The sequence below is a fragment of the Thalassophryne amazonica genome, chromosome 16 (assembly GCF_902500255.1).
Source record: "Thalassophryne amazonica chromosome 16, fThaAma1.1, whole genome shotgun sequence".
Classification (NCBI taxonomy): domain Eukaryota; kingdom Metazoa; phylum Chordata; class Actinopteri; order Batrachoidiformes; family Batrachoididae; genus Thalassophryne; species Thalassophryne amazonica.
Genome location: NC_047118.1, coordinates 36,659,625 through 36,947,982, shown reverse-complemented (window position 1 = coordinate 36,947,982; position 288,358 = coordinate 36,659,625). Strand labels below are relative to the sequence as shown.

Genomic DNA, 288,358 nt, shown 5'->3' with positions numbered 1-288,358 from the left:
CGTTCGGAAAATTAATATGGCTTTCATGGACGATTTTGTAGGGATTACACAGATTAAGGAGTGTTACTGCCGCTTTAAGGACGGCCCACAGATCTGAGAGCGCGCCGCACCTCCGGCGCCGATCGACAGGCTCACACCCCGCTGAAACAACCAGATCATTTCCCACGTGAAGGCTTTGTTGATCCGGGATGTCATCTGACTTTCACAAAAAGGCAGGAGACGTGGACATCAGCACTTTTTCAGCACATTCCACTGTTACAGGAGTTTTTTTCATGGAAAGAAAAGCGGAGGATTGCGCCACCCGTGCCATTCATGGCGCGGGACAAAACCACCTCCGTGTTGGTCTCACAGGACGGCTTTCAGGTGGCTTTCAGATGGCTTCTGGTTGCTTTTCAGTTGTGTGATTATCCGAGAAATTGAGCATGAGCTGGACATGCCTCAACATGTCCTGTGAGGCTTCATCACGGCGTTGCTTTGCGCCATGCAGCTCCACCGCGACGTGTGGAACTCCTCCGCTTTTCTTTCCATGAAAAAAACTCCTGTAACAGTGGAATGTGTCGTTCATTCTAAACTGGACGCTGTGTTGATCGGTATGTCGTCTGACTAGCACAGGAATTGCGGAAGATGTGGACTCAGCACTTGTTTTCGGCACCCGATTGAGGACAGACGTCGGAGGAGGAGTTCCGCGCGTCGCGGTGGCGGCCGCATGCGTGCACAAGGCCACGGCCGTGAATGAAGCCTCACAGGACCGTTCTGGGCAATGTCCAACTCATGGTCAATTTCTCTGTTAGTCACACCGTACTGCACAAACCCACCGACAGCCATCATTGAAACGCCGTCCTGTGAGACCATACACGGAGGTGGTTTTGTCTCGCGCCATCTGAACGGCACGGTGGGCGCATCCTCCGCTTTTCTTTCCATGAAACAAAACTCCTGTTAACAGTGGACTGTGCCGAAAAACAGCTGCTGATTTGTCCACGACTTTCTGCCTTTTTGTGAAAGTTCAGACGAGCGTCCCGGATCCACAAAGCCGTCACGTTGGAAATGATCTGGTTGTTTACAGTGGGATTTGTGAACCTGGGGTCGATCAGCGCTCGGAGCGCGGCGCACCTCTCCGACGCTGTGGGCCATACCTTTTAAAGCGGCAGTAACACTCATTAAATCTTTATGTGTAATCCCCACAAAATTGTCCCTGAAAGCCATATTAATTTTCCGAACAGTGTCCACCTGGAGGTCTCTCACAGTTTCTGGAAAAAAATTGATGCAGCAAAGCTCCAAATTATTCAGACATTTATTCACAATAAAAAAACAATGAGAAGGTGGACCACTGCTCACACAAAGCCTGCTCACAGGCGAATGAAAAAACTCACGCATGCACACGAAGGTTCAAGCTTGGCTGATGCAATCACGCGTGATTCAAATCCATATAGTTTTTGAAAAAAATAAAAGGTCAGATACTTTTCTAACAGACCTCGTATGTAAAAGCAAACTTTTTAAGAAATATTATTACAACTCAGATACCGTCTGTCTTTTACCAACAACTGCCTTTTAGTAAGGATACTCATTTTTATCCAACCAGGCATGCCAAAGGACTGTGTTTCATTTTGCCTAAAAGTAAAACAAACCAGAGTCAACGGACAGTGATGTTTTGAGCCATGAGAGAATGGAATCATTTACCACTAAAGTTAAGGGAATTGAGCAGTGGACTGGGTTTTAAAAAGGAACTTAAAAAGTATTATCTGAGGCAAATGGTTGAAGTATTGTGATGTATTATGAATTAATTATGAATTAATTTATTCTGAATGTATTATGAATTTTCATTATGATTTACAGGGCTTAATGGAATCTATTATGTTATTGTACTGAAACTGTGATTAAAACATGAATGGACCCCAGGAAGAGTAGCTGATGCAGTTATACTGCAGATGCTAATGGGGATCCAAATAAATAAACAAATCCGTAATACTGCCGTGATAATCTCAATGTGTCGGATCAGTTTCCTCACTACATGCGTTATAACTGTGATTGTTCATCATATGTTCGCTATATATTATTAATATATCCGTAATTCATACTCGGACATATGTCATTTTTGGCCATTTTTGTTGCGGACAACAACGAAACGCCCGTAATTTGTGTACTCAATTCATGTGCAATTGATCCTCTCCCCAGTGGGACAGGGCCCTAATCAATCACAAAATAATAGTCTCTCTCTCCCTTCACTCTCTCTCTCTCTGACCCCATTCACTATGTACCTTGAGAGATTGTTGTGTATTTGCAATTTAGGAAGCTGTAAATCAGTCAGAAAGTAGTGGTTTAGTACATTTCTGCAGGGAAAACAGTCTGTCTGTCTCAATGATAATCAACTCCTGCTCGTAACCCACCAGCATCCACTAACCATCCAGCAGGTGGCAGTCATGTCTATGTGATATTACTTTGGCCAAACAAATTGAACTCTGGATGTATCTGGTGCATCAAAATTCACCTCAGTGTAACAAGTTTATTCTCATTATGTGCCCTGTTTGCTTGCTGCGTGTTTTTGAGTATCGCATTTAATGAATACGTTGCAGCGGATACTACTTGCTACATTGAGTTAGTGATCTCCTTACCTTACAGAAAGGGACTAATGTTGATTTCCTTCCCACTGTCGCCAAGTGCTTGCTCACAGGGGGTCGTTTTTGACGTTGGGGTTTTTTCCGTAATTATTGTATGGCTTTGCCTTACAATATAAAGTGCCTTGGGCAAACTGTTTGTTGTGATTGGCGCTATATAAATAAAATTGATTTGATTGATTTTGGCATTACAGTGCAAGAAGAAAGCCCCCTGTGAGCTACATTTAAATTCTCATCCTTTAGGCCAAAGACTTAGATATGGGAATTACCATGTGCCAAGACGAATGAAAAGGGTTCTCAGTATGCATGGTGATCAGAGCTGAACTTAAGGACGATTACAGCGGATAGGTGTCTCACCTTGTCAGTGGCAGGATGTGCTTAAAGAAAAGAGACTATTTGAAGAAGATTGGAGCTTTGAAGACCTTCTCTATGAATGCAGAGCCCTCCCAACTCATGCAGCATTATAAATATTTCACCTTGTTATCAGAGCAAAACTTTGTCTGACCATGTACAGAAACACTGAGAATTATTTTTGTCCCAGCAACATTTCAATCTTGTAGCTGTGTGTCATTTTTCAAAATAAAGTGCAATATTAGTTAAGGTGAAACTTCACATACTATGATGCATGTTTGGAGGCAAAATTAAAGCTATTAAATTAAATGTTACAAGATGTTTAAAGCTACATTGTGCATGATGTAGGAGCATTAATTAGCAAAATGAAAAACAGTATTCCTAACATTCGTTGTTGCAGGTTATTAATTATACCCATGAGAATAATTAATTACTTGCAAAATGAATCGGTGTGTTTTCATAAGCTTTGAAGGAGCCCTTCATATCTACACGGGAGTTGGCCACATCGGGAAATGGACATACTTAATCTACCTTTTGTATTTTTGCAGCATGGCTGAAAGGCTGACAGAAAAAATAGATTTATTGGTTGCTTCCCTATATATTGTTAACTGTTTGCTACTGCAAGCTAACAGGTTTGAGAACCCTCATTTTGTGAAATGGAGGATCATACTTTTTTTAATCACAAGACAAGGCAAAGGAGCATAAATCCCCAACACCAAAGAAGGAAAAACATGAAGGGAAACCAAAACCTGGAGACATCTGTGCCAAAACAGAACAAATTGAATGTGTTTGTCTGTCTGTCTATATGTGCTCTGCGACAGACTTGCTTCCTTTCCATGACTGCTGGGATAGGCTCCAGCCCCACCGTGACCCTTAACTGGAGTAAGCAGAAATGAATGATATGGATGTTGTGTGTATATTTATTTAGTTACACAAAAACCACTGAGCTGTGCTTGGTGGATTTGCATTCTTTAAAGTAAAGAACCCTTTACCTTTTCATTATAATACTATTCCATACTAATTCATGGAAAAATAACTTTTCCAAGATTTTGTTGATGCATATTATTGCAAAATTATTACGTGATGCTATTTCGTTGTGTGTCACTGTAAGATCACTCTCACAACCTGTCAAATCACAATAAATTGTGGAGACCATATTTCACGATGTAAAAAGACCCCCAAAAACGTGCAACTCTCTCCACTCATCTAATGTTGTTCCATCTTTTTGATGGTGATTCTGTTTCATGGCAACTATTTGCGGCTTTGTAAACAGGTGTGTCTCAAAAACACAGCATCGTATTTTCTGCCACACTTGCAGGTAAGATGTGATGTGTGTCGGCGTTTGTCTCCACATTTAGGTTTCGACGTGCAATTTAACTTTTTGACACTGTGAAAGTGTTTGGTAATTAAGTGGATCCAAATGTCGCATGCTTGTCAGCTTGCTGGAGTACAGAATGACGCTTAAAACTTCCGAGCTGAAGTTGCTTCGCTGTGAACGTTCCTCCTGCAAAGACCTGACAAGTTCAAACATAAAGGTGCACTCAGAGTGCAGGTTCTTTTCCAACACCAAAGACAGCAAAAGGTTTGCTTAAAGTGTCATCCCACAATTTCAGCTTATTTGGTGATTAACTTATGGACTGATGGAAGGGAGAGAGATGGATTAATGAAGTAAAGAAAAGGTCTTCTGCATTAAGGTGATTTCCTCATGATATGTGACTATAACATCAGGTGGTGATTCTGATTTCCATATGTAGACAGGTCTCAGTGTAGGACCATCTGACAAACAGTATATTCACTCAAACAGAATGCACAGCCAGAATCAAAACAAACACACAGCACCTCCAGGCTTCTGTCTGTCTGTAGCTCTGCAGGATAGAAACAAGAGATCAGGACAAAGTTGCCCTCCTGGCAACAATCCTCTGCCATTTGGGCTCTTCTGCAGAGCGATCCAGGCCTGTGGTCCTGCCATGTTGGATCTTGTTCAGGATGAGTAAGACCAGCAGACTGCCAGTTGTCTGATAGTGGACAGTGAAAAGGTGTCACAGTCCTTGTTGAAGCCTCCAGACTCAGACATCTGCTCCAGCATTGAAGATACAATCTGTCAGTCAAACCAGGTTTGGGCTTAAGCCGGAGTAGGACAAGCGTGAAAGCTGACAAAGCCTGTTTTCAAACACTTCAGGCTTTATCGTGAATCACAGGTACAATACCACCGCTGATATATAACTGAAGATATCACTTTTAAATCCCTTTAAAATCCTTCAAGTGTATACGCTAGAGGGTACTCTGACCAGCCTGGAGGGAAATCATTTCCACTGGGTTGTAGCTAAGACATGCCTCATTTTCCAGCATCATAAAAAATACATTATAAATCAAGTCCTGGACAGTCAGATGGTGGAAAGACACTACAAGATAGAGTCATCCAGGGAGACTAATAGCGCTGCTTGGCTCACCCATCATGCAATTACACCCTTCTGTCTTCAACAAAGATTGATTGTTAACCAAAGGCTGTTTCTCCACAGAAACAGGAACCGTATGATCCTTCCGATCTCAGCCCCAACCTGTATCCTGATCTGAGATGTAGTTGGCTCATATACAAGTTTCTCTACAGTGCCTGCAGGGTGTTGGCTGAAACTTTGTATCATATGGCCATATTAATATACTGGGTCCTTGTGCTTTGTGTCATACTGTATTGTTGTGAGATGTGAACCAGGTGCCCACAAGATGTCTTTGGAATTAATTCTGTTTAGTGGATCTTTGGGTAACAATAGAATGACTGTGGTCAGTGAATGGTTATCAAAGAAGATTGTGATGAAATGTGAAGGAATGTCAGCAATAACATCTTGGCTTTTTGCCACATTTCTTGTCATAATCCCGCAAAACAGTTTCCTAAATGTTAAGACCCCAGCAACTGGAGAAGGTCAAAGGGGTGCTCACATTTCGACTACCTGCAGCAAAAACATAGGTACTTTAGAGATGTGGGGATGAACCGGGTGTCTGTCTGTGTTGTTGCCATACAGGAGCCACGGTAGTTCCGTAGTATGCTAGATGTGGCAATGCATGGCACTAGCACTTAGACATGAACTGTGATATCAATCTACATCAGGTCGATGATTGTGAGGGCTGGAGTGCTCAAAACAGAACTTCCTGGTGCCCACTGGTCCTCAACTGCAGGAAGGAACTGCTTTAAGATATGTGATCAAGACTAGAGTTTGGAGGTTGCCATCTCTTTAGGGAATATACTTGCTTTTAATCACATGTTCACATAGACAAAACAATAACTGGCTGTGTCAGATTGGAATTGGACACAGAATTGGGTGAGGATGATGGGGGGATATTGATGATCCCAGCAGTCATGGGGCATGAGGCAGGATACACCCTGAACAAGATGCCAGTTTATCACAGGGCCACATGTAGACAAGACAAACACAATCACATCCGCATGCACACTTACAATCAATTTTAAGTTTCCAGTCCACTTATCTGCATGTCTTTAGATGTGGGAGCACCCAGAGGGAACCCACACATACACGAGGAGAACATGCAAACTCCACACAGAAAGGCCCCAGGTGGGAAGCAAACCCACAACCTTCTTGCTGTGAGGCAACACTGCTAACACTAAGCCGCTGTGCCGCCCATACTGGAAACAATAAACTTAAAATTTTACTAATTAGCCAGCTGTTCTAACAAGCATATTTCTTGCTGTGCAACGGCAGTGACATATCCTATAGATGTGAGTAACTGCCAACTTGGACACACAATTTCTCTTTATACGAGAAACCTTTGCCGTTTGTTGGTGCTGATCATTCAGATACTGCCTGTAGCACTCTTTAGGGCGGCACTAAAGAGCGTTTCCATAATTGATTACTTGATCGATTATTGTCTTGATTAATCAATTAGTTGTTAGTTCCATAACATGTCAAAAAATGTTGATCACTGTTTTTTAGAGCCCAAGATGACACTTTCAAATGTCTTGTTTTGTCCACAGCCAAAAGATAGTCACTTTACTGCAGATAAGAGTAAAGCAGCAAGTAAATAAACCAGAAAATGTTCACATTTAAGAAGGTGAAATCAAAGAACATGGAAAAAAAGACTCAAAATAATTAATCATTGATCAAATAATCACTGACACGCACGTGCTGGTGCATGGCATTTATTTGTTTGGCATACTGGATCTTGGTTGTGCATTTTCCCTGAGGGCATCCTGGTGGTTTCTTTTTATGGTTTTGCTGTCCCCCTCATCACTCCTGTGTCCCCATGTTAGTTTTTATTCCCCTGCCCCTCCTGCTCTTGTATATCCACTGCAGTCACTAGTTATTGTGGTGTTTTTTCCACAGGGCGCTTGGGCACTTAGAGGAGTGTACTAGTGTGGCTTAATTTTATTTACTATAGCACTTGGTGCTGCTCTTCTGGGTGTTATTTCCTAGAGTGTGTGATGAGTGGTGTTGTGGTGTCTCTTCAGTTTACTGTCAGTTTGATGTGCTCCGTCGCGTTCACGTTCCACTCTTGCATATGTGGCTTTTTTTTATCCACGCTTTTTGTGTTGACCCTCACATCACCTCAGTAATTGTAGTTTAATATTGCTCTCCTCATGTTTTTGTGTGTCTGTGGTCCATTGTCACAGTTCCCTTATGTGTCACTCCTTCCAATTTGGTCTGTTGCTCTTCCGTGTGAATCGTTGGTTCCATCCTGCTTTATCTCCTTGTTTTAGTGTTTCCAGTGTGAATATTTTTGATGTTTTCTAGTGATTTTAACTCTCAATATGTTCTAGTGACTATCATTCCCAGTGTTTTCCAGTGTGAATATTTCCCAGCACTTCCTGGTGAGTTTTTGTCTTCAGCATTCCTATATCTTATACTCCCATCACACTAGAGGCCGAATGAGCCCGATTCCTGTCTGAATGAAAATGTGACCCACACTCGGGAGGTGTCGAGGTGCATTGGCAGCCATCGGACAGCATTCTGAGCACAGTCAGGGTACAGTCAGGGTACAGTCATGCGGCCGCCCTCAAATGTTTTGCACATCTTCAATACATTCTTGGCACAGTTGAAGTGGAAAAACTATTGAACGACAGTCGAAGTGTGATCTGACCGCAGTCTGACTGCATTCTAAACAATGGGACGGCGTGAAAACAGCACTCCTGCAAATTACACAGCAAACAAAGTGAAAATGCAAATAAAAAGTGACAATGTGGTGGTGGAAAGTGGACATATGTTGCAGTTTGTCTGTGATCCAGAGCTCAAACATGTTGAGGCGGTTGTACAGGCGAGAGAACACAACTACTCTGTCAGTGTGTGTAGGCTAAAACTCACCGACACGCCCTTTCCCATTTGCCTCATCTTCCCTGCTCCACTGGGAATCGTAAAAACTGCACTTTTTGTGACTGCTTCAGTGATTGCAGCTGAAAACAAAACAGTACACCATCTTTCCATGTGAAGTGATGTTGTGTTGCGCAATAGCAGGCTGTCCCAGGAAGTGGGCAAATCCCATGATATCATGCAGAGGTTGAAACGAGACTGCCCCATTATTCCAAGGAGACCATTATTTGTGCTCCATTGGCTTTTGACTTTTGTTGTATATCTTGACTTCCGAGTTTGGTTTGATATTGCAAGAACAGTGTTGTATTTCTGGTTCTGCCTCACGGTTCTGTTGGAAAATAAAGTCTGTTTGTACATCATAAAATATTGTGTTCACAGCAAATGGGTCCACAACCTGTTCTGTGACACTGTTCATCTGCATACTGCATCTTGTTGGCACGCAAAACTAAAGGCCAGGTCGCACTGGGGAGAGGATTAATTGCACATGAATTGAGTATACAAATTTCGGGCATTTCGTTGTTGTCCGCAACAAAATTGGCCAAGAATGTCAACTGTCTCAGTATGAATTACGGATATATTAATAATGTATAGCGAATATATGATGAACAATCATGGATGTATAACGCATGTATTGAGGAAACAGATCGGACGCATTGCGATGATTATGGAAGTATTATGGATGTATTGAGAATGCATTGCGCACATGTTGCGGAAATAGCGGTTGTATTGTGCATGCGCGGCATCTGCATTGCGATCATGACAGAAGCGCACTCAGGCCTTTCTGCATCACTACTCACACCAACACCACAGCCTCTGGAGCAATTGCTGGACTTGGACAAGTTGACTGGTATGTTGTTGGATGGCAGCAACTATCACACTACGTCTTTGGGGATCCATAACTACATCTGTACGTCTCCACAGCTGGACTAGCAATGACTGGCAAGTATATCGATTTCTGCCACATTTATATAGTACTTTGGGTTTACGTGAAGTGTTTGTTATGCATTTGATAATTGTCCACAAATAAGATGCAAAGCAGACGTAATACAAACGCTTTATTCGTGGCCACTCTGTATGCATTCACTACAACTTATTTTAGTTTGTGATGTGGACATGATAGGCACGCTATATATCCATTTTACACACTGTCCCAGTCCACTGCCAAGCCGCAATACCCCGTCAGTTGCAGATATCAGCGGATATCGGTGGATATACAGCGCATAGATTGAGTATGTAGATGTCATCTGCAACCAAAATTTGGTGCAGCTCAAAAATCCTGGCAACGAAAAAAGTGCCTCTGCGGATAATGGGGTACAGACAAAACCCCCTTAGGACAAAACTCCCCTAGGACAAAACCCCCTGACAAAGCCGCCTAGGACAAAGCCCCCCTAGTAAAAGTGTATTCTAGGACAAACCCCCCCGGTTCATATGAAGTTTTACTCAGCAGAGTTTTGGCATGTGTGTTCCTCATAATAGAGGTGAAACATGTTGAAGTGGGTTCTTAATTCTCAAATGCCAAACAGTTATATGGAGTGGGTGTGAAACTACTCACCAAAATTAAGCTTACCACAGAAGTGCCTGACACTATCTGTCCTGTAGGCATTGACCAAACCTTGGCTCTGTATTTTTCGCCACGTACTCAGGTGGTAGAAGCAGCCATGGGATGTCACATGAGGCCCCAAAACACTCTGCACAGCATTTATCATTGCCTGCTCAAAGCCTGAGATGACAGTTGTCGGATCTGGATTAAATCCGAGTTGATCACACTTATAAAGAATGGTCTGGAGAAATTCTTCATAGCATGATTGAGACTTCCCAGACAGGAATGCATATACACATGTGATGGCTGTGTTTCCAAGTGGGGCACGAATGACATATAACTGATGGAATAACCTGGGAGCTGTTGCAAATGTTCCATCCATAAACCAGGTCGAGGTCCGGCCTTTTTTATGAAATATTGTATGAGGTGCTGTTACATTTTAATAAAGCTACATAAAAATAATGCTGTTGTCTATTTGTTTTTTCTCCACTAAGAGTATCTTGCCTTATACATCTTTGAGGGGGCTTTGTCCTAGGGAGGTTTTGTCCTGGGGGGGGGGGGGTTGTCCTAGGGGGGTTTTGTCCTACACCCGCGGATGATTGCGGACATGTGCGGATGTCGGCCGACAACTACCCTTTCAAAAATTCTTGAAAGGGTAGTTGTAAAACAGCTAACTGATCATCTGCAGAGGAATGGTCTATTTGAAGAGTTTCAGTCAGGTTTTAGAATTCATCATAGTACAGAAACAGCATTAGTGAAGGGTACAAATGATCTTCTTATGGCCTCGGACAGTGGACTCATCTCTGTGCTTGTTCTGTTAGACCTCAGTGCTGCTTTTGATACTCTTGACCATAAAATTTTATTACAGAGATTAGAGCATGCCATAGGTATTAAAGGCACTGCGCTGCGGTGGTTTGAATCATATTTGTCTAATAGATTACAATTTGTTCATGTAAATGGGGAATCTTCTTCACAGACTAAAGTTAATTATGGAGTTCCACAAGGTTCTGTGCTAGGACTAATTTTATTCACTTTATACATGCTTCCCTTAGGCAGTATTATTAGACAGCATTGCTTAAATTTTCATTGTTACGCAGATGATACCCAGCTTTATCTATCCATGAAGCCAGAGGACACACACCAATTAGCTAAACTGCAGGATTGTCTTACAGACATAAAGACATGGATGACCTCTAATTTCCTGCTTTTAAACTCAGATAAAACTGAAGTTATTGTACTTGGCCCCACAAATCTTAGAAACATGGTGTCTAACCAGATCCTTACTCTGGATGGCATTACCCTGACCTCTAGTAATACTGTGAGAAATCTTGGAGTCATTTTTGATCAGGATATGTCATTCAAAGCGCATATTAAACAAATATGTAGGACTGCTTTTTTGCATTTACGCAATATCTCTAAAATCAGAAAGGTCTTGTCTCAGAGTGATGCTGAAAAACTAATTCATGCATTTATTTCCTCTAGGCTGGACTATTGTAATTCATTATTATCAGGTTGTCCTAAAAGTTCCCTAAAAAGCCTTCAGTTAATTCAAAATGCTGCAGCTAGAGTACTGACGGGGACTAGAAGGAGAGAGCACATCTCACCCATATTGGCCTCTCTTCATTGGCTTCCTGTTAATTCTAGAATAGAATTTAAAATTCTTCTTCTTACTTATAAGGTTTTGAATAATCAGGTCCCATCTTATCTTAGGGACCTCGTAGTACCATATCACCCCAATAGAGCGCTTCGCTCTCAGACTGCAGGCTTACTTGTAGTTCCTAGGGTTTGTAAGAGTAGAATGGGAGGCAGAGCCTTCAGCTTTCAGGCTCCTCTCCTGTGGAACCAGCTCCCAATTCAGATCAGGGAGACAGACACCCTCTCTACTTTTAAGATTAGGCTTAAAACTTTCCTTTTTGCTAAAGCTTATAGTTAGGGCTGGATCAGGTGACCCTGAACCATCCCTTAGTTATGCTGCTATAGACGTAGACTGCTGGGGGGTTCCCATGATGCACTATTTCTTTCTCTTTTTGCTCTGTATGCACCACTCTGCATTTAATCATTAGTGATCGATCTCTGCTCCCCTCCACAGCATGTCTTTTTCCTGGTTCTCTCCCTCAGCCCCAACCAGTCCCAGCAGAAGACTGCCCCTCCCTGAGCCTGGTTCTGCTGGAGGTTTCTTCCTGTTAAAAGGGAGTTTTTCCTTCCCACTGTAGCCAAGTGCTTGCTCACAGGGGGTCGTTTTGACCGTTGGGGTTTTACATAATTATTGTATGGCCTTGCCTTACAATATAAAGCGCCTTGGGGCAACTGTTTGCTGTGATTTGGCGCTATATAAAAAAAAAATTGATTGATTGATTGATAGATGCATGTTTCACGGATATTGCGGATGTTTAGCAAATATAAACTAAGTTTGTGCACAATTCATACGCAAATCTTCCTAAACGCCAGTGGGACCGGGCCTTAACTTCTGAGGACAGCAACAATCATGCACATGCAAATGCATAGTTTAAAGCAAATATATTTCTACTCTTTTAATGCCTCATGCAAGGAACGTTCTGGTGGGGGGTATGTACCTGCCCAAAGGGTCAAAGCAGCAATTTACCTCTACCAACAGCCTGCTTTTGAAGGTACAAACAACCATGAATTACTAATTCTTTTGCCTCAGACCTGGCACACACACACACACACACACACACACACACACACACACACACACACACACACACACACACACACACACACACACACACACACACACACACACACACATCCTGTTTCAGGATTTGTCACATTCTGCAAACAGATCTGTATTATGGATTTGCAGCCTCCGCTGAAGTTTTGGGAGGTGTATGGGAGACCATTAAATATCCTGACAGAAGCTCAAATTTACATCTGCATTGCCACAGTCTCCTGTGGGCTTCAGTGTAAAGAAACAGACACAGTGCCCCACACAGAGGCAACATGAATAACAAAGATGCTGTTGTAGTTTCAGGCTAAACTCACTCACCTCAGTGGGGAAGGTATGTCATAGCGAGAATTTTTATGTGGGAAGTCAGTACAATGTGCTTGATGCAGTACTGTGCATAGCACTGAATAGGATGTTCTGTTAAAGGAATGTATTATAACACAGGCAACATTATAACAGGATACAAAATGTGGAGTACTGCAAAGAATCAACAATTACTATCAAAATCCTGCTGCTGTTCCTCTTTGTAGATGTTGCTTGATATGGTTTTATGAGGCTGTGAGCACACTTGCAGCAAATCAGGTTTTGTGTGCATCTCCATTTTTGTGTATGTGGTGTATTGTGACAGTGTCATGAGGTACACTGCAGAATAAAGTTGAAATGTGTTGGTCTTTAACAATTAAGGTGTATTTGGTGCAAATACACGAGCACCTGCAACAATAGCATTTTCAGGTGTCAATAAAAATTCATGTGTATCAGTAAATTTAAACAGAAATTTTTCACTACACGTGCACAAATCCTGTGCTATGCAACACAAATAAGGAAATACTCAGTTTTTCCTGCAGTGGCTCCTGCAAATATGATGCAAAACACATTCATACATATGCATCAAAAATATGAAGTCATGGACAAAATTAGATTAGAAATCAACCTGCATCAACTTCAAAGTGTTGTGTGGGCCGCTGAAGAGGAGGTACTGCTGGCCCACCACCACCAGATGACGCCCTGCTTGGAGTGCGGGCTCCAAGCACGAGAGGGCGTCGGAGCCGCTGGAGGTGACAGCTGTCATCAATCAACACCAGCTGTCACCCATCACCACTACTATAAAGACCGGACTGCAACTCCACCTCCTCGCCGAGAAATCTTCTACCATACAGGTAATCTTCTCTGCTGTGATTATTGTTGTCCAAGACATTGTTCTGTGTGCAGCCGTGTTCCTGTGGACTCTGTCGGAAGCTGGATTGGCGGACAGTGAGAGGACGACGTTCTTCGCCTCTCACTCCATCCAGGAAAGAGACCAACAGGAGCTGCACGGGTGAAATTGTTGCTGGAGGTGGAGGTTCTCCCTCCTCATTGTGTACAGACTGTGGGATTACTGAGTGTGCGAACTCACACTCATCCAGAACTGTTTCTGTTTTCTGCCAGCAGTACCGGGTCTGACTGCTGAAGACAGTGGCCACCTGGGGTGCAGGGCTTGGCGGCTCCGGTGTTCTTCAGGTCCGTTGGTGGTGAGGCTTGTGTGGGTTCCGGCTTCTCTCTCACCGGACGTCTCCTATCTTCGAGCCTGCCACACGTCACCTTTTGTTGGATTGATATAACACATTTGTATCTGTCTGTTTCACGTTGTGCACTTTCACAACATTAAATTGTTACTTTTTGGCTATTCCATTGTCCCTTCATTAACGCCCCCTGTTGTGGGTCCGTGTCACGACACCTTCCCAACAGGATTTCTCGGCCAGCGTCATGGATCCCGAGGGGCGTCAACCATCGCTTGAACGGCCAATGGAAGAGCGAGGTGCACAGGCGCCAGCAGGAGGCGTGTTAGGTGAGCTGCAGCACATCTTAACCGCCTTTACCGCTCGGTTGGACTTAGTTACCGAGCAGAGCAGTATTCTCAATCGTAGGATGGAGGCTCTCAACGCCCAGGTGGAAGCGCGTGCTCAGGGCGCTGCTGCAGCACCTCCTCCTGCTGACCGTGTGCCAGAAACAGACATTCCGCTGGTTGTTCAACGAACCCCCCCACCTTCCCCTGAAGCATACATAAGCCCTCCGGAGCCGTACGGAGGCTGTGTGGAGACGTGCGCGGACTTCTTGATGCAGTGCTCGCTCATCTTTTCACAGCGTCCCGTCATGTACGCGTCAGACGCTAGCCGGGTGGCTTATGTGATCAATTTGCTTCGAGGAGAGGCACGCGCCTGGGCTACGGCGCTTTGGGAGCAGAATTCTCAGCTCCTAACGGTTTATACTGAGTTTGTTAGGGAGTTCCGACAGGTGTTCGACCACCCTCATAGAGGCGAGACCGCTTCAAGTGTGCTGCTGTCGATACGGCAGGGGCGTCGAAGCGCAGCAAAGTATGCAGTCAACTTCCGCATCGCGGCAGCGCGAGCCGGCTGGATTGCTGTTGCGCTCTGCGCCGCCTTTGTAAACGGACTGTCTCTGGTCCTTAAGGAGCACCTGGTGGCGAAGGAGCCGCGGGATTTAGATGGGCTTATCGACCTGGTTATATGGTTAGACAACCGATTAACAGAACACCGACGGGAGCGAGACGAGAGGCGTGGCCGGGTCCAAGCCGTCCCTCTTCCTCCTGGGTCTGAAAGGAAGCCGACTTCCCCACGCTCCACTGCCAGGGCTCTCCACGTGACAACAGCTCCCCCTGCTGACGTTTCTATGGAAACAAGCAGGGCCAAAAAACGATCAGATCAGAGACAAAGGAGGCTGATCCGTGGTGAGTGTTTTCTCTGCAGCTCTACCGAGCACACACAGAGAGAGTGCCCCAAACGGTCAAAACAGCAGCACTCGTCCTTAGAGACTGGGCTAAGGGTGGGTCATAACACGCACGCGGGGGAACCCCGAAAATCAGCACGAATCCCAGTCACAATCCTTTGTGAGGATTTAACCCTTCACGCCCCAGCACTTATAGACACGGGGTCAGAAGGGAATCTGCTGGACAGCAGATGGGCAAAGGAAGTAGGGCTCCCTCTGGTGGCTCTGCCTTCCCCTGTGAAAGTACGAGCACTAGATGGCACTCTTCTTCCGTTAATCACACACCAGACACAGCCAGTGACTTTGGTGGTGTCTGGGAATCACAGGGAGGAGATAGTGTTTTTTGTAACACCTTCTACCTCCCGAGTGATTTTGGGTTTTCCATGGGTGTTGAAACACAATCCTCGGATTGATTGGCCGTCTGGGGTTGTGACGCAGTGGAGCGAAACCTGCCACCGGGAGTGTTTAGGATCCTCGGTTCCACCCGGTGAGATAGCTAAGGAGGAGGTCAAAGTCCCGCCCAATCTGACGGTGGTGCCATGTGAGTACCACGATCTTGCTGACGTCTTCAGCAAGGATCTGGCACTCGCCCTTCCCCCGCACCGTCCGTACGATTGTGCCATCGATTTTATTCCGGGCGCTGAGTACCCGTCCAGCAGGCTGTACAACCTCTCACGTCCGGAACGCGAATCAATGGAGACCTACATCCGGGACTCGTTAGCTGCCGGGTTGATTCAGAACTCCACCTCCTCGATGGGTGCTGGTTTCTTTTTCGTGGGTAAAAAGGACGGCGGACTCCGTCCATGCATCGATTACAGAGGGCTGAACGACATTACGGTTCGCAACCGATACCCGTTACCTCTGTTGGATTCGGTGTTCACGCCCCTGCATGGAGCCCAAATATTTACCAAACTTGATTGTTATGTGTCGGACGCAGCTCGGAGAACCGACCAGCGTTTGAAGGACCCAGTATGAAATAAGCAGAGCACGGTACAAAGGCTAACTGAATTTAATACATAACAGTGAAAATGTAATAACAAAAAGGTGCGGCCTGGCGTGGTGCGCTCCCAGCAGCGCTAACGGTCCGGAGCCAGAAGCTGTTTCGGACCCAAGGACCCCGCCGACACCCCCCAGGTGGCCGCAACAACCGAGTCTGTGAAAGAAGGAACCATTATGTGAGTCCACACTCTACACACAGAACACTTAAAGGTGTACAAACAGCAAACACTTCCTGGCTTGATTACTGATCAGCTTCCCAACCTGCAGGCATGGAACATCCCGTTCACAAAACTCCACCGCAGTGGAAGCTGATACATGACTAACATACAGCTCAATACAATAAGGTGTGAGGGACACCACATTTACTGACTGTATAACTGTTAGTCACAAAATCCAACGTACCTCAGGAAGTGTGCTGACGAGCGTGAGACCTCACCCCCTCCTCTTTCACAGACCGTGCATCAAACCTGGACATCTCAGCGTCCGCTGCTGATGAGATGGCTCCCAAGACGACGATCTCACCCGTCTGGTCACAAGGTCGAGTCTCTGGCAAATACACACTGTGCACTCCAGTCTTAAATGCCAACATGCTCCAATCCATCCAGATGCACCTCAGCTGTGAGTCCTGACGAGTCGCAGGTGATCAGGGTGAGGTCCTGACAGCCTCAGCAACACAGCCACTCAGTCCCAAATGCACGCCACCTGGGAGGAAAACAAAAAGACAAACAAACCGGCAGCCAGGCCCCCCCAGCCATATAACATTGATCTTAGGAATGCGTACCACCTGGTTCGGATCCGGAAAGGAGACGAGTGGAAGACGGCATTTAACACCCCGTTAGGTCACTTTGAGTACCTGGTCATGCCGTTCGGCCTCACCAATGTGCCCGCGACGTTCCAAGCATTGGTTAATGACGTCTTGCGGGACTTCCTGCATCGGTTTGTCTTCGTATATCTAGACGATATACTCATCTTTTCTCCGGATCCTGAGACCCATGTCAAGCATGTACGTCAGGTCCTACAGCGGTTGTTGGAGAACCGGCTGTTTGTGAAGGGCGAGAAGTGTGAGTTCCACCGCACCTCTTTGTCCTTCTTGGGGTTCATAATCTCCTCCAACTCCGTCGCCCCTGATCCGGCCAAGGTTGCGGCGGTGAGAGATTGGCCCCAACCAACAAGCCGTAGGAAACTGCAACAGTTCCTCAGCTTTGCAAATTTCTACAGGAGGTTCATTAAGGGCTACAGTCAGGTAGTTAGCCCCCTGACAGCCCTGACCTCCACTAAAGTCCCCTTCACCTGGTCAGATCGGTGCGAAGCCGCGTTTAGGGAGTTGAAACGCCGGTTCTCGACTGCGCCAGTTCTGGTGCAGCCCGATCCTACTCGCCAGTTCACAGTGGAAGTGGATGCCTCTGACTCAGGGATAGGAGCCGTGCTGTCCCAGAGCGGGGAGCCCGATAAGGTCCTCCACCCTTGTGCCTATTTTTCCCGCAGGTTGACCCCGGCTGAGAGGAATTATGACGTCGGCAATCGGGAACTCTTGGCGGTGAAGGAGGCTCTTGAAGAGTGGAGACACCTGTTGGAGGGAGCGACGGTGCCCTTCACGGTTTTCAAGGACCATCGGAACCTGGAGTACATCCGGACCGCCAAGCGGTTGAACCCCAGGCAAGCCCGCTGGTCACTGTTCTTCGGGCGCTTTGACTTCCAGATTACGTACCGCCCCGGGACCAAGAACCAATGGTTGGATGCACTGTCCCGGGTGCATGAAGAGGAAGTCAGGGCCGAGCTGTCAGACCCCCCAGAGACCATCATCCCCGACTCCACTGTCGTGGCCACCCTCACCTGGGACATGGAGAAGACCGTCCGGGAGGCCCTGGCACGGAACCCGGACCCAGGGACCGGCCCGAAGAACAAGCTGTACGTCCCACCAGAGGCCAGAGCTGCGGTTTTGGACTTCTGCCATGGGTCCAATCTCTCCTGTCATCCTGGAGTGCGTAGGACCATGGCAGTAGTCCAGCAGCGCTTCTGGTGGGCGTCTATGGAAGCCAACGTCCGGGACTACGTCCAGGCCTGCACCACCTGCGCCAGGGGCAAAGCAGACCACAAGAGGACCTCAGGACTCCTCCGACCTCTACCGGTGCCTCATCGCCCCTGGTCCCACATCGGCCTGGACTTTGTCACGGGCCTCCCGCCGTCTCAGGGCCACACCACCATCTTGACGATAGTGGACCGGTTCTCCAAGGCGGCCCACTTCGTGGCCCTCCCGAAGCTCCCTACGGCCCAGGAGACGGCAGACCTCCTGGTCCACCACGTCGTGCGTCTGCATGGGATACCAGCGGACATCATCTCAGACCGTGGCCCTCAGTTCTCCTCTCAGGTCTGGAGGAGTTTTTGAAAGGAACCGGGGGCCACCGTGAGTCTCTCGTCCGGGTATCACCCCCAGACGAAAGGTCAGGCAGAGCGGGCCAACCAGGAGTTGGAGCAGGCCCTCCGTTGCGTTACCTCCGCACACCCGACGGCCTGGAGTACCCATCTGGCCTGGATCGAGTACGCCCACAACAGCCAAGTGTCATCTGCCACCGGCCTCTCCCCGTTCGAGGTGTGTTTGGGGTATCAGCCCCCATTGTTCCCGCTTGTGGAGGGTGAGGTCGGTGTGCCCTCGGTCCAGGCCCACCTCAGGAGGTGCTGCCGGGTGTGGCGGACCGCCCATTCTGCCCTGTTGAAGGCCCGGACGAGGGCCAAGACCCATGCAGACCGCCGGCGTTCCCCGGCCCCTGCATACCAGCCTGGGCAGGAGGTATGGTTATCAACGAAGGACATCCCCCTTCAAGTGGAATCACACAAGCTGAAGGACAGATATATTGGACCCTTTCCCATCACCAAGGTCCTCAGCCCGCCGCAGTGAAGCTACGGCTGCCAGCTTCACTGCGGATCCATCCTGTTTTCCACGTGTCCCGGATCAAACCATACCACACCTCACCGCTCTGCACCCCTGGACCTGCACCACCTCCTGCCCGGATCATCGACGGGAGCCGGCGTGGACCGTGCATCGGCTTCTGGACGTCCGTCGCAAGGGTCGGGGCTTCCAGTATCTGGTGGACTGGGAGGGGTATGGTCCCGAGGAACGCTCCTGGGTGAAAAGGAGCTTCATCCTGGACCCGGCCCTCCTGGCCGACTTCTACGCCCGGCACCCGGATAAACCTGGTCGGGTGCCAGGAGGCGCCCGTTGAGGGGGGGGTCCTGTTGTGTGGGCCGCTGAAGAGGAGGTACTGCTGGCCCACCACCACCAGATGGCGCCCTGCTTGGAGTGCGGGCTCCAAGCACAAGAGGGTGTCGGAGCCGCTGGAGGTGACAGCTGTCATCAATCAACACCAGCTGTCACCCATCACCACTACTATAAAGACGAGACTGCAACTCCACCTCCTCGCCGAGAAATCTTCTACCATACAGGTAATCAATCTTCTCTGCTGTGATTATTGTTGTCCAAGACATTGTTCTGTGTGCAGCTGTGTTCCTGTGGACTCTGTCGGAGGCTGGATTGGCGGACAGTGAGAGGACGACGTTCTTCGCCTCTCACTCCATCCAGGAAAGAGACCAACAGGAGCTGCACGGGTGAAATTGTTGCTGGAGGTGGAGGTTCTCCCTCCTCATTGTGTACAGACTGTGGGATTACTGAGTGTGCGAACTCACACTCATCCAGAACTGTTTCTGTTTTCTGCCAGCAGTACCGGGTCTGACTGCTGAAGACAGTGGCCACCTGGGGTGCAGGGCTTGGCGGCTCCGGTGTTCTTCAGGTCCGTTGGTGGTGAGGCTTGTGTGGGTTCCGGCTTCTCTCTCACCGGACGTCTCCTATCTTCGAGCCTGCCACACGTCACCTTTTGTTGGATTGATATAACACATTTGTATCTGTCTGTTTCACGTTGTGCACTTTCACAACATTAAACTGTTACTTTTTGGCTATTCCATTGTCCCTTCATTAACGCCCCCTGTTGTGGGTCCGTGTCACGACACCTTCCCAACACAAAGCTCAATTATAATTGGATTATTGCAATAATTAAATTTAAAAAATTTTTAAAATACCCATGCACCGACAGACTGATATTCTGTTTGAATTTCTGTCCAAGCTGAAATTCTCTCCCTCCAGTATGAGTAAATCGTTTTTAAAGAATGTTTTTGTACGCACTTGATGAGCAAAATGTGAGCTTTATAAAGCATCAAATCATTGGTAGCTCATACTGAAAACAAATCTTTGCAGCATGACATATATAACTTTATATTAATATACAAAAAATATTTATATTTAATTCATATTAATATTTAGTTACAATTAAAGATAAATAATAATGCCTAGGACTTCATTTATATTAATCAAAAAATACAGTCAGTATGTATAACAGCAGTTACAGAGCTTCATGTTGGAGTGACACAGCGAAGGATTTTCTTAAGAACAAGATGTGAAATTTAAGCCACAGTTTTCTAGAAAGGACATGGGGCTTGAGCCTTGATTTGAGCTTTGAGCCTTTTATGAAAATGCTTCTGTGTTCCACTCCACCGAGATGGTATGACTGATGATGCAACTGAGAAAACTTGCACTATGCACAGTTTCTGCAGTCACAGCCACAGAAGTCTGTAACTGCTTCATGCTGCTTTCACGTCGGTGGCAGAAGAAATGTCATATCAATTTCAATTTAATCAGCTTAATAAGCGCCAAATCACAAGAAAAGCTGCCTCAAGGCACCTCACACAGAACAATTCAATATAAAATTTAAAATAAATAAGAAAAAAAATCAAATACATAATTTAAAACACAAGTAAAAGAATAAAACAGATGCAAAAAATAAAAGCTATTCATAAGAAAGAGAATAAAAATAGGTTTTAAGTCTTGACTTAAAAATGTCCATGGACTCTGACTGCCTCACAGTCACAGGAAGACCAGAGCGGGTGCACGATAAGAAAAAGCTCTTAGACCCGCTGACTTCTTCTTCAGCCTGGGAACACAGAGTAGTCCCGCATCCTGCAACTGCAAAAACTGGGCTGGCACGTAGGGTTTCACCAGATCGGCTAGATAAGATGGCGCCAGTCCATGAACTCAATAACAAAATCTTAAAATCTGCTCTCACAGAAACAGGAATCCAGTGTAAAGATGCCAAAATGGGTGTGATATATTCAAACCTTCTGCTTCGTGTCAAAAGTCTGGCAGCGTTTTGAACCAGCTGAAGACCCCTAATGCTGGACTGCGGTAACCCTGAAAATAGAACATTACAATAATCTAATCTAGAAGAAACAAAAGCATGAATCAGGGTATCAGCATCAGCCATAGAGAGGATGGGGCGGATATTCACTATATTTTGCAGATGGAAAAAAGCAGTCCTAGTAAGATCCCTGATGTGGAGGTCAAAGGACAACATGGGATCAAAAATTACCCCAAGGTTCCTCACTTTGTCCATATGATGTGTGACACAGGAACCTAGGCTGAGCGCCAGCTGGTCAAATTGATGCTGATGTCTCGCTGGACCAAGAACCATCATTTCAGTCTTATCAGAGTTCAAAAGTAGGAAGTTGCTAGACATCCAGCTTCTCACTGATAGAAGACAGCCCTCCAGGGATTTTATGGGAATGAGATTTCCCACAGTTATCAGCATAACAATGAAAGGCAATCCCAAAATGCCGCAGTATATGCCCAAGAGGTGCTACATACAGGGAGAAAAGCAAGGGGTCTAAAACAGATCCCTGTGGAACCCCAAATCTCATGCCACTAAGGTTAGAAGTAGTGTTATTATACAAAACACATTGAGAATGACTGGACACGTATGACGTCAACCACATAAGGGCACTTCCAGTAATCCCAAAATGATTCTCCAACTATCGAACAAATATGATGATCCACGGTATCAAACACAGCACTAAGATCGAACAACACCAAAACCGCAGTGGTGTCCGAGTCCATTGCTCACAGAAGATCTTTCACTACTTTAGTGAGCGCTGTCTCTGTGGAGTGATATTTCCTAAAAGTAGACTACAACGGCTCAAAAAGATCATTCTCAGTGGCAACGACTGCGCTTTCGACCAAAAGGCAGCGCAGGAGCCCGGCACAGAAAAACCGGAACCTCCAATAAAAATGGGGGCAGAAACTTCTGTCCACCCGCTGATAACCACACCGTAACCTGGACCGGGGGCTGGAGATGTAAATGAAAGCTTGAAACATTAGTCTTCCTGGTATACATTGTGCTATGCTACACTTCTTTTATATCAGCAGCCACCTTTGTTTTGGCTTTGATAGTTTTTTAATGTTGTAGAAATTTCTTTTGACTTTTTTTCAAGAGCATAATTATAACTATTTCAATATGAAGATGCTTGAATTATGTAGTTTCTTGCAATGTGATATCATAAAAAACTAAAATGTGCAAACTTTTTTATTGCACTGTATGTACGGTAAATGTATATGAACATGTACTCCAGGAGTCACATTTTTGTTTTGTGTAATTTCTCAGAACTCTCATTTTACAGATCAGTGACTACCAGAGTTAACTGTAGGATGTTTTGTTGCATGCACACCTCAGGCAGCATGGATCAAGTGAGCCCATTCCATCAGAGTGACATGAGACACTGTTGGGCCAGAAAAATGATCTCGACTCGAGGTGAAAGTTCGAGTTGCCTCAAACCAAAGTGGAAATGGGCATCACAAAGGATAAAAGGAAGAAGGACAGACACTTCATGTTGTTGCTAAAGTTTTTCTGGTTTCTCTTTCTAAATAATTTTAAAAAAAAATGAACAGAAATAAGACAATGCTGTTGCTAATAAATTAATAAAATTATTAATGAGTGCTTTAGCAAACAAATATAAACACTAAATATGTGTTAAGAAAGTAAAGAAAAAACATTAACATTTAAAAAGGAAGGTCAGTAAAAGAAGAATCCAAAGAAATACAGTAATATGTGTGTGTCCAACTTTACTGTAGATGGAGTCCCTCATATCATGGCATGGTACAACATATTTTGCTTTCAAGGAAACAGAAGGCCCTTCACCAAGAATTATTGTCTTCGTCAGCAGTGTCTCCAAAATGTGGGATAGTTTTTTGGGGGGGGAGTTTAAAGAAGAAAGACTTGATCATATTTTGCATTGTGTTTTCCTTTAATTTCTTTTTTTTTTATCTCATATGTTTATCAAGACTTCAGTGCGAAAATCACAATCAAACCAGATACACTTTTCTCTAACAAAACATCTTCTTTTGCCAGACTTTTTAAATGATCATTTCCTTTATTTTGTGTTGTAAAAAGATAATAATTATGGATCTTGGAGCGGTACCTGGTGGTACTTTTCTCCCGATGTGCTCTCTGTATCTGTAGGTTGATCTGTCTGGTAGCTGCAGCTCAGCTGTTAGCAGATGATTGATATATTTAATCATCGCTGCCCTCCTCATCCTCAGGCACACCAAAGATTCGTATATTATTTTTTGTGACCTGGCTTCTAACTCGATGACTTTCTCTTCCAACCTGTGGGTAAGTTTCCCCAACTCTGTCAGCATGTCCCCGGCCTCAGTGCTCCATTCCTCCAGCTCTGAGATCCGTGTTTGAGCCTCTGAAAGGTTAATTTTTTGTTGCTGCATCTCAGATTTTTTTAAAATCTATTTATTGTCTAAAAGTAGTCATACCTTGCTTCATCTCCTGTTTGAATATGGTGAAGTTATCTTATAAGTCCTGTTTCAAACTTTGTATGGACACCCGTCAGTCCTTGAAATCCCATGCATGAACATCACAAACAATACTGGTTACAAGGGGCAGCCCCGGCGGAGTCCAACACCCATCAAGAATAAGTAATACTGAGAATACGGATGTGGTTAATATATTTTAATATAACTAAGGCAAAGCCTTGGACTGAAGATTGGCGTAGGTTGATGTGAATATATCAAGTTTATTGTATGTGATACACCACAGTTCATCATAGGTATTCATGAAATTTCATTGCTAAGTAGAATATCAAGAAAAGCAACTTTTGTATTCTCGAAATTGATAGATTTATTGAATTATCAATGTAATTTACAACAACAATAAATCATATGTTCATGTCACCGACATTAATGTGCAAAGCTCTTCACCATGTCATTTAGGTCCTTCAGACTTTTTTCAGTAAAATGGTTCTGGGGAGCATTAGCATGGCTAACACCCTTCAGCTTCTGTCCCACAGAAATGGCATGCTATGAGGAAACACACACACACACACACACACACACACACACACACACACACACACACACACACACACACACACACACACACACACACACACACACACACACACACACACACACACACACACACACACAGTGTGAATTAAATGGCGGACGACTTTTCTTAACAACAGAGTCCAGCCATGATTTATATCTTTAAATGGCTTTGACAGTGGCTGATGAATAAATTGTGGATGCGCTGTTTCTAAATCAGAACCAGCGTAACCATAATCAATGTAGAGAAATTATCATTTTTCCATTTGAAACAGCCACGCTGGCCAGTTTCATCAGTGAAAGGCACTGCACTCCGGCTGTAGATGACTGTATATCTGCCTCGTGTACAGCTGCACTTCGGCTGACTTTCACCATAGGCACTGCCCAATCAAATTTCTTCTACTTTTATATTGTAGTAACAAGTAATGAAAATGTTTAAAGGAAATGTATCGGAGTAAAAATATACATTTTATTGAGAAAATGTAGTGGAGTAAAAGTGAAAGCCGCCAGAAATGTAAATAACAAAGTAAAGTACAGATATGTCAAAGTATTTCTACTTCATGACATTACACCACTGATCATGAGCAAACAGCCATATTTTATGCCAGAAATGAGGTCCAGGTTGTTAAAAGCAGCATTTCTCCTTTATTCAGGTTGCCTTAAAAATATGTCTTTCTCCTGTGATTTTAACGAGCAGGCAGCAGCTGATTCATGAGATATAACATGAAGACACAACTTTGGGTAAATAAATCTAAAGTTATCTTCCTTTAAATCAAACTGAAAGCAAATGTCTACAACTTGTTATAAATTCATTAAAAATAGAAACTACAGCTTCCTGATGAAGTGGTGTAGAGCAGGATCTTCTTAAAAAAGAAGACCTGAAAGTTCAACTACAATTTGACAGAAAGTACATCTGAGATGCAAGCCAAGATTTGATGTTTTGGTGAAACGTTTTTTATTTCTTCATAATTGATGTAAATAAAGTCCAAGACATGTTCAGTGACTTGGAAATGTTCATGTTTCCATCCCCTGACTTGTCTGAAGAAAACCGGTAATAAAACTGATTATTATTTAGAGGTATTATCAAGTTTTAGAGATTTGCTATCAGTTTCAGTTTGAGGAAGATAATTTTAGAAAATTTTATTCTTTATATTTTTGGTATTTCTTGTATTTGAAATGCCATGAACAAATTAAAATGTGTGAAATACCAAGTGTTCCAATACTTTTGGAGGGCACTGTATCCTAACCTTATGATGAGTGCAAAATGAGTGTGGTATTATTAGTTTTGTTTTGAATGTTTAATTTTCACTGATGCTGCATTTTGTGTAAAATCATAGTCATATTGTCTATCATATTGTTTTGACAATATTGAGATACAATAATATGGCCATACTTTACAGCCCTACTGTCAACTAGCTGAAAAGTTTGAATATTAACTTACATCTACATTTAAAGAAATGCTTAAAGTGGCAGGGGGTTAAGAGAGCTGTAGTTAGGGGGGTCTGGGAAGCTTCGTCCCCTAGAAGCTGAAGCTGAAAATAAATTCTGAAGGACCTAAATGAGATGGTCAGGACTTTCCAGATCTACTGGTGCCGGTTATATCACACAGTTGTCGACCTGAATCACAACTTAACAATCAATCAATCAATCAATTTTATTTATATAGCGCCAAATCACAACAAACAGTTGCCTCAAGGCGCTTTATATTGTAAGGCAAGGCCATACAATAATTATGAAAAACCCCAACGGTCAAAACGACCAGTCAGTGTGATTGATGTGAGCTGCTGTGCGCTCCACAGTGAGTCAGCCGCAGAGGTACCCACACCAAAACACATAGCGAACTGATCCACCTGGTACTGTTTGGGGCCACCAGCCAAGATATTCCAACAGTGGACTGTATTTAATCAATCAATCAATCAATCAATCAATCAACTTTTTTCTTACATAGCGCCAAATCACAACAAACAGTTGCCCCAAGGCGCTCCATATTGTAAGGCAAGGCCATACAATAATTATGAAAAACCCCAACGGTCAAAACGACCCCCTATGAGCAAGCACTTGGCCACAGTGGGAAGGAAAAACTCCCTTTTAACAGGAAGAAACCTCCAGCAGAACCAGGCTCAGGGAGGGGCAGTCTTCTGCTGAGACTGGTTGGGGCTGAGGGAAAGAACCAGGAAAAAGACAGGCCGAGAAGGGGGGCAGAAATCGATCACTAATGATTAAATGCAGAGTGGTGCATACAGAGCAAAAAGAGAAAAAACACTCAGTGCATCATGGGAACCCCCCAGCAGTCTAAATCTATAGCAGCATAACTAAGGGATGGTTCAGGGTCACCTGATCCAGCCCTAACTATAAGCTTTAGCAAAAAGGAAAGTTTTAAGCCTAATCTTAAAAGTAGAGAGGGTGTCTGTCTCCCTGATCTGAATTGGGAGCTGGTTCCACAGGAGAGGAGCCTGAAAGCTGAAGGCTCTGCCTCCCATTCTACTCTTACAAACCCTAGGAACTACAAGTAAGCCTGCAGTCTGAGAGCGAAGCGCTCTATTGGGGTGATATGGTACTATGAGGTCCCTAAGATAAGATGGGACCTGATTATTCAAAAATAATATGTGCTTTGAATGACATATCCTGATCAAAAATGACTCCAAGATTTCTCACAGTATTACTAGAGGTCAGGGTAATGCCATCCAGAGTAAGGATCTGGTTAGACACCATGTTTCTAAGATTTGTGGGGCCAAGTACAATAACTTCAGTTTTATCTGAGTTTAAAAGCAGGAAATTAGAGGTCATCCATGTCTTTATTTCTGTAAGACAATCCCGCAGTTTAGCTAATTGGTGTGTGTCCTCTGGCTTCATGGATAGATAAAGCTGGGTATCATCTGCGTAACAATGAAAATTTAAGCAATGCCGTCTAATAATACTGCCTAAGGGAAGCATGTATAAAGTGAATAAAATTGGTCCTAGCACAGAACCTTGTGGAACTCCATAATTAACTTTAGTCTGTGAAGAAGATTCCCCATTTACATGAACAAATTGTAATCTATTAGATAAATATGATTCAAACCACTGCAGCGCAGTGCCTTTAATACCTATGGCATGCTCTAATCTCTGTAATAAAATTTTATGGTCAACAGTATCAAAAGCAGCACTGAGGTCTAACAGAACAAGCACAGAGATGAGTCCACTGTCTGAGGCCATAAGAAGATCATTTGTAACCTTCACTAATGCTGTTTCTGTACTATGATGAATTCTAAAACCTGACTGAAACTCTTCAAATAGACCATTCCTCTGCAGATGATCAGTTAGCTGTTTTACAACTACCCTTTCAAGAATTTTTGAGAGAAAAGGAAGGTTGGAGATTGGCCTATAATTAGCTAAGATAGCTGGGTCAAGTGATGGCTTTTAAGTAATGGTTTAATTACTGCCACCTTAAAAGCCTGTGGTACATAGCCAACTAATAAAGATAGATTGATCATATTTAAGATCGAAGCATTAAATAATGGTAGGGCTTCCTTGAGCAGCCTGGTAGGAATGGGGTCTAATAGACATGTTGATGGTTTGGATGAAGTAACTAATGAAAATAACTCAGACAGAACAATCTGAGAGAAAGAGTCTAACCAAATACCGGCATCACTGAAAGCAGCCAAAGATAACGATACGTCTTTGGGATGGTTATGAGTAATTTTTTTCTCTAATAGTTAAAATTTTATTAGCAAAGAAAGTCATGAAGTCATTACTAGTTAAAGTTAAAGGAATACTCGGCTCAATAGAGCTCTGACTCTTTGTCAGCCTTGCTACAGTGCTGAAAGAAACCTGGGGTTGTTCTTATTTTCTTCAATTAGTGATGAGTAGTAAGATGTCCTAGCTTTACGGAGGGCTTTTTTTTTTTATAGAGCAACAGACTCTTTTTCCAGGCTAAGTGAAGATCTTCTAAATTAGTGAGACGCCATTTCCTCTCCAACTTACGGGTTATCTGCTTTAAGCTGCGAGTTTGTGAGTTATACCACGGAGTCAGGCACTTCTGATTTAAAGCTCTCTTTTTCAGAGGAGCTACAGCATCCAAAATTGTCTTCAATGAGGATGTAAAACTATTGACGAGATACTCTATCTCACTTACAGAGTTTAGGTAGCTACTCTGCACTGTGTTGGTATATGGCAATAGAGAACATAAAGAAGGAATCATATCCTTAAACCTAGTTACAGCGCTTTCTGAAAGACTTCTAGTGTAATGAAACTTATTCCCCACTGCTGGGTAGTCCATCAGAGTAAATGTAAATGTTATTAAGAAATGATCAGACAGAAGGGAGTTTTCAGGGAATACTGTTAAGTCTTCAATTTCCATACCATAAGTCAGAACAAGATCTAAGATATGATTAAAGTGGTGGGTGGACTCATTTACATTTTGAGCAAGCCAATTGAGTCTAATAATAGATTAAATGCAGTGTTGAGGCTGTCATTCTCAGCATCTGTGTGGATGTTAAAATCGCCCACTATAATTATCTTATCTGAGCTAAGCACTAAGTCAGACAAAAGGTCTGAAAATTCACAGAGAAACTCACAGTAACGACCAGGTGGACGATAGATAATAACAAATAAAACTGGTTTTTGGGACTTCCAATTTGGATGGACAAGACTAAGAGTCAAGCTTTCAAATGAATTAAAGCTCTGTCTGGGTTTTTGATTAATTAATAAGCTGGAATGGAAGATTGCTGCTAATCCTCCGCCTCGGCCCGTGCTACGAGCATTCTGGCAGTTAGTGTGACTCGGAGGTGTTGACTCATTTAAACTAACATATTCATCCTGCTGTAACCAGGTTTCTGTAAGGCAGAATAAATCAATATCAATCAATCAATCAGTTTTTTATATAGCGCCAAATCACAACAAACAGTTGCCCCAAGCGCCTTGGGGCAACTGTTTGATCAATTATTGATCAATTATTATATCATTTACGAACAGGGACTTAGAAGAGAGAGACCTAATGTTTAATAGACCACATTTAACTGTTTTAGTCTGTGGTGCAGTTGAAGGTGCTATATTATTTTTTCTTTTTGAATTTTTATGCTTAAATAGATTTTTGCTGGTTATTGGTGGTCTGGGAGCAGGCACCGTCTCTACGGGGATGGGGGTAATGAGGGGATGGCAGGGGGAGAGAAGCTGCAGAGAGGTGTGTAAGACTACAACTCTGCTTCCTGGTCCCAACCCTGGATAGTCACGGTTTGGAGGATTTAAGAAAATTGGCCAGATTTCTAGAAATGAGAGCTGCTCCATCCAAAGTGGGATGGATGCCGTCTCTCCTAACAAGACCAGGTTTTCCCCAGAAGCTTTACCAATTATCTATGAAGCCCACCTCATTTTTTGGACACCACTCAGACAGCCAGCAATTCAAGGAGAACATGCGGCTAAACATGTCACTCCTGGTCCGATTGGGGAGGGGCCCAGAGAAAACTACAGAGTCCGACATTGTTTTTGCAAAGTTACACACCGATTCAATGTTAATTTTAGTGACCTCCGATTGGCGTAACCGGGTGTCATTACTGCCGACGTGAATTACAATCTTACCAAATTTACGCTTAGCCTTAGCCAGCAGTTTCAAATTTCCTTCAATGTCGCCTGCTCTGGCCCCGGAAGGCAACTGACTATGGTTGCTGGTGTCGCTAACTTCACATTTCTCAAAACAGAGTCGCCAATAACCAGAGTTTGATCCTCGGTGGGTGTGTCATCAAGTGGGGAAAAACAGTTAGTAATGTGAACGGGTTGGCAGTGTACACGGGGCTTCTGTTTAGAACTATGCATCCTCCTCACAGTCACCCAGTCAGCCTGCTTTCCCGGCTGCTTGGGATCTGCCAGAGGGAAACTAACGGCAGCAAAGCTACCTTGGTCCGCACCGACTACAGGGGCCTGGCTAGCTGTAGAATTTTCCACGGTGCGGAGCCGAGTCTCCAATTCGCCCAGCCTGGCCTCCAAAGCTACAAATAAGCTACACTTATTACAAGTACCATTACTGCTAAAGGAGGCCGAGGAATAACTAAACATTTCACACCGAGAGCAGAAAAGTGCGGGAGAGACAGGAGAAGCCGCCATGCTAAACCGGCTAAGAGCTAGTAGCTGCGCTAAGCTAGCGGATTCCTAAAGACACACAAAGTGAATGTGTAAATAATTTAGAGGTGATTCAGCAGAGGGAGTGCTTTAGTTAAGGTACGTGAAGATTACACTGTGAAACAAATCGTTATCTAGGTAACTAGATCAATCTAACTGCACAGATTAAACAGCTAACAGATACAGAAAAACACCGCTGTGCTCCAGAACAGGAAGTGATACAATACCGGAGTGAGAGCCAACCACCAGTAGAGGCAAGCCAGTTCAGTAACAGACTTTTCAGTTTTGAAAATGTCTTTTTTTGTTGTTTTTTTTGTTGTTTTTTTTTGTTGTTTTTTTACAAATGAAAAAAATTACATATTTTACAAAAACACATTTATTTGTAAACACCAGCACACACATTACATTCACTTGTGTTGGTTTTTACATAGAATGAATTAGCCAACCAATCAGTATGAGCGGATGCTCAGTTTACCCATAATCCCTTTGGGCATCTGTGTGTTAATGTTCAAATCTTCAAATTTAGTGCATTATTTTAAAATTAACAGATATGTGTTATATTTTCACTTTGTACATTTTAAAAGTTGACAATGCAGTTATTCTTGCTGGATTAATTTGATTTATAAATCAAAACCATAAGTCAAACCTGCTTTCCTTTTCAAGATGTCTCCCTCATAGCTGGATCACTGTATGCTGTCAAGGTAAATGACGCTTCTCTACAGCAGGGCGCACAAAGACAGAAGCATTGACTTACTGGCTGTGTTTGGGGTTGTGATCACCTTTGATTCTATCAGAAGCGCTGGCGGTGTTTAAACTAAAAATCAGCTTGTTAGTAACTGAGAGTGTACCGGAGACAATACTGAAAGTTATTGGTTAGTGGTTAGCTGTAGTTTCCGATAATTTTTTTTGGTGGTTTATCAGTTTAACCTTATAAAATATAACTTTTCAGTTAGCTGATTAGCGGTATCGAAGCTAACTTTTTGGTTAGCTGTACCCACCACTGACAAACACCGCATTTTATTGAATCCCTCTTATCGAGTGGACAATACAAATATGAACCCTCTGTTCCTCTGTAGATGACCCATGGTCACAGACGTACAGTGATGAAATAACATGAATGAAAAGCAGGGCCACATCTGCTGGGCCAGTGTGTCCAGCCAGCCCTGCGCGCGTGTGCTGCTCAACAACCGTGTCTTGTGGACGGCACGCTGCAGCACTGACACTGCTTCATGTGGAACAGCGCTCATGTGGGTGATGTGACAGTCAGATCGCCGCAGCGTGTTATGATGTGACGGTCCGTTTCACCTGAGGGCAGCCTGTTAATGTGTGAGCCATGCGTGCACTCGCTGCAGCCCGTCATCACAGCGATATATGTTTTTTTAATGTCCATGTGAGGACAGCAAGCACACAGAAGTGCGTCACAGTTGGCAGTTGTTAGTCTATGTCCGTCCAAACACATTGCATGTTCCCCAACTGTGATGTCCAGAACCGCAGATCTTCACAGCCGCTCCTGTCGTTGGCCACACCCCTTGTCAGGTCAGCACAAACACCAAAGTGTCACTTTTCTGTTTGCAAAGCCACACTCGTGGGGCAGTTAGACAAATTTCACATTCAGCTTGACAGTGATTGTCTGCTGACTGTTTTCGTGTTAACAGTGCGAATGGCCTCACATTTTCTAAGTGCTATGTGAGCGGTGTTAGATGTTCATGTGCGTCAGTTGGAATTTGTCTGACACCTGCCGCGAGAGGGTTCAATGGGCTCTCACAGTGCACACTCTGTCTTTCAGCCACTGGTGTGTGCAAGTAGTTGTAGTAACAGGTGTACGAGGAGTTAGAGCAGCTACGATTTTACATGTTTTGCATATACGTTTCCTGCTTCATGTGCAGTTTATGTGTGAAGGGGCCCTAAAGGATACCATCCTACACAACACTTTAAAATAAGAAAGAAATTAATTTGTTATGGTTAGGGGTTCGGGTGGAAATGAACCATGTGGTCTATGGACCCAAACGCAGGGAGCTGGACACAGGAGTACAAAAAGAAAAAATAATATTTATTAATGTAAATAAGGTTGATGCACTGGGGATTTCCTGCAGTATGGAGAGTTGCCCGCATCCTAGCGGTGAAATTTGGGAGCTGCAGGATCCTGAGCCAGTCTTGAGAAATGAAGGCACATGCAAGGAAAGAGACCATGGACCAGGTGGGACACGAGTTCTTGAATAGTTCTTTATGAAAGCACAGTCACTGTCTTAAGGAATGTGAGAGCGGGATCCCACAGAGAGAGAGCAGAACTTAACTGGCGATTAGGTCCAGGAGCGCTCCAGCTAGGAGTCTATGGGTTTCCACAGACATGTGGAACCGGTAGGCAGTACCAGTGTCCAGGTCTGCACGGGGACAATACCGGATAGTTCTGGAACACGAGGAGAAGAACAGTTTGTGCTAATGCAGAGTCAAGGGGCCAGGCCAGTGTTACCTTTGTATAACTGTAGGGTGCGTTGGCATCTGAGCGCACAGCTGGAGACGCATTCAAGGTCACAGTGCAGCAGTCAGATAAATTCTTTGATCTCCCTCTGGAGCATTTGGCGAGACTCACTGGCTGGCAAGCTAAAAGCTTAACATGACACAGAAAAAGAGACTGGGAGTCTTCAGTAGTATCTGGCAAAGAATAAACTAAATCTCGGCTCTTAAATAGTCTCCACCTAATCAAACATAACTGATATCTGGTGTTCAGATCACCTAAAGGGTGCGGTCAAGTGGAGAACGGAAAATACTACAGGAACAAAACACAAGCGCGCCACCTGGTGGAGAAAATAAGTCATTACACCTGACATGGCAGGGCAAAACACATCATCTATGTTTTGTACAGTTATGGATTTTTTAATCAAGGTCAATGTTAAAGGAAAGGGATTTTTTACAATTTTCCAAGATTTTTCCTGATTTTGACATATGAAATTTAACAAATATATGAGTAAGTGTACAAGGTAACAGTGTATTCTACAGTCGACAACAGTGTACACTGTAAAAAATGTCTGTGAAAATTACAGTGAAAAACTGTGAAATGGCAACAGGAATAAACCGTAAAGCAAGAAGAAGCTTATTGTTGTAGAATAAACATTGAATTACCATAAATTTAAAACTGTCAAAATATTTTTAATTGTTTTAACATGTGAAATATATGGTGAAAAGCTGAAATGGTGACAGCATTGGACAGTCATATTAAAAATAGCACATTACTGTATTATTCACGGAATATCACCCAAGTCATCAAGAGGCATACATTTTTAACTTACGGTTCAAATTTTAACCTACTCATTTTGGACAAGTTATTTAAAATTACTGTCATGTCTGAAGTTTTATAAAGTGAAAATATCAGATATATGTTTTCGTTTTAAAGTAATGTGCTAATTTTTAAGAACCAATCAGTGTTTAGCAGAGGCACTTTTACCCAGAATGCTTTGCGGTCTGTGTTTGTTACAAAACCTCAGAATTAGTGCATTATTCAACATTAAAAGATATGTTATATTTTAACTTTGTACAAATGACAGAATTGACATTAATGGAGTTATTCTATCAGTATTTTCACAAAACCATAAGTTAGTATGACTTTATTTTTCAAGACCTCCACCTGACTGATTATGATTAGTAGAGAGCTGATTTTGTGGGTGCTTTCAGGATGTGTCTGTACAGCTTCCTACGGGGGGCAGTATGGTCAAACATGGAAATACTGGCTCATTCTTTGGGTCTTTTGTCACTTTTGATGCTTTCAAAAGCGATTGTGTTAAAAGTTAATTTCAGCTTCTTAGTAATTGCAAATGTACCAGAAAAAACACTGGAATTTATTGATTATCTGTAACTTCCGATACATTTTTGTGCTGTTGTTTTTAGCAGGAATAAACCATAAAATAGGGTAATAAATTATGTGGAATGGATAGTATTTCACTTAAAAAGCAATAGGGTTACATTGTGAATTGTACAGCTATACCATGAGCCTATATACAATTTCACCATTATTTTAACAGTAACGCATCTTTATTGGAACATTTTCAAACTGTTGTTTTTACAAGTGTTAATATACCTTACCGTGAAGCCATATACAATATCACTATATTTTGTACGGTGAAAAAATGGCAACCACAGCTGCCAGTTTTTCACCGTAAATTTGACAAGATTTTTTTTACAGTGTATTCTATTCTGTTTTGTGCATTATCCCGAGCAGTATATCATGTACACAGGTTTTATCCGATTACCTCCATCTTATTAGTCTTTGACTCTTGAGCTGCTGTAACACTGAATTCCCCCTTACAGGATTGATAAAGTTTATCTCATCACATCTCCTCAAATAAGAAAAGATCAAGATGTTCTCTGAGAGCCCTGTGCATGTCAGAAAAGCTGGAAAAGCCCAACAGTGTTCTGTTCAGTTGTCCTTCAGTGAGCTGATGTGCAGGTGAGAGTAGTGTTTCACCCAAACTCAAATAGTCCCTAACTTCATTACATATATTATAAAAATATCAATTAAAAATTAGCGCTGATCAGCCTTTGGATCAAAACATAATTCATCCTTACCCCAATCGCTACATCTCTACTAAATGTCATTCAAATCTGTTTGTGGCTTTTTGACATAACTTTCTAACAACTAAATTTTAAATGTCTCATTTGATGATTATAGCGCCACATCTATTATGTAAATCTGTTATGATTGACATAGTTGTGTCTATCCACATTGTCTCTTTTTCTTTGTTTTGCTTCTGTTTGTGCATAATGTATGAGGCTCTCCATCCACTGACCCACATAAGAAAAAGACGTCTGCACGTTGACTGGGAGGTCAGTGTGTTACTCATAAATCACCATTATCAGAAGCACCGCCCACTCATTCCCATTGCATGTATTGTTTCCTACACATCAGCAATAAAGCTTTACCAACATACCTTTATAGACCGGTGAATGAAGCCAAAGCCACTATCTAATTAGTAAAGAAATACAGAGAAAAAAGTAAGACCCTTCGGCTGCTCCCTTGTTTACACTTGGGGTCAAAACAGAAAATCCGAGGTGGATCTGCATGTTGATTTGGCAAAAGTTTTACACTGAATGCAACAGAGAACCATGGCAGGGGTGGAGTTTGAACCGGGAACTGAAACCAAGTGCACTAACCACTTGGCCACCACCCATGCAGTAAAGACGTACAAAGACACCTCTTTTAAATGTAATATTTTAAGTAGAGCTGGGCCACGATAAAAATTTTAATCGCATGATTTCCAGGATTAATCACAATTAATCATATTGTTATATGCAAAATCCAAAAATGAATTCAAAAGTAGTGTATAGCAGAATTTTATCTGAAATGTTCTGCCATATGAACAAAAGCATGGGCGGCACTAGGGGATGCTAGAACTCCCCCTGGATTTGTTATAGTAGCATCTCCACACCACCCCCAAGAAATTAATTCCTCATATATTATTTTAATTTCATCCCATGTATTTAAGGCTTTGTCTACACTGAAACTGAACTTCTCCTATTTGTCATTTTCAAAAAGTGTACCAGTCAAGAAATATCTCCATTCTCACATATCCAATGAAACCGCATGAACATACATATGCCAGGCCTGTATGTAGCGCTGTAACGTTTCTACAAAAAAAGATGACGTGGAGCTAACAATCTGTGCTAACAATGAAAGCTGAAACTTTAGAAGTCGTCTCACGGATTACATAAAGTCTTTTAATCTGACCTGTTCCCAGGATTCATCATTCAACTGTTCTCTATATGACACCCTTGTTATGGAAGATGACATCTGGAAATTAATTCCTTATGATGGAAGTTACTTGTTATGGGTTTTTAAGGGGTTTTTAAGAAGTCCCTCAGTGTCTGCATACAGGTGATATTTAAGACTCGAAGTACTCCGCTGATAAAAGAACAACTGCATTAACGTGCAATTAAAAAATTGTCAGCGTTAATTAATTAATGTGTTAACATAATAATAACGCGTTAGGTTGCCCAGCCCTAGTTTTAAGTATTTTCTAGATCAGTGTTTCCCAACCACTGGGCCATGAGCTATTGTGCCACATAGCGCCATCAAAAATAAATAAATAAATAAATAAAAAATCATATTAGTGCAAATGTTTTTCACATTGTGCAAAGGTTGATTACATCACAATACAAATTATGTATAAAGTTGAAATAAACTTCTGTTTAAAATGAGGGACTCCAGCTGCAATTTCAGAGGAACATTATTATTTGAGAAATTAAAGATCTGAACTTCTGTAAAATGTCATTGTGTTTCTGTTAAAGGTGTTAATATTTGGACTAACTGTCCTGATAATATTAAATTACTTGGTACCTTAGTTGGCTTAAAAGGCTTTACAAAAATTACATATTTACCCGTTTGTAGTTTAGTTTGAAGAATTAGGAATTACCAATAAGAATTAGGTTTACCAATTTTGTCATTGTGCTTGGGATTGTGCACTATTGATTGTTTGGTTGTGTTTTTTAAATTTTAGTGCATTGATTAAGTTATATTGTTCATGCACATTTCTTTTGTATGTTGTTATGAGTATATATATTTATATATGTATACATTCTTTTGATGGTATAAAGGGAGGATATTTATAACCTTTGCTTCTGCCTTCACTCTTTTGGCCACACGGGTTCACTGTACATTGTTCTTTTATGAGTGTGTTATTGTCTTTGATGTTGTTCATCTTTGTGCCAAATAAATAAATTAATTCATTCATTCATTCATTCATGTTTTTGTACTGTATGATAATGGTATTAATAATAATAATATTACAATATAAATCTAATCTATAGTAGAAATCAGAAGTCTTAAACATTACATAAAACTTTAAAAGCCTCAACTGCTAATAAATAATACATGATTCACTCAACTTTAAAGATCAATTTGAGACTCTCATTTTGACAAGTTAACATTCTGTGCTATGATGCCGGGATAGATGGTGAAAAATGAAAACGTTCCTATGACAAAACAGAAAAAGTTAGTGTTGCTATTTTACTTAAAAATACAAAAGTTCCAGATTACAGTTTGTTTTTATTGTATTTATTTAATTCCTGGGAAAACATAGTTACACTGAGACCGAGGTAACCACAAAAGCGCATGCCTGTGCCGGCAGCGCTAGCTAACACACTGCCCATGTGAAGAGACAACACAACTCTTTGTTTTCTTCAACACACGCACTTGATGTATGCTTTAATCACTTTGATTTCATTTTGAGGGAGAAAAGAGGCAGACCAGTCCAGTATCCATAGCCACAGCCACAGCCATGCCTTTATAATGTGTGCAGAATGTGGTTCTGCATTGTCTTGTTGAAAAATGCATGGATGTCCCTGGAAAAAAAAATGTAATCTTGAAGGCAGCATATGTTGCTATAAAATCTGAATGTTTTTTTTTTCTGCATTAATGCTTCCATCACAGAATTGTAAATTACCTTTGCAAAGGTCACTGACACAGTCCCATACTAAGACAGACTTTGGCTTTTGGACATGTTCCTGATAACAGTATGAATGGTCTTTTTTGTCTTTGGTCCAGAGTACATGGTGCCATTTCTTCCAAAAGATATATGGAAAACTGATTTTTCTGACCACAATACATGTATCCTCTGTGTGGAAACGAGTCAGCAGGTATAGAAAATAAATGAATGAATGAATATTATATTGTATTATTTTGTTATTGTATATTACATATTACATCCATGCTGGTCAGACTAGTCAAGCCACAGGATTGTGACACAAGCATGACAAGATTCAAGTCAAAGTGAATGAATGAATGAATGAATGAATTTTTATTTATTCGGCACACACAGTCTCAAAAATAGTAAAGAAAGCTCATAAAGAAAACAATTTAACAACATATCATGTGCCCAAAAGGGAGTAGGCAGAATTAATCAAAAGCTTATAAATGCCCACCCCTTTAACCATAAAAATAAAAATGTATACATATGTGTATATAAATATACATATACCCATGATGACAAATGTGTGTTGTTATTTCAGCTACTCCTGTCTCGGGGTCACCACAGCGGACACAGCCAGATCCACATCGGTAACTGGCACAAGTTCTACGCTGGATGCCCTTCCTGACGCAGCTCCAGTTTCACCCGGAGAAACACACATAGCCACTGGTGTTCCAAAGAGGTCTCCCATCCAAGCATTAAACCGATGCTGCACTGCTTAGCTTCTGAGATTTGACAGGATCAGGCTGACACAGAGCAGACCGGCTGCATACTCATTATAACAAATACAAAGTAGAAATGAATCACTGAACTAAAATTTCAAAACACAACCATGCAAACAGTACAGAATGCACAAACCCCAAAACAAAATCGATACACCTAATTCATCTTGCTATAACAAGTAATTAAATGATTTTAATAAAGCGTTTTAAGTTACCAAATAATTTAATGTCATCAGAACACTTATTCCAAATGTTAACACCCTTAACAGAAACACAATGTTTTTTTTTTACAGTAATTTGAATCTTTGATTTCTCAAATAACAATGTAAATTATACCTGGAGTCTGTCATTTGAAACAAGGCCTGGACATATGGTAAAAGTTTATTTTTAACTTTAAACATGATTTTTATTATTATGTAATTAATCAAGTCCCAGAATTTTAAAATGTCTAAAGAGAGAGAGAGAGAGAAAAAATATGATTTGTTGGCTCACGATATGGTTTATTGCTAATAATTCTTATAGCTTTCTTTTAGTGAAATGAAGTGAAAAGACTTCTTTTTTGCAAATTAACACCTAAAATAATGTATATTTCAAATGCTCATCAGTGATGTCCAGCTTACAGTAATGATCTATGATGTATGCTGTGTTTGGAGCTTTAATCCCCTCTACACAGACATTTGCATCCAATATTTTTCATGTGACGTGAACCCATTATGCGTGATCCCAGCCCCCCTCCTCTTCCAACTCTCAGAGGAGGATAATGATATCAAGGAGACACGAAGGTCAGCATCAAACAGCCACAATACAGTGCTGCCTAGTCGGGGAGACACGGCATCTTAAAAATACTCTCTTGCTTATCCCCACAACTCGAGCTTTACTCCTGATTTGGCCTGATTTCTGTATGTGTGTTTCCAGCAATTTACTCAAAATAAATAACACACGAAACTGAGATTAGGACGGGCTGCATTGTGCAATTAGAGGGGACGGACATCAAGGCATTACTGCATGTTGGTTTGTCATGTTGATCATTTCAGTGTTCTGTACATTTTTTCTGCCAATTTCTTTACTTTGTGGGTGGATCGATGTTTATGTGTCTGCATATATTTGTGAAATTGTGTGCTTCCTTTGCAGTATGTGGGTGACTGAGTGTTTCTATGTGATGTTAACATGCAGACTACAGTTTGGATTGTGTTCAAGTGAAAACAGACTAGTTTTGGTTTATAATATCAAGATTATCCCGGCTGTGCTAGGTGGATGATCATAATGCTGCCGCACCATGAGTTTTAATTGAACGTTCTCTCTCTTTAAGAGCTCATCATGAGGATGAAGTGATTACCGAGTGGTGAAATTTGATGTGCTGGATCAATCCCAGAGGCAGTGTTGTTTTGCGGATGTCATAGTGTCTGGATCAAGATTTAGAACCAGGCTTTCAGTCATTTCCTGGACTCAGCCATTAGAAATGGGAATGTATGTGATGAAAGTGTTGAACTTGTAAAGATTCACTTACCAGCACTAATCAGGTCACTTAATACTCAGCTGAGCTAAGGCGATGACATGATGTGTTCAGTACTACAGTAGGTCTCTTCGGAGGATCCCTGGGGATCACTGGAATGATTTTGTTTCAAGTGGTTACTACGGCTTGAGTAATTACTTCAGGAGACTCAGATGTGATGTTTCACTTGGACTGTGAGGGAACGTCAGTCATATTTTGGCCAGGTAGCATGTTTCTGTGTGCAGGATCCAGCATGCATGTGCTTCACTGTTGAGGGCTCCTGCAGCTGGGGAAGGCCAAGGGCATGCATACCATATTTCCTTGATTAAAAGCATGGGTATTTATTTTTTTCTAATCATGCTCAGACCTGGCCCCTAAACAAGGCAGGATTTAATTCAAGGCCAGGCGAATATTGACAAAATGCTGCTTGCTGCCTGCACTGTAACACATATCCTTGGGTGTCGTGAACCAAAGACAACCACGTTAGATCTGTCATGTAGCGGTTTCTGTCTTCAGAGAAGATAGAAACCGCCCCTGTTTGACACCTACATTGCCATTTGACAGGTGGACCGTCCCAGTCAGGGCTTAAATAACTGGTGGTGTATTCAGTGGAGAAATGAGGAGCAGGTGTGCAGAAATAATGCAAATATTTGCACAAAAACAATAAAGTCTATCAGTTTGAACATTAAATATCTTGTCTTTGTGGTGTATTCAATTGAATATAGGTAAACAGTATTCTGTTTTGATTTACATTTTACACAACGTCCCAACTTCATTGGAACTGGGGTTGTACTTAAACTGAAAAAATGTATATATTATGAATGACATTCACATTTTGCAAGATGTGCGTTCACATTTTGTGAGACCCGCATTCACCTTTTTGCAAGATATTTTTTCAGTGTTCACGTTTTGCAATTAACGGTTTGTGGATAATTCACGATTTGCACGTTTTGGGGGTCAACATCATGTCAGACTGAAATCCTGCATCCTGCAAAGTCTCAGCACCATGGTTGCTTCACACCTCTGCAGTACGATTAGAGAAATTCTAGCTTGTATTTCATTTTTATTTCTCTGTGAGGTCTAGCTCAGCAGAGGGAAAGCATCAAAGTCTGTTCATGGGTAAGTGCTGTCAGATGTGCATTTTGCACAAGCAACTGGAAACAGAAATAGTCAGCACTCGGTGTGCAACATCATATTTGACTGTTGAGGGATTAACCAGGCTGTGAAGGGCAGCATTCACCCTGCACTGTCACTTCTTTCTAATTAACAACAAGGAGAGGAAAGAAACATTCAGATAAAGAAGGCAGCAGAGCAGCCCTGCCTGTCTGTCATGGCTTTGATGCTGATTTAAGTCAATGATAAAGTAAGTCATGCTGACATCAGACTGCACACACACACACACACACACACACGCACGCACGCACGCACGCACGCACGCACGCACGCACGCACGCACGCACGCACACACACACACACACACACACACACACACACACACACACACACACACACACACACACACAGGCTTGCAATCTGTGCCACAAGATGACACTCCACAGAAATAAATTAATCTGACAGTAGAAGATGATCTCCAGGCCTGAATCTTTGCATGCATCGAGACAACAGACATGATGTCAATGTGGACATCAGAGCATGCATGTACACAAATGTGCACCTGCACAGATGCATTCATCAAACTATGTAGTGAGTAATTAGCAAAGTCAAACACCAGAATATCAAGATTCCTTGCAGCTATGTTTAACAGATGTATGTTTGTGTGTGTTATTGTCTGCAGCAGAGAAGTGTCTCTGACAGAGAACACATTGATCTGAGTCAGTATCTCCCACAAGGCCTTCTGGGATCAGTTGAGACGAGGCTGCCAATCCTGACTGTCATCCAGTTTTCTTCCATGTCTGCAGCGTCTCGTTCTGTTCTGACAAATTACAGTATATCCATCGTGGACATGATCTCCCTTCATAAATGGTGCCAGTCATGACTTTTTGTTCCAAGCATTTATTTGACATTCAGACAATCAGATGTTTTAAAGAACCAAGTCAATGGCAAATATCATGGTAATAAATAGTAAATGCATTTATATAGCACCACTTTTCCATCTGCATCAGAGACTCAAAGCGCTTTACAAGTAATGCGTCAAATTCACTGCAACGTGGCAATACAAGGTACTCACTACACACCAGGAGCAACTAGGGGATTAAGGACCTTGCCCAAGGGCCCTTAATGATTTTCCGGTCATGCTGGGATTTGAACCCAGGATCCTATGGTCTCAAGTGCAACGCTTTAACCACTAGACCATCATGGTAGCGTTCGACGCAGTAGCAATACTCATTCATGGACAGCCACCTGTTAGTTGCTCTCCTTTTTCAACACAGGACTTCTTGGATTATTTCGAGAAGAAAATAGAGGACATTAGACTGAGCATATCCCAGCATGCCTTGGCCCAGGCATTACACGCCACCATGGTCGCAATTTGGTGGGGGATGGGGGGGACATGCCCCCCCCCACCTTTTCAACCAGGGGGGACATAATATGGTATTTGAAACCAAAAATAGTTGCCTCTAGGGACTAGTGTCTACACATAAGCATCAATGGACCATATGCTAATTTACTAAATTCTGAAAGTTAGAAAAGAAAATCAGAAAAGCTATCTGGGACCTCAGAAAGCCCATCTTCAATTATTGCTTAATCTCCAAAATCAGTCTATGCAAGCAAAATTATGTTCAGTATGAGTGTTGTCATTAGTGCCACTTCAAAAATTAAATTCATGATAAGTAATTTATCCTAAACTTATGATCTGTTGTTTTTTCAAACTTATGCAAAAACAAATCTTGAGAAAAAAAAATACAGTATGCAATAGTTTATAATTATTAAGAGCCTGTTCTTTCATATTTATTAATACATTTTACCACATTGCAGTTGTTTTTTTTAATGAGAACTCAACCTATCATTCTTTTTGAGTTCTACACATGTGGTGATACCTTATTTACACCAGGATGTTGATAAAATCAATGATGGCTATTCTCAGAATAAAGTACTTATATCCACAGTTTCAAATTGTATAAGCAAAATGGTGTCCACTTTATGGTCTTCTCAAAACATTAAAATTACTGTTCTGGATGCTCAGAATGCATCTGAGCTTATCTAGAAACCGTTGGCTTTAGTTACAAATTGCACCCTTGCACGCCGCTATGGAGGTGGGTGCTACCACTGAGGTTTTACCTAGATTTACAGAATTTAATAGTATCTCACTAGGCGCGCTGATAAAACTCATGACATCAACAAAAAGCACAACCTGCTTCTTGGGCCGACTGTGCTGGAAATTGTAATCTCTCACGAACCTCTGGATCTGTTCCTAAATGTTTCAAATCGGCAGTGATTAAACTATGAGCTAAGAAATCTAATCTTGCCCCTGGTGTAATGACAATTATAGGTCGATATCAAATCTGTCATTTTGCTCTAAAATTTGGAAAAAGTGGTATCACAGCAGCTTGTGGACCACCTTACTGAGAATAATTTTTTTGAACCATTGCAGTCTACTTTTAGGAAATATCTTTCCACAGGGACAGCGCTTACTAAAGTAATCAATGACCTTCTGCGAGCAATGGACTCGGACACCACTGTGGTTTTGGTGTTGTTAGATCGTAGTGCTGCGTTTGATACCATGGATCATCATTTTTTTATTCGACAGGCTGGAGAATTATCTTGGGATTACTAGAAGTGCCTTTGCATGGTTGACATCATACCTGTCCAGTCATTCCTTTAGCCTTAGTGACATGACATTTGGGGTTCCACAAGGATCCTAGGCCCCCTGCTTTACTCCTTGGGCATATTCTGCAGCATTTTGGAATTGTCTTTCATTACTATGCTGATGACACTCAATTGTACATACCGATAACTGCTGGTAATCTCATTCATATAAAATCCCTGCAGGGTTGCCTTGCATCAGTGAGAAGTTGGATGTCTAGTTGGATGTCTAGTAATTTCCTGCTTTTGAACTCTGACAAGACTGAAATGATGGTTCTTGGTTCAGCAAAACATTGGCATTGGTTTGACCAGCTATAGTGCTTAGTTCAGGTTTGTGTGTTATACATCATACGGACAAAGTGAGGAACCTTTGGGTAATTTTTGATCCTACGTTGTCCTTTGACCTGCACATTAAAGACATCATGAGGACTGCTTTCTTCCATCTGCGAAATATAGTGAAGATTCGTCCTATCCTGTCTATGGGTGATGCGCCAAAGAGTTCAAACATTGTCTCATCAGACCAGAGAATTTGGTTTCTCATGGTCTAAGAGTCCTTCAGGTACGTTTTGGCAAACTCCAGGCAGGCTGCCATGTGCCTTTTACTTAGGAATGGCTTATGTCTGGACATTCTACCATGCAGGCCTGATTGGTGGATTGATGCAGAGATGGTTGTCTTTCTGGAAGGTTCTCCTCTGTCCATGGAGGAATGCTGGAGCTCTGACAGAGTGACCATCGGGTTCTTGGTCACCTCTCTGACAAAGGCCCTTCTCCCCTGATTGCTCAGTTTAGAGGGGTAGCCAGCTCTAGGAAGAGTCTGATCTGAACTGAACAGCAGGTTTTGTTGAGCTGAACTTGAATCTGAACGTCCATTTATGGATGATGGAAGCCACTGTGCTCATTGGGACCTTCAAAGCAGAAGAAATGATTCTGTACCCTTCCCCATATTTGTGCCTCCAGACAATCCTGTCTCAGAGGTCTACAGAGAATTCCTTTGACTTCTTGCTTGGTTTGTGCTGTGTTGTGTTTGTGTTGACATTCATTGTCAACTGTGGGACCTTATATGTAGACAGGTGTGTGCCTTTCGAAATCATGTCCAATCAACTGAATTTACCCCAGGTGGACTCCAATTAAGCTGTAGAAACATCTCAAGGATGATCAGTGGAAACAGGATGCACCCAAGCTAAATTTTGAGCTTCATGGCAAAGGCTGTGAATACTTATGTACGTGTGGTTTCTTAGCTGTTATATATCAGAAATTTGTAAAAAAAAAAAAAAAAAAATCTAAAACAAAATGTTTTTTCTACATTGTCATTATGGGGCATTATGTGTATAATTCTGAATTAAAAATGAATTTCATATATTTTGGAATAAGGCTATAACATAACAAAATGTGGAATAAGTGAAGCGCTGTGAATACTTTTTGGATGCACTATAAATTTTTGACCATGTTTAAAATTCAGCCATGTTAACCACAAGACCACAGCACAATGACAGAATAACTCAGTTTACCGTGAACACCCTCCTAGATACTCTAAGGTTTTCCAAGGTCAGTTTCGGGGAAGCTATTCCATGAAAAGGTTTACAGTGACTGACACAAAGATCTACTTGTCCATAAATGTGGGTGCAAACCTTTATAGTGCTAATTTAGAGGCCTTGTTTAACAGCAGTAAAAAAAAAACAAAAAAAACTGTATGTTGTCTAATTTCCAATTATATAACACTTACACGGGCAGCACGGTGGATTAGTGGTTAGCACTGTTGCCTCACAGCGAGAAGGTCGTGGGTTCAATTCCTGTGGCCTTTCTGTGTGGAGTTTGCATGTTCTCCCCGTGTTTGCTTGGGTTTCCTCCGGGTGCTCCGGTTTCCTCCCACATCCAAAGACATGCGGGTTAGGTGGATTGGACTCTTTAAATTGTCCGTAGGTGTGTGTGGGTCTGTCTGTGTTTGTTTGTCTGTTTGTGGCCCTGCGACAGACTGGCGTCCTGTCCTGGGTGTGCCCCGCCTTGCGCTCTATGGCTGCTGGGATAGGCTCCAGCCCCCTGCGACCCTTAATTGGACTAAGCGGTAGGAGATGAATGAATGAATGAATGAATGAATAACACTTAAACAGATCCTTGTCATTTGTTTGGTGGATTGTATGTCATATGGCACTTATTTATCCACTTGTGTTGAAAAATAGTTCAGAGTATGCCTGATGTTACTTTTTGTGCATTTTGGTTGCATACGTTTTGCTCCACTGAAAGACGCCACTACCTATTTGGAAAAATGCATCTGATATGAGCCCATTAGAAGGTGGCACAATATTCTGTGGGACATCTTTAGTGACCGTAGAAGCACTGTCAGATATGAGAATTGAGAGATAATTTCATCAAGTCAATTTTTATTGCATTAAGGAAAGCAGAAGTGTGCTTCCAGCCTTCCACACACTTCGGTTAGGTCCTCAGCAGGTACTGCTGAGCTCAACAGTGCATTGCCTCATTCGTGAAGCATTCCATGTTTCACCTCTTGCAGATATTCTTAGCACTGCACTCACAAACCCTGATTATTTGTATACTGTTGCATCCGTGTATAACAGAAGTCAGCAGTCAAACCTTGCTACTTTACACCAAAATATGTTTATGCAAAGATATCAACAAAATGCTGCAGCCAGACTTTTGACATGAGCAGAAAGTTCAACCACATTACAACCATTTTGGCATCCCTTCACTGGCTTCCTGTCCCAGTGAGGTCAGATTTTAAGGTTCTGCTACTAGTTTATAAAACTGTTCACGGACTGGCACCTACCTACCTAGCTGACCTAATTAAACCTTACATTCCGGCCCAGGCTTTACGTTCTCAGGGTGCAGGACTACTTTGTGTCCCTAGGGTGAATAAGAAGTCTGCGGGTCACAGAGCTTTCTTTTACCGTGTCCCTGTTCTGTGGAATGATCTCCCTGCATGAATGAAACAGTCAGATTCTGTGGAGACTTTCAAGTCCAGACTTAAAACACACTTATTTTCCCTTTCGTAGGCTAGCATACTGCATAGTATAATTCTATGCTTTTTACTCTTTTAATTCATTTTATTAGGAAACGGAGCGTGCTGCAGCCTCAACTTTACCTAAATTCTGGGTCTTTTAGTGAAGCTTAGAGTTAGTGGCCGGCGATCACCTTAGTATTTCTTCTGCTTTTCTTGTTGTTTAATGCTGACAAATTATACTGTATTTCTTGTCTTTCTGATGCCTGATTCTGTTTTTTTTTTTTCGTCTCTGTTTAAGGTGCAGCTCAATCCAGAGATGGGTGTGGTATTTGTGCTAGAGACCCTCCTGTTCTGTGCACCAACAGCATTTCCTGTATGTTCACTCTGTCAGCTGTTCTGTAATTTATGTCTGTAGCATGGCCCAAGCAGAGGGTCACCCCTTTGAGTATGGTCTGCTTGAGGTTTCTTCGTCAGAGGGAGTTTTTCCTTACCACTGCTGCTCTGGGGGTTAGTAAGGTTAGACCTTACTTGTGTGAAGCGCCTTGAGGCAACTCTGTTGTGATCTGGCTCTATATAAATGAAAATAAATTAAAAAATTTAAATTGAGTTGTTGTTCTTAGAGAGTCCCCTTCCCGTGCCCCAGATGGTGAGTAAGATTCCACTGAAGGACAGACACAGCATAGGTTACACATGAAACTGGAGATGACTGAGTCGCTGGGTCTGTTTAGTACAGGCATCAGTAAAATCATCGAACAGTACCACAGGACTTTCATCTTATTCACCATAGTAATAGAGTTAAGAAGAATAGATGAAATAAAAAGCATAGAGTACGTTATGGCATCATTTGTGTATCTCTGATCCTTAACAGTATTCACACCCACTCCTACTCAGCACTTACACAATCGCACTGTCACTTCTCACTCGACCCGAACAGCGAGTCCTGTGTTAAAAGGAAGCGAAAGCATTAAAAGGGTGCTTTGAATTCCCCAGGAGAAGCTATGGCAGCAGACGATAAGATGCTGCTTTTGCTGTATGTGGAAAAAAGCAGAGAAATCTGTGTGTTCTCAGATCTCACGGCCAACTAAAAAGAAGTCAGATAAGCATGACTGGGCACTGAAACAGTGACCTTCTCTTTGGAGGAGACAATGTGGAGAGGAGCTGATTATCATCACAAGAAAATGGTCTGCCAGGAAAACCTCCTTATTGCCTACAGTGAGAATGAAGTACGCAGAGAATTTATTGCACAGGTTGTATGTGAGTGCCATCAATGCCATTAAAATTGCCCCTAAACACAACCCTAAAGCTGGCCATATACTACATAATGATTAGATGCAATACTGCAGTATCACTGTAACAGTGCCTCATTAACGTAATGCAGGAGCACACTGCATACGAACTGCAGAACACAGCTTACACATTATGGTCTGCACCTCTATTAGTGAAGGAACTGCACAGAGTTACACAGGTTATCCCATCTGTAGCCGATGGAGAGCTTGAGTGACAAAAAAAAGAAATACTAGTTTTTGTGCAAATATTTACTCATTTTGAATGGATGCCTGCAACACATTTCAAAAAAGCTGGGACAGTGATATGTTTACCACTGTGTTACATCATCTTTCCTTCTAACAACACTCAGTAAGTGTTTGGGAACTGAGGACACTAATTGTTGAAGCTTTGTTGGTGGAATTCTTTCCCATTCTTGCTTGATGTACGACTTCAGTTGTTCAACAGTCCGGGGTCTCCGTTGTTGTATTTTGTGTTTTCAATGGGCAACAGGTCTGGACTGCAGGCGGGCCAGTCTAGTACCTGCACTCTTTTACTATGAAGCCATGCTGTTGTAACACGGCAGAATGTGGCTTGGCATTGTCTGCTGAAATAAGCAGGGACGTCCCTGAAAAAGACATTGCTTGGATGGCAGCATGTGTTGCTCCAAAACCTGGACGTACCTTTCAGCATTGATGGTGCCATCACAGATGTGTAAGCTGCCCATGCCATGGCCACTAACACACCCTCATACCATCACAGATGCTGGCTTTTGAACTTTGCACTGGTAACAATCTGGATAATCTTTTTCCTCTTTTGTCCGGAGGTCACGACATCCATGAGTCCCAAAAACAATTTGAAATGTGGATTCATCAGACCACAGCACACTTTTCCACTTTGCATTTTAAATTATGTAATTTACCAAACCTTATATATCTACTTAAAAATAAACAAACTAAGAAAAAATACATCAATATTGAGTAAATCCTCCTTTTGCAGAAATAACAGCCTCTAAACGCTTCCTATAGCCAGTGGTGGGCACAGTTCAGATAATCCGATAACAGATAATGATCGAAGATAATGTTTTCGTTATCAGATTATCTTTTTAGATAACTTTAAAAACCATTATCGGACTAATTATCTTCCGATAAATTTTTGTCCGATAACGTTTAGACCAATAAGTTAGTAAACAAAGCTGAACAGCGACAAACATTTTTAAAATTTAAAATCAGTTGAGCACCTACCTGTTAAAAGTTTCTTAACAGATGTATAGCTCCACCCTCTGCAAACAGTAGAGAGCTGCTTCCAGGAGAAACTGCTCTATCCTCTGCTGGCAAAAGAGAACTGGTCACAAAAAAAAAAACACCATACTGATACGCTGGCAATATCACCCAAGTCATCCAGAGGCATACATTTTTAACTTGTGGTTCAAATTTAACCAAAGTAATTTTGGAAAAGTTATTTAAATTACTGTCATGTCTGAAGTTTTATAAAGTGAAAATATCAGATGTATGTTTTAGTTTTAAAGTAATGTGCTAAATTTTAAGGTTTTAGTGAGCAAATGCTGTGCCCAGCAGTGCATTATGGGTAGGATAGGGTAATCTCAGTACATTCACGACAGGACAAATGCATTTCAGACACTCTGTTCAGGCTCCATGGACACAGCATTAAACTCTAGTGCCTAAAACTCTCGAGAATATATTCTCTGGGTTTATAGACATTGTTATTGTATTTGCATTTGTTAATTTCCACGCATCTTAAATGTAGCAGACACGGATTATTTGGAATTTTGTTTTGGCAAGTTTTCAAGGCCTCTACTGCCATCTACTGGCCAGTAGTGTTCATGGCAGTTCATGGCAGTATTCGTCCTGAAGCTGAGCAGACACTGTATGATATTTTTAATCACTGTACTCTGTTTCAGTTCAAACTGTACAACAGAACCGCACGGTGTAAAACTTCAGAGCACTCGATTTATGTTCTCACACACATTGTACGTTCAAAAACCACACGTCGACTCATGTTTCCAGAAGCAAGACGTAAGCTTTGTTTTCAAACTTAATTTACAAAAACTCTCGATGGGAGACATCAAAGTTTAAAAACAAAACAAAACAACAACAAAAAAAAAAATTACAAGACAGCTCTGCGGTGTTTGCACATGCACAATGTGAGCGGTTGGATGCTTGTTGCTCTTCAGCAGCAGGATACCCTCACGACGGCCGACCAGAATAATATCAAACAGGTTTGATTTTCATTCGACAATATGATCGGCGATCAGGAGGAAGTCGTGAGATGTTAAACGCAGCTTGTTACTCCATGTACACTACACGATGCAGGATGTGCAATTAACCTGAAACTTGGTCCAAACAATTCTCGCACGAATGAAAAATCATCTGAAAAAGGGCCAAAACTCGCACAGTGTAAAGCCAACATTTATGTGTCAAGACAATATTGAGTGCACGTTTTATAACATCATAAAATGTGTGCACGGCACTAATACAATGAGTGCACATTCTCTCCACATGCAAAACATTTTGCAATGACACTTCCAGGGCTCTGTAAAATGCCTGTTTTTACAAATAAAAATGGAATATTTTACAAAAACACATTTATCTGTAAACCCCAACACACAACACACTTCACATTAATGTGTTGGTACATAATGAATGGACTGAACCAGTCAGTGTTTAGCAGAGGCACTTTTACCCAGAATCCTTTGCGAGCTGTCTGTGTTGTTACAAAATCTCAGAATTAGTGCATTATTCAGCATTAAAAGATATATGTTATATTTAATCTTTGTACAAATGACAGAATTGCCATTAATGGAGTTATTCTATCAGTATTCACACCAAACCATAAGTTAGCATGACTTTATTTTCCAAGACCTCCGCCTGACCAGAGCATTGTGATACTAGACAGCTGGCTTTGTGGTGTTCTCAGCTTATGTCTGTGCTAGAAGCCGTGTAGTAAACAAGAGCTTCTAGTAGGGGGCAAGATGTTCAAACATAGAAGTGCGGGCTCATTGTTTGGGTCTGTTGTCGCTTTTGATGCTTCCAAAAGTGATCGTGGTGTTAAAACTCAAATTCAGCTTGTTAGTAGTTGCAAATCTACCAGAGACAATACTGGAATTTATCGGTTGTCTGTAACTTCTGATACATTTGTGGGTGGTTTATCAGTTTATCTTTATCAAAGATAACTTTTCAGTTATCTGATTATCTGTTATCGAAGTAAATTTTTGGTTATCTGTGCCCACCACTGCCTATAGCTTCCAGTGAGAGTCTGGATTCTGGTTGAGGTATTTTGGACCATTCTTCTTTACAAAACATCTCAGGTTTGTTGGTTTCCAAGCATGGACAGCCCACTTAAAATCACAACACAGATTTTCAATAATATTTGGGTCTGGGGACTCAGATGGCCACTTGTTCCTCTGCATGAATGCCTTAGTAGATTTTGAGCAGTGTTTAGGGTTGTGGTCTTGTTGAAAGATCCAGCCCCAGCTCAACTTCAACTTTGTCACTGATTCATGACCATTGTTCTCAAGAATTTGCTGATATTGACTGGAATCCATGTGACCCTCAGCTTTAACAACATTCTCAATACCTGCACTGGCCACACAGCCAAACAGCATGATGGAACTACCTCCAAATTTTATTGTAGGTAGCAAGTGTTTCTTCTTGGAATGCTGTGTTCTTTTTCTGTCATCCATACCACCCCTTGTTATGTCCAAATAACTCAATTTTGATTTCATCAGTCCACAGCACCTTATTCCAAAATGAAGCTGGCTTGTCAAAATGTGCTTTAGCATAACTCAAGCAACTCTGTTTGTGGCATGTACGCAGAAAAGGCTTCCTCTGCATTACAGCATCATACAGCATCTCTTTGTGCAAAGTCCGCTGTATAGTTGAACAATGCACAGAGACACTATCTGCACCAAGATCATGTTGTAGGTCTTTGGAGCAGGTCTGTGGGTTGACTATGACTGTTCTCACCATCCTTCGCTTCAGCTTATCTGAGATTTTTCTTGGCCTGCCACTTTGGGCCTTAAGTAGCCTGTGGACTTCAATTTCCTCACTATGTTCCTCACAGTGGAAACTGACAGCTGAAATCTCTGAGGTTGCTTTTTGTATCCTTCCCCTAAACCATGATGTTGAACAATCTTTGTTTTCAGGTCATTTGAGAGTTGTTTAGAGGCTCCCATATTGCCACTCATTAGAAGAGATGCAAAGAGGTAAAACATTTGCAAATGGCCACCTTAAATACCCTTTCTCATGATTGGAGTCACATGTATAAGGAGGGTCAAGGGTCAGTGAGTTTACCAAACCAATTTGTGTTCCAATAATTAGTGCTAAATGTTCAATCAATAAAATGATAAGGGTGCCCAAATTTATGCACCTGCCCAATGTTGTTTAGTTATTGCACACTTTCTGTAAATACTAGAAACTTCATTTCACTTCTCAATATCAGTGCGTTGTCTACTATGCTATATTTAACTGAAATTTCTGATTTATTCTTCTAAGCTTTGAACCTAACATAAAGAGGCAAGAAAGACTACAGAGGGTCTTGAAAGAACAAATGCATCAAATCAAGTATCATTAACTCCAAGGTGATCCTGTCTGTTGCTTTAAATCACAAAATCATCTCAATATTTTTTCAGTTACAATATAATGATCTGAAGTCAACAATTTGCGTTGGAAGGAAGATCTTCCAACTTCAGTTGTTATTCCCGTAACAAGTCGAACAAGCAGTCATTACTGGTAAAATGTCGCAAAGGGGTTTCGAGTCTGCTGACTTCAAAGAGACAGGAAGATGCTTTGATGGGACTACTGAAAGTTTTGAAGTCTGTTGCTGGATTGTGAATGAGCATCATATTTTGCTGCAGTTTATTTTTCAGTGTGTGTGAAGAAGTTTACACACAGACATAAAATGTGTTTCAAAGAAAATGGTTATCTTAACATTACAGTCTAATAATGTTCAGTCTGTATTACTGCTGCATATGGATGAGGTCTTGGTTGGTTTATTTTTGTACTTATTTTGTTTTGTATTGTTTTCTTATTGTGTGGTTACACTTCAGTGACATGAGGACATAAGGATATTTCTCGCTCCCACTGAGAACTGGGCCAGGATCAGCAACTTGCCTTCAGAACGCTGTAATATGTGAATGCTGAGTCTGGACATGTACCAGTCAATATCTTTGTAGTACTGTCTTTCAAACCACTCCTCTTTCATAATCCTTCCTGCAAGTAAATGTACTTCTCTGCATTACTCTTACATGACCATATGATCAGAATTGGTCTTCAATGTTTGTTTCAGTGTAACGTTTTCTTTTTCTTTCTGTTGTTTTGTTAGCTAAATATTCTCAGGTGCTGTCACTGAATCACCTGCAGGAAGAAGATGTTTCTGTGGAATTCATTTATTGAGCTGAATTTTTTTGTCCCACTCATGAAAATGCAGTCAGAGAATGAGACTTTCATGGTACTCATGGGAATGGTTGATTCAATAATGATCAAGACAGTTTTCAGCCTGAAGTTCCAACCTTTGCTTTAAGAAAAGGTTCAAGTTAATTGACCAAGTAGAAATTGCTTTTGTTCCTACAGTCTAGACTATGGAGGTGATGGTCTCGTGGTTACTCATTGGGCTTGAGATCAGAGGATCCTCGGTTCAAACCCAGCCTGACCAGAAAATCACGAAGGGCCCTTGGGTAGGTAAGGTCCTTAATCCCTAAGTTGGTCCCGGTGTGTAGTGACCCTGCACCGGCACCCTGACATCGGTGTGTGAAGAGGTGAGTGTGACGCATAATTGAAAAAGCGCTTTGAGCATCTGATGCAGATGGAAAAGCACTATATAAATGCAGTCCATTTACCATTTTAGACTTTTACATCCCTTTACACTCACAATCTGAAGTGATGCCATGTTGCCCAAATTTTCATTGTTAAGCCCTTGCAGTTTATGAACAGCACATTGCATTGCAACAAGCCTGCAGTGAAGGTCATGGAATAACCAGGAAATCACTAAATCACATTATCCTTCAAAACGTGTTTTATTATTATGACCTTTTTTGCATAATCTGGCTTCTATAAAAGTGTTGTAGTCCTTCAGTTATAATACATGGCATTAAATCAGTGAGGTTATAAACACAGCTCAAAATTGAGCTCAGGTGCATCCTGCTTCCACTGATATCCTGGAGATGTTTCTACAGCTGGGGTAAATTCAGTTGACTGGACAGGATTTGGAAAGACACACACCTGTCTATATATAAGGTCCCACCGTTGACAGTGTATGTCAGAGCACAAACCAAACATGAAGTCAAAGGAATTGTCTGTAGACCTCTGAGATGGGATTGTCTTGGAGCACAAATCTGGGGAAGAGTACACAACCATTTCTGCTGCTTTGAAGGTCTCAATGAGCACAGTGACCTCCATCATCCATGAATAGAAGTATGGATCCACCAGGACTCTTCCTACAGCTGATTGCCCATCTAAACTGAGCAATTGGGGTGAAGGGCCTTATTCAGAGAGGTGACCAAGAACCCGATGGTCACTCTGTTAGAGCTCCAGCATTCCTCTGTGGAGAAAGGAGAACCTTCCAGAAAGACAACCATCTCTGCAGCAATCCACCAATCAGGCCTGTATGGTAGAGTGGCCAGACGGAAGCCACTCCTTAGTAAAAGGCACATGCCAGCCTGTCTGGAGTTTGCCAAAAGGCACTTGAAGGACTCTCAGACCACAAGAAACAAAATTCTCTGGTAAATGATAAATGGACTGTATTTATATAGCGCTTTTCCATCTGAATTATACGCTCAAAGCGCATTACACATCAATGCCTCACATTCACCCCGATGTCAGGCTGCTGCCATACAAGGCACCCACTACACACCAGGAGCAACTAGGGGATTAAGGACCTTGCCAAGGGCCCTTAGTGATTTTCTGGTCAGGCTGGGATTTGAACGAAGGATCCTCTGGTCTCAAGCCCCACGCTTTAACCACTAGACCATCACCTCCCCCTGGTCTGATGAGACAAAGATTGAACTCTTTGGTGTGAATACCAGGCGTCATGTTTGGAAGAAACCAGGCACCATACCTACAGTGAAGCATGGTGGTGGCAGCATCATGCTGTGGGCATGTTTATCAGTGGCAGAATTAGAGATTAGTCAGGATTTATGGAAAGAGAATGCAGCAAAGTACAGAGACATCCTGGATGAAAACCTACTCCAGAGTGCTCTTGAACTCAGACTGGGGCGATAGTTCAACTTTCAGCAGGACAATGACACTAAGCACACAGCCAAGATATCAAAGGAGTGGCTTCAGGACAACCCTGTGAATGTCCTAAAGTGGCCCAGCCAGAGCTCAGACCTGAATCTGATTGAACATCTCTGGAGAGATCTCAAAATGGCTGTGCACCGACGCTCCCCATCCAACCTGATGGATCTTGAGAGGTGCTGCAAAGAGGAATGAACAAAACTGCCCAAAGATAGGTGCACCAAGCTTGTGGCATCATATTCAAGAAGACTTGAGGCTGGAATTGCTGCCAAAGGTGCATCAACAAAGCACTGAGGGTGTGAATATGTTATTTGAATAAATTTACAAACAACAACAAAAAAACAACAACAACAACAAAAAATTTTCACGGTGTCATTATAGGGTGTTGTGAGTAGAATTTTTAGGTGGAAAAATGTATTTACTCCATTTTGGAATAAGGTTGTAACATAACAAAAATGTGGAAAAAGTGAAGGGCTGTGAACACACACACACACACACACACACACACCACACACACACACCCACACACACACCCACACACACACATATATATATATATATATATATATACAGTAGTGTTCAGAATAATACCAGTGCTATGTGACTAAAAAGATTAATCCAGGTTTTGAGTATATTTCTTATTGTTATATGGGAACAAGGTACCAGTAGATTCAGTAGATTCTCACAAATCCAACAAGACCAAGCATTCATGATATGCACACTCTTAAGGCTATGAAATTGGGCTATTAGTAAAAAAAAAGTAGAAAAGGGGGTGTTCACAATAATAGTAGCATCTGCTGTTGATGCTACAAACTCTAAACTATTATGTTCAAACTGCTTCTTTAGCAATCCTGTGAATCACTAAACTAGTATTTAGTTGTATAACCACAGTTTTTCATGATTTCTTCACATCTGCGAGGCATTAATTTTGTTGGTTTGGAACCAAGATTTTGCTCAATTACTAGTGTGCTTGGAGTCATTGTCTTGTTGAAACACCCATTTCAAGGGCATGTCCTCTTCAGCATAAGGCAACATGACCTCTTCAAGTATTTTGACATATCCAAACTGATCCATGATACCTGGTATGCGATATATAGGCCCAACACCATAGTAGGAGAAACATGCCCATATCATGATGCTTGCAACACCATGCTTCACTGTCTTCACTGTGAACTGTGGCTTGAATTCAGAGTTTGGGGGTTGTCTCACAAACTGTCTGCAGCCCTTGGACCCAAAAAGAACAATTTTACTCTCATCAGTCCACAAAATATTCCTCCATTTCTCTTTAGGCTAGTTGATGTGTTCTTTGGCAAATTGCAACCTCTTCTGCACATGTCTTTTATTTAACAGAGGGACTTTGCGGGGGATTCTTGCAAATAAATTAGCTTCACACAGGCGTCTTGTAACTGTCACAGCACTTACAGGTAACTCCAGACTGTTTCTGATCATCCTGGAGCTGATCAATGGGTGAGCCTTTGCCATTCTGGTTATTCTTCTATCCATTTTGATGGTTGTTTCCATTTTCTTCCACACGTCTCTGTTTTTTTGGTCCATTTTAAAGCATTGGAGATCATTGTAGATGAACAGCCTATAATTTTTTGCACCTGCGTATAACTTTTCCCCTCTGCAATCAACTTTTTAATCAAACTACGCTGTTCTTCTAAACAATGTCATGAACGTCCCATTTTCCTCAGGCTTTCAAAGAGAAAAACATGTTCAACAGGTGCTGGCTTCATCCTTAAATAGGGGACACCTGATTCACACCTGTTTGTTCCACAAAATTGACAAACTCACTGACCGAATGCCACACTACTATTATTGTGAACACCCCCTTTTCTACTTTTTTTTTTTTTTACTACTAGCCCAATTTCATAGCCTTAAGAGTGTGCATATCATGAATGCTTGGTCTTGTTGGATTTGTGAGAATCTACTGAATCTACTGGTACCTTGTTTTCCATGTAACAATAAGAAATATACTCAAAACATGGATTAATCTTTTTAGTCACATAGCACTACTATTATTCTGAACACTACTGTATATATATATAAACAGAATTCAGATTTAATCATTATTGCTAGAATTCTTAGGCAAAAAAAACTTTCACTTTAATTCTTCTAAGCAACCAATAATTTCATGCTTTAATCTATACCAAGTTTGGCTTGAAACTAAACTTCAAGGCAAATGTTTGGTTAATGTTAACAGGTTGCAGAACATTTTGCTGATTGACAGGTTTCAAAAGGGTGGCATTATTCACCTAATTTGACAAATAGGATTTATTTTCATGCAGGTTTGCTACCTGTCACTTACATTACTTTGCACTGTCATCCAGTGCAACGAGCCACCATGTCAATTCCCAGCCTGGAATCGCCTCCATTTCCATCTCATTATGAAGAAAGTGCCACTCTAACCCCATGTTCTCTACATCGGGACCCCATCTGGTGTGTTCACAATAACATGCATCATTTCCCTCCGTGCCTGAGGGGTTTACAGCAAGCCTATAGGAACAAGGGACAACTTCACTGGATCCTGTGTAAGTGGTGGGGGATGATAATAGTCAACAGCAGCTCATGAAATCAAACCACAAGAGATGGCATTTATATTCCAATCACCATGAAAGAGGGCCACACCTGCTCTCGGGCTCCCGAGGTATGTGCAGAACCTTTCCCACATGCTGTTACAGTGATGGCATGCCAGTAATGGTATTTTGGCATTTATGAAAGGAAATTGCTAACAATATACATATTTGTTTAAATTTGCTAATGCAATACCAAAACAGTGCACAGCACAGTGCAAGTGTTCATTTATGCTTGCACTCAGTTGAGCGTTCAAAGACCTGTTGGTAATAATGTGGTGAGGTGCAGTCGGACCCGGCGCCACGAGGGGGCGTTTGGGGGCGACTCCCCCTTACGTCATCAATCCCGCCCCCTCGGATGTAAGAGTTATCAAAAAAAAAAAGAAAGAAAAAGAAATACTGGAAAATATAGCAAAACATTGGTTATTCAATATTATTATCACTTTACCGGGGTGTTGCTGGGCCAGTATCGTAGATTTACGTCGACGGTACCTGGCTATACCCGCCCGCTATGCGTAAAGAAATGACATCATAGCACGCACGCAGCCCAAGAACTGTCCGCAGAGGGGAAAAAAAAAAAACTGTCCGCAGAGGAAAAGATGAAAATGCGAGAAGTGTGTTTTGGTCCCAATATGGATATTCCGGATGATTTTATCATGGATAGTACGACAATGAACAGCAGCTAAAGCAGCCAGCTTGATGAGGACGCACTGGCTAAATTGGAGAGCAGTGCGCGCCAGCTAGCCGAGAGCTGACACGACAAAAGTTAAGTGAGCCAACTTTTTATGTACGCGTTACGTGTTGTGTATCTCAGTAAAAAGTGATAATAATGCAAATAACATGCTGTTGTCGTGCGATATGCATTTTCTTAGTCCCTCCGTTCACGGCCAGTCGCCCACAATGACAGATATTAAAGTTATGTATTGTTGTAAATATATCTACACTCAACAAAAATATAAACACAATACTTTTGGTTTTGCTCCCATTTTGTATGAGATGAACTCAAAGATCTAAAACTTTTTCCACATACACAATATCACCATTTCCCACAAATATTGTTCACAAACCAGTCTAAATCTGTGATAGTGAGCACTTCTCCTTTGCTGAGATAATCCATCCCACCTCACAGGTGTGCCATATCAAGATGCTGATTAGACACCATGATTAGTGCACAGGTGTGCCTTAGACTGCCCACAATAAAAGGCCACTCTGAAAGGTGCAGTTTTATCACACAGCACAATGCCACAGATGTCGCAAGATTTGAGGGAGCGTGCAATTGGCATGCTGACAGCAGGAATGTCAACCAGAGCTGTTGCTCGTGTATTGAATGTTCATTTCTTTGCCATAAGCCGTCTCCAAAGGCGTTTCAGAGAATTTGGCAGTACATCCAACCAGCCTCACAACCGCAGACCACGTGTAACCACACCAGCCCAGGACCTCCACATCCAGCATGTTCACCTCCAAGATCGTCTGAGACCAGCCACTCGGACAGCTGCTGAAACAATCGGTTTACATAACCAAAGAATTTCTGCACAAACTGTCAGAAACCGTCTCAGGGAAGCTCATCTGCATGCTCGTCGTCCTCTTCGGGGTCTCGACCTGACTCCAGTTCGTCATTGTAACCGACTTGAGTGGGCAAATGCTCATATTCGCTGGCATTTGGCACGTTGGAGAGGTGTTCTCTTCATGGATGAATCCCGGTTCACACTGTTCAGGGCAGATGGCAGACAGCGTGTGTGGCGTCATGTGGGTGAGCGGTTTTCTGATGTCAATGTTGTGGATCGAGTGGCCCATGGTGGCGGTGAGGTTATGGTATGGGCAGGTGTCTGTTATGGATGAAGAACATAGGTGCATTTTATTGATGGCATTTTGAATGCACAGAGATACCGTGACGAGATCCTAAGGCCCATTGTTGTGCCATACATCCAAGAACATCACCTCATGTTGCAGCAGGATAATACACGGCCTCATGTTGCAAGGATCTGTACACAATTCTTGAAAGCTGAAAATGTCCCAGTTCTTGCATGGCCGGCATACTCACCGGACATGTCACCCATTGAGCATGTTTGGGATGCTCTGGACCGGCGTATACGACAGCGTGTACCAGTTCCTGCCAATATCCAGCAACTTCGCATAGCCATTGAAGAGGAGTGGACCAACATTACACAGGCCACAATTGACAACCTGATCAACTCTATGCAAAGGAGATGTGTTGCACTGCATGAGGCAAATGGTGGTCACACCAGATACTGACTGGTATCCCCCCCAATAAAACTAAACTGCACCTTTCAGAGTGGCCTTTTATTGTGGGCAGTCTAAGGCACACCTGTGCACTAATCATGGTGTCTAATCAGCATCTTGATATGGCACACCTGTGAGGTGGGATGGATTATCTCAGCAAAGGAGAAGTGCTCACTATCACAGATTTAGACTGGTTTGTGAACAATATTTGTGGGAAATGGTGATATTGTGTATGTGGAAAAAGTTTTAGATCTTTGAGTTCATCTCATACAAAATGGGAGCAAAACCAAAAGTGTTGCGTTTATATTTTTGTTGAGTGTACATGAAAGGTTTATCTTTGACCCGTTGTGTGACTGTCATGCCCAATTGCGCTGTGTTTGCGCTTGTGATGGAGGGCTGTATCTGGGGTCAATCTACTGTCTCGTGTCGTTTCTCAGATCAGTTGTTGGTTTGGTTTGGAGATCACTTGACCGAGGGTCTATACGTTCAAATAATAATAAAAAAAATACTGTCATCACTCTTTACTCTTACTCAGTCAGTCTCTTACAACGGTGTAGCCTAAATACACAAGCTTTCTAGGAGCGCACCCAAATCATTACGCACGCTCAGAGGAACGTCCCCTCTGGTGCGCACTTTTTTGGGGGGGGCACCCTGCCCCCTGTGATAAACTCATCGCCCCCTTAATATTTTTTTTCTGGCGCCGGGCCTGGGTGCAGTGATGATGGGTGGCTAACCAGTGCTGTAATGTGTACTTCAGTAGAATTTTGACGTATCTGTACTTTACTTCGTCATTTACATTTCTGGTGACTTTCACTTTTAGTCCAATATCTCTCTTCAGTAAAATGTATACTTTTACTCCGATACATTTTCCTTTCATTACTCATTACTATAATATAAAAGTAGAAGAAATTTGATTGGGCAATGCCTGTTTGCAAAGGTGGAAGTAAACCGGAGCGCAGCTGTGCACCACTGAGGAAGAGGATGACTGTGGAGGGTGAAATCCATCTGCACTTTGGAATCCAAATGCTGATGCACACACACATACACATGGTTCGGCTCCTGCTGGAATCCAGCGCAAGATAGGAATTAACACACACTTAAGGGGTTAAACTGTATAGCTATACAACTGTGTAGCTATAAATGACTGTTCTGTTTCACAAGAGCCTGGCTGTTGTGTTTAACAGAAATGTGTGTGTGGGTCTTCCAGGAAAAAGACTGCGTGGTCTTCAGAAAAAGAACTGCAACTTCATTTACAGAGGTGGATCCAGACTTTTATAGGGCCGGAGGCCCCCTCCTGGTTTCTCCAGAGACCACACTGTCTTTCTTTTTGTGTTGTTGTTTCCCTCTCCACTAGTTTTGGATATTACTTTTATTCAATACGTTTACTTAACCCTCTGGGGTCCGAGGGCATTTTTTGGACAGTTCACTCGCCTGGCATAAATGTTTTATTATTGCTGTTAACAGCTCTCCCTGCAGCCCACAATCAAGTTGTATTTCTTTTTCAGGACAACCTGTGCTTTCAAAATATATATGTTTTTGTTGTGTTTTATAAGTGTAATAAAGGTCTACAATCAAAAATAGGCAAGGAAAAAATATAGCAAAAAATAATTTTCCACACACATTTATTCAAAACACACAGCAAACTATAATAAACAACTGTTTTCACACTTTATAAAGGTAATTTGAGGTCTTGTGTGAAAGACTGTACAACAAAATGGTTCAAACAATAAACACAAATGCACATTTTGAACAATATATACAAAATGGTCTATGCGTTTTGTTGTCCATTGATATGGTAAACAGTGCTTTACGCCGAGAAAGCAACAGAGTTATCCAGTAACATTCACATGCAAACTAGTGGAGCAGTCCTGGTAGTTACACACTGCTTGTTTGAGCACGTGATATTGTCATCAGAGGCTCTCCGTATGCTTCTGTTTTCACTGATCGCTGTGTGTAATGGCGCAGGGCACACTGAGTATGTACTAATAGTATGTACTCATTGGAGCACCCAGGGGGCTATTCAAATGGGCCAACTAGTAACATATCACTCCTGAAAACGATCTTTGGCTTTTCACATGAGGTGAATCTGCCCTATGATTGGATTTTGGAAAACCATGTGATGGTGAACCAATTCTGATTGGACACTCACATTGCGCAAGTCATCACACAGCTTCTATGAAGAGTACAAAGATGGCCAATGGCTGGCTCGAAAGTCCGTGGAGTTAACTTTTCAGCGAAAAAGTACGTTTCTATCTCATATCATTCAAAAGTTATTTATAATTTAGTAAAGCTTGGTCTTAGCCTTCGTATACGACGGCGTTGGCCCCAGAGGGTTAAAGTACATTTTATATGAGAAATTTACTTTTGATACTTAACTACAGTAAATGTCAGATACTTTAAGACTTTTACTCAAGTAATATTTTTAAAGGAGACTTTAACTTTTGCCAAAGTCATTTTATGGTAAGATAGTTGTACTTTCACTCAAGTATCACTTTGAGGTACTTTATACAAGACTGTAGATAACATGCAGAGGCAAAAAGCAAATGTGATCTTTTAATTGGAATAAGCGGGTATAGAAAATGAATGAATGAATTTGTTTTAGCTTCTCCCATTTTGCTCAGGGCTGATATGAATCCACATATTGATTTGGCAGAACCTTTTTCCCACCTGCCATTCTTGATGCAATTCAGATATACAGGGAGAATGGGGCAAGGGTGGCTTTTTAACTGTGGACTTTGTTGTTGGGAGGTAAGCATAACCCCTCTTCACCGCATGTCTTAGTGTGTTATATCACTGAACGTTATATCACTGAACAAACTACATTTTTTTATGCTGTAATTAAGTCAGCTGATTTATTTCAAATTGTTGTGTGGGCCGCTGAAGAGGAGGTACTGCTGGCCCACCACCACCAGAGGGCGCCCTGTCTGGAGTGCGGGCTCCAGGCACCAGAGGGCGCTGCCGCCTCACAGGAGCAGCCGGGGTGACAGCTGTCACTTATCGCCTACAACAGCTGTCACCAATCATCTGATCAGCAGTGGTATATCAGCAAGACGACATCTCCACCTCTTTGCCGAGATATCGCTCTACCTAGGAGGTACAGTACTCAGCCGACTGTGTTGTCTTTTTGACATTAACACTTTGTTACTTTTGTGCGTTAAATAGCAGACATTCTTCCGACGAGAGGTGGAGGTGGTTTTCCCGCCATACGGGTTGCTGGGTGCAAACGCACCCACATTTAACTGTTTTTGTTCCTCGCCAGCAGTACCAGATCCGACACGCGGAGGCAGTGGCCACCTGGGAGTTCGGAGGAAATCGTGTGGTTCCGGTTCTGCTTTGGACAGACGTCTCTTATCTTCGAGCCTGCCCACGTGACACATTTTGTGAATTGACTTCTTTGTCTATTGTTGTAATCTGTTGTGTTTGTTGTGCTTATTCACAACAGTAAAGTGTTGTTATTTGACTTCCTCCATTGTCCGTTCATTTGCGCCCCCTGTTGTGGGTCCGTGTACCTACACTTTCCCAACACAAATAAGGTTAAGGCTAACTCAACAACTTTTCATTGGATCTATACAAACAAATGGAGCAGACTATTCATAATGAAGGATTTAATGCCTTTCCGGCTTCGACAAACAAAACCGATCTGACACCTGCTCTCTGCTGAAAGCAAAGCAAAATGAAGGAATGCTTCATATGAATTGGACTCTGCCCTGCAAATGAAGTGAAATGAAGCAATGCTTTGCAAGAGTTGGACTCTACTAATACACGCTTCAGATACCAATCTGCAAATAAAGTTGCTGCTATTGACTTGGTCGCACAACCATGCACTCCGTCTGTGAAGTCTTAGCAATGTGCTTAGCAACGCTGGCTGGCGTGACAATAATCGAGCTGGGTGGATTGTTTAAGTAGCGGACAGTCCTCTCTATGGTAAAACACGTTGACAGCCGCGTATTGTCACGGCCGCGACTGATCTGATGTGGACAAAAACTGGAAGTGACGTTGCCGCTACCGAGTCAATAAACAAACATGACGGAGAGCAATTATAAATTGATGGACACCTCCCATATGCATGTAGGCTTATTATGTTACATGTATAAGGTCCGCTTTTAATACATGTCTTTGTTTATTCAGTTTCCACGATAAGGATTTAAATTATCTCCAGACGTCATCTTCCAAAACAAGAGCGTCTTATGTGGACAACAGTTTCCGTCAGGATGTGATGATGAATCCATCTGACAGGATGCAACAGATCAGAATAAGACTTATTTACTCTGTGTGCTGGGGCCAACAAGTGTTGTGCTTCTGCCACACTTCAGCATTCTGCTCACAAGAAAAATAAATCCTATTAATGATCCACCAAGACAAAAAAAAAGTATATTAAATTACACTGTTAACAACAATACCACGATGTTAATTATGAGCAGCTGAGGTTACAGAGGCAGGGCTATGTTTTTGTTTCACAAAAAGTCCGTACGTTCAGTGTCTTTAAGCTGACGTGACCGAACCTGACCCAACTTGAGTCTTCTTTTTTTCTTTTTCTTTTGGCTGTTCCCGTTAGGCATCATCACAGCAGATCAATTGTTTCCGTCTCACACTGTCCTCTGAATTTTCCTCTGTCACACCAACCACCTGCGTGTCCTCCCTCAGCACATCCATAAACCTCGATCCTCGTTGGCCTCCCTCTTCGCCTCCTGCCTGGTGGTTCCATCCTCAGTATCCTTCTCCCTATAGAACCTGGGTCCCTCCTTTGCACATGTCCAAACCATTTAAGTCTCACCTCTCTGACTTTGTCTCCAAATTGCCCCACCTGAGCTGTCCCTCTGATATGTTCATTCCTAGTCCTGTCTATTCTCATCACTCCCAAAGAAAATCACAACATCTTCAGCTCTGCAACCTCCAGCTCTGCCTCCTGTCTTTTTGTTATTCTTTGGTCACAAATTACTCCTGCCACCTTTCCATTACTTTGGACAGTTGACCCCAAGTATTTAAACTCATCTACTTTCACCACTTCTAGTCCTCGCAACCACACTGTTCCACTGGGCTTCCTCCGATTCACACACATGTACTCAGTCTTGCTCCTACTGACTTTCATTCCCCTGCTCTCCAGAGCATATCTCCACCTCTCCAGGTTAGACTCAGCTTGCTTTCTACTATCACTACAAATCACAATGTCATCTGCAAACATCATAGTCCATGGACACTCCTGTCTAAGCTTATCTGTCAATTTGTCCATCACCGATGTGAACAAAAAGGACTCAGAGCTGATCCTTGGTGCAATCCCATCTCCACCTTGGCCTTCTCTATTCTTCTTCAACAATATTCTCAGCGCAAACATTGCATCTGTAGAGCACTTTCTCAACATGAAACCATATTGCTGCCCACAGATATTCACCTGTTTTCTAAACCTAGCTTCTAATACTCTTTCCCATAACTTCATACTGTGGCTGATCAACTTTATGTCTCTGTAGTTACTGTAGCTCTGTACATCACCCTTGTTCTTAAAAATAGGAACCAGCACAGTTCGTCTCCACTCTTCAGGCATCCTCTCACTTTTCAAGATTTTATTAAACAATCTGGTTAGAAACTTCGCTGCCATCTCTTGTAGACATCCATGCCTCCACTGGAATGTCATCTGGACCAACTGCCTTTCCACTCTTCATCCTCTTCATAGCTGCCCTCAGTTCTTCCTTCCTTACTTCTTTACTCCACCCAGTGGCTGTTTCACTTCTGCTGTTGCTGGCTCTGACTGTGCTCCACCCAGCGGCTGTTCCACCTCTGCTGCTGCTGGTTCCTGCTGTGCTCCACCCAGTGGCAGTTCCACCTCTGCTGCTGTTGCTGGCTCCTGCTGTGCTCCATCCGGTGGCTGTTCCACCCCTGCTGCTGCTGCTGCTGTTTCTTCCACTTTCTAGTAAATAATCATAACAGTTGTTGTCTTCTCCAAGCTGCTTGCCTTTTGTCCTGTAGTCCATCCCAGCCTTGTGCAGGTCTACAGTTTTGTCCTTGATGTCCTTGGACAGCTCTTTGGTCTTGGCCATGGTGGATAGGTTGGAGCGTGATTGATTGAGGGTGTGCACAGGTGTCTTTTATACAGGTAACGAGTTCAAACAGGTGCAATTAATAAAGGTAAAGAGTGCAGAATAGGAGGACTTCTTAGAGAAAAATTAACAGGTCTGTGAGAGCCAGAATTCTTGCTGGTTGGTAGGGGATCAAATACTTATTTCATGCAATAAAATGCAAAGTAATTATTTAAAAATCATACAATGAGATTTTTTTTTTTTTTTTTTAGATTCTGTCTTTCACAGTTGAAGTGTACCTACAATAAAAATTACAGACCTCTCCATTCTTTGTAGGTGGCAAAACCTGTAAAATTGACAGTGGATCAAATACTTATTTCCCCCACTGTATATGTTACCCTGTGCTCCTCCCTTTTCCTAAAATAGGTATTCACCACAGCCATTTCCATCCTTTTTGCAAAATCAACTACCATCTGCCCTTCTACATTCCTATCCTTGATGCCATATCTACCCATTTCTTCCTAATTACCTCTGTTTCCTACACCAACATGGCTATTAAAGTCTGCTCTTATCATCACCCTTTCATTCTTGGACACACTCTCCACCACCTCAACTAACTCACTCCAGAAATCTTCTTTCTCCTTCATCTCACAATCTACCTGTGGGGCATATGCACTGATGATATTCATCATCACCCCTTCAATTTCCAACTTCACACTCATTAGTCTGTCAGTCTGTCACTTAACCTCAAAACACTCTTAACATACTCTATACCTGTGCTCCTACTCTTACTTCCCTTCCACTTGCTCTCTTGCACGTACAATGTCCACCTTTCTCCTCTCCATCATATCAGCCAGATCTGTCCCTTTATCAGTCATACTACCAACATTCAAAGTCCCTACTCTCATTTCCACCCTTCTAGTTTTCCTCTTCTCCCACTGTCTGTGGACACGTTCTCCTCCTCCTCTTCTTCTTTGCCCAGCAGTAGCCCAATTTCCGCCGGCACCCTTTTGAGCAACAGCACCGGTGGCGGACGTTGTTAACCCGGGCCTTGACCAATCAACCTGAGTATCATTTTGAAATATTTCTCTGAAACGGACCCTAGTATTATTTCAAAATATTTGTCCAAACCTGACCCATCCTGAGTATTATTTTGAAATATTTGTCTGAACCCAACCCGACCTGAGTATCATTTCGAAATATTTGTCTGAATCCAACCCGACCTGAGTATCATTTCAAAATATTTGTTCAAACCTGACCAAACCTGAGTATCATTTTGAAATATTTGTATGAACCTGACACAATTTGGGTATCCACGCTCTAGCTTGCAAGGACATGCAGTTATTTTGACAACTTCTCTGTCCTCCTCCTCTGTCAACATGCACTGCAGATTCTGGACCGAGGATGTGTATGTGAGAGCAATCAGTTCTTCTTTACTGCCTGACACAGTCCTGGATGTCACAGGTCTTCCATGATGAATGTAAATATGCTTTAAATCGTCAGCTATATTTTAAACTGATTTAAATCATCATAATCCACACTGATTTCTGCTTTATTTTGAGCTGTTGTGTTGTAACCAAGATCCCACAATGCAACGGGCAAGTCAAAATGTGTAAATCACTCTACGCTAGCCTAGGATTTTGTACCCTTTAATTCTTCCATGGAGTTTTCCCTCACCACTGTTGCCAGTGTGCTTGCTCAGTGGGTGGATAAGGTTAGACCTTAGCCTTATGAAGTGCCTTTGGGCAACTCTCTCGTGATTTGAAACTATATAAATACAGTGAGTTGAATTGAATTATATTAATTTCGGATGTAATTAATGGTGGTACTTTGAAAGACAATTATTTTCTAAGGTGGTACTCACTGTAAAAAGAATGAGGAAAAACTGGTCTACATGATACACTATGCCAAACACCTACTTAAAAAAAATCTATGATTCCCATATACCCAGTTAGAATATGCAAGGACAGTATGTGCCCTGTAGTAGTATAGTACAGTGGGGCACTTGTAGACCATGTTGTTGTGTGGGCCGCCAGAAGAGGAGGTACTGCTGGCCCACCACCAGAGGGCGCCCTGCCTGAAGTGCGGGCTTCAGGCACGAGAGGGCGCTGCCGCCATGGACACAGCCAGGGGTGACAGCTGTCGCTCATTACCTCTTGACAGCTGTCACCCATCTACTCAACATCATCTCACTCCATAAAGACCAGACGTCATCTCCACCTCGTTGCCGAGATATCATACTTCATTGGAGGTAATATCCTCAGCCGTTTTGTAATTGCAATATTTGTATATTGTGAGTGTTTGCAGGAGTACCAGTTCCTCCGTCGGTGGAAGCTGTGAGAGCGCTGAAGGCACTCTTTTCCCCTGAGGAATCTACAGTACTCTGCAAGTTATTGAGTGAGAGTGGAGGTGGCATTCCCACCGTTGTTGTTACTGGGTGTACACACACCCACACTTGACTGTCTTTGTCTTCGCCAGCAGTACCAGATCCGACAGTCAGGGACGGTGATCACCTGGGAATTCGGGACTTGGCGGCTCCAGTATTCACCAGGTTCTGGGGCGGCGGAAATCGTGTGGTTCTGGCTCTTCTTAGGACAGATGTCTTCTATCCTCGAGCCTGCCCACACGTCACCTTTGTGTATTGACTGTTATGATATTCTGAGATTGTCTGTATGTTCGTTGTGCACATTCACAACATTAAATTGTTATATTTTGGCTCATCTATTGACCGTTCATTTGCGCCCCCTGTTGTGGGTCCGTGTCACTACACTTTCCCAACAGGATATCTCGGCCAGCGTCATGGACTCCGAGGGGCTGTCACCCCAGCTGTTGAACGACCAATGGGAGAGCAGGGAGCGCAGGCGTCTGCAGGAGACGTGATTGGTGAGCTGCAGCACATTCTCACCGCCTTTACAGCTCGGTTGGATCAAATGACTGAGCAAAACATCCTCCTGAACCGCAGGGTGGAGGCTCTCTCCGCACAGATGGCGGCGAGCACTCAGGGCGCTGCTGCAGCTCGTCCTCCTGCCGACCCTGTGCAGGATATAACGTTCCAGTGGTGGTTCAACAACCCCTCCCACCATCCCCTGAAGCATACATAAGCCCTCCTGAGCCGTACGGAGGTTGTGTGGAGACGTGCGCAGATTTTCTTATGCAGTGTTCGCTCGTCTTCGCACAACATCCCGTCATGTACGCGTCAGAACCTGGTGAATACTGGAGCCGCCAAGTCCCGAATTCCCAGGTGATCACCGTCCCCGACTGTCGGATCTGGTACTGCTGCCGAAGAACAAAGACAGTCAAGTGTGGGTGTGTGTACACCCAGTAACAACAACGGTGGGAATGCCACCTCCACCTCTCACCCAATAACTTGCAGAGTACTGTAGATTCCTCAGGGGAAAAGAGTGCCTTCAGCGCTCTCACAGCTTCCACCAACGGAGGAACTGGTACTCCTGCAAACACTCACAATATACAAATATTGCAATTACAAAACGGCTGAGGATATTACCTCCAATGAAGTATGATATCTCAGCAACGAGGTGGAGATGACGTCTGGTCTTTATGGAGTGAGATGATGTTGAGTAGATGGGTGACAGCTGTCAAGAGGTAATGAGCGACAGCTGTCACCCCCGGCTGTGTCCATGGCGGCAGCGCCCTCTCGTGCCTGAAGCCCGCACTTCAGGCAGGGCGCCCTCTGGTGGTGGGCCAGCAGTACCTCCTCTTCTGGCGGCCCACACAACAGGACCCCCCCCTCAACGGGCGCCTCCTGGCGCCCGACCAGGTTTGTCGGGGTGTCGGCGGTAGAAGTCGGCCAGGAGGGCCGGATCCAGGATGAAGCTCCTCTTCACCCAGGAGCGTTCTTCGGGTCCATACCCCTCCCAGTCTACCAAGTACTGGAACCCCCGACCCATCCGACGGACGTCCAGGAGCCGGCGCACCGTCCAAGCCGGCCCCCCGTCGATGATCCGAGCAGGAGAGGGCGCCGGTCCGGGAGCACAGAGGGGTGAGGTGTGATGAGGTTTGATACGTGACACGTGGAAAACCGGATGGACCCGCAGTGAGTCTATTGACCGTTCATTTGCGCCCCCTGTTTGTGGGTCCGTGTCACTACACTTTCTCAACACGTGATATATACAGCATCAAGATACGGCCCTATGAACCTCTGTGGATAAAATTTGTCAGAAAATATTTTATATTGTTTGCATATTGACTGTACATTTTACTTGACTGCTCTTGGGGATGTTAAATTTTGAAGTTCTGATCTTATGTTAAGCACTTTGTAGAGTTCCTCATTTAATGTGTTAAATCGTAAGTCCCTTTGGCTTCTCCCTTTATTCACTCTGGGTTGCCACAGCAGATCTGATGGATTTGCATGTTGATTTGGCAAACGTTTTATGCCAGATGCCCTTCCTGACGCAACTCCACATTACACAGCTTGGTGGTCTTAAACTGGGAACCTTCTGCTCTGGTAATAAGTGCACTAACCTCTCAGCCACCACACTGGCCATTAATGTGCACAATAAATAAATATATTGTTATTTTTATTATATTTATTTTACTACTGCTATTACTACTAATAATAATTTGCCTGGGTGGTTAGAATCCAGGACCCAATGCAGTTCCACGGCTGTTGTAGATGTGGTGAAGCGCAGCACCAGCGTATTCTCCCCGACTTGACTTTCTCCTTATTATTATTATTCTCATTATTATTATTATTATTATTATTATTATTAATAGTAGTAGTAGTAGTAATACAACGTAGTATGACTCATTATTATTATTATTATTATTATTATTATTATTATTATTATTATTATTGTTGACTGGTTTGACAGCCAGCACAAAGCATGACTTTGGGGCAGTGTGAGGTCCAAACAAAGGAATAAAGCACTATGTAGGAATGTGGTCCTTTGTTGTCAGGCTGTTTAATGAGCTGCCCCTATAGACCCAGCTGGAGAGCTCTGCATTATGTTACAAGGGCATACATGTGCATGGGGGTGGTTTTTGCAGGTTTTTGATCTTAAAAGGGTGTATTGTGTGCCTATTTGCTGGATGTTTTATGGATGCCTCATTTTTACGTCCGCCAAGGATGTAATAAAATCATTGGTGTTTATTTATTTGTCTGTCTGTTAGCAGGATTACGTCAAAACTACTGCATGGATTTTGACAAAAGTTTCGCCACAGATAGATATTAGGCCATGGAAGACTCCATTAAAACTTTGGAGGTGACCCGGATCCAGATCTGGATTCTGGATCAAATTTTACTTTACATGGGCTTTGAAGGATTAATTTTAACAGGCTTATGTTAAAACTACTGCAGGAATTTTGACAAAATTTTCACCACATATACATATTAGGCCATAGAAGAATCCATAAAAAAAATTGGAGGTGATCCAGATCAAGATTTCACTTTATATAGGCTTTGAAGTACTACGTCAAAACTACTTCACTGATTCTCACCAAATTTACACCACAGATAGATATTAGGCCATGGAAGACTCCACTGAATTTTGGAGGTGATCTGGATCTGGATTAGTGGACGCCAGAAATCTCTGATAGCTCTTGTTCCTTTTGCAAAATAAATGTATCACCTTGCAGCTGGATAAGTGAATAAACATGTTTCCAGGTCAGGCATCAAATACAGACTCATCACATCACCCAGTATTTTGCATGGATTCCCATCAGTTGTGACAGAAATGCTTAAGTGAATAATTGAAATGATGGTGCTGAGACGGAAAAAGGCAGAGTAAAGCATCAATTGTACCAAGGTTCATGTGGAGGCTGATTTCTTGCATGAATGCATGCAGTACATATGCATATAGTAACAAGCATTGATAGAGATTTGTTGTTATTGTGCACTGTGCATGAATAAACGAGCATGATACTGCATACATATAACTTACATCTCACTGACTAAATGCTTTTTTGCATGATTTTACAAGAAAATGTTTCTGAGGAAGCAAGGAATTCAAACATAAAGCAAGATTTCTTAACGTTGCAAAGCTTCCTCCCACCCTTAATCTTTGTGCAACTATCCATATCTACGTCATGCATCCGTGTCCTTCCATTGCTCTCAATTTTCTCTGTGCATCAGTCAAAGGCGGAGTTTGGGGGGTTTCTACAGTAGATATGAAGATGATGCAATCGAGCACAGATGGGGACGGACAGAGCGAGATGAGACAATGGCTGCGAGGAGAGTAGACCCATGGGGCAGACATCCAATGTGCTGTAAACATAATGGCTCGATAACAGCCAGATTCTCATTTCCACAGCGCTCATGCCATAACCTCATCTCCCACCATGACAATTCCACTGAGACTCATATACTAAGACAGGTCAGCACTACAGGAGGGTTAGTGGAACTGAGAAGGCAGAGGAATGAGCAAATGGGAATACATATTTTGGCATTTTCAAAGAATTGTGCATCTGATTTTGAATCCTTCCAGACCCCTAACACAAAAAACAATTGCTGCTTATGAAACTGTTATGGTATACAAATAATTAATGTTTATGAGTTCAGTGGCTCACCTCATTGAATGGACCATTCCAGCTTTCACCTCATGAAATATTTGTTCCATATAAAGAATGTAAAAATACTCATTATTTGTTTGATATGATGGCTAAAACAGATCCTTATCATTTGATATTATATTAATTTAGTTGTCATCCTGACAGCTTAACAGCTCTTCATGCCTCCAGACGGCTTATAGTATAGTGAATTTGTTTTTGAGCGTGTGTGTGTGTGTGTGTCTGAGTGTGTGTGTTAGAAGAATTAGCACCGTCAATTAGCTTGTACCTGAGATCCAGTTCTTTCGGTCATGACCCAACCCTCATGACCATAGCTGAGAGGAGGAATGAAGATTGAGTAATAAATTGAGAGCTTCGCCTTTTGGCTCAGCTCATTTTTCATCACAGTACAATAGAGCGAATGCAACACCACCCTTGCTGCATCGATGTTCTGGCCAATCTGATGCTCCATTGTCCCCTCACTCGTGAACAAGACCCCAAGGTATTTGAACTCCTTCACTTGGGGCAAGGCCGTATTCCCTACCCAGAGTAGGCAATGCATTGGTTTCGTGCTGAAAACCATGGCCTCAGATTTAGAGGTGCTGATCCTCATCCCAGCCACTTCACACTTGGCTGAGAACCGATCCAGTGAGTGTTGGAGGTCAGAGGCTGATGAAGCCAACAGGACCACATCATCTGCAAAAAGCAGCGATGAGACCCTGAGCCCACCAAATTGGAAACCCTCCTACCCCCGACTACACCTCGATATCCTGAATATCACAAACAGGATTGGTGACAAGGCGCAGCCCTGCTGGAGGCCAACCCCCACCAGAAATGAGTCTGACTTACTGCCAAGCACCCGATCACAGCTCTCGCTGTGAGTACAGAGATTGGATGGCCCTGAGAAGGGACCCCTCACTCCATACAGCACCTCCCACAGTATCTACCTGATCATACGCCTTCTCCAAGTCCACAAAATACATGCAGACTGGATGGGCATACTCCCAGGCCCCCTCCAGGATCCTTGTGAGAGTAAAGAACTGGTCGGTTGTTCCACGATCAGGACAGAACCTGCATTGCTCCTCTTCAATCCGAGGTTCGACTATCGGCTGAACCCTCCTTTCCAGCACCCTGGAATAGACTTTACCAGGGAGGCTGAGTAGTGTGATGACCCTGTAGTTGGCACACACTCTCTGGTCCCCCTTTTTAAATATGGGGACCACCACCCCAGTTCACCACTCCTTAGGCCAGGGAGGCCAAGTTCGGTCCTCGAGAGCCACCTGCTGACACTCTTAGTTGTCTCCGTGCTCCAACACACCTGAATCCAATGAAAGGCTCATTAAAAGTCTGCTAATGAGTCTTCATTAGATTCAGGTGTTTTGGAGCAGGGAGACAACTAAGAGTGTCAGGAAGGTGGCTCTCGAGGACCGAACTTGGCCACCCCTGCCTTAGGCACTGTCCCAGACCTCAAAGCAATGTTGAAAAGACATCCAAGACAATCCCTCCACACCCAGAGCCTTCAGCACTTCTGGACAGATCTCATCAACCCCCGGGGCCTTTCCACTGCGGAGTTGTTTGACTACTTCAGTGACTTCCACCAGGGAAATTGATGAAAATCCTCCATCAGCTTCTAGCTCTGCCCCTACTATAGAGGGCACTCCGGTCTGAAGTTCAGTCATCCGTGGGGAGCTCGGAGTAGAGCCACTGCTCCTTTGCGTTGAAAGGAGACAGCTAAGGTCGTTCGGACATCTGGTAAGGATGCCTCCTGGGCACCTTCCTAGGGATGTGCTCCAGGCATGTCCACCTGGGACTATTTGGAGAGATTATATCTCCACACTGTCCATACTCCAAATGGTAGACCCAAAGAAGAGGAGAACATCATATGGGACTGAAGACTATTATGCAAAAAATACCAATTCCAAGTCACCACAATATCAGACAGAAGGAATGAAAAGCTCAAAAAGTAAAAAGAGCAGAAATAAGGGTGAATCTGTATTATGAACATCTGGAGGACCTTAAAAGTTGGCGAGTATTTAGTAACTACAACAACATGTAAAGGCTTTGTCAACAACAGACAAGGTATCCAACACTCAAATTTCCAAACCCATGGTGGAGGATGTGTCTTTGAGAAAGACGATGTGGTGCAACATGGTCCAGCTGCTCACATTGTGTTTGTGCATGCACATGAGCGTACACAAAACCATCACCGGTGTGTCGTGCACACCTGTGCGACCATGTGTCACTCATGACGGCAGGTAAAATGTTTTGTGGTTTCTATTTTGTGTTTGGTTGGTGGATTTTCTTACGGTTTCTTTGTCCTTCGTGTTATGTGTAAAAGAGCCCCTATTTTGAACAATTTTGGGATTAATTTTCAAAAACTTTATTTGAAGTCATCATCATTATTGGCACAAGGCAGAACATTCTCACATGCCAGCTTAACAAAGATTGTTGACAAGATGAATCACTCTCTCCCTTAAACACATGCCTATCTAATGCGTTCACGGAGGAGAGACAGAAGGAATAAATTAAAGAAATAAACACAAGATATTCAAGCCACAGACACACAGACAGACAAACTGACGCTTCTTGATTTATTATCACAAGGTGGAACGTTTTCATGCGCCAGCTTCGATGAACATAGTCAACAAAGCTCCCACTTTTCTATAGGCATACATACTTCCTACGGGCACTGCACTAGTAACATCAAATAAACCAATTATGACATGAGTGCACCAGCAGCTGCATTAAACTTTAAATCAGGAACTCAGAAGTGAGAGGTTTTCTTGTGAGGATATGATTTTATGAACAAAGTGTCAAAGCGCACAGGTAGATTTTTCATGGGAGCAGTAGTTGCCAACCATGGCGCCATGAGAAGAACCGTTTGAACACCGTGTTCCATAACACCTATCCTCATCATCCTTCAACCACCCAAACACCACCATAATCCCACCAGATCTCACTGCCTCCATTCGAGTTGCACTTGGTTATTGTATCCTCCCCTGTCTTGGCACTGTGAGCCGGCCAACCCAGCGAGGAAGAAACCGGCATAAAAATATGGTGCAAGTCAAACGGACTGAAATTCTGTATTTCACATTTGTTTATATTTTTAATTCAGTTTTGTGGTAGTATGATGCGATAAGGGATACACATTTCATGAAGCTGTATGTGTATGTGAGGTGACTGTTGCACCTTAAGACCAGATATTTGGAGGTCTTTGGTGCAGTTGATTTCTGTTGCCGTAGCAATTCACGGGCATTCCTCTTGGTCACGCCCCACGTTTAGACCAATGCGCCACCAAATGAGTGCAATTGAACTGGCTACTTACATGTATAAAGGAATGTGTGCATTGACTGCATGCTCGTGAAGTTGCTTGCACGCCTGTGCGCTGCTTCATGCCAGGTGGAAGGCAGGGCTAGAAAACTTGAATTAGATAAGAATGAGGCTGAAGGTTGTTTAGGGACTTTTTGTGGCTCCCACTGCAATGCTTAAAACTGAGAGTGAGTGTAAAAAAAAAAAAAAACTCATTCGAGCACTCACGGGTGGATACAATTGGATGCTTTCAGTGAAGCCGTCGATACAGATTAGCCAACAAGCTGTGAAGTCAGTGCTTTACCTGAACAAACATGAAGGTTAATGGGACAACTGTTATCATACTCAGATCTGGTTCGCTTAACGGCAAATTCCGTCATCCCAAAGGATGTTTTGGCTTCCTGTCTCTACGTGTATTCTCCACTTTGATTTTTCTGCATGAACTTTAATTATTTCTTGCACTAACTTAAAGACAACTGCACAACAACAAATACAAGGCAACTTGCTTCACTAGCAGGCCAGCTCGTGGTACTCTTCACGAGCACTACAGTATCCTGACATGCCAGATCTCACCTGAGATAATGTCTCACCTGTGCACTAGAAACAAAAAAATCGATACAACAGCACACACGCACGGTTTCCTACACTGGAGACGGCTGCTTTGCACTATTTTTTCTTAGTCACCATCCCTTCTTCTATCTTCTGATGTTTTGGGTCGGGTTCAGGTCCACTAAGAGAAGAAAGTGAGAGAAAGGAGGAGGGAGATAAGGGGAAAGATGGACAGAAGAAGAGAAGGGAAGGCACAAAGACAGAAAACAAGCTTTGAATACAAATGAGCTGACACACATAAAGCGTGCCCTCCCTCACTTTCTCTCCCTCCATCACTGTCTCTCTTGCACACATGCGTGGAGACACTCAAACACACATGTTCTCACACTCACTCCCCCTCAACATCCTGCACCAAATGCTGCGCAGGAGGCAACTTGAGCCACTTAATATATTAGTCATTGCTGTTTGTTGGAAGAAGCTAATTAAAAGGGGGTGAGTGTGTGTGTGTCCTGTGTGCATGCGTGGAATCTTTGGAGACAGACGGCACCGCTGCTGCTGCTGCTGCTGCTGCTGCTGCTGCTGCTGCTGCTGCTGCCATCTCTCCATCAGCCCGTCCAAGGATCTGCACTTTCCTGCTTCGTGAGACGAGGCAAGTGAAGAGGAGGAGGGAAAGGAAGAAGGGAGTTGAACGGACAGACAGCAGAGCGGAAGGAGGTTTGAACACCACTTCACCTTCATCTGATCTGACATGGCCACCGCATAGGAATCTGGTGCCACGGCAACCATCAGCCCAGAGACAAGGAGACCAAGGTAAGGTGGGAGGGAGGAAGGGAATGATGAGTGGACTGATGCCAGGTTTTATTTTCTTCTTTCTCCTCTCCTCCATGGCATGCTGGACGAATTGACCAGCCACTTTGCCTAAACACAGCAGTCAGTGCATGCTTTGGAGGTCAGTGTTTAGCATTTTGCTGCACCATAAGTAGGTTTTGCCGACAGAGGCGGAGACCATCTGCAGCTGTGTGGTTCCTTTCCAGGTCTTTGAGCTCTCTGGTGGGTGTGTTGTGGTGGGGGAGTGTCTTTCTGTGGGGTTTTTTGTCATTTTTACCCCCCTCCCCAAGCTGTGTTCTCCCAAACAGGTGCCTGAATGATCCTTTACACGATATGTCTGATGATGATGCTACCCTCCAGATTGCATTTGTCCTATCTTAGTGGAGTGGTGTGGGAGTCCAATGTGTTGTTACAGTTTTTGTTCGTGACTTAACTTACATTTGTGTGTGTGTCCGTGCATGTGTATGACCATACAAACAGTTCTGCATATGGCCAGTTATTTTAACATTTATTAGGTCAACAGGATTCACAGTATATACACTCAACAAAAACATAAACGCAACACTTTTGGTTTTGCTCCCATTTTGTATGAGATGAACTCAAAGATCTAAAACTTTTTCCACATACACAATATCACCATTTCCCTCAAATATTGGTCACAAACCAGTCTAAATCTGTGATAGTGAGCACTTCTCCTTTGCTGAGATAATCCATCCCACCTCACAGGTGTGCCATACCAAGATGCTGATTAGACACCATGATTAGTGCACAGGTGTGCCTTAGACTGCCCACAATAAAAGGCCACTCTGAAAGGTGCAGTTTTGTTTTATTGGGGGGGATACCAGTCAGTATCTGGTGTGACCACCATCTGCCTCATGCAGTGTAACACATCTCCTTCGCATAGAGTTGATCAAGTTGTCAATTGTGGCCTGTGGAATGTTGGTCCACTCCTCTTCAATGGCTGTGCGAAGGTGCGACGACGAACTGGAGTCAGGTCGAGACCCCGATGAGGACGATGAGCATGCAGATGAGCTTCCCTGAGACGGTTTCTGACAGTTTGTGCAGAAATTCTTTGGTTATGCAAACCGATTGTTTCAGCAGCTGTCTGAGTGGCTGGTCTCAGACGATCTTGGAGGTGAACATGCTGGATGTGGAGGTCCTGACCTGGTGTGGTTACACGTGGTCTGCGGTTGTGAGGCTGGTTGGATGTACTGCCAAATTCTCTGAAACGCCTTTGGAGACGGCTTATGGTAGAGAAATGAACATTCAATACACGAGCAACAGCTCTGGTTGACATTCCTGCTGTCAGCATGCCAATTGCACACTCCCTCAAATCTTGCGACATCTGTGGCATTGTGCTGTGTGATAAAACTGCACCTTTCAGAGTGGCCTTTTATTGTGGGCAGTCTAAGGCACACCTGTGCACTAATCATGGTGCCTAATCAGCATCTTGGTATGGCACACCTGTGAGGTGGGATGGATTATCTCAGCAAAGGAGAAGTGCTCACTATCACAGATTTAGACTGGTTTGTGAACAATATTTGAGGAAAATGGTGATATTGTGTATGTGGAGAAAGTTTTAGGTCTTTGAGTTCATCTCATACAAAATGGGAGCAAAACCAAAAGTGTTGCATTTATATATATATATAATTTAATTCACCATCTCAGCAGCAGTGGTGGGCACAGCTAACCAAAACGTTTGCTTCGATAACCGGTAATCAGCCGACTGAAAAGTTATCTTTTGTAATGCTAAATCGATAAACCTTGCACCAAAAAATTTATTGGAAGCTACAGCTAACCGATAACTTTAAGTATTGTCTCCGGTACCCTCTCAGCTACTAATGGTGTGTTTACAAATAGGCAGGATGTGTTACGAATGTCATATTTGCGGCATTCTTGGCACATTCCTGACATTCTTAACGTGACTTAACACATCTGAATAGGTGTCTTAATAGTGCTTGTTGGTGCGTGATATTCATGATTTCATGGAGCATGTTTTTGGCTGTCAAAAAATGTTACACAAATGTCACGCACCACCCTCATTTCGCCTCATGTCTTGGAGGTCGCAACTCTGAGCGTGTTGATCCGTCTTGATTAGTGGTGATCCTTAATAGAGCATGACAGCGTTGTTCTCTGATGTGCGCACAATTAAACCCTGCTGCACTGCATTCAGTTTCATTGCTGCAGTATGCTGAAGAAGGACAGTGATGCCAAGTCAGCTAAAAGTCTCGTTCCAATGCCCATCAGCACACTCCTGTAGGTGTTCCACCTGCTGCTGCTGCTGCTGCTGTGCCTGAAGTTTGGGAAAACGCGCAAGACGAGAGCCGCGTGGAGCCACACATCTGGCTCTCTCTGTCTCCTCCTCCTCTCTGTGGCATTCCATGGCACAGAGTCCAGCTAAGCATGCAATCACAAAATTCATCTGTTGTGGATTTTGAGAAGCAAACTGGAGCAATCTGAATTGTTCAGCAGCTGATACCGCAATGTTACCGCCAATGTTACCCGCAATGTTACCCGCAATAGCGCACAAGAGCGCGGAACATTATTCTTGACCGTGCGTAATGGTTCCTGATAATTCGCCAGCAACACGTGCCATTAATCGGAACGCGTGGTAACAGTTTGCAGCAGTTCCTGGGGACACCTGACCCCTCTGCCTCAAATCATCACATTTGTGATCAGTGGCCAAGTCTATTTGTGACTTGTCATTGTTATGTGTAAACACAGCATAACAAGCCAATTTTGAGTTTTAATACCGCCAATGTTTATGATAGAATCAAAGGCAATCACAAACTCAAAGGAAAAGCAGGATTGACTTATGGTTTTGATTTATAAATCTAATTAATCCGGATAGAATAACTCCATTAATGTCAACTCTGTAATTTGTACAAAGTGAAAATATACCACATATCTTTTAATTTTTAAATAATGTACTAATTCTGAAGTTTTGAACATATTAACACACACAGATACCCAAAGGGATTATGGATAAACTGAGCCTCCACTCACATTGGTTGATTCATTCATTCTATGTAAAAACCAACACAAGTTAATGTAACATATGTGTTGGTGTTTACAAATAAATGTGCTTTGTGTGGGATTGTCGATGAGTGTCTTTACAGGAAACCAAAATCCAAGTCTTTAGCATTCTGGCATTCCCATGTACTGCGAGGTATAGACATCAGTTTGATTGGTTGTCAGTGAGACTGGATGCATGTGTCATTTGACATAGTACTAAGGTAAAAAAAAATTATGGGTGATCTTTTATCTTATTCTTGATCTAGATATTGGAGAGATTAAGAAGTCCTTTATCGATCCACGTAATGTTGAAAACATTTGACAAATGCAGAAACATTGAGCCATGCCTTTGTTTCATCTCAGACTTACTTTTGTAATATTTTGTTTTCTGGGTTGACATATCCAAGCATTAGAGGTCTTCAGCTAGAACAGAACAGAATAGAGCTTTTATTGTCATTGCACATATATACATACAACGAGACTTGTCCTCTGCATTTAACCCATCCTAATTACAGTTAGACACAATCTAGCAGTGGGCAGCCATAGTCCAGCGCCCGGGGAGCAACTCCAGATGTAGATGCTGCCTTAGTAAGGGGCAGAGAAAGGAGCAGAGCCTAAATAGGCATGTTTTTGATTGTGAGAGTTAACTGGAGTGCCTGGAGGAAACCCACGCAGACACGGGGAGAACATGCAAACTCCACACAGAAAGGCCAAGAATCAATCCCACGACCTTCTTGCTGTGAGGCACCAGTGCTAACCACTATTTCAACATGCCGCCCCGTGGTTCCAAATGCAGTTGCTAGAGTCCTGACTAGGAGAAGAATGTTTGATCATATTATACTCCGGTCTTGGTCTCTCATCATTGACTCCTTGTTTATGTAAGGGCTGCGTTTAAGGTACTGCTAATAACATATAAAATTTTACACCGTTTTACCTTACTTGGATGATTTATTTGCACCTTATGTACCATCACATGCTCTGCGTTCTCAGGATAAAGGACTGCTGTATGTACTGAAGGTGAAGAAGAAATCAACTAGTCATACAGACTTTTCTTATCACACACTGTTGTGTGGAATAGTTTGCCCTTTGATATAAGACGATCTGATTGTGTGGGCTCATTTAAGTCCAAGTTAAAGACTCATCTGTTTTCTTTATCATATAATTCATGTGGACATAGTTGTCTTAACATTTTTAGCACTTTGTTTGTTAGTCCACTGCTGTTTTGTATTTGTTTTAACATGTCTTTTACTTTTAACTGTTTGACTGTTGTTGGAGTGGCCTAATGGATGGTCACACTCACTGAGTCTGGTCCACTGATGCGTGGATAGAGTGGAGGATGCTGCAGGGCTCCAAGACCTGATCTGACTATATGATATCTAAAATATCTTTTTTTACAGTCAACCTACAAGTGTCAGTGCAATAGAGAAAAGTCAAAAATCATTTGGAGATGCCCTGAATTTTGTTCTTGTCACACTTCCCTTTAAGTTATCTAACACACACACACACACACACACACACACACACACACACACACACACACACACACACACACACACACACACACACACACACACACACACACACACACACACACACACACACACAGAGTATGCTGACTAGGCAAAAAAACGGTCACGTGACTCATGGTGCCATCTTGGGTTCAAAATAGCATTCGCTGCTAATCTGTCTGCATGTAAATCCAGCTATTTTATTTATTTATTTACTGAAAATGCTGGGTTGCCGTGCATTTGGATGCATGTTAAGGGCTTCAAGATGTACAGATTCCCTTCAGATCTGAACAGAAGAAAAATTTTGGAAAATAAAGTCAGCTGTGTGGGATAGAAGCAACATCATCATCATCATCATCATCATCAAAGCTTTGAGAGGTAAATTTATTGTTCAGTCCCATGTACAGTAAAATTCACCTAAACCGTCATCATATAAACTGGATATTCGTAGTCACCGGACAAAAAAAAAAGTCCCAAAGTTTTTGTATTGATTTCCATATAATAAACATCGTATATAAGAGATTTTGTATAATGGAATTTCTCTCACATCGGATAAAATGTCCCGTCCAATGGCACTGTATTTCCATTAAACTCCTCGCATGTGGGATTGGAGTCATTTCCATGATTAAAAGTCAGACCTTTTATTTTTTCACACCGTGCTCAGACTCGGAGCCGCAGCCTGATGTACCCATCAGGCTGCAGGCTGAGCAGTGAAAGCAGGAAAGTGTCAAATCACAGTCGGTTGTGATTTGACACTTTGCTGCTTCACTTTGCTGCCATCATATTATAATAGTTTTTTGCAGTGCACGTGTTGTGTGGGCCGCTGAAGTGGAGGTACTGCTGGCCCACCACCAAAGGGCGCCCTGCCTGAAGTGCGGGCTTCAGGCACGAGAGGGCGCCGGAGCAACCGGGAGTGGCAGCTGTCACTCATCAACAATGCCAGCTGTCACTCATCTTCATCAACCACATCTCCATAAGAGCCGGGCAGCATCTTCACCTCACTGCCGAGAAATCGTCTACCGATCAGGTAACACTCTCAGCCGTGTCTGTGCTGAAACGCACTTATTATTGTCTTTTGAAACCTTTGCAGGAGTACCTGTTATCTTCAGTCAGCTGGGAGCTGGGTTTTGGACGTAGAAGAGTGACGGACTTCACTCCTCTTTCCAAACCAGAGAAGTAACAGTCGGTCTCTGCACATTTCTGTGTTTTTGTGTCGGAGGTGGAGATTCTCCCACAAAAAGGAGAAACCTAATTGTTCTGAACTGTTTGCTGGGTGTTCAAGCACCCACCATCACCTGTCTGTTCTTCCTGCCAGCAGTACCCAATCTGACAGCCGGAGGCAGTGGCCACCTGGGGACCCAGCGCTTGGCGGCTCCGGGGTGCTTCAGATCCGGTGGAAGTGGAAGGCGTGTGGGATCCGGCTCTTTTCTGGACGGGCGTCTTCTATCCTCGAGCCTGCCCACACGACACCGTGACTAATTGACTGTTAATCTCTATTGTGTTGTCTGTTGCTCTGTTGTGCACATTAACAACATTAAATTGTTATATTTTGGCTTATTCCATTGTCCGTTCATTTGCGCCCCCTGTTGTGGGTCCGTGTGCCTACACTTTCACAACAGCACGTGCTGATTACAAATGGATCAGAAAAGTATGCAACTTAACAGCACAAAGTCAATAAAAGAGGAAAATGTACAGTTTACCTTTGATTTGGGGGTGATGATTGTAGAACGAAAAGCTTGTTGAGGGTCAAATTAGTCCATAATAAAGCATAATCCAGAGACGGAGAACTTTAAAACTGTAATGCACGTCATTGTATGACGGAGTTACAGAGATGCAGCTGCATAGATCAGGCTTTAAATTCATTAAATAAATCATCATAAATTGTAAATTTATGTAAATTTGATAGCTTAACTATTTTATATTTATTTTGATAGCACCTGTACCTGGATGTGCTGCTGTATGTGGTTAAATGATTTTTAAAAATGTTGAAAAGTTTAAAGGTTCATTCAGTAGTTCAGTGCAGTTGGTACCAAAATGGCGCCATGTTCTGAGTTGATGCCACTCTCTCTATCAAGGCACTCTAACATTGACATGGCAACCAGCAGTGTTGACAGGCAGAGCTGGGATATGGTAGCATCTTAAATAGCCCGTCCAATTTAGAGGGAGTGTTTTAGAGGATCATGTAAACAAACTCAGAGGGAGTTTTTCCTTATCACTGCTGCTCTGGGGGTTAGTTAGGTTAGACCTTACTTGTGTGAAGCGCCTTGAGGCAACTCTGTTGTGATTTGGTGTTATATAAATGAAAATAAACTGATAATTGAAATTGAAAATTGACAATGTGTTTTAGTTGGATGTATGTGGTATTTATATGAACGAGACATGTTAGTGTACATGTAGCATGCAGCTCAAGTTGTCTGCCAGAAGTAAATCACCAGTTCGCTTCATTTGGAAATACCTCGACAAGAAAACTATATGTTCATCCATTCATCCATCCATTTTCTATACCAGCTTACTCCAGTTAAGGCTTACGGGGGGTGGCACTGAAGCCAATCCCAGCGGTCATATGGCTTGAGGCAGGGTACACCCTGGACAGGACAATAGTCTATCACCAAGCCTGTAAGTACACATATCTTTAATTATTCTGAGTAGTACAAAAAAACCTGTAAAACTATGCATAGATATGCTATTTTGCTAATGCATTTAATGTTAAATGTTATTAGCCTGTTGCAGACTTTGTGTTAGAGCCCTGTGCGGGACTACTTTCTTTGTCCTGTTCCCGTCCGCTCCCACTGAATTTTGGACTGTTACCACCCCCACCCGCAACATGTGTGTTACGCCCCCTCGTCGGATTTTCATTGTCTTGAAATGGCGGAATGAAAAGGACTTTTTTTCCATCAGAATTTTTTCAGAAGCTGTTAGAGACTGGCACCTGGAAACCATTCAAAAAATTTATCAGGCTTTCTGTGAAAATTTTACGGGCTTCACAGAGAATAAGGACTTTAACTACAGCTTTAAGGACCCCTTTAAGGACGGTCGGTGCGCCACGCTCCGAGCTGCGACGTCACGGCACAAACCACTGGATCATTTCTAAGCTGATTGCTCTGTGGATACGAGACCGTCGTGTGCTCTTTCTCTGGTTATCACAAGAGCTGGACATCAAGAGCTGGACATCATCATTTTCCGGCAGATTTCACTTTTAACGAGAGATTTTGTCATGGAAAGCCGCGCGGAGGCTTCGTGCGTCACGACCGATTCGCTGATGAAGCGAGACAAAGGAACACCTCCGTTTCGGAGTGTTAGAGGACAAGTTTGTACATGTCTATCTCGGCTTGCAGTGCTTACCAGTCAAGTAAGTATAAGTATAAGAGAACTTGTGGAGAACAAACTAGTAGGACAACCTGAAAGTACAGGTTGTCCTGAAAAAAAGAGACATAAAACTTGATTGTGGGATGCAGGGAGAGCTGTTAAAAGCAATAATAAAACATTTATGCCACGCAAGTGAACAGTCCAAAAAATGCCCTCGGACCCCAGAGGGTTAACTTTGTACAAATGACAGAATTTACATTAATGGAGTTATTCTATCGGTAATCTGTATTATTTTTATTTATAAATCAAAACCATAAGTCAGCACTGCTTTATTTTCCAAGACCTCTGCCTCACGGCGATACTGCTATTGAGTAGACAGTTGAGCTTTGCGGCTCCTCGCAACTGCTTCACTGCTGGAAGCTCCTGTTTACTACATACCACTGCGCCCTCTGGTGCCTGAAACCCGACAACAGGCAGGGCGCCCTCTGGTGGTGAGCCAGCAGTACCTCCTCTTCGGGCGGCCCACACAACAGGACCCCCCCCCCCCTCAACGGGCGCCTCCTGGCACCCGACCCGGCTTGTCGCGGTGCCGCTGGTAGAAGTCCGCAAGGAGGGCGGGATCCAAGATGAAGCTCCTCTTCACCCAGGAGCGCTCTTCTGGTCCGTAACCCTCCCAGTCCACCAGATACTGGAAAACCCGACCCTTCCGACGTACGTCCAGCAGCTTCTTCACAGTCCAGGCCGGCTCACCGTAAATGATGCAGGCAGGAGGCGGCGCTGGTCCAGGGGGGCAGAGGTCCGAGGTGTGGTGTGGTTTGATTATTGACACATGGAAAACCGGGTGTATCCGCAGTGAAGCTGGGAGTTGAAGCTTCACTGCGGCGGGACTGATGATCTTGGTGATAGGAAAGGGTCCGATGTACCGGTCTGTCAACTTAGGTGAGTCCATTTGCAGAGGGATGTTTTTGGTTGAGAGCCACACCTCCTGCACGAGCTGGTAAGCTGGGGCCGGGGCTCGTCGGTGATCTGCATGGCTCTTCGCCCACGTCCGGGCCTTGAGGAGAGCAGAGCGGGCTGACTTCCACACACGACGGCATCTCCTGAGATGGGCCTGGACCGAGGGGACCTCAGCCTCTCCCTCTATGGCTGGGAACAATGGGGGCTGGTACCCCAAACAGACTTCGAAGGGGGAGAGGTCGGTCGCTGACGAGATCTGGCAGTTATGAGCGTACTCTATCCAGGCCAGATGTTGGCTCCAGGCCATCGGGTGCGCGGAGGCAACACACCTCAGGGCCTGTTCCAGTTCTTGCTTCACCCGCTCTGCTTGGCCGTTGGTCTGGGGGTGGTACCCGGACAACAGGCTCACGGTGGCCCCCAGTTCCCTACAGAAACTCCCCCAGACTTGCAAGGAGAACTGGGGACCACGATCTGAGATGATGTTCGTTGGGATACCATGCAGACGCACGACGTGGTGGACCAGGAGGTCTGCAGTCTCCTAGGCCGTTGGGAGCTTCGGGAGGGCCAAGAAGTGGGCCGCCTTGGAAAAACGGTCCACTATTGTCAGGATGGTGGTCATTCCCTGGGATGCAGGGAGGCCCATGATGAAGTCCAGGCCGATGTGGGATCAGGGGCGATGAGGCACGGGAAGCGGCTGGAGGAGTCCTTGCTCAGGTTTGTGGACTGCCTTGCCCCTGGCACAGGTCATACAGGCCCGGACGTAATCCCGGGTGTCAGCTTCGACTGACGCCCACCAGAACCTCTGCCGGACCACTGCCACAGTTCTGCACACCCCTGGATGACAGGAGAGCTTGGAACCATGACAGAAGTCCAAAACTGCAGTCCGAGCGTCTGGTGGGACGTACAGCCGGTTGGGTGGTCCACCGCAGGGATCAGGATGTCAGGTCAGGGCCTCCCTGACCACTTCCTCGACGTCCCACGTGAGGGTGGCGACGATAGTGGACTCCGGCAGAATGGTATCAGGTGGATCCAACAGCTTTGGTCCAACTTCATCTTCATGCACCCGAGACAGTGCGTCAGACCTTTGGATCTTCATCCCAGGGTAGGTGATCTTGAAGTTGAACCTACTGAAAAACAGCGACCAACGGGCTTGCCTGGGGTTCAGACGCTTGGCAGTCTGGATGTATTCCAGGTTCCAATGGTCAGTGAGAATGATAAATGGGACCACAGCTCCCTCCAGCAAGTGTCTCCACTCCTCCAGGGCATCTTTCACTGCCAGGAGTTCCCGATTGCCAACGTCGTAGTTCCATTCAGCTGGGGTTAACCTGAGGGAGAAATAGGCACATGGGTGGAGAACCTTGTGGGACTCCCTACTCTGGGACAGCACGGCTCCTATCCCTGAGTCTGAGGCATCCACTTCCACTATAAACTGGCGGTTGGGATCGGGCTGCACCAGAATTGGTGCAGTCGAAAACCGGCGTTTCAACTCCCTAAACGTGGCTTCGCACCGATGCGACCAGGTGAAGGGGACTTTTGTGGAGGTCAGGGCAGTAAGGGGACCAACAACCTGACTATAGCCCTTAACGAACCTCCTGTAAAAATTTGCGAAGCTGAGGAACTGTTGCAGCTTCCTACGGCTTGCCGGTTGGGGCCAATCTCTCACCGCAGCTACCTTAGCCGGATCGGGTGCGACGGAGTTGGAGGAGATGATGAACGCCAGGAAGGACAAAGAAGTACGGTGGAACTCGCACTTCTCGCCCTTCACAAACAGCCGGTTCTCCAGTAACCGCTGCAGGACCTGACGTACATGCTTTACATGGGTCTCAGGGTCCGGAGAGAAGATGAGGATATCGTCTAGATACACGAAAACGAATCGATGCAGGAAGTCCCGCAAGACGTCGTTAACAAATGCTTGGAACGTCGCGGGGGCGTTAGTGAGGCCGAACAGCATGACCAGGTACTCAAAGTGACCTAAGGGGGTGTTAAATGCCGTCTTCCATTCGTCTCCCTTCCGGATCCAAACCAGGTGATAAGCATTCCGCAGATCGAGTTTGGTGAAGATTTTAGCTCCATGCACGGGCGTGAACACTGAATCTAATAAGGGCAACGGGTATCGGTTGTGAACCGTGATCGCGTTCAGCCCTCTAAAATCAATGCATGGACGGAGTCCGCCGTCCTTCTTGCCCACAAAAAAGAAACCCGCACCCAACGGGGAGGAAGAGTTTTGGATTAACCCGGCAGCTAAAGAGTCCCGGATGTAGGTCTCCATTGATTCGCGCTCAGGACGTGAGAGATTGTACAGCCTGCTGGACGGATACTCAGCGCCCAGAACCAAATCAATGGCACAATCATAGAGTCAGTGCGGGGGAAGCGTGAGTGCCAGATCTTTGCTGAAAATATCAGCAAGATCATGGTACTCAGCCGGCACCGTTGTAAGATTGGGGGGAACTCGGACCTCCTCTTTAGCGGTCTCACCGGGTGGCACTGAGGATCTTAGACACTCCCAGTGGCAGGTTTCGCTCCACTGAGCGACAACCCCAGACGGCCAATCAATCCGGGGATTGTGCTTCACCATCCAGGGAAAACCCAAAATAATCCTGGAGGTAGAAGGTGTTATTAAGAACACAATCTCCTCCCTGTGATTACCAGAGACAACCAGTGTTAAGGGCTGTGTCTGGTGTGTGATTACTGGGAGGAGAGTGCCATCTAGTGCCCGTACCTTCAATGGTGAAGGAACGGCCACCAGAGGGAGCCCTACCTCCTTAGCCCATCTACTGTCCAGTAGATTTCCCGCTGACCCCGTGTCAATCAGTGCTGGGGCATTAAGGGTTAAATCCCCACAGAGGATTGTGACTAGGAGTCGTGCGGATTTACGTGGTGTTCCCGCGTGTGTATTATGGCTCACCCTTAGCCCAGTCTCCAAGGGCAAGCGTTTGGCGTTTAACCAAACGCTTTAAGGTTTAACTAATTCATGCATTTATTTCCTCTAGGCTGGACTATTGTAATTCATTATTATCAGGTTGTCCTAAAAGTTCCCTAAAAAGCCTTCAGTTGGTTCAGAATGCTGCAGCTAGAGTACTGACGGGGACTAGCAGGAGAGAGCATATCTCACCCGTGTTGGCCTCTCTTCATTGGCTTCCTGTTAATTCTAGAATAGAATTTAAAATTCTTCTTCTTACTTATAAGGTTTTGAATAATCAGGTCCCATCTTATCTTAGGGACCTCGTAGTACCATATTACCCCATTAGAGCGCTTCGCTCTCAGACTGCGGGCTTACTTGTAGTTCCTAGGGTTTGTAAGAGTAGAATGGGAGGCAGAGCCTTCAGCTTTCAGGCTCCTCTCCTGTGGAACCAGCTCCCAATTCAGATCAGGGAGACAGACACCCTCTCTACTTTTAAGATTAGGCTTAAAACTTTCCTTTTCGCTAAGGCTTATAGTTAGGGCTGGATCGGGTGACCCTGGACCATCCCTTGGTTATGCTGCTTTAGACGTGGATTGTGGGGGGGTTCCCATGATGCACTGTTTCTTTCTCTTTTTGCTCCGTATGCATCACTCTGCATTTAATCATTAGTGATCGATCTCTGCCCCCCTTCACGGCATGTCTTTTTCCTGGTTTTTTCCCTCAGCCCCAACCAGTCTCAGCAGAAGACTGCCCCTCCCTGAGCCTGGTTCTGCTGGAGGTTTCTTCCTGTTAAAAGGGAGTTTTTCCTTCCCACTGTTGCCAAGTGCTTGCTCATAGGGGGTCGTTTTGACCGTTGGGGTTTTTCATAATTATTGTATGGCCTTGCCTTACAATATGGAGCGCCTTGGGGCAACTGTTTGTTGTGATTTGGCGCTATAGAAGAAAAAAGTTGGTTGATTGATTGATTAACCGCTTGGGGCAGTTTTTCTGTGTGTGCTCACTCGAGCCGCAGTAAAAACACTCTCCACGGGCCAGCCTCCTTTGTCTGTTATCAGATTTCATTTTAGCCCTGCTCGTGTCCATAGCTTCGTCAGCAGGGGGAGCTGTCGTCACGCGGAGTGCCCTGGCTTTGGAGCGGGGGGAGGACGGCGCTGCTTCGGACCCGGAACGCGCCTGGCCAAGTCCTTCGCCTCGCTCCTGTCGATGTTCCTCTAATCGATTGTCTAACCATATAACCAGGTCGATAAGCCCATCTAAATCCCGCGGGTGATCCTTGGCCACCAGGTGCTCCTTAAGGGCCGGAGACAGCCCGTTTACAAAGGCGGCGTGGAGTGCTACCGTATTCGAGCCGGCTCTTGCTGCCGTGACGCGGAAGTCGACGGCATACTCAGCTGCGCTCCTGCGCCCCTGTCAGATTGACAGTAGCACATTTGAAGCAGTCTCGCCTCGATTGGGATGATCGAACACCTGTCTGAACTTCCGAATAAACCCAGTGTATGTCGCTAGGAGCCGTGAATCCTGTTCCCAGAGCGCCGTAGCCCAGGCGCATGCCTCACCTCGAAGCAAATTTATAACATAAGCCACCTGGCTCTGGTCTGACGCATACATCACGGGGTGTTGTGCAAAGACGAGTGAGCACTGCATTAAGAAGTCCGTGCATGTCTCGACACAACCCCCGTACGGTTCCAGGGGCTAATGTATGCTTCAGGAGATTGGGGGGGGGGGGGGGGAGAGAGTCCATTGAGCGACCACTGGAAGGTCTCTGTTCTGCGACAGGTCCGCAGGAGGAGGAGCTGCAGCCGCGCCCTGTCCGCGCACTTCCACCTGAGCGGTGAGAGCCTCCATCCTACGATTGAGCAGTATATTCTGCTCGGTCACTAAATCCAGCTGAGCAGTGAGGGTGGATAGAATCTGCTGCAACTCACCCAACACACCTCCTGCTGGAGCCTGCGCACCTTGCATCTCCATTGGTTGTTCAACTGGTGGTATATGCCCCTCGGAATCCATGGCGTGGCCAAGTTATCCTGTTGAAATGCACGGACCCACACCAGGGGGCGTAAATGAACGGCCAATAGAGAATCCAATAAATACAATTTATTGCTGCAAATGTGCACAACAGGTCAAATGATGCTTTTAGTCTGTCAATATCAATAGAACCAAAGATGACGCGTGGGCAGGCCCGAGGGTAGGAGACGCCTAACCAGAGAAAAACCGGGACCCACGATGTTTCACCGCCAATGGAGACCTGCAACACACCGGAGCCGCCAAGTCCTGAGTACTGCTGGCAGGAAAAGAGACAGGTTACGGGGTGGGTGTGTGAACACCCAGCAAACAAGTCACCTGAATTTACAGTTCCTTTCTGGGGGAAAACCTCCACCTCCAAACACAGGAACACAGAGTACGTGCAGTGCCTTATGTATCACTTAATCAAGTCTGAAGTGAGGAGTGGAGACGCCAACTTCTCCAATTTCCACAAACTCGACTAAAAGCTGCAAGTGTACAAAAGGTAAACGACTGCAAAAAGCTCAGATGCAAAAACGTGGCACTGAGGATCTTAGACACTCCCAGAGCTGTTCGGTGGCCTCCTGGACAAAATAAAGACCCGCAGCTTCAAAATCAAGTTCAACATTAATATCAATCAATCAATCAACTTTTTTCTTATATAGCGCCAAATCACAACCAACAGTTGCCCCAAGGCGCTCCATATTGCAAGGCAAGGCCATACAATAACCATGAAAAACCCCAACGGTCAAAACGACCCCCTATGAGCAAGCACTTGGCCACAGTGGGAAGGAAAAACTCCCTTTTAACAGGAAGAATATAACCTCAGTGTTAACATATTGAAAACATATTACAGTGAAACCAGAGAAAGAAAAATTTATTTCACAAAGAACTGTAACAAAGCTGAGAGGGACAGTGGCCACTATCCATTCAGCTCTACTGAGCAGAATATGAGAGATGGAAAAGGAGAAAAGGACAGAAACACTTGGTGGAAGTACATAAAAACCACATATTTCTAATAAATGCATTGCAACCATATCTAACTGCTTGTTGTGTGTTGGGGGGGCGTGGCTGGATGTTTTGGTGTTCTTTTCTTTGCTCTCCAGGTGGCATGAGGGCTGATTTGTCTGTGAAGAAGGTGCTGGCTGAAGAGTCTTCACCCTCATCAACATCATGGAAAGCACCTGTGATTGGTGCTCATGTGCAACCTGGACGACTTGCAGCTGAAGCAGATAATTGGATGGCGTTCTGCATTTAAGTCATGTGTGATTTGAGCAGAACTGCTGGGAACTCGACCTTGTGACGTTCGTTTGTGAGATGCTGAGGACCGCGCCTGGGTTTTGACACATTGAGCCCGTGAAGCAGGGAGGGGTGAGGACACATGCTGTCAGCACACACTAAAGGTAATTAAGTGTTTAAGTAATTGTTGATGTTGGTGTTTTGTTACACAGTATACTGGAATTGTGAAGAGAATTGTGCAGTTTGCTTCTCACTGCTGTGGCGTGAAGGATAAGTGATCCTCCACTTGTTGTGAGAAGCTGCTCATTTGCATAAAGTAATAAAAAGGACACTGACCTGAGTGTGTTGCTGATAGTGTGTGTTTATTGGAAGATATAGTTGTATCTGTTGACTTACCTCACCTTCTCTTTGCTTCACAGAGAATCAGTTTGTCGTGTCCACCTGGGGGGTGTTTGGCGGTGGTAGGAAGTCCAGGAGCGCCGGCTTTAATCCTTGCGGGCGCTGGAGAGCGAGCCACGAATCACTCCACCAGAGGGACGTTGTTTTTATGTTTTTACACTTTTAAGCACAGGTGAATAATAAATAGTTTCTGTTTGGAACCGCTTTCTGGTTATTTTTAGCGTTGGGTTCTGTCTGACGCAGGTCCGCTCCTCAACCCGCGTCGACACATAACAGTAGTTCCCGGCCATTCCATAATGGACCCAGCGGCAGAGGTGGTTCCTTTTGCCGAAAAGATTCAAGAACACTTGGAGAAAATATGGGAGCAATTACAGCATCTCGCAAATCAAATTAAACAAACAGACGCCCGTGTTACGGAGCTTGCAGCTCAAGCCGTTCCGCTTCCTGCAGCGCCAGCTGCGGCATCATCGATACCAGGGCAGATAACTCCGTCACCCAGAGATTCGGTGTTTGAACCGATCATTTGTCATCCGGAGCCTTATGCGGGAGACGTCGAAGCTTGTGCTTCGTTTCTGATGCAATGTTCTCTGGTTTTTGCTCAGCGACCGGCTTCCTTCTCTTCTGATGAAAGCCGTGTTTCATATGTGACAAATTTGCTCCGAGGTGACGCCTTAGCTTGGGTCACAGCGTTGTGGAGTAACAACTCGCCATTGTTAGGGTCCTTTAAGGATTTCTCCCGGAAGTTCCGACTGGTTTTTGGCCATCCAGTGAAAACTAATACCGTTGCTCAACGGTTGCTGAATCTCAGGCAGGGGAGGCGGAGTGCGGCGGAGTATTCCGTGGACTTCCGGATTTTTTCTGCTCAATCAGGTTGGAATGCCGCAGCATTACGGGGCGTGTTTGTAGACGGGTTAAATGAGTCATTAAAAGACGAGCTGGCGGTCCGTGATGAGCCAAACGATTTAGATGAGCTAATATCGTTGGTGATTCGTCTAGATGATCGGATGAAGGAGCGTGGACGCGAGAGAGGACGCCCATCAGAGCGGGTTTTTTTTGTCTCGGGGCTTTCCCCGACACAAAGCTGGGCCGCCTCATCTTCGCCCCACTGAAGCTCCTCCGATGGGACCTCCGGCTCCTCCTATTGACGAGCCCATGCAGCTCGGACGAGTCGAGATTCCTGTATTGCCCCGACACGTAAGCGTCAAGAGAAATAACGGTGACGTAACTCCAAGTGTTCTGGGACAGGCAAAAGAACCCACATAAAAAAAAAAAAAAAAATTCTAGCACAAGTAAATGTTTTGTTTTCTTTAATCAGGGGTTATACTTGTTTGGGGAGGTAGGGGCGTATCTGGTGGAGTGATAGGCGGTTAGAAGCCCGCCTGGGCTCACTTACTTGTCAATTTTGTATGTGTTTTTAGGTATTTTCTGTTTGGGTTGTTGGGTCGTTTTATTTTGTTGTTTTAATTTCTCTACATTCCTAACCCCAACCTCACTTGCCCTTAGACCGCTTGTCTTGTGGGTTGTGGGGTGGTGCAGGTTGGTCACGCTGAGCATTCTCAGAAGACCTCTGCACCTAGGGGGGGGGGGTGTTAGAGGCGTTCTTTTTAGTTTGGTTAGGGCCCGGTTCCACTCCAGCCTCGGTGAGCCTTTGTACCGATTGTCATGGGTGTTGCTGGGGTGTGGTGCAGCGGAGACATGCCTCAGTCAGAGGGGTGGGCCGACCTGTTGCCGTTTGCCATTTCGGTAGTTCCACCCCTCCCGAGTGGCTGGGGTATGGTCGAGTTGGGGCACCGGACGTATTTCTGGTTCTCCGCTGCGCCTTGGGGTTGGAGCTGGGTTAGTTTTTACCTGTTCCCTTCTCCGGCTTAATATTTTGAGCCATTCGCCAAAATAGAGCCGCCGAAGGGCTCTGGGAGGGACCTGGGGTCTTTCGGGGTGCCGGGGAGGGTAACAGGGTTTACAAAATCACTCTTTTGCGAGCTGGCGTTGTGCTTAAATGCTCGTTTTGAGCATGAGTCATTGCGTCAGTGCGCACACATAGCGGAACTCAATCTGATCTATTAACAAGATATTAAATCTATCATAGACATACTTTTACAGCTAGGAATGAACATCCGTTTTACCAAGCTATAAAAACATTAAAAATAGTTACCTTAAGCTGTTCCAAAATGCATTCCTCATTGAGCAGGAGAGAGGAAAAAAGTGTCCAGATGAAACAGTCCTCTGTGATTCCAGAAGCAATTAGAGGTGTTTTCAGCATCCAAGGTTTGACAGAAAATGATTAATTCACTACAAAATAATTACTTTATATACAGCATCCGGCACACAAAGCAGGTGGAATTGTAGGTGCTCAGACAGGCTTTTAACAGCCTCGTCCGCACTACACACATGCCTATATAATCCTCGTTTGTCCTCATAGTAATACGAAACATTTTTCTGGAGGATTTTTTTCCTTTAAATCAGAGCAGAGTACATCTGATATTTCCCGGTCTGATATTTTCCCACATCAGACCGGTTTCCATGACAATTGGTCCAAAATGCATATTTTCTTTACAAGCAGCTTCCATATTCGGGCGATATGGTAAGTTCACATATATATATATATATATATATATATATATATATATATATATATATATATATATATATATATATATATATATATATATATATATATAATAAATAATAATAAATATCAGACCTCTGTGTTTTACTGTCAACACCTCAGTCTGATGTTTTACTGTGCAGACCAAGCAAGCAAATTTAATAACCCTTTAATATTTAGTATATGTTCAGTTGATCTTAGTCCACAGGAAAAAAAAAAACTATAGAGTAAAAATATTAGCTTGGGCTTTTCAAAACTGCGTTTTGTTAAAACAATTAATACATTTTGTAGCTCAACTCGACGGGTGATGTGTGAAAGCACATGCGCAGTAGAGCTCATCTCGATGGGTAGCTCATCTCGACAGGACACTGGAACAACCAAAAAGACTCCCTTTTCTGGGTGTCACCATGTTGACAGCCCCACCCACACTGATTTACAATGAACTCATTAATGCATAAAGGGGCAGAGCATAGGTGGCTCCGTGTGTGACATAAAAAGCCTGAACACACCCCCCTCCTGAGTTCGAAGCATAAAGTAACAGCTAACTTGGGTTTGGGTGTTTTATTAATTTATATCTTTGAGGACTGCACAGCCATTCTCATAACAGTTTACTTTGGTGTGGACAGAAAAGTTATCTGCTGTATATTTCCTCAGTAATCTTGCACTCATTTGACCTACTAACAGCTCCTAAAACAGCTTCTTCTGGAGGTAGGTGCTTCCTCACCAGAAGTCGGAACCACATTAATTGGCTCCATTCAATGCAAAGAAGCAGCAGCTTTACTCTGTGTCCCTCTTGGATGTTCAGTCTTCTCAGCCAGATACCCAATGGATGATTCTCATTTCCGCTGCTTGTATCCACAACCTTGTTCTTTCAATCATTACCCAAAGCTCATGACAGGTGAGGATAGGAGCATAATTTGAGAGTCTCACCTTGTGGTTCAGCTCCCCAGATGCAGCTCAAGTCAATTTATTAATCTCACACTCCATCTTACTGCCAATTGGGAATAACACACCGAGATATTAGATCATACTAGATACTACATACCACGTAGGGCAATAAGTCTCCCCTGACCCAGATGGGACAATCTCGTCTTTTCCTACACAGGACCAGATTTGGAGGTGCTGATCCTTACCTCATACACTTCACACCTGACCTCAAACCAGCACAGTGCACATCAGAAGTTACTGTCTGATGAAAGCAACAGGACCACATCATCTGCATAAAGTAAAGATGTAATTCTGAGTGAATTACAGTGAATTACATCTTTATGTAGTTCTCAATCAGCAGCACAGTGGCTTAGTGGTTAGCACTGTTGCCTCAGGTTGTAGGATCGTGCTCTGCCTGGGGCCTTTCTGTGTGGAGTTTGCACGTTCTCCCTGTTCTGTCCAGGTACTCCCGTTTCCAAAAGACATGTATGTTAGGTGGAGTGAGTGTGAATGTCTTTCTTTATCTATATGTGGCCCTGCAACAGACTGGTGTCCTGTCCAGGGTGTATACAACCTCATGCCCTGCAAGTGCTGGGATAGGCTCCAGCCTTTACCTTTGACCAAACTACAAGCCCAATTCCAATGAAGTTGGGACGTTGTGTAAAATGTAAATAAAAACAGAATACAATCATTTGCAAATCCTCTTCAACCTATATTCAATTGAATACACCACAAAGACAAGATATTTAATGTTCAAACTGATAGACTTTGTTGTTTTTGTGCAAATATTTGCTCATTTTGAAATGGATGCCTGCAACACGTTCCAAAAAAGGTGGGGCAGTGGTATGTTTACCACTGTGTTACATCACCTTTCCTTCTAATAACACTCAATAAGCGTTTGGGAACTGAGGACATTAATTGTTGAATTTTTGTAGGTGGAATTCTTTCCCGTTCTTGCTTGATGTACGACTTAAGTTGTTCAACAGTCTGGGGTCTCCGTTGTATTTTGCTTTTCATAATGCACCATAAATTTTCAATGGGTGACAGGTCTGTACTGCAGGCAGGCCAGTCTAGTACCAGCACTCTTTAACTACGAAGCCACGCTGTTGTAACACGTGCAGAATGTGGCTTGGCATTGTCTTGCTGAAATAAGCAGGGACTACCCTCAAAAAGACGTTGCTTGGATGGCAGCATGTGTTGCTCGAAAAACCTGGATATACCTTTCAGCATTGATGGTGCCATCACAGATGTGTAAGTTGCCCATGCCATGGGCACTAACACACCCCCATACCATCACAGATGCTGGCTTTTGAACTTTGCACTGGTAACAATCTGGATGGTCTTTTTCCTCTTTTTTCCAGAGGACACGACATCCATGACTTCCAAAAACAATTTGAAATGTGGACTCATCAGACCACAACGCACTTTTCAACTTTGTGTCTGTCCATTTCAAATGAGCTCGGGCCCAGAGAAGGCGGCGGCATTTGGATGTTGTTGATGTATGGCTTTCACTTTGCATGGTAGAGTTTTAACTTGCACTTGTAGATGCAGCAACAGACTGTGTTAACTGACAATGGTTTTCTGAAGTGTTCCTGAGCTCACGTGATAAGATCCTTTACACAATGATGTCGGTTTTTAATGCAGTACTGCCTGAGGGATCGAAGGTCACGGGCATTGAATGTTTGTTTTCAGCCTTGCTGCTTATGTGTAGAAAGTTCTCCAGATTCTCTGAAACTTCTGATTATGATTATATTATGGACTGTAGATGATGGAATCCCTAAATTCTTTGCAATAGAACATTGAGAAACATTGTTCTTAAACTGTTTGACTATTTTTTTCACACAGTTGTTCACAAGTTGTTCACAAAGTGGCGATCCTCACACCATCTTTACTTGTGAAAAGCTGAGCCTTTGGGGGATGCTCCTTTTATACCCAATCATGAAACTCACCTGTTTACAATTAACCTGTCTCTGCGCATTCATCAACTTTCCCAGTCTTTTGTTGAACCTGTCCCAGCTTTTTTGAAATGTGTTGCAGGCATCCATTTCAAAATAAGCAAATATTTGCACAAAAACAATAAAGTTTATCAGTTTGAACATTAAATATCTTGTCTTTATGGTGTATTCAATTGAATATAGGTTGAAGAGGATTTGTAAATCATTGTATTCTGATTTTATTTACATTTTACACAAAGTCCCAACTTCATTGGAATTGGGGTTGTACTCCAAAATCTAAACAGATCTAGATATATGTCCAAGTAATGTTCCTATCAAGTTTGAAGGAAATCAGTACAGCCATTTTTTGTTATCTTGTGCATACACACATGCACAGGCACGCTAGTGAAAACAGTGTCCTGCTATCACTGCTTTGCTTATGCGTAGCATAATGATGCACCAGCCAGGGATCAACAACAAAGGTAAATGTCACCAAACTCCGCCCACTTTCCAGATGTTGATTCAGATCAATCAAAACATGATGTTCAGTGCAAAATCTAATTTCTTCCAGAAATACATCACACAATGCAGCCACAGCAGTTTGAAGTGAAGATTAAAGCATAATTTTAATGTCACACAGCTTGTGTTGGAATAATCATCTGCTGTTTCCTTTAGTGTCTGGAACACTGAGCTGGAAGTGGGGCATCCACAGAGACGAGGAGAGAGGAATGGCTACGGAGGAGAAGCCGGATGTGAAGAGCAGCAGCTCCATCGTCCCATGCTTTCTGTTTGTGGAGGTATGAAACATGAATGAATTTTAACACACGCTGCTTTTGTGAACACATTAATATTGTAGAAATTTGAAGGACATCATGTGCAAACCTCAGCCTCATCTTGCAATGTTACACTTTACTCATGATACCTTTCACATATCCTCCTCAAAAACTAATCATATTTACTTTTTGTGTAAAATACTTTATTTAGAAATATTTGTTGTTATTTTGCAATCAATATTATTTTTTTTTAAGTTCCAACAAATTCCAATTATTTTGATGCATTGCATTGTTTTCTCCCACTTTCAGAAGTGATGGTAATTACAAATGGGCTACATATAGATAGTTACACATATGTGTGGATAACCTTTTTGTCAATGTGCATACCTGAATTCATGAGTTTCTAATCAACTATCTCTAGATTAGCTAGGACAGTGATTCATGGGCCAAACCAACATTTCAGAGTGGCTATATTAAATTTGATCATCATGCATAATCCAGAGCAGGTAGCTCAGCAGAATAAGGAGTTGGGTTCTTGGAAAAGACACTTCACCTGGATTGTCCAGTCCACGAAGCTGGGTATCTGAGTTGGACCGGCGTCCACTCCAAAGAAGCTGAAAAGCTGATAAAGGACTTAAAAGAAATAAAGTTTGACCACATTACACCCATTTTGACATCCCTTCACTGGCTTCCTGTCATAGTGAGATCAGATTTTAAGGTTCTGCTACTAGTCTATAAAATTGTTCACAGACTGGCACCTCCCTACTTAGCTGACCTAATTAAACCTTACGTACCGGCCCGGGCTTTGCATTCTCAGGGTGCAGGACTACTTAGTGTCCCTAAGGTGAATGAGAAGTCTGCGGGTCACAGAGCTTTCTCTTATTGTGTCCCTGTTCTGTGGAATGATCTCCCAGCGTCAATAAAACAGTCAGATTCTGTGGAGACTTTCAAGTCCAGACTTAAGACGCACTTATTTTCCCTTTCATATGGCTAGCATACTGGTATAATTTTATTTTACGCTTTTTACTCTTTTAATTCATTTTATTAGTAAACGGAGCGTGCCACAGCCTCAACTTTACCTAAATTCTGGGTCTTTTAGTGAAGTTTAGGGCTAGTGGCCGGCGATCACCTTAGTATTTCTTCTGTTTTTCTTGTTGATTAATGCTGGCAAATTATACAGTATTTCTTGTCTTTCTGATGCCAGATTCTGTTTTTTTCTCTCTGTTTAAGATGCAGCTCCATCCAGAGATGGAAGTTGTGTTTGTGCTGGTGACCCTCTTGTCCTGTGCACCAAAAACATTTCCTGTATATTCGTTTTGTGAATTGTTCTGTAAATTGTTCGGTAATTTGTGTCGGTAGCATGGCCCAAGCAGAGGGTCACCCCTTTGAGTCTGGTCTGCTTGAGGTTTCTTCCTCAGAGGGAGTTTTTCCTTACCACTGTTTCTCTGGCGGTTAGTAAGGTTAGACCTTACTTGTGTGAAGCACCTTGAGGCAACTCTGTTGTGATTTGGCGCTATATAAATGAAAATAAATTGAAATTGAAAATACATAAGCAGTTTCCCCATGGTCTCATTAGCTACAAGTGTCTCAGACAAAGGGATGAGCTGTCATTAATTTTAAATCAGAATGGGTGTTTTGCAGCAATGAGACAGTGGCTGCTATGCCACCAACTTGGTGGGGCCTAAGATAGAGGAAAAGTCTATTTTCTGCAAATGTTGAGCAATGCAGCACAGCAACTGCCAATCATAGTAAAAAGGCAGCGTGATGTCACGTGGTTGCTCAGTCAAACAAAATAATCCAAGATGGCAGAATATGCTCCGAAACAGCTCTATTTCTGTATAAATCTAATATGTTTGCATTCTTTGTCATGTATTTTGTAAAGGTTACCAAGAAGGAAACACATCTAAATCTAAAAACACTGTTTTTTAAACCAGATAACAACCCGGAAGTAATTCACATGACGTCTTAAGGGAATGTTAGCATGCTAACTGGAGATACAGGAAAGTCACTGTGAAAGACGTTGGATTGAAACAAATCAAGCAAACTTTCATTCACTTAAGCAGTCAAGCATGGAAGAAAATCTCAAAGTGACAGTGTCGGGTTTTCACATCCTTTACAATCATGAAACCTTGTGTACATTAACACCAAGTGACCATGAGCTGGCCACGCCTGGGGAACGCCCATCAAGCAACAAATGTCAACTGTTTGTCGCCCTCATGTGCAGCTAATTTGACTGTAGGGTTACAATATATTTCAACTGACAAAATAATGAAAATGGAAACACCCCAAGGATGTTTGTTTAAAAAGACTAAAGAAGGAATTAACTCATTTTCCAACTTGTAGATTTAATGGGAAATGAATGAGATTCCCCATGTCGACTTGTGTTGATAAAAGCGAAAAAATGTCCATTTCAGCTGCTAAACCTCAGCTCTGGATAAACAAAACCTTGCTGGTACAGACAAGTCTCCCACACGCATTAGTAGATGTGCCAAGCAAAAATCATGTGTAAAAAGGCAGCCAATTCAGAGGGTCGCCTGAGTCATGACTGATGACTTGTCTGGATTTCCAGCGCTTCGAGCCACATATTTAATATTTGTGCATGCATTTACAGTTCTGTGTACACATCTACCAATCGCAGTGCACTTGCAAACCTCATAACACATGTACACATTTATATTAGATTTCAAATCTGATCACCTACACACAGATTGTGACAGTTGAAAAACTCTTCATACACATTTGCAAAATAGAGCCTTGTGCTTTTAGAACGCAAACATCCGCCAACACTAGTTTCCAATTCCACAAAATTTTACCTTGGAAAAATTTTTCAAGGTCAAAGTCCTGTTAGAAGTGGCTTTTCCTAATCTAAAGGAGAAGCAATCGAATGTCAGGAGTATGTATTTAGTTCATGCACTTGAACTTGTCAGATTTTTTTTTCCAACTTTTTCAGTTTCTCAATTCTTTTCAGATAATTTTTACAAAACATTGGTTACCTCTGCTATGCACAATTGGCCATTGATTTTGGCACTTGGTTTCCGACTGATAACTGGAAGATCGACAAACAGGTATAGAATTACAACCTCCATCCAATTTTGTTGGTGTAGGTATATCCATAACAGAAAAATGAGAGTGAGAAAATTTTGATTGAAATATAATGCAAAATGTACACCAAATGGGCTTTTCAACATTAAATTTAAATGTCCACAAAATCCACAATCTGGATCAGACCTGCACCTCATTTTCAAATATGAGAGTGATTGGGGCACGTTTGTTTAATATATATAATGTAAAATATACATTAAATGGGATTTTCAATGTTAAATTTAAAAGGCCACAAAATCTATAATCTGGATCAAAGCCGGATCAAAATTTGTCAGTCGATAAAGGATACCATCCTATGTAGATAAGGCTCTCAGATATGGAAGAAATTTGATCTTTTTTGACAGTTATGAATTTTTGAAATTTTGTTCAGTGTTAAAGATTGGGATTTTTCCCATTTTCCATGATTTATTTCTGATTTTGACCTTTGATCTATGACCTTGAAATATGAATCAGTTCTTGCCTATCAGGATATGAATCTTCAATAAAAAAGTAATAATAAAAGTTAAAAGTTACATGAAAACCTGTGGGCCCGTGGCTGTTCACAAACAGCCAAACAAACAAACGGGCAAAAACACAGGTTTGCGACAATAATGGCTCCATAGATCAGTCAACCAATGTTAGAAACCTAGGCTAAAAACACTGGATTGTGAATGGTAAATGTCAATTTTCCGATGGCATTATTTTTTAGTGATAAAAAAATTCTTGCCGCCTATGATTTAAAGCATCAGACACAGAAAGCGGTCATATGTCAGAGACCTGAAAGATCTAAGTTTCTATGGGATATTTTGGATACAAACTATAAGTAGTGTTTGTAAAACATTCTGTTACCTTATTAGCTTGTTCAAAATGGGTATAATATGAGCGAAGCGTCGTGCAGCGGCGTGAAGCTCACTCATGGTAAAGGGCGTCCTAAACAGGAATTGCCAATTTTCAAATCCACATTAAAACAGGAAATGTTCAAATTTCAAACACTTCCTGGATTGACAGACACGATCCCATGGAATCTCACGGGAACTCAGTGGCAAGCTCACACTCAAACAGGAAGTGCCAATTTATCAGTCACAGTGAAACAGTCACAGTGAAACACTTCCTGGCATGGGTGGAGCTAGAGCGGAGGCCGGGGTTTCACTGGACTCTCCCGAAATCTGATTGGACACAGATGATTGACATGTCACGGCACCACACATCTGGTTGAAAGACGTGCATTTTCAAATCAGTGAGTCACATTGACTGCTAGGTTCCTCCTGTCCAGTAGTTTGTGCTGTGTACCACAAAAGGTTATAATCCACCTTAGTAGAAGAAGAAAAATGTTTGTTCCAGATTTGAACGGAACACGTCGTTCTGAACTATGGACTTCTAATCACACCAAACATATATTGGCAAGTAAATGACCGTATTTTATGTCAGAAGCTGAAAGGTTTTTGCCATGCTAATGCTCCCCTAAGCATTTACTCAAAATAAAGTCTGAAGGACCTAAATGACATGGTGAGATGCTGACGAGCTTCGCTCATTCATGTCCGCAACATATACATATTATGAACCGCTTTATAAATTGCCTGTATTTCTGCAGACATTCAAATCACTTTGCAATGATGCCTCACATTTACCCATTCATGCACCAGTGTCAGCATCAATGGAGGTCAACCACCCAACAGAAGCAATTTGAGAATTAAACATCTTGCCGAAGGGCTGTTAGTGATTTTCTGGTTTGTCAGGGATTGAAACCAAGGATCTTTTTGTCACAAGCCCACTTCTCTAACCTCTAGTCTAAACCATCAACACTCCAAATTGAACAGGAAGTTTGATATATAAGGTCGTGTTCTAGTATTTACCATATCATTTATAATAGCTCTTTCAAAATGTATTTGCCAATCATTTGTTCAATGCAGAGTTGGATAGAAAAGGGTTCTGGTTTGTGACATGTTTCTGCACAGTGCCTCACACATCTTTCATATCTCAGTCAAATATTTCCAATTTCCTTTATATCTCATCACCAACTCTCTCTGCAAAAGACTGATCGGTCTATGAGGAGGAACCACTGCATTGTTATCAACTTCTCTGTCTACATTTCAACATCTTCACATCCAAACCTTCCTACCCTGCTGCAGTACCAGCAGCTTTGAAAAAGTCTTGCCTCTCCCCCCCACCCTCCCTGTGCTTTTGTTCTTTCCTTTATCCATTTTGTCCATTTCGAGTATTTAAATAATTTGACCTGCACGATTTAAGGAGGTGGCCATGGGTGTTGCAGTACAGCACAGTGGATGTCAGCAGCTGCAGACATTTGTTGTGCAGAGATCATGCAGAGATTATCATGTGTGGCATATTAATAAGTTCAGAGAGCCAAGTACTGCAGCGAGGACACGCAACAAGCAAGAGAGATGCAACTTCACCCCCAACCCTACAAATGTACATAATTATCAAGCGCAGTCAGAGAGATGATTCAGAGTGCAGACAATGCCCCCGTGCCTTCACCAAATCATAACTGAGGTGGAAGAAAGCGTACAAACTGGCGACTTAAGGAGACTAGCTGTAACATGACTGGACAAACCACGCAAACCAGAAGCTCATCGCTTCAGGAAAGACGAGCCACAGCTCTTTAACTGCAGCAGCCCATGAATATAACGCGATGACCTGTAACAGATCGGATATGAGAATCTGTTTGTGTCCTCTATTCTTATGCTGCAGGAGTATCATGATATGATGCAGATGTTACATCATGCTGGATTTACTCAAGTGGATCCGATTATCGAGCGGAGATGTTTGTCAGTTAGTGTAATTGAAGTAGAGTGTTGAGTTTGATTTAAAGATCTTGCATCTTTTTAGTTTCTTACATTATGTCTATATTACAACCCCTGGCAAAAATTATGGATTCACCGGCCTCGGAGGATGTTCATTCAGTTGTTTAATTTTGTAGAAAAAAAGCAGATTCAAGATTCATCATGAATATGACTTTCATCCAGTCATCCACAGTCCCGATTGCTTTTCTTTAGCCCATTGTAACCTTGTTTTTTTCTGTTTAGGTGTAATGATGGCTTTCGTTTAGCTTTTCTGTATGTAAATCCCATTTCCTTTAGGCGGTTCTTACAGTTCGGTCACAGACGTTTCCTCCAGTTTCCTCCCATTCGTTCCTCATTTGTTTGTTGTGCATTTTCGATTTTTGAGACATATTGCTTTAAGTTTTCTGTCTTGACGCTTTGATGTCTTCCTTGGTCTACCAGTATGTTGCTTTAACAACCTTCCATGTTGTTTGTATTTGGTCCAGAGTTTAGACACAGCTGACTGTGAACACCAACATCTTTTGCAACATTGTGTGATGATTACCCTCTTTTAAGAGTTTGATAATCCTCTCCTTTGTTTCAATTGACATCTCTCGTGTTGGAGCCATGATTCATGTCAGTCCACTTGGTGCAACAGCTCTCCAAGGTGTGATCACTCCTTTTTAGATGCAGACTAAGGAGCAGATTCTGATTTGATGCAGTTGTTAGTTTTGGGGATGAAAATTTACAGGGTGATTCCATATTTTGTCCTCAGAATTGAGTGAGTCCATATTTTTTTCTCTGCTTGGTCTAAAAAAGTAACCGTTATTGACTGCCACAATTTTTTTTTTCGTGATTTCTTATAGTGTTTCTTAAAGCCAGAAAGTTGCCATTGAAATGACTTTAGTTTTGTGTCATGTCTGTGATCTGCTTTTTTTCTAACAAAATGACTGAATGAACATCCTCCGAGGCCGGTGATTCCATAATTTTTGCCAGGGGTTGTAGTGCAGTGCTGTAGGAAGTTGTATTCCTACAGAAAATTGGGAGCTAAGTAGATTTCTCATGGATGGTTGTATGAGGCTGTGTTTGAATGTGGGATGTACAAAGAGGTGTACTTATGTTCATATTGTTTTTAAAAATCAGTTTATTATCAATTATACAAAAATAAAATGATTCCTATTAAACAGATTATTGGAAGAGGCTCAGACAAAATTAAACAGAACATTTTAGAATATTTGAAACAGCAAATCCTCAGTAACCTCCTTAATACAGTTTATTTAAATTGAACTCACAGCAAGATTTTATTCAGCTTATGTACTTACTGAAACGCTGTACAAATTGTGGGGAATATAAGATTTATTCAGCTTATGTACTTACTGAAGCATTGTACAAATAGTGAGAAAGTTGTTGGTGTTAGCAAAAAAAAGGGTTTTTAGCTAACATCTCTTCAGTGTTGTCAAGTTAAAACAAGGAACACTGACAGCAGGCCTTTCACAGTAAAAAGTATTTGCTGGGACGCTGGCATTACAATTTTATTGTGAAACAGTGCAAGCAACATGAACTATCTGACGTTGTTTAAACTTTGCTACCAGTAACATCACCGAGCCATGCCATTTGGAAACACAAATGTTACAATGTTAATGAAAATAAACATTTTGAAAATAAAGGTTTTGAAAATTAATTCCCAAATTTTCATAGCACACATCGTGCCATGCACAAGCCATATCCAACAGCTGGGGCAGATCTGAGATATGTGAGCCACATGCGTGCACTCACACAGACACGTCTTGCTTTATAGATGCTGCAGTGTCCTGTTCTGTTGTAATTGGTCAAGAGTTTAGACCTGTGTAATTGTCTCTCTGTGTTACCGTCTCATCCTCTTATCATTGTACACTATGTTAGGAATGTTACTTTACAAATGTATTTCAATCAACTCAACCTTTACCTGATGCAAAATGTAATCTGTAAGCAAATGATAAAATTAAAGTATTGTTTTCCATTTTTTTTTTATTTCCTCAATAAGAAAAATCTACAGTTGTATGCAAAAGTTTGGGGACCCCTGATAATTTTCATGATTTTCCTTTATTGGTTGTCTGGATCAGAAATTTCAGTTAAATATATCATATAGCAGATGAACACACTGATATTTGAGAAGTGAAATTAAGTTTCTAGTATTTACAGAAAGTGTGCAATAATTATTTAAACAAAATTAGGCAGGTGCATAAATTTGGGCACCCTTGTCATTTTATTGATTTGAATACATTTAGCACTAATTATTGGAACACAAAATTGGTTTGGTAAGCTCACTGACCCTTGACCTCCTTACACAGGTGAATCCAATCATGAGAAAGGGTATTTAAGGTGGCCATTTGCAAATGTTTCCCCTCTTTGCATCTCTTCTAATGAGTGGCAACATGGGAGCCTCTAAACAACTCTCAAATGACCTGAAAACAAAGATTGTTCAACATCATGGTTTAGGGGAAGGATACAAAAAGCTATCTTAGAGATTTCAGTGTCAGTTTCCACTGTGAGGAACATAGTGAGGAAATGGAAGACCGCAGGCACAGTACTAGTTAAGGCCCCGAAGTGGCAGGCCAAGAAAAATCTCAGATAAGTTGAAGCGAAGGATGGTGAGACAGTCATAGTCAACCCACAGACCTGCTCCAAAGACCTACAACATGATCTTGCTGCAGATAGTGTCTCTGTTCATTGTTCAACTATACAGAGGACTTTGCACAAAGAGATGCTGTATGATGCTGTAATGCAGAGGAAGCCTTTTCTGCATACACACCACAAACAGAGTCGCTTGAGGTATGCTAATCTGGACAAGCCAGGTTTGTTTTGAAATGTGGTGCTGTGGACTTATGAAAGCACAATTAAGTTATTTGGACATAACAAGGGGCGGTATGCATGGCTGAAAAAGAACACAGCATTCCAAGAAAAACGTTTGCTACTACATTAAAATTTGGAGGTGGAGTCCTCGCCACATTCACTCTGACCTTCAACCTGCAGTAACGACCCCACGAGTGATGACTCACACACTTTAATGGCTGTTGAATTGAGCCGTGTTTTGAAATGATGCTTGTTTGCCCATATGGTACCAAACAAAGCACATCAGAGTCGACAGCATCTCTACGCAGTATCTTGAGGTGAAGCTTAGCTGTTTTGTTTGAGTCATTTGATACAGTGGTTCTCAAACTCTTCTCCGTTCTCGGAGCTGAGTCAGCCTCCCCTTTCTGTTAAGCCAGTTCAGTTTTACACATTTGTCAATAACTCTGGGGACACTTGGGCCTAATTAATGTTACTCATCGTGTTTGTGACATTGGGGTGAATGTGAGGCATTATTGAAAAGCGCTGTTAGCATCTGATGCAGATGGAAAGCGCTATATAAATACAGTCCATTTACCAGTTGACAAGGTAAAGGGTGAATGGGCTGAATGAGAGCCAGAAGATTTTCTCTCAAAATGTACATCCCAAATCAGAAAAAGTTGGGATGGTTTTTCTTTTTTTATTTTCATTTGGGAAAGAGGTGGTGGGAGCAGGTGCAGTGATTCTTACATTTACTTTGACTTCTCTTTCATTGCAGACAATATGAACCATTCCTGCATTTCAGGCCTGCAACATGTTCTAAGAATAGTTGGGGTGGGGCAATTAAGCGCTAGTAATGAGGTCAATGAATAAATGATAACGTTATTTCAAACAGGTGATGTCAACAGGTGATTATAATCATGACTTGGTACAAAAGCAGCACCCATGAAAGGCTGAGTCTATTAAGGAATAAGGATGGGCAGAGAATCTGAAGTATGCCATCAAATGCATGACAAAATATTGACATTTTTAAACATGTTTCCCTAAGAAAGGTCACATCTACATATATCCTCCTCGACAATACATAATCATTAAATGATCAAAGGAATATGGAAGAATTTCAGTGCGTAAAGAGCAAGGGTGCAAGCCTAAGCGGAACACCAGTGATCTCTGATCTCTCAGATGGCACTGCTTTAAGAATCATCAATAGTTGATATAACCACATGAGCAAGGAATTACCTTGAGAATTCTTTGTCAAGCACTACAATGTGGAGTTACATTCACAAACACTCCTTCAAACTTTACTGATGGAAAACGGACAAATCAGTATTCAAGATCTTTTTGGAAGGATGGCCCCTGTGTGCTCTGGACCAAAGACCAAAATGACTATCCAGACTGTTTTCAGTAACAAGTCCGAAAGCCAGGCTCTGTCATCGTATGGGGTTGTGTGAGTGCCCTTGGAAAAGATAATTTACACTTCTTTGATGGTAGCATTAATCCAGAAGAGTACATTGAATTTTTAAAAAGCACCTCTTGTAAATTTTGTAGTAAAAGTATGTATAATTCTAAGTGGTAAATTAAATTAAGGGCCACTTCACACATAGTACGAATGTGTACAAATGCGTCAAATTGGAGCTGCCTCCAATGCTCCGTACACCTGTTGCTACACCTATTTGTGCACACCAGTGGCTAAAAGAGAGAGAGGGCCCTGTGAGAGCCCAATTGATCCCTCTCGAGATAGGTGTTGGCCAAATTCTAGATACACATGAACATCAAACATCACTCGCTTGACACTTAGAAACTGTGGTGCCATTCGCACTGTTAGCACAAAAATAGTGAGAAGATGATGTGGCGTTGCAAAACAGCAACACACATGTGGTGTGCCAGAGTGTCGACTCCCCGCAACACATGTACCGTGTGTGTGAATCGTGCATGTGTTGCACTCCCCCCACCCCCATCCGCGGGGGGGGGACGACACCGTCCACAGGACATGCATGTCAGGCCTCACATGCCCGGGCAGTAGATGTGGACATGATAAGAGAGCACTGCTTCATTTATGTCATTTGATGACTGTACGTCTGTGACCATGGGTCATCTACAGAGGAACAGACAGTTCATACTTGTATTGTCTGCTTGATAAGAGGGATTCAATAATATGTGGTGTTTTTTTATGGTGTGTGATTTTATTTTTAATATACGTTTATCTTCTTGTGGACTTCAGGCATTTTAAGCACCTTTTATAGGACAGCGATGGTAGCGCAGTGATAAAGTTTCTGTCTGGCAATCAGAGCTTTTGTAAAGTGCAGGTTCGAATCCAATGGGTGGCATGTATTTTTTATTTTTTGCCACAGCAGCTGCCTGATGTCATTCCACATGCTCCAGCTGCTCGCACTGTGTTCCCGCCGTGACGGTTTCGCGCACGAGCATGAAACCGGTGCAGCAGGATCGTTCATGCCTGCCCGACTATGTGTCCCTCCCGATTTCAGCTCGATGTTTTTGTGGTTTGCTCATGAGAGCCTTTCGCGCGTGATTTGCCCTTTTTTGTACTTATTCATACTATATGTGAAGGGGCCCTAATATTTAATTATTTTCAAAATGAGCAATGTCTATTCATAATTATTGCTCTAAGCATTTTCAGTAAAAATAAATGACCACTAGAGGCGCATTCAAACCGATAGTGTGAGTAAACGTATGGGGTAATGTGTTTGTACAGCTAGAAGCCAGAAGCTCTGCACCTCTTTCACTTATTGCCAAACACAGTAATTTAACTTTTTTATGTTATTTTATTTTGTGCTGGTGGATCATGGGATGTATTTTTATCGTGGGAAGAGGTGATAAAAATACAGACTAATGGCTGTGATAATCGCTGACATCACGTGAATGATTGAGGCGCGGTCTCTTGTGACTCTTCAATTGTGTGTGACTCTTCAATTTTTAAAATAAGTTAGTTTTCTAGTTATGGGACTAAACACAGGCATTCTCTGGTTCAGGCTGAAAACACGCAGGAACTTCTTTTAAAATGCTAAGTTTCTTCAGCCACGACAGGGAACTATTTTCAGACGTCATTCTCAAGGTCGGCGCTAGGTCACTTCGGCAAAGTGACCAATCTGAAGGCAAGAATTCATGCTTCTGTGACTGGCCGCTCGGTGATAACACTCGGGCTGTATGTTATTTTATTGAAATCAACCAGGTTTTTATTGTCTCTAACTTGCTTCTAATGGCCAGCTGACAGCTATCATTGACTGGAACAATGACATTTATACACCAAGCTGACATAAAATGAACCATTGTACATTAAATTGACTTTACTGACGAGTTTGACCCGTTTGAAAAGTGACCAAATTACATGTATCGAGTTTGGCAATGTTTTCACAAAGAAACTCCGCCCGTCGAGGTTAAATGCCCGGATGACTTACCTTGAGAATTGTTCAAAATCAGGACATGTTATGTGGATAAGTTTTCATCAGGCTGTAATGACGAATCCGATTGAAATGGCGTAATAGGGAAGATTAAGACTTTGGCTGTGGCTTGCCCTGCGTTTACACACTAAGTTGTCTTGACACTTGCATGAATTTGATCTGATCTGTGCACTGGCACACAATCTGATGTGCCAGAGAGTAAACGTGTTGTAAACCATTGTAAACTGTGCAAGTGCGCAAATAAAATTTTGAAATGTTCAACATCTCTGTCATGCATTAATTGTGTGAACTTCATGTGAACATTGCACAAACAATTAAAAAACAGTAAGTGTCAGTGTGAGTCATGGTGTCAGCATAGTGCATCACAGCACAGCTCATCTGAGTGATTATGATGATGGAAATTGAAGCGGTGATGATGAATATCATTAGTACATAGCCCCACAGGTAGGCTGTGAGGTGAAGGAGAAAGAAGATTTCTGTATTGAGTTAGATGAGGGGGGCAAGTGTGCCCAAGCCTGAAATAGTGGTGATAGAAGGTAACTTCAATGGGCATGTTGACGAAGGGAACAGAGGTGATGAGGAAGTAATGGGTACAAAGGATATCAAGGACAGGAATGTGGACGGGCAGATGGTAGTGCTTTTGCAAAATCGATTGAAATGGCTGTGGTGAACACCTACTTTAAGAATAGGGAGGGCACAGGGTGGCATATAAGGGTGGCGTAAGGTGCACCCAGGTGGACTACATTCTGTGTAGGAGACGCAAGTTAAAGGAAATTGGAGACTGTAAGGTGTTTGCAGGGGAGAGTGTAGCTAGACAGCATAGGATAGTGGTTTGTGGGATGACTTTAGAAGTGAAGAAGAGAGTGAGAACTCAACAAAGGATCAGTTGGTGGAAGCTGAAGGAGGAAGACTGCTGTGTGAAATTCATGAGCAGATGAGAGAGACACTGAATGGAGGGGAAGCAGTTTTGGACAACTGGAGTACTGCAGATGTGGTGAGGGACAGCTAGGAAGGTACTGGGTGTCACATCTGGACAGTAGAAGGAAGACAAGGAGATGTCCAGGAAAGCATAAGGAGAAAGAGGTTGGCAAAAAAGAATTGGGATAGTTGCAGAGATGAAGAAAGTAGGCAGGAATACAAGGAAATGCGGCATAGGCAAAAAGAAGTGGAAAAAGCTAAGCAAAAGGTATTTAGCGAGCTGTACAAGAGTTGAATAGTAAGGAAGGAGAATGGATGTGCAGCATGTTAGCGTGGTTAAAGATGCAGATGGTAATGTTCTGACAAGCGAGAAGAGTGTGTTGAGAAGGTGTAGGGAATATTTTGAGGAGCTGATGAATGAAGAAAATTAGAGAGAGATGTGGAGAGAGTGCAGGGAGTGAGGGCAGCTATGAAAAGGATGAAGAGTGGAAAGGCAGTTGGTCCAGATGACATTCTGGTGGAGGTATGGGAATGTCTTGGAGAGATGTTAGTGGAGTTTCTAACCGGACTGACGAAAGTGAGAGGATACCTGAGGAGTGGAGATGAAGTGTGCTAGTCCTATTTTTAAGAACAAAGGTGATGTGCAGAGCTGCAGTAAATATGGAGGCATAAAACTGATCAGCCACAACAAGAAGTTATAGGAAACAGTAGTAGAAGCTAGGCTTAGAAAACAGGTGAGGATCTGTGAGCAGCAATATGGTTTCATGCCGAGAAAGCGCAAAATAGATGCAATGTTTGCTCTAAGAATACTATGGTGAAGTATAGAGAAGGCCAGAAGGAGTTTCATTGTGTGTTTGTGGATTTATTTCGCTCATTTCAACAAAAGACAAATTTAAAGCGGATGCCTGATTTGTGTTCGCTAAAATCTCACCCAACTTAAACGTTCAGCTGTTTGTGGTCAGATAAATGATTAAAACGCCGGGTTATGAAGCTTCAGCCTGGATTTGGCTTGCCTCTACTGGTGGTTGGCTCTCACTGCGGTATTGTATCACTTCCTGTTCCGGAGCACAGCGGTGTTTTGCTGTATCTGTTAGCTGTTTAATCTGCGCAGTTAGATTGATCTAGTTAACTAGATAACGATTTGTTTCACAGTGTAATCTTCACGTGCCTTAACTAAAGCACTCCCTCTGCTGAATCACCTCTAAATTGTTTACACATTATTCACTTTGTGTGTTTTTAGGAATCCGCTAGCTTAGCGCAGCTACTAGCTCTTAGCCGATTTAGCATGGCGGCTTCTCCTGTCTCTCCTGCACTTTTCTGCTCTGGGTGTGAAATGTTTAGTTATTCCTCGGCCTTCTTTAGCAGTAATGGTACTTGTAATAAGTGTAGCTTATTCGTAGCTTTGGAGGCCAGGCTGGGCGAATTGGAGACTCGGCTCCGCACCGTGGAAAATTCTACAGCTAGCCAGGCCCCTGTAGTCGGTGCGGACCAAGGTAGCTTAGCCGCCGTTAGTTTCCCTCTGGCAGATCCCGACAGCCGGGAAAGCAGGCCGACTGGGTGACTGTGAGGAGGAAGCGTAGTTCTAAACAGAAGCCCCGTGTACACCGCCAACCCGTTCACATTTCTAACTGTTTTTCCCCACTCGACGACACACCCGCCGAGGATCAAACTCTGGTTATTGGCGACTCTGTTTTGAGAAATGTGAAGTTCGACACCAGCAACCATAGTCAATAGTCATAGGCAAAGCTTCTGGGGAAAACCTGGTCTTGTTAGGAGAGACGGCATCCATCCCACTTTGGATGGAGCAGCTCTCATTTCTAGAAATCTGGCCAATTTTCTTAAATCCTCCAAACCGTGACTATCCAGGGTTGGGACCAGGAAGCAGAGTTGTAGTCTTACACACCTCTCTGCAGCTTCTCTCCCCCTGCCATCCCCATTACCCCATCCCTGTAGAGACGGTGCCTGCTCCCAGACCACCAATAACCAGCAAAAAAATCTATTTAAGCATAAAAATTCAAAAAGAAAAAATAATATAGCACCTTCAACTGCACCACAGACTAAAACAGTTAAATGTGGTCTATTAAACATTAGGTCTCTCTCTTCTACACTGTGAACTGTAAACTGACAGGTGGTCAGTGCTAATTACAGCTTCGCAGCAGTAGTTGGAAAGGCGAAGCAGACACCACGGATTCCCAATTTGTCATTCTTAATACAGAGGGCTTCTCTACAAAGCCACAGGACTGTGACACGTGGGGGGAGAAAAAAAATCCCCCAATCCTATTTTTTGGAATAGACACAGCTTTAGTTTGTAAGAGTAGAATGGGATGCAGAGCCTTCAGCTTTCAGGCTCCTCTCCTGTGGAACCAGCTCCCAATTCAGATCAGGGAGACAGACACCCTCTCTACTTTTAAGATTAGGCTTAAAACTTTCCTTTTTGCTAAAGCTTATAGCTAGGGCTGGATCAGGTGACCCTGAACCATCCCTTAGTTATGCTGCTATAGACTTAGACTGCTGGGGGGTTCCCACGATGCACTGAGTGTTTCTTTCTCCTTTTGCTCTGTATGCACCACTCTGCATTTAATCATTAGTGATTGATCTCTGCTCCCCTCCACAGCATGTCTTTTTCCTGGTTCTCTCCCTCAGCCCCAACCAGTCCCAGCAGAAGACTGCCCCTCCCTGAGCCTGGTTCTGCTGGAGGTTTCTTCCTGTTAAAAGGGAGTTTTTCCTTCCCACTGTCGCCAAGTGCTTGCTCACAGGGGGTCGTTTTGACCGTTGGGGTTTTTACGTAATTATTGTATGGCCTTGCCTTACAATATAAAGTCCCTTGGGGCAACTGTTTGTTGTGATTTGGCGCTATATAAATAAAATTGATTGATTGATTGATTGATTTAAAGAAACTTCTGACAAGGTGCCAAGAGAAGAGCTGTGGTTTTCCATGAGGAAGTCTGGAATAGCAGAGAAGTACAACCCCAATTCCAATGAAGTTGGGACATTGTGCAAAATGTAAATAAAAACAGAATATAATGATTTGCAAATCTTCATCAACCTATATTCAATTGAATACACCACAAAGACAAGATATTTAATGTTCAAACTGACAAACTTTGTTGTTTTTGGCAAATATTTGGTCATTTTGAAATGGATTCCTGCAACACATTTCAAAAAACTTGAAACGGGGCAACAAAAGACTGGGAAAGTTGATGAATGCTCAAAGAACACTTAATCGAAAACACTGAGTGTCATGACTGGGTATAAAAGGCATCCCCAAAAGGCTCAGCCATTCACAAGCAAAGATGGGGCGAGGATCACCACTTTGTGAACAACTGCATGAAAAATAGCCCAACAGTTTAAGAATGTTTGTCAATGTTCAACTGCAAGGAATTTAGGGATTCCAGCATCTACAGTCCATAATATAATCAGAAGATTCAGAGAATCTGGAGAACTTTCTACACGTAAGCAGCAAGGCCGAAAACCAACATTGAATGCCCGTGACCTTTGATCCCTCAGGCAGCAATGCATTAAAAACTGACATCATTGTGTAAAGGATCTTTCTGAATGGGCTCAGGAACACTTCAGAAAACCACTGTCAGTTAACACAGTTCGTCGCTACATCTACACGTGCAAGTTAAAACTCTACCATGCAAAGCGAAAGCCACACATCAACAAAATCCAGAAATGTCGCCGCCTTCTCTGGGCCCGAGCTCATTTGAAATGGAGAGACGCAAAGTGGAAAAGTGTGCTGTGGTCTGATAAGTCCACATTTCAAATAGTCTTTGTAAATCATGGACGTTGTATCCTCCAGACAAAACAGGAAAAAGACCATCCAGATTGTTACCAGCGCAAAGTTCAAAAGCCAGCATCTGTGATGGTATGGGGGTCTGTTAGTAGGGGTGTCAGAAAAAATTGATTCACGTCCGAATCGCGATTCTTATTTATTATGATTCTGAATTGATCCAAAATGTCCAAGAATCGATTTTTTTAAAAGCATTTTTTAAACATAATCTTGCTTACTCGCTGCGTGTACTGTTTGTCAGGCAACGGCTTCCGTACAACAGCGTCCCCGGGGGGGGGGGTGGTCCGGCGTGCTTCAAACACTCGTGCACTGCAGAGTTCAGTGGCTGTAGCTTAGCATGGCCGATGAAGAGCTAATTCAGCCAGCACTGTCTTTGCTGAAAGCAAATGTTTGGGCACATTTTGGATTTTATTATTTGCTGCGTAAGAAGGAGCTTGACATGACTTATGCAGTGTGCAGAATCTGCAAAATGAAAGTCAAGTACTTCGGAAACATTTCAAATCTGCAAGCCCACATGCTACACTATCACCCGGAGCTAAAAGAGGGGAGCAGCATTATCTGCCGACTACTGACCAGCGCTTCGCTAAACTGCCAGCCAACTCCGAACGAGCAAAGCAGATAAGTAAATTTACATCTAGAATCACTTGATTAACCTTGTAAAGCTGCATTTTCTTAAACATAAACATTTTTTAAGTAATATAACTATTTCTCAGAGCTCTTTGAATCGAAAATCGATTCTGAATCGAATCGTCACCCCAAGAATCGGAATCGAATTGAATCGTGAGTTGTTGTACGATTCACATCCCTATCTGTTAGTGCCCATGGCATGGGCAACTTACACATCTGTGATGGCACCAACAATTCTGAAAGTTACATTCAGGTTTTTCAGCAACACATGCTGCCATCCAAGCAACGTCTTTTTCCCTGCATATTCAGCAAGACAATGCCAAGCCAAGCAGTAATAGAGTGCGGGTACTAGACTGGCCTGCCTGCAGTCCAGACCTGTCGCCCATTGAAAATGTGTGGCGCATTATGAAGTGCAAAATGACAACGGAGACCCCGGGCTGTTGAACAACTGAAGTTGTACATCAAGCAAGAATGGGAAATTTGGGGATGCTCCTTTTATACTCAATCTTGAGTGTCCTCAGTTCCCAAATGCTTACTGAGTGTTGTTAGAAGGAAAGGTGATGTAACACAGTGGTAAACGTACCACTGTCCGAGCTTTTTTGAAAGGTGTTGCAGCCATCCATTTCAAAATGAGCAAATATTTTCACAAAAACAATAAAGTTTATCAGTTTGAACATTAAATATCTTGTCTTTGTGCAAGAGCAGTTTGAGTCTAATTTGGAGAGGTGGAGACATGCTCTTAAGAGAAGAGGAATGAAAGACAGTAGGAGAAAGACTGAGTACATGTGTGTGAATGAGAGGGAGCCCAGCAGAATATTGTGGTTACAAGGACTAGAAGTGGTGAAAGTAGATGAGTTTCAATACTTGGGGGCAAATGTCCAAAGTAATGGAGAGTGTGGTAGAGAGGTGAAGAAGAGAGTGCAGGCAAGGTGGAGTGGGTGGAGAAAGGTGACAGGAGTGATTTGTGCCCGAAGAATATCTGCAAGATTGAAGGAGAAAGTCTACAAGACAGTAGTGAGACCAGCTATGTGTACAGCTTAGAGATGGTGGCACTAACAACAACAACAAAAAAGACAGGAGGCAGAGCTGAAGATGTTGCGATTCTCTTTGGGAGTGACGAAAATAGACAGGATTAGGAATGAACATATCAGAGGGACAGCTCAGGTGGGACAGTTTGGAGACAAAGTCAGAGAGGTGAGACTGAGATGGTTTAGACATGTGCAAAGGAGGGACCCAGGGTATATAGGAAGAAGGATGCTGAGGATGGAGCCATCCGGCAGGAGGAGAAGAGGAAGGCCAAAGAGGAGGTATATGGATGTGCTGAGGGAGGACATGCAGGTGGTTGGTGTGACAGAGGAAGATACAGAGGACAGGGTGAGATGGAAACAATTGATCTGCTGTTAGCGACCCCTAAATGGAGCAGGCAGAAGATCTGCTGTGGTGACTCCGAGTGGAAATAAAACAAGGAGCAGCCAAAGGGCAGTCGTGGCAGGAGCAGACACTTGTTCGTTCTCACTCTGTCTCAATATATGTGTGATTTTAAAGTTACATGTAGTTTGAAATAAGCTTTTGTCTGTTTCTTTTTCCCCAAGCTTAGGTCTGGAGGCAAGAAGTCGTAGCTCTTTAAATCGAATGCAGTTAAAGTGTTGCATTAATATTTTCTTGAGTAAGTCCCAGTTGTCTGTATTCTTCATATGAACCTCTTTGTCCCTGCACTGTGAGGAGACACCTGATAAATCTGTTCCACTGGCCCACATAAGTATGTCTGTGAAACATTGCTCCCTCTGGACATAATCTTCTGAATGAGCCACTCCATTTGGCCACTCCACCATGTGCCTCCCACACATCACTGCTCTGCCTCATTCTCTGCCAAACCACATTGAATTCTACATGATGGTCAGAGAAAAGATTCACACTGCTGTTACTTGTAAGGGAGAAGGAAAAATATATCTGTAGAGGGAATCTACTATATCATACAGCCACCTACCAAACCCATTCACAGTGACCAGATAGCAAACACAAAATCCAAATCTTTTGAAATGTACACTCTTTCTGTGTGTCCTCAGACCTCAAACAATTCTGAGTTGATGGCAAATCAGAGGACAGAGAGGTATGGGCAGTCTTTCTACAACTGACAAGGCTAATGGCCACTTCACACATAATGAATGAGGCAGAATGGCACACAAAGGAGGAGTCGAATGGCGTTCGGAGCCGCACTCGAATGCCTCGTACAGCAGTCCCACATCCATTCGGACACAGCACATGCATTCTATGTTCACGTGCCTCTTGCACTGGAAACCCAAACGGTGGGCAAGATGAGGTCGCACTGCCATCTGATCGTGTTCACAGCATTCGCATGGCCTGTCGTATGGGACATACTGTGCCACGGCTGAGGAGCTGCACGAAATCATCAGCCATACTGAACCGTGGCCGAATGGCGCGATCGAGGCAGCCTTCACACCAGCGGCTGAAAGTCGGCAAATGCCATGTGAGTGCCCATTCGACCCACTCGAATGGGCACTCGCATTAGTATGATCCAGTGCGTTTCCCTCCAGTCAGGTCTAGAAAGATGCGTTGGTGCCACACTTCACTGCATTTACCACACCACAGAACCATCCTTTGTCCTGGACGGGAGCCACCCAGGAAGACAACTGGTCCATCACAACTTCTCAAAAGTAACCTACTACCTGCTGCAGCCAGGTGTCCTCAGCCTTTTTCATCTGTTGGGATCCTCAACACCAAAGCATCTGTGAGCTGGATCACGGAAAGAGAAACACACCACATGGTCAAAATGACAGCTATGCTTCTGTCACAGTGCAAGAGATACTCTTCATCTGAGTCTCCCTAAGCAACCGCCCAATTGACATTTCAATTTCAATTTAATTTTATTTTCATTTATAGCGCTAAATCATAACAGAGTTGCCTCAAAGCGCTTCACACAAGTAAGGTCTAACCTTATTAACCCCCAGAGCAACAGTGGTAAAGAAAAACTCCCTGAGGAAGAAACCTCAAGCGGACCAGACTCAAAGGGGACCCTCTGCTTGGGCCATGCTACAGAAACAAATTACAGAACAATTCACAAAACACATATACAAGAAATGCTGTTGGTGCACAGGACAGGAGGGTCTCCAGCACAAAAACCACACCCATCTCTGGATGGAGCTGCACCTTAAACAGAGAGAAAAAACAGAATCATGCATCAGAAAGACAAGAAATACAGTATAATTTGTCAGCATTAAACAACAAGAAAAACAGGAAATACTAAGGTGATCGTCGTCGCCACTAGCCCTAAGCTTCACTAAAAGACCCAGAATTTAGGTAAAGTTGAGGCCGCGCATGCTCCGTTTCCTAATAAATTGAATTAAAAGAGTAAAAAGCGTAGAACTATACTATGCCAGTATGCTAGCCATATGAAGAGGAAATAAGTGTGTCTTAAGTCTGGACTTGAAAGTCTCCACAGTCTGTTTTATTGACGCAGGGAGACATCATGTCATTCCAGCAGTACACAAGGATTCTTGAAAGAGACAAGACATTAAGTCATTGTCTTAGTGCAATCAGGGTATTCTGCAAAGATCTCAACATCGGCCCTGAAGTCAAGGTCAGTAAACCTTTGCTCACCAAGAAAGGCACTGGATTCACAGCCGCCACCACCCCCCCACCATTAGTAGAGCGGGCAACTCAGAAGAAAAGCACCTTGCCAGCCAATATGTAGACCTAGGTTCAATCCCACTCATGCATTGTTTCAATTCACCCAACTGGAAACTGGGTACCAGCCTTGGCTGGGGTAAAGCATCAATGTAAAGCACACTGAGCATCTATAAGATTGCAAAGTGCTATACTCTAAAAAAATATCGCCTTTCATCTACCCACATCCACTTTGTACAAATGACAGAATTTACATTAATGGAGTTATTCTATCGGTAATCTGTATTTTTTATTTATAAATCAAAACCATAAGTCAGCACTGCTTTATTTTCCAAGACCTCTGCCTCACGGCGATACTGCTATTGAGTAGACAGTTGAGCTTTGCGGCTCCTCGCAACTGCTTCACTGCTGGAAGCTCCTGTTTACTACATACCACTGCGCCCTCTGGTGCCTGAAACCACAACAGGCAGGGCGCCCTCTGGTGGTGAGCCAGCAGTACCTCCTCTTCGGGCGGCCCACACAACAGGACCCCCCCCCCCCTCAACGGGCGCCTCCTGGCACCCGACCCGGCTTGTCGCGGTGCCGCTGGTAGAAGTCCGCAAGGAGGGCGGGATCCAAGATGAAGCTCCTCTTCACCCAGGAGCGCTCTTCTGGTCCGTAACCCTCCCAGTCCACCAGATACTGGAAAACCCGACCCTTCCGACGTACGTCCAGCAGCTTCTTCACAGTCCAGGCCGGCTCACCGTAAATGATGCAGGCAGGAGGCGGCGCTGGTCCAGGGGGCAGAGGTCCGAGGTGTGTGTGGTTTGATTATTGACACATGGAAAACCGGGTGTATCCGCAGTGAAGCTGGGAGTTGAAGCTTCACTGCGGCGGGACTGATGATCTTGGTGATAGGAAAGGGTCCGATGTACCGTCTGTCAACTTAGGTGAGTCCATTTGCAGAGGGATGTTTTTGGTTGAGAGCCACACCTCCTGCACGAGCTGGTAAGCTGGGGCCGGGGCTCGTCGGTGATCTGCATGGCTCTTCGCCCACGTCCGGGCCTTGAGGAGAGCAGAGCGGGCTGACTTCCACACACGACGGCATCTCCTGAGATGGGCCTGGACCGAGGGGACCTCAGCCTCTCCCTCTATGGCTGGGAACAATGGGGGCTGGTACCCAAACAGACTTCGAAGGGGGAGAGGTCGGTCGCTGACGAGATCTGGCAGTTATGAGCGTACTCTATCCAGGCCAGATGTTGGCTCCAGGCCATCGGGTGCGCGGAGGCAACACACCTCAGGGCCTGTTCCAGTTCTTGCTTCACCCGCTCTGCTTGGCCGTTGGTCTGGGGTGGTACCCGGACAACAGGCTCACGGTGGCCCCCAGTTCCCTACAGAAACTCCCCCAGACTTGCAAGGAGAACTGGGGACCACGATCTGAGATGATTTCGTTGGGATACCATGCAGACGCACGACGTGGTGGACCAGGAGGTCTGCAGTCTCCTAGGCCGTTGGGAGCTTCGGGAGGGCCAAGAAGTGGGCCGCCTTGGAAAAACGGTCCACTATTGTCAGGATGGTGGTCATTCCCTGGGATGCAGGGAGGCCCATGATGAAGTCCAGGCCGATGTGGGATCAGGGCGATGAGGCACGGGAAGCGGCTGGAGGAGTCCTTGCTCAGGTTTGTGGACTGCCTTGCCCCTGGCACAGGTCATACAGGCCCGGACGTAATCCCGGGTGTCAGCTTCGACTGACGCCCACCAGAACCTCTGCCGGACCACTGCCACAGTTCTGCACACCCCTGGATGACAGGAGAGCTTGGAACCATGACAGAAGTCCAAAACTGCAGTCCGAGCGTCTGGTGGGACGTACAGCCGGTTGGGTGGTCCACCGCAGGGATCAGGATGTCAGGTCAGGGCCTCCCTGACCACTTCCTCGACGTCCCACGTGAGGGTGGCGACGATAGTGGACTCCGGCAGAATGGTATCAGGTGGATCCAACAGCTTTGGTCCAACTTCATCTTCATGCACCCGAGACAGTGCGTCAGACCTTTGGATCTTCATCCCAGGGTAGGTGATCTTGAAGTTGAACCTACTGAAAAACAGCGACCAACGGGCTTGCCTGGGGTTCAGACGCTTGGCAGTCTGGATGTATTCCAGGTTCCAATGGTCAGTGAGAATGATAAATGGGACCACAGCTCCCTCCAGCAAGTGTCTCCACTCCTCCAGGGCATCTTTCACTGCCAGGAGTTCCCGATTGCCAACGTCGTAGTTCCATTCAGCTGGGGTTAACCTGAGGGAAATAGGCACATGGGTGGAGAACCTTGTGGGACTCCCTACTCTGGGACAGCACGGCTCCTATCCCTGAGTCTGAGGCATCCACTTCCACTATAAACTGGCGGTTGGGATCGGGCTGCACCAGAATTGGTGCAGTCGAAAACCGGCGTTTCAACTCCCTAAACGTGGCTTCGCACCGATGCGACCAGGTGAAGGGGACTTTTGTGGAGGTCAGGGCAGTAAGGGGACCAACAACCTGACTATAGCCCTTAACGAACCTCCTGTAAAAATTTGCGAAGCTGAGGAACTGTTGCAGCTTCCTACGGCTTGCCGGTTGGGGCCAATCTCTCACCGCAGCTACCTTAGCCGGATCGGGTGCGACGGAGTTGGAGGAGATGATGAACGCCAGGAAGGACAAAGAAGTACGGTGGAACTCGCACTTCTCGCCCTTCACAAACAGCCGGTTCTCCAGTAACCGCTGCAGGACCTGACGTACATGCTTTACATGGGTCTCAGGGTCCGGAGAGAATGAGGATATCGTCTAGATACACGAAAACGAATCGATGCAGGAAGTCCCGCAAGACGTCGTTAACAAATGCTTGGAACGTCGCGGGGGCGTTAGTGAGGCCGAACAGCATGACCAGGTACTCAAAGTGACCTAAGGGGGTGTTAAATGCCGTCTTCCATTCGTCTCCCTTCCGGATCCAAACCAGGTGATAAGCATTCCGCAGATCGAGTTTGGTGAAGATTTTAGCTCCATGCACGGGCGTGAACACTGAATCTAATAAGGGCAACGGGTATCGGTTGTGAACCGTGATCGCGTTCAGCCCTCTAAAATCAATGCATGGACGGAGTCCGCCGTCCTTCTTGCCCACAAAAAAGAAACCCGCACCCAACGGGGAGGAAGAGTTTTGGATTAACCCGGCAGCTAAAGAGTCCCGGATGTAGGTCTCCATTGATTCGCGCTCAGGACGTGAGAGATTGTACAGCCTGCTGGACGGATACTCAGCGCCCAGAACCAAATCAATGGCACAATCATAGAGTCAGTGCGGGGGAAGCGTGAGTGCCAGATCTTTGCTGAAAATATCAGCAAGATCATGGTACTCAGCCGGCACCGTTGTAAGATTGGGGGGAACTCGGACCTCCTCTTTAGCGGTCTCACCGGGTGGCACTGAGGATCTTAGACACTCCCAGTGGCAGGTTTCGCTCCACTGAGCGACAACCCCAGACGGCCAATCCGGGGATTGTGCTTCACCATCCAGGGAAAACCCAAAATAATCCTGGAGGTAGAAGGTGTTATTAAGAACACAATCTCCTCCCTGTGATTACCAGAGACAACCAGTGTTAAGGGCTGTGTCTGGTGTGTGATTACTGGGAGGAGAGTGCCATCTAGTGCCCGTACCTTCAATGGTGAAGGAACGGCCACCAGAGGGAGCCCTACCTCCTTAGCCCATCTACTGTCCAGTAGATTTCCGCTGACCCCGTGTCAATCAGTGCTGGGGCATTAAGGGTTAAATCCCCACAGAGGATTGTGACTAGGAGTCGTGCGGATTTACGTGGTGTTCCCGCGTGTGTATGGCTCACCCTTAGCCCAGTCTCCAAGGGCAAGCGTTTGGCGTTTAACCAAACGCTTTAAGGTTTAACTAATTCATGCATTTATTTCCTCTAGGCTGGACTATTGTAATTCATTATTATCAGGTTGTCCTAAAAGTTCCCTAAAAAGCCTTCAGTTGGTTCAGAATGCTGCAGCTAGAGTACTGACGGGGACTAGCAGGAGAGAGCATACTCACCCGTGTTGGCCTCTCTTCATTGGCTTCCTGTTAATTCTAGAATAGAATTTAAAATTCTTCTTCTTACTTATAAGGTTTTGAATAATCAGGTCCCATCTTATCTTAGGGACCTCGTAGTACCATATTACCCCATTAGAGCGCTTCGCTCTCAGACTGCGGGCTTACTTGTAGTTCCTAGGGTTTGTAAGAGTAGAATGGGAGGCAGAGCCTTCAGCTTTCAGGCTCCTCTCCTGTGGAACCAGCTCCCAATTCAGATCAGGGAGACAGACACCCTCTCTACTTTTAAGATTAGGCTTAAAACTTTCCTTTTCGCTAAGGCTTATAGTTAGGGCTGGATCGGGTGACCCTGGACCATCCCTTGGTTATGCTGCTTTAGACGTGGATTGTGGGGGGGTTCCCATGATGCACTGTTTCTTTCTCTTTTTGCTCCGTATGCATCACTCTGCATTTAATCATTAGTGATCGATCTCTGCCCCCCTTCACGGCATGTCTTTTTCCTGGTTTTTTCCCTCAGCCCCAACCAGTCTCAGCAGAAGACTGCCCCTCCCTGAGCCTGGTTCTGCTGGAGGTTTCTTCCTGTTAAAAGGGAGTTTTTCCTTCCCACTGTTGCCAAGTGCTTGCTCATAGGGGGTCGTTTTGACCGTTGGGGTTTTTCATAATTATTGTATGGCCTTGCCTTACAATATGGAGCGCCTTGGGGCAACTGTTTGTTGTGATTTGGCGCTATAGAAGAAAAAAGTTGGTTGATTGATTGATTAACCGCTTGGGGCAGTTTTTCTGTGTGTGCTCACTCGAGCCGCAGTAAAAACACTCTCCACGGGCCAGCCTCCTTTGTCTGTTATCAGATTTCATTTTAGCCCTGCTCGTGTCCATAGCTTCGTCAGCAGGGGAGCTGTCGTCACGCGGAGTGCCCTGGCTTTGGAGCGGGGGGGGACGGCGCTGCTTCGGACCCGGAACGCGCCTGGCCAAGTCCTTCGCCTCGCTCCTGTCGATGTTCCTCTAATCGATTGTCTAACCATATAACCAGGTCGATAAGCCCATCTAAATCCCGCGGGTGATCCTTGGCCACCAGGTGCTCCTTAAGGGCCGGAGACAGCCCGTTTACAAAGGCGGCGTGGAGTGCTACCGTATTCGAGCCGGCTCTTGCTGCCGTGACGCGGAAGTCGACGGCATACTCAGCTGCGCTCCTGCGCCCCTGTCAGATTGACAGTAGCACATTTGAAGCATCTCGCCTCGATTGGGATGATCGAACACCTGTCTGAACTTCCGAATAAACCCAGTGTAGTCGCTAGGAGCCGTGAATCCTGTTCCCAGAGCGCCGTAGCCCAGGCGCATGCCTCACCTCGAAGCAAATTTATAACATAAGCCACCTGGCTCTGGTCTGACGCATACATCACGGGTGTTGTGCAAAGACGAGTGAGCACTGCATTAAGAAGTCCGTGCATGTCTCGACACAACCCCCGTACGGTTCCAGGGGCTAATGTATGCTTCAGGAGATTGGGGGGGGGGGGGGGAGAGAGTCCATTGAGCGACCACTGGAAGGTCTCTGTTCTGCGACAGGTCCGCAGGAGGAGGAGCTGCAGCCGCGCCCTGTCCGCGCACTTCCACCTGAGCGGTGAGAGCCTCCATCCTACGATTGAGCAGTATATTCTGCTCGGTCACTAAATCCAGCTGAGCAGTGAGGGTGGATAGAATCTGCTGCAACTCACCCCACACCTCCTGCTGGAGCCTGCGCACCTTGCATCTCCATTGGTTGTTCAACTGGTGGTATATGCCCCTCGGAATCCATGGCGTGGCCAAGTTATCCTGTTGAAATGCACGGACCCACACCAGGGGGCGTAAATGAACGGCCAATAGAGAATCCAATAATACAATTTATTGCTGCAAATGTGCACAACAGGTCAAATGATGCTTTTAGTCTGTCAATATCAATAGAACCAAAGATGACGCGTGGGCAGGCCCGAGGGTAGGAGACGCCTAACCAGAGAAAAACCGGGACCCACGATGTTTCACCGCCAATGGAGACCTGCAACACACCGGAGCCGCCAAGTCCTGAGTACTGCTGGCAGGAAAAGAGACAGGTTACGGGGTGGGTGTGTGAACACCCAGCAAACAAGTCACCTGAATTTACAGTTCCTTTCTGGGGGAAAACCTCCACCTCCAAACACAGGAACACAGAGTACGTGCAGTGCCTTATGTATCACTTAATCAAGTCTGAAGTGAGGAGTGGAGACGCCAACTTCTCCAATTTCCACAAACTCGACTAAAAGCTGCAAGTGTACAAAAGGTAAACGACTGCAAAAAGCTCAGATGCAAAAACGTGGCACTGAGGATCTTAGACACTCCCAGAGCTGTTCGGTGGCCTCCTGGACAAAAAAGACCCGCAGCTTCAAAATCAAGTTCAACATTAATATCAATCAATCAATCAACTTTTTTCTTATATAGCGCCAAATCACAACCAACAGTTGCCCCAAGGCGCTCCATATTGCAAGGCAAGGCCATACAATAACCATGAAAAACCCCAACGGTCAAAACGACCCCCTATGAGCAAGCACTTGGCCACAGTGGGAAGGAAAAACTCCCTTTTAACAGGAAGAATATAACCTCAGTGTTAACATATTGAAAACATATTACAGTGAAACCAGAGAAAGAAAAATTTATTTCACAAAGAACTGTAACAAAGCTGAGAGGGACAGTGGCCACTATCCATTCAGCTCTACTGAGCAGAATATGAGAGATGGAAAAGGAGAAAAGGACAGAAACACTTGGTGGAAGTACATAAAAACCACATATTTCTAATAAATGCATTGCAACCATATCTAACTGCTTGTTGTGTGTTGGGGGGGCGTGGCTGGATGTTTTGGTGTTCTTTTCTTTGCTCTCCAGGTGGCATGAGGGCTGATTTGTCTGTGAAGAAGGTGCTGGCTGAAGAGTCTTCACCCTCATCAACATCATGGAAAGCACCTGTGATTGGTGCTCATGTGCAACCTGGACGACTTGCAGCTGAAGCAGATAATTGGATGGCGTTCTGCATTTAAGTCATGTGTGATTTGAGCAGAACTGCTGGGAACTCGACCTTGTGACGTTCGTTTGTGAGATGCTGAGGACCGCGCCTGGGTTTTGACACATTGAGCCCGTGAAGCAGGGAGGGGTGAGGACACATGCTGTCAGCACACACTAAAGGTAATTAAGTGTTTAAGTAATTGTTGATGTTGGTGTTTTGTTACACAGTATACTGGAATTGTGAAGAGAATTGTGCAGTTTGCTTCTCACTGCTGTGGCGTGAAGGATAAGTGATCCTCCACTTGTTGTGAGAAGCTGCTCATTTGCATAAAGTAATAAAAAGGACACTGACCTGAGTGTGTTGCTGATAGTGTGTGTTTATTGGAAGATATAGTTGTATCTGTTGACTTACCTCACCTTCTCTTTGCTTCACAGAGAATCAGTTTGTCGTGTCCACCTGGGGGTGTTTGGCGGTGGTAGGAAGTCCAGGAGCGCCGGCTTTAATCCTTGCGGGCGCTGGAGAGCGAGCCACGAATCACTCCACCAGAGGGACGTTGTTTTTATGTTTTTACACTTTTAAGCACAGGTGAATAATAATAGTTTCTGTTTGGAACCGCTTTCTGGTTATTTTTAGCGTTGGGTTCTGTCTGACGCAGGTCCGCTCCTCAACCCGCGTCGACACATAACAGTAGTTCCCGGCCATTCCATAATGGACCCAGCGGCAGAGGTGGTTCCTTTTGCCGAAAAGATTCAAGAACACTTGGAGAAAATATGGGAGCAATTACAGCATCTCGCAAATCAAATTAAACAAACAGACGCCCGTGTTACGGAGCTTGCAGCTCAAGCCGTTCCGCTTCCTGCAGCGCCAGCTGCGGCATCATCGATACCAGGGCAGATAACTCCGTCACCCAGAGATTCGGTGTTTGAACCGATCATTTGTCATCCGGAGCCTTATGCGGGAGACGTCGAAGCTTGTGCTTCGTTTCTGATGCAATGTTCTCTGGTTTTTGCTCAGCGACCGGCTTCCTTCTCTTCTGATGAAAGCCGTGTTTCATATGTGACAAATTTGCTCCGAGGTGACGCCTTAGCTTGGGTCACAGCGTTGTGGAGTAACAACTCGCCATTGTTAGGGTCCTTTAAGGATTTCTCCCGGAAGTTCCGACTGGTTTTGGCCATCCAGTGAAAACTAATACCGTTGCTCAACGGTTGCTGAATCTCAGGCAGGGGAGGCGGAGTGCGGCGGAGTATTCCGTGGACTTCCGGATTTTTTCTGCTCAATCAGGTTGGAATGCCGCAGCATTACGGGGCGTGTTTGTAGACGGGTTAAATGAGTCATTAAAAGACGAGCTGGCGGTCCGTGATGAGCCAAACGATTTAGATGAGCTAATATCGTTGGTGATTCGTCTAGATGATCGGATGAAGGAGCGTGGACGCGAGAGAGGACGCCCATCAGAGCGGGTTTTTTTTGTCTCGGGGCTTTCCCCGACACAAAGCTGGGCCGCCTCATCTTCGCCCCACTGAAGCTCCTCCGATGGGACCTCCGGCTCCTCCTATTGACGAGCCCATGCAGCTCGGACGAGTCGAGATTCCTGTATTGCCCCGACACGTAAGCGTCAAGAGAAATAACGGTGACGTAACTCCAAGTGTTCTGGGACAGGCAAAAGAACCCACATAAAAAAAAAAAAAAAATTCTAGCACAAGTAAATGTTTTTTTTCTTTAATCAGGGGTTATACTTGTTTGGGGAGGTAGGGCGTATCTGGTGGAGTGATAGGCTGTTAGAGCCCGCCTGGCTCACTTACTTGTCAATTTGTATTGTTTTTAGGTAGTTTCTGTTTGGGTTGTTTGGGGTCGTTGTATTTTGTTTGTTTTAATTTCTCTACATTCCTAACCCCAACCTCACTTGCCCTTAGACCGCTTGTCTTGTGGGTTGGGGGGTGGTGCAGGTTGGTCACGCTGAGCATTCTCAGAAGACCTCTGCACCTAGGGGGGGGGGGTGTTAGAGGCGTTCTTTTAGTTTGGTTAGGGCCCGGTTCACTCCAGCCTCGGTGAGCCTTTGTACCGATTGTCATGGGTTGTTGCTGGGGTGTGGTGCAGCGGAGACATGCCTCAGTCAGAGGGTGGGGCCGACCTGTGCCGTTTGCCATTTCGGTAGTTCCACCCTCCCGAGTGGCTGGGGTATGGTCGAGTTGGGGCAACACGGACGTATTTCTGGTTCTCCGCTGCGCCTTGGGGTGGAGCTGGGTTAGTTTTTACCTGTTCCCTTCTCCCGGCTTAATATTTGAGCCATTCGCCAAAATAGAGCCGCCGAAGGCTCTGGGAGGGACCTGGGTCTTTCGGGGTCCGGGAGGGTAACAGGGTTTACAAAATCACTCTTTTGCGAGCTGGGCGTTGTGCTTAAATGCTCGTTTTGAGCATGAGTCATTGCTCAGTGCGCACACATAGCGGAACTCAATCTGATCTATTAACAAGATATTAAATCTATCATAGACATACTTTTACAGCTAGGAATGAACATCCGTTTTACCAAGCTATAAAAACATTAAAAATAGTTACCTTAAGCTGTTCCAAAATGCATTCCTCATTGAGCAGGAGAGAGGAAAAAAAGTGTCCAGATGAAACAGTCCTCTGTGATTCCAGAAGCAATTAGAGGTGTTTTCAGCATCCAAGGTTTGACAGAAAATGATTAATTCACTACAAAATAATTACTTTATATACAGCATCCGGCACACAAAGCAGGTGGAATTGTAGGTGCTCAGACAGGCTTTTAACAGCCTCGTCCGCACTACACACATGCCTATATAATCCTCGTTTGTCCTCATAGTAATACGAAACATTTTTTCTGGAGGATTTTTTTCCTTTAAATCAGAGCAGAGTACATCTGATATTTCCCGGTCTGATATTTTCCCACATCAGACCGGTTTCCATGACAATTGGTCCAAAATGCATATTTTCTTTACAAGCAGCTTCCATATTCGGGGCGATATGGTAAGTTCACATATATATATATATATATATATATATATATATATATATATAATATATATATATATATATATATATATATATATATATATATATATATAATAAATAATAATAAATATCAGACCTCTGTGTTTTACTGTCAACACCTCAGTCTGATGTTTTACTGTGCAGACCAAGCAAGCAAATTTAATAACCCTTTAATATTTAGTATATGTTCAGTTGATCTTAGTCCACAGGAAAAAAAAAAACTATAGAGTAAAAATATTAGCTTGGGCTTTTCAAAACTGCGTTTTGTTAAAACAATTAATACATTTTGTAGCTCAACTCGACGGGTGATGTGTGAAAGCACATGCGCAGTAGAGCTCATCTCGATGGGTAGCTCATCTCGACAGGACACTGGAACAACCAAAAAGACTCCCTTTTCTGGGTGTCACCATGTTGACAGCCCCACCCACACTGATTTACAATGAACTCATTAATGCATAAAGGGGCAGAGCATAGGTGGCTCCGTGTGTGACATAAAAAGCCTGAACACACCCCCCTCCTGAGTTCGAAGCATAAAGTAACAGCTAACTTGGGTTTGGGTGTTTATTAATTTATATCTTTGAGGACTGCACAGCCATTCTCATAACAGTTTACTTTGGTGTGGACAGAAAAGTTATCTGCTGTATATTTCCTCAGTAATCTTGCACTCATTTGACCTACTAACAGCTCCTAAAACAGCTTCTTCTGGAGGTAGGTGCTTCCTCACCAGAAGTCGGAACCACATTAATGGCTCCATTCAATGCAAAGAAGCAGCAGCTTTACCTCTGGGTCCCTCTGGGATGTTCAGTCTTCTCAGCCAGATACCAATGGATGATTCTCATTTCCGCTGCTTGTATCCACAACCTTGTTCTTTCAATCATACCCAAAGCTCATGACAGGTGAGGATAGGAGCATAATTTGAGAGTCTCACCTTGTGGTTCAGCTCCCCAGATGCAGCTCAAGTCAATTTATTAATCTCACACTCCATCTTACTGCCAATTGGGAATAACACACCGAGATATTAGATCATACTAGATACTACATACCACGTAGGGCAATAAGTCTCCCCTGACCCAGATGGGACAATCTCGTCTTTTCCTACACAGGACCAGATTTGGAGGTGCTGATCCTTACCTCATACACTTCACACCTGACCTCAAACCAGCACAGTGCACATCAGAAGTTACTGTCTGATGAAAGCAACAGGACCACATCATCTGCATAAAGTAAAGATGTAATTCTGAGTGAATTACAGTGAATTACATCTTTATGTAGTTCTCAATCAGCAGCACAGTGGCTTAGTGGTTAGCACTGTTGCCTCAGGTTGTAGGATCGTGCTCTGCCTGGGGCCTTTCTGTGTGGAGTTTGCACGTTCTCCCTGTTCTGTCCAGGTACTCCCGTTTCCAAAAGACATGTATGTTAGGTGGAGTGAGTGTGAATGTCTTTCTTTATCTATATGTGGCCCTGCAACAGACTGGTGTCCTGTCCAGGGTGTATACAACCTCATGCCCTGCAAGTGCTGGATAGGCTCCAGCCTTTACCTTTGACCAAACTACAAGCCCAATTCCAATGAAGTTGGGACGTTGTGTAAAATGTAAATAAAAACAGAATACAATCATTTGCAAATCCTCTTCAACCTATATTCAATTGAATACACCACAAAGACAAGATATTTAATGTTCAAACTGATAGACTTTGTTGTTTTTGTGCAAATATTTGCTCATTTTGAAATGGATGCCTGCAACACGTTCCAAAAAAGGTGGGGCAGTGGTATGTTTACCACTGTGTTACATCACCTTTCCTTCTAATAACACTCAATAAGCGTTTGGGAACTGAGGACATTAATTGTTGAATTTTTGTAGGTGGAATTCTTTCCCGTTCTTGCTTGATGTACGACTTAAGTTGTTCAACAGTCTGGGGTCTCCGTTGTATTTTGCTTTTCATAATGCACCATAAATTTTCAATGGGTGACAGGTCTGTACTGCAGGCAGGCCAGTCTAGTACCAGCACTCTTTAACTACGAAGCCACGCTGTTGTAACACGTGCAGAATGTGGCTTGGCATTGTCTTGCTGAAATAAGCAGGGACTACCCTCAAAAAGACGTTGCTTGGATGGCAGCATGTGTTGCTCGAAAAAACCTGGATATACCTTTCAGCATTGATGGTGCCATCACAGATGTGTAAGTTGCCCATGCCATGGGCACTAACACACCCCCATACCATCACAGATGCTGGCTTTTGAACTTTGCACTGGTAACAATCTGGATGGTCTTTTTCCTCTTTTTTTCCAGAGGACACGACATCCATGACTTCCAAAACAATTTGAAATGTGGACTCATCAGACCACAACGCACTTTTCAACTTTGTGTCTGTCCATTGCAAATGAGCTCGGGCCCAGAGAAGGCGGCGGCATTTGGATGTTGTTGATGTATGGCTTTCACTTTGCATGGTAGAGTTTTAACTTGCACTTGTAGATGCAGCAACAGACTGTGTTAACTGACAATGGTTTTCTGAAGTGTTCCTGAGCTCACGTGATAAGATCCTTTACACAATGATGTCGGTTTTTAATGCAGTACTGCCTGAGGGATCGAAGGTCACGGGCATTGAATGTTTGTTTTCAGCCTTGCTGCTTATGTGTAGAAAGTTCTCCAGATTCTCTGAAACTTCTGATTATGATTATATTATGGACTGTAGATGATGGAATCCCTAAATTCTTTGCAATAGAACATTGAGAAACATTGTTCTTAAACTGTTTGACTATTTTTTTCACACAGTGTTCACAAGTTGTTCACAAAGTGGCGATCCTCACACCATCTTTACTTGTGAAAAGCTGAGCCTTTGGGGGATGCTCCTTTTATACCCAATCATGAAACTCACCTGTTTACAATTAACCTGTCTCTGCGCATTCATCAACTTTCCCAGTCTTTTGTTGAACCTGTCCCAGCTTTTTTGAAATGTGTTGCAGGCATCCATTTCAAAATAAGCAAATATTTGCACAAAAACAATAAAGTTTATCAGTTTGAACATTAAATATCTTGTCTTTATGGTGTATTCAATTGAATATAGGTTGAAGAGGATTTGTAAATCATTGTATTCTGATTTTATTTACATTTTACACAAAGTCCCAACTTCATTGGAATTGGGGTTGTACTCCAAAATCTAAACAGATCTAGATATATGCCAAGTAATGTTTCCTATCAAGTTTGAAGGAATCAGTACAGCCATTTTTGTATCTTGTGCATACACACATCACAGGCACGCTAGTGAAAACAGTGTCCTGCTATCACTGCTTTGCTTTATGCGTAGCATAATGATGCACCAGCCAGGGATCAACAACAAAGGTAAATGTCACCAAACTCCGCCCACTTTCCAGATGTTGATTCAGATCAATCAAACATGATGTCAGTGCAAAATCTAATTTCTTCCAGAATACATCACACAATGCAAGCCACAGCAGTTTGAAGTGAAGATTAAAGCATAATTTAATGTCACACAGCTTGTGTTGGAATAATCATCTGCTGTTTCCTTTAGTGTCTGGAACACTGAGCTGGAAGTGGGGCATCCACAGAGACGAGGAGAGAGGAATGGCTACGGAGGAGAAGCCGGATGTGAAGAGCAGCAGCTCCATCGTCCCATGCTTTCTGTTTGTGGAGGTATGAAACATGAATGAATTTTAACACACGCTGCTTTTGTGAACACATTAGATATTGTAGAAATTTGAAGGACATCATGTGCAAACCTCAGCCTCATCTTGCAATGTTACACTTTACTCATGATACCTTTCACATATCCTCCTCAAAAACTAATCATATTTACTTTTGTGTAAATACTTTATTTAGAAATATTTGTTGTTATTTTGCAATCAATATTATTTTTTTTAAGTTCCAACAAATTCCAAATTATTTGATGCATTGCATTGTTTTCTCCCACTTTCAGAAGTGATGGTAATTACAATGGGCTACATATAGATAGTTACACATATGTGTGGATAACCTTTTTGTCAATGTGCATACCTGAATTCATGAGTTTCTAATCAACTATCTCTAGATTAGCTAGGACAGTGATTCATGGGCCAAACCAACATTTCAGAGTGGCTATATTAAATTTGATCATCATGCATATCCAGAGCAGGTAGCTCAGCAGAAATAAGGAGTTGGGTTCTTGGAAAAGACACTTCCCTGGATTGTCCAGTCCACGAAGCTGGGTATCTGAGTTGGACCGGCGTCCACTCCAAAGAAGCTGAAAAGCTGATAAAGGACTTAAAAGAAATAAAGTTTGACCACATTACACCCATTTTGACATCCCTTCACTGGCTTCCTGTCATAGTGAGATCAGATTTTAAGGTTCTGCTACTAGTCTATAAAATTGTTCACAGACTGGCACCTCCCTACTTAGCTGACCTAATTAAACCTTACGTACCGGCCCGGGGCTTTGCATTCTCAGGGTGCAGGACTACTTAGTGTCCCTAAGGTGAATGAGAAGTCTGCGGGTCACAGAGCTTTCTCTTATTGTGTCCCTGTTCTGTGGAATGATCTCCCAGCGTCAATAAAACAGTCAGATTCTGTGGAGACTTTCAAGTCCAGACTTAAGACGCACTTATTTTCCCTTTCATATGGCTAGCATACTGGTATAATTTTATTTTACGCTTTTTTACTCTTTTAATTCATTTTATTAGTAAACGGAGCGTGCCACAGCCTCAACTTTACCTAAATTCTGGGTCTTTTAGTGAAGTTTAGGGCTAGTGGCCGGCGATCACCTTAGTATTTCTTCTGTTTTTCTTGTTGATTAATGCTGGCAAATTATACAGTATTTCTTGTCTTTCTGATGCCAGATTCTGTTTTTTTCTCTCTGTTTAGATGCAGCTCCATCCAGAGATGGAAGTTGTGTTTGTGCTGGTGACCCTCTTGTCCTGTGCACCAAAAACATTTCCTGTATATTCGTTTTGTGAATTGTTCTGTAAATTGTTCGGTAATTTGTGTCGGTAGCATGGCCCAAGCAGAGGGTCACCCCTTTGAGTCTGGTCTGCTTGAGGTTTCTTCCTCAGAGGGAGTTTTTCCTTACCACTGTTTCTCTGGCGGTTAGTAAGGGTTAGACCTTACTTGTGTGAAGCACCTTGAGGCAACTCTGTTGTGATTTGGCGCTATATAAATGAAAATAAATTGAAATTGAAAATACATAAGCAGTTTCCCCATGGTCTCATTAGCTACAAGTGTCTCCAGACAAAGGGATGAGCTGTCATTAATTTTAAATCAGAATGGGTGTTTTGCAGCAATGAGACAGTGGCTGCTATGCCACCAACTTGGTGGGGCCTAAGATAGAGGAAAGTCTATTTTCTGCAAATGTTGAGCAATGCAGCACAGCAACTGCCAATCATAGTAAAAAGGCAGCGTGATGTCACGTGGTTGCTCAGTCAAACAAAATAATCCAAGATGGCAGAATATGCTCCGAAACAGCTCTATTTCTGTATAAATCTAATATGTTTGCATTCTTTGTCATGTATTTTGTAAAGGTTACCAAGAAGGAAACACATCTAAATCTAAAAACACTGTTTTTTAAACCAGATAACAACCCGGAAGTAATTCACATGACGTCTTAAGGGAATGTTAGCATGCTAACTGGAGATACAGGAAAGTCACTGTGAAAGACGTTGGATTGAAACAAATCAAGCAAACTTTCATTCACTTAAGCAGTCAAGCATGGAAGAAAATCTCAAAGTGACAGTGTCGGGTTTTCACATCCTTTACAATCATGAAACCTTGTGTACATTAACACCAAGTGACCATGAGCTGGCCACGCCTGGGGAACGCCCATCAAGCAACAAATGTCAACTGTTTGTCGCCCTCATGTGCAGCTAATTTGACTGTAGGGTTACAATATATTTCAACTGACAAAATAATGAAAATGGAAACACCCCAAGGATGTTGTTTAAAAAGACTAAAGAAGGAATTAACTCATTTTCCAACTTGTAGATTTAATGGGAAATGAATGAGATTCCCCATGTCGACTTGTGTTGATAAAAGCGAAAAAATGTCCATTTCAGCTGCTAAACCTCAGCTCTGGATAAACAAAACCTTGCTGGTACAGACAAGTCTCCCACACGCATTAGTAGATGTGCCAAGCAAAAATCATGTGTAAAAAGGCAGCCAATTCAGAGGGTCGCCTGAGTCATGACTGATGACTTGTCTGGATTTCCAGCGCTTCGAGCCACATATTTAATATTTGTGCATGCATTTACAGTTCTGTGTACACATCTACCAATCGCAGTGCACTTGCAAACCTCATAACACATGTACACATTTATATTAGATTTCAAATCTGATCACCTACACACAGATTGTGACAGTTGAAAAACTCTTCATACACATTTGCAAAATAGAGCCTTGTGCTTTTAGAACGCAAACATCCGCCAACACTAGTTTCCAATTCCACAAAATTTTACCTTGGAAAAATTTTTCAAGGTCAAAGTCCTGTTAGAAGTGGCTTTTCCTAATCTAAAGGAGAAGCAATCGAATGTCAGGAGTATGTATTTAGTTCATGCACTTGAACTTGTCAGATTTTTTTTTTCCAACTTTTTCAGTTTCTCAATTCTTTTCAGATAATTTTTACAAAACATTGGTTACCTCTGCTATGCACAATTGGCCATTGATTTTTGGCACTTGGTTTCCGACTGATAACTGGAAGATCGACAAACAGGTATAGAATTACAACCTCCATCCAATTTTGTTGGTGTAGGTATATCCATAACAGAAAAATGAGAGTGAGAAAATTTTGATTGAAATATAATGCAAAATGTACACCAAATGGGCTTTTCAACATTAAATTTAAATGTCCACAAAATCCACAATCTGGATCAGACCTGCACCTCATTTTCAAATATGAGAGTGATTGGGGCACGTTTGTTTAATATATATAATGTAAAATATACATTAATGGGATTTCAATGTTAAATTTAAAAGGCCACAAAATCTATAATCTGGATCAAAGCCGGATCAAAATTTGTCAGTCGATAAAGGATACCATCCTATGTAGATAAGGCTCTCAGATATGGAAGAAATTTGATCTTTTTTGACAGTTATGAATTTTTGAAATTTTGTTCAGTGTTAAAGATTGGGATTTTCCCATTTTCCATGATTTATTTCTGATTTTGACCTTTGATCTATGACCTTGAAATATGAATCAGTTCTTGCCTATCAGGATATGAATCTTCAATAAAAAAGTAATAATAAAGTTAAAAGTTACATGAAAACCTGTGGGCCCGTGGCTGTTCACAAACAGCCAAACAAACAAACGGGCAAAAACACAGGTTTGCGACAATAATGGCTCCATAGATCAGTCAACCAATGTTAGAAACCTAGGCTAAAAACACTGGATTGTGAATGGTAAATGTCAATTTTCCGATGGCATTATTTTTTAGTGATAAAAAAATTCTTGCCGCCTATGATTTAAAGCATCAGACACAGAAAGCGGTCATATGTCAGAGACCTGAAAGATCTAAGTTTCTATGGGATATTTTGGATACAAACTATAAGTAGTGTTTGTAAAACATTCTGTTACCTTTATTAGCTTGTTCAAAATGGGTATAATATGAGCGAAGCGTCGTGCAGCGGCGTGAAGCTCACTCATGGTAAAGGGCGTCCTAAACAGGAATTGCCAATTTTCAAATCCACATTAAAACAGGAAATGTTCAAATTTCAAACACTTCCTGGATTGACAGACACGATCCCATGGAATCTCACGGGAACTCAGTGGCAAGCTCACACTCAAACAGGAAGTGCCAATTTATCAGTCACAGTGAAACAGTCACAGTGAAACACTTCCTGGCATGGGTGGAGCTAGAGCGGAGGCCGGGGTTTCACTGGACTCTCCCGAAATCTGATTGGACACAGATGATTGACATGTCACGGCACCACACATCTGGTTGAAAGACGTGCATTTTCAAATCAGTGAGTCACATTGACTGCTAGGTTCCTCCTGTCCAGTAGTTTGTGCTGTGTACCACAAAAGGTTATAATCCACCTTAGTAGAAGAAGAAAAATGTTTGTTCCAGATTTGAACGGAACACGTCGTTCTGAACTATGGACTTCTAATCACACCAAACATATATTGGCAAGTAAATGACCGTATTTTATGTCAGAAGCTGAAGGTTTTTGCCATGCTAATGCTCCCCTAAGCATTTACTCAAAATAAAGTCTGAAGGACCTAAATGACATGGTGAGATGCTGACGAGCTTCGCTCATTCATGTCCGCAACATATACATATTATGAACCGCTTTATAAATTGCCTGTATTTCTGCAGACATTCAAATCACTTTGCAATGATGCCTCACATTTACCCATTCATGCACCAGTGTCAGCATCAATGGAGGTCAACCACCCAACAGAAGCAATTTGAGAATTAAACATCTTGCCGAAGGGCTGTTAGTGATTTTCTGGTTTGTCAGGGATTGAAAACCAAGGATCTTTTTGTCACAAGCCCACTTCTCTAACCTCTAGTCTAAACCATCAACACTCCAAATTGAACAGGAAGTTTGATATATAAGGTCGTGTTCTAGTATTTACCATATCATTTATAATAGCTCTTTCAAAATGTATTTGCCAATCATTTGTTCAATGCAGAGTTGGATAGAAAAGGGTTCTGGTTTGTGACATGTTTCTGCACAGTGCCTCACACATCTTTCATATCTCAGTCAAATATTTCCAATTTCCTTTATATCTCATCACCAACTCTCTCTGCAAAAGACTGATCGGTCTATGAGGAGGAACCACTGCATTGTTATCAACTTCTCTGTCTACATTTCAACATCTTCACATCCAAACCTTCCTACCCTGCTGCAGTACCAGCAGCTTTGAAAAAGTCTTGCCTCTCCCCCCCCCCCCTCCCTGTGCTTTTGTTCTTTCCTTTATCCATTTTGTCCATTTCGAGTATTTAAATAATTTGACCTGCACGATTTAAGGAGGTGGCCATGGGTGTTGCAGTACAGCACAGTGGATGTCAGCAGCTGCAGACATTTGTTGTGCAGAGATCATGCAGAGATTATCATGTGTGGCATATTAATAAGTTCAGAGAGCCAAGTACTGCAGCGAGGACACGCAACAAGCAAGAGAGATGCAACTTCACCCCCAACCCTACAAATGTACATAATTATCAAGCGCAGTCAGAGAGATGATTCAGAGTGCAGACAATGCCCCGTGCCTTCACCAAATCATAACTGAGGTGGAAGAAAGCGTACAAACTGGCGACTTAAGGAGACTAGCTGTAACATGACTGGACAAACCACGCAAACCAGAAGCTCATCGCTTCAGGAAAGACGAGCCACAGCTCTTTAACTGCAGCAGCCCATGAATATAACGCGATGACCTGTAACAGATTCGGATATGAGAATCTGTTTGTGTCCTCTATTCTTATGCTGCAGGAGTATCATGATATGATGCAGATGTTACATCATGCTGGATTTACTCAAGTGGATCCGATTATCGAGCGGAGATGTTTGTCAGTTAGTGTAATTGAAGTAGAGTGTTGAGTTTGATTTAAAGATCTTGCATCTTTTTAGTTTCTTACATTATGTCTATATTACAACCCCTGGCAAAAATTATGGATTCACCGGCCTCGGAGGATGTTCATTCAGTTGTTTAATTTTGTAGAAAAAAAGCAGATTCAAGATTCATCACTGAATATGACTTTCATCCAGTCATCCACAGTCCACGATTGCTTTTCTTTAGCCCATTGTAACCTTGTTTTTTTCTGTTTAGGTGTTAATGATGGCTTTCGTTTAGCTTTTCTGTATGTAAATCCCATTTCCTTTAGGCGGTTTCTTACAGTTCGGTCACAGACGTTTCCTCCAGTTTCCTCCCATTCGTTCCTCATTTGTTTTGTTGTGCATTTTCGATTTTTGAGACATATTGCTTTAAGTTTTCTGTCTTGACGCTTTGATGTCTTCCTTGGTCTACCAGTATGTTTGCCTTTAACAACCTTCCCATGTTGTTTGTATTTGGTCCAGAGTTTAGACACAGCTGACTGTGAACAACCAACATCTTTTGCAACATTGTGTGATGATTTACCCTCTTTTAAGAGTTTGATAATCCTCTCCTTTGTTTCAATTGACATCTCTCGTGTTGGAGCCATGATTCATGTCAGTCCACTTGGTGCAACAGCTCTCCAAGGTGTGATCACTCCTTTTTAGATGCAGACTAAGGAGCAGATCTGATTTGATGCAGTTGTTAGTTTTGGGGATGAAAATTTACAGGGTGATTCCATAATTTTTTCCTCAGAATTGAGTGAGTCCATATTTTTTTCTCTGCTTGGTCTAAAAAAGTAACCGTTACTGACTGCCACAATTTTTTTTTCGTGATTTCTTATAGTGTTTCTTAAAGCCAGAAAGTTGCCATTGAAATGACTTTAGTTTTGTGTCATGTCTGTGATCTGCTTTTTTTCTACAAAATGAACTGAATGAACATCCTCCGAGGCCGGTGATTCCATAATTTTTGCCAGGGGTTGTAGTGCAGTGCCTGTAGGAAGTTTGTATTCCTACAGAAAATTGGGAGCTAAGTAGATTTCTCATGGATGGTTGTATGAGGCTGTGTTTGAAGGTGGGATGTACAAAGAGGTGTACTTATGTTCATATTGTTTTTAAAAATCAGTTTATTATCAATTATACAAAAATAAAATGATTCCTATTAAACAGATTATTGGAAGAGGCTCAGACAAAATTAAACAGAACATTTAGAATATTTGAAACAGCAAATCCTCAGTAACCTCCTTAATACAGTTTATTTAAATTGAACTCACAGCAAGATTTTATTCAGCTTATGTACTTACTGAAACGCTGTACAAATTGTGGGGAAATATAAGATTTTATTCAGCTTATGTACTTACTGAAGCATTGTACAAATAGTGAGAAAGTTGTTGGTGTTAGCAAAAAAAAGGTTTTTAGCTAACATCTCTTCAGTGTTGTCAAGTTAAACAAGGAACACTGACAGCAGGCCTTTCACAGTAAAAAGTATTTGCTGGGACGCTGGCATTAAACATTTTATTGTGAAACAGTGCAAGCAACATGAACTATCTGACGTTGTTTAACTTTGCTACCAGTAACATCACCGAGCCATGCCATTTTGGAAACACAAATGTTACAATGTTAATGAAAATAAACATTTTGAAAATAAAGGTTTTGAAAATTAATTCCCAAAATTTTCATAGCACACATCGTGCCATGCACAAGCCATATCCAACAGCTGGGGCAGATCTGAGATATGTGAGCCACATGCGTGCACTCACACAGACACGTCTTGCTTTATAGATGCTGCAGTGTCCTGTTCTGTTGTAATTGGTCAAGAGTTTAGACCTGTGTAATTGTCTCTCTGTGTTACCGTCTCATCCTCTTATCATTGTACACTATGTTAGGAATGTTACTTTACAAATGTATTTCAATCAACTCAACCTTTACCTGATGCAAAATGTAATCTGTAAGCAAATGATAAAATTAAAGTATTGTTTTCCATTTTTTTTTTTATTTCCTCAATAAGAAAAATCTACAGTTGTATGCAAAAGTTTGGGGACCCCTGATAATTTTCATGATTTTCCTTTATTGGTTGTCTGGATCAGAAATTTCAGTTAAATATATCATATAGCAGATGAACACACTGATATTTGAGAAGTGAAATTAAGTTTCTAGTATTTACAGAAAGTGTGCAATAATTATTTAAACAAAATTAGGCAGGTGCATAAATTTGGGCACCCTTGTCATTTTATTGATTTGAATACATTTAGCACTAATTATTGGAACACAAAATTGGTTTGGTAAGCTCACTGACCCTTGACCTCCTTACACAGGTGAATCCAATCATGAGAAAGGGTATTTAAGGTGGCCATTTGCAAATGTTTCCCCTCTTTGCATCTCTTCTAATGAGTGGCAACATGGGAGCCTCTAAACAACTCTCAAATGACCTGAAAACAAAGATTGTTCAACATCATGGTTTAGGGGAAGGATACAAAAAGCTATCTTAGAGATTTCAGTTGTCAGTTTCCACTGTGAGGAACATAGTGAGGAAATGGAAGACCGCAGGCACAGTACTAGTTAAGGCCCGAAGTGGCAGGCCAAGAAAAATCTCAGATAAGTTGAAGCGAAGGATGGTGAGAACAGTCATAGTCAACCCACAGACCTGCTCCAAAGACCTACAACATGATCTTGCTGCAGATAGTGTCTCTGTTCATTGTTCAACTATACAGAGGACTTTGCACAAAGAGATGCTGTATGATGCTGTAATGCAGAGGAAGCCTTTTCTGCATACACACCACAAACAGAGTCGCTTGAGGTATGCTAATCTGGACAAGCCAGGTTTGTTTTGAAATGTGGTGCTGTGGACTTATGAAAGCACAATTAAGTTATTTGGACATAACAAGGGGCGGTATGCATGGCTGAAAAAGAACACAGCATTCCAAGAAAAACGTTTGCTACTACATTAAAATTTGGAGGTGGAGTCCTCGCCACATTCACTCTGACCTTCAACCTGCAGTAACGACCCCACGAGTGATGACTCACACACTTTAATGGCTGTTGAATTGAGCCGTGTTTTGAAATGATGCTTGTTTGCCCATATGGTACCAAACAAAGCACATCAGAGTCGACAGCATCTCTACGCAGTATCTTGAGGTGAAGCTTAGCTGTTTTGTTTGAGTCATTTGATACAGTGGTTCTCAAACTCTTCTCCGTTCTCGGAGCTGAGTCAGCCTCCCCTTTCTGTTAAGCCAGTTCAGTTTTACACATTTGTCAATAACTCTGGGGACACTTGGGCCTAATTAATGTTACTCATCGTGTTTGTGACATTGGGTGAATGTGAGGCATTATTGAAAAGCGCTGTTAGCATCTGATGCAGATGGAAAAGCGCTATATAAATACAGTCCATTTACCAGTTGACAAGGTAAAGGGTGAATGGGCTGAATGAGAGCCAGAAGATTTTCTCTCAAAAATGTACATCCCCAAATCAGAAAAAGTTGGGATGGTTTTTCTTTTTTTATTTTCATTTGGGAAAGAGGTGGTGGGAGCAGGTGCAGTGATTCTTACATTTACTTTGACTTCTCTTTCATTGCAGACAATATGAACCATTCCTGCATTTCAGGCCTGCAACATGTTCTAAGAATAGTTGGGGTGGGGCAATTAAGCGCTAGTAATGAGGTCAATGAATAAATGATAACGTTATTTCAAACAGGTGATGTCAACAGGTGATTATAATCATGACTTGGTACAAAAGCAGCACCCATGAAAGGCTGAGTCTATTAAGGAATAAGGATGGGCAGAGAATCTGAAGTATGCCATCAAATGCATGACAAAAATATTGACATTTTTAAACAGTGTTTCCCTAAGAAAGGTCACATCTACATATATCCTCCTCGACAATACATAATATCATTAAATGATCAAAGGAATATGGAAGAATTTCAGTGCGTAAAGAGCAAGGGTGCAAGCCTAAGCGGAACACCAGTGATCTCTGATCTCTCAGATGGCACTGCTTTAAGAATCATCAATAGTTGATATAACCACATGAGCAAGGAATTACCTTGAGAATTCTTTGTCAAGCACTACAATGTGGAGTTACATTCACAAACACTCCTTCAAACTTTACTGATGGAAAACGGACAAATCAGTATTCAAGATCTTTTTTGGAAGGAATGGCCCCTGTGTGCTCTGGACCAAAGACCAAAATGACTATCCAGACTGTTTTCAGTAACAAGTCCGAAAGCCAGGCTCTGTCATCGTATGGGGTTGTGTGAGTGCCCTTGGAAAAGATAATTTACACTTCTTTGATGGTAGCATTAATCCAGAAGAGTACATTGAATTTTTAAAAAGCACCTCTTGTAAATTTTGTAGTAAAATAGTATGTATAATTCTAAGTGGTAAATTAAATTAAGGGCCACTTCACACATAGTACGAATGTGTACAAATGCGTCAAATTGGAGCTGCCTCCAATGCTCCGTACACCTGTTGCTACACCTATTTGTGCACACCAGTGGCTAAAAGAGAGAGAGGGCCCTGTGAGAGCCCAATTGATCCCTCTCGAGATAGGTGTTGGCCAAATTCTAGATAACACACATGAACATCAAACATCACTCGCTTGACACTTAGAAACTGTGGTGCCATTCGCACTGTTAGCACAAAAATAGTGAGAAGATGATGTGGCGTTGCAAAACAGCAACACACATGTGGTGTGCCAGAGTGTCGACTCCCCGCAACACATGTACCGTGTGTGTGAATCGTGCATGTGTTGCACTCCCCCCCACCCCCATCCGCGGGGGGGGGACGACACCGTCCACAGGACATGCATGTCAGGCCTCACATGCCCGGGCAGTAGATGTGGACATGATAAGAGAGCACTGCTTCATTTATGTCATTTGATGACTGTACGTCTGTGACCATGGGTCATCTACAGAGGAACAGACAGTTCATACTTGTATTGTCTGCTTGATAAGAGGGATTCAATAATATGTGGTGTTTTTTTATGGTGTGTGATTTTATTTTTAATATACGTTTATCTTCTTGTGGACTTCAGGCATTTTAAGCACCTTTTATAGGACAGCGATGGTAGCGCAGTGATAAAGTTTCTGTCTGGCAATCAGAGCTTTTGTAAAGTGCAGGTTCGAATCCAATGGGTGGCATGTATTTTTTATTTTTTGCCACAGCAGCTGCCTGATGTCATTCCACATGCTCCAGCTGCTCGCACTGTGTTCCCGCCGTGACGGTTTCGCGCACGAGCATGAAACCGGTGCAGCAGGATCGTTCATGCCTGCCCGACTATGTGTCCCTCCCGATTTCAGCTCGATGTTTTTGTGGTTTGCTCATGAGAGCCGTTTCGCCGTGATTTGCCCTTTTTTGTACTTATTCATACTATATGTGAAGGGGCCCTAATATTTAATTATTTTCAAAATGAGCAATGTCTATTCATAATTATTGCTCTAAGCATTTTCAGTAAAAATAAATGACCACTAGAGGCGCATTCAAACCGATAGTGTGACGTAAACGTATGGGGTAATGTGTTTATGTACAGCTAGAAGCCAGAAGCTCTGCACCTCTTTCACTTATTGCCAAACACAGTAATTTAACTTTTTTATGTTATTTTATTTTGTGCTGGTGGATCATGGGATGTATTTTTATCGTGGGAAGAGGTGATAAAAATACAGACTAATGGCTGTGATAATCGCTGACATCACGTGAATGATTGAGGCGCGGTCTCTTGTGACTCTTCAATTGTGTGTGACTCTTCAATTTTTAAAATAAGTTAGTTTTCTAGTTATGGGACTAAACACAGGCATTCTCTGGTTCAGGCTGAAAACACGCAGGAACTTCTTTTAAAATGCTAAGTTTCTTCAGCCACGACAGGGAACTATTTTCAGACGTCATTCTCAAGGTCGGCGCTAGGTCACTTCGGCAAAGTGACCAATCTGAAGGCAAGAATTCATGCTTCTGTGACTGGCCGCTCGGTGATAACACTCGGGCTGTATGTTATTTTATTGAAATCAACCAGGTTTTTATTGTCTCTAACTTGCTTCTAATGGCCAGCTGACAGCTATCATTGACTGGAACAATGACATTTATACACCAAGCTGACATAAAATGAACCATTGTACATTAAATTGACTTTACTGACGAGTTTGACCCGTTTGAAAAGTGACCAAATTACATGTATCGAGTTTGGCAATGTTTTCACAAAGAAACTCCGCCCGTCGAGGTTAAATGCCCGGATGACTTACCTTGAGAATTGTTCAAAATCAGGACATGTTATGTGGATAAGTTTTCATCAGGCTGTAATGACGAATCCGATTGAAATGGCGTAATAGGGAAGATTAAGACTTTGGCTGTGGCTTGCCCTGCGTTTACACACTTAAGTTGTCTTGACACTTGCATGAATTTGATCTGATCTGTGCACTGGCACACAATCTGATGTGCCAGAGAGTAAACGTGTTGTAAACCATTGTAAACTGTGCAAGTGCGCAAATAAAATTTTGAAATGTTCAACATCTCTGTCATGCATTAATTGTGTGAACTTCATGTGAACATTGCACAAACAATTAAAAAACAGTAAGTGTCAGTGTGAGTCATTGTGTCAGCATAGTGCATCACAGCACAGCTCATCTGAGTGATTATGATGATGGAAATTGAAGCGGTGATGATGAATATCATTAGTACATATGCCCCACAGGTAGGCTGTGAGGTGAAGGAGAAAGAAGATTTCTGTATTGAGTTAGATGAGGGGGTGGCAAGTGTGCCCAAGCCTGAAATAGTGGTGATAGAAGGTAACTTCAATGGGCATGTTGACGAAGGGAACAGAGGTGATGAGGAAGTAATGGGTACAAAGGATATCAAGGACAGGAATGTGGACGGGCAGATGGTAGTGCTTTTGCAAAATCGATTGAAATGGCTGTGGTGAACACCTACTTTAAGAATAGGGAGGGGCACAGGGTGGCATATAAGGGTGGCGTAAGGTGCACCCAGGTGGACTACATTCTGTGTAGGAGACGCAAGTTAAAGGAAATTGGAGACTGTAAGGTGTTTGCAGGGGAGAGTGTAGCTAGACAGCATAGGATAGTGGTTTGTGGGATGACTTTAGAAGTGAAGAAGAAGAGAGTGAGAACTCAACAAAGGATCAGTTGGTGGAAGCTGAAGGAGGAAGACTGCTGTGTGAAATTCAGTGAGCAGATGAGAGAGACACTGAATGGAGGGGAAGCAGTTTTGGACAACTGGAGTACTGCAGATGTGGTGAGGGAGACAGCTAGGAAGGTACTGGGTGTCACATCTGGACAGTAGAAGGAAGACAAGGAGATGTCCAGGAAAGCATAAGGAGAAAGAGGTTGGCAAAAAAGAATTGGGATAGTTGCAGAGATGAAGAAAGTAGGCAGGAATACAAGGAAATGCGGCATAGGCAAAAATAGAAGTGGAAAAAGCTAAGCAAAAGGTATTTAGCGAGCTGTACAAGAAGTTGAATAGTAAGGAAGGAGAATGGATGTGCAGCATGTTAGCGTGGTTAAAGATGCAGATGGTAATGTTCTGACAAGCGAGAAGAGTGTGTTGAGAAGGTGTAGGGAATATTTTGAGGAGCTGATGAATGAAGAAAATTAGAGAGAGATGTGGAGAGAGTGCAGGGAGTGAGGGCAGCTATGAAAAGGATGAAGAGTGGAAAGGCAGTTGGTCCAGATGACATTCTGGTGGAGGTATGGGAATGTCTTGGAGAGATGTTAGTGGAGTTTCTAACCGGACTGACGAAAGTGAGAGGATACCTGAGGAGTGGAGATGAAGTGTGCTAGTCCTATTTTTAAGAACAAAGGTGATGTGCAGAGCTGCAGTAAATATGGAGGCATAAAACTGATCAGCCACAACAAGAAGTTATAGGAAACAGTAGTAGAAGCTAGGCTTAGAAAACAGGTGAGGATCTGTGAGCAGCAATATGGTTTCATGCCGAGAAAGCGCAAAATAGATGCAATGTTTGCTCTAAGAATACTATGGTGAAGTATAGAGAAGGCCAGAAGGAGTTTCATTGTGTGTTTGTGGATTTATTTCGCTCATTTCAACAAAAGACAAATTTAAAGCGGATGCCTGATTTGTGTTCGCTAAAATCTCACCCAACTTAAACGTTCAGCTGTTTGTGGTCAGATAAATGATTAAAACGCCGGGTTATGAAGCTTCAGCCTGGATTTGGCTTGCCTCTACTGGTGGTTGGCTCTCACTGCGGTATTGTATCACTTCCTGTTCCGGAGCACAGCGGTGTTTTGCTGTATCTGTTAGCTGTTTAATCTGCGCAGTTAGATTGATCTAGTTAACTAGATAACGATTTGTTTCACAGTGTAATCTTCACGTGCCTTAACTAAAGCACTCCCTCTGCTGAATCACCTCTAAATTGTTTACACATTATTCACTTTGTGTGTTTTTAGGAATCCGCTAGCTTAGCGCAGCTACTAGCTCTTAGCCGATTTAGCATGGCGGCTTCTCCTGTCTCTCCTGCACTTTTCTGCTCTGGGTGTGAAATGTTTAGTTATTCCTCGGCCTTCTTTAGCAGTAATGGTACTTGTAATAAGTGTAGCTTATTCGTAGCTTTGGAGGCCAGGCTGGGCGAATTGGAGACTCGGCTCCGCACCGTGGAAAATTCTACAGCTAGCCAGGCCCCTGTAGTCGGTGCGGACCAAGGTAGCTTAGCCGCCGTTAGTTTCCCTCTGGCAGATCCCGAGCAGCCGGGAAAGCAGGCCGACTGGGTGACTGTGAGGAGGAAGCGTAGTTCTAAACAGAAGCCCCGTGTACACCGCCAACCCGTTCACATTTCTAACTGTTTTTCCCCACTCGACGACACACCCGCCGAGGATCAAACTCTGGTTATTGGCGACTCTGTTTTGAGAAATGTGAAGTTAGCGACACCAGCAACCATAGTCAATAGTCATAGGCAAAGCTTCTGGGGAAAACCTGGTCTTGTTAGGAGAGACGGCATCCATCCCACTTTGGATGGAGCAGCTCTCATTTCTAGAAATCTGGCCAATTTTCTTAAATCCTCCAAACCGTGACTATCCAGGGTTGGGACCAGGAAGCAGAGTTGTAGTCTTACACACCTCTCTGCAGCTTCTCTCCCCCTGCCATCCCCTCATTACCCCATCCCTGTAGAGACGGTGCCTGCTCCCAGACCACCAATAACCAGCAAAAATCTATTTAAGCATAAAAATTCAAAAAGAAAAAATAATATAGCACCTTCAACTGCACCACAGACTAAAACAGTTAAATGTGGTCTATTAAACATTAGGTCTCTCTCTTCTACAGTGTGAACTGTAAACTGACAGGTGGTCAGTGCTAATTACAGCTTCGCAGCAGTAGTTGGAAAGGCGAAGCAGACACCACGGATTCCCAATTTGTCATTCTTAATACAGAGGGCTTCTCTACAAAGCCACAGGACTGTGACACGTGGGGGGAGAAAAAAAATCCCCCAATCCTATTTTTTGGAATAGACACAGCTTTAGTTTGTAAGAGTAGAATGGGATGCAGAGCCTTCAGCTTTCAGGCTCCTCTCCTGTGGAACCAGCTCCCAATTCAGATCAGGGAGACAGACACCCTCTCTACTTTTAAGATTAGGCTTAAAACTTTCCTTTTTGCTAAAGCTTATAGCTAGGGCTGGATCAGGTGACCCTGAACCATCCCTTAGTTATGCTGCTATAGACTTAGACTGCTGGGGGGTTCCCACGATGCACTGAGTGTTTCTTTCTCCTTTTGCTCTGTATGCACCACTCTGCATTTAATCATTAGTGATTGATCTCTGCTCCCCTCCACAGCATGTCTTTTTCCTGGTTCTCCTCCCTCAGCCCCAACCAGTCCCAGCAGAAGACTGCCCCTCCCTGAGCCTGGTTCTGCTGGAGGTTTCTTCCTGTTAAAAGGGAGTTTTTCCTTCCCACTGTCGCCAAGTGCTTGCTCACAGGGGGTCGTTTTGACCGTTGGGGTTTTTACGTAATTATTGTATGGCCTTGCCTTACAATATAAAGTCCCTTGGGGCAACTGTTTGTTGTGATTTGGCGCTATATAAATAAAATTGATTGATTGATTGATTGATTTAAAGAAACTTCTGACAAGGTGCCAAGAGAAGAGCTGTGGTTTTCCATGAGGAAGTCTGGAATAGCAGAGAAGTACAACCCCAATTCCAATGAAGTTGGGACATTGTGCAAAATGTAAATAAAAACAGAATATAATGATTTGCAAATCTTCATCAACCTATATTCAATTGAATACACCACAAAGACAAGATATTTAATGTTCAAACTGACAAACTTTGTTGTTTTTGGCAAATATTTGGTCATTTTGAAATGGATTCCTGCAACACATTTCAAAAAACTTGAAACGGGGCAACAAAAGACTGGGAAAGTTGATGAATGCTCAAAGAACACTTAATCGAAAACACGTGAGTGTCATGACTGGGTATAAAAGGAGCATCCCCAAAAGGCTCAGCCATTCACAAGCAAAGATGGGGCGAGGATCACCACTTTGTGAACAACTGCATGAAAAATAGCCCAACAGTTTAAGAATGTTTGTCAATGTTCAACTGCAAGGAATTTAGGGATTCCAGCATCTACAGTCCATAATATAATCAGAAGATTCAGAGAATCTGGAGAACTTTCTACACGTAAGCAGCAAGGCCGAAAACCAACATTGAATGCCCGTGACCTTTGATCCCTCAGGCAGCAATGCATTAAAAACTGACATCATTGTGTAAAGGATCTTTCTGAATGGGCTCAGGAACACTTCAGAAAACCACTGTCAGTTAACACAGTTCGTCGCTACATCTACACGTGCAAGTTAAAACTCTACCATGCAAAGCGAAAGCCACACATCAACAAAATCCAGAAATGTCGCCGCCTTCTCTGGGCCCGAGCTCATTTGAAATGGAGAGACGCAAAGTGGAAAAGTGTGCTGTGGTCTGATAAGTCCACATTTCAAATAGTCTTTGTAAATCATGGACGTTGTATCCTCCAGACAAAACAGGAAAAAGACCATCCAGATTGTTACCAGCGCAAAGTTCAAAAGCCAGCATCTGTGATGGTATGGGGGTCTGTTAGTAGGGGTGTCAGAAAAAATTGATTCACGTCCGAATCGCGATTCTTATTTATTATGATTCTGAATTGATCCAAAATGTCCAAGAATCGATTTTTTTAAAAGCATTTTTTAAACATAATCTTGCTTACTCGCTGCGTGTACTGTTTGTCAGGCAACGGCTTCCGTACAACAGCGTCCCCGCGAGGGGGGGGGGTGGTCCGGCGTGCTTCAAACACTCGTGCACTGCAGAGTTCAGTGGCTGTAGCTTAGCATGGCCGATGAAGAGCTAATTCAGCCAGCACTGTCTTTGCTGAAAGCAAATGTTTGGGCACATTTTGGATTTTATTATTTGCTGCGTAAGAAGGAGCTTGACATGACTTATGCAGTGTGCAGAATCTGCAAAATGAAAGTCAAGTACTTCGGAAACATTTCAAATCTGCAAGCCCACATGCTACACTATCACCCGGAGCTAAAAGAGGGGAGCAGCATTATCTGCCGACTACTGACCAGCGCTTCGCTAAACTGCCAGCCAACTCCGAACGAGCAAAGCAGATAAGTAAATTTACATCTAGAATCACTTGATTAACCTTGTAAAGCTGCATTTTCTTAAACATAAACATTTTTTAAGTAATATAACTATTTCTCAGAGCTCTTTGAATCGAAAATCGATTCTGAATCGAATCGTCACCCCAAGAATCGGAATCGAATTGAATCGTGAGTTGTTGTACGATTCACATCCCTATCTGTTAGTGCCCATGGCATGGGCAACTTACACATCTGTGATGGCACCAACAATTCTGAAAGTTACATTCAGGTTTTTCAGCAACACATGCTGCCATCCAAGCAACGTCTTTTTCCCTGCATATTTCAGCAAGACAATGCCAAGCCAAGCAGTAATAGAGTGCGGGTACTAGACTGGCCTGCCTGCAGTCCAGACCTGTCGCCCATTGAAAATGTGTGGCGCATTATGAAGTGCAAAATATGACAACGGAGACCCCGGGCTGTTGAACAACTGAAGTTGTACATCAAGCAAGAATGGGAAAGAATTTGGGGATGCTCCTTTTATACTCAATCTTGAGTGTCCTCAGTTCCCAAATGCTTACTGAGTGTTGTTAGAAGGAAAGGTGATGTAACACAGTGGTAAACGTACCACTGTCCGAGCTTTTTTGAAAGGTGTTGCAGCCATCCATTTCAAAATGAGCAAATATTTTCACAAAAACAATAAAGTTTATCAGTTTGAACATTAAATATCTTGTCTTTGTGCAAGAGCAGTTTGAGTCTAATTTGGAGAGGTGGAGACATGCTCTTAAGAGAAGAGGAATGAAAGACAGTAGGAGAAAGACTGAGTACATGTGTGTGAATGAGAGGGAGCCCAGCAGAATATTGTGGTTACAAGGACTAGAAGTGGTGAAAGTAGATGAGTTTCAATACTTGGGGGCAAATGTCCAAAGTAATGGAGAGTGTGGTAGAGAGGTGAAGAAGAGAGTGCAGGCAAGGTGGAGTGGGTGGAGAAAGGTGACAGGAGTGATTTGTGCCCGAAGAATATCTGCAAGATTGAAGGAGAAAGTCTACAAGACAGTAGTGAGACCAGCTATGTTGTACAGCTTAGAGATGGTGGCACTAACAACAACAACAAAAAAGACAGGAGGCAGAGCTGAAGATGTTGCGATTCTCTTTGGGAGTGACGAAAATAGACAGGATTAGGAATGAACATATCAGAGGGACAGCTCAGGTGGGACAGTTTGGAGACAAAGTCAGAGAGGTGAGACTGAGATGGTTTAGACATGTGCAAAGGAGGGACCCAGGGTATATAGGAAGAAGGATGCTGAGGATGGAGCCATCCGGCAGGAGGAGAAGAGGAAGGCCAAAGAGGAGGTATATGGATGTGCTGAGGGAGGACATGCAGGTGGTTGGTGTGACAGAGGAAGATACAGAGGACAGGGTGAGATGGAAACAATTGATCTGCTGTTAGCGACCCCTAAATGGAGCAGGCAGAAGATCTGCTGTGGTGACTCCGAGTGGAAATAAAACAAGGAGCAGCCAAAGGGCAGTCGTGGCAGGAGCAGACACTTGTTCGTTCTCACTCTGTCTCAATATATGTGTGATTTTAAAGTTACATGTAGTTTGAAATAAGCTTTTGTCTGTTTCTTTTTCCCCAAGCTTAGGTCTGGAGGCAAGAAGTCGTAGCTCTTTAAATCGAATGCAGTTAAAGTGTTGCATTAATATTTTTCTTGAGTAAGTCCCAGTTGTCTGTATTCTTCATATGAACCTCTTTGTGTCCCTGCACTGTGAGGAGACACCTGATAAATCTGTTCCACTGGCCCACATAAGTATGTCTGTGAAACATTGCTCCCTCTGGACATAATCTTCTGAATGAGCCACTCCATTTGGCCACTCCACCATGTGCCTCCCACACATCACTGCTCTGCCCTCATTCTCTGCCAAACCACATTGAATTCTACATGATGGTCAGAGAAAAGATTCACACTGCTGTTACTTGTAAGGGAGAGAAGGAAAAATATATCTGTAGAGGGAATCTACATATATGACATACAGCCACCTACCAAACCCATTCACAGTGACCAGATAGCAAACACAAAAATCCAAATCTTTTGAAATGTACACTCTTTCTTGTGTGTCCTCAGACCTCAAACAATTCTGAGTTGATGGCAAATCAGAGGACAGAGAGGTATGGGCAGTCTTTCTACAACTGACAAGGCTAATGGCCACTTCACACATAACATGAATGAGGCAGAATGGCACACAAAGGAGGAGTCGAATGGCGTTCGGAGCCGCACTCGAATGCCTCGTACAGCAGTCCCACATCCATTCGGACACAGCACATGCATTCTATGTTCACGTGCCTCTTGCACTGGAAACCCAAACGGTGGGCAAGATGAGGTCGCACTGCCATCTGATCGTGTTCACAGCATTCGCATGGCCTGTCGTATGGGACATACTGTGCCACGGCTGAGGAGCTGCACGAAATCATCAGCCATACTGAACCGTGGCCGAATGGCGCGATCGAGGCAGCCTTCACACCAGCGGCTGAAAGTCGGCAAATGCCATGTGAGTGCCCATTCGACCCACTCGAATGGGCACTCGCATTAGTATGATCCAGTGCGTTTCCCTCCAGTCAGGTCTAGAAAGATGCGTTGGTGCCACACTTCACTGCATTTACCACACCACAGAACCATCCTTTGTCCTGGACGGGAGCCACCCAGGAAGACAACTGGTCCATCACAACTTCTCAAAAGTAACCTACTACCTGCTGCAGCCAGGTGTCCTCAGCCTTTTTCATCTGTTGGGATCCTCAACACCAAAGCATCTGTGAGCTGGATCACGGAAAGAGAAACACACCACATGGTCAAAATGACAGCTATGCTTCTGTCACAGTGCAAGAGATACTCTTCATCTGAGTCTCCCTAAGCAACCGCCCAATTGACATTTCAATTTCAATTTAATTTTATTTTCATTTATATAGCGCTAAATCATAACAGAGTTGCCTCAAAGCGCTTCACACAAGTAAGGTCTAACCTTATTAACCCCCAGAGCAACAGTGGTAAAGAAAAACTCCCTCTGAGGAAGAAACCTCAAGCGGACCAGACTCAAAGGGGTGACCCTCTGCTTGGGCCATGCTACAGAAACAAATTACAGAACAATTCACAAAACACATATACAAGAAATGCTGTTGGTGCACAGGACAGGAGGGTCTCCAGCACAAAAACCACACCCATCTCTGGATGGAGCTGCACCTTAAACAGAGAGAAAAAACAGAATCATGCATCAGAAAGACAAGAAATACAGTATAATTTGTCAGCATTAAACAACAAGAAAAACAGGAAATACTAAGGTGATCGTCGGCCACTAGCCCTAAGCTTCACTAAAAGACCCAGAATTTAGGTAAAGTTGAGGCCGCGGCATGCTCCGTTTCCTAATAAATTGAATTAAAAGAGTAAAAAGCGTAGAACTATACTATGCCAGTATGCTAGCCATATGAAAGAGGAAATAAGTGTGTCTTAAGTCTGGACTTGAAAGTCTCCACAGTCTGTTTTATTGACGCAGGGAGACATCATGTCATTCCAGCAGTACACAAGGATTCTTGAAAGAGACAAGACATTAAGTCATTGTCTTAGTGCAATCAGGGTATTCTGCAAAGATCTCAACATCGGCCCTGAAGTCAAGGTCAGTAAACCTTTGCTCACCAAGAAAGGCACTGGATTCACAGCCGCCACCACCCCCCCCACCATTAGTAGAGCGGGCAACTCAGAAGAAAAGCACCTTGCCAGCCAATATGTAGACCTAGGTTCAAATCCCACTCATGCATTGTTTCAATTCACCCAACTGGAAACTGGGTACCAGCCTTGGCTGGGGAAGTAAAGCATCAATGTAAAGCACACTGAGCATCTATAAGATTGCAAAGTGCTATACTCTAAAAAAAATATCGCCTTTCATCTACCCAACATCCACTCTGTGCAGGAACTGAATAGAGAAGGAGCCAGAACAAATGCTCGCATTCACTGGGAAAATTTCCGTAAACAAGATTAAAATGTTAATTACTGTGAGCACCATGCTTTGTGGTAAAACGCTGTTAACACGCCATCCAGAGGTTTTCTGCTTTGATTCCTGTGCTTTCTACCGTATCAGTGTTTACTGGGGTTTCATACGTACCATTTGGGTTGTCTAAACTTCTTGTTGTCACTTATCTTGGTTATCAGTGTTTCCATAATCCTTGTGTATAAGCAATTAAGCTCCATTCCCTGTGCACGCCACATTACAAATAATTAAGAATCAGTAAAGGCAGCACAGCTTTTGTTGTAATGCTTGATCTGTCTCACAGCATGATGTCAGTGAACTATTAATAAATGTGACCAAGAGGGACGCTGTATCACTTCAAATGTGTGTGTGCGTGAGTGCACGTGTGTGTGTGTGTGCAGGCACATCCAAGTGTGTGTGTGTGTGTGTGTGTGTGTGTGTGTGTGTGTGTGTGTGTGTGTGTGTGTGTGTGTGTTAAAGGGAAGTGACAGCGACCTGGAGCAAATCAGACCGACCTGCGTCTATTTACACTCTCACCTCATCAGCAGTTGCCATGGAAACCAATCAGCCAGTTTCATTTTCCATCTCTGCTCTCTTCCTTCTGGCTCCTTTCATCCCCGTGTGCCCTAATCACAAGTCATAACCTTTCCCATCACTGCTTCCCACTCAGCCATCTTGTTCTCTTGTTCTTCCTTCACCTCCATTTTGCTCAGTCATTTCTCATATTCGCCGTAGTTTCAGGCCCATCCGCATCCGTTGTCACACATTACTTGAAGATTTCTTACGACTTTTCACAAATGTAAATGCATTATTATGATTTTAAATTAAATTCTGAGGAAGAGTCTTCCTGTCATCTTCGTTTGTAATCACGTGTCTTCGTTTAATCCACTTCTGCAAAGTCTGAAGAACAAAAGTCACTGAGATATTTACATTTTCTGTAAATGTCGATGCCTTGTTAGCTTTTTCTAGTCCAGTTTGTAGTGAATGTCTGTCTAAAGGACAAGCCCTGATGTGAGATTGATCTCTCTCTGTGGACTTCTTTCAGCTCAACTGCAGATCACCCATCTCCGTCTCACCCTGTCCTCTGCATTTTCTGATATTCTGCCAACCTCCCTCACCACACCCATAACATTCTTCTTCTTTTCTTGGCTGGTGGCTCAGCATCCTTTTCCAATATTCTCTGCATCCCTCCTCTGCACATGTCCAAAACGTCTCAGTCTTGCTTTGGTGACCTGTGCTGGTCCTCTGTTATGCTTATTCCTGATCTTGTCCATCCTTGTCATTCCCAATTCAAATCATACCATCTTCAGGTGTACCACCTCCATCTTCACTGCTTCTGCTTTTGTCAGCACCACCACCTCCAAGCTAGTACATCCTAGCTGGTTGATCATCTTGTAAACGTTCCTCATTAGTCTTGCAATTTCTATTATATCACTCCTGTCTCTCTTCTTCAAACACTCCATCCTGTCTGGACAGGCATCCTTATATTTCTCCCACACTGTCTTTGAATAATTACCTCCACCAACAAAGTTGGGTGGAGGTTATGTTTTCACCCCAGCCTGTAAGCCACAATTTTTCATATACTGTTATGAATTTTTTTTTTTTTTTTTTTTTTTTTTTTTTACAGAGGATTCATATCCTGATAGGCAAGAACTGATTAAATTTTCAAGGTCACAGGTCAAAGTCAGAAAAAATCCCTATCTTTTAGCACTGAACAATTTTTTAAAAATTCATAACTCTGCCAAAAAAGATTGTATTTCTTTCATATTTTTGTTATGTAGGATGGTATCCTTTATCTACTGACAAAGTTTGATCTGGTGGCGCAGACCGAATGGTCCCCCTAAAAATCAGTCCCCCCTGATGATGCGGTTCACGGATTAATACCTCGTTTCTGTTTCAAACTGCACTCCAGTCATCATCTGTCTCAGTGACACATATCTGAAGTGTTTATACAACAATAATTTCCACATAAATTCAGCATTATTTCATCATAAAAGGCGGCGGAAGCAATCAGGGTGCCGCAGCTAAACGAGCTGCTAGCTGATGCGTTTCTTGTGCGTCGGACATTTCAAAGCATCACGGAATTTCGCTCCGTTTCTGCTTAAAACAACCTCGTTTCTGGTTAAAACTGACTTTAGAATGATTTAAGAGGTTTTACCTTTATCATCTGATGGTTAATAATCCCATTAATCCATTTGATTGCTTTGGGTGAAGAGACTCCCTCTCAGATGTGCTGCTGTGGTCCCAAATGACGCATGCGCAGATGCAAAAGGCGGACCGTTCGGTCTGCAAACACCAGATCTGATCTGGATTGTGGATTTTGTGGACATTTGAATTTAATATTGAAAAGCCCATTTGGTGTACATTTTACATTATATCTCAATCAAAAGTGCCTCAATCGCTCATTTATGAGAATGAGGTGCAAACTGGCACTCTGAATGAATAGACTAAGTTTGATCCACGTCTGATCTGTATTGCAGATTTACCAGACATTTGATTGTAACATTGAAAAGCCCTTTTGATCTATATTTTGTATTATATTTTGAAAAGCCACTTCTAACAGGACTTTCACCTTGAACATTTTTTTTCAAGGTAAAAAATTTGTCAAATTGGAAACTAGTGTGGCGGAGGTTTGCGCTCTATGAGCTCGGTGCTCTAATTTATCTTGTGTATTTAAAGTCATCCACTTTCACCTTCTTTACTCTTCGTACCTGCATCATTCTGGTTCCTTCCCTCCCTGTGGTTCATGCACATCCATTCCATCTAGCTCTTTCATTCTAGACTTTCATTCTCATTCTCTCCAGTGTGCAGCTCCCCCTCTCTGAGATCGCCTCAACCTGCACCAAGGTACCGCAATTCTATGACTGTCCATGTATAACATACTTTGGTATGAGCCAAATATGAGGTTGTTTGACCTCTGTAGGACACATCCACACAGGCTGTGTGGATGTGAATGCCATTTTCATTTTAAACAATAAATGCTGTGTCAAATTCTTGCAATAGTACTAGCTGTGTCTACAGCTATGGCTCACTCCATAACTGTTAATGATGTGATAGCTGTACACTTTACAATTACAAAACTGCAAACAGTGCTGAGCAGTCCATGGGCGTGACACACAATCTGCCCCACCTACATTTGCTTCGGCCGTGAGGTATGCAGCCTGTGAGAACTGCCCCAGTTTCTTCACAGGACTTGTAAGATTCATTAATCAACCAATAGTACCAAAGTATAATAGTATATTAAAGTGTTAAATCTGACATCCAGAGAGAATGTCTGCAGTCTGCAGGTTTAGCAGTCGGTCATGTGGAGACACGGATGTGTTAAGATGTGCAACCCAGAATGAAGGTACTCACACAGACTGCTTTCATAATAAATTATAAGGCATGCATTGGGCCATAAAGTACCAGGCCACAAGTTTCAGTTTCCTGGTCAATATGATTCATGATTTGTCCTGTCATGTGCTGTTAGTGAAGGAAGGCTGCAGTGGTTACAAGTGTCCACTTCCACACCTCTTCTGTCAGGTGAATTTTACTATATTACATACATCAGCCACTGCCAAGGATAGGGCCCCTTCACACATAACACAGCACTGGGCAAAAGAAGCAGAAACCAGAAGAAAATCTGTGAACAAAAAATGAAATGGGGAACCGTGAGACATTCCACCTGCTGTCGGGAGGACACATGGTTGGGCAGGTGTGCACAATACCATGGTGAAGGTTTCATGCACAGTCGTGCACAAACACAGCGCGAGCAGCTGAAGCATGTGGCACCACATTGCGTCGCTGCTGTGGAGAAAAAAATTAAAAACCACACACCATTAAAAAAAAACGCGGCAATTTATTGAATCCTCATATCGAGTGGACAATACAAGTATGAGCCTTCTGTTTCTCTGTAGATGACTCATGGTCATTGACGTACAGTCATGAAAGCGGCACACCGAAGGAGAGACACCACGTCATGTGGACCATAATTCACGTAGGTGACGTGACATTCAGATTGCCAGCTAAGTGTACACATGATCAGACGGTCGTTTTCACATGGAACAACCTACCGGTGTCCACACTGAGCGGTCGCTCCAGCCCGTGGCAAAGGCGATTTTTTTTTTTATATATATTTCCACATGAGAACAGCAAGCACACACACGGACCTCATGGGGTAGAGTTGTAAGGTCATGTCCTTCAAAACACAGTATGTGTTCACCAGATGTGACTCACGGGTCCAGAGATCTCATCAGCTGCTGCTGTTTGCAGACACACCCACCTGTCTATTTAGCCCACAGAACAAAGTGTCACGCTCTGTTTCTGTGTTATGTGATCATTTATTTTTGTTATTTGTTATGTAATTGTGTATGTAGTTATTGTAGTAATTATTTATATATCTGTTCTGGCTGTGGTCTCTGTGTTTTTAATGTAACACATTGTGTGCACTGAGCCATCACTGCTAGCTGTCAGTGTGTGGCTGGGCGGTGATCAGCTGAGAGGCGCCTTGCTGTGCTGTGTTGCTTGGCAGCGCCACGCTTGTGGGACACTTAGACAATTTTCACAGCCAGGCAGTTATTTGTTATGTAATTGTGTATGTAGTTATTGTACTAATTATTTATATACAACCCCAATTCTAATGAAGTTGGGACAATGTGTAAAATGTAAATAAAAACAGAATACATTTTGCAAATCCTCTTCAACCTATATTCAATTGAATACACCAAAAATACAAGATATTTAATGATCAACCTGATAAACTTTATTGTTTTGTGCAAATATTTGCTCATTTTGAAATGGATGCCTGCAACACGTTTCAAAAAAGCTGGGACAGTTTTTGATTTGATTTGATCATTTATTTAGTCCCCATGGGGGCAATTCAGGTGCAGTCAGCAGTAAAAAATTACATTACATTCATAAAACCACATCATACAAATTCATAAAAAACATAAAAACATAAAAAACATAAAAACACAGCAGAATAAATATACAAAACAAGAGCCCAGAAATAAGGTGCGAGTCAGTGTAGACTTAAGTGCAACAGTGAGTCCTTAGGTGTTATTTAGGAGAGCAATGGCTGTGGGAATAAAATAGTTTTTTTAGTCTGTTGGTTCTGCATCTGGGCATTACCAGGCGTCTGCCCGAGGGCAGAAACTTAAATTGTGGGTGCAGAGGGTGTGCAGAATCAGCCATAATTTTCCTGGCTTTTGACACAACCCTTGTTTTAAAAAGGTCCATAATGTCCGTGCACTGAGTTCTCATAATTTTACCACATTCCTTGACAATATTACAAAGACGGTTGCGATTCTTAAGGTTCAATAGGTTAAGCCACCACAGGAAGGAACAGGTTAACACAGACTCCACAAAGCAACTGTAGAACATTTTCATGAAGACACCATCTACATTATAATTCCTAAGTTTTAGCAGAAAGTGCATTCTCTGATGAGCCTTACTGCACACTGCATTAACCTGCAATTCAAAGGATAATTTGTCAATTTGGGTGCCCAGATACTGTGCCTAGTGGTATGTTTACCACTGTTATGTGGGCCGCCCGAAGAGGAGGTACTGCTGGCCAACGCCAGAGGGCGCCCTGCCTGTAGTCGGGTTTCAGGCACCAGAGGGTGCAGTCACCACCCAGGAGCCAGGACTACCAGCTGTCAGTAATCATCATCACTGCACCATAAAAGCCTGGAGGAGACACCACATCTCTGCCGAGATATCAGTTTACCACTCAGGTAATTCTCTCAGCCGTTGTTTCTGTGCCGAACGCACATACCTTGTTTGTTCTGAACTTTTTGCAGGAGTACCTGGAACTCTACTTACAGCTGGAGCTGGGTTTGTGGACGGTGGGGGAATGACAATCTTCACTCCTCATTCCACTTACGTTAAGTAGTAGTTCAGGCTCTGCCGTTAACTGGTTCCAGAGTTGGAGGTGGAGGTGTTCCCTCCAAGTGGATAAACATTGTGAGTTGCTGACTGCTTACTGGGTGTCCACACACCCACCATTAACCTGTTTTTGTTCCTGCCAGCAGTACCGGATCTGACAGCTGAAGTAGAGGCCACCTGGGGACTCGGGACTTGGTGGCTTCGGTGTACTGCAGGTCTTCGTTGGCGGAACCTTGTGGGCCCCGGCTCTTCTCTGGATAGGCGTCTCCTACCCTCGGGCCTGCCCACACGTCACCTGTTGTATTTTGTAATTGACTGTCAAAAAGCAGTATTCGACCTGTTGTGCATATTTGCCACAATAAATTGTATTTATTGGACTATCTATTGACTGTTCATTTGCGCCCCCTGTTGTGGGTCTGTGTCATTACACTTCCCCAACAACCACTGTGTTACATCACCTGTCCTTCTAACAACACTCAATAAGTGTTTGGGAACTGAGGACACTCAAGTTTGGGTATAAAAGGAGCATCCCCAAAATTCTCAGTCATTCACAAGTAAAGATGGGCGAGGATCACCACTTTGCGAACAACTGCATGAAAAAATAGTCCAACAGTTTAAGAAAAATGTTTCTCAACCTTCAATTGCAAGGAATTTAGGGATTCCATCATCTACAGTCGATAAAGATTCAGAGAATCTGGAGAACTTTCTACACATAAGTGGCAAGGCCGAAAACCAACATTGAATGCCCGTGACCTTCAATCCCTCAGGCGGCACTGCATTAAAAACCGACATCATTGTGTAAAGGATCTTACCGCGTGGGCTCAGGAACACTTCAGAAAACCATTGTCAGTTAACACGGTCCGTTGCTACATCTATAAGTGCAAGTTAAAACTCTACCATGCAAAGCAAAAGCCATACATCAAAAGCCTTCTCTGGGCCCGAGCCCATTTGAAATGGACAGACACAAAGTGGAAAAGTGTGCTGTGGTCTGATGAGTCCACATTTCAAATTGTTTTTGGAAATCATGGACGTCATGTCCTCCAGACAAAAGAGGAAAAAGACCATCCAGATTGTTACCAGCGCAAAGTTCAAAAGCCAGCTTCTGTGATGGTATGGGGGTGTGTCAGTATCCATGGCATGGACAACTTACACATCTGTGATGGCACCATCAATACTGAAAGGTACATCCAGGTTTTTCGAGCAACACATGCTGCCATCCAAGCAACTTCTTTTTCAGGGACGTCCCTACTTATTTCAGCAAGCCAATGCCAAGCCACATTCTGCACCTGTTACAGCAGCGTGGCTTCGTAGTAAAAGAGTGCTGGTACTAGACTGGCCTGCCTGCAGTCCAGACTTGTCACCCATTGAAAATGTATGGTGCATTATGAAAAGCAAAATACAACAACGGAGACCCCGGACTGTTGAACAACTGAATTCGTACATCAAGCAAGAATGGGAAAGAATTCCACCTACAAAGCTTCAACAATTAGTGTCCTCAGTTCCCAAACGCTTCAGTGTTGTTCGAAGGAAAGGTGATGTAACACAGTGGTAAATATACCACTGTCCCAAATTTTTTTTTGAAACATGTTGCAGGCATCCATTTCAAAATGAGCAAATATTTGCACAAAAACAATGAAGTTCATCAGTTTGAACATTAAATATCTTGTCTTTGTGGTGTATTCAATTGAATATAGGTTGAAAAGGATTTGCAAATCATTGTATTCTGTTTTTATTTACATTTTACACAACGTCCCAACTTCATTGGAATTGGGGTTGTATCTGTTCTGGCTGTGGCCTCTGTGTTTTTAATGTAACACATTGTGTGCACTGAGACATCACTGCCAGCTGTCAGTGTGTGGGCGGGGTGGTGATCAGCTGAGAGGCGCCTTGCTGTTCTGTGTGCGCTCAGACATGATATGTGTTGTGGGGGGGGGGGCACGAAACACACGCGCAACACACACGCATACCACATGTGTTACTTGGCAATGCCACACTTGTGTGGCACTTAGACAATTTTCACAGTCAGCTCAAAAGTGATCACCTGCTCTCTATTTATGTCTTGACTGCGTGAATGGCCCCACATTTTGCAAGTGTCCAGCGAGTGGTATTGGATGTTTGTGTGTGGCACCTGGAATTTGGCCGACACCTGCCGAGAGAGGCATCAAATGGGCACTCGCAGGCACTCTCTGTCTTTCAGCCGCTGGTATGTGCAAATGGTTGTGGCAACAGTTGTACGAGGTGTTAGAGGCGGCTCCGAGGGGCCCTTAAGAACACCAGGCCTCATGTTTAAATCTGAAAATCATCTGATGCCCTCCATCTCCATATATACAACATGTTAAACTTGGTCAGATAAAGTTAGAATAAGACACAATTTGCCTTGTTTTATCAAAAACCAAAGACGTTTTTCAAAAATTAGTATCCAAATAATAAATATTTATGAGCTCAATGGTACAAATATTCATTCCATTGAATGAATTAAAAAAACATTCATTATATGTTTTATATGACTAAAATAGATCCTTGTCATTTGATATTTTATGAATTTATAAACAACAGAAAAGGGACTTACATTGTGGTGTTTGTCACTGGTGCTTTGATGTCAACAATCCAACATGAACTTTAAATAGGAGTCCAAAATTGTTCTCAGTCAACTTGCAAAAACAGTCAGACAGTTCAAAAACACTGATTTCGTGTGCAGACTGCTGTCTGCTTTCCTCAGTTCAGCAGAAAGTTGTGTCATAAATTTGTCCGGTTCTTCATCCTAACAGCTCTTCATGCCTCCAGATGGCTCACGGTGTAGTGGATTTATTTTGTTGTTGTTGTTGTTGTGTTAGAAGAATTATCACCCTCAATTAGGTCATTCAAATCGTCATCTGTCCGCAAAACAAACCCCGCCATGTTTGATTAAACCCCGACTCCGGTAGTGTGAGCGTGCGCAATAGCACGTTTCATGTAGAACCAAAACTGCACGCTAAAAAGCACTATAGAGGGTTTTCAATCACGTGACCGATTTGCTGCAGGACAGGTGCGTCTCCATTCTGGATTACAAGGAGGCTGGTGCGTGATAGAAAAATGGAGAGAATGTACGGTTATTACGATGCTTTAAATCCTCGAGATAAAGATATTTATCGTAATAGGTGTGTAGCAGTTGGTTCAGTGGATCCGTATCTTATACCAGATAGTGAATTTAGTGGTGATGTAACGAACTGGCCGACAGTGTCACACTGCGATATTGTGAACTAGGAAACTGCCGACCAGGTCAGCCTCGCCGGCCTCCTGCAGAGCATCACAGCGGAGCGAAAGCGGAGGTCGTCTTGAAGTCCTGAGCGATTTCTCTCACCAGACGCTAGAAGGGCAGCTTGCAGATCAGCAGCTCGGTGCTCGAGGACCACAATGCAAATAAGCATCCGTATTGGAAGCGTTCTTGTGTTATCCTCTGCGGTATTTTTATGTATTCTTATATAATTTTATTGCCGAATAAAATAAGATAAAATTCTGGGAGCAGTGGATTTCTAGTAGCAGCGGATCTCTCTCAGCGCCACGGTGCCATGAGGCTTCTTCACACCGACGTTGAAGCTTCTGCAAGTGTTCGCCAAATGCACATAGCGTATCACAGTGGCCACCGCGTCGTAATCCAGAATGGCTGCGGGACACAAAATGAGGTGACCAATACGTCACATGAAAACCCTCTATTGCACAGTCAATGAAACACAATGGCAAATGGTCCAAATAATCCATGTCACCTGATGTACAAACCACCAATCAAATGACAAGGCTCTACTCAGCTGTTATCTCATTTTTAATGTTCGCGACCATAGGTGAGAATAGGAATAAATCGACTGGTAAATTGAGACACTTGACTTCTGGCTCAGCTTCTCCTCCACCATGATGTCTGTAAAACATCAGACCCTGCCCCAACTTTGAGTAAGGACCAAAAGAATAAGGTCTTGGATATAAGTGGCAGAAGTGAGATTCCTCCATCAGGGTATGTGGTCTTACAGTCCTGGACAGAATGAGAAGCTCATCTATATGGGAGGGACTCAGAGTAGAGCTGCTGCTTCTTCGCAACAAAAGGAGCCAGATGAAGTTATTTGGGCCCCTGGTTATTCAGGCCCCTGGTTTTCTCCTTAGGGAGGCCTTCCAGGCACATTCAACTGGGAGGAGGCCCCCAGGAAAGACCCAGGACATGCTTTGCAGAGGATAGGGAAGTGTGGGGGGAGCTGCTTAGTCTATTACCACCACGACCTGGACCTGGAATGTGCTAATGACCTCTTGGCCCATCTGCAATATCTTCATAGTCCACAAAGGGTGCACAACCCACATTTCAAGAACCACAGACATACAGGTTACCAACAAATCTATATCCACAGAGGGCGCTGCTACTCCTGCTGTCAAGAGGGTACGGCAGCCTTTTGACCTATTATTAAAAATCTGAATGTTTTAAAAGCTTGCAAATAATACTGGACACCTGTTCACTTTAAATTATGTTTGGATTTTGATTGCAGTTCTTCGCCAGGCGAGACAGATGTATTCGCTCTGTAGTGTGTTTATGCATCCGTTTTTCATTCACTCTCCCTCACCCCTGTGATGAGCAGTAAACATTTTACTCACTTTACCAAATTGGGTTAGTGTGGGCGTAATGTGTTCTAATGCCACCACATAAATTAAACCAGATATGAAATGCCAGCAGCTTTATCCTTCACTATTTGGCTTCTGGGCCAAATGTGTGGATGGATTTCTTGCATCACTCCTACAGGCAGGCACAAAGGAACGTGCAGACACTTCCAGTTGTAATCAGATCGTGTGGGATCTTGTTTTACTTTGCTCTTCTTTTCTGAAACATTCATTTGTACCATTTTCACTGAAGTAAACATCACTTTGTACAAGATAAAGACACCGAATGCACTCATTTACTGATATCACTGATCTAATTTCGATTTAAAAAAAAAAAGCTGTAGCTATCGAGACAGATGGCCGATTAACTCCACCAGAGGGCGCTGCTGCTGCTGGAATATGAAGCTTCTGGGTTTCAAGCTTCAAACATATATGTATGTTTGACAGTAATTTTACACTTTCATCTGGAGCTTTTGACATAACTGTCATTTAGTTGTTGATGTACTTGTCCCCCCTCAGAGAAATTATTTTTAAACACTGAAATCACTAAGGTGATTGGTGCAGGAAAACCTTTAATGATATCATTTGTATTGAATAATAATAATTAAAGAAAATAATAGATGAATGGAAGCATTTCAATTTGTACCTCTTTTTAACTTCCTGAAAAAAAAATGTCTTTTGAATAATCCTGCTATCTCCCTCTTTCAGTCAAATGTGTTATTGCAGTATTGTAAGTGCAAATATTTGCCCAGTAACACTTCAGAGTGTTTTCTTATTAAATACATTTTTAAAATTGTGAAACTACTGAAGGTGTAATAAACGTGGTGAGGACAGATGTATACGAGGTCTGTCAATAAAGTAACGGTCCTTTTTATTTTTTTTAAACTATATGGATTTCATTCATATGTTTTTACGTCAGACATGCTTGAACCCTCGTGCGCATGCGTGAGTTTTTCCACGCCTGTCGGTGACGTCATTCGCCTGTGAGCACGCCTTGGGAAGGAATGGTCCCGCCTCCTCGTCGGATTTTCATTGTCTGGAAATGGCGGAATGAAAAGGACTTTTTTCCATCAGAATTTTTTCAGAAGCTGTTAGAGACTGGCACCTGGAAACCATTCGAAAAATTTATCTGGCTTTCGGTGAAAATTTTACGGGCTTCACAGAGAATAAGGACTGTTACTACAGCTTTAAGGACCCCTTTAAGGACGCTCGGCGCACCACGCTCTGAGCTGCGACGACGCGGCACAAGCCACCAGACCATTTCTAAACGGATGGCTGTGTGGATACGAGACCGTCGTGTGCTCTTTCTCTGGTTATCACAAGAGCTGGACATCAGCCATTTTCCGGCAGATTTCACTTTTAACAAGAGATTTTGTCATGGAAAGCCGCACGGAGGCTTCGCGCGTAAAGACGATTCGCTTTGGAAGCGAGACAAAGGAACACCTCCGTTTCGGCATGTCAGAGGACAAGTTTGGACATGTCCAGCTCTCCACAATTTTTCTGATACTTACTGGACTGGTAAGCATTGAAAGCCGAGATAGGCATGTCCAAACTTGTCCTCTGACACGCCGAAACGGAGGTATTCCTTTGTCTCGCTTCCAAAGCGAATCGGTCTTTACGCGCAAAGCCTCCGTGCGGCTTTCCATGACAAAATCTCTTGTTAAAAGTGAAATCTGCCGGAAAATGGCTGATGTCCAGCTCTTGTGATAACCAGAGAAAGAGCACACGACGGTCTCGTATCCACAGAGCCATCCGTTTAGAAATGGTTCCGTGGCTTGTGCCGCGTCTTTGCTGCTCGGAGCGCGGCGCTGACATTAATGAGCAAAGCTCTTCACTATCTGTGTATATATCTTCAAACAATAATTTAAAATTAAATAATTGTTGCAGAACAAGTAATGATAGACTACTTCACAACTGTCATTAAATTATAGTTGAAATTTAGAAATAAAAGACATATTATTGAAGAAACATTATGTTCAATAGTTTACCACAGTCCTTCCACCATTTGCTTATTGTTTCTGTTACTGACTGCATTTATTTCATACATGGTGTTACACAAAACAATACAAATTCATGTTTCGGAAGTGATCAGTTCACGCTCGGACGTGATTCCATCCAGTGAGCAGATTTTTTTGTACCATTTCCGGTTTGTGGCTGTGTCTACCATTGAGTGAACTTGCTCATATGAGTCCTAGCTGGCTTGGGAATGCCTCGGGATCCCCCGGGAGGGGTTGCAAGACTTGGCAGAGGATAGGGAGGGGTGGGATGAGTTGGTTGGTCAATGAGCTGCTTTTTAGATGCTCGCTACAAGAAGAAGCTAAAGGCTAAAGGTTGTTTCTTCTCATGACAAAAACATTTAACCCCTTAAGCCCAAAAGCCTATTTCACTAAACTCACATACCCATACATTATGATTTATTTCTCAGTTTGTACAAGGTCAAAAATGCAAAAGTTTGGATCAGCTAAAAGACAGGTCCTAGGGGATGTTGGGGATGCAAAAAAAATGAAAGCAAATAATACTTGGTAGGAGTAAATGAGGGTTTTTTTTTGGGGGGGGGGGGGGGGGGGTTTGTCCCCAAAAAATGAATTCCGATTTATGTCTTTATTTGCTTGGTGTTTCAGCTGTGGTTAGTTGATATGTGATTGAAGAGGATACTTTTGTAAAGGAGACTTCGCTTGACATTTTGATGTATAATAAGTGTATGCTGGTGTCAGCATTGGTTAGTTATGAGTGTTCAAATGTTCCAAAACAGGGCAAGTCCCCAAATTTGGGAACTCTAGAGTTTAAGAGGTTAATGTTTTCAAAGTGCTGACTTTTGAAGACAGTGTTCGAGTCTAATATTCCCAATATAGACTGCCAGCTCAAATAAGTCTGAAAAAATACTTGCCATATTTTCTCAATGGGTTTCGAGTCACATCGCATCATGGACGCATCGACCGCTGACTGCTGTGGACTGGTGAGCAGGTTAGTATGTTAGCCGAGTTAGTGACACCTTCAGTACACTATATTAGAGGCGTCTTTAAATTAAATAGAGCTAAACTTCATGAGCTCTCTAAAACTATTAGAACACACTTGTACAAATGTTTCTGATGATCACAAATAGGTGAAGAAGAAAAAAAATCAGGATATGCAAAATGCAGTGGCTAAATTTCACAGGTTTTAGAGCTCACAATCACTATGTTATTGCATCTTATATTAATTTACTCATTCCATAATTATCCACCAAAAACACTTTGCTCAGAGCACACTTCCTAATGCTGTTTCCTCGGGTCAGGTTTGAAATTAGCTCCATTAACCCAAGCTAACCACAGCTGGTGTTGCTTGCATGAAAGCTAGCGTCCTTAATCCTTAATGTGTAATGATCGTCAGGATCCCAAAAATCTTAGTGCCCTCTTGCCTGTATTTCCACAGTTTGTACACCCGAACATCACATGTGAATTAACCATTGTCTCCCTTTACCGATAACTGGCGCTTCATGGCTCACAGGCGTCACTCTATCTTTACATTTTCTGTCCTACAATATGGAGGCATGCTAGGAATCATGGGTAAGCACACCCATAATGGAAAGGGGTCTACACTTGAAGAAACAAGAGGCAATGGAGGTTGATAACTGGGGATCAAAACAGCGGGAAGACTCTGAGAAACCTGATATAACTCACGAGACAATCTGGCACGGGAGTGAAGGGTTTGTGACAGTTAAATAGTGAATAATTTAATTAACTTGGAAGTAAGCATGCACCTGAAACCAGAAACCTATGTGCCCAGGAAATAAAGTTGACATCATGCACAAGGAGCTAAAACAAAATCAAAATACAAGTATGAGAAGACTAATAATGTCGAGGGGATCTCACCAGGAAACAAACCACAGGATAAACATGACAAATTTAACAAGTCAGAGACAACACTAGAAAGAATAGAAAAACAAAGATCAGAAAACTAATACCAGAATGTGAACCATGACAGCTACACTGTCACTATAATAATTATGCAAAGGTAGTGTATAGGCATTTTCCATTATAGCTGACTACAAATTACACTGATATGCTTTTAGGAAGGATTTTATAAAATTAGATGAAATATCATGCTCGCTAATATGAAAGTATTCACCAGTTGGGCCATTGTTTATTACTGATACCATTAGGAAATAAATGTAATAAAAAGGAATAAAATTCCCCAAAGAGAGGTGAAAGCAACCACAGGGGAAATAATGTTGACAGAAATACATATCAACCTTCAGAGGACTACCTCACCCAGTTCAGGCATTATGCTTAATGATTAAAGAAAATTACTAAAAAAAAAAAGTCATTCAAGACATTCACAGGCTGTATTCAGCCATGTGTTTTTACGACTTACACTAAATGTTCCAATACTTGCCATCATAAATAAGTTGGGCATTATTTATTCATGAGGAATGACTAATACACAGTTTGCACTCTGTATACGTTGGCACATAATGAATTGCGGAGCTGGAGGCGGGTAGTCGGTCTGTAATTGCTGTTTTTCTGCAGTGTTTATGTCTATGCTGAGCATGCACAGGGTTCCCCCAGCATGCATTGCAGGTCTGTGCACATCTAAGCCCAGAGAGGTGGCTGCACAGCAAGTTGTGTTTTGTAGTCTGTGTTACTTGTTATAAACCAGATTACGTGATGGCCTGTAGAAAATGAAATGAGCGGTTGATGGAGGGATCGAAACAGAGGGGAACACACTGAAAAGAGAATCGGTGGATGATTTAAAGGAACGCTTCTCTCTTTGCTGTTGTTCCCACTGGACTCCCTCTTCCCTTTGGTCTTTTTCACAGTTCACAGCCGTTCCTGTTCTCCTCGTGTCTCTTCTTGCGTAACCTGTCACAGACACAGTATTCAGAATGATGCATGACAAAACTCTCCGATCTCCCCTCTCCACTTCCTTTTCACCATATTATCCTGCCCATCACACTCCCGCCCTCTGTTGGTCCCCAAACACCTCTTCATCTGCCTCTTTCTGCTTCTTCCTCCACTGCTGGGACTTCAGCAACCCTCTGAATGCTCCTTTGGTTCTGCTGCTTCCTTTTTCCATCACTCTTTCCTTCATATTTTTCTTTCTTAAGTACTCCATGTCAACTCTTCTGTTGCTTCAGTTTTATAGTTAATAAAACCCTAACCCTTTATTTCTCTCTCTCTCTCTCTCTCTAACATTATAGATTATTTTACCCTGTGTAGACTAGATTCTGATACTACCTGTGATCCACTGTTTCATCCTGAGCAGGTTCAGGTCATTCTTATATTTACATCATATTGAAAATATTCCAGTCTTAAGGCAAAAAAATGGAGTGACACTGTATTCTCACCATACAGGTATTAAATAAGGACAGCACAATACCACTTTTTCCCGTTAGGTACAGTGGAACGTTCAGCATCTCTCGATACTGATTCCAATTCCGATACTGCCAACGTAGCCATCAAAACAACTACAGCTAAAACTGTGAAAGAAATATCCTACTCCCCCGAAAAGAATATAAATATAGCCACAACATAAATCAGATGTGCAGTATAGAAGACTCAGATTGGACCAGTTCTGTTTTTTAGTTTCCACTATCCCATCCATTAATTTTGTTCAGTATCAAACTGATACTATTCAAAATATCATATCGATGCACCCCAAGTATTAAATACTGATACTTTGCAGGAGAACAAACACCCAAGTCCTTCCTGTGTTACTGTATAGCTGTGACACTTGGACAGTGGTGGGCACAGCTAACCAAAAAGTTAGCTTCGATAACTGGTAATTAGCTAACTGAAAAATTATATTTTTTTAACGCTAAACCCATAAACTGTCTAAAAACGTATCAGAAGCAACAGATAACCAGTAACTTTAAATTTTGCCACCCATACACTCTCGGATACTAAGAAGCTGATTTTGAGTTTAAACAACGCCAAAGCTCCTGACAGAACCAATGGTGATCACAAACCAAAAACAGCCAATGAGCCAGTGCTTTGTCTTTGTGCACTCTGCCCCCTGCTGTAGGAAAGAATCATTTACCCTGATAGTATACAGTGGTCCCGCGATGAGGCAGAGGTCTTGAAATGGAAAGCAGGTTTGAATTATGGATTTGCTTTAAAAATAAAATTATTCCGGAAAGAATAACTACATTAATGTAAACTCTTAAAATGTACAAAGTGATATATAACACATATCTGTTAATTTTAAAATAATGCACTAATTCTGAAGATTTGAACATTAACATACAGATCCCCAAAGGGGATTATGGGTATCTAAGCCTCCGCTCATACTGATTGGTTGATTCATTCATTCTATGTAAAAACCAACACAAGTGAATCAATGTAGCATGTTGGTGTGTACAAATAAATGTGCTTTTGTAAAATATGTTATTTTTTTTTTGTATAAAAAAAGAAAGAAAATTTTCAAGATCCCGCTAGACAGTGCCTAAGTGCACGTGTGATGATATCACAACTCTATCCGGTTAGGGAGACAAGGTTTCTTTCAATAACAAGAACTATCAAAAAACTTTCTCCTGTGTGGTTGCTGGAGTTGTGTGGCGATAGGAATCGCCGTTTGACTGCTTGAATAACAATGTCAGTCACACAAAGAAATCAAATAATAGTGAAAACATGTTCGGTGCGGTGTCATAACGCATCAATCAGTCGCTCTGTGAGGCGTCATAACATCCAATCAGTTAGCAGCTCGGTGCGGTGTTATAACAGATCAATCAGTCGCTCCGTGAGGCGTCATAACATCCGATCAGTTAGCGACTCGTATAACAGATCAATCAGTCACTCCGTGAGGCATCATAACATCAAGCCTGGTTCACATGGCAAGATAATTAGGCTGATATCGGACCCGATCTTCCCCTTCCGACAATCTTAAGGACGCCCCGACAATTGTGATGACACTAAATATAATCTTATCAGATATTCCTGCCGTGTGTGGTTTGTAAGAGTGCTCTGATCTGCTCAGAAGGATGTGTGAGGAGCTAAATGTGACATGCAGCCAATCAGAAAGCGAGGTGTCTGACCTGGGAATGTTCGTGTGTGAAATCTGTTTGTGTGTGTTGTTTTTACCGTGTGGCTGACACCACACACTGTACAACTAAACCTGTCAGATCTATGATTTGTTTTTATCTCCACATGGGGTCTCTCAGGTTTTGGAAACCTACAGATAATTTCAAAATCCTGCGGTCGACAACACTGTGATATAACCGGTCGCTAGTAGATGGCACTGTTCTATGCATTTTGACGCCAGTTACATCACACAGCCTGAATCACAATTTCGGCTTTTGGAAAAGCAACCTGGCATTCTGGCATTTTTACATAAAACAAACACAATAACAACGTCTATAAACCCAGATAATATATTCACGAGAGTTTTAGGCACAATAAACGTACAAAGAGTTTAATGCTGTTGTCCATGTGGAACCTGATCAAAGCGTCTCAAATGCATTTCTCCTGTTGTGAACTTTTACCCATAATGCACTACGCACACACCATGTCCACACTAAAACCTTCAAAATTAGCGCATTACTTTAAATGTAAAGCATATATCTGATATTTTCACTTTATAAAATTTCAGACGTGATGTTAATTTAAATAACTTGTCCGAAATTAGTTTGGTTAAAATTCTAACCATAAGTTAAAACTCTATGCCTCTGGATGACTTGGGTGCTATTGCCAGTGTATTAGTATGGGGTCAAAAGAAATTTGTTTTTTGTTCTTTTCAATGACCAGTTCTCCTTTGCCTGCAGAGGATAAAGCGGTTTCTTCTGGAACCAGCTCTTCTCTGTCTGTAGAGGATAGAACTGTGCATCTACTACAAAAAACTACATCTCCATAAATGTTAGCGGTCTAAAAATTACTGGACCAAAACTTATCGGAAGATAATTGGTCTGATGATGGTTTTCAAAGTTATCTGAAAAGCTAACCCGATAATGAAAACATTATCTTTGATAATTAGCAGATTAGCGGAACTGTGCCCACCATTGGACTTGGACGCAAAATACTGTTTGAAGGTGATAGTTGGATGTTTTTAGGTAGGTCTCTGGATCCTTGTGTACCTAGGAGTGACTGTCAAATGACTGGTTTCTTAGGAAGAGTCAGATGAGAGATATCACTTGAATCATGAAGAAACATCCACAATGAAATTTTCATTTATCATTACGAATCAAGGGTTTTAAAAGTACTGGTGAATAGGCTGCTACCACGTAGTGGCGCATTTACTTTATTTCTTTATTGTCTGTCTGCTGTTCCCATTTTGCTTGTACAGCAGCATTTATAAGCTTTTCTACTCACAGTTTGATAAGTGAGGGCCCTGGATCCAAAATATGTTTCGGATCAAATGCAAAATAAAATCATTTTCTAGGGCATTATCCATCTGCTCATCAAATTTCATCAACATCCACAGTACTTTGTTCATTCATCCCACCCAAGTCATGATGGATCTTGCCAGTGCTCCACTCCTTTACCCTTTTACGGGTTGGCCAAGGAGTTAGGTAGAGTCAGGCACTGATGACATTTAGAGCTACCCTATTTGAGCTTCAAACCTGCTCTTCTGACAGCTTAATGGGTGACAGCACCGAGGGTTTCTTCAGTATATATGCACTCTATGGATGCCTACAGTTTTTCATTCCATGATTACGTACTTGAGGGAGAAATGAGTCAACCTCAGTCACTGTAACTCTATTCTCATGATGAGATTTGTATGATATCGTACTAAACGTTACGTGCAGTATTTTTTGCATGTTCTTATGAATGTCCATGCGTATATCTAACAGATGTTTCACATTTAATGTTCAGAAACACGAGTTTGTGTTTCCTTAGGGTTAGGTTTGGGGATAGGTTTAGTTTTAAGGTTAGAATAACAATAATAATTGTAACAGGACAAACTACAACCCCATAGCAGTGAAAGACAGACATTTAACGCTACAGACAAGAGCAAACTCAGGATACTGGCTGCCATGGAACAAAGCATAACTAATTTCACAAAACAGCTGTAAGAAGACGTGCTTATCATCAAAGTGACAGGCTTGAGTCAGTACACAGACGAAAAGTCCACAGACTGGCAGTCTTTCACAGGGAACAGCAAATGATTAATTGAAAAACGGTCAATAGTCATTAAGAAAAAGCAGTCTAACCATGCAAACATTTCCAAAGGTCCAACAGGTGAAACTCGGTGGTCATAAAATGGCAGCAAGGTCACACACAAAGGTACATGAAGAATACTGAATGCACAGCAGAGAGCATCTTTTAAAGACAACAATCAATAACTGGCCAAAACGCCAAGACAGGAGACCACTGAAGCTGGCCCAGAGGAAGCACTGCACCCGGAGGCAATAAGAAACCATGACAATGTAACATTGTGGAGAAAACAAGGAAGACAAAAATGGAGATGTGGAGGAAAGATAAACCAACAAAGGGAGTGTGCAATACCAGAATTTAAATGTAACAGAAGTTGACACTGTGAGCCATGGGAACGCACTGCACAGTGAAACCATCACTCTGGTAGATGGGAAAGGTAATGTGGGAGGAGAAGACCACCCAGAGAAACCATTACATTGCTAGGTGGGAAAGACAATGTGTCAAGAAAAGACTACCCAGAGAAATCATCACACTGCAAGGTGGGAAAGATAATGTGTGAGGACAAGACAACCCAGAGAAACAACCACATTTCTAGGTGGGAAATGTAATGTGTCAGGAGAAGACCACCCAGAGAAACCATCACATTGCTAAAGAAACCATCACATTGCTAGGTGGGAAAGACAATGTGTCAGGAGAAGACCACCCAGAGAAACCATCACATTGCTAAAGAAACCATCACATTGCTAAGTGGAAAAGATAATGTGTCAGGAAAAGACCACCCAGAGAAACACTGCTAGATGGGAAAGATAATCTGGGTCTTCTCACATCATTGCCTGCCTCTACTGGTGGTTGGCTCTCACTGTGGTACTGTATCACTTCCTGTTCCGGAGCACAGCGGTGTTTTGCTGTATCTGTTAGCTGTTTAATCTGCGCAGTTAGATTGATCTAGTTAACTAGATAACGATTTGTTTCACAGTGTAATCTTCACGTGCCTTAACTAAAGCACTCCCTCTGCTGAATCACCTCTAAATTATTTACACATTATTCACTTTGTGTGTTTTTAGGAATCCGCTAGCTTAGCGCAGCTACTAGCTCTTAGCCGGTTTAGCATGGCGGCTTCTCCTGTCTCTCCCGCACTTTTCTGCTCTGGGTGTGAAATGTTTAGTTATTCCTCGGCCTCCTTTAGCAGTAATGGTACTTGTAATAAGTGTAGCTTATTCGTAGCTTTGGAGGCCAGGCTGGGCGAATTGGAGACTCGGCTCCGCACCTTGGAAAATCCTACAGCTAGCCAGGCCCCTGTAGTCGGTGCGGACCAAGGTAGCTTAGCCGCCATTAGTTCCCCTCCAGCAGATCCCGAGCTGCCGGGAAAGCAGGCCGACTGGGTGACTGTGAGGAGGAAGAGTAGTCCTAAACAGAAGCCCCGTGTACACCGCCAACCCGTTCACATCTCTAACCGTTTTTCCCCACTCGGCGACACACCCGCCAAGGAACAAACTCTGGTTATTGGCGACTCTGTTTTGAGAAATGTGAAGTTAGCGACACCAGCAACCATAGTCAAATGTCTTCCAGGGGCCAGAGCAGGCGACATTGAAGGAAATTTGAAACTGCTGGCTAAGGCTAAGTGTAAATTTGGTAAGATTGTAATTCACGTCGGCAGTAATGACACCCGGTTACGCCAATCGGAGGTCACTTAAATTAACATTGAATCGGTGTGTAACTTTGCAAAAACAATGTCAGACTCCGTAGTTTTCTCTGGGCCCCTCCCCAATCGGACCGGGAGTGACATGTTTAGCCGCATGTTCTCCCTGATTTGCTGGCTGTCTGAGTGGTGTCCAAAAAATGAGGTGGGCTTCATAGATAATTGGCAAAGCTTCTGGGGAAAACCTGGTCTTGTTAGGAGAGACGGCATCTATCCCACTTTGGATGGAGCAGCTCTCATTTCTAGAAATCTGGCCAATTTTCTTAAATCCTCCAAACCGTGACTATCCAGGGTTGGGACCAGGAATCAGAGTTGTAGTCTTACACACCTCTCTGCAGCTTCTCTCCCCCTGCCATCCCCTCATTACCCCATCCCCGTAGAGACGGTGGCTGCTCCCAGACCACCAATAACCAGCAAAAATCTATTTATGCATAAAAATTCAAAAAGAAAAAATAATATAGCACCTTCAACTGCACCACAGACTAAAACAGTTAAATGTGGTCTATTAAACATTAGATCTCTCTCTTCTAAGTCCCTGTTAGTAAATGATATAATAATTGATCAACATATTGATTTATTCTGCCTTACAGAAACCTGGTTACAGCAGGATGAATATGTTAGTTTAAATGAGTCAACACCCCCGAGTCACACTAACTGCCAGAATGCTCGTAGCATGGGCCGAGGCAGAGGATTAGCAGCAATCTTCTACTCCAGCTTATTAATTAATCAAAAACCCAGACAGAGCTTTAATTCATTTGAAAGCTTGTCTCTTAGTCTTATCCATCCAAACTGGAAGTTCCAAAAACCAGTTTTATTTGTTGTTATCTATCGTCCACCTGGTCGTTACTGTGAGTTTCTCTGTGAATTTTCGGACCTTTTGTCTGACTTAGTGCTTAGCTCAGATAAGATAATTATAGTGGGTGATTTTAACATCCACACAGATGCTGAGAATGACAGCCTCAACACTGCATTTAATCTATTGTTAGACTCGATTGGCTTTGCTCAAAATGTAAATGAGTCCACCCACCACTTTAATCATACCTTAGATCTTGTTCTGACTTATGGTATGGAAATTGAAGACTTAACAGTATTCCCTGAAAACCCCCTTCTGTCTGATCATCTCTTAATAACATTTACATTTACTCTGATGGACTACCCAGCAGTGGGGAATAAGTTTCATTACAGTAGAAGTCTTTCAGAAAGCGCTGTAACTAGGTTTAAGGACATGATTCCTTCTTTATGTTCTCCAATGCCATATACCAACACAGGGCAGAGTAGCTACCAAAACTCTGTGAGTGAGATAGATTATCTCGTCAATAGTTTTATATCCTCATTGAGGACAACTTTGGATGCTGTAGCTCCTCTGAAAAAGAGAGCCTTAAATCAGAAGTGCCTGACTCCGTGGTATAACTCACAAACTTTCAGCTTAAAGCAGATAACCTGTAAGTTGGAGAGGAAATGGCATCTCACTAATTTAGAAGATCTTCACTTAGCCTGGAAAAAGAGTATGTTGCTCTATAAAAAAAGCCCTCCGTAAAGCTAGGACATCTTACTACTCATCACTAATTGAAGAAAATAAGAACAACCCCAGGTTTCTTTTCAGCACTGTAGCCAGGCTGACAAAGAGTCAGGGCTCTACTGAGCCGAGTATTCCTTTAACTTTAACTAGTAATGACTTCATGACTTTCTTTGCTAATAAAATTTTAACTATTAGAGAAAAAATTACTCATAACCATCCCAAAGACATATCGTTCTCTTTGGCTGCTTTCAGTGATGCCGGTATTTGGTTAGACTCTTTCTCTCCGATTGTTCTGTCTGAGTTATTTTCGTTAGTTACTTCCTCCAAACCATCAACATGTCTATTAGACCCCATTCCTACCAGGCTGCTCAAGGAAGCCCTACCATTAATTAATGCTTCGATCTTAAATAAGATCAATCTGTCTTTATTAGTTGGCTATGTACCACAGGCTTTTAAGGTGGCAGTAATTAAACCATTACTTAAAAAGCCATCATTTGACCCAGCTATCTTAGCTAATTATAGGCCAATCTCCAACCTTCCTTTTCTCTCAGAAATTCTTGAAAGGGTAGTTGTAAAACAGCTAACTGATCATCTGCAGAGGAATGGTCTATTTGAAGAGTTTCAGTCAGGGTTTAGAATTCATCATAGTACAGAAACAGCATTAGTGAAGGTTACAAATGATCTTCTTATGGCCTCAGACAGTGGACCATAACATTTTATTACAGAGATTAGAGCATGCCATAGGTATTAAAGGCACTGCACTGCGGTGGTTTGAATCATATTTATCTAATAGATTACAATTTGTTCATGTAAATGGGGAATCTTCTTCACAGACTAAGGTTAATTATGGAGTTCCACAAGGTTCTGTGCTAGGACCAATTTTATTCACTTTATACATGCTTCCCTTAGGCAGTATTATTAGACAGCATTGCTTAAATTTTCATTGTTACGCAGATGATACCCAGCTTTATCTATCCATGAAGCCAGAGGACACACACCAATTAGCTAAACTGCAGGATTGTCTTACAGACATAAAGACATGGATGACCTCTAATTTCCTGCTTTTAAACTCAGATAAAACTGAAGTTATTGTACTTGGCCCCACAAATCTTAGAAACATGGTGTCTAACCAGATCCTTACTCAGGATGGCATTACCCTGACCTCTAGTAATACTGTGAGAAATCTTGGAGTCATTTTTGATCAGGATATGTCATTCAATGCGCATATTAAACAAATATGTAGGACTGCTTTTTTGCATTTGCGCAATACAATTTGCGCAAGACCATAAAGATAGTGTCAGGATAAAACAACCCAGAGAAACCATTACATTGCTAGATGGGAAAGATAATGTGTCAGGAGAAGACCACCCAGAGAAACCATCACATTGCTAGATGGGAAAGATTACATGTCAGGAGAAGACCACCCAGAGAAACCATCACATTGCTAAGTGGGAAAGACAGTGTGTTGGAAGTAGACCATAAAAATAGTGTGTCAGGAGAAGACCACCCAGAGAAACCATCACATTGCTAGATGGGAAAGATAATGTATCAGGAGACGACCACCCAGAGAAGCCATCACATTGCTAGATGGGAAACATAATGTGTCAGGAGAAGACCACCCAGAGAAACCATCACATTTCTAGATGGGAAAGATAATGTGTGAGGAGAAGACCATAAAGATAGTGTCAGGATAAAACCACCCAGAGAAACCATTACATTGCTAGATAGGAAAGATACTGTGTCAGGAGAAGACCATAAAGATAGTGTGTCAGTAGAAGACCACCCAGAGAAACCATCACATTGCTATGTGTAAAAGACAATGTGTGAGGAGAAGACCATAAAGATGATGTGTCATGAGAAAGCCACCCAGAGAAACCATCACATTGCTAGGTGGGAAAGATAATGTGTCAGGAGAAGACCACTCAGAGAAACCATCACATTGCTAGGTGGGAAAGACAATGTGTCAGGAAAAGACCACCCAGAGAAACCATCACATTGCTAGATGGGAAAGATAATGTGTGAGGAGAAGACCATAAAGATAATGTGTCAGGAGAAAACCACCCAGAGAAAACATCACATTGCTAAGTGGTAAAGACAGTGTGTTGGAAGAAGACCATAAAAATAGTGTGTCAGGAGAAGACGAGCCAGAGAAACCATCACATTGCTAGATGGGAAAGATAATGTATCAGGAGTAGACCACCCAGAGAAACCATCACATTGCTAGATGGGAAAGATAATGTGTCAGGAGAAGACCACCCAGAGAAACCATCACATTTCTAGATGGGAAAGATAATGTGTGAGGAGAAGACCATAAAGATAGTGTCAGGATAAAACCACCCAGAGAAACCATCACATTGCTAGGTGGGAAAGACAATGTGTAAGGAAAAGACCACCCAGAGAAACCATCACATTGCTATGTGGAAAAGACAATATGTGAGAAGACCATAAAGATGATGTGTCATGAGAAAGCCACCCAGAGAAACCATCACATTGCTAGGTGGAAAAGATAATGTGTCAGGAGAAGACCATAAAGATAGTGTGTCAGGAGAAAACCACCCAGAGAAACCATCACATTGCTAGGTAGGAAAGATAATGTGCCAGGAAAACTATTCAAAAAGAAACCCCGGGTGGAAAATCTCTGTAATAGAAATAAGTATAAGACAATTTACTGCATTTGTTTTCACTCAGATAATCTGTTACCTTGTTGTCTATAATGTCATCACTGCCTTCTGGAGGAGGAATATGTGGGGTATGTTTGAATTTGGCTGAAAAATATATACCAATATGTACAAATTTTTGTGCATTATATTTTTTGTACATTTTATTTTAAATTTTTGATGAGAACAGTGTGGACTCCATTGTCTGTGTAAAAAAAATTCAGAGAATTAAACGAATTGTGCACGTAGAGACACACAGACCAGCTGACATTGTATTCGTAAATCCCCAGGGGCTGGAATGAAAAATTAAGAGGGTAAATCACTCAGACACTTTAAAAGCCTGTTATAAAGCTGTGTCTATTCCAAAAAATAGGATTGGGGGATTTTTTTTCTCCCCCCACGTGTCACAGTCCTGTGGCTTTGTAGAGAAGCCCCCTGTATTAAGAATGACAAATTGGGAATCCGTGGTGTCTGCTTCGCCTTTCCAACTACTGCTGCAAAGCTGTAATTAGCACTGACCACCTGTCAGTTTACAGTTCACACAAAATAACCCACGTTTTCATGATAGGAATTTTCAGGCACTTCGATATTCTTCATGATGAAGAATATCGAAGTGCCTGGTGGTGATATGGTACTATGAGGTCCCTAAGATAAGATGGGACCTGATTATTCAAAACCTTATAAGTAAGAAGAAGAATTTTAAATTCTATTCTAGAATTATCAGGAAGCCAATGAAGAGAGGCCAATATGGGTGAGATATGCTCTCTCCTTCTAGTCCCCGTTAGTACTCTAGCTGCAGCATTTTGAATTAACTGAAGGCTTTTCAGGGAACTTTTAGAACCTGATAATAATGAATTACAATAGTCCAGCCTAGAGGAAATAAATGCATGAATTAGTTTTTCAGCATCACTCTGAGACAAGACCTTTCTAATTTTAGAGATATTGCGTAAATGCAAAAAAGCAGTCCTACATATTTGTTTAATATGCGCTTTGAATGACATATCCTGATCAAAAATGACTCCAAGATTTCTCACAGTATTACTAGAGGTCAGGGTAATACCATCCAGAGTAAGGATCTGGTTAGACACCATGTTTCTAAGATTTGTGGGGCCAAGTACAATAACTTCAGTTTTATCTGAGTTTAAAAGCAGGAAATTAGAGGTCATCCATGTCTTTATGTCTGTAAGACAATCCTGCAGTTTAGCTAATTGGTGTGTGTCCTCTGGCTTCATGGATAGATAAAGCTGGGTATCATCTGCGTAACAATGAAAATTTAAGCAATGCCGTCTAATAATACTGCCTAAGGGAAGCATGTATAAAGTGAATAAAATTGGTCCTAGCACAGAACCTTGTGGAACTCCATAATTAACCTTAGTCTGTGAAGAAGATTCCCCATTTACATGAACAAATTGTAATCTATTAGATAAATATGATTCAAACCACCGCAGCGCAGTGCCTTTAATACCTATGGCATGCTCTAATCTCTGTAATAAAATTTTATGGTCAACAGTATCAAAAGCAGCACTGAGGTCTAACAGAACAAGCACAGAGATGAGTCCACTGTCTGAGGCCATAAGAAGATCATTTGTAACCTTCACTAATGCTGTTTCTGTACTATGATGAATTCTAAAACCTGACTGAAACTCTTCAAATAGACCATTCCTCTGCAGATGATCAGTTAGCTGTTTTACAACTACCCTTTCAAGAATTTTTGAGAGAAAAGGAAGGTTGGAGATTGGCCTATAATTAGCTAAGATAGCTGGGTCAAGTGATGGCTTTTTAAGTAATGGTTTAATTACTGCCACCTTAAAAGCCTGTGGTACATAGCCAACTAATAAAGATAGATTGATCATATTTAAGATCGAAGCATTAAATAATGGTAGGGCTTCCTTGAGCAGCCTGGTAGGAATGGGGTCTAATAGACATGTTGATGGTTTGGATGAAGTAACTAATGAAAATAACTCAGACAGAACAACCTGAGAGAAAGAGTCTAACCAAATACCGGCATCACTGAAAGCAGCCAAAGATAACGATACGTCTTTGGGATGGTTATGAGTAATTTTTTCTCTAATAGTTAAAATTTTATTAGCAAAGAAAGTCATGAAGTCATTACTAGTTAAAGTTAAAGGAATACTCGGCTCAATAGAGCTCTGACTCTTTGTCAGCCTGGCTACAGTGCTGAAAAGAAACCTGGCGTTGTTCTTATTTTCTTCAATTAGTGATGAGTAGTAAGATGTCCTAGCTTTAAGGAGGGCTTTTTTATAGAGCAACAGACTCTTTTTCCAGGCTAAGTGAAGATCTTCTAAATTAGTGAGATGCCATTTCCTCTCCAACTTACGGGTTATCTGCTTTAAGCTGCGAGTTTGTGAGTTATACCACGGAGTCAGGCACTTCTGATTTAAAGCTGTCTTTTTCAGAGGAGCTACAGCATCCAAAGTTGTCTTCAATGAGGATGTAAAACTATTGACGAGATACTCTATCTCACTTACAGAGTTTAGGTAGCTACTCTGCACTGTGTTGGTATATGGCATTAGAGAACATAAAGAAGGAATCATATCCTTAAACCTAGTTACAGCGCTTTCTGAAAGACTTCTAGTGTAATGAAACTTATTCCCCACTGCTGGGTAGTCCATCAGAGTAAATGTAAATGTTATTAAGAAATGATCAGACAGAAGGGAGTTTTCAGGGAATACTGTTAAGTCTTCAATTTCCATACCATAAGTCAGAACAAGATCTAAGATATGATTAAAGTGGTGGGTGGACTCATTTACATTTTGAGCAAAGCCAATTGAGTCTAATAATAGATTAAATGCAGTGTTGAGGCTGTCATTCTCAGCATCTGTGTGGATGTTAAAATTGCCCACTATAATTATCTTATCTGAGCTAAGCACTAAGTCAGACAAAAGGTCTGAAAATTCACAGAGAAACTCACAGTAACGACCAGGTGGACGATAGATAATAACAAATAAAACTAAAAAGTAAAACAAATTTGACCTGTGTTTTAACCCCTGAAAAAGAAGTGAAACAAATCAGACAAGATTATGAGGTCTTGCTTGTGGCCCCATGCATGTATGCAGATATTGCTGCATATTTGATGGAAAATGAGGAGAGCACTTTGTGTCTTTGTCTTTCTTTACCATAGCAACATTCCTTTCATATTAATTAACCTGACTGTGACAACTATAATTGACAAACTTACTATTTTAATCCATCTCTTGCGCCCTTCAGGGTTTTTCTTATCTGTGGGAAAGTTGTGTAAAACAAACAGTTGTTTGCATTCCCGATCTTTGTACTCACAATTATGAATATCACACCGCCTTTGATGTCACCTGTGAAGTTCATAATGACTGTTTGCACAGTCAACAATAGTACAGTGTGCACCTATCATGTATACACTTTACTTGAACTTAAGGTTTCCTCGGTGGTTTAAACACAGTTAATGCTACACGTCTCCCGTACTACACATAATCAAGATACCGGGAATTAATCTGTATTTGGCACCCAAACAAGAGTGAGGCTCAGAGTTCGAGAGTTGATGTGCACTTGGCTTATTAACATCATTACTCTGTACGTCGATGAAGCAGCAATGGCAGTGTGTGTGTGTGTGTGTGTGTGTGTGTGTGTGTGTGTGTGTGTGTGTGTGTGTGTGTGTGTGTGTGTGTGTGTGTGTGTGTGTCCATGGACAAGATCATTCAAAAATGGTTGAATGGACTTCCTTCAAATTTAGAAGAAATATTACTTGGACAGATATCTAAGAGTGATTAGATTTTGGAGTACTTTGGTCCAAGGTTAAGGTCAAGAACATAAAAAACACAGTCCATAAAATTTCTTTCTTTCGTTCTATGAATCTCAACAATAAAGAAGCCTAGCTGGATGATTTAAACCATATATTGAGCAGCAAAATAAATGACATCATATGATGAAGTCATGCATAGTCAAAAATGGATTTGAGACGTGTATATTTACTTATACATTTATATTGTGGTGCATAGAGTGCTCAGATTGTCTTTCATTTGCCAAGCGTTTCACACTCTGAATCCGTAACTTCCATTACTCTGGATTCCACATCACTGTTGTTCCTGTTGAAATACTGCGATCCTTCATCAACAGCTTTCCCCTGGAATGTTTGTAGTCTTTCCCTTCCTCTCATCTCCTTTCCTCCACTTCTTCCTGTGTGTCCTTCTGTCTACTGTTGCTGTTGCCTTCCTTTTCCTCTGCCTTCCCTTTTTCCTTTTCCCAATTCTGAATGTCCTTTTACCTGTTCATGTTCGTGTCACTAGTGCCTCATGTTTGTGAGCTGCAGTGTGTGATTGTACACGTGAGGCAGAAAGCTGCCAAGTGAGAAGTCTTAATGGACACCACGAGTCTGACAGGGGCTCCTGTGGCCCCATTGTCCTGCCCCTCTAAGTCCTCCTCCTGGAAAGAGAACACTAAACTGCTTTTGAAAGCTACACGGTCTTAACAACATCTAGCGACGTATCCAAAGCACCACACGAACTGATGAAGAAAAACAGCAACACAGAGTGTATCTTCTTTGTTCTCATCTCACAGAGATGTAAAATGTTGGCTTTTAGCATAAATAAGTCATGGCATTGTTAATATTTGATATTTCCTAATAGAACTGTGATAAAAAGAAGAAAACGCTGATAAAACATACACTACATCTTCTCACATTGTAGGTCCTTTGAAAGGTGTCTCTCCAGTAAAGTAAAATAAAAGGCAGATTGATGCAGAAATGAGCAGCAATGCCGTTTTTGCAAAAGCAAACAGGTGTTTTTACGGATACTCTCATTTTTGGCTGGTAGCACAATTAAGAAGGACAATCAGAGATTGCAGGGCTTCTTTTTGAACTGTCACAGTACAGGAGTCCCCATGGACTATGATGTTTGCAGATGACATTGTGATCTGTAGTGAGAGTAGAGAGCAAGTTGAGTCTAGTCTGGAGACGTGGAGATATGCTTTGGAGAGAAGGGGAATGAAAGTCAGTAGAAGCAAGACTGAGTACATGTGTGTGAATGAGAGGGAGCCCAGTGGAATAGTGCAGTTACAAGGCGTATGTTGTATGGCTGGGGGGCCTGGCTGCCTTTTTGTTTCTGTCTTTTGTTTTTCCTTCCAGGTGGCTTGCATTTGGGACTGAGTGGCTGTGTTGCTGAGGTTATCAGGACCTCACCCTGATCACCTGCGGCTCGTCAGGACTCACAGCTGATGTGCATCTATATGGATTGGAACATGGTGGCATTTAAGACTGGAGTATACAGTGTGTATTTGCCAGAGACTCGACCTTGTGACCAGACGGGTGAGATCTTCGTCTCGGGAGCCATCTCATCATCAGTGGATGCAGAGAACGTCCAGGGTTTGATGCACGGTCTGTGAAAGAGGAGGGGGGTGAGGTCTCACGCTCGTCAGCACACTTCCTGAGGTACGTTAGATTTTGTGACTAACATTTATACAGTCAGTAAATGTGGTGTCCCTCACACCTTTATTATATTGAGCTGTATGTTAGTCATGTATCGGCTTCCACTGCAGTGGAGTTTTGTGAACTGGATGTTCCATGCCTGCAGGTTGGGAAGCTGATTAGTAATCAAGCCAGGAAGTGTTTGCTGTTTGTACACCTTTAAGTGTTCTCTCTGTGTGTAGAGTGTGGACTCACATAATGGTTCCTTCTTTCACAGACTCGGTTTGTTGCGGCCACCTGGGGGGTGTCGGCGGGGTCCTTGGGTCCGAACAGCTTCTGGCTCCGGACCGTTAGCGCTGCTGGGAGCGCACCACGCCAGACCGCACTTTCTGTTATTTTTGTATCACTGTTATGTATTAAATTCAGTTAGCCTTTGTACCGTGCTCTGCTTATTTCATACTGGGTCCTTCAAACGCTGGTCGGTTCTCCGAGCTGCGTCCGACACATAACAGTAGTCTCTGGCCAAACATCACGGACTCAGCGGTAGCAGAGACGGTAACGCGCCGGGAAGGCGGCAGCAGACGTTCAGTAGTTATCCGGATCAGTTGCGGGTGCTCTCCGCCCGGATGGTGCGTGTTTGAGACCCATTACTGAATACTGATTTGTGCTCTCTTGCAGCCGTGTTCCTGTGTTTGTGCCTTATCCGTGGGTCATGGTGGAGTGTGACTGGTGACGGCTTCGCGTCACGCTCCGACCGGATAAGAGGTTTAAACGGGAGCTGCAAGAGTGTGTCTGTAATGGGTGCACGCGCACGGCGGAGCTCTGTGGCACGGGTCGCTGAGCTTCCTGTGTTACAGTTGTAGCCCCGTTTCCCCGGATAAAGATAACTACTGCGTCTGTTGTATCAGCTCCGGCGTTATTTAGTTGAGCACATTTTGGTTGTGTGTTGCACACAGCTGCGCACGGAGATGCAGCTCGTTTGTTTTCTGTCACCAAAGGGTTTTTTTTCATTTTTAGCACTTTGGCTCCCTCTTTTGGTGACTTAGTCACATTACCGTTAAGCTCTTAAGTTAGAACAGGTGTGTTCGATTTGTTTGAGCTTAACGGTATACGTCACTGATTTGTTTTGTGTTAGTTCATTTCGTGTGGGTGTTTTTTGAGTTGGTTTTTGTGTGGGATTTTATTTTTTGTTTTTCACTATTTAGTGTCTGGGGTCGTGACCCTGCAGTTCTGCCAAAAAAAAAAAAAAAAAAAAAGGACCCGAGCAACCTTATGTCAGTCTGTTAGTCTTTCTTTTTATTTTTTTTTTCAGTTTCACCTCCCAGGGTTTGATGGAACGGTCCCCTGGGGGGTCATGGGGGGGGTATTTGGGTTGTTGTTTTTTCTTTCTTTTTTTTTGTTTTGTTTTTTGTTATGCCCTCTCTTCTCCTCTGACTCCAGCTGTGTGAGCCGTAGTGTCGGCGTTGCTGGAGTGGTGCAGTTAGGTTGTGCTGGGCGTTTCCCAGGTAACCTCTGCACCCGGGAGGGGAGGGGGGGGTTTGGGGTATTTTCTTTTTGTTCCCTCTCTTCTCCTCTGGCTCCAGCCGTGTGAGCCATAGTGTCGGCGTTGCTGGAGTGGTGCAGTGTGGTTATGCTGGGCGTTTCCCAGGTAACCTCTGCACCTTGGAGGGGGGGGGGTGTTTTCCCCCCAGTTTCCGCCCTCAGGGTTTGACTGTGGTGTCCTCTGGGGGGGACAGGGCTGTGGGTCCATCTAGCCATAGACGGCCGGGGCTGGGTCCGTTGGTCGTGAGGGGAGGCGTCTCCTGGGGTTGACGAGTGGTCCTCTGGGAGGCGCTGGGAGTCCCCGTGGGTGACGTTGGATCCCAGAGGGACCTCGGCTGTGGTTAGTACTCCTGGAGCTGGCGGGAAGTCCTCTGGGGGGTGTTGGTCCCTACATGTCGTTTGGGGGGGGGGGGGGTTAGCGCTTTTATTTGTAAGCTTAAGTTTGGGGTTTTTCTTTTCTCCTCATCCCGGGGTTTGATAGGACGGTCCCCTGGGGAGGGGGGGGGGGGTGGTTTGGTTGTTTGTGTTTGTCTTTTTTGTTTTATGACTAATGACCGTACATGGTTGGATAAAGGCTGACCGCACAGGTTTAAGAACTCCTGGCCACACCTGTGCTAAGTGACTGACTGAAACAAAGGCAAGGATGCAGCCAGAGGAGAGGACATCAACTATTCTGTTGGAAGATGAATGCAGATGCGGTTTCCAGCCATGGTCCCTGGAGGGGTGTGTTTCTCCTGGGCCAGGTTTGTGTGGTCGCCGGGAGGCTTCCCGTGAGGGTGGGGTACTGTTGTATGGCTGGGGGGCCTGGCTGCCTTTTTGTTTCTGTCTTTTGTTTTTCCTTCCAGGTGGCTTGCATTTGGGACTGAGTGGCTGTGTTGCTGAGGTTATCAGGACCTCACCCTGATCACCTGCGGCTCGTCAGGACTCACAGCTGAGGTGCATCTATATGGATTGGAACATGGCGGCATTTAAGACTGGAGTATACAGTGTGTATTTGCCAGAGACTCGACCTTGTGACCAGACGGGTGAGATCGTCGTCTCGGGAGCCATCTCATCATCAGTGGATGCAGAGAACGTCCAGGGTTTGATGCACGGTCTGTGAAAGAGGAGGGGGTGAGGTCTCACGCTCGTCAGCACACTTCCTGAGGTACGTTAGATTTTGTGACTAACATTTATACAGTCAGTAAATGTGGTGTCCCTCACACCTTTATTATATTGAGCTGTATGTTAGTCATGTATCGGCTTCCACTGCAGTGGAGTTTTGTGAACTGGATGTTCCATGCCTGCAGGTTGGGAAGCTGATTAGTAATCAAGCCAGGAAGTGTTTGCTGTTTGTACACCTTTAAGTGTTCTCTCTGTGTGTAGAGTGTGGACTCACATAATGGTTCCTTCTTTCACAGACTCGGTTTGTTGCGGCCACCTGGGGGGTGTCGGCGGGGTCCTTGGGTCCGAACAGCTTCTGGCTCCGGACCGTTAGCGCTGCTGGGAGCGCACCACGCCAGACCGCACTTTCTGTTATTTTTGTATCACTGTTATGTATTAAATTCAGTTAGCCTTTGTACCGTGCTCTGCTTATTTCATACTGGGTCCTTCAAACGCTGGTCGGGTGTCCGAGCTGCGTCCGACACATAACAGAGTAGAAGTGGTGAAAGTAGATGAGTTTAAATATTTGGGGTCAACTGTTCAAAGTAATGGAGAGTGTGGTAGAGAGGTGAAGAAGAGAGTGCAGGCAGGGTGGAGTGGGTGGAGAAAGGTGGCAGGAGTGATTTGTGACCGAAGACTATCAGCAAGGGTGAAGGGGAAAGTTTACAAAACAGTAGTGAGACCAGTTATGTTGTATGGTTTAGAGACAGTGGCACTAACAAAAAGACAGGAGGCAGAGCTGGAGGTGGCAGAGCTGAAGATGTTGAGAGTCTCTTTGGGAGTGACAAGACTGGACAAGATTAGGAATGAACATATCAGAGGGACAGCTCAGGTGGGACGGTTTGGAGACAAAGTCAGAGAGGCGAGATTGAGATGGTTTGGACATGTGCAGAGAAGGGACCCAGTGTATATAGGGAGAAGGATGCTGAGGATGGAGCCACCAGGCAGGAGGAGAAGAGGGAGACCAAAGAGGAGGTTCATGGATGTGCTGAGAGAGGACATGCAGGTGGTTGGTGTGACAGAGGAAGATACAGAGGACAGGGTGAGATGGAAACGATTGATCTGCTGTGGCGACCCCTAACGGGAACAGCCAAAAGACAAAGAAGAAGAAGAAGAAGAAGAAGACAGTAGCTCCGTTAGTGTGACACCTGTGGAACATATTTCATTATTAACATATTTCCTTGAGATCCTTTGATTCAGGTTAGTAGACATTAATGAAAACATTCCCTACCTTTTTTCTTGTACAAATAATAGTCATCAAAAACAGAAGTCAAAAAATGTATTTAATTTATTAATTCTAAAGTAATTGTGTAATATGATTAAATGTTTATTTATTAGCTTTACGGGTTACCCATATAGTCAGGTCTATAAGTATTTGGATGGTGGCTCCATTTTTGTAATGTTGCCTCAGTGCACCTCGACTATGGAGCTGAAATGCAACAATCTGATGTGCCAGTAGTTTTGACCTTTAGCTTTTCTTAAGGTGTCTAACAAAATATCACATTAACTACAGTATTTAGAAATTACAGCCATTTTTATGCACAGCCTCTCCATTTTCAGAGGCCATAAAAGGACAAACTAAATATTATAGTTACTGGAACTAAAAAAAAAATAAAAAAAACTTCAATTTTACAGCCAGATTTCTTGAGAGCAATCAGGGGATGGATACATGAACATTTCCACATCACTGAATATGTCTTGGACTTAATTTTCTCAATCATTAAGAAATGCAAACAACATAATAAATCTGTCTGGGGGAGCCATGTTGTGGGCAGGTCCTGTGGGCTGGCTTTTGGGACTTCATTCTAAGGCTTTTCCTCTCGTTGTCTGTGGGTGCATGTGTGTGTGTGTGTGTGTGTGTGTGTGTGTGTGTGTGTGTGTGTGTGTGTGTGAGATATGTTGCGCCGCTCCTCCGGGAGCCCCTCCTTCTTTGTCTCTGCATGTGTGTAAGTGCGTGGTGAGATTCCTGCCCTGCCGTCTCCTTTTCTCCCACTGTTTCCGGTTGCCATGGTGTTCAGCCAGTTGTGCGCAACACCTGTCATGTTCTGATCTTTCTTATGTTCGTCTGTGATGTGGGTCGTTTGTTGGTTAAACTTTATCTTGTTGCTCCTGGTGTAGCTACACTTGGTTCTCTGCCGAGCGGTATTTGACAGCTGTCATGCGAGGGGCCCCGCCAGGCCCGGCGCCAGAAAAAAATATTAAGGGGGCGATGAGTTTATCACAGGGGGTGGGGTCGCCCCCCCCCCCCCCAAAAAAAAGTGCGCACCCGAGGGGACGTGCCTCTGAGCGTGAGTAATGAATTGGGTGCGCTCCTGGAAAGCTCGTGTATTTAGGCTACACCGTTGTAAGAGACTGACTAAGAGTAAAGAGTGATCACAGTATTTTTTAATTATTATTTGAACGTATAGACCCTCGGTCAAGTGATCTCCTGCATACCACAAAACCAAACCAACAACTGATCTGAGAAACAACACGAGACAGTAGATTAACCCCACATACAGCCCTCCATCACAAGCGCAAACACAGCGCAATTGGGCATGACAGTCACACAACGGGTCAAAGATAAACCTTTCATGTAGATATATTTACAACAATACATAACTTTAATATCTGTCATTGCGGGCGACTGGCCGTGAACGGAGGGACTAAGAAAATGCATATGGCATGACAACAGCATGTTATTTGCATTATTATCACTTTTTACTGAGATACACAACATGTAATGCGTACATAAAAAGTTAGCTCACTTAACTTTTGTCGTGTCAGCTCTCAGCTAGCTGGCACGCGCTGCTCTCCAATTTAGCCAGTGCGTCCTCATCACGCTGGCTGCTTTAGCTGCTGTTCATTGTCTTATGAGAAAATCATCCGGAATATCCATATTGGGACCAAAACACACTTCTCGCATTTTCATCTTTTCCTCTGCGGACAGTTTTTTTCCCCCTCTGCGGACAGTTCTTGGACTGCGCACTATGACGTCATTTGTTTACGCATAGCAGGCGGGTATAGCCAGGTACCATCGACATAAATCTACAATACCGGCCCAGGAACGCCCCGGTAAAGTGATAATAATATTGAATAACTAATATTTTGCTTTATTTTCTAGTATTTCTTTTTCTTTCTTTTATATTTATTTATTTTTTTGATGACTCTCACATCCGAGGGGGCGGGATTGATGACGTGAGGGGGCATCGCCCCCAAACGCTCCCTCGTGGCGCCGGGTCGGGGCCCCGCCCCCTCATGCATTTTGTGTTTAAGTCTTCTGGGGTTTTCATGTCTTTTATTTTGTTGGGAAAGTGTAGTGACACGGACCCACAACAGGGGGCGTAAATGAACGGACAATGAAAGAGTCGAATATGAACACTTTACTGTTGTGAAAGGGCACAACCAAAACACAGAGGAATACAGAATTTATGAAAACAGTCAATCCACAAAGGTGACGTGTGGGCAGGCTCGAGGATAGAAGACGTCTGTCCTGAGAAGAACCGGAACCACACGATTTCCTCTGCCACCGAACCTGGAGAATACTGGAGCCGCCAAGTCCCGAGTCCCCAGGTGGCCACCGTCTCCGAATGTCGGATCTGGTACTGCTGGCGAGGAGCAAAAACAGTAAGACGTGGGTGCGTGCACACCCAGTAACAACAATGGTGGAGATTCCACCTCCACCTCTAACACACATTCATGCAGCTCCTGTCTAACCACTTATCTGGTTGGGGTGTGAAGCGAAGCCGTCGCTGAATACACCAAACGCCAATCTCACAGACAAGGCACACCACAGGAAAGCGGCTGCAAAAAGAGTTCAGACTAAGACACAGTTTAGATTACGGCAGAGAATATTACCTTCACTGGTAGATGATATCTCGGCAACGAGGTGGAGATGACGTCCGGTTTTTATGGAGTGGAATGATGTAGTGAAGATGGATGACAGCTGGCATGAGATAATGAGTGACAGCTGTCACCCGCGGCTGTGTCCGTGGCGGCAGCGCCCTCTCGTGCCTGAAGCCCGCACTTCAGACAGGGTGCCCTCTGGTGGTGGGCCAGCAGTACCTCCTCTTCTGGCGGCCCACACAACAGGACCCCCCCCCCTCAACGGGCGCCTCCTGGCGCCCGACCAGGCTTGTCTGGGTGACGGCGGTAGAAATCGGTCAAACTTGGTGAAGATTTTGGCTCCATGACTCCATGCAGGGGCGTGAACACTGAATCTAACAGGGGCAACGGGTATCGATTGCGAACCGCAATCTCATTCAGCCCCCTGTAATCAATGTATGGACAGAGTCCGCCGTCCTTTTTGCCCACAAAAAAGAAACCTGCACCCATCGGGGAGGTGGAATTCTGGATCAGCCCGGCAGCTAATGAGTCCCGGATGTAGGTCTCCATTGATTCGCGCTCAGGTCGTGAGAGGTTGTACAGCCTGCTGGACGGGAACTCAACACCTGGAATCAAATCAATTGCACAATCGTACGGACGGTGCGGGGGAAGGGTGAGTGCCAGATCCTTGCTGAAGACGTCAGCAAGATTGTGGTACTCAACTGGCACCGCCGTCAGATTGGGAGGGACTTTGACCTCCTCCTTAGCATGTAAACCGGGAGGAAACGAGGATCCAAAACACACCCGATGGCAGGTTTCTCTCCACTGAACCACCATCCCAGACGGCCAATCAATCCGGGGATTGTGTTTCAACATCCACGGGAAGCCCAAAATCACGCAGGAGGTAGAAGGAGTCACAAAAAACTCGATCTCCTCCCGATGATTTCCAGACACCACCAGAGTTACAGGTTGTGTCTTGTGCGTGATTAAAGGGAGAAGGGTGCCATCTAGTGCCCGCACCTGCAATGGTGAAGGGAGCGCCACCAGAGGGAGCCCTACCTCCCTTGCCCATCTGCTGTCCAGCAGATTCCCTTCTGACCCCGTGTCCACCAGTGCTGGGGCTTGAAGGGTTAAATACCCGCTCAGGATTGTAACTGGGAGTCGTGTGGAAATATGTGTATGTCCCACGTGAATGTCTTGGCCCACCCTAAGCCCAGTTTCTAAGGGTGGGCTTTGGTGTTTAACTGATGCTCACTCGAGCCGCAGACAAAGCACTCCCCGCGGGCCAGCCTCCTCTGTCTGTTACGTGGTCTAAATGTAGCCCTGCTCGTGTCCATAGCTTCATCAGCAGGGGGAGCTGTAGCCACATGGAGCGTTGAGGCTGTGGAGCGTGGGGAGGGCGGAACCTTTTCGGACCCGGAAGGGAGAGGGACGGCGCATGCCCGGCCACGTCCTTCGTCTCGCTCCCGACAGCGTTCCTCCAACCGATTGTCTAACCGTATAATGAGATCAATAAGCCCATCTAAATCCCGCGGTTCTTCCTTGGCTACCAGGTGCTCCTTCAGGACCGACGACAGTCCGTTTATGAAGGCAGCGCGGAGTGCAACGTTATTCCAGCCGGACCTCGCAGCCGCGATGCGGAAGTCGACTGCATATTCGGCTGCACTCCGGCGCCCCTGTCTCATTGACAGCAGCATGGTTGAAGCAGTCTCTCCTCTGTTAGGGTGATCAAAAACCATTTTGAACTCCCTCACAAACCCAGTATAAGTGGTAAGGAGCCGTGAATTTTGCTCCCAAAGCGCCGCAGCCCAAGCGCGTGCCTCACCACGAAGCAAGTTAATTACATAAGCCACCTTACTGGCGTCAGACGCGTACATTACGGGACATTGTGCAAAGACGAGTGAACACTGCATAAGAAAGTCCGCGCACGTCTCCACACAACCTCCGTACGGCTCTGGGGGACTTATGTATGCTTCAGGGGATGGTGGGGGGGGGGGGTCGTTGAACGACCAGTGGAACGTCTATATTCTGCACTGGGTCGGCAGGGGGAGGAGCTGCAGCAGCGCCCTGAGCGCGCGCTTCCACCTGCGCGGTGAGAGCCTCCATCCTGCGATTAAGGATGACGTTTTGCTCGGTCATCAGATCCAACCAAGCGGTAAAGGCGGTGAGGATTTGCTGCAACTCACCAATCACGCCTCCTGCAGACGCCTGTGCACCCTGCTCTTCCATTGGTTGTCCAACAGATGGTTGATGCCCCTCGGGATCCATGACGCTGGCCGAGATATCCTGTTGGGAAAGTGTAGTGACACGGACCCACAACAGGGGGTGCAAATGAACGGACAATGAAAGAATCGAATATGAACACTTTACTGTTGTGAAAGGGCACAACCAAAACACAGAGGAATACAGAATTTATGAAAACCGTCAATCCACAAAGTTGACGTGTGGGCAGGCTCGAGGATAGAAGACGTCTGTCCTGAGAAGAACCGGAACCACACGATTTCCTCCGCCACCGAACCTGGAGAATACTGGAGCCGCCAAGTCCTGAGTCCCCAGTTGGCCACCGTCTCCGAATGTCGGATCTGGTACTGCTGGCGAGGAGCAAAAACAGTAAGACGTGGGTGCGTGCACACCCAGTAACAACAATGGTGGAGATTCCACCTCCACCTCTAACACACACTCGTGCAGCTCCTGTCTAACCACTTATCTGGTTGGGGTGTGAAGCGAAGCCGTCGCTGAATACACCAAACACCAATCTCACAGATAAGGCACACCACAGGAAAGCGGCTGCAAAAAGAGTTCAGACTAAGACACAGTTTAGATTATGGCAGAGAATATTACCTTCACTGGTAGATGATATCTTGGCAACGAGGTGGAGATGACGTCCGGTTTTTATGGAGTGGAATGATGTAGTGAAGATGGATGACAGCTGGCATGAGATAATGAGTGACAGCTGTCACCCCCGGCTGTGTCCGTGGCGGCAGCGCCCTCTCGTGCCTGAAGCCCGCACTTCAGGCAGGGCGCCCTCTGGTGGTGGGCCAGCAGTACCTCCTCTTCTGGCGGCCCACACAACATATTTCTCCTTACAGTGATTGGATTTTGTTCTCAACCACATTAGTTTATTCATGTTCAGGTTTTATTTTCCCAGACTGTTTGTGTAGATTGTTTTTTATGCACTCATTGGTTTCCTTCCACGTGCGCCCTTTGTTCCGGTCAGCATTCTCAGCTGTATGTAATTTGGTTTTGGCTTTATAAGCCACGCCCTTGTGCGTGTTAGTTGCCGGTCGATTAGATGTTTCATCCACAGGTTCTCCTCCACATGTCCTGTGTTAGCTGTTTGTAAGTAATTCACACTGTCCTTTTTGACAGTTGATACTAGTCATTTGTTTGTCACTTTGTTAGTCATTTCAACCACTTGCAGTTTGGCTTTCAGAAGAGTTTTGTTTTCATCCTCACTGTCTTCCTTTTTGACAGTAGTCTTGAGTTGCTTATTATCCTTTAGTTTGCTTTTTGATCTCAGTCACATTGGGTTTGAGATTTTTGGTGAACATTTTTGTCTTTCAGGAGTCTATCCCGTTTTTTCTAGTTTTCGGATGTTTCTTGGATTTGATGTTCACTATTATTCTGGAGTTCAATAAATCACTGTATATTTGCCGTCATTTCTTGTGTCTATCAGCTACCTGCATTTGGGGTCCAAACCTGACTTCTTTGGGGACTAAACCATGACAAGCCAGTTCTCATAAACTGCGTGAACATGTATGGAGACTAGTGATGGAAGTCACCAAAACACTCATATTAAATCTAAAGTGGTTATTGGCATCTGTGGCTGTGAATGGAGAAATTGCACAGTGCAATGAGAAAAAAGTTTTGTATGAAGGAAAAAATAGGAAGAGAAAATCACATTAATTGTTTCATTTCAGTTCCATTGTGGAGATGCAGAGATGCAAATTTTTGTGTGTTTTGTGTGCCCGACTGTCTGTAGTTTTAAAGGTGAAAAGTCTTACATATTTATATCTTGATAACTACCAGTTTTTCATTATTTTTCAAATGTTTTCAGTGCAGCAAATCCAGAGAAACCTTTGCTTTGATAAGAGATCTGGAATTCAGAGCAAGAGTGTTTTCTTTGAGGTTTCCAAAAATTACTTTACCGTCAATCCCCCTGACATAACCAATGAATGTGTATGATCATGTTCTGTATGAAAATATGGCTTTATCAAAATCAATAAATCATTGTTCTTTTTGCTGTACCCAGATAATACAAGGTCTGTTAGAAAAGTATCCGACCTTTTTATTTTTTTCAAAAACCATATGCATTTGAATCACGTGTGATTGCATCAGCCAAGCTTGAACCTTCGTGCGCATGCATGAGTTTTTTCACGCCTGTCGGTTGCGTCATTCGCCTGTGAGCAGGCTTTGTGTGAGCAGTGGTCCACGCCTCTCATCGTTTTTTTTATTGTGAATAAATGTCTGAACGATTTGGAGCTTTGCTGCATCAATTTTTTTCCAGAAACTGTGAGAGACCTCCAGGTGGACACCATTCGGAAAATTAATATGGCTTTCAGGGAGGATTTTGTGGGGAATACACAGATTAAGGAGTGTTACTGCCGCTTTAAGGACGGCCCACAACTGCTGAGAGCGTGCCGCGCTCCCAGCGCCGATCGACAGGCTCACACCCCACTGAAACAACCAGATCATTTCCAACGTGAAGGCTTTGTCTTTGCGGTGGAGCCGCATGGCGCAAAGCAACGCCGTGATGAAGCCTCACAGGACATGTTGGGGCATGTCCAGCTCATGCTCAATTTCTCGGATAATCACACGACTGAAAAGCAACCGACAGCCGTCTGAAATCCACCTGAAAGCTGTCCTGTGAGACCAACATGGAGGTGGTTTTGTGCCGCGTAATGAACAGCTCTGTGGCGCATCCCTCCACTTTTCTTTCCATGAAAAAACTCCTGTAACAGTGGAATGTGCCGAAAAAGTGCTGATGTCCACACCTTCTGCCTTTTTGTGAAAGTCAGACGACGTCCCGGATCAACAAAGCCTTCACGTTGGAAATGATCTGGTTGTTTCAGCGGGGTGTGAGCCTGTCGATCGGCGCTGGGAGCGTGGCGCGCTCTCAGCAGTTGTGGGCTATCCTTAAAGCGGCAGTAACACTCCTTAATCTGTGTAATCCCCACAAAATCGTCCCTGAAAGCCATATTAATTTTCCAAACGGTGTCCACCCGGAGGTCTCTCACAGTTTCTGGAAAAAAATTGATGCAGCAACATTGATGCGACATTTATTCGCAATAAAAAACGATGAGAGGGGTGGACCAGTGCTCACACAAAGCCTGCTCCCAGGCGAATGACGCAACCGACAGGCGTGAAAAAAACTCACGCATGCGCACGAAGGTTCAAGCTTGGCTGATGCAATCACACGTGATTCAAATCCATATAGTTTTTGACAAAAATAAAAAGGTCGGATACTTTTCTAACAGACCTCGTAGATGCAGGTCTATTTTTAGAGTTGTACCCATTACACCAGAACATTCCCTTTACATTAATAAAGTATTCATATAGAACATTAAATATGGCTAACCTTGGAAAGCTGTCTCTTCATATTTGTGAAGAAAAGCACTTTGATTTAGACACCATGCTTTCTAAATAGGTTAGATTGTTACCGACTTAGTTCACGATTGGGACCTTCACATGCTGTTTGGCTGTTGGTGTTCTCTGGACATGTTCCCAAATTGTTTTTTGTTTATGCTACATTTCTTGATGTCGGTGCCGTTGTAAACCCTCACAGCCTCTCAGCTTCACAGTCACAACAGAGTTGAGTACGATCTGTTCATCAGTCAGTCCCGAAATCAAGAGAGCTGCATATGAAATATTCAGCAAAGTAAAAAAAAAGTTGTATACTGTAGAAAAGGATGAGAAGTAGCAGTTTGAGTGAGAGAAAAGAGAGAAATGGAGAACGACAGAAGCAGCTGAGATCAAGGAGAGAATTTGGGGCGATAAAGTGACTATGTATAGGTGTAGGAGATGAAGAAGAAGCTTGTACTTTGAGCACAGAGCGAGAGAAACACAGAGACACTTCTATTGTCGTGCACACAAAGATGTCAGATAAAACAGGATCACAGAAAAGTGAAGAATCTCATCCTGTAGCGCCATGCGACGAGGAGAGAACGAGCTGAACGCTGAAATCCTTCAGAGTTAAATTATGCAGCTTGAGCTAAATTTTCTTGCCGTTGTTTGTCTGCTGCAAGGTTTGGAGACTTTTTATTTGTCCGCAGTATCACATTAAAAAAACAAAAAATCTCTTCAGGTATCAAAAAAGTGTGCAGAAAAATATCCTTGCAAAGCAACATGTTGTTTTGGTGCCTCTCTGGTAATTGACTGTGACTCTGACAGCACATCAAAGTGTGACGCCGCTGTCACAGCTGTATCTTGGTTGCAAAATTTGACATAAAGTTTCAGTTAAGTTTAGTGTAATTTGCATAACCTGTTGGTTGAAATTCACTTATCTCAGCAGGGACATTCATGTCTCTGGGTTCTCAGCCTTTGAGCTCATGAAAAACCTGGGAAAAGCTGATGGAGTCATGAAGTCGCTGAAAAGCGGCAATGCCGAAATGTCTGCAGGGAAATGAAGGGTTGTAGTGCTGTCTGTGAAACTGAATAGTTGTGAGACTTGGATGTTAACCAGTGCCCTATAAGACAAAGACTGGGTGTTTTCAGTACTAGGTCTCTTTGATGGATCTTTGGGTACCACTGGAAACACTTGGTGTCAGAGCATTTTCCTTTCGTGACATTAATTTACTGTATTTCTTTCTAAACTATGATAAATCTTAAAGATTTACAACGGCACAACTACTATTTAAAAACCATGCAGTTTTCTTACATGCTGTGAAATCATAATGACTGAAATGGCTGTTAATTGAGCTACACTACTCACAAAGGCTGATAACACTGGTGCACTAACTTCTTGCAGGACTGGCCGCATCTCTGCTGGCATGTGATGCTAACCATCACGTGCTACATAGTCTAGTTTTCCTACATAATCACTCGTTTGACACAAAGTCATTCCAGCAGTACTTCAGGATCCTCCAAAGAGATCTAGGAGCAAAGACAGCCAGTCAACATTTCAAATCACTAGTTAGTGTCCAGGTCTTACAACCATAGAGTAAGACTGGAAGCACCAAGACCCAAAAGAGTTTGACCTTCATTCTCCTGCAAAGGCAGAACCACCACCACCAAATACCTCTTTCCTTTCCAACACCCTCATGTCTCGATAAGCTCTTTCCAAACCTCTCTTGATCACAAAGGTTGAAGATCCAGAGACATGAATGTTACCACCGAGATACTGTAAATGAATCACTCAACAAGTTCAATACTTTCATCACAAACAGATACACATTTGGTGTCTGAGTCCAGGAAGTCAGTGAAAGTCTTGATCCAGAAGACTCACGAGCCCAGACTCTTCAATTCCTCAGTCAGCTTCTCAAGTGCTGCAATCAGGGTTTCCACTAATGCTGTAAAGATCACAGCAAAGTCAAGAATAATAAACCTTTTCTCATCCACAAAGGCACCTAAGCTGCTGGTTTAAATGACTCCACCCAACATCAAGTAATCAGTTATCAGTGAAAAAGCAATTTCCTCTTTGAGTTGTTCCAAAAAAAACTGCTTCATGTCAAATTATCAAATGCTTGGTTTTTAAACATCCCACAACCTGGAATAACTGAATCACAGAATAAGGTGACATCTGGCAACAGCAATAATGTATTTTTTATGAAGTCTGGGGAGCAAAAGGAACTTATCACTTCATGTACTTTGTGGCCTTCTGTGCTCCTCTTCATAGCTCATTTTGCACTCTAAACCTGACTTTCCATCTTTCTGTGTCTAAATTAAAATCTCTCCAAATAGAATGTGTTCTGTACTAAAAAAAAAAAAAATCCATTCACCTCTTCTTTTAATAAGACAGCCAGGGTGCAAAAAAGGTAGCAGAATTCATTATAAATTGACAGAGTGATGAAGTGTGAATAAGTGTCAGCAGAAGAAAGAATAGACTTCCCAGGGTGTAAATAAGCTTCTGTCATCCACATCACATGATCATACTCAAAGTAGCACTAAAAACGGAAAGGCACTTGTTGGCATTTGTCGAGACGTTCACTTATCACAAAACCTGAGAAGAGCTTATTGGGTCGTAATGGCATTATTGCGCCATACTGGTTTGCGGATGCTGATGGACAGCCAGTAACTGTGAACACAGAGCGATACATTGAACTAATGAGAAGAAAATTCATCCCGGCACTGAGGCGGAAGCCGGGAGTGGACATGAACACTGTCATTTATCAGCAGGATGGAGCAACACCACATTGCTTCAATGTTTCAATTGAATACCTCCATCGTTACTTCCCTGGAGACAGGCTCATCTCCCATCGTATGGACCACCCTTGGCCTGCACATTCTCCAGACCTGTACTTATTGGATTATTTCCTTCCCACTGTAGCCAAGTGCTTGCTCACAGGGGGTCGTTTTGACCTTGGGGTTTTACATAATTATTGTATGGCCTTGCCTTACAATATAAAGCGCCTTGGGGCAACTGTTTGTTGTGATTTGGCGCTACATAAAAAAATTGATTGATTGATTTTCTGTGGGGATACCTCCCTTAGCAAAAAGAAGTTTTTTCAAGTGTACTATGAGTATACATATTTTTTACTAAAATTGAGGAAGTATACTTGAAGGTGACTTTTTATAAACTATATTTTATATACTTAAGAATAGTATAGTGAAGTATACTTGGCTTAGACTGAAAAGTATAAACAAAAGTCTATTTCTAAGTCTTACACTTATACTTTAATACTAAAACTTATATTTTAGTATACTTTTTACGTCTTTCTGCCACAAAGTACTAACACTTATTATGCACTTGGAGCAAGATATACTGACAGGGTCTATGCTAACAATCCCCAAACTATTGATGCACTCAAGAATAACATTTGAACAGAGATCAGGAGAATTCCCCATGACATGTTGGACAGAGTCATCAATGATTCAGTGCCAAGGAGCTTGGATCGAGCACATTATTATCTATTGAGCTGTATTCGCAAAATGGTGGTATACAAGGAAAAACTTACACCACACAAAACTTACATATCTGTAAGACAGGTCTGTGAAAAACAATTGTAAAGTTTTATTTTCAATAAAAAAAAATGCTACTTTATCAAAAAGGGATACATCTTTTTGGACCACCCTGTAAATAAGTCTTAATTTTTAATATTTAATACATTTAATCCCTTTATGACCCCACTCATAGAATGACTTGTTTGAAACCAATGGAGGAAATGAGTGATTGTTTATTAAAGGACTGAGCGCTGACATGCCCTTCCATCCAAAATGACAGAGTGAGAGACCACTGGATTCTCCAAATGACATTTTAGAATTGGAATAGAAGAATAAAGTAATGCTTTTACGGAGGAGGAATAACAGCAATTATTTTCCATTTTGTTCCATCCAGTCTCGTGATTAGAAGCCCAGAATGACATTGAGCGGATATTACATGACCAATAATAACGTCTGAAACATGGTAATCCCATTTCACCTTGACAAGTTGGTCTTTGTAAGAATATTTATGTTTTTCTGTTCCATATAAAATGTGACATGAGGGAATCAAAAATGTTTTTGTTTTATATATATGGGAATGCATTTAAATTAAAAAAGGAATTTTGGTAAAATATTCATTCTTATAGTGTTTATTCGGCCCACTAATGACATTGGCAAATTTTTCCATGTTTAGTTTTTTCATACAACTTTGAAAAGTTGTGTTTGAAGAGGCTATTATATTCCTGAGTAATATTTCTCACCAAATATTTAAATGAGTTGAGATTGAGAAAGGAAAAATGTTCAATGTACTTACATACTCAGAAGAGCTTTAGAGTTGATTGGAAACAGTATACGTTTTGATAGATTTAGTTTGCATTCTGATATTACTCCAAATTCCCTCAAAATCTCCATTATCACTGGGACGAACTGGACAGGGTTTGAGATATACAGTAACAGATCATCTGCATAAAGTGAAACTTTGTGTTCGGTTTTTCCTCTTTTTATGCTGGTAACTCGTAACATAAGTGCTAGGGGCTCGATGGCCAGTGCAAACAGCAGTGGGGAAAGTGGACAGCCCTGTCTAGTTGAGCGGCTGAGGGGGAAATAACGTGAACAGACATCATTGGTTTGTACTGAAGCTTGAGGTTTGGCTTGAGGTTTAATAAAAACCAGTTTGGTCTTGCAAGATTATTGTTGATAAGATAGTTTCCAGATGTGTAGCTAAAATTTTTGCAAATATTTTGTTGTCTACATTTAGTAAGCTCACGGGTCTGTAAGATGCAGGGTACGGGGGGTTCTTTTTTGTGAATAAGAGAAATATTTGCTTGATAGAATGTTGGAGGTAAAGAACCTCTATGTAAAGCTTCATTGAAAACTTCAATCAGTACAGATGAGAGTTGTCCTTTAAAGGTTGAGTAAAATTCTGAGGTGTAATCGTCTGGGCCAGGGGCTTTAGAAGTTTGCATGCTGTTATCGGTCGTTCTAATCGTTCCTTATTTTCAAATTTTTGGAGTTGTAATTTTATCTAAAAAAAGTATGTATAAGGGCCAGATAGATACATTTTAGGTTTTGAAGTATAGATCTTCTCATAAAAAAGTGTGAAGGTGTCATTTATACCCTTTAAATCTCTTGTAACATGGCCTGAATTTGTGTGAATTTCTCTAATCAATCTTGATGTTGCCTGTTTTTTATTTGTTGCACCAACATCTTGCCCATTCTATCTCCCTGTTCATAAAACATTTGTTTGGCTATAGTAAGCGTTTTGACAGTTTCTGTAGTGTACATTAATTCCTATTCAGTCTGCAGAGCAAGTCTCTTTTTATGTAGAATTACTGATGGGATAGATGCATGTTGTTTAACTATTTCTGCTATTTCCTTCTTTAATTTAGTTTCATTTTCTCTTTGCTGTTTATTTTTTAAGCTTTTCCATGAAATACAGTTGTATGCAAAGGTTTGGGCACCCCTGATGATTTCCATGATTTTCCTTTATAAATCATTGGTTGTCTGGATCAGCAATTTCAGTTAAATATATCATATAGCAGACAAACACAGTGATATTTGAGAAGTGAAATGAAGTTTGTAGGATTTACAGAAAGTGTGCAATAATTCTTTAAACAAAATTAAGCAGGTGCATAAATTTAGGCAGCCCAACAGAAAAAATATATCAATATTTAGTAGATCCTCCTTTTGCAAAAAAATAAATAAAACAGCCAATAAAAACACTCCCTATAGCTTCCAATGAGAGTCTGGATTCTGGTTGAAGGTATTTTGGACCATTCTTCTTTAAAAACATCTCAGGTTTGTTGGTTTCTGAGCATGGACAGCCCGCTTAAAATCACACCACAGATTTTCAATAATATTCAGGTCTGGGGACTGAGATGGCCATTCCAGAACATTGTACTTGTTCCTCTGCATGAATACCTTAGTAGATTTTGAGCAGTGTTTAGGGTCGTTGTATTGTTGAAGGATCCAGCCCCGGCGCAACTTCAACTTTGTCACTGATTCATGAACATTGTTCTCAAGAATCTGTTGATATTGACTGGAATCCATGTGACCCTCAGCTTTAACAAGACTCCCAGTACCTGCACTGACCACACAGCCCCACAACATGATGGAACCACCTCCAAATTTTACTGGAGGTAGAAAGTGTTTTTCTTGGAATGCTGTGTTCTTTTTCAGTCATGCATACCGCCATGTCCAAATAACTTAAATTTAGTTTCATCAGTCCACAACACCTTATTCCAAAATGAAGCTGGCTTGTCTAAATGTGCTTTAGCATACCTCAAGCGACTCTGTTTGTGGCATGTACACAGAAAAGGCTTCCTCTGCATTACAGCATCTCCTTGTGCAAAGTGCGCTGTATAGCTGAACGATGCACAGAGACACTATCTGCAGCAAGATCATGTTGTAGGTCTTTGGAGCAGGTCTGTGGGGTGACTATGACTGTTCTCACCATCCTTCACTTCAGATTATCTGAGATTTTTCTTGGCCTGCCACTTCGGGCCTTAATTAGTACTGTGCCTGCGGTTTTCCATTTCCTCACTATGTTCCTCACAGTGGAAACTGACAGCTGAAATCTCTGAGATAGCTTTTTGTATCCTTCCCCTAAACCATAATGTTGAGCAATCTTTGTTTTCAGGTTATTTGAGACTTGTTTAGAGGCTCCCATGTTGCCACTCATTAGAAGAGATGCAAAGAGGGGAAACATTTGCAAATGGCCACCTTAAATACCCTTTCTCATGATTGGATTCACCTGTGTAAGGAGGTCAAGGGACAATGAGTGTTATGTGTCGACGCGGGTTGAGGAGTGGACCTGCGTCAGACAGGACCCAGCGCTAAAAATAACCAGAAAGCGGTTCCAAACAGAAACTATTTATTATTCACCTGTGCTTAAAAGTGTAAAAACATAAAAACAACGTCCCTCTGGTGGAGTGATTCGTGGCTTGCTCTCCAGCGCCCGCAAGGATTAAAGCCGGCGCTCCTGGACTTCCTACCACCGCCAAACACCCCCCAGGTGGACACGACAAACTGATTCTCTGTGAAGCAAAGAGAAGGTGAGGTAAGGCAACAGATACAACTATATCTTCCAATAAACACACGCTATCAGCAACACACTCAGGTCAGTGTCCTTTTTTTACTTTATGCAAATGAGCAGCTTCTCACAACAAGTGGAGGATCACTTATCCTTCACGCCACAGCAGTGAGAAGCAAACTGCACAATTCTCTTCACAATTCCAGTATACTGTGTAACAAAACACCAAGTTACTATCAACAATTACTTAAACACTTAATTACCTTTCGTGTGTGCTGACAGCATGTGTCCTCACCCCTCCCTGCTTCACGGGCTCGATGTGTCAAAACCCAGGCGCGGTCCTCAGCGTCTCACAAACGAACATCACAAGGTCGAGTTCCCGGCAGTTCTGCTTGAATCACACATGACTTAAATGCAGAACGCCATCCAATTATCTGCTTCAGCTGCAAGTCGTCCAGGTTGCACGTGAGCACCAATCACAGGTGCTTTCCATGATGTTGATGAGGGTGAAGACTCTTCAGCCAGCACCTTCTTCACAGACAAATCAGCCCTCATGCCACCTGGAGAGCAAAGAAAAGAAAAGAACACCAAAACATCCAGCCACGCCCCCCCCAACACACAACAATGAGCTTACCAAACCAATTTTGTGTTCCAATAATTAGTGCTAAATGTATTCAAATCAATAAAACGGTCACAGCAGGTTTGTTCACGCCTGCCCATCAGCTCAAAGTTTTCATGGTTCATTCATATGAGCTGCTCTGCCGTGATTTGCCCTGATTTGTACTTATTTGGACCATGTGTGAAGGGGCCCTAAACCATTGCGTCAGTGACATTTGGTCAGTGGTTCTGCTTTGTTTGCAAGCAGATGTCACGTGGTCACACTGCTGCAACTCTGGGTACCACAGCCACAGTCCTTTTGGAAATCCATCAGTTACAGAGCTTAATATGGAATCTCATTTTCATCAGCAGCAAAAGAATATTATCTATTCTCAAACTATAATTTATCTTTTTCTACACTTGGTCAGAACAACTCTGCAAGTCGGGCCAGACATGCACTAGCAGCTGATCAGTGTTCATGGCTCAGAGGGATCACCCTACCCAAACAAAGCAGAATTGCATGAGTAATGCACTCGGCACTGTCCAGACTATGACGTGTTGATGAAATGAACATGTCGGGGTGCATCATGGGAAAAAATGCATCAGGGTGTGTTGCTTAGTGTGCACACACACACACACACACACACACACACACACACACACACACACACACACACACACACACACACACACACACAGACAAATTTGTGTCGCATACACACAGCCATCACACACCAATTCTGCCACCATCGTGCATATATGTGCATCAGTCTTATATTTGTAACTGCAATGACTCCCCTCCCACCCCCCACAAACGTCTGTGACCGTATTTATGACACAGACTGACACCAACTCTCCAAAATCACTGACAGTGTAGTCTCTGGCCATGTGGTGCATTTGTTTTTGTGTGATCCAGCACCAGGTGCCTCAGTGTTGGAGGCCCCAGTGGCTGCAGAAGACCAAGGAGACACCCATGTTTCACCCGACTGTGGCAGATGGATGATTACTTTCAAGACATGACGATGAAGCAGTTATCTGTCTGACTGGTTGTCATCCAGGAACCAATACAGTTCCATAGTAGGATGGATGCATTGATCCATGGTACCAGTGCACGCTCTCATACCTGATCTGATACTCACAGTATCCATAAATTGACCCACAGCCAAGCAGCGCTCACAAGACACAGCAGGTGTAAAACGGTTGGCATCATTTTCCCGTTAAACTGTGCGTCTCCTTCATGTCAAGTTCCAAACCAGTTTGTTATGGTAATTATCACATTGATTCATTGTACAATATTCACCATCTGGTACATAATGGTTGCCAATGCAAGAAGCTACATATAGCATATGAGTAGTGGTTCCATTCATCTGCCTCATTATCTCCTAGTCAGCCTGGCTGGAGAGTAGCCATTTTTAACACACTTTACATATCTCAGGAATATAATATATAAACTGGCATTTACCCCTTCTGAGTAGAGTGGTGTATTAAAGCATTTTAGCTTTGTTACTGATAATTACACACAATTACAGTGCATCCAGAAAGTATTCATAGTGCTTCACCTTTTCCACATTTTGTTCTATATCAATCAATCAATCAATCAATTTTATTTATATAGCGCCAAATCACAACAAACAGTTGCCCCAAGGCGCTTTATATTGTAAGGCAAGGCCATACAATAATTACGTAAAACCCCAACGGTCAAAACGACCCCCTGTGAGCAAGCACTTGGCTACAGTGGGAAGGAAAAACTCCCTTTTAACAGGAAGAAACCTCCAGCAGAACCAGGCTCAGGGAGGGGCAGTCTTCTGCTGGGACTGGTTGGGCTGAGGGAGAGAACCAGGAAAAAGACATGCTGTGGAGGGGAGCAGAGATCGATCACTAATGATTAAATGCAGAGTGGTGCATACAGAGCAAAAAGAGAAAGAAACACTCAGTGCATCATGGGAACCCCCCAGCAGTCTAAGTCTATAGCAGCATAACTAAGGGATGGTTCAGGGTCACCTGATCCAGCCCTAACTATAAGCTTTAGCAAAAAGGAAAGTTTTAAGCCTAATCTTAAAAGTAGAGAGGGTGTCTGTCTCCCTGATCCGAATTGGGAGCTGGTTCCACAGGAGAGGAGCCTGAAAGCTGAAGGCTCTGCCTCCCATTCTACTCTTACAAACCCTAGGAACTACAAGTAAGCCAGCAGTCTGAGAGCGAAGCGCTCTATTGGGGTGATATGGTACTACGAGGTCCCTAAGATAAGATGGGACCTGATTATTCAAAACCTTATAAGTAAGAAGAAGAATTTTAAATTCTATTCTAGAATTAACAGGAAGCCAATGAAGAGAGGCCAATATGGGTGAGATATGCTCTCTCCTTCTAGTCCCCGTTAGTACTCTGGCTGCAGCATTTTTAATTAACTGAAGGCTTTTCAGGGAACTTTTAGGACAACCTGATAATAATGAATTACAATAGTCCAGCCTAGAGGAAATAAATGCATGAATTAGTTTTTCAGCATCAGTCTGAGACAAGACCTTTCTAATTTTAGAGATATTGCGTAAATGCAAAAAAGCAGTCCTACATATTTGTTTAATATGCGCTTTGAATGACATATCCTGATCAAAAATGACTCCAAGATTTCTCACAGTATTACTAGAGGTCAGGGTAATGCCATCCAGAGTAAGGATCTGGTTAGACACCATGTTTCTAAGATTTGTGGGGCCAAGTACAATAACTTCAGTTTTATCTGAGTTTAAAAGCAGGAAATTAGATGTCATCCATGTCTTTATGTCTGTAAGACAATCCTGCAGTTTAGCTAATTGGTGTGTGTCCTCTGGCTTCATGGATAGATAAAGCTGGGTATCATCTGCGTAACAATGAAAATTTAAGCAATACCGTCTAATAATACTGCCTAAGGGAAGCATGTATAAAGTGAATAAAATTGGTCCTAGCACAGACCCTTGTGGAACTCCATAATTAACCTTAGTCTGTGAAGAAGATTCCCCATTTACATGAACAAATTGTAATCTATTAGATAAATATGATTCAAACCACCGCAGCGCAGTGCCTTTAATACCTATGGCATGCTCTAATCTCTGTAATAAAATTTTATGGTCAACAGTATCAAAAGCAGCACTGAGGTCTAACAGAACAAGCACAGAGATGAGTCCACTGTCTGAGGCCATAAGAAGATCATTTGTAAGCTTCACTAATGCTGTTTCTGTACTATGATGAATTCTAAAACCTGACTGAAACTCTTCAAATAGACCATTCCTCTGCAGATGATCAGTTAGCTGTTTTACAACTACCCTTTCAAGAATTTTTGAGAGAAAAGGAAGGTTGGAGATTGGCCTATAATTAGCTAAGATAGCTGGGTCAAGTGATGGCTTTTTAAGTAATGGTTTAATTACTGCCACCTTAAAAGCCTGTGGTACATAGCCAACTAACAAAGATAGATTGATCATATTTAAGATCGAAGCATTAAATAATGGTAGGGCTTCCTTGAGCAGCCTGGTAGGAATGGGGTCTAATAGACATGTTGATGGTTTGGATGAAGTAACTAATGAAAATAACTCAGACAGAACAATCTGAGAGAAAGAGTCTAACCAAATACCGGCATCACTGAAAGCAGCCAAAGATAACGATACGTCTTTGGGATGGTTATGAGTAATTTTTTCTCTAATAGTTAAAATTTTGTTAGCAAAGAAAGTCATGAAGTCATTACTAGTTAAAGTTAATGGAATACTCAGCTCAATAGAGCTCTGACTCTTTGTCAGCCTGGCTACAGTGCTGAAAAGAAACCTGGGGTTGTTCTTATTTTCTTCAATTAGTGATGAGTAGTAAGATGTCCTAGCTTTACGGAGGGCTTTTTTATAGAGCAACAGACTCTTTTTCCAGGCTAAATGAAGATCTTCTAAATTAGTGAGATGCCATTTCCTCTCCAACTTACGGGTTATCTGCTTTAAGCTGCGAGTTTATGAGTTATACCACGGAGTCAGGCACTTCTGATTTAAAGCTCTCTTTTTCAGAGGAGCTACAGCATCCAAAGTTGTCTTCAATGAGGATGTAAAACTATATATCAAAGGACTGCAGGAAGAACAGCAAGAGAAATACATTTCTGGCTTGAATATTGGGCTTTTTCCACATTTCCAGACGTTGAGTGTACTGCAGTTTAAACAAGACATTGTTATATCAGAGCAGGGAGTTTAGTGCATAAGGAGCTGGTCTTCCAATATCTACACCTGGGTTTGAATCCTGCTTATGCTACCTGTCCTTGGAGAAGACAATCTGCACTGTCTTCATCCACACAGCTGTAATTGGCCTTGGCTGAGGGAGTAACCTGCATCAGACTGGCGCCCTGTGTAGACTCTCATTGCCTATATAAATATAAATGTGTGTGGTGCTGAGCTGTATGATAGAGTAAAGACCTTCTGTGCAGCAAATCAAATCCCTGAGCCGGGTGCTACACCCAGACAAAGGGAGAAGCAGAAACACACTGATGTTTATGTGGTGGAGTCTAGTTGTGAAGCAGTGAGTGACCTCAGTGATTCAGGGAAGCTGAAAAGAAATCTGTTTCTACCTTGCCTAGATAGGATGGTTGCTGAGATGGATGGGCAAAAACTATCCAGTCTCCAAAAAAGAAAGCCTTGCAATCAAGGATATACAGTGTGTTTTCAACTTGCTGGATAACATCGTGTTCCCAACACTAACACACAGGTCATTCAGATCGCCCTAACAATCCCAGTCAATAGCTGTATTTCTGAAAGGTCATTCAGTTTGTTGAGACGGCTCCACACTTGGCTGAGGTGCACAATGGGACAAGACAGGCTTCACCATCTTGCTGTCTTAACAGTTGAGAAGGAAGAACTTTCAAAGCTGAGTCACAGTCAAGTGATTGACCGCTTTGTGAAAATGAAAAATAGGCGGTACGCTTTAATGCTAAAAAATAAACAAACTCAGTTCAGATTGAGATGAACTATCACTTGAACTATACCCTGAAAACTAGGTAACAGCCTGTCAGGAACTGAGTTTTGTCTGCTTTTATTTCTTGGCTTTGATGTGTTTTTTCAGTTACTTTCTGTTATGTTTATTCTTTTGTTGGAGGTTTTCCTCTTTGGGTCTGTCTGTCACTTTTTCTCTTGCCTGTCTCTGCTGGCTCTTGGTGGTGGGTGTTTCCCTCTCTCTGGCCACACCCTCATTCTGGCGTATTCCACGCACACCTGCTCACAATCTGCACTTCATCACCTGGGTGTATTTAAGATCCTAATTTTGCTTTACTCCCTTGCCAGATTGATGTGCCTAGTGCCTTCTCTCCAGCATCTTGCAGGTATCTTGTTATCTCGTTCTACCTGCTTCATGTGTTTTTTGACCGCCTGCCTGTATCTTCAACCACGCCCTTGCCTGATGTTCCTAGTGTTGTTATTCCTGTTGGACTGCCATGTTGAAAATGTTCATGTTTGTTAAAATAAATATGTTGCTACACTCATTAATATCTCAAGTAGTAGTTTTGGTAAGAATGTGGCAGTGAGGCTGGCTGTGTGTGTGTGTGTGTGTGTGTGTGTGTGTGTGTGAGAGAGAGAGAGAGAGAGATATGCGGTAGGAGGCCTGTGCCCCAGTAGAGCTTTATGCCTAGCAATGCCCCTGTGCAAGACTATACTTGGTTATTGATTTTATGTAGCTGACTAAAGAAAATGGGATCATTTGGTTCGTTTGCAAGCGAATACGTTTTCTGCAAATATGCATTTGTTGTCAGACTGCTATGAGTTTGTGATGTACTTGAAGTTGTACTACTATATATTTGTATGTAATTAGCTGACACCGACAACACAGTAGCTGTAGCATCATGTTTCCAGAGGCTCAAATTCAATGGACCAAGCGGCTAAAATTTGTTGTTGTTTTTTCACAGCAGTGAAAGAACTCTTTGGTTCATTTCTGTGTCACCAGGGAACGTTCATTTATGCTTGGATTATGGTTATGGTGATGGTTAGGGTTAGCTTTTTCCCATGTAGGGCTACCCAACTCATCACATATTGGCATTTTGACAAAACAAGCATTTTGCCTAAAAATGTGACACGTCAGGAGTGAGATTGTCTCGATTATTGTTCTAGGTAATGAAGAGAAGTCATGAATGCTACCAGGGGTGATTGAGAACTTTTGAGCCTGACCCAGAAAAAGTAGGATGTGGTTCTCCACCTTTTGCATTCTGAGAAACATTTCCCAAGAATGTGTAAAGTTTTGACTCACTGGGTGCAATGTTGAGAAATGCTGGATTCTCAGAATACAAGAGATGGAGAATCACCCTTATTTTAAGGGTCGGGCTCAAAACATCTCAGTCTCCCTTATATTCCATTTCTACAAATAAACACCTCTTATCCCGCACACTGTAGCTTTAAATAAGATGGGTTAAGTTAATAGTTTGTCATGTTTTTGTGTCCAAATGCATTCTACTTTAAATTATTGGTAGTACTCCCAACACACACACACACACACACACACACATAATCTGATAATGTGACTACATTTTAAACTTTAACTGTGAAGATATCTCAGAAATAGTATCTTGCTGTACCTTTGTATTTTTATGATTTTAATCCTTCTGAAAATGATACCATCAAGACAAATTAGGAGCATGTTAATGACACAATATGCATGTCTGAAACGTTCTCCCCCTATACACAGTTTCTTCCCATTCTCTATCTCCCCCCTCTTTCACTCTCTCTCTTTGTCATTGTCTTTTCCTCACTTGTTCACTTGCTCTCTTTTGCTCCTTGCTCCAGTTATTCCCTTCCTGATGTAGGGGAACCCTCTTATATTCTGATTTTGTTCAATAGTTCTCTCTCTCTCTCTCTCTCTCTCTCTCTCTCTCCATCCATAATTCCTATGCATCTCTCTGTGGCTAAGAGAAACTGGGACTTATCTCTCCCCTCATCCTCTCCTCCTCCACTTCTGCCTCTGTCCTCTTTTCAGTTCATATTCTCGCTTCCTAACAGAGGGATAATGTTCTATTTCCAGCTGGTGATCATGGCTGGGACGGTTCTTCTGGCATACTACTTTGAGTACACGGATACCTTCCCGGTGCACATCCAGGGCTTCTTCTGCTATGACAAGACCTACTCAAAGCCATACCCTGGTCCGGACGACACCAGCAAGATCCCTCCTGTGCTCATATACTCACTTGTCACAGCCATCCCCACCTTGACGGTAAGACTTACTGGGACACGTGCATCCATGATTGAGTTTATGTGTGTAAGCAAGAGAGAAGTTGTGGAAGGTTTTGTGCTGTTTTCTTTGATTCTGCACTGGTGCATTATCCAGCACATATTGAGACAGTGTGATATCTTTGTGAGTTTTTGCACTGTTTTGGAGAGTCATTCCTTCTGCAGGACAACACGCTGCATGGACTAAAGCCTGTCCATCCTCAACAGGCACGTGTACACGTGTAAACACGTGGAGAAAAACAGAGGAACAGCCGACCATGCACAGTCGAGAACACAAAATGATGAAATAATGCAAAAGTTGGTGTGGAGACAAAGTGACAATGACAGACAGCTGCTGCTGTCGGGAAAAAAAAAACAACATAGGTGAGATAAAGAGAGGAACACAAGTGAATGAGAGGAAGCACAAAGGAAGAGGAGGTGTAGCTTTTATTACAAGAGAGAAAGACACGGTAGCTGTGTAGCCTCAAGTTGGACAAAATGCAGTGAGTGTGGAAATACACAACACCTGGCACTGACTCGGAGCACAGATACGAACCCGAACGGCTTATTCATCCCAACAGACCTGAAAACCAGACCACAGACAAAACTCGCTTACAGCCACAAAACAAAGTAGGCACATAATGTGTCCAGATTACACAGACCCACCAGTACACACAACAATACCTTACAGCTGAGGAACAAACACATGAAAATGTGAGAACAGGGGGAAAAAAATCAAAGGGATCTTACATCATTCCTTGCGGAATTAATCATGGTGTCAACAAACATATCCACATATACGAGGTCTGTCCAAAAAGTATCGTACCTTTTTATTTTTTTTCAAAAACTATATGGATTTGAATCACGTGTGATTACATCAGCCAAGCTTGAACCTTCGTGCGCATGCGTGAGTTTTTCCACGCCTGTCGGTTGCGTCATTCGCTTGTGGGCAGGCTTTGAGTGAGCACTGGTCCACCCCTCCCGTCATCCTGTCCAATTTGTTTTGGACAGACCTCGTATTTGCACAAAATAATTAAATTGTTTGAGCATATTAGTATCTTGCACAAACTTTTACTGTAGTATTTAGTCATTAATAAATTCAGAAATATGTTTCTGTTCATTTGTTATGTCTTCAAGTCTAACATAACTTATGGGAAGATGTTATGTTTGGCCCACATACATTATTGATAGGGGTGGAACGTTACATCACATATCGTGATAATCGTATTGTGGAGCCTTTATCAAATCATATCTCTTTTTTTTTTTTTTTTTTGTAAGTATAATGATACCATGAAAAGACAACTCCTGCATTTTAAAAAATAATGGTGTTTTTCAGAACAATCATAAATGATTCATAAAATGTGCAAATATGAAAGAGATAACATCAAGGACTTCAATTACATCAGAATAATTTGTTTCTTTAAAAGTTAAACATTCACCGCTGATTACTTTCTACATAAGTAGTGTAAACACAATGTTTTTGATTGTGGGAGGAAACCCGCGCAGACACGGGGAGAACATGCAGACTCCACACAGAAAAGGCCGGGAATCGATCCCACAACCTTCTTGCTGTGAGACACCAGTGATAACCACTAATCCACTGTGCCACCCAACATACATAGGAACAACATATTTTGTGCTCACAATATCAGTGAGTTCTTTTCCTACCTTGTGAGAACAATTTATTAGCTGGTACACACAAAATAAGCAAATGTGTTCAGATCTGGGTCAGAGTACTTTACTTACACCAGCCAGTCTGTACAAACCTGTGCTGACAGAAGCACTGGAAGCTGTTAATTTGGTGTATGATTTAACAGCAAACCAGTTGTCTGGCGATAAACCAAGCCATCTTTAGTTTAATGAATTTTTTAAATAAAATTATGTGTTCAGGTCACATCTGGGAACATGTGTTGGTGCCACCACACCTTGAAGTCACCTTGGGTCCTGGATGGCAATCACCAATATGGACAACAGGTGTCCATTACCACCATTGCAAAGTAGCTATCTGTTTAATAAAACCAGGTGAAATTCTTGAGCCTCTCCAGTTGCTGGAGTCCATAACATTGACACATCTGTGTGCTGGATCATACTCAAACACATCACATGGCCAGAACATTATAGCTGATGTACTCTCACAATCAAAATAATACTCCTCATCTGCGTCTCTCTAAGTAGCCATTTACTTGACACAACGTCATTCCAGTAGCACCCAAGGATCCTCCAATAGTCATCACCTTAGGACATTGGTTAGCATCCAAATCTCACAACCATAATGTAAGACAAGAAGCATCAGGAGCTTAAAGAGTGGGACCTTTGTTCTCCTGTAAAGATGTCAGCATTGCCAAACAACTCTGTCCAACAATCTCACAACTCCATAACCTCTTCCCAGGCATCTCTCAATCTCAGAGGCTGAGGATGCAGAGACATAAATGTACCTATAACTTCAACACTTTCACCACATACAGATGGACTTCTGATAGCTGAGTCCAGGAAATCATTGAAATCTTGGATCTCAAGCTTGATTAATTTTATATGGGTGCTAGATTCTTTCATCAGCCAGTAAAATCCAGGGTGGTGTGGTACTTTGGGGCAGAGTGATTGTGATTGTGTCAAAGAGCTTCGATAACTAGAGAGCACTCAGACAGTGCATAAGTCCATTACAGATCTTCGTGATGGCATGAGATGAATTTTTAAAGTGTTCAATCTCACAACATTAGAGTGTAATGTCATTGAAGCCATTGGTTTTATTTGCACCAGACCAAGACCAACAGACTGCGTCAATCCGTCAGCACCTAGAGGGGTCATAGCTTCTAATTAATATCATTAATCACAGTTGTTTGATTCAGCATTAACCGGTCCATGGTGCTAAACTGTAAGTCCCATTTTGTATTAATAACGTGTGTCATTTGACAACTTTTTACATGAAAGCTGATTGAATGAATAAAACAGGTAAAATGGAGCCTTTTTTCTTATTAATGAAGACACACACGTGTGGTTCATACTCAGGGCATCGGGCAAGATGGTCTAATGGTGCTTGTAAGAGGATGAATTAACTGATCAGATCTGATTCCTTCCGACAGTGTGTGCATACGAGGGCTGTCAAAGTATAGGTCCTTTTAATTTTTTTCAAAAACTATATGGATGTCATTCATATGTTTTTACGTCAGACATGCTTGAACCCTCGTGCGCATGCGTGAGTTTTTCCACGCCTGTCGGTGACGTCATTCGCCTGTGAGCACTCCTTGTGGGAGGAGTCGTCCAGCCCCTCGTCGGAATTCCTTTGTCTGAGAAGTTGCTGAGAGACTGGCGCTTTGTTTGATCAAAATTTTTTCTAAACCTGTGAGACACATCGAAGTGGACACGGTTCGAAAAATTAAGCTGGTTTTCTGTGAAAATTTTAACGGCTGATGAGAGATTTTGAGGTGATACTGTCGCTTTAAGGACTTCCCACGGAGCGAGATGTCGCGCAGCGCTCCCAGGCGCCGTCGTCAGCCTGTTTCAAGCTGAAAACCTCCACATTTCAGGCTCTATTGATCCAGGACGTCGTGAGAGAACAGAGAAGTTTCAGAAGAAGTCGGTTTCAGCATTTTATCCGGATATTCCACTGTTAAAGGAGATTTTTTTAATGAAAGACGTGCGGACGGGTCGGCGGCACAGGAAAAACACCTCCGTGTTGATAACCATTTGTAAAATCCAGGCGGCTTTTGATGGCTTTCAGTGGAGTGAGTATATGAGAAATTGTTTAACAGCTGGACATGTTCCAACTTGTCCTTAAGGCTTCCAACAGAGGTGTTTTTCCTGTGGCGGAGCGTCGCGGCTGCAATCCGCCCGCACGTCTTTCATTAAAAAAAATCTCCTTTAACAGTGGAATATCCGGATAAAATGCTGAAACCGACTTCTTCTGAAACTTCTCTGTTCTCTCACGACGTCCTGGATCAATAGAGCCTGAAATGTGGAGGTTTTCAGCTTGAAACAGGCTGACGACGGCGCCTGGGACCGCTGCGCGACGTCTCGCACCGTGGGAAGTCCTTAAAGCGACAGTATCACCTCAAAATCTCTCATCAGCCGTTAAAATTTTCACTGAAAACCAGCTTAATTTTTCGAACCGTGTCCACTTCGATGTCTCACAGGTTTAGAAAAAATTTTGATCAAACAAAGCGCCAGTCTCTCAGCAACTTCTCAGACAAAGGAATTCCGACAAGGGGCTGGACGACTCCTCCCACAAGGAGTGCTCAAAGGCGAATGACGTCACCGACAGGCGTGGAAAAACTCACGCATGCGCACGAGGGTTCAAGCATGTCTGACGTAAAAACATATGAATGAAATCCATATAGTTTTTGAAAAAAATAAAAGGACCTATACTTTATTGACAAGACCTCTTATGTACTATGTAAAACATTTCAAGCTAAAACTATTAAGAAATGTCTTGAAAATGAAAGTCCCAAAATCTGGTCCAGTTAAATGAAGGAAAAGCTGAAGTGGAGAATCTTGCAGTTCCTTGAATGACCACTTGTGGGTGATTATAAAAAGGAATCGCTCCCCGTAAACCCTAATGCTGCGTTTACACATAGGCAGGATGCGTTCACATATTTGCGTCATTCTTGGCACATTCCTGACATTCTTAACATGACTTAATGCATCTGAATAGGTTTCTTAATAATGCATGTTAGTGCGTGATATTCGTGATTTTCACGAATATCACACACCACCCTCATTTCGCTGCATGTCATGGAGGTCGCTACTGAGCCTGTTGATCCGTCTTGATTAGTGGTGATCCTTAATAGAGCATGACAGCATTCTTCTCTGACATGTGCACAATTAAACCCTGCTGCACCGCATTCAGTTTCATCAAGAAGGACACTGACGCCAAGTCGGCTAAAAGTCTCGTTCCAATGCTCATCAGTGCGCTCCTGCAGGTGTTCCACCTGCTGCTGCTGCTGTGCCTGATGTTTGGGAAAACGAATGAGATGAGAGCTGCTTGGAGCCACACATCTGGCTCTCTCCATCTCCTCCTCCTCTCTGTGCCACTCCATGGCACACATCTCAACTAATCATGCAACCACAAAGTTCTTCTGCCGTGTATTAATATGGATTTTGAGGAGCAAACTGGAGCAATCTGAATTGCTCCGCAGCTGACGGTTGGATGAATATGGGTGTGTGTGTGGAGACAATTTGCGTCATTCACAATGTGACAGTGAGCAACAGTGCGGAACATTATTCTTGATAGTGCGTAATGGTTCCTGATAATTCGCCAGTAACATGTGCCATTAATCGGAATGCGTGGTAAAAGGTTGCAACAGTTCCTGAGGACACCTGACGCCTCTGGCCCAAATCATCACATTAGTGATCAGTGGCCAAGAATGTATACTTCATGGCATTCGTGACTTGTCGTTATGTGTAAATGCAGCATAATGTTAAAACATCCTATTTTTAGACTAGAAATAAACAGATTTACAGCCTGGTACAAAATAACAGTTTTGGTCTTGATATGTAGTTTCCCCGTTTATGACAACAGTACTTTGGGAGTGAAACATTTTAAATAACTTATCGTTTAAGATATTTGAAGTCATAAAGTTATGAGTAATCAGGGGTGTGGTCATGTTGATTAGCAGGTAGCATGTGCCACTAAGTTGAGTCTGGAAAGCCCTGCTAGCAGAGGTGCTAGCTGTTGTGAACAAATTGTGTCTGTCTTGTCTGAGCATTTTATTACAAACTGGCAGAGGTACCCTTCTTCACCTGGGTGAAGAGTTAGCAAGTTGTAGGTGTTACACTTATGTGTCTTGAAAGCTTCCAACAGTGGGCAGGGTGCTCAAAGACAGAAGTGCTGACTCATTGTTTGACTCTGTGGTCACCTTTGATGCTACCAGAAGCTATCGTGGTGTTAAAATTCAAAATCAGCTTTTTAGTAGTTGCAAGTGTACTGGAGACAATATTGGAAGTTATCGGTTAGCTGTAGCTTCCAATAAATTTTTGGGTGGTTTATCAGTTTAGCTTTATAAAAGATAACGTTTCAGTTAGCTGATTATCTGTTATCGAAGCTAACTTTTTGGTTAGCTGTGCCCACCACTGCTAGCATAACATTGTGCAATGCTAATGGATAATATTAGCATGACTGAATGGCTCCTTCATGATCATTTTATTACAATCATATGTGATATAAGGTTTGTTGTGCACTTAATTGGCCTAAAGCCTAGGCGTCAAACTGATTCTAGAAAGATCCAAGAGGATGCAGGTTTTCTTTGTAACCACCAACTCAATTAGGTATTTTCATTGACGACTTATCCCATCTACACAAAGTGATTTTTATCAGTTACAAAGTTAAACTTAACTTTTTAAAACTTAAACAACTGACTTGACAATCCAAAACTTGTTGGAAATCTATGAATCAAAGGGAAGAAATAAGTGTGCCATAACTAAATGTGGCTGTAATGTTTTCCAGTGTGTTAGTTTTCCTGTTTGTGATTGTTGGGATCAATTTTGGAAGTTTGGATCAAGTTTTCTCTCATATATTGACAACCCGTGTCATTTTGTCCCACACAAAAAGGTATGTGCTTAAAAGGTTTTTAATTTGGCCTTTTTAAGTCAATAAAATAATTGTACATAATTGACTACTGAAATGAATAATTAAATTATTTTAGACAGAATTTTACAATTTTCCCAAAACACAATTCACATCAGCTGATACACCAAGACTTTTACAAGAAAATTGCCAAAACTGAGTTGTAAAAATAAGACATAAGGTTAATTTAACAATAACACTGTGTGAGATATGTTTTCCAAAGTCAGCTCATAATAGGTTGGAGCACCATGCACAAGCACAGCTAATTTCGTGCAGAGATTAAACACTCAAGTTTTGCTAAGTCTTTCAAATCCCAATTTATGACCATCTCCCTTTGTTCCTGCTCCATATAATTAAAAATTAATGTGCCAACCTTTTTATGCACTTCAATTATTTGGCTCTAAAATCATTGCCTGTTGGAGATTCTGTTGAGGACATTATTCTTAGATGCCAAGTTTTATAAGCTTCAAATGCTGATTTTATCATCCACTTTTAATGTTTTGTGCTGTGGCATTCTTCTAAGGTATTTTACTGTATAATGGTTGCTTATAATGATGATTTCACGTTGTCTTTTTGCGATGCTGCTAGAGTTTGTTGTTTGTTCATGTACTGTTAAGTAACAGTATTGACTAAAATGTTTACTGAATTTTCATGACTATAAATTGCATGGGAGTATAAGCCACATCTGTCCAAAATGCATCATGAAGAGGAAAAAAATTATATAAATAAGTCATGCCGGTTAGCGTGCACGCTAACGTCCGCTAAATGTTTTATAAATCACTCCAGGGGTGTTATTAGGTTCCAAAAACAGTGTTTTCAGTTTTAGAAGTGTTTATTTCTTGCTAGCTTTTACGTAATATATGACAAAGATTTTATTTACACTCAAGCAAAACAGAGTTTGCAGCTAGCTACCAGCCTGTGATGTCCGCAAAATGTCTTATAAATCACTCCAGAGGTGTTATCTTGTTCCAAAAACTGCATTTTCAGTTTAAGTATTTATTTCTCTCTAGATTTTACATAATATATGAGAAAGGTATTACTTCTAGCCAAAAATGAAACAAAGTTAGCAGCTAACGGCACCAAGAAGTGACATCACTACGCTAATGTCCGTGAGATACTCATGGCAACATCCGCAAGATCATACCATAAAAAACAGGAGCAGAATGTGACTTTTTAACCTCTTAAAATACCTCTTCGAATAGGTCCAGGTTAGCTATCTTTGAATTTGTCCAAGGTCTGTACATATGTGTTAGCATCATCTGGCATAACATTAGTGCACCGACATTAGAGTGCAGTGTTCCTGACCCCAACTCTGACCTCACACGAGCCTCTAAAGAAAAAACTTTCACAGTCATATAAAACTGCACAAACATGGATCCGTGTTTGTTGTCTGTCTTCCTCCGTCTGTCTCCCTGTCAAAGTTTTGCTTCTTTTGTTTTTCCTCCTTCACTGTCTATTTCCCTTTTTGCAGTATTGCACACAGCATTTTTGTTTTCAAGCTGGATGCTGGTAGCTCATGTTAATGGGGCAGATGGTGGGGTGGGTTCCACAGTGGGGGGGGGGGAGACACTGTTGCTGTAACACTGTCGGCTATGGGAACATGTTTGTGTGAAAGCTTAATCATGTTTGCACCTTCAAATCTGTTCTTTAGTCTGTAAATGCAAGAGTATTTAGGAAGAAAGAGAGAAAATGACAGATTTTGAGGACTATATGTCGCACTGGAGTATAAGTCGCATCTGTCAAAATATGCATCATCAAGACGAAAAACATAATCACATAAATCTACAGTCACATAGTATAGTGAGTCCCTTCAGCTGCTCCCTTGTTTTCATTCGGGGTCGTCACAGGAGATCCAAGGTGGATCAGCATGCTGATTTTATCAAGACTGTCGGACAAAGAAGGCTGGAGACAAATGCAGGACTCGACATCATAGCTCTGGTTCAATGAGGCGTTTACAGAGAGGCAGTCCAAGAGATGCAAACAAATCAAAAACATCAGGCAATGGCGTGGTCGATATAACAAGCAGGTGGACAAAACACAACGTGGAAGCAGGACTTAGAATGAACAAGGAACAGAGCTAGAAGCGATGGCACAGGGCACAACAATCAGGCGAACAACCAGTGGCGTGTAAATACTCCCAGTGATAAGATAGGAAACACGTGCGGAAAGATCCAGAACAGGGCGTGACCCAACCAGAGTGAAACGTCCCCACCAAGCTCGAAGAAGGGTAGACAAGAGAAATGGGGACCAGAAAACCCAAGCAAGACACACCCAGCCAGAAAAATAACATAATCCAAAAACAAAACCCAACAGCACAATATAAGACAAAACACAATACATGACAGATTTGGCACATATTTTACACCGGATGTCTTTTGTGATGCAACTCCACATTACATGAAGAAATGTAGGAGGGGCGGGGTTTGAACTGGGAACCTTCCGCACTGAAACCAAGCACACTAACCACTTGGCCACCACCCCTGCACACATAGAGAGTATTACAAAAATTGTAGAAAAAATTGTTTGCAACAAAGTGGAAAGACTATTCAGTCACACACTAGGTTAAAGAACACAGACCAGATACCTTTAATGTTGTTTCCACTCTATTGAAAATGTACCAAACCATGATTTTTGTGTAGTGTTGCATCTCTATTTTTTTTTTTTTTTACATACATGTCGCTTCAGAATACAAGTTGCAGGACCTCCAAAATGAGTTAAGCAAACAAACAAAACCCCTCCCTAACTTAAAGTCCAGAAAATAAGGTAATTAAGAATTAAGATTGTGTTTGATAAAAATGTAGCCATTACGCAATGGCATGAAAAGGTATTTGCCCGTCCTGATGACTATTTTTGTGTTTTATTTCATTTCAAATTGGTTGACATTCAAACTAAAATTAAATGAACTGGAATAAACACAAAATAAGTTTCAAAATGATAACTTTTGTTCACTGGAGCAAAAAAAAAAGTTTTCCTTCCAAATTTGGCTTATGCAAAACCAAAAAACAAAAAAAAGTATTTGCCTTTTAAAAATCTACATATCTCTAAACTGCATTAATACCAGAGGTGCAGATAGATGAGACTCAAACACGGGTCTGTTCAGTCAAATCATCACTTAAACAGAACTGTTTCAGCAGCAAAACGCTTGTGGAAAAGCTCTCACCCAGTAGCACACTATGGTAAAGCCAAAACAAAGTATAGACAAGGTGATGGAGGTTCAAGAGGCGGGTTTGTGACCAATGGATCCTCAGTTTGATTCCCCATCAGAGTGGAAAACCATAAAGGCCAGCTGGGCAAGGTTGCTCATCCCCGGGAGGGTGGAGCCCCTTGCATGGCAGCGCTCACACATCAGTGTGTGTATGTGTGTGAGAAGCATCATTGTCAAGTGCTTTGAATGTCTGCATCAGATGCAAAAGGCCATTTATGAGGAATAAGGTGACTGAAACACATCAGTCCAGGAAGGATTACACAGATACAGGATTCCAAAAAACCACAGTGAGAATTTTTGCAGGACCTTAAATGGGACCTTCACATTTGAAAGACTTCCACTGTAGCTAAAATAAACTAGTTCTGCAAAAACGAATGGGACAAAACTCCATTATGGCACTGTGACAGATCAATCACCACCTATCAGCAATGTGTAGTTGCAATTGTTGTTACAGCTATAAGTTGAACAAACAGACACTTGGTTTGTTTTGCTTTAATGAATAAAATCATCATTTGAAAACTCATGACCAGAGGTCATAGGTTTGATCCCCAACTGGACAGATAATTGCAGGTGTAGCGGTTGAAAGAAGAATACCTGTCTCACCCTCATTACCAGCACTGAGCTGCTATTGAGGAAGGTCCTGAATTTTTCATGTTGCTTCTGGTGTGGAATAGGGATCAGAATTAATAGGATTTTATCGATTCTGCTTATTGGTTTAATTCATTATAGATTCCTGGCAAATTTTCTATGTGGAAGGGTGTAGACCTACGCATGTTTTCAGTGTTAATTCAGCCATTTTTATTATTGCTAGACGCAGAGTTTGACATCATGATGTCACATCTTGTGTCACGACATAAGATTTTGCAAAGTGCATCTTTCAAAAACACATGCCGGAGTTGACCAGAGGAATTTGATAGCACACCAATCACGTGAATTATACTTGGAAATGGAACTGGTTCTCAATTTCAGTGCCTTGAATTAAATACTTTGCACAGCAGCTTGTGGCATCCATGTGAATGAAGGAATGTGAGGCTTAATTGTAAAGATGTGCCCATGAGCATCTATTATCAAAGAGAAAAGTGTAGTAGAAATGTGGTTTACTTATGATTTACTCAGGTTGACTTTCTTTACTGCTGAATTTGATTTGAATATCTGAAACATTTTCATTCATTTATTCATTCATTTTTTTTGTCACTTATCTGGTCCCAGGTTGCTGTGGCAGTAGACTAAGCAGCTCATCCCACACTTCCCTATCTTCAGCCTGAGGCCCCTGAAGCCAGCTGGGGAACCTACAGGCAGTGAACAGAGGCAAAAGTCCACACAATTTGACAGTTATGAAACATTTTTAAGTGACATACATATAAAAAACTGGTGCACTCAGTGTGGGGGCAAATACCTTTTTCACTGCACTGTAAGGAGAAAAGAATAAATATGTGTAGAAATCAGGAAAAAGCAGTGCACAGCCAATCAAAAAACAGATGGTCTGCATCAGAGCTCAACTAAAACCCATAAAGAAACAGATTTGCTATTCGTAGAAGTGCATATTGTTTCATTCGCTGACGTCCTTATCTGCCCTCTACATGCTGATACCCGTACAGGAAGGTAATTTACCACAGTCTCAACAGTTCCATTCTGCCTGAAACACAGTCACGGCTCTGATTTAAATGTTCCCAGTGATAATCATCACCCACAAAACTCTGGCTTCCTCCTTCTGTTCCATCTTTCTTCAACTCTGTTGCTTCCTGAAGAGGCTCAGTGTGCCCTTTACCTGGTGTTGCATCAATCTGATTGGTTATGCTGTGAATTCAGGGTGAGGCAGACAGAAAGAAACTGAGGGAGTGTCTATTTGTGCCCTTCTATCAAGCAGAACTGGCGAGAGTCACACACTCCTGGGGAATGAGATTAGACTGAACAGTAACTGTCATTTCTGCTTCTCAGCTTTGATCCATTTTTCATTCAGGCAGAATGGACCTCAGGGGTCTTGCATGCTTGGTGTACGGCCATGCTGCACTCAGCACCTCAGAGAGCACCGAAGGAGAGTCCAATCTGCATGCACACCAGGGGTACCTGTCAAATCAAGCCCCCTTTTTTTTCTTCTCATCTTTGCATTTGGCTGTTGCACCAAATCAGTGTCAGCACATAGTGCTGAAGGGGTGACATTTCAGCAGTTGAATTTAAATGTATTTTACATATCAAGCTTCAGTCTTAGGATGATCTCTTATCGCCAGGTTTGACACCTGATGTGATTGTGATTAACTCCCCCCCACCTCACACACACACAAACACATCTATGTAACTGGGTACTAGGGTTGCTGGGGATGTAACCTCCTCCATCCATGGTGAGTTGTAGACTCTCATTCCTCCCTTGGGCTACAGAATCCAGAAATAAACACCAGCAACAACGAGCCTCTGGGACTATAACCCTTCTTTTTCAGGTGACAAACGAACCGATAGGTACCGTATGAGTGAGGAAAAATAGCCTAGTGTAAGTAATAATGCTAATAACATTTTACCTCAGACAGTTAAGGTACCTAACACTTAGCACAAATTTGATCTGCGCACTGGCTGCTGTGCCAGAGAGTAAACTCATTGTAAACTGTGCGCAGCTGAGTGCAAGTGTGCAAAGAAAATTTTGAAATGATCAAAACCTCTAGCACACATTAATGTAATGAACTACACCCAAGAGCGCAATTTAGAACTAGAAATTGGGGGGAGTGCGAGGCCCGCAGGGCTGAAGTCCATAGGCCTGGGGTCTGGGGGCCGCTTTAGGCCCCCAGAAGCCAACGGTTTCTATATAAGCTCAGATGCATTCTGAGCATCCAGAACAGTAATTTTAATGTTTTGAGAAGACCATAAAGTGGACACCATTTGACTTATGCAATTTGAAACTGTGGATATAAGTACTTTATTCTGAGAATAGCCAGCATTGATTTTATTAACATCCTGGTGTAAATAAGGTATCACCACATGTGTAGAACTCAAAAAGAATGATAGGTTGAGTTTTCATTAAAAAAAAACAACTGCAATGTGGTAATAATTATTAACTATTGCATACTATTTTTTTTTCTCAAAATTTGTTTTTGCATAAGTTTGAAAAACAACAGATTATAAGTTTAGGATAAATTACTTATCATGAATTTAATTTTCGAAGTGGCACTAATGACAACACTCACACTGAACATAATTTCGCTTGCATAGACTGATTTTGGAGATCAAGCAATAATTGCAGATGGGCTTTCTGAGGTCCCAGACAGCTTTTCTGATTTCCTTTTCTAACTTTCAGAATTTAGTAAATTAGCATATGGTCCATTGATACTTATGTGTAGACACTAGTCCCTAGAGGCAACTATTTTTGGTTTCAAATCTGGGCAAATGCAGTCCCAGAAAATTCTGAATGTGACAAACAAGAAACAGGCGTTATAAACAAGTCAATGCTGCTAAAAATACAAACTTGCAGAAACAAAGATACTATTCTGGTGGTTTTGTACATAAGACTGACATGGTTTGTACATAAGACTGACATGGTTTGCACATAAGACTGGCATAGCATGTTTCAAGTACACACATATATGTCAGAAGGTGGGGGGGACATACCATATTCTGTCCCCCCTGGTTGAAAAGGTGGGGGGGACATGTCCCCCCTATCCCCCACCAAATTGCGCCCATGACTACACCTGAACATTGCGCAAACAATTAAAAAAACACTGTCAGTGCGAGTCACTGCATCAGCACAGCGCATCATAGCACAGCTCATGTGAATGATTATTACGAGATGTTAAATCTATAATAAACACAATTTTACAGCTGCTCAAAAGAAGGAATGAAAATGCAACTGTTTTACCAAGCCATTACACTATAACTACTACAAATAATTACCTTTTAGATGAGTCCAAATGCGTTCTCCACCTCATTAAGCACACAAGAGAGAGCGAGGAAAAAAAGCCGCAGCTGTAGAAAATTCCTCTGTGATTCTGGAAGTGATTAGAGGTGGTTTCATCATCCAAACTCTGAGAACAAATGATTAATCAACTACAAAAAAAATTATTTTATATAACACAGCATCCAGCGGAACACAGCGTGTCGCAATGGCACAACGAATTGCGTGGCAGTGCGACTTAAATGTGTGCAAGTGTCAAGGCACCTTTACACCATTATCACAATTATTGTATTTGCAATTTGAATTCTAACCTGATTGGGTGGGAATTTCTGCTGTTGCTTGTTTCTTCAACACAAATATTCTCTTTTTTTTTTTTTTTTACTGGTGTGAAGTTTTTCTTTACAAAAACAAGACATCACAGAAGTCTAAAAGGAGCCACTTCAGGTCTAAGTTTTGCTTGAAGCAGGTTAGTTTAGAGATGCACATGTAGAGCTGTGGCACTTTGAGGATGTTTAGCCTAAAATTCCCCCCCATATTTCATTGTAAACGGAAGATTTATTACAGAATAACCCCTTCAAGGTCCCAGGCGCATACATCTGAGATTCATCCTTTGAGGATGAACCTCTTCTGTGATTAAGTGGCTTACAAAACATGACTGTAAGCCAAACATGCAACAAAGAGAGTAAAACGGCTACAGTCCCACTGATGCACATTTTAAGGGAATTAGAGGAAACACATTTGGAAAAGGAAGTATTAAATAGGGCAAGATACAAGCATAAAATGAAAAAAGAAAAAATTGCCTACTTTCTTTATAAATGGGGGAACAAAAAATATGAAATAGTGAAAGCTGAACATCGAGGAAAAGAGTTTAGAGAGAATCAGAGGGATTTGGGAAGAGTGACGCTAAATGTGGAAGAGGTTTTGCTTTTTTAATGTGGAATAAATGTCAATGCATGAATGAGTTTTGCACATGCTTCCATATTTGCATGTGATGATCCATCCAAAGGCAACATCATATTACAAGTATTTTCCCAGGCTTCGAATTTCATTGTGCTATGAAAACATTTTGGACAGACTGTTTGTTTCCAACTTACTCTGGAACACCTATGGACATGAAGACTCTGACATTTTACCCCAATAGCATGTTCACTGACCTCAGAATAATGAGCGTGATCTGGATGCACAGCCATCGAGTAAACAACAGATTCTACTGTCTCAGTTAGAATGTTCGGTGAATAACAGATGGCAAAAATTCACGAGAATGTCAAAAAACTTTGAGACAGCTGTGAGACAGAGATGGACTTTGCAGTGAAGAATGATCGAGATACAGGATGCAGATGAAATTAACTGGTGGTGAAATGCCATCTGCATGTTCGGAGAGTTCACTGCCTAGAGTACTTACATGGTCACAGTGAATTATTTAGTATTTACACCTAGCCCCTGTACATCTGAGGACTTGAAAAACTACCAAAGCTTGGATGCGATATAATAATAAGGTTCACTTTCGGAGGGAGACATGCTCATTTTTTTCCCCCCTCCGAGCGGTGCTAACCTAGCTAGCTTAAAAGCTAACAAACTACCATGGTTACCACTGTTGTTTGTAAACGCAGTTGTTTACAAAGTGGTGATCCTCACCCCATCTTTGCTTGCAAGTGGCTGAGACTTTTGGGGATGCTTCTTTTATACACAATCATGGGTGTCCTCAGTTCCCAGACACTTACTGAGTGTTGTTAGAAGGAAAGGTGATGTAACACAGTGGTAAACATACCACTGTCCCAGCTTTTCTGAAACGTGTTGCAGGCATCCATTTCAAAATGAGCAAATATTTGCACAAAAACAAAGTTTATCAGTTTGAACATTAAATATCTTGTCTTTGTGGTGTATTCAATTGAATATAGGTTGAAGAGGATTTGCAAATCATTGTATTCTGTTTTTATTTACATTTTACACAACGTCCCAACTTCATTGGAATTGGGGTTGTATTAGACAAGATTATATCAAGCTGGCTGCTGTGAACTCGACCTTGTTTGTTCTTTGAGCATTTTATTATTATAAATTATTTTATTACAAATATCTAAGATAATGTGGGCAGTGGCATAGAGGGTTGCCTCACAGGCAGAAGGTCCCAGGTTAATTCCAACCTAGTCTTTTTGTTGTGCGGAGTTTGCATGTTCACCGTTTGCATGGGTTCCATCCAAGTGTTCCAGCTTCCTCCTGCTTCCAAAGACATGTAGGTATGGTAAATTGGTGACTTTATAGCCTTGATCCCACCAAATAATAAAGCCATGAATAATGAGCCACATATGGACTTGTCAGTGATTATTCGAGTAATGATCCACATATAAATCTATCACGTATCCGCTAATAAGGCACCTCTGTGTACCTCGCATGTACGAGGTATCAGCCTCTAATGAGCCATGACTGATCTGTCATTTGAGCACCGTCCAACCTCAAATGGCTCGTGTCACCGCATATGATCCACGTCAAACCACATATGATCCATGTGGCGCCATGTAACGTGACATTGGTGTACGTTTAGGCATGGGTTTGGTCCAAACCTCCAGCCCTCCCACACTTGGTCCCTTTAAAGTTGGTATTTCAATTCACAGCATCCACTGAAGATGTCACATTTTTTAAGCACAGTCCAAAAAAAGACGCTCCTGCACAGTCCCGCCGGTGTGCACATCCCTGCGTCAGGCTGCAGTTCACTTGTATTCCAGAGTCATTAAATGCAGCAGTTCTGCGTGTTCAACCAGCTCTCTGTGACCCAAAAAAAAAAAACAAGACACCACAATGAGGTAGCCACTTTCATTATATACACCTGCAACTGTGTGGATCCCCCCCCCCCCCCCCCAAAAAAAAACACACACACACACACAAACATCCATAGACCAGCTATCCAAACCACGGGTTCCTGGACTTCTACTCACTTTACAATCATTTTGACACCGTGATCAAACTTTTAACTTTGTGTTTGTCCGTTACTGTCTGCAAAATCACTCTTTTGCGTGCTCGCATTCGGCATAAATACTCACCTCATCAACGCGCACAGAGTGCGCCTGATCTGATCCATTATAACTCACACAAACACTCATCGTCAAACGCTTAGTCCAATCAAGGGTTGCGGGGGAGTGGAGCCTATCCATTATAACAAGATGTCAAATCGATCATGAACATACTTTTACAGCTGCTTATATAGAAGGAATGAACATGCAACTGTTTCACCAAGCTATTATAATGTAAACATTGGGTCATGGAGCAACAGCTCCAGAAGGGGATCTCAGACTTCCCTTTCCCAGGACACATTGGCCACCTCTGACTGTGGAATCCCAAGGCGTTCCCAGGCCAGTGTGAAGATATAATCTCTTCACCTAGTCTTGGGTCTTCCCTGGTGTCTCCTCCCAGACGGACGTGCCTGGAACACCTCCGTATGGAGGCACTCAGGGGGCATCCTTACCAGATGCCCGAACCACCTCAGCGGGCTCATTTCAACACGAAGGAGCAGCAGCTCTACTCCGATCTCGCCACAGATGACCGAGCTTCTCACCCTATCTCTAAGAGAGACACCAGCCACCTTCCTGAGGAAGCCCATTTCGGCCGCTTGTACCCGCGATCTAATTCTTTCGGTCATGACCATAGATGAGAGTAGGAATGAAGACTGACCAGTAGATCGAGAGCTTTGCCTTTTGGTTCATCTACCTTTTTGTCACAACAGTACAGTAGAGCAAATGCAACACCGCTCCTGCTATGCTGAATCTCCGGTCAAATCTCACACTCCATTGTCCCCTCACTCGTGAACAAAACCCCAAAGTACTTGAACTCCTTCACTTGGGGCAAGACCTCATTCCCTAGCCGGAGACGGGAATCCATCGGTTTCCTGCTGAGAACCATGGCCTCAGATTTAGAGGTGCTGATCCTCATCCCAGCCGCTTCACACTCGGCTGCAAACTGATCCAGTGAGTGCTGGAGGTCACAGGCTGATGAAGCCAACAGGACCACATCATCTGCAAAAAGCAGTAATGAGACCCTGAGCCCATAAAACTGGAAACCCTCCTCCCCCCAGCTGCGCCTCAATATCTTGTCCATGAATATCACAAACAGGATTGGTGACAAGGAGCAGCCCTGGTCGAGGCACTTTTGAGCTACAGTCCTGTTTCTCAGAAAGCCTATGGGTGATGTCATGTAGAGTTTGTCCAGAATAGACAGTCTGTGGTTGCTGCTGTGGCTCTGTGAACTGCATTAGTCTGTGCAAGTCAAATTTAAACTTTGGATTTTGCTCAGCTATGGGAACATGAACACACCTTTAGTCAGCTAAAGCAACATACAGTAGCTGTGCAAAAGCCTTATTTATGAGTACTTCTTGCCTTATTGGGTGATGGCGGACAGTTCCCCATGGCGCCACACTTGTGATATACTCGTATATGTAGTGTAGGGAGTCAGCAATTCTAGTTCTTGTGTGTGTCTCTGTGGTTAGCTCTCTGGTATTCTGATGGGTACACCTCCAGCCAACTGGAGTGATTTTCTTGATTTATATATATATATATATATATATATATATATATAGATATATATATATATAGATTCTAGGATTGCTTGTTGCTAAAATGTCACTCAACAGCTACAAAAATGAGTGAGAAAAGCAACACCATTGGAACTTGATCCTGGAACCTTCTCACTATAAGATGCGAAACAACTAAGCGACTGTGCTGCCCAAATTATCTCAGATATTTGTAATGAAATGCACAGAAAGGACAAACAAGCCACTGCTCAAAGCTTCCTGCGAGCACAGGTTCCGCTACCAGTGGCCATCTGCACTCAGTATACACTCACTGTCACTCAAAGCAACCGTGTAACTAATTATTCATAACTTTTTGTCTTAAAATAGCAGGTAGCAGCTAGTGTCTGCTAGTGGGTGAATGCTTGGACCTTTTGGCACACTAGCTGTCACACAAAATGACTATACCCCTAATTATTAATTGAATTAGCTTGAAATATTTTAAAGGGTTGCACAAAAATTCACCCATGTATTGCCATGAACAGGGAACCAACCTACAGAAAGAAAACAGTTGGGAGTTTTTTGTTTTTTTATTTTTCCCAACCAGACTATAAACATGTTTATTTCTGCTGTAATGTTTGGCAGTTTAACATGGGCTTCTATGGGGAGTGACTCACTTTTACAGCCAGGCTCATGTGGCCATTCAAGGAACTGCATGTTTTTGCACTTGCGCACTGACTTAATGTTTATATCCTGATTATTCTCGTTCGACAGTAACATAGACCATTTTTGGACCAGGAATTTTAAAATAGTCAGACACACCCATAGAGGTACTTCATAGCTGAAGGTAAACAGGGCATGGCATGCAGCACGTCCTTTCCATTTAAAGCAACAAACACAGAAACTGGTTGTTTCTTTCAGACCTGAAAAAATGTTTGTTGGAATTTATGGCATCTATGTCAATGATGTATATTTGGCTATCAATTTTTATATTTGTTACTTAAGGCACCTACATAGCTTGTTTAAAAGGTGTATAATATGTCCCCTTTAAAGAAGGCAGGTAGCTTGAGCACGTCATACTGCAGTGGAAATCATTTTAAAAATGTCTGTAAATAATATACGCTATGTTTCACATATGGTGGATGGCACAATACTTGAAGAGGTCATGTTGCCTTATGCTGAAGAGGACCTGCCCTTGAAATGGGTGTTTCAACAAGACAGTGACCCCAAGCACACTAGTAAACCAGCAAAATCTTGGTTCCAAACCAACAAAATTAATGCCTCGCAGATGTGAACAAATCATGAAAAAGTGTGGTTATACAACTAAATACTAGTTTAGTGATTCACAGGATTGCTAAAAAAAAGCAGTTTGAACATAATAGTTTTGAGTTTGTAGCATCAACAGCAGATGCTACTATTATTGTGAACACCCCCTTTTCTACTTTTTTTTTTTTTTACTAATAGCCCAATTTCATAGCCTTAAGAGTGTGCATATCATGAATGCTTGGTCTTGTTGGATTTGTAAAAATCTACTGGTACCTTGTTTCCCATGTAACAATAAGAAATATACTCAAAACCTGGATTAATCTTTTTAGTCACATAGCACTACTATTATTCTGAACACTACTGTATATATATCATTCTTAGTTGGCTGTACAAGACATTCTAAATGTCAATTGTATCAATGTGGTGTAGAGAAATAAACATGACTGGTAACTTGCTGATACAATGATTTGTTTGTTATAGCTAATGTGTGGTCAGTGTGAAGAAAAAAATCACAACTGTAAGGTTAAAGGTTATTTCCTTGAATGGCGGCTTGTGGCTGGCTCCAAAAGCAAATCACTCCCCATAGAGGCCCATGTTAAACTGTCCAAATTTACAGTTGAAATAAACATGTTTACAACCTAGTCCAAACAAATGTTTTGGTTTCTGTAGCTAGTTTCCTACTTCATGACAGTGATACTGGCAGTGGTGGGAACAGTTCCACTAATCCACTAACCGCTAATTATCAAAGTTAATGTTTTCATCATTGGATTAGCTTTCCAGATAATTTTGAAAGCCATCATTGGATCAATGATGATACCAGCCACCTTCCAGAGGAAGCCCATTTCGGCCACTTGTAACCGCGATCTAGTTCTTTCGGTCGTGACCCAACCCTCATGACCATAGGTCAAACAATCAATCAATTTCATTTATATAGCGCCAAATCACAACAAACAGTTGCCCCAAGGTGCTTTATATTGTAAGGCAAGGCCATACAATAATTACATAAAAACCCCAACGGTCAAAACGACCCCCTGTGAGCAGCACTTGGCGACAGTGGGAAGGAAAAACTCCCTGAAAGCTGAAGGCTCTGCCTCCTATTCTACTCTTACAAACCCTAGGAACTACAAGTAAGCCTGCAGTCTGAGAGTGAAGCACTCTATTGGGGTGATATGGTACTATGAGGTCCCTAAGATAAGATGGGACCTGATTATTCAAAACCTTATAAGTAAGAAGAAGAATTTTAAATTCTATTCTAGAATTAACAGGAAGCCAATGAAGACAGGCCAATATGGGTGAGATATGTTCTCTCCTTCTAGTCCCTGTCAGTACTCTAGCTGCAGCATTTTGAATTAACTGAAGGCTTTTCAGGGAACCTTTAGGACAACCTGATAATAATGAATTACAACAGTCCAGCCTAGAGGAAATAAATGCATGAATTAGTTTTTCAGCATCACTCTGAGACAAGACCTTTCTAATTTTAGAGATATTGCGTAAATGCAAAAAAGCAGTCCTACATATTTGTTTAATATGCGCATTGAATGACATATCCTGATCAAAAATGACTCCAAGACTTCTCACAGTATTACTAGAGGTCAGGGTAATGCCATCCAGAGTAAGGATCTGGTTAGACACCATGTTTCTAAAATTTGTGGGGCCAAGTACAATAACTTCAGTTTTATCTGAGTTTAAAAGCAGGAAATTAGAGGTCATCCATGTCTTTATGTCTGTAAGACAATCCTGCAGTTTAGCTAATTGGTGTGTGTGTCCTCTGGCTTCATGGATAGATAAAGATGGGTATCATCTGCGTAACAATGAAAATTTAAGCAATGCCGTCTAATAATACTGCCTAAGGGAAGCATGTATAAAGTGAATAAAATTGGTCCTAGCACAGAACCTTGTGGAACTCCATAATTAATCTTAGTCTGTGAAGAAGATTCCCCATTTACATGAACAAATTGTAATCTATTAGATAAATATGATTCAAACCACCGCAGCGCAGTGCCTTTAATACCTATGGCATGCTCTAATCTCTGTAATAAAATTTTATGGTCAACAGTATCAAAAGCAGCACTGAGGTCTAACAGAACAAGCACAGAGATGAGTCCACTGTCTGAGGCCATAAGAAGATCATTTGTAACCTTCACTAATGCTGTTTCTGTACTATGATGAATTCTAAAACCTGACTGAAACTGTTGTGAAAGTGTAGTGACACGGACCCACAACAGGGGGCGCAAATGAACGGTCAATAGATGAGCCAAAAAGTAACAATTTAATGTTGTGAAGGTGCACAACGAATACACAGACAACCTCAGAATCTGATAACAGTCAATCCACAAAGGTGACGTGTGGGCAGGCTCGAGGATAGAAGACGTCTGTCCTGAGAAGAGCCGGAACCACACGATTTCCGCCGCCACCGAACCTGGTGAATACTGGAGCCGCCAAGTCCCGAATTCCCAGGTGATCACCGTCCCCAACTGTCGGATCTGGTACTGCTGGCGAAGAACAAAGACAGTCAAGTGTGGGTGTGTGTACACCCCGTAACAACAACGGTGGGAATGCCACCTCCACCTCTAACACACACTCGTGCAGCGTCTGTTTAACCACTTATCTGACGGACGTAGGACGAAACAGTCGCGACCCACGCCGGTCCTCTGGTTGACAGCTGCAAAACAATAGCTCTTGGAATCAATTAATACAGGCAGAGAAAGTTACCTCCATAGCAGTACAATATCTCGGCAATGAGGTGGAGATGACGACTGGTCTTTATGGAGTGAGATGCTGTAGAGTAGATGGGTGACAGCTGTCAAGAGATAATGAGTGACAGCTGTCACCCCCGGCTGTGTCCGTGGCGGCAGCGCCCTCTCGTGCCTGAAGCCCGCACTTCAGGCAGGGCGCCCTCTGGTGGTGGGCCAGCAGTACCTCCTCTTCTGGCGGCCCACACAACAGGACCCCCCCCCCCTCAACGGGCACCTCCTGCGCCCGACCAGGCTTGTGGGGGTGGCGGTGGTAGAAATCGGCCAGGAGGGCCGGATCCAGGATGAAGCTCCTCTTCACCCAGGAGCGTTCTTCGGGTCCATACCCCTCCCAGTCCACCAAATACTGGAACCCCCGGCCCATCCGACGGATGTCCAGGAGCCGGCGCACCGTCCAAGCCGGCTCCCCGTCGATGATCCGAGCAGGAGGCGGCGCCGGTCCGGGAGCACAGAGGGGTGAGGTGTGTTGAGGTCTGATCCTTGAAACATGAAAGACCGGGTGGATCAGCAGTGAAGCCGGGAGTTGGAGCTTCACTGCGGCAGGACTGAGGACTTTGAGGATTTTGTATGGTCCGATATATCTGTCCTTGAGTTTCGGGGAGTCCACCTGCCTGGGCTGGTAAGCAGGGGCCGGGGATCGCCGGCGGTCTGCATGGGTCTTCGCCCTCGTCCGGGCCTTCAACAAGGCAGAACGGGCGGAGCGCCACACCCGACGGCACTTCCGCAGGTGGGCCTGGACCGAGGGCACACCGACCTCTCCCTCCACCACGGGAAACAACGGGGGCTGATACCCCAAACACACCTCAAATGGGGAGAGGCCGGTGGCAGAGAACACCTGGCTGTTATGTGCATACTCGATCCAGGCCAGATGTTCACTCCAGGCCGTCGGGTGTGCGGACGTCACACAGTGCAGGGCTTGCTCCAATTCCTGATTGGCCCGTTCTGCCTGTCCATTGGTCTGCGGGTGATACCCGGACGAGAGGCTCACAGTGGCCCCCAGTTCCCGGCAGAAGCTCCTCCAGACGTGTGAGGAGAACTGGGGACGACGATCAGAGACGATGTCGGTGGGTATCCCATGCAGACGGACGACGTGGTGGACCAGGAGGTCTGCTGTCTCCTGGGCTGTTGGGAGCTTCGGGAGGGCCACGAAGTGGGCCGCCTTGGAGAATCGGTCCACTATCGTGAAGATGGTGGTGTTGCCCTGGGACGGCGGGAGGCCCGTGACGAAATCCAGGCCGATATGGGACCAGGGGCGATGAGGCACAGGAAGTGGCTGGAGAAGTGCTTGGGACCTTTTGTGGTCTGCCTTGCCCCTGGCACAGGTGGTGCAGGCCTGGATGTACTCCCGGACGTCGGCCTCCATAGACGCCCACCAGAAGCGCTGCCGGACAACTGCCATAGTCCTTCGCACCCCTGGATGACAGGAGAGCTTGGAACCGTGACAGAAGTCCAAGACTGCAGCTCTGGCCTCTGGTGGGACGTACAGACGGTTCTTCGGACCAGTTCCGGGGTCCGGGCTCCGTGCCAGGGCCTCCCGGACGATCTTCTCCACGTCCCAGGTGAGGGTGGCCACGATAGTGGACTCAGGCAGGATGGGCTCCGGTGGATCCGACAGTGCAGTTTTGACCTCCTCTTCGTGTACCTGGGACAAGGCATCCGACCTCTGGTTCTTGGTCCCGGGGCGATAGGTGATCCGGAAGTCAAAACGCCCGAAAAACAGTGACCAGCGGGCTTGCCTGGGGTTCAGCCACTTGGCGGTCCTGATATACTCCAGGTTCCGATGGTCAGTGAAAACCGTGAACGGCACAGACGCTCCCTCCAACAGGTGTCTCCACTCCTCAAGAGCCTCTTTCACCGCAAGGAGTTCTCGATTGCCGACGTCATAGTTCCGTTCAGCCGGGGTAAACCTGCAAGAAAAGTAGGCACACGGGTGAAGAACCTTATCTGTCTCTCCGCTCTGGGATAGCACGGCTCCTATCCCTGAGTCAGAGGCGTCCACTTCAACCACGAACTGGCGGCTAGGGTCGGGCTGCACCAAAGCTGGCGCAGTAGAGAACCGTCGTTTCAACTCCTTGAACGCGGCTTCGCACCGATCCGACCAGGTGAAGGGGACTTTTGGAGAGGTCAGGGCTGTCAGGGGGCTAACTACCTGACTGTAGCCCTTAATGAACCTCCTATAGAAATTAGCGAAGCCAAGGAACTGTTGCAGCTTCCTACGGCTTGTTGGTTGGGGCCAATCTCTCACCGCCGCAACCTTGGCCGGATCAGGGGCGACGGAGTTAGAGGAGATGATAAACCCCAGGAAGGACAAAGACGTGCGGTGAAACTCGCACTTCTCGCCGTTCACAAACAGCCGGTTCTCCAACAACCACTGCAGGACCTGACGTACATGCTGGACATGAGTCTCAGGATCCGGAGAAAAGATGAGAATATCGTTCAGATATACAAAGACGAATCGGTGCAGGAAGTCCCGCAAGACGTCGTTAACCAAGGCTTGGAACGTCGCGGGGGCGTTGGTGAGGCCGAACGGCATGACCAGGTACTCAAAGTGACCTAACGGGGTGTTAAATGCCGTCTTCCATTCGTCTCCCTTCTGGATCCGAACCAGGTGATACGCATTTCTAAGATCCAGCTTAGTAAAGATTTTGGCTCCATGCAGGGGGGTGAACACGGAATCCAACAATGGCAACGGGTATCGGTTGCGAACCGTAATCTCATTCAGCCCCCTGCAATCAATGCATGGACGGAGTCCGCCATGTTTCTTGCCCACAAAAAAGAAACCTGCACCCATCGGGGAGGTGGAGTTCCGGATCAGCCCGGCAGCTAATGAGTCCCGGATGTAGGTCTCCATTGATTCGCGCTCAGGTCGTGAGAGGTTGTACAGCCTGCTGGACGGGAACTCAGCGCCTGGAACCAAGTCAATGGCACAATCGTACGGATGGTGCGGGGGAAGGGTGAGTGCCAGATCCTTGCTGAAGACGTCAGCAAGATCGTGGTACTCAATCAGCACTGCCGTCAGATTGGGAGGGACTTTGACCTCCTCCTTAGCATGTAAACCGGGAGGAACCGAGGATCCTAAACACATCCGATGGCAGGTTTCGCTCCACTGAACCACCACCCCAGACGGCCAGTCAATCCGGGGATTGTGCTTCAACATCCATGGGAAGCCCAAAATCACGCGGGAGGTAGAAGGAGTTACAAAAAACTCAATCTCCTCCCGATGGTTTCCAGACACCACCAGAGTTACTGGTTGTGTCTTGTGTGTGATCAAAGGGAGGAGGGTGCCATCTAGTGCCCGCACCTGCAATGGCGAAGGAAGCCCCACCAGAGGGAGCCCTACCTGCCTTGCCCATCTGCTGTCTAGCAAATTCCCCTCTGACCCCGTGTCCACCAGTGCTGGGGCTTGAAGGGTTAAATCCCCGCTCAGGATTGTAACTGGGAGTCGTGTGGCAATCTGTGTGTGTCCCACGTGAATGTTTTGACCCCCCCTTAGCCCAGTCTCTGAGGGCGGATGTTGTTGTGGCCGTTTGGGGCAGTCTCTCTGAGTGTGCTCCTTAGAGCTGCGGAGACAACACTCCCCGCGGACCAGCCTCCTCATTTTGGCCCTGTGCGTTTCCCTAACAACGCCAGCAGGGGCAGCTGTTGCCCCACGGAGCGCTGCGGCTATGGAGCGTGGGGAGGGCGGCCCCTTTTCGAACCCGGAAGGGAGAGTTGTCTTCAATGAGGATGTAAAACTATTGACGAGATACTCTATCTCACTTACAGAGTTTAGGTAGCTACTCTGCACTGTGTTGGTATATGGCATTAGAGAACATAAAGAAGGAATGATATCCTTAAACCTAGTTACAGTGCTTTCTGAAAGACTTCTAGTGTAATGAAACTTATTCCCCACTGCTGGGTAGTCCATCAGAGTAAATGTAAATGTTATTAAGAAATGATCAGACAGAAGGAAGTTTTCAGGGAATACTGTTAAATCTTCAATTTCCATACCATAAGTCAGAACAAGATCTAAGATATGATTAAAGTGGTGGGTGGACTCATTTACATTTTGAGCAAAGCCAATTGAGTCTAATAATAGATTAAATGCAGTGTTGAGGCTGTCATTCTCAGCATCTGTGTGGATGTTAAAATCGCCCACTATAATTATCTGAGCTAAGCACTAAGTCAGACAAAAGGTCTGAAAATTCACAGAGAAACTCACAGTAACAACCAGGTGGACGATAGATAATAACAAATAAAACTGGTTTTTGGGACTTCCAATTTGGATGGACAAGACTAAGAGTCAAGCTTTCAAATGAATTAAAGCTCTGTCTGGGTTTTTGATTAATTAATAAGCTGGAATGGAAGATTGATGCTAATCCTCTGCCTCGGCCCATGCTACGAGCATTCTGGCAGTTAGTGTGACTCGGGGGTGTTGATTCATTTAAACTAACATTCATCCTGCTGTAACCAGGTTTCTGTAAGGCAGAATAAATCAATATGTTGATCAATTATTATATCATTTACTAACAGGGACTTAGAAGAGAGAGATCTAATGTTTAATAGACCACATTTAACTGTTTTAGTCTGTGGTGCAGTTGAAGGTGCTATATTTTTTCTTTTTGAATTTTTATGCTTAAATAGATTTTTACTGGTTATTGGTGGTCTAGGAGCAGGCACCGTCTCTACGGAGATGGGGTAATGAGGGGATGGCAGGGGGAGAGAAGCTGCAGAGAGGTGTGTAAGACTACAACTCTGCTTCCTGGTCCCAACCCTGGATAGTCACGGTTTGGAGGATTTAAGAAAACTGGCCAGATTTCTAGAAATGAGAGCTGCTCCATCCAAAGTGGGATGGATGCCGTCTCTCCTAACAAGACCAGGTTTTCCCCAGAAGCTTTGCCAATTATCTATGAAGCCCACCTCATTTTTTGGACACCACTCAGACAGCCAGCAATTCAAGGAGAACATGCGGCTAAACATGTCACTCCCGGTCCGATTGGGGAGGGGCCCAGAGAAAACTACAGAGTCCGACATTGTTTTTGCAAAGTTACACACTGATTCAATGTTAATTTTAGTGACCTCCGATTGGCGTAACCGGGTGTCATTACTGCCGACGTGAATTACAATCTTACCAAATTTACGCTTAGCCTTAGCCAGCAGTTTCAAATTTCCTTCAATGTCACCTGCTCTGGCCCCCGGAAGACATTTGACTATGGTTGCTGGTGTCGCTAACTTCACATTTCTCAAAACAGAGTCGCCAATAACCAGAGTTTGATACTCAGCGGGTGTGTCGTCGAGTGGGGAGAAACGGTTAGAAATGTGAATGGGTTGGCGGTGTACACGGGGCTTCTGTTTAGAACTACGTTTCCTCCTCACAGTCACCCAGTCGGCCTGCTTTCCCGGCTGCTCGGGATCTGCCAGAGGGAAACTAACGACGGCTAAGCAACCTTGGTCCACACAGACTACAGGGGCCTGGCTAACTGTAGAATTTTCCACGGTGCGGAGCCGAGTCTCCAATTCGCCCAGCCTGGCCTCCAAAGCTACGAATAAGCTACACTTATTACAAGTACCATTACTGCTAAAGGAAGCCGAGGAATAACTAAACATTTCACACCCAGAGCAGAAAAGTGCAGGAGAGACAAGAGAAGCCGCCATGCTAAACCGGCTAAGAGCTAGTAGCTGCGCTAAGCTAGCGGATTCCTAAAAACACACAAAGTGAATAATGTGTAAATAATTTAGAGGTGATTCAGCAGAGGGAGTGCTTTAGTTAAGGCATGTGAAGATTACACTGTGAAACAAATCGTTATCTAGTTAATTAGATCAATCTAACTGCGCAGATTAAACAGCTAACAGATACAGCAAAACACCACTGTGCTCCAGAACAGGAAGTGATACAATACCGCAGTGAGAGCCAACCACCAGTAGAGGCCATAGGTGAGAGTAAGAATGAAAACTGACCAGTAGATCAAGAGCTTTGCCTTTTGGTTCATCTCCCTTTTCGTCACAACAGTAAAAGTACAGTAGAGCTAATGCAACACCACTCCTGCTACGCTGAATGTCTGGCCAATCTCACATTCCATTGTCCCCTCACTCGTGAACAAAACCCCAAAGTACTTGAACTCGTTCACTTGGGGCAAGACCTCATTCCCTACCCGGAGTCGGCAATTCATCGGTTTCCTGCTGAGAACCATGGCTCAGATTCCAATAATTTTTAAACCGGTATGTTATTGCAAGCTTAGTGAATAAAGCTTTAACAGTTAACAAACATTTTTTAAGTCTGATATCAAAGATTTTAGAGCCTACCTGTTACATGTTTTGTAGTAGATGTACAGTTCTATCCTCTACAGACAGAGGAGAGCTGATTTCAGGAGAAACTGCTCTATTCTGTGCAATCACAGAAGAACTGGTCACAGAAGAGAACCAAAATGAGAGCCAAAAAAAAAAAAAAAAAAAAAAATTCTCTTGACACCCTACTAACTAGCCGGCAATATCATCCAAGTCATCCAGAGGCATACAGTTTTAACTTATTTCAGACAAGTGATTTAAATTAACGTCACGTCTGAAGTTTTATAAAGTGAAAATATCAGGTATATGTTTTAGTTTTAAAGTATTGCACTAATTTTAAATGTTTTAGTGAGGACATGCCTCAGCAGTGCATTATGGGTACTGTAAAGGTTCACGACAGGAGAAATGCATTTGAGACACTCTGATCAGGCTCCACATGGACAACAGCATTAAACCCTTTGCATATTGTGCTTAAAACTCTCGTGAATATATTCTCTGGGTTTAAAGACGTTATTATGTTTGTTTTATATAAAAATGCCAGAAAAAGCTCAGGTTGCTTCTCCATTATTTTCAGTTGGAATCACTGTGAGCTGCAATTGCTTCCTGTTTGCTCTGTAATGTCCTAGTTATTGTCCTTTACAACACTGTTTAGTCATCTTTGTTCCACAGTAATATATAAGATGTCTGAAATTCGGTTTGTGTTCATTAAATTACACGCAGATTAAATGTAGCAGACATGGATTATTTATTTGGAATATTTGTTTTGGCAAATTTACATGGTCTCTACTGCCACCTACTGGCCAGTAATGTTCATAGCAGTATTCGCCCTAAGTACTGAGATATTCCATAATCCTTTGCGTGCCAGAGAGTTGCTGCAGCTGATGAAAAGAAATAAGAATGTACATTTTGGTTGTATAATGTTCATTTACAATTGTCGTCATGTGTTTTCTCTCTGTGCTGTTTAAACCGCAGCAACTCTCTAGCACGCAAAGGATTATGGATTAGGGTCTGAGCGTCTGGGTGCCAATAGATGGCAGTGTTCTATGCATTTTGACCCCAGTTATATCAGATGGTTGTCTAATCACAACTTGACTTTTGGCTTTTGCAAATGCTTTTTTTTACATATGAAAAAATGGCATATTTTACAAAAGCACATTTATATGTAAACCAACCCACAGGTCACATTAACATGTTTGTTTTTACATAGAATGAATGAGTCAATCAATCAGTGTTAGCGGAGGATCATTTTACCCATAATCCCTTTGGCATCTGTGTGTGCTTGTTATAAAACTTCAGAATTAGTGCATTATTTAAAATTAAAAGATATGTGTTACATTTTAACTTTGTACAAATTACAGAAGTGTCGTTAATGTAGTTATTCTATCCAGAATAATTTGATTTATAAATCAAAACCATAAGTCAAAACTGCTTTATTTTCCAAGACCTCTGCCTCACGGCGGAACTGTGGTATGCGGTTAAGGAATAATGACTTTTTTGTGACAACCTGGTGGTCAGGCTCCTTTTGCTACGGTAGAGTAAAATGCGTAGTAAACAGGAGCTTCTAGCAGGGGGCACAGCACACAAAGACAGAAGTGGTGATTCACTGTTTGGGTTTGTGATTGCGGTGTTAAAACTCAATTTTGAAAGTTATCGGTTAGCTGTAGCTTAGGATAAATTTTTGGTTGGTTTATCGGTTTAGCTTTATAAAAGATAACTTTTCAGTTAGCCAATTAGCTGTTATCATAGCTAACTTTTTGATTAGTTATGCCCACCACTGGATAAGGGGAGTACATTTTTATGTAACTCACACGTTTAAGAAATTTTATGCTGTCAATTTATTAATGGCATTAAAAAGGGCATGTTCACTTTGAGTCACAGCTAGTGTGCCAATGGGCCCAGGCAGATACCTGCTAGCGCAGTTAGCTAGATGTGGCTGCTAGCGCTTGTGGACTTAACTGTGTTGGTCCTTTGAGCATGTTATTACAGTAATATATTTTGCTGCATGGTCAACTGCAGTAGTGGACCATCAAAGAACTCTAGCATTTCTGTTGAATGAACAGCATGATTTAATTTGTATTTGTCAGGATGGGCGGCTGCCCGGCATCCGTAGCAGCTGGACCCGCAATGCAAACTCCCAGACTAGGCTTAGGTGTAAGAGAAAACATGGTCTTTATTCCAGGCTCTGTTTCGGTACACATACGGTCAATCAGTGGAGCAGAGGTACAATGAGGATCAGGCAAAAACGCAGTCATGGTTGAGCAGGGGGTTTAGAGGCACAAGCAAACAGACATCCGGGATGAGACAAGAGGTATGGCTGAGGAATACAAAGCAAAAATATGATACATGGCAAGGCAAAAATCAGGACTGAAAACGAGAGTGAAATGTGTGCAAAGACGACAAACAAGCAGGGGTGAGGTGGGTGAGAGGAGATTAAATAAGACAAGAGTTAACAAAATGCACGTGAGGAGCAATCTAGAAAGGGGCGTGGCCAGTGAACGAAGATTAAGCATGGTGCAAGAGAGTGAGGGAGTGCAACACAAGGTGGAGTGACAAAAAGACAAAGATACGTGAACAGGTGCCAGGAGCGTGAGTGAATGAAAACACAAAACAGATAGAAACAAACATAATAATTGGATGGGCGTGAGGGAAACAGGGAACTATGAACCGAGGAGATAAACAGATGACAGAACAAATAAACAAAGACTAAAAAATTAACAGAAAGCAAAACCCAATAATTAAGTATAACTGGTGACAATAATGATCACAACAAAATAAACAAGTGATAACCTAATGAAAACTACATGAGAATAAATAGAGATCCATCCATCCATTTTCTTCCGCTTTATCCGGAGTGGGGTCGCGGGGGCAGCAGCTCAAGCAAAGCCGCCCAGACCTCCCGATCCACACGCACCTCCTCCAGCTCCTCCGGGGGAACCCCAAGGCGTTCCCAAGGCAGCCGAGAGATGTAGTCCCTCCAGCGTGTCCTGGGTCTTCCCCGGGGCCTCCTCCCAGTGGGACGTGCCCGGAACACCTCTCCAGCGAGGCGTCCAGGGGGCATCCGGAAAAGATGCCCGAGCCACCTCAACTGACTCCTTTCGACGTGGAGGAGCAGCGGCTCGACTCCGAGCTCCTCCCGAGTGACCGAGCTCCTCACCCTATCTCTAAGGGAGCGCCCAGCCACCCTGCGGAGGAAACTCATCTCGGCCACTTGTACTCGCGATCTCGTTCTTTCGGACATGAGCCAAATCTCATGACCATAGGTGAGGGTCGGAACGTAGATCGATCGGTAAATCAAGAGCTTTGCCCCCCTGCTCAGCTCTTTCTTCACCACGACGGTCCGATACAGCGACCGCATCACTACAGATGCTGCACCGATCCATCTATCGATCTCATGCTCCATCCGTCCCTCACTCGTGAACAAGACCCCGAGATACTTAAACTCCTCCACTTGAGGCAAGGACACTGCACCGACCTGAAGAGGGCAAAGCACCTTTTTCCGGTCGAGAACCATGGCCTCGGATTTGGAGGTGCTGATTTTCATCCAGGATGCTTCACACTCGGCTGCAAACCGCCCCAGTGCACGCTGAAGGTCCTGATTTGACGAAGCCAACAGAACCACATCGTCTGCAAACAGCAGAGACGAGATTCTGTGGTTCCCAAACCAGACCCCCTCTACACCCTGGCTGCACCTAGAAATTGTGTCCATAAAAATAATGAACAGAACCGGTGACAAAGGGCAGCCCTGGCGGAGGCCAACGTGCACTGGAAACAGGTTTGACTTACTACCGGCAATGCGAACCAAGCTCCTGCTGTGGTTATACAGGGACCGGATAGCCCTTAGCAAAGGACCCCGGACCCCGTACTCCCAGAGCACTCCGCACAGGGTGCGCCGAGGGACACGGTCGAATGCCTTCTCCAGATCCACAAAACACATGTGGACTGGTTGGGCAAACTCCCATGAACCCTCGAGCACCCGATGGCGCGTGTAGAGCTGGTCCAGTGTGCCGCGACCAGGACGAAAACCACACTGCTCCTCCTGAATCCGAGGTTCAACCATCGGTCGAATTCTCCTCTCCAGTACTCTGGAATAGACCTTACCGGGGAGGCTGAGGAGTGTGATCCCCCTATAGTTGGAACACACCCTCCGGTCCCCCTTCTTAAACAGAGGGACCACCACCCCGGTCTGCCAATCCAGAGGCACTGTCCCCGATCGCCACGCGATGTTGCAGAGGCGTGTCAGCCAAGACAGCCCCACAACATCCAGAGACTTAAGGTACTCAGTACGGATTTCATCCACCCCAGGAGCCTTTCCACCGAGGAGCTTTCTAACCACCTCTGTGACTTCGGCCTGGGTAATGGATGAGTCCACCTCTGAGTCCCCAGTCTCTGCTTCCTCTTCGGAAGACGTGACGATGGGATTGAGGAGATCCTCAAACTACTTCTTCCACCGCCCTACAACATCCCCAGTCAGGGTCAACAGCTCCCCACCCGCACCGTAAACAGTGCTGGTGGAGAGCTGCTTCCGCCTCCTGAGGCATCGGATGGTTTGCCAGAATCTCTTCGAGGCCGACCGATAGTCCTCCTCCATTGCCTCCCCAAACTCCTCCCAGACCCGAGTTTTTGCCTCTGTGACCGCACAGGCTGCGGCACGCTTGGCCTGCCGGTACCTGTCAGCTGCCTCTGGGGTCCCACCTACCAACAAAGATAAGTAGGACTCCTTCTTCAGCTTGATGGCATCCCTTACTTCCGGTGTCCACCACCGGGTTCAGGGATTGCCGCCATGACAGGCACCAGAGACCTTGCGACCACAGCTACGAGCAGCCGCATCGACAATGGAGGTGGAGAACATGGTCCACTCGGACTCCATGTCTCCAACCTCCCCCGGGATCTGGGAGAAGCTCTCCCGGAGGTGGGAGTTGAAGACCTCGCTGACAGAGGGTTCCGCCAGTCATTCCCAGCAGACCCTCACGATACGTTTGGGCCTGCCAGGTCTTACCGGCTTCCTACCCTCCCAGCGGATCCAACTCACCACCAAGTGGTGATCAGTCGACAGCTCTGCCCCTCTCTTCACTCGAGTGTCCGAGACACGTGGCTGAAGGTCAGATGATACGACTACAAAGTCGATCATCGACCTCCGGCTCAGGGTGTCCTGGTGCCACGTGCACTTATGGACACCCTTGTGCTCGAACATGGTGTTCGTGATGGACAAACTGTGACTAGCACAGAAGTTCAACAACTGAACACCACTCAGGTTCAGATCGGGGAGGCCATGCTCCCCGATCACCCCCCTCCAGGTCTCACTGTCACCGCCCACGTGGGTGTTGAAATCCCCCAGGAGAACAATGGAGTCCCCAGTCGGAGCGCTATCTAGTACCCCTCCCAGGGACTCCAGGAAGGTCGGGTACTCTGCACTGCTGCTCGGCCCGTAGGCCGAGACAACAGTGAGAGACCTGTCCCCGACCCGAAGGCGTAGGGACGCGACCCTCTCGTTCACCGGAGTGAACTCCAACACTTGGCGACTGAGCTGGGGAGCAATAAGCAATGGGACCCCAGCTCTCCGCCTCTCCCTGTGGGCGACGCCAGAAAAATGAAGCGTCCAGCCCCTCTCCAGGAGTTGGGTACCAGAGCCCAAGTTGTGCATGGAGGTGAGCCCGACTATCTCTAGTCGGTATCTCTCAACCTCCCGCACAAGCTCAGGCTCCTTCCCCCCTAGCAAGGTGACATTCCACGTCCCAACAGCCAGGGGCTGTGAGCATGGACCGGGCCACCCGCCCTTGCCCGCCACCCAATCCTCTCTGCACCCGACCCCCATGGCCCCCTCTGCAGGTGGTGAACCCACAGGAGGGCGGGCCCACGTCACTCTTTCGGGCTGAGCCCATCCGGGCCCCATGGGCTAAGGCCCAACCACCAGGCGCTCGCGCACAAGCCCCAACCCCAGGCCTGGCTCCAGGGTGGCACCCCGGCTCCGCCATACCGGGCGACGTCACGGTCCTTGATCTTTTACTGGTCATGGAGGTTCTGAACTGCCCTTAGTCTGACCCGTCACCTAGGACCTGTTTGCCTTGGGAGACCCTACAGGGAGCACAAAGCCCCCGACAACATAGCTCCTAGGATCATCCGGGGACGCAAACTCCCCCACCATGATAAGGTGGCAGCTAGAGGGGGAGATAAATAGAGATAAATACTAAAACTAAACTAAACAGAAACTAAGAAAACAAGGTGGTAAAACAAATCATAAGTAAAGCAGTGACAAAAAGATAACAGAAAACAAAACCTGACATTAAAGCATAACAAATGTTACAAATGAGAGGATCCAGATAACCAAGTGATAAATTAATGAACAATAAATGAAAACACAACTGACTAGAACAGAACTGAATGAAAGGCCAACATAAAAAGTAACAAAGAAAACAAAGTGACAAAGCAAAATGGAACATAGAATAAACACATACAGCAATGAATAAATCAAAGCAGGAACAGAAGATGAGAAAAAGAAAGAGGCAAAAATAGAATCAAAGCCCTGATCAGGGTGAAAACGTGACAGTCTTTAGCACTGTGAGCACTAAGCAGGTATCCATAGCTTGGTGATGTTAGCTCCATGGTAACCAAGGCAATATTCTTGTCATAACTGTTAATACCCACACCCAAGCCACCCGTTATGAAAACCACCACCCAGTCCACAAAAATATGCATTAAATCATACCAGGTTTAGCCTGTTAGCTTTAGCTTGTTTGGCAAGTACAAAATGGGACATCTTTGGGCTTCATTCATCACAACAATTTTACCCACACTCCATCTTTTTATCCATTAATGGGGTGACCAGGAGTAAGACAGAGTCAGGCACTGCTGAAATGGCAACATTTGGAGCCACCTCATTTGGGCTTGAAACCCATTCTTCAGAAAAAAACTATTGGTGACATCCCAGAGGGTTTACACAGGATATATACGGGGTGTAGATGAGACAATTAGTATGGGTATGACCTGAATAATAGTCTTGACTAAGGGTCTTCTTAACTCATAACTGACTGGTTTTAGAACAGTTTTTACCTTGGTAGGGCAAAATTTTAGATATGTGGCACAAAATGCTAATATGAAAGCATCCATCCTTTTCGACAACATTTACATTTGTCACTTCAGAGGTTAGCTCATGATTGATGGTAAGTGTAATGCTCAAGGTCACTAAATTTGATGGAAGATATTCACACGGGTTACCGTGCAAATATTTTTGCCTCCTTGGGCTAATCGACACAGCTCCACATGCCACAGCAAATTACAATGTAATGAACTGAAATTCACTGTGAAATTGCGAGTGTAACTTGTCCCATTGACTTTAATCCACTTCCTTTTCATATAACTCACCACTATGGCACAGAAATGGAATGTGATGAAGTAGCACTGCAATGTGCTTCCAGAAATCTTACCGACTGCTCTACAGCTCGCCTGAGGCAAAATGTTCCCGAGCACATTTCAGTGAGTGACAGCACACTGCCTCCATGATCATGTGTCATCATATGCATACTCTGAAGACCAGCAGAGACCTGTAATTCCTGGTGGAAACCGTCTATATTTCATTGCCCTCTAAATGGCTGTGCAAGGTGTGACAGTGCCCCGAACATCTATTTGATGCTGGTGATTAAGTCCTCTCAGCTTTGATATTATGCTCATATTAGTCTTAAGAGGGTTGGTGTGGACTTTGATTTGTTAATGGAAGTAAGCATTTGGGTGGTCGCACACTTGACAGTACTGCTGCACTGAATGCATTAACATTAACATATTTTTGTAGGCGTAGTTATAAAGCTATATAGTTACAAACATTTAGTAATTTTAAAATCAGTTTTGTACCTACCTGTTAAATGTTTTGTAGTAGATGTGGAGTTCTATCCTCTGCAAACAGAGGAGAGCTGGTTCCAGAAGAAACCACTCTATCCTCTGCAAACAGAGGAGAGCCGGTTCCAGAAAAAAAAAACACTCCATCCTCTGCAGGCAAAGTGGTCACAGAAAAGAAAAAAGCTAATTTCTTTTGACCCCATACCGATACGCTGGCAATATCACCCAAGTCATCCAGAGGCATGCAGTTGTAACTTATGGTTAAAACCAAACTAATTTCAGACAAGTTATTTACATTAACATCACGTATGAAGTTTTAGAAAGTGAAAATATCAGATGTATGTTTTAATTTTAAAGTATTGCACTAATTTTGAAGGTTTTAGTGTGGACATGCTGTCTCCAGGTGCATTATGGGTAATGTCAGTACATTCACAACAGAAGAAATGCATTTGAGATGCTCTGATCAGGCTCCACACAGACAACAGCATTAAACCCTTTGTATACTGTGCCTAAACTCTCATGAATATATTCTCTGGGTTTATAGACGTTATTGTGTTTGGTTGCTTCTCCATTATTTTCAGTTGGAATCACTGCAGTCAATTCGTGTTTGCTATTTAGACTCCTGTTTATGTCAAACACTGTGTGTCATCTTTGTGCCAGAGTAATATATACTGTGTATAAGATGTCTGAAATTCAGTTTACATTTATTAAACTCCACGCATCTTAAACGTAGCAGACACGGATTATCTGGAATTTTGTTTTGGCAAGTTTTTGCGGTTTCTACTGCCATCTACTGGCCAGTAGTGTTCAGGGCAGTTATTTAAATTAACGTCATGTCTGAAGTTTTATAAAGTGAAAATATCAGATATGTTTTAGTTTTACAGTAATGCGCTAATTTTTAAGGTTTTAGTGTGGATATATGCTGTGTCCAGCAGTGCATTATGGGTGATAGGGTAATCTCAGTACGTTCATGACATGAAAAATGCATTTGAAACACTCTGATGCGGCTCTACGGACAATTAACAGCATTAAACTCTAGTGCCTAAAACTCTCATAAATATATTCTCTTGGTTTATAGAACTTGTTATTGTGTCTGCGTTTATTAAATTCCACGCATCTTAAATGTCGCAGACACGGATTATCTGGAATTTTGTTTTGGCAAGTTTTCAAGGTCTCTACTGCCATCTACTGGCCAGTAGTGTTCATGGCAGTATTGGCCCTGAAGCTGGGCTGTTATATTTTCAATCGCTGTACTCGGCGACAGCTCAAACTGTACCACAGAACCGCACAGTGTAAAAGTTCAGAGCGCACAATTTATGTTCACACACATTGTATGTTCAAAAACCATAAGTCGGACTCGTGTTTCCAGAAGCAAAACGTAAACAGAAGCTTTTTTTCAAACTTAATTTATAAAAACTCTCGATGGGAGTACGGAACCCCGGAGAGGTCACTTAAAGTGATATTTTTTTCTGGCCATGATAATGAGTGCGCATGTTTTCCTTTAATTAAGCCCACAAATTAATAAAACGTACTTTCAAATTAATAAAACGTGTGCACGTTTTCCTGGCCATGATAATTTGTGCATACGTTTTCCTTTAATTGAGCCCTCGAATTAATAAAACATGCGCACGTTTTCCTTTTGTTCAAAATGAACTTCATAATATGACCTAAATTGTCATCCTCACGACAGGAAGACGCTTCGCCCTCAGCATCCTTTTTAATGTGCTTAAACTCCAGATGATGTCATGCTGGGTAGCTGGAGTTCTCTATATATCCTTGTGCGCCCAAACCATGATGATACACTCTGACCAGATCTATTTCTAATGGGGAAATGTATTACACTGTCTCCTTGCTTGTTAGCTAATAGCCAACATTTATGTGTCAAGACAATATTGAGTGCATGGTTTACAAATTGTGGCCACGTTTAAGTAGATCATGCCCTTGTTTTACTCAAATGATGCTTAAAATGTGTGCACAATATAATAAAACATGTGCACAACATCATAAAACGTGCGCACAATATAATAAAATGAGCGCACATTCTCTCCACTCAAAATATTTTGCGATGACACTTCCAGGGCTCCGTAAAATGCTTGTTTTTACAAATAAAAAAATGGAATATTTTACAAAAGCACATTTATCTGTAAACACCAACACACGACACACATTATGTAAACCAACACATTAATGTGTTGGTTTACATAATGAATGACTCAACCAATCAGTGTTTAGCAGAGGCACATTTTACCCAGAATCCTTTGCAATCTGTCTGTTTGTTACAAAACTTCAGAATTAGTGCATTATTCAACATTAAAAGATATATGTTATACTGTATTTTATCTTTGTACAAATGACAGAATTGACATTAATGGAGTTATTTTTTCAGTATTCATTTTATTTATATACCAAACAATAACTCAGCATTGCTTTATTTTCCAAGGCCTCCACCTGACGGGAGCATTGTGATTGGGTAGAGAGTTGAGCTTTGAGGCTCCTCTCAGCTTGCTTCTGTGCTGGAAGTCATGAAGTAAACAAGAGCTTCCAGCAGGGGGCAAGATGTTCAAAGACAGAAGTGCGGGCTCATTGTTTGGGTCTGTTGTCGCTTTTGATGCAGCGATCATGGTGTTAAAACTCAAATTCAGCTTGTTAGTAGTTGCAAATGTACCAGAGACAATACTGGAATTTATCGGTTATCTGTAACTTCCGATACATTTTTGGGTGGTTTATCATTTTATCTTTATCAAAGATAACTTTTCAGTTATCTGATTATTTGTTATCAAAGTTAATTTTTTGGTTATCTGTGCCCACCACTGGTTAACACCCAAGTCTTTCATCACCAACTGTAAATGGTAATGAAAACATTCCAATCGTATGTTTATGAACTGTTCCGCATCAGACTCCATCGTGTCAGTGTTTACAATGTGCTTGAGCAATAACAGGTGAAGTTGTTCATAAATTTTAAGTTTCTTAAATATTTATTACAGCCACTCTTAAAACTTCAGTTATCTTTTTAATTTTATTAATGGTAAGTTTTAGAATTGATTTAGATCAGATATACTCATTATTTCACAGGAATATATCACAATTATCTGGGAACTACTTTTTTCGCAGGAATTCATCAAGCACATCAGCCGTGGGTGCGTACTAACACAGAATCCCCAGAAACTGGAAAGTTGTTCAGCCATAACGAGAGCGTCCACTTTTAGCTTGGCATAAGCTAAGATAGTTGCGCTCGCGAGAGTGTGACAGAAGTGCTTACTCATTGTTTGGGTCTGTGGTCGCCTTTGATGCTACTAGAAGCGATCGTGGAGATAAAACTCAAAATCAGCTTGTTAGTAGTTGCAAGTGTACATGTACGTGTATGTGTAGTTGTGTGTGACAATACTGGAAGTTATCAGTTATCTGTAGCTTCCAATAAATTTTTGGTTTGTTTATCGGTTTAGCTTTATAAAAGATAACTTTTCAGTTAGCTGATTATCTGTTATCAAAGCTAACTTTTGGGTTAGCTGTGCCCACCACTGTGCTTAACACAACAAAAACAGTTTGTATGACATTTTCAAAAAGACCAGTAGAGCAGAACAGTCTCAAAGTGAGGTACTTGAAACAGTATCCCATTTCAAGTACCTTGGAATCATCCTAGACTGTAATCTTTCCTTCAAAAACGTGAAAAAAGTTGTCAACACTACAATTTAACCTTCAAAACTTTAAACAAATCAGGCTTTGTATTTTGACTGATGATGCTAGATCGTAACTTCATTGTATGATCCTGTCTCGTATTGAATATTACTGCACAATATGGTCATTTGCTGGTATGACAGTATTAAAACCTTTAGAGCAACTTTATAAAAAAGCCATCAAAGTGTATGCCAAAAACCCATATTCCACTCATTACTGTGAAATTATAGAGAAAGACCATCTTTTAAGTTTTAACAATTTTATAATTTTTAAGCATGCTTGTCTCATTTATAAAACTCTCCATGGCCTAGCCCCTCCTCCTCTGGAGGAATTTATTAGACAGAGATTGTAACCAGGACTAGGTTTGTTTCTAGAGGGGACTGTGAGGTGTCCTTTAGATGAAGTGCCACAGGACAAAACACCATTTCTGTGAAGGGTTGTACAAACTGGAACAGCCTTCCAACAACTATACGAGACAGTTCCACCCTGAGTGCTTTTAAAAATGATCTTAAAAATGGCTCAAAAACAATCAAACCTGTCAACACAGATGAGATGTATTGTATATAATTTAATGTTTTGTATTTATTGTAACTATTGTTTGTTGTGTGTCTGAGGACTACAGATGGAAAGTAGCTTTTAGCTATATCTGGCATATTTACACTATGGCATGAAAATGTACAAGGTGTTCATTAATGTGCATTGAGGCACATTAATGGCACATTGAGGCAATGAGGCTAGGCGCCAGTGGTGGCGCCTAGCTTCTGGAATGAGCTTCCCTGTGCCCTTCGTTCTCTGGATTGTATAGATACTTTTAGAAGGCAACTAAAGATGCATTTCTTTAAGTTAGCTTTTTAGCCTAATATTGTATTTTATTGTTTTCGTATGTTATTTTTAGATTATTTTTGTATGCCATGTGCAGCGCTTTGTGACCCTGGTCTGTGAAAGGCGCTTTATAAATAAAGCTTACTTACTTACTTACATTGTCTTCATCAAATAAACGATATAGAAAGAAAGAATGTCTGAGTGGATCTTTGTCATACTAGAGTTGCTCAATCAAAGGAATTAGTTGACACCACTGTCTTTGAGTGAAGTACAGCTGTCATGTCAGTAAGTGTTAGCCTACACCACTAACCAGGGTAGCTGCGTTCTCTCGCCTGCAAAACCGCCTCAACCTGTTTGTGCTCCGGGTCATAAACAAACCACAACGCATCCATTTTCCCACCACATCATCAATTTTTCTTTGCATTTTCACCTTGTCTGCATGTAATTTGCCCAAAAACTCAGAGAAACTGATATGTTTCTGTCCCTAGAAGTAGAGAAATTATGTCATATGCATCAAATTTTACCCCTTTAGCGCCCTCTCATGTGTGTCGTGCGGTGGAGAACGCATTTGGAATCTTGTCTCAAAGGTAATTATTTATAATGTATATATTGTAATGTAATTGTAATGGAGAGTTGCATTTTATACCTTCTTATAAGTTAGATAATGTATCTGTTAAATTATGTTTAATATAGATGTAACATCTCATCGTAATCGTTCAGATGCGCTGCACGCAATGACACGCAGTGACGCAGTGTTTCCCAATAGGTTGTGCAATGTTCATGACTAGTTCATGAAATTAATGCTTGTTAGAAGTTTGGAACATTCCAAATTTTTCTTTGTGCACTGCCATGCAGCTGTGCACAGTTCACACACAGTTTAAAATATATAGTTTACAAAGAGTTTATTCATTGGCACGCAAGATTGCATGCCAGTGCAGGGATCAAATTCGTGCAAATGTCAAGGTGCCTTAACTCCACCTTTTCCATTTTGCAGCACAGCTGCAAAGTTGAAGGAAATAAGAAGAGAAACCAGTGGTTGCCCTCCTATAACCTGTCTACTTGTTACTAATGCTGGTTAACAAGTTTAATAACCCTCATTTGTGAACTGTAGGATCATTATATTGCTGATCACAAGCGAAGAAAGCATGAACACCCGTCGCCAAAGAAGCAAAAAATGTGACCGGCGATGGTATAATGCAATCTGCAAACGTCACCACTAAGTGACACTGTAGCTTTAATGTTATAGCCCATTAAACAATCACAACTTTGGAGATTAAGTGGTGTTCACACTAAAGAGAGGAACAAACACCTGCACAAAACCACCAAAGAAAGTGTGAATTTCCTAACTGCTGTTTTTTAACAGCTGAAATATCCACAGTGAATTTAAGTCTCCATCTGATCACAGTCAAGGAGTCTAATGAAAGAGATAGTGATTAAGGTGACTGGTGGAAAATGTGAGCTCTGAGTCACGATGAAGGTTCTGACCTTCAATCATTTCTTTTGGAAGCGGCGGCCAAATTATTCCCGCAAAGCTATTTATAACTGCAGCTTGTTTGAGATATATGTGGCCCACAGTACATCCAACGCCTCCCTCCATAACCCCTTAACTGAGCTAAGAAGGAGGAGAATATATGGCAATTTGCAGTCAGCATTTAAAAAAATAATCATTTTAACGATAGAGGACTGGTCTCTACTTTATTCCCAGTGATTGATATGTTTCCAATGCAATCCATTGGCTAATGGGGAAAAGTTGTGGAATCCAGAGACTTGGGTATATTTGTCAGAAAGTTGGCCTGACTTTGACTTTGCTGATACTGTGAAAATCTGAACAATGGATGTTGGAGCCCTGGAGAAGCTGAGTGAGGTGTGTCAGTTTGCAAGTATCCTGGATGAAGACCAAGATTCAGGTTTTCATTGGCTTACTGGACTTCTAGCCATTAGTAGCATGTCTACATTTGAGGAGAGTGTTGATCCCATTCTTGATCCTATTTAGTAATAAAGTTGTTGGACTCTAACCTACTACACCAATAGCTTTGCAGCAGGATGGAGGAAGGACTCTTCACCATCCTGAGCAAGGTGAGAGCGTGGCTTCATTATTAGGTTGCGTTGGAGATTTCAGGAGTTAGGAGATGGTCTTATAGCTTGCATCATAGGTGTCAAACTGATTCCAGAAAGGGCCAAGAGGCCCTTGGCCCTACCAGCTCCTTCAGGTGAGTTCATTGATTAACATCAATTTGAACAGATGGGATGAAATCACCTTGTGGAATTGGTGGTTACAAAGAAAAACTTCACCCTTTTGGCCCTTTCTGGAATCAGTTTGACACCTATGGCTTACATAAACATCCAGCACAGGATGTCCTTTGTCAGGAAGCTGAAGCAGGCTGGTCTGGCTCCACAGCTGCTCAGGAACTTCTACAGAAGCACCATCGAGAGCATCCTCTGGAAGCGCTACACAGTGCACTACAGCAGCTGCACGGCAGAGGACAGAAAAGAGCTGTCAGAAAAGATCAGGGTGGTGAAGACAGCACAGAGGATTGTAGGAGATGACCTCCCAGATTCAGACTCTGTGTATATTGAGAGCTTGCAGAGGAAGGTATGGGCCATCTGCAAGGATAACAGCCACTCGGGACATTCCCTGTTTGCTCCTCTGCCATCGGGGAAGAGGTACTGCACTATAAGGACACAGACTAATAGGCTAAGGAACAGCTTTTTCCCCAGAACTGTAGCATCCATCACCCCACCCTGACCCCCTCCCACAAACACAAATACAGACATCAATATGTGCAATGGTTTGTTTACTTTTAGTGAGGAAAAGTATTTGAACACCCTGCGATTTTGCAAATTCTCCCACTTAATAATCATGGAGGGGTCTGAAATTTTCATCTTAGGTGCATGTCCACTGTGAGAGACATAATCTTAAAAAAAAAAAAAAATCCGGAAATCACAATGTATGATTTTTTAATAATTTATTTGTATGTTACTGCTGCAAATAAGTATTTGAACACCTGTGAAAATCTGTTAATATTTGGTACAGTAGCCTTTGTTTGCAGTTACAGAGGTCAAACGTTTCCTGTAGTTTTTCACCAGGTTTGCACACACTGCAGCAGGGATTTTGGTCCACTCCTCCATACAAATTTTGGTCCACTCTTCCATACAGATCTTCTCTAGACCTTTCAGGTTTGGAGTTTCAGCTCCCTCCAAAGATTTTCTATTGAGTTCCGGTCTGGAGACTGGCCAGGCCACTCCAGGACCTTGAAATGCTTCTTACGGAGCCCCTCCTTAGTTGCCCTGGCTGTGTGTTTGGGGTCATTGTCATGCTGGAAGACACAGCCATGACCCATCTTCAATGCTCTTACTGAGGAAAGGAGGTTGTTTGCCAAAACCTCGCAATACATGACTCCATCCATCCTCCCTTCAATACAGTGCAGTCGTCCTGTCCCCTTTGCAGAAGAGCACCCCCAGAGTATGATGTTTCCACCCCCATGCTTCACGGTTGGGATGGTTTTCTTGGGGTTGTTCTCATCCTCTAAACATGGTAAGTGGAGTTGATTCCAAAAAGCTCTATTCTGGTCTCATCTGACCACCTGACCTTCTCCCATGCCTCCTCTGGATCATCCAGATGGTCACTGATGAACTTCAAACGGGCCTGGACATGTGCTGGCTTGAGCAGGGGGACCTTGCTGCCCTGCAAGATTTTAAACCATGACAGCATCATGTGTTACTAATGTAATCTTTGTGACTGTGGTCCCAGCTCTCTTCAGGTCATTGACCAGGTCCTCCTGTGTAGTTCTGAGCTTTCTCAGAATCATCCTTACCCCACAAAGTGACATCTTGCATGGAATCCCAGACCGAGGAAGATTGACAGTCATCTTGTGTTTCTTCCACTGTCTAATAAATAATCATAACAGTTGTTGTCTTCTACCAAGCTGCTTGCCTGTTGTCCTGTAGTCCATCCCAGCCTTGTGCAGGTCTATAGTTTTGTCCCTGGTGTCCTTAGACAGCTCTTTGGTCTTGGCTATGGTGGACAGGTTGGAGTGTGATTGAGTGTGTGAACAGGTGTCTTTTGTACAGGTAACAAGTTCAAACAGGTGCAATTAATACAGGTAAAGAGTGCAGAATAAGAGCACTTCTTAAAGAACAATTAACAGGTCTGTGAGAGCCAGAATTCTTGCTGGTTGGTAGGGGATCAAATACTTATTTGCAGCAGTAACATACAATCAATCATTTAAAAAAATCACACATTGTGATTTCCGGATTTTTTTTTTATATATATATTATGTCTCTCACAGTGGACGACGTGCACCTAAGATGAAAATTTCAGACCCCTCCATGATTTCTAAGTGGGAGAACCTGCAAAATCACAGGGTGTTCAAATACTTATTACCTCACTGTATCTTAAACTATCCTATGTCACTGAGCATTAAGCACCTTAAAACCTTATTAAGCACCTTTTTTTTTTTTTTTTGTATTTTAAGGTCTTGATATCCTGTGAAGCTGTTCATTGTTTTTAAAGCTCCTCTTGGGGTGTGTGTGTGTGCGTGTGTAGCTGTTTGGAACGTACCATTAGAATTTCATTGCAGAAATATAGTGCCACAGCTAACAGTGCAGCACAGAGAACAAGCAATTGAAAAGTGGATCTCTCACTGTGTTACCATAAGTGGACAGCCACTACTGTTCTACATCAATTTGTTGGATTTCTGTGCACAGACCTGTGGATGACGTAACCAGACAGTGAACACCAACACAAACATAATGCCAGACAAAGCTACAGGGAGGAACTATTTTGGTCCTTCAAAACCATAACCACTGTCAGCTACCTGACAGTATTTCTGTTTAAATCAGATTATAAATGGACTTTCTGGGGCACACTTTGCCTGTGCATTTTTAACAAGCGGTGAGTTTCGACAGCTTGAAATGAGGCACACCACAAAGGAAAAGGTTGCAGTTCCTTGACTGGCCACTGGAGGCTGGCTCCAAAAGCGAGCAGGTTCCTATTGAAACCTGTGTTAAAATGTCCAACTTTAGAGCAGAAATAAACATGTTTGTAGCCTGATACAAAAAAAAAATTTTGGTCTCTTTGGTTAGTTCCACCCCCCAATGACAACTGGGGAATTCTATTATATAACTGTTAAAGTCATAAGGTTAAGTTATGCATAACTGGCATGAAGGCACACTGAGCCAAGAGTTCTAACTCAGTGTCACTTGCTCTGAGGCCGCTAACATTCCAACTGAGGTTAGCATGTTGACATCACTGGTTTGGACTCAAAAATGGGTATGTTCAGGCTTCATTTATCCCACCCAGATCATGCAGGGTGCCACCCACCCTCCACCTCTTTATCCAAAAATGCGTTGTAGTCAGAGTAAACACCACCAACATGGCAACACCCAGAGCAGCAATGTTTGGGCTTTAAGACGGCTCTTCTGGATCTCCATAGAAAATCTATGGCTGATATCACGCAGGGTTTGTTCAAAAAAGTTTTTTTTTTTTTTAATGGCACTGAGTATAAAAAAACTCAACAGCCACCTGAATTTATCTTGTTTCCACTACATCCAAACCGTGTTCCAGATATGGCACACACACTGCATATGTTAATCAACTTCTCGACATGTAGAAGTTTTTGAAATTGAAGTTCATAGCATTTCACAAAAAGATCTTGTAACAATAATCCTACATTTAGCTACATGTATGTGTGAAAAATTACAAAATCAGAAATTTGCGATAACTGCACAGTGTATTTCACGGTTTATAGTACCTGGATGACTTTTCCTGGGAACAAAAGTATCCAGTTCAGCAGAGACAGACTGTCATAATATTTGATCTCAATATGTGTTGTCTTTGGACAAAAACACATAATGTGTTTATCTGCACAAATACTGGAAAAATAGTTTTGAAAAAATCAAAATGTACACTTGGAACATATGAAACATTCATAAAATTGTCTACTAAAACTACTCAAAGTGGATTTGTATCTCAGTTGTTGGCCACCATAATAGCCATATATTACTGTGACCAATAGGGTTCACAACACTTTCAAATTAAGACAACATTAAGGGCCCTTCACACATAGTATGAATAAATACAAATCAGGGCAACTCATGGCGGAACATCTCGTATGAGCAAACCACGAAAACATCGATCCGACGGGCAGGCGTGCATGATCCTGGTGCGATGCTGTCATGCATGTGGGAACACACTGTGCGATGTGTAGCCACATCATGCAGCTGCTGTAAAAAATTTAAAAAAATTTAAAAATACGAGGTCTATTAGAAAAGTATCCGACCTTATTTTTTTCAAAAACCATATGGATTTGAATCACGTGTGACTGCGTGATTCAAATCAGCAGCTTGAACCCTCGTGCACATGCGTGAGTTTTTCCACGCCTGTCGGTTGCGTCATTCACCTGTGAGCAGGCTTTGAGTGAGGAGTGGTCCAGCCCCCTCGGCGGATTTTCATTGTCAGGAAATAGCGGAATGATTTGGGCTTTTTTTTTTCCATCAGAATTTTTTCAGAAACTGTTAGAGACTGGCAGCTGGAAACCATTAGAAAAATTTATCTGGCTTTCGGTGAAAATTTTACGGGCTTCACAGAGAATAAGGACTGTTACTACAGCTTTAAGGACGCACGGCGCGCCGCACCCCGTGCCGCCATCGAGAGCCACAAACCACCGGATCATTTCTAAATGGATGGCTCTGTGGAGCCGGGACCGTCATGTGCACTTTCTCTGGTTATCACAAGAGCTGGACATCAACCATTTTCCGGCAGATTTCACTTTTAACAAGAGATTTTGTCATGGAAAGCCGAGCGGAGGCTTCGCGCGTCACGATGGATTCACTACTGGAGCGAGACAAAACCACCTCCGTTTTGGTTTCACAGAACAGCTTTGAGATGGCGTTCAGACAGCTGTCGGTGGTTTTCCATCAAGTGATTATCCGAGAAATTGTGGATGTGCCTGGACATGCCAGAACATGCCCCGTGAGGCTTCATCACGGTGTTGCTTTGCACCATGTGGCACCGCCGCGACGCGCAGAATTCCTCCGCACGTCTGTCTCAATGTGCCGAAAAAGTGCTGATGTCCACGTCTTTTCACAATTCCTGTGCTAGTCAGACGACGTCCCGGATAAAACACAGCGTCCAGTTTGGAAATGAACGGCACATTCCACTGTTACAGGAGCGGAGGCTTCGCGCGTCGCAGTGGTGCCACATGGCGCACAGCAACACCGTGATGAAGCCTCACGGGAAATGTTCTTGCATGTCCAGGCACATCCACAATTTCTCGGATAATCACTCGATGGAAAAACCACCGACAGCTGTCTGAACGCCATCTCAAATCGTCCTGTGAGACCAAAACGGAGGTGGTTTTGTCTCGCTCCAGTAGCGAATCCATCGTGACGCGTGAAGCATCCGCTCGGCTTTCCATGACAAAATCTCTTGTTAAAAGTGAAATATGCCGGAAAATGGTTGATGTCCAGTTCTTGTGATAACCAGAGAAAGTGCACACGATGGTCCCGGCTCCACAGAGCCATCCGTTTAGAAATTATCCAGTGGTTTGTGGCTCTCGATGGCGGCACGGAGCGCGGTGCGCCGAGCGTCCTTTAAGCCGTCCTTAAAGCTGTAGTAACAGTCCTTATTCTCTGTGAAGCCCGTAAAATGTTCACCGAAAGCCAGATAAATTTTTCTAATGGTTTCCAGCTGCCAGTCTCTAACAGTTTCTGAAAAAATTCTGATGGAAAAAAAGCCCAAATCATTCCGCCATTTCCTGACAATGAAAATCCGCCGAGGGGGCTGGACCACTCCTCACTCAAAGCCTGCTCACAGGTGAATGACGCAACCGACAGGCGTGGAAAAACTCACGTATGCGCACGAGGGTTCAAGCTTGTCTGACGCAATCACACGTGATTCAAATCCATATGGTTTTTGAAAAAATAAGGTTGGATACTTTTCTAATAGACCTCGTACATGCCACCCACGGGATTCGAACCTGCACTTTCCAAAAGCTCTGACTGCCAGCCAGAAACTTTAACACTGAGCTACCATTGCTGTCCTGTAAAAGGTGCAGGAAAATACATGATATCAAGAAGGACATGGACGTATTTAAAAAAAATAAAACCACAGACCATATAAAAACACCACTTTTTATTGAATCCCTCTCATCAAGCGGACAATACGAGTATGATCCATCTGTTCCTCTGTAGATGACCCATGATCACAGATATACAGTCATGAAATGACATGAATGAGGAGCAGCATGCTGTTATGTCCACATCTGCTGGCGGCGTATCCAGCCGGCCCTGCGCACGTGTCCTGCCCAACACGCGTGTCATGTGGATGGAGCGCTGCAAGACTGACACTGCGTCATGTGGAACAGAGCTCACTCATTCATACACCGAAGCGTGTTATGATCTGACAGTCCGTTTCATCTGGGGTACCCTGTCAATGTGCGCGTCGTGTGCGCACTTGGTGCAGCCCATTGCAACAGTGATATATGTTTTTATGTATGTCCACGTGATGACAGCAAGCAGACACACATGCGTCACAGTGGGCAGTTGTTAGTTCATGTCTGTCCAAATGCAGTACGTGTTCCCCAGCCGTGACGTCCAGATCCACAGATCTCCACAGCTGGCGGCCACACCTTGTCAGTTCAGCACACACACTAACATGTTACTGTGTGTGTTTGCAAAGCCACACTCATGGGGACACTTAGACAAATTTCACATCTAGCTCGACAGTGATAGTCTGCTGACTGTTGCCGTGTTAACAGTGTGAATGGCCACACATTTTATCAGTGCCAAGCGAGCGGTGTTAGATGTTCATGTGTGTCAGCTGGAATTTTGCCAACACCTGCCGCGAGAGGGTTCGATGGGCTCTCACAGCGCACACTGTCTTTCAGCTGCTGGTGTGTGCAAATAGTTGTAGCAACAGGTGTACGAGGCGTTGCAGGCAGCTACGATTTTATATGTATTGCATACGATTCCTGCTTCATGCCCACTTCATGCACAAGTCGACCACACTCACACTATGTGTGAAGGGGCCCTTAGAAATACATTAGGAAAACATCTGCATCAGTTCAACAACAGAGGGTTGCACAAAAAACATCTTGCAAAATTAAAAACACCTGCAAACATCAAAATCACAAACATAACCTACAGCATATGTAACAATTTAATCTGATAATGTTTCTGTTGCAAACTCAGACAACATGCACAAACTCACACTTTTCACAATACAACAGAAGTACTCACAACACAATGAAAGGTTCTGCCCGGAGGACTTAAGCTGACTTCTACTCTTCAGTGCATTGCAAATAAAATAATAAAATGAAGAAAATATGAGTAACAGAAGAATCATGAATGAATTTACATATTAAAAGCCAAGTGGCCAATGTACTTGTGTGGGTGCGTGTAACTTCAATCACGGAGAAACTGGGGAGAGCTGACATTTTCCGTTTGGTATGCTTATGTATTTTGCGTCAAGGATGAACGCTGCAAAAATGGAAAGTTGATAGGACTAATTTTGGAGAAATTAGGGATATTGGGTAACCACAGTGAACAATGGACATTGATATCACTATTAATCAGTCCCTGGTGACAACCTTTGAACAAACGAAATATCTCAACCTTGCCAGTTGTAAAACATGACATCAACTAAATGTGCCAAATAATAAACAGTTATTCACAAAACTTTCTCAACTCAATTTCCGGCACTTTCAGTTAAAATCATTATAGAAACATTGCAAAATTTATTACCAGCCGTGTAAAATGTCACTGACCTATTTTCTAAGCACTACCCAATCTGGAACGCGTGGATACCCACGGACAAATAATAATAAAACTAAATAATAAAAACTTGCTTGCTCAGCCAACTAGATAGATTTTACAAGTTTGCCAGTTAGTTTTCCATGCAGAAACCACTGTTTGTGTTGTCAGTGCTTCCACTGTGTTGTGTTGTAAAACATTTTTGTGTTGAGGTGGGTTGTGTGCATTTGCAGCAGACACATTATTAAATTGAATTGTTGCATGCGCTGCAAATTATATTTGATTGTGTCCTCTGTTTTTGCATGCATGTTTTCAGTTTGGAAGATGTCTTTTGATGCAACTGCGGGTGTGCTCAAAAGTTTACATACCCTGGCAGATTTTTTTTTTTTTTTTGGCAATTTTTGAGAGAATATGAATAACACAAAAAACTTTTTTCACTCATGGTTAGTGGTTGGGTGAAGCCATTTATTGTCAAACAACTATGTTTACTGTTTTTAAATAGTAATGACAACAGAAACACAAAAAATGACCCTGATCAAAACTTCACATACCCCTGTTCTTAACATCAGTGACAACTTGGAGTCTTTTGTGGTAGTTGTGGATGACACTCTTTATTTTCTCTAATGGTAAAGCTGCCACTAAACATGTCTTGGACATCAATTACAAAGAAGTACAAACAGTATGGCCCTCTGTGGTAAATCTGCATGCAGTAAGTAGACAGTTCTCAAAAACTGAGTGATTGCGCAAGAAGGAGAAGAGTGAGGAACCCTAGCTAACCCTAACCCTAAGCCTAACCCCAAGACACCCCCATAAGAAGTTACAGGCTTAAGCCCCGGTCACACGCCACTAACAAAGGACACTGAAGCCAAAACAAAACAAGAAATCTGGACTTACGTTGACTTTTGGAGACAGTGTTTAACCATCGTCCAGCTTCGTTCCTGTAGCTGGCGCTTGTCAAACTGTTGAAAATTGTGAACGAATCCTGACGATAACCTCAATTCGTCCATATTCCGTTTTGCTTTCTGTCTTGACGGTTCCTTATCATTTGCGTAGTTCCCGTACTGGCAGCGTTCTGCTTGAATGTCGTCCAACTTGGTCCAACCTCTCAAGTCCGACGTCTAACACGAACATTGACGATATCTGAACGGCTCAATAACTAAAGCTCAGATGAGCTGAATGTGACTCATCCATGTATGGGATGATAAGCAACGTTGTCATACAGAAACAATAGCGGCAAGGATGTTTTACCCTAACCCTACTTTAACTATTTACGCACGTTGCAGCTGTCTATGGCTGGAAGATGCATGTGCACACACACGTTGTTGTAGTGAAGACAAACCTGTTGTCAAGACAACCAGATCTCGCAGCTGCAGGTGCTGTGGACATGAGCACAGACTGGCTGCAGAAATGCTCACAGGCTGGTGCTCGGTCTGATACCCGTTGTCAAGTCACGTCATCATGAATGTTTCGTTTTGATTTTGTTTAAAGCCTCAAGTTCGCTGTTTGCTTTGTTTTTCTTTTGTTGGTTTCGGTTTTGTTTTGTTCTGTTATGTGCTCTGCACTTGCAGACTTTTTGGTAATGGGAGAAGCGCAGGCTCATTCGTCCACTTTTTCTCGATGATTTGTAACTTTTTTCTTCGTTTACCTATCGCTGTGTGCCGTGTGATCAGCCCTTATGTGGCTGTGATTGGAGAAATTGTGCACAGTGCAAGCTTTGCATTTTGTATCCCCAGTTATACAACTTACAGCTTCTTGATGAAGTGGTATAGAGGAGGATTTTCTTAAAAAGAAGACTTGAAAGTTTAGCTACAAATTGCCAGAAGGTACATCTGAGATGCAAGCCTAGATTTGATCTGGTTTGGTGAAAGAAAATCCTTCTCCATTCTACTCCACTATGAAGCTATGAAAATTGTGCCAGGGTATGTAAATTTTTGAGCACAACTTTACCTGTTGCTGAATTGATGCAGGTGTGTTTTGCATTTTCTGCTTTTGCCTGTGTCTTAATTTGGAAGTGTGGCAGTCTGTCTTGACCACTGTAAAATATTAAATTTAATCTATACATTACCAGTAAAATATGCACAGTATATACACCAAATACTTATCAGACACATTCCAACTGAGATGAGTCTATCTTGACCTCAACCAACAAACAATAACCTCCTTTACGTGATGCACTAGATCAGTGGTGTCCAAACTATTCCAGAAAGGGCCGAGAGGGTGCAGGTTTTCTTTGCAGCCACTGACTCCAGCAGGTAATTTCACTGATGAACTCATCCCACCTGTTCAAAGGGATATTAATCAGTGAAATCACCTGCTGAAGTCAGTGGCTGCAAAGCAAACCTGCACCTCTCAGCCCTTTCTGGAATAGTTTGGACACCACTGCACTAGATGGAAATGTGTGTGGATTTTTTGTTTTGTTTTTTTGTTGTTGTTGTTGTTTGTAAACATTTTAAACATAAATTTTCCCACTATTTTTGCTTTTGTAACTTTTGCACAGATTCTTGTTGGGGAGCTGTGCGCTTTCTTCACTAAAGCCAAGGGAACCCAAGAGAAGACCATTGTGACTGCAGAGTGCTGCTACTTCAACCCCCTGCTGAGACGCATAATACGCTTCCTCGGTAAACATGATGTTTGGTGTTACAGAGCCCTGCTGCTCGTTAAAAGTTATGCATTATGCATTTTTGTATCTGGAAAAGAACAAGCGTGAGAATACACTAAAGAGAAGGTTGGCATGTAAGGTTTATTTTTTGTAACTAATTGATATGTAAATTGAAGGGGTGTTGATGAATATCATCAGTGCATATGCCCCACATGTAGGTTGTGAGACGAGGGAGAGAGAAGATTTCTGGAGTGACTTAGTTGAGTTGATGGAGAGTGTGCCCAAGCATAAAAAAGTGGTGACACGAACAGACTGTTGGTGAAGGGAACAGAGGTGATGAAGAAGTAATGGGTAGATACATTATCAAGGACAGGAATGTGGAAGGACAGATGGTAGTTGGTTTTGCAAAAAAGATGAAATGGCTGTGGTGAATACATAGAAGAGGGAGGAGCACAGGGTGACATAAGAGTGAAAGAATGTGCACACAGGTGGGCTACATTCTTTGTAGGAAATAAAAGTGAAAAGAAATTGGAGACTGTAAGATGGTGGCGGCAGGTGAGAGTGTAGCTAGACAGCACAGAATGGTGGTTTGTAGGATGACTTTAGAGGCAGTGGTGGGCACACTTCCGATAATCCGATAACAGATAATTATGGAAGATAATGTTTTCATTATCGGATTATCTTTGTTGTGTGGGCTGCTGAAGAGGAGGTACTGCTGGCCCACCACCACCAGAGGGCGCCCTGCCTGGAGTGCGGGCTCCAGGCACCAGAGGGCGCCGCCGCCTCACGTGAGCAGCTACGGTGACAGCTGTCACCCATCACCTGAGACAGCTGACGGCAATCATCTGTGGGGTATATCAGCAGGACGGCACCTCCACCTCATTGCCGAGATATCGTTTCTACCAGAGAGGTAACGTATCGAAGCTACGGAGTGTATCTTTTTGGATTGTGCTAGTTTGTGGATTACTGTTCCAACGAGAGGTGGAGGTAACTTCCCTGCTGTTCGGAGTCCTGGGTGCAAACGCGCCCCCATCTAACTGTCCTTTGTTCCTCGCCAGCAGTACCAGGTCCGACACGCGGAGGCAGTGGCCACCTGGGAGTTCGGGACTTGGCGGCTCCAGTATTCCCGGGGTCCTGTGGCGGAGGAAGCCGTGTGGTTCCGGTCTTACCTTGGAGAGGCGTCTCCTATCTTCGAGCCTGCCCACACGACACTTTTGTGAATTGACTGTTGTCCATTGCTGTGATTGGTTGTATTCGTTGTGCACATTCACAACAGTAAAGCTTTGTTATTTTGACTTACTCCATTGTCCGTTCATTTGCGCCCCCTGTTGTGGGTCCGTGTTCCTACACTTTCCCAACAATCTTTTTAGATAAATTTAAAAACCATCATCGGACTAATTATCTTCCGATGAATTACAGTCCGATAACGTTTAGACCGATAACGTACTAAACTAAGTTGAACAGTGAAAAACATTTTTTAAAGCTGTTGAGACCTACCTGTTAAAGGTTTCGTAATAGGCATGTTGTTCTACCCTCTGCAAACAGAAACCACTCTATCGTCTGTAAGCAAAGGAGAACTGGTGACCAAAAAAAGTCATTTCCTTTAACACCATACTAATATAATCGCAATGTCACCAAGTCATCCAGAGGGATACATGTTTAACTTATGGTTCAAATTTTAACCACTCATTTTAGACAAGTTATTTAAAATTATTGTCATGTCTGAAGTTTATAAAGTGAAAATATCAGATATATGTTTTCGTTTTAAAGTAATGTGCTAATTTTTAAGGTTTTGTGAGCACGTGCTGTGCCAGGCAGCAATGCATTATGGGTAGCATAAGGTAATCTCAGACGTTCACGACAGGACAAATGCATTTCAGACACTCTGTTCAGGGTCCACAGATAACAGCATTAAACTCTAGTGCCTAAAACTCTCGTGAATATAATCTCTGGGTTTATAGACGTTAGTGTATTTGCGTTTGTTAAATTCCACGCATCTTAAATGTAGCAGACACGGATTATCTAGAATTTTGTTTGACATTTTTTCAAGGCCGCTACTGCCATCTACTGGCCAGGAGTGTTCATGGCAGTATTAAACGTCTGGGTACCTGGCTGCTCTCAAAGTGTTGGTACTGTCCATTGTCCAGGCGCTTTTTGTGTGCATATATTTGTTAACTTTGTATTCTAAAACTACGGTTAGAAGTAATTCCGACTCCTTATCGGTCCACATGAACGAGGTTGGCGCCATGTTTTTAGTTTTTGTGGAAGTGACAACAAGAGAATAAGGCTCCTGATTGGATAGAATTTTAATCAGTACCGCCACCCAAAGGTTTGGCAGACTAATTACAACACATTTATACGGTTCGATGCGGATGGATTTTTTTTTTTAAACGACGTAGTGTGGATGAAGTTTTTTCCCCAAACTGAAAGGGTAAGATATTCGGTTTTACAAATACCCGACAATGTGTGTACATGGCCTTATGTCTGTGAAAGGCACTATATAAATAAATTTACTTACTTACTTACTAATATTGAGTGCACGTTTTACAACATCATAAAAGTTTTAAAACATGCAATTGCGATGACACTTCCAGGGCTCCGTAAAAATGCGTGTTTTTACAAATAAAAATGGAATATTTTACAAAAGCACATTTATCTTTAAACCAACACACGACACACGTCACATTAACGTGTTGGTTTACATAATGGATTACTTAACCAATCACTGTTTAGCACTTTTACCCAGAATGCTTTGTGGTCTGTGTTTGTTACAAAACCACAGAATTAGTGCCTTATTCAACATTAAATTATATTTTAACTTTGTACAAATGACAGAATTGACATTAATGGAGTTATTCTATCAGTATTTTCAAAAAAACATAAGTTAGTATGACTTTATTTTTCAAGACCTCCGCCTGACCGGAGTGTTGAAATTGATAAGGAGCTGGCCTTATGGCTGCTCTCGATGTTCTCTGTGGTGGGAGCGTTGTTGTAAACAACAGCTTCCAGCAGGGGCAGAATGTTGAAAGAAAAATGATTATGATTAGTAAAAAGTTGATTTCGTAGGTGCTCTCAGGATTTGTCTGTGCTATTTCCTGCAGGGGGCAGCATGGTCAAACATTCTTACTTATTTTTTTAGGTCTTTTACTGCTTTTGATGCTTTCAAAAGCAATCGTGTTAAAAATCAATTTCAGCTCTTTAGTAACTGCAAATGTCCCATAGACAACACCGGAATTTATCGGTTATCGATTATCTGTAACTTCCGATACATTTTTGGGTGGTTTATCGGTTTATCTTTATCAAAGATAAGTTTTCAGTTATCTTATTATCTGTTATCGAAGTTAATTTTTTGGTTATCTGTGCCCACCACTGTTTAGAGGTAAAGAAGAAGAAGAAGAGAGTGAGAGCTCAACAAAGGATCATATGGTGGAAGCTGAAGGAGGAAAACTGCTGTGTGAAATTCATTGAGCATGTGAGACAGGCAGTGGCTGGAAGGGAAGCAGTTTTGGACAAGTGGAAAAGTATTGCAGATGTGGTGAGGGAGACAGCTAGGAAGGTACTGGGTGAGACATCTGGACAGTGGAAGGAAGACAAGGAGACTTGGTGGTGGAACAAAGATGTTCAGGAAAGTATAAGGTGAATGAAGTTAGCAAAAAATAATTGAACTAGAGAGATGAAGAAAGCAGACAGTGGTAGAAGAAGAAGTGTAAGGTGAAAAGAGAAGTGGAAAACACTAAGGAAAAGGCATATTGTGAGCTGTACAAGAATTTGAACACTAAAGGAGAAAATAACTTGTACCATTTTGCCAGAGAAAGGGAACAAGCTGGTACAGCAGGTTAGGATAATAAAGGATGCAGATAATAAAGTGCTGACAAGTGAGGAGAGTGTGTTGAGAAGGACGAGGGAATATTTGAGGAGCTGATGAATGAAGAAAATGAGAGAGAGAAAAATGCCGGATGATGTCGAGAGAGTAAATCAGGAAGTGTCGCTATGAAGAGGATAAAGAGTGGAAAGGCAGTCAGTCCGGAAAGATGGCAGTGGAATTTCAGATTGTTTAATAAAATCTTGACAAGTGAGAGAATGCCTGAGGAGGGGAGACGAAGTGTGCTGGTTCCTATTTCTAAGAACAAGGGTGATGTGCAGAGCTGCAGTAACTACAGAGGCATTAGGTTGATCAGCCACAGCATAAAGTTATGGGAAAGAGTAGTAGAAGCTAGGCTTAGAAAACAGGTGAAGATCTGTGAGCAGCAATATGGTTTCATGCAGAGAAAGAGCACTACAGATGCAATGTTTGCTCTGAGAATACTGATGGAACAATATAAAGAAGGCCAGAATGAGTTACATTGTGTGTCTGTGGATTTAGAGAAAACGTATGACATGGTTCCAAGAGAAGAGTTGTGGAATTGTATGAGGAAGTCTGGGGTGGCAGTGAAGTATGTGAGAATAGTGCAGGACATGGACAAGAATAGTGTGACAGTGGTGAGATGCGCAGTAGGAATGACAGATTCATTCAAGGTGGAGGTGGGATTACACCAAGGATCAGCTCTGAGTTTTTTCTTGTTTGCAATGGTGATGAACAGGTTGACTGAGATCAGATGAGTCTCTATGGACTCTGATGTTTGCAGATGACATTGTGATCTGTAGTGACAGTAGAGAGCAGGTTGAGTCCAGTCTGGAAAGGTGGAGATATACTCTAGAGAGAAAGGGAATGAAAGTCAGTAGGAGCAAGACTGAGTACATGTGTGTGAATGAGAAGGAGCCCAGTAAATAGTGTGGATACAAGGAGTAGAAGTGGTGAAAGTAGATGAGTTAAATACTTGTGGTCAACTGTCCAAAGTAATGGAGAGTGTGGAAGAGAGGTGAAGAAGAGATTGCAGGCAGGGTGGAGTGGGTAGAGTAAGGTGACAGGAGAATATCAGCGAGATTGAAGAGGAAAGTCTACAAGACAATAGTGAGACCAGCTATGTTGTATGTCTTAGAGAGGGTGGCAATAAAAAAAGACAGGAGACAGAGGTGGAGGTGGCAGAGCTGAAGATGTTGCAATTCTCTTTGGGAGTGATGAGAATGGACAAGACTAGGAAGGAACATATCAGAGGGACAGCTCAGGTGGGACAGTTTGGAGAGTTTGTCTCCAAGCTGAGATTGAGATGGTTTGGACATGTGCAGAGGAGGGACCTGGGGTATATAGAGAGAAGGATGCTGAGGATGGAGCCAACAGGCAGGAGGAGAAGAGGGAGGCCAAAGAGGAGGCTTATGGATGTGCTGAGGGAGGACATGCAGGTGGTTGGTGTGACAGCGGAAGATACAGAGGACAGGGTGAGATGGAAACGATTGATCTGCTGTCACGACCCCTAACGGGAACAGGCAAAAGAAGAAGAAAAAGATTGATCTGTAACGTTGTTTTCAAGTTGAGCATAAACACATAAATGTTCATTTCAGCATAACATTTGCGATAAAACATTCATGTCTGTAGCACATTTATGGAATTTTGCATATTGAGTTGAATTTGCTGAGGTGAAAGCTTTGGTTCCAATTTCGCACCTCAGCTGATAATGTGTTGGATCTATTTTAAGGCAGAAAAGTCATTATCACCTGTTTTTATCTCATTGTGCTGTTTTGTGTTCTTGTATCATACGTTCTCTTTGACCTCTTTTTCTTTCTTGCCACACTTTCTACTCTCTTGCACTTTCTTTTGTATCATTGTGGTTTTTCAATAATTTAGCTCTTCTCTGAACCCGTCCAATTTTTAATCTCACTTTTCTATATCCTTCCTAACTATCTGCTGCACAGGTGTCTATGCCTTCGGCCTGTTCACCACTATTATCTTTGCCAACGCCGGCCAAGTGGTAACGGGAAACCAGACACCTCATTTCCTGTCTGCCTGCCGCCCAAACTACACGGCGTTAGGGTGCCAGTCCACCATGCACTATATCACAGAGCGCCGCGCCTGCACGGGCAACCCGCTGATTGTCATGTCTGCACGCAAATCTTTCCCGTCTAAGGACTCTGCGCTCAGCGTCTACTCTGCAGTGTACACAGTGGTAGGTTGGGTTATGCTGGAGTTTTTTTTTTTTTTGTGTACATTGGCCTCACAAACCCACAATTCTATATGCAACACATGCTCACCAAACTGAAAAAGGTGGCAATAACTAAAACACTTCATGCTCAGAAAGGAATATACATGATACATGTAGTCACTAGGTGAAGGATGCAGTAATACGAGAACTTGAATGCGTGCTGTCTGGTGTCTGTTAATCTTATGTCGGTTGTATGCCCGGACTTGTGCGAAATCATTCTTATTGTGACCCGACATGACCAAATCTAGAGATGTCCCGATCACAAGTGCCCCAATAAAACTGACTGAGTGTATCAGATCAATTAATCACAATTTACTTCATCAGTACACCTTTTCTCTCACTTCATTTCACATGCATGGTGCCAGTGTAGCTAGCAGCCAGTCTGCACCACTGCCGAGTTCACCACAGAGCCACAGTGCCTGTTCTCGAAGCACATTTACACACTAATTCACTTTAAATACAAGTCACACAGATCAACAGTGCACACCAGTCTTACTTTTTGTCAAAGCAGGGTGCCAACACAGCGAAAACGGCCAGCGCACCTGCAATGCAAGATTGCAAAGTACATTCACTCCTTGTCTTTAAATATGCAGCAGGTCTATTTTATTCACGCCGATCATTAACAGTGCACCTCTTGAATGTACAGCTTGCAGATCGACAACAGCACACGATATAAGCAATGTACATCCAACGTGGTTTGCAGCAACACAAATATGGCAATCACCACCAACTAGCCTAGATGTTCCAACAGCCCTATACATTAATAACTGCCAGCATATCACTCACACAATTAGAAAAATTAGAAATGAGAAACTTTCTATGCTTATAGGTGTTAACTATAAGTATATAACTTACAGCTTATAACTGTTCTTTGGGATAAAAAGTGTAAACCATCCTACAGATGAAATCAACAATAGAAAGTAACAATTACAAAAAAAACTGACTTTCCACCTGAAATATTTTCTGTTAAGATCCATAATATAGATTAGAAATGAGAGTTACAACAAAAAGAATCATACCTAAAGTAATCTTAGTACAGTCACACATCCAGTCACACACATCACTGCAGCACAAAGTTAGTCTTTGTATCATATGTTGTGTAATTACTTGCTACTAGCTTGTCACGAGGTACAATGTCAAGGCAGTGACGTCATACTTAAGTTGTGATCACATTAACAAGCGACAGAGGTAAAGTGGTGACTTGCCATTCTTTTACAGAGTGTACGTTGTGCAACGGCAAGAGACAACAGCTGCTCCGCCACCAGCTAGGCAGGGCCAAAATAGACCTGAAGTCTATTTTATGAAAATACTGAGGGACGCGACATGGCCACTGCCAATCTGAGTGAATAGGTAGCATAACATCACACTCCAACAAAATAATTCAAGATGGTAAAGTGCGCTACAAAACAGCTGTGTTTCTGTAGATATCCAATATGCTTCTCATATATTTTGTAAAAGTTAGCAAAACACCTATAAATCTAAAAACAGGTTTTTCTAACCAGATAACACCTCTAAAGTGATGTAGAAGAAGTCATACAGAGATGGTAGTGTGCACACCTCACAAACGCCCATCGAATGACAGTCAGCTGCTCGTCACCCTCATTTGTAGCTAATGTGACCATAGCATTAATGTTAGCATGGGATGAGTGCCTCCACTGTGCGCAATTGGATTCATAATGTCCTTAACAAATACATAATTACATATGTACATACATGTTAACAGAAATATATACATGCGAAATATATACATGCTAGCATTAGCCCATTAATGATGCTAATGTGATGCTCATTGCTTACAGGGTAATGTTAGCATGAAAACCCTCTAATGGGCTATACTTACCATTAAAAGTAGCTAACATCACATAATGCAATGCTAACAGGCGACAGGATTAAAACTCAGTAACAACATGTGTGTATGTGTGTGTGTGTGTGTATATATATATATATATATATATATATATATACCTTGTACGTGTATTACAATCTTACTGCACATCTTCGGGTAACTTTTCATGTTGCCTGAAAAACTGTCAGTCTAACTGTGTGGTTTTTGAGTTCATCATCAAACAGCCTAACATATAACAGACAGATGTGGCCCTTAGAGAATTATGCTATAGATAATCATCATCATCACACTTCCTGTGACTGCAGCGTAAGAGGAGGCACATAAGGTTTAACAAGTACAGCAAGACAGGCAGGTGCATGAGCATTTAGAGTCTTATATGTCCAAATCAAAGCCTTGAGGTCTGCTCTTGCAGTCATAGGAAGCCAGTGAAGGGAAGCCAGAACAAGTAGCATGAACCCATGTTTTCGCTGCCACCATCAACAAGATGAGTCCAATCATTACGAAATTTTGCAAGTGAAAATGGGCCACCCTACCTCCTTAATATGAAAATCAAAGAGCAATCTTGGATCAATTTCACACCAACATTCTAAGTTTTCACTGTGATGAATGTCCCAGAGACAATGTGTGATTGTGTATACAATTATGTATGGAAATAATCAGTGATGCCGGTAACGCGTTACTTTAATCTGACCACTTTTTTTAGTAACGAGTAATCTAATGCGTTAATCTTTCCAAATCAGTAATCAGATTAAAGTTCCTTCTCCAAGTCACTGTGCATTACTATTATTTTTGTATTGCGGGTCGATAGCAGCATTAAACTTGGTCCGTGGGCAGGAGGTCGGGGTTCGACTGAACTGCCCACTTTAAGCGAGCTGTGAGCTTTTCATCCGCACCTCTTAAAGCGTGGTGATAACTGTACACCTGCACCGAGCTTTACAAAGACATTTTATTATTTTTTCCTTTATTTAGAATTCTGAGCTGAGCCGCTCCGTATCTGCTCGTTAAAAACAGGTGATCCTCCGCGACACGTCAACAACTAACACTATTTTCCACTCAAATGCACCTAAACTCTCTTTCTGAGGAAAACGCAATAAAACTTTCTTACCTGTAAATCTGGTCATGTTTTCTGCATAAATAAAAGTTATCCATTCTTTGTACTCAAACGCCAAAGCAGGGGCGAATCCAGATGGAACGGGGGCGTGGGACAAGGATGTGCGCGCCCCCCCCCCAACAACACCCCTAGATTAAAGGTCCAGTTTTGAAGCCTTTTTTTTAACTACAACTACTAATACTACTTATAATAATAATAATTTTGACAAGTAAAATGTTTACAGAGAATTTAAATGTTAGAAAAATGTTAGAAAGAATTTAATAGTTACATTTATAAACAATGTAGGTTAGAAATTGCAAGTTTTACTGTTACAGTGCTGTCAACAGTTAAATATGAGGTCAAGAAAGAGGTCTTTATTTTACTTTTTATAAAACAAGTATTTATTTTCATTGTAGTCAAGAAAGGGTGACTATAAAGTGAGTTTTGGCAAAACAGGTATCATTGTCATGTTCAGGTGGCAGAGGGTTGTTGTCGGCAGCTGGGGAAAGTAACTAAAAAAGTAACTAGTAATCTAACTTAGTTACTTTTACAATTGAGTAATCAGTAAAGTAACTAACTTACTTTTTCAAGGAGTAATCAGTAATCAGTAATTGGATTACTTTTTCAAAGCAACTGTGGCAACACTGGAATAGGCTATAACCAGAAAGCCTAACAAGGGTTTAATGACATATACATGCTCATGTGCTCATTTCTCTGTACTACCCATTTCTCTGCATCTCCCTACTGTGTGCATCATCCTCTTTTTTTGTTTTCTGCAGATGTATGTGACGCTGGTTTTCAAGACCAAAGGCACGCGGCTAACCAAGCCTACAATCAGCTTGACCTTACTTTGTCTCGCCATGCTAGTAGGTGTGGTCAGGGTAGCCGAGTACCGCAACCACTGGGCTGACGTCCTAGCCGGCTTCTTTACTGGAGGCGCCATCGCTGTGTTTCTGGTGAGGCGACAAAAGGAGGGAGAGGATGGGGCAAGTGGAGAAATACGCTTTGACTGGTTAAAACCATTTAACGTGATTTTTTTTTTTTTTGGTAGCTGGAGAGGATAACTTTCTTCTTGAATCTCCTCGATGTGCAGGTGACTTGTGTCATTAACAGCTTCCAGCAGATGCAGCCCAGCCCGCCTGGTCCACAACGACCTCAACGCCCTGAATCCGTGTTGGGCATGCCCATGGCGACACTGCCTTGTGTGGAGAGTCCACTCGAAAAGTTAAGTGGCCCTCAGGTAAGGGGCAGGGGTGGGATTGGGATACACACCCCTTGTCTCTTACTTGAAAGTGTTGACTTCCCCAAGCTTGCATGCATCAAGTCTCACCTGCACCCCCAGCCTAAACAAAAACTCCTTTGATTAGTCTCTGCCTCGTTGACAACAGTGAAGCAGGTAGAGTGAACTTTTGTGCAAACATGTGAATGAAGCACTTCCTTGCTCCTAAACTCTTTGTTATCAAGGGTATAGAAGGTCGCTTGTCTTGGAGGTGAATCAGCAGTTACAAGTGGGCAGCGCAGTCTTGTTTGAGTGTGGGCACTAAAGGGGTAAAATGTCACGCATATGATGTAATTTCTCTTCTTCCAGGGACAAAAACACCGCATTTTCTCTGAGTTTTTGGGCAAATTACATGTAAACAAAGTGAAAATGCAAAGAAAAAGTAACGACGCAGTGGGAAAGTGGACATGTTTTATGGTTTGTTTATGACCCGGCGCACAAACATGAGGTGGTTTTGCAGGCAACAGAACGTAGCTACTCTGGTTAGCTGTGTAGGCCAACACTTACCGACACAACGTCTCCCATTTGCCTCATCTTCCCTTCCCCACTGGGAACTGAAAAATCCACTTTTCGCGACTGCTTCGGTGATTGCAGCCAAAAACAAAACAGTACACCATTTTCCATGTGAAGTTATGATGTCTATATATTGCACAACGGGACCAGCTGTCCCCATTAGTGGTCAAATTCCACGATATCACACAGGGTTCAAAGGAGACTGAGCTGCCCTATTCAGGTGACTTTGCGGTTCTTGAGACAGGCTGTAGCCTGGTACACACAAATAAAGAAGAATAGATTTATGGTCATTGTACATTACTTACAGTGAAATATGCCGTCTATGTTTAACCCAACTTAATTACGGTAAAATACGGGCCTACAACACCACTGCTCCTAGCATCACGCAGCAGCCACAGTACAGCACTTGGGAACAAACGCCAGGTCTACATACATGGCCTTGTTTCATAACCGTCAAATGTGCAGGCTCATTAATATGCATGTATTGCAGTCATGGGCACAGTCCAGCTAACAGCTAATTAGCAAAGCTAGTTTTTTTTTTTCTTTTTTTTTCATTTATGGATTAGCTTTTCAGCTGACTTTGAAAACTGCTTGTGGACCAATTAGATTTCACTAAATTTAGTTCCTCAAACCTTAAGTCATCTAGCATTATCATGAATAAAGTGTAACATACAAAAGCATTTGTAAACCCAAACAAACAAGCAAACTTCACTTTCCCCCAGAATGACATGAACAGGAAGCGAGCGGAGCTCACAGCAGCTCCCACTGAAAATAACAGAGACGGCCTGTGATTCTTGCATATTTACATAAAGCAAATGCACTAACAACATCTATAAACGGAGAATATATTCATGAGAGTTTTAGGCACAATATAAAAATAGTTTTATGTTGCGATGTTAATTGTGTTGTCCTTGTGCAGCGGTTAAAGTGAAGCCCGATCTGAGCGTCTCATTGCAGTTCTCAATTTTACTGAGATCTCGCAGCGCGGCGACCTCTCCGAGGTTTTGCGGGATTTGAAACGTCAATAGGGCAAATGTAAATTAGTTTATTTCAATTATTCATTTAATTATTTATGTAAATCCTGTTCGTTATCTGATCTTGGCATGCTAAACCTTTTTAAAAACCTTCATGTTTGCACTACAATATATTAAAATTTCACTTCTTTAGGTCAGTTTTTCAGGTTTCAAAGCCGCAAATCCAAGCCAAAGCTAAATTCCTATAACAAAAGTTACCAGTTAGCATTAGCTTCAGCAAAATTTTTCTGTAATTTCTGTTTAGCATTGTCATAGTTAACTTTTCAGTTAGCGGATTAGCGGTTATCAAAGCTAACTTTTAGGTTTGCTCTCTAGATGGAGTCTTTAAGGGTCCCATCATCCCCTGCACACTTGCAGTGGTTCCAGTTCGACTTACCGGTAGTAAATAACAAAAATGGTGTCACCTCTTGTCACACACGAGGAAAATAAATGAAAACTAGCATGAAATGCGGTCACAGAAGGCATTCAAATGTAAGTTAATGTATATATCTATATACAAAATAGCCTGTATGTATGTGGAACGATTTGTGTTCGGAGTGAACTTCCGCAGCGATCAAGCCATCGACATCAAACTTGGTATGGTGACTGGGGGCACCGAGGCAGACATCTTTGGGGCCCTTAAGTGGAAAGTGCATGTTCATGAACACACATACACACACTACATTAAAGCATCACACACACACACACACACACACACTATATCAAAGCATCACACACACATTAAAGTGAAAGTTCTTTTTGTCTAAGAATTCTAGCAATAATGATTTAAGCTGAATAAAGAAAATAAATTAAATTAGATTAAAATAGATTTTTATTTTATCAAATTCCAAGATTAATCACACCCAGGTTACATACCATTGATATGCCCATTCCAGAAGGTCTTTAACTGTCATATAACTGCGAGAAAACAACAAAGCTTCAAGCAACACCATGTCAGCGTGCAACCGGACCCACTCCACACGTGCAAAGGATCATTGGACCCTGAAGTTGTCTATTTAGTTGACTAAAATCTTAGGATAATTAGTCGACTAAAACAAGACAAAAACTAAAACAACTGAGATGACTAAATTACAACTAATGACATTTTAGTCAAGATGAAGACTAAAACTAAATCAAACTATGCTGTCAAAACTAACACTGCTTGAGGAACCCACACAGACATGGCCAAAATGTGCAAACTCAAGAAAGTAGCCATTGACGGAACTGAACCAAGGACCTTCTTGCTATGAGGCATGAGTGCTAACCTCGGCGTGGCAAATCGTGAACCGTGACAGCGATGGTAGAAATCACTTGTCGTCATTGCTGATAGGCAAGGATCATCAGCACAGCAGTCCACCTTAAATTGTGAGACTTCTGAAGTTGCTGCCTCTGTCTGAAATGTCTAGTGTCCTCTGTTGTCTGTCCCCTTCACTAACCCTCACCTGACTGCCTTTTTTCCTCTGTCTCCCACCTTGACTCTCTCCTCTCAATCTGCTCCCTTGTCCCTCACTCTCTTCCAGTATCCCACGCTCCCCTACGCCTCCCCACCGTACAACACCTACGCTCAACCATTCTAACCAACTTTAAATATTCTCCGGCTGTTAATGTCACACCTCACACCTTGCATCTTTCTTTGGCTTATTTCTGGTTTCATCTGTCCAGTTAGTTTTTCATTGTCCACCCCCGTCTTTGGTCTCTTCTCGTCCCCATCCCGGTCATTGCTCTTGATTATTATTTCTTCACTTTTCTCTTTCCTTTCACCGGTTCTCTGCCCTGTTCTCTCTCTTTCTCACTCCTCTCTTTCCCCTGCAGACTTCGCGGGACTCTCCGTTCACCCAGATCACATGACCATCAGCCCTATCGGTTCCCCGCCACCCCCGATGTCCTCATTCCATCTCGCTCCATTTCCAGCGAAGTCTAGACCAGCCAGAGCAACGTTCGGCCAACTGCGCTGCCCATCCGACAGGAAGACACGTGACCCTGCACCATTCCTTTTCCACGCAGGTCTAGACCCAGCGGCGCACAGTACACGTCACCTTCTTGCCCTCTACAAAGTTCAATCCTCGGGGAACCGATAAGCAAATACTACAGAGACTTCTCTTTACTGGACAGCCGACTTTCCAACTCAGCAGAACATTCAGCAGAGTGTCAGGGGCATCGCTCTTATTTTTCCTTTCTTTCTTTTTTGACTATCCTAATTTGCATTTTTAACTTTTTTTCAAAGAAACTGGCAACATTCTCCATAAAGACAAGTACTACCAGCTGTGACCATTGAGTGTCTTTTTTTTTTTTTTTTTGCTTTTTTTTAAGAGAGACACACTTTTATCCAATCTGAAGGCACCACATGCTGAGAGCTAAACGTGAAGCTGCACGCTGATCAGCTTTAAGACCCGCCATCAGGAGGTTGCCATGTTGGACCAAAGAAACCCATTGAAGGATTTATGCACTGCCGAGATTTACTCTCTTTTTGATGAGCCATACGCACACCGCCACACATTTTTCACTCTTCTCTATCAGTCTCTCTCTATTTCTCTCTCACCCTGTTTCCACATCTCACGGCGGTGCACATGCACACACGCTTGTCCACACAAGGCCCCAGTCAGCTCAGCGGGAGGTTCACCTGGATCAAAGCATCCGTTTGATACCACTCTGCAGAAACGCCTGATAAAAGCAAACAGGATAAAAGTGCAGACATCTTCCCTCGGTTATCTTCTTCGTGTTTTTCTCTCACATGGTTCCAACAGTGTCAAACGTAGATGAAGTACAAACATATTTTGATAAGACAAAGCCAGAGACAAGCTGCAGGTGGTCCAAGCAAACTGCATCACATTCAGGAGCAATTTTTTTCTCCCTCCATCAATGAGGACAGTTTTGTTTTGGTTATTTCTTTCAAATTATTTTGCTCCAGGATGATCAATTTAATTCTATCTGAATCTCAGATATTTTTACAGACTTGCAAGGTGGTGTAATTATTGTGATTAATTTCTACAATTTCATGAATTTGTTTACAGTATTTACCGATGTGTACTGTATATATGATGTGGTTGCCATGAGCGTTACATGTGGTGTGAGAGTTTTGCTGAATTTGAATTGAACACCGCAGTCTCATTTGAGGGCAGGCGCTAAATGGGTAAAAATACGCATATGACATAATTTCTCTGCTTCCGGGGGAAAAACCACAGCATTTTCAATGGGTTTTGGGGCAAATTACACGCAAACAAAGTGAAAATGCAAAGAAAAAGTGACGATGTGGTGGGAAAGTGGACATGCGTTGCAGTTTATGACCCGGAGCACAAAGAGGTTGAGGCGGTTTTGAAATTTGCAAATAGCCTTTTTACCGTTTTACGGTAAAGCTCTATTTGTGACCGTATAACCAGAATGAACATCCGCAAAATAGAGATTTGCGAGAGTGTGGTGCCCTATTGCACACTCCCTCTAGTCTATGTTTCATCAGTCTTGGGCACAGTTCTGCTAATCAGCTAACAGTCAGCTAAATTTGAAAACCATCAGAGGACCAAGTTTAATGGTCAACAGCATTTGTAAACCCATTTGTTCCTGTTTGATTATTTCTTAATGCAATAGCAAAATCATCACATACAGTGAATGCAACTAGCATCACCTCAAGGAGTCGGAGGAGGAGGAGGTCAAACCAGAGTAAATTATTCCAAGTATTTTCCATCTGTATTTTTATTCATGTAATATTTCTTAGTGGTTAAGTGCACGTATTTCCAGTACAGAATGTCCCCGGTTCAAATCCCACCTTTGCCTATATTCTCCATGTAATATGGAGTTATATCAGGAAGGGCATCAGGTGTAAATCTTACATTAAATCAATATGGGGAGCCACCTCCACCACCTTCTGTAGCAACACAGAAACAATGAAGTAGCCGAGGGGACTTACTGGTTGTTATTTATTTAATGTTTTCTGAACTATGAATAAACTTTAATTTGTTCATTTAATTATTTATGTACATCTCGGTGATCAAATGATGTTGGCACACTGAAATGCTTTGGGAACCTCCTCTGTGATTATTCTACACTCTAAAAACGGAATTACTGTCTCAATGACAAAATTGATGTAACCATTTGCATAGATTTTTAAAGTTATTTTATCTGTTATTTCAGCATTCAACTGAGTTAATGCCACAAGAATTCTGTAGTTAACTTGAAATAACATTAAAAAAATTGGTGCAAATTTTTACATCAATTTTTCCCATTGAGACAACGGTTCATTTTTTTTTTTTTTTTTTGAGTGTACGAGATATACAAATTTCAGGTCATTAAGGCCTGCTTTTTATTGTTTTACACCCCCCCCCCCCCCCAAAAAAAAAACAAAAAAACAGCAAGAGCTAAATTCATATGCAATCCCAAATCAGAAAAAGTTGGAATGTGAAAATGCAAAAAAAAAAGCAAACAAAACATCATGTTTTGTGTGGTCAACTTCATTTCATTTGTCATTGTACATCCACTTACGGCCTGCCACAAAAGTTGGGAAGAAGGCTATTTATTCTAAATATAAGGATGAAATTATCACTTTTACAGCCTTTCTTTGTCTAAAGAAATCTTTACCCAAATCAGGGGATGGATACATGAACATTTCTTGGTCACTAAAGATGTCTTGGACTTCATCATCCATTAAGAAATACACACAGTATGGTGCTGTATGGAAAAGCTGTCTGGAGTAGGCAGTTTTCAAAAACTGAATGACCATTGTGGAAGATGGCGAGTGAGGGAAGACACCAAGACACCCATGACAGCTCTGAAAAAAATATAGGCCTCTGTGAACATCAGTGGTGAAAGCGGAACTGGGACTCATTGCCCCATTCATGACTTCATGTTGGAGTGACGTAGGGAAGGATTCTGAAACAGGAAAATAGATCAAATCTAGGCTTGCGTTTCCCATCTGGCTTCTGGCAAACAACAACTGAAATGTTGAATGTTCTTTTTAAGAAAATCCTCCTCGCTACCACTTCATTATGAAGCTAGATAACTGATGATGAAACAGACACAGGTTGCTCTGATTATACTGTCTAAATGAAATAGAAGTCAAAGTGCATGTAAGGATCGCTGCTTTTTTTTGGAGGATGTTGGTTGCCTTTTCTATTTCATCATGACTTCTTGTGATGTGTGGTTGTAATAATAGGGATCCTATCAATTAATGGAAGCTAGATTTTAAATTTCAAATTTATTCATTTATATAGCGCCAATTCACGACAAAATCGTCTCAAGGCGCTTCACACAAAAAACAATTAAAACATTTAAAACAATAAAAAAAAGAATAATAATTTCATCACCGCTGGCATAATGCCAGCGGTGATGAAATTTAAGATCAACATTATAATAAACAAAAATCAAGAAGATGGTGGGGAGGATACAATTTAAATCGCTGAAGGTTAGGGACAAATTTACCCAAATATTTACTGTAAGATGGATAATGGTTATTAATTTAAGCCACACTGGAACTCTTACCTGAATAGCCAGTTTTCATTAACTTTACACTTCCATGACATCAAGTTATCTCTCACTAGTTAAAAGTGTATCTACTCTGAGTGTTTGGGTAACAAACAAAACAGATTTGTTAGTTGCGCTATATCGCTTTGAATAGTGTTACGAGACATGTTCACTGAATTACATTTATTAAAAAGACATTGCCTTTTATTTTGATCTTTTTAACTGCAGTGTCATAAGAAAACACGAATAAATCCTGCTTCCGATATCTTGCCATTTTAAAACTTTTGAAAATCTGATTTTAGACAGCTTAATACAAATTAAAGCCTTATTTTTACTTTAATAAATTAAATGCCTTTTAAGACTCTTTAAGCATCCACGGCAAATCTGAATAAAAGTTCGCAGTTGCTTTAGTTTTTATAATTTAACCAGCTTAGTCCCATTGAGATCGAGACCTCTTTTGCAAGGGAGACCTGGACAATTATAAAGTTTCCATTTCACCTAACCTGCATGTCTTTAAGAGTGGGAGGAAACAGGAGCACCCAGTGGAAAAGCACACGAACACAGGCACAACATGCAAACTCCACACAGAAAGGCCACAGGTGGGAATCGATCCCATGACCTTCTTGCTGTGAGGGAACAGTGCTCACCACTATTCCACCATGCTGCGGGTAGCAATTTATGTTTAGCGTTAACACATTTAATTTATCAGTTGGCAGATTAGCAGTTATCAAAGCTAACTTTTAGGTTCACTGTGCCCAGTACTGGTTTTTAAACACTCTCCCCTCTCCACGCACCTTTACGGGCCGCTGTTCAGCTCTTTGTAATCTGGTGTTGACTATAATACCATCACTGTGCTGTGAAATGATTTCCTCTGCTGGACAATACACACATACACACAAAACGCACAAAAGCTTAACACACGTCTATTCAAACGTGTTTAAAAAACATGCAAGCACACACATGCACAAGCACAATTGCATCTGCCAATCCAGTTATTACCTCCATTCAACACTTTCTTCCACTGAAATCTGTATGATATTGTATATATATCTTCTTCTTGTGAGTGATTTTTACACAATGATCACTAACAATCATGGAGACAGTGAGGTAAATTGTGTTTATTGTGGTGAAATAGAACAGTATTTGCTGAACCATCAAGGAACTGATATAAAAAGTCACGATGACTCACTGTTTGTGTCTTTCATGCCCACTGGACCAACAATATACTAACAAGAGAATACTGTGTGTTCACTGGGCCTCATGCACGAACAACTCGTACTAACAAATTTGTTCGTAAATGATGTGTATGGTTGATTGAAGAGAACTTTGTGCATGATTTTCTTGTATTTTGAGGGTTTTTGTAGGTACAAACAGCATCTGTGAGTGATCCAGACTTGTAGTAGAAGCCATGCAGTCTTAACCTGCGATTTTAGTAACTGATATATTTAAAGTAATACTTCATGAGTTTGAAGCCACTTTAATTTCAAAAGCCTGCATAAACTGTGTTGATGTTATAGTAAGCTCCTTTGGCAAAATTATTTTGCACTCATTTTAACACCAGATATCCTTCCTGATGTATTTCCACATTACATGGAGAATGGGCAGGAGGGATCTGGAACCATACTTTGAAAACAAGTGGACTAAGTACTTGCCCACCTCCCCTGCCTAAATTATATTAATGTTATCCTGTTGTAAATTATTCAGTTTTAAATACAACAAAATTCTAAATCTGTTCATAAACCCTGACAATATTATGGTTCATAGTGAAGTCACCCCACTGCGAACTCGCCGCAGGTAAAGTCACCCTATTCCAGGTTAAGTCACCCCACTCTAGTAACACAATGTTTCAATTCTGATATGTTCATGTAATAAATTATTTATACACACCAGTGGCATAATACACTGTTCTTACTGACATTTTGCTAGTGAGATGATGTTTTAACGTAGGGGAATGTAATTGTCAGGTAAAAAGTCCAGTGATGGGAGAAGCAGGGAGCACTGCCCAGTTCTGTACATCACACAGGCAGGTCCCTAACTAGTCATTCTTAATTATTTAAAAAAAAATAAGCATGGATAGCTGGAGAGGGGTGACTTCACCGTAAAAGTGGGGTGACTCCACCTAGACTAGGTGACTTCTCCTGGGGCGAGTTCACAGTGGGGTGACTTCATTTGCTACCCAATATTATTACTATAAATAAGATATTTATTTGTTAATTCCATAATAAGTAAATCTGCAAGACTCACAAACATTACTGCAAACACTCTGCACCGGAGTCTATGGGTGCCAAGATAGCATGTAATATTCTGATCATCTTCATAAAGACTTATACCCTTTACACTTTTGGTGGTAGACAGTGATGCCCGATGTGGTGAGATGTTTAAAATCCATTTTCATTCATTTTTTCCCCATTTACTGGCTTTAGCGGCTCCCTTAAATCAGTTTTTTATGCTATTAACAATTCCAGACATTCTTCTGGGATTATCTGATTAGCAGTATGTCAATTTCTTTTTTAGGTTCCTCTTGTGGGAACAAAAAGAAAAAGCTTCCTCTGTGTTGCTGAGCCCAGCGTTCTGATTAGACACCTCTGACACATGTCTGGGGCTTTATTTGGTATTTTTGCTACATTATTTAAGGTTGTCCTGATTCAACCTGATGTTGTTCTGATTTGCCCCCAGTTTTTCTTCTCGGACCAAGCAGCTCAATGGGATAAGGATTTGGGCTGCCTACATGTACACCTGGGTTTGATTCCTGATCACACGACCTGCCTGTGTCCCACTTCATCTGCCTATGTTTCAGTCCACCAGCTGTAAGCAGGTATCAGCACTGATTAAGGAAGGACATCTGGGGAATCATAGTCTCATCCATTTCATGCCATAGCAGTTGGGGGTATGCATCAGGGCCTATATGTTAGATGAAATCTTACTGTGAATGCACACTGATAACTGAACAGCAGAAACTCAGCAGGTTTATATGTGCCCAAGTGGTTAGTCTGCATGTTTCCAGAGCAGAAGGTTCCTGGTTCAAGGCTGCCCCTGTCCATTCTCCACATAACGTGATGTTATGTCAGGAAGGGCATAAAAACATGTTCCAAATCAAAATGTAGATCCACCGTAGATCTACTGTGGTGACCCTGAGTGGAGGAATAAAGGAGAAGCTGTAGGAACTTACTTACAGTAGTGTTCAGAATAATAGCAGTGCTATGTGACTAAAAAGATTAATCCAGGTTTTGAGTATATTTCTTATTGTTACATGGGAAACAAGGTCCCAGTAGATTCAGTAGATTCTCACAAATCCAACAAGACCAAGCATTCATGATATGCACACTCTTAAGGCTATGAAATTGGGCTATTAGTAAAAAAAAAAAAAAAAAGTAGAAAAGGGGGTGTTCACAATAATACAACCCCTGGCAAAAATTATGGAATCACCGGCCTCGGAGGATGTTCATTTAGTTGTTTAATTTTGTAGGAAAAAAAAGCAGATCACAGACATGACACAAAACTAATAAACTGATTTTTAAAAACAATATGAAATACTATATTCAAATAATATAATATAACATAAGTGCACCTCTTTGTACATCCCACCTTCAAACACAGCCTCATACAACCATCCACGAGAAATCTACTTAGCTCCCAATTTTCTGTAGGAATACAAACTTCCTACAGGCACTGCACTACAACCCCTGGCAAAAATTATGGAATCACCGGCCTCGGAGGATGTTCATTCAGTTGTTTAATTTTGTAGAAAAAAAGCAGATCACAGACATGACACAAAACTAAAGTCATTTCAAATGGCAACTTTCTGGCTTTAAGAAACACTATAAGAAATCAAGAAAAAAAATTGTGGCAGTCAGTAATGGTTACTTTTTTAGACCAAGCAGAGGGAAAAAAATATGGACTCACTCAATTCTGAGGAATAAATTATGGAATCGCCCTGTAAATTTTCATCCCCAAAACTAACACCTGCATCAAATCAGATCTGCTCGTTAGTCTGCATCTAAAAAGGAGTGATCACACCTTGGAGAGCTGTTGCACCAAGTGGACTGACATGAATCATGGCTCCAACACGAGAGATGTCAATTGAAACAAAGGAGAGGATTATCAAACTCTTAAAAGAGGGTAAATCATCACGCAATGTTGCAAAAGATGTTGGTTGTTCACAGTCAGCTGTGTCTAAACTCTGGACCAATACAAACAACATGGGAAGGTTGTTAAAGGCAAACATACTGGTAGACCAAGGAGGACATCAAAGCGTCAAGACAGAAAACTTAAAGCAATATTTCTCAAAAATCGAAAATGCACAACAAAACAAATGAGGAACGAATGGGAGGAAACTGGAGTCAACGTCTGTGACCGAACTGTAAGAAACCGCCTAAAGGAAATGGGATTTACATACAGAAAAACTAAACGAAAGCCATCATTAACACCTAAACAGAAAAAAACAAGGTAACAATGGGCTAAGGAAAAGCAATCATGGACTGTGGATGACTGGATGAAAGTCATATTCAGTGATGAATCTCGAATCTGCATTGGGCAAGGTGATGATGCTGGAACTTTTGTTTGGTGCCGTTCCAATGAGATTTATAAAGTTGACTGCCTGAAGAGAACATGTAAATTTCCACAGTCATTGATGATATGGGGCTGCATGTCAGGTAAAGGCACTGGGGAGATGGCTGTCATTACATCATCAATAAATGCACAAGTTTATGTTGATATTTTGGACACCTTTCTTATCCCATTAATTGAAAGGATGTTTGGGGATGATGAAATCATTTTTCAAGATGATAATGCAAAAAAAGTGCAAAAAGACACATAGGGTCAATGTCATGGCCTGCAAATAGTCCGGATCTTAATCCAATTGAAAATCTTTAGTGGAAGTTGAAGAAAATGGTCCATGACAAGGCTCCAACCTGCAAAGCTGATCTGGCAACAGCAATCAGAGAAAGTTGGAGCCAGATTGATGAAGAGTACTGTTTGTCACTCATTAAGTCCATGCCTCAGAGACTGCAAGCTGTTATAAAAGCCCGAGGTGGTGCAACAAAATACTA

At 42.9% G+C, this 288,358-nt stretch overlaps 1 protein-coding gene across 7 annotated transcripts; it reads left to right on the top strand.

Annotated features, from left to right (window-relative positions):
- The first annotated feature begins 133,697 nt into the window (after positions 1-133,697).
- plppr2a (phospholipid phosphatase related 2a) lies at positions 133,698-280,620 on the top strand. Of its 7 annotated transcripts, none has more exons than XM_034190314.1 (7): positions 133,698-133,829; positions 212,762-212,950; positions 265,940-266,060; positions 271,832-272,082; positions 275,834-276,010; positions 276,148-276,278; positions 279,672-280,620. In XM_034190314.1, exons 1-7 carry the CDS (start codon positions 133,761-133,763, stop codon positions 279,778-279,780), a joined length of 1,047 nt encoding a protein of 348 aa, XP_034046205.1. In that variant the 5' UTR covers positions 133,698-133,760; the 3' UTR covers positions 279,781-280,620. The 7 variants fall into 7 exon arrangements, with proteins under 7 accessions (XP_034046205.1, XP_034046208.1, XP_034046202.1 ...); XM_034190317.1 differs by having other exon boundaries at positions 276,148-276,294; positions 279,380-280,620; XM_034190311.1 differs by having other exon boundaries at positions 276,106-276,278.
- The last annotated feature ends 7,738 nt before the right edge of the window (positions 280,621-288,358 follow it).

Coding starts and splice junctions, on each gene's coding strand:
- plppr2a (XM_034190311.1), top strand. CDS start 133,761: ATGGCTACGGAGGAGAAGCCGGATGTGAAGAGCAGCAGCTCCATCGTC. Junction 212,951..265,939: donor CAGCCATCCCCACCTTGACG/GTAAGACTTACT, acceptor ACTTTTGCACAG/ATTCTTGTTGGGGAGCTGTG. Junction 276,279..279,671: donor GTGGAGAGTCCACTCGAAAA/GTTAAGTGGCCC, acceptor TTTCCCCTGCAG/ACTTCGCGGGACTCTCCGTT.